We start from the raw sequence: 288,358 nt of genomic DNA on the forward strand, positions 1-288,358 counted from the left end.
TGAGGGGCGGAAAAATTGGGTACATGCTACCCATTGTAAGCGAGTCCCTATTCCTTTGCCGGCAGACCCGTGGGTAAGGAAAGGCATTGCATCAACAGAAACAGAAACATTGCCAGCGTTTGTGCCTTTCAGCGACGCACAGCTTGTTGGAGAATCCTCAGCGCAGCAGACAGCCACGGTTGAACATTTGTCAGAAAAAGACTCGAGACCAGATCAATCAACTGATCAGCAGGACGCTGTCTCTTCAACGGATCCTTTGTTCGACGAGCAGACACGTCCCGGGAAACATCGATATTCTTTGCGATCTCACACTAAGGACAAATAAAATTTTTGCTTTGTTGAAACTGCCAACTGCATCATCCCCGTTTTCCCGAGATCAATTTTGAACGTTCATATCACTGTAATTTTTGTACATATATTGAGCTTCCTCCTTGTACCTTTTTCATTTTTACAGCAGAGAGACTTTGTGCTTGAATATACGTATTGTGTATTGAAGGCCGTAGGGCCGCGCGCGTACTTCCTTCTGGATAGTAGGTCTTGACGCTAGGTTAAAGGCCGTCGGTTCCTAGGAACTCCTAGGGATTGACTATTGCTGCACAGAACGGAGTGCGTCAAGAAACGTTGCGGACGGTCGTAGGGAATGGCATTCTCGAAGCTGAATGATTTGGAGGGAGCTAAGGCGCACAGACTCAAGCTGCAGCAACTCAGTCGTACTAAATGCTTCATATTTCAATTGTTTATGTTGTTTTTGACTGCTTCTGCATTATTGGCGGGTGGGGTGTATTACACTATGTCCTACTTCTTACCAGCTACACCTACTCCTATTCCTTACCCTAATCTTACCACTACTGCTTCTCCCCATTCTTTTCACATGTTACCGGAACACGAGCAGGCTAGACGTGTAGAATTCCGCAATAATTCCTTTATTCAGCTCCTTCATCAGCATCAGTTAGTGGTTAACACTACTAATTGTTGGGTGTGTGGGTTGATGCCACATACTACAGATAAGGGAATTCCATATCTGGTGTTACCGTATAGTTCCCAAGGGTCAGCTCGAGCATTTCAAACAATGTTTCGAAGCGCACTGGGTTTCCACCCCATTCGAGAACCACATTCCCCCTACTCTGGCCCCACCTCGTATCAGAAGCCTTTATCGATAGCAATAGAGGATATGGAGAGTGAGATCCATGACTATTCGCTTATCCCTGAGGAAGAGGTACGAGCCTATAAGGTCCTAAGTAGAGGTGAATATAGTGTGTTCACTAGTGAAAAGCAGCTCAAAAGCTCGCCTCCAATATGGGTCGTACCCCACACTGGTAATTTTTGTATCATGGGTCGTGGCCGAAGATCGCAAGCCCGACTTGGAGCAAGTGGTTGCATCGAAAATTACATTTTGCCGATGTTCTCATCCCCTGTGTTTCTGGCTGCCAAGGGTACCTACTTTATCTGTTATGATCGTGCATACACATGGTTGCCCGCAGACTTCATGGGCACATGTTTTATTGCGAATCTGTTGCCTCCGACGTTCACTGTAGATGCCGATTATCATAAGACTAGAGTTGTGCGAGGCGTAATTAGCGAAGAGGACACTGCCGGTCAAGAGGCAGGAGACTTTTTCAAGGGTTTCCTCCCGTTTTGGGGACCTATGGTTAATAGTAGGAACCTGAGACAGTTGACTCGAGTGGTAGAATCGACAGCTAATATTACTGCCAGTGCCCTTGGTAATATCACCACAGAACTTCAGGCGGAGAGGCTTATGACGTTACAAAACCGAATGGTTTTAGATGTCATCCTAGCAGATCGCGGTGGGGTATGTAAGGTGATCCATTCGAGCTGCTGCATTTTCATTCCAGATAATGCTCCTACTGTCTATCAAGCCATCTCGAGGTTGCATAAGATCTCCGAATCCATACACGTGGATGTAGGGGATTGGACGCTACTTGGATGGTTTTGGGGCCTGATGTCGACTTGGGGTTGGAAAATTCTGATGATCATTGGAGTTGTGGTAGTGTTCCTGTTCACGTGTTGCCTTTGTGTACAGTGTGGTCCTGCCTTATGTGGCCTTTGTGCTACAACGTGTATGAGACAACCATCTGTCACCAAGGGGACTCGATTGGACAGAGCTATGCTACAGCAACATCTCGAGGGTCTGATGAATATCGAATATGATTCCGACTAGTGCCTGCCTACATGAGGGCAAAAGGAGCGTCTGAGGTTCCGTGACAATTGTAAGTGGTGCTTTCGACTCGCACGAATATGGTCGAGTCTGGTATCTATGAACCGCAAATGACGAGTTTAGTAAGTGTGCGCAGTTTCGCTGTGCTAAACTTAAACCGTTCGTTTGTTACGTGGGTTTTTCATCTGTACCCACGGGTTCCATCTTAGATACGGCATCCATTTTGTCTCTTGCCCTCAAGTAGCCAGCGAACGGACGCTGTCCGCTTCGCGACCCTGGGACTCCCAAGATATTTGCGGAAGACACATGTTCTTTGTAAGTGTCTTTATGATGAGGGGGATGCTACTGTAAGGCAAATGGCGCCGCTCGAGGCTCATCTTGCCGCACGGACTTATTGTCTCAGCCGTGCATCTCATTAGGCACGTCTCTTTGATGCCTGTATCTCGTGTTTCCCGTTACCTCCCTTTTTACACCCTTTCCAATCTCCCCACTGTCTCCGTCTTCCTCTGCACCTGTCTTCATTCCTATTTCGATCTACTTTACTGCCGATTGGAATTTGCTAAATGGTGGGAAGATGGTTTTTTACAGTTGGGAACCGCCAAATGTTTCCGCACTTATGTTCCGGACCTCATGTGTTTCAAAGTGACCAAAGCGACCCCTCTGGGGGCTAATTGTGGGAACTGGGTTATAAACTTTTTTGTTCAATGTTACCCTATGGGTAAAAACTGTATAAAAGGAGCGATCCACAGAACCAATTTGAAGCAGTCTCCCCAAGTTGCACGCTGTGTACTTGTCGTGATCTCTGTGTTCCCTGCAGCAAATAAACCTTGAATCTTTGACGTCAGAGGAAGTGTCCCGTGTCTCTGTGACTTGTACGCCGGAGCAGGTTACCCACGAAGGTTTCAGGTGTTGTGCCCTGGCACCGCTGGGTCCAAAAGAACCCAGTCCTTCAACACAGAAGGCCAGCCAACTATTCCTTGAACTCCTGTTTGGTGGTCCTGCGTTCATGGAGTTGGTCCAGTTCTCCTTCAAGCATCAAGGCAGGCCTCTAACAGCAGGGAAGTCCTCTGGGAAGCAAGGTCCTCAAGAAGCAGAGCAGTCCTCTAGTGGCAGCAGTGCAGACCTCCGGAACCAAGGCAGGCATCAAGCTACAGGGGGGTCCACTAGGAGTCCAGGAAGTCCTTCTAAAGTCTTCCACAAGGTCAGAAATTTACTGAAGAGGTATTCTGGGGTGCAATATTTATACCTAGTGCCAGTCTTTGAAGTGGGGGGATTTCCCATGCTACCCCTATATCTTGTTCCGGAAAGTTCTTCCCTTAACCTACTAAGGTTCCAAGAAGTCTGGGGGGAGGCCAGTACCAGGTTCCTTAGTGTGTGTGCTGGAGACAGCCCGTTCAACTGTAGGTGGGCAGGGAACAGCTCTGCCCCCAGCCACCCTGGCAGGCTGGCTAAGTCTGCCAACACCTAATCCCCTTTGTTCTCACGGGAGGAGTACACAAAGACCAGCAGCAAGTAAATCGCAGCCATGTGCCCAGCCAAGTTCCATGCATAAGGCAGTAGATTAAGGCATTTCAGTGTGGTTAGCAAGCCGGAGCGGTGCGCTGCTAATTAAATAACACTGACAGAGTAAAGCCTGTTAGCTGGCAGCAGCACGTCGGCACTGTTTGTGGCAGGCTTGGTGGCTGTGTCAACTTGCTCAGCTGCCTACAAAGTAGAACATGACACTCACCCGACACTCCGGCATCGCCCCTCCGATTAACTTAGGAAGTCATGAGTGCCATTGCCCAATCGCTACTGCTGAGAAAACCTTGCAGGACTCACTTTGTGATACCCACATCTCTAGGCCGCAGGTGCAGCATAGCCTAACTTTGGAATCCTACTGGAAGCTGGGAGCCTGCTGCCAGTGCTGCAACTCCTACCGCAACGTACCTCTAGGGCCGGAGGGGACTCAGCAGCATAATGATCACCCGGACGGCCTCCCAGCGTACTTGCGTCCGGCTCTGGAGTGGTGGTTTGGTGCCGTAGCACTGCAATCTCGCCTCCAGGTATGTGATTTTAACAGCTTCAGAGCCTGGCAGCTTTCTGTAATGTCATTCGTTTTGGAATTCACATCTCTTCCTCTGATAGAAAGGTACAAGGCCCTGTGTCTTTCATAAAGCTACCTATTCCTTTGGGCAATGCTCCCTGATGTGATTTTAGTCCCTTTGGTGCTGCAATACACTTCAGAGGCATTGGGCTGAGCCCAAAAGAAGAAGGACGCAGTGGCAGGAGATCCTTGGGAGGGTGCGCAGTATGTCGGCCTCTGCTTCTGAAACCCCGGTGTAATGTAGCACCTCCTCATTCTGTCAGAATAGGTGCTCCGGGGCAGTGTGCATGATCCTGCAGCCTAGTCTAGTGCCATTGGATGGTCTAGAGGAGGTTTGCTTGCCTCTGAGGGGTGAGAACTACTACTGTGGACCAATGGGTCCCCCGCGGTCGGCTTCACCTGCCCGAAGCTATCAGCACAACTCTGGGCCAGTCTGTACCCATGTGTACGACCCCAACGGCAGGATCCCTCCAAACCCTAGAGAGGTGAAAGATGCCACAGATGTAGCAAGGGTTGCAAGCAGTAGCACCTATATATAAGGGCAGTGACCTGTCTGTGATGTTATATGTGCAGGAAGGGAGAACGGCGTACTCTAATTAATAACACAGTGACCTAGCAGGAGATAATTAGGTAATAAGGGCCCATGCACAGGCATTAGGAACATGCTGGATGAATTCTTTCTCAGAATAAGGGATACACATGCTTTAAAGAACCAAAGATTTAGCCTTAGTGCTGTGGTGTCAGCAACATGTACAAATGGGCTCTCTAATGAGTACACAACATGCGGAGCATCATGTTTCAATAACGGAATACATTATATATCTTCTTGTTTTTAAAGCAACTTTTATTTATCAATGCATAATATGTCGTATCAAACATCTTCAGTAAGGTCTGGCTGTTTGGTCAACAGTACAAAGAAAAGTTTAACTAGATGTCCAAGAATGAAGTTTACATTGGATAAGAAAGGTCATAAATCGGTGAAAATGTAACAAATTATAGGGCTACTTTTGGAAAGCAGTTCAACTGCCTTGGCATAATTTAATGTTGCTTTATAGCCATCAGCTGAGGTCCAACTCCCTGACCTTCACATATTTGCATCCGGCTCCCGAATGTAATCGAAATCGGCAATGCAGCTTTTGTTTGTACTTTATGCTACAGTTTATATTTGCATTTTTTAGAAGACATTCGATCCGACTGATGTGCTCACATCACCAATCCTGCAGTCTGGTAATATCATGCTTACGTATTTGTTTAACTACAATCAAGTTGCAAGGTCACTGACACCCTTCCATTTCTGGTACCTTTCAGCAGTTTTCAGATCTTTTTAGAGCTTCTTGTTGCTCAAATGGGTGTAATTTCTGATATCTATACATGTAGCCCTTATCTTCATTGCTTGATTTTGCTCCTAAGAAAATGTCCCTCATAGTCGTTAATTGTCAGTCACAATTACACTGAAATTATGAAAATGTCGCACATAAGCAATCTGAAACCTTGGCAGATATGTGTGACCCAGGACACAGGTAGCAGGTACCAAATGCCCTACCCTTCTGCTCGTCGCTGCTCTACCCTGACATTTACGGCCAGAGCTGTCAGCATTTGAAATGGGTAACCAGGTTCAAGTTTCAACATCTGCTCAACGTTCTGGGCAAATCACAACCTACCCAAGCCAAAAGAAATGTGACCATGTTTAATGTACATATTGTTGATATAAAGCGCTCCAGTGTCTTGGGGGTTAAGTTTGCGTTATATAAAAATTACAGAAAAATGCACAAAGAGGTCAAAACAAAGCCTTAACATAGTAAGGAGACAAAATAATACCCATTTAGTGACCGACTTTCACAAAGAGAAACCAGTAGGCCTGGATAAATCATGGCGTCCCCGTTTACATTTTGTGATCTGAGGCATAGCACTTTCAAATATGTGATTTCAGAATACCAGCTGCACAAAAGCCTACTGTGTTTGACTTAATAGACCATACTGCTGCTTTATAGTGATCTGGGATGCAGATAGGGTTCAAATAAAAATATTTTACTCATGGCACTGTCACCAGTGTATGTGCGGGGGAGAAATGGTTCCAAATCCATGTAGAAAGCACTATAACGTTTAATACGTACCTCTTAGTGCAGCGCTGTCATGTGACCTATTAATGTCAAAGCTTCCAAATGCTAAATACAAACATGTTCAAGGTCCAGCTCATGCAGGGGCTTTTCTGTCCATGTAGTATCTTTAAGACTATGAATTTTTATTTTATTAAAAAGCAAAAATATTTTCTTTCTCCGTTTTCCTGTCATGCTATCTCTCACTTTTTATTGCTTTATTTCCTTGCTTTTTCCATCACTGTAAAACTTTCATCTCCCTTTTAATTACGGTTAACTCGTGTTTATTTCATTACGTTTCCTTAAAGTAATGTTTTCGTTTCGTTTTGCATTTAATATATCCCGTTATGTTTGTCCTTTGTTTTACATTTAGTTGTTATCATAAGGCTGTCCCTTCAAATAGTCAGAGGTCAGAGGTCAAAGTAATGTTTTCGTTTCGTTTTGTATTCCAGATATCCCGTTATGTGTGTCCTTTGATTTACATTTAATTATTAGGATGTCCCTGCAAATAGTCAGAGGTCACGGCAGATTAAACAAATGAAAGAGTGAAGTTATTTATTGACACCCTTTTGAGTGTCCCAGTAAACGCTAAAGCAGTTCGGAGTGTGAATTGCTTCTCAGCTCGGTGCGCTGCTGCTTCTCCTTGTTTGGGCCGAGGCTGCCTCTCCTGAGGTGGGCGGGGCTGCTTGTGGGGCACGTCTGAGCTGTCCAATAGGGCACGCCGACCGAAGTCTGCCGAAGCCGGGGGATACACGATCCCGAGGGGATACCACATATTACACAACACCGGCACTCCTTTACTTTTGGGCATGGCTATTTATTCAAAGGATTTTTAAACATATTCTAAAGTCAACTCATTAGGAGTGAATTTAACAATCTGATCTAACCCAATTTTTCTGAAGAAGGCAAAAATACTACATAATAAACTTAAGAACAGCAGTTTTACACAACCCGAGACACATTCATCCACAAAAAATATACTAGTGTTAATGAGCCTTCCACAGAGTTTCGAATCATTGTGTTTAGAAAATATTTTCTGTTTAACCAAGTAACACCCTGCACCCACCGATGTCATGACGTGACTGCCTGACCCCTGTCTGCGACAGGGCAGGCAGTGGAGGAAGGGGCGTGGGGAGGAAAGGAAGTAAGGAGAATATAGTTAGGATGTGAGCAGGGAGAAATAAAGACGTGCCTCACACCACCTCTATCGGCTCCCGTGTGTTACTGTGGGGGAGCGCGACACTGGCGACGAGGGTGGGATCATACCCGATTCCCACACCGCTCGAAACCCCTGCCGCCCGTGAGTGGCAGAGAACGGAGAGCCTACAGCCTGTGTCGGGGCGGCGCGTGTGGAGCGAGAGGAATGAAACACTCGCACGCTGCCCCTGATTGCTGCCGATAGAAGTGTCCAGCGGATTTTGCAAGCTGCCGCCCAAAAGAGAAAAACACCCGGCCCAGAGAGCGGCCGAAAGCGAAAATCGGCGCGAAAACAGCGCGAGCCTCAAGAAGCACCCAACGATCGACTGCAACAATCGGAAAAGAGAGGGTGAATCCTGGAAAACAAGATATTTGGCCTATATGACTCGATAGAGATATTGAATATTGTCAGACACCTGGGAGAAAGCATTGGAGGCTACAAATATAGACTGCGACTGAAACCACGTGTCCCGAGCGGTGGCCATTTTAAGGTCAGGCACTCCTCATAGCCTCCCATTGGAAAATTTGTGTCAGCCATTTTGAGGTCAGGCGCCTTTGAACAAAAAGATACAGATATCACTCAAAAACACTGCGAAAGCCACATAAATAGAAATGTCAGTCACCAGCTCATCCAGTGGGTCAGGAGTCAAGTCAAGTCAAGTCAAAGAATTTATATAGCACTCTACATACCCAGAGGGTCTCAAGGCGCTTGAGGAAGGGGAGGGGAAATTACTTGTCAAATATCCACGTTTTAAGTTGCTTTCTGAATGCTAGGTGATTCTGAGTAAGGCGAAGGTGAGTGGGAAGGGAGTTCCAGGTTTTAGCTGCCAGGTAGGAGAAGGATCTACCTCCCATTGTGGTTTTGTTGATGCGGGGTACCGTGGCAAGGGCTTGGTTGGATGATCGTAGCTGGCGGGAGGGGGAGTAGAAGGACAGTCGTGTGTTGAGGCATTCTGGTCCGATTTCGTAGAGTGCTTTGTGTGCGTGGGTTAGGAGACGGAAGGTGATCCTCTTATTGACGGGTAGCCAGTGGAGGTTTTTCAGGTGACCAGAGATATGTTCTTTACGCGGGATGTCTAATATGAGCCTGGCTGAGGCGTTTTGGATTCGTTGGAGTTTTTTCTGGAGTTTAGCGGTAGTGCCGGCGTAGAGGGTGTTTCCGTAGTCCAGCCGGCTCGTGACCAGGGCGTGGGTGACCGTTTTCCTAGTTTCGGTGGGGATCCAACGAAATGTTTTTTTGAGCATGCGGAGAATGTTGAAGCAGGATGAAGAGACGGCGTTGACTTGTTTGTACATCGAAAGTGAGGAATCCAGGATGACGCCCAGGTTACGTGCGTGGTCTGTCGGGATGGGTGCTTTTCCAAGGGCTTCTGGCCACCAAGAATCGTCCCATGCAGAGGGGGAGGTACCTAAGATAAGGACTTCTGTTTTATCAGAGTTCAGTTTCAGACGGCTATGTTTCATCCATTCGGCAACTTCTTTCATTCCTTCGTGTAGGTTAGTTTTGGCGGTGTGAGGGTCATTGGTGAGAGATAGGATGAGTTGAGTGTCGTCCGCGTAGGAGATGATGTTGAGGTTGTGTTGGCGTGCGATGGTTGCAAGGGGGCTCATGTATACGTTGAAAAGGGTGGGGCTGAGTGAAGATCCTTGTGGGACGCCGCAGATGACTTCAGTGGCCTCTGACTTGAATGGTGGAAGGCGGACTCTCTGGGTTCTTCCGGTGAGGAACGAGGTGATCCATTCTAGTGCTTTTCCTTGAATTCCGATGTTTCTGAGGCGCTGTAGAAGGGTGTTATGGCAGACTGTATCGAAGGCTGCGGAGAGGTCGAGGAGGATGAGGGCGACCGGAGCACCGGCAGCACAGGCAGCCCCAGGCAACCCACCAGTGGTGGCCCCAACACACCCCACAGCCATGGGAGTGCCATACTTAAGACCACCAGAACCCCTGGAACTGACATCCGGTAGCAGCATGGGACCCAAGTGGAAAAGCTGGTCCGAAGATTTTGAAGACTACATGACTGGGTCACAAGTCCAAGACCCCAAACAGAAGCTGATAGCTCTACGGAATCTGGTGGGAAAGGATATCGCACTGATTATTAAAGAACTGCCAAATGCGGCCACCGCCCCATACGAGGATGTCAAGGGAGCTCTTGACCGAAGATTCCTGCACAAGTACAACTTGGACTATGAACGGTACACCTTTAACCTAGCCACTCAGGAGAAAGATGAACGCATGTGCGATTTCATCGTGCGTATCAGACGGCTAGCCCGCCACTGTGACTTTGACGACTTCAACACCGAGGATGCATTACGGCTTCGCATAATTGAAGGGTGTCACTCTGAATCACTGCGCCGGCGGCTATTGAAGAAGCACTACACCCTTAAAGAAATCGAGGAAATGACACGCATAAACGACCAGGCGGAAGACCACGCAAAGAAAATGGAGGTCAACAAGACGGATAGGAAGGAGCAAGCGTTCAGGATGAAAGTACATAAAGATTAGAAATATCAGACAGATCAACACAAATCAAACAGGTCAACGCATTCCACATCATCCCGAACAACGTGTTCCACATCATCCCGGAGGCCGGCTGCACGCTATGAATCGCGTGAATCGCGACACAACAAGTCCAGCAGAACGGCGCCCGCATGTTACAGATGTGGCCAAGAGTACCCTCACGCAGGACAATGCCCAGCCATCGGACAAAGGTGCCACCGCTGTGGCAGGGAAAACCATTTCAAGTCCGTCTGTCAAAACCAACGCTCAGGACGAAGATCTTCCACACGATATCACGCCCATGCAGTGAAGGGGCGAGAAGGACACTCCTCCAGTTCTTCCCGGTCAAGTGTCCGGTCCATAAGCTCATATCGATCACGTAAATCAACATCCAGTGAGTCACCGTCACGCACACCAGTATCACAAGACAGTGACGAATACATTTGTATGGTCTCAGATCCAAACCGTCTGAAGAAATACCCAAAACTAGACATCCGGATAGGGGAACACCCAGCGAAAATTGTTTTGGACTAGGGAGCCTCACTAAATTACATCTGTGCACTAGAATACCAGAGCATGAAACCACGTCCCAAACTAGAACCGGCAGCTGTTCGAATATTCACGTGGATGTCCAGAAAGCCACTACCATGCCTAGGCCGTTTCAGTACAACTTTGTCATACAAAGACCGACAAATCCCAGCAAATATCCACGTCGTTGAGGGCCCAGATGTGGCCGACTGCCTGCTCAGTTTGCCGACGGCAGAAAGATTGAGGCTCGTGGAACTTCTTTATATGACAGAAGACTCCCCGGACATCGTTGCGAAATTCCCTAATCTTTTCAAAGGACTAGGAAAGTTAAACCACTTCAAGGTCAAACTCCATATTGACGAGCGCATAATGCCAGTGGCACAACACCACAGGAAGGTACCATTTCATCTACAACAGGCCGTGGACGACAAACTTCAGGAGCTGCTCAAGACCGACATCATTGAGCGCACGTCATGCCCAACTCCGTGGGTATCACCTGTGGTGGTCGTACCAAAAAAAGGACAGGACAACAAAGTGCGTCAATGCGTAGACATGCGTGCACCCAACGTAGCAATTGAACGAGAACGCCACCCTGGGCCACATATCAGTGATATGATTGCTCGTCTCAACGGAGCCACAGTATTCTCAAAACTTGAGCTCAATAAGGGTTGTCACCAGCTTGATCTTCATGACAAGTCACGCTATATTACCACATTCACAGCCCATCAAAGACTCTTCTGTTACAAGCGCCTGAATTTCGGCATATCATCAGCAGCTGAAATTTTCCAAGAAGCTATCAGGCGTGTCATCCAAGGAATTCCAAATGCATTTAATTATAGCGATGATCTCCTAGTGTTCGGACAAGACCAAACTGAACATGATACGGCCTTGGACAGAGTAGGCCATGCCCTGTTGAATGCAAACCTGACTCTGAACGCAGCCAAATGCGAGTTCCACAAATCGACTTTGAAATTCTATGGCCACATATTTTCAAAAGATGGCATGACACCGGACCCTGACAAAGTCTCAGCCCTTGCAGATACACCAACGCCGCAAGATGTAAGTGACCTCTGTTCATTTCTCGGCATGGCGAGCTATTGCGCTCGATACATTCAGGATTTCACCACTATCAGCCACCCCCTGAGAGAGCTCACTCGCCAAGGTCAGCCTTTCGCATGGACAGATGCCTGCGACCGCTCATTCCACAAAATCAAGCATGCTGTCGGCTCTGCTATCAACCTGGCCTATTTTGACACCAAAAAACGGACTGGAATTACTGTTGACGCCAGCCCGGTGGCCCTTGGCGCCATCCTGGCACAATAGCAATACGAAACGGATCAGCGCCACATCATCGCCTATGCCAGTCGCAGCCTCACTGATACTGAAGAACGATACTCTCAACCTGAGAAAGAGGGCCTGGCAGTGGTCTGGGCCTGCGAACATTTCCATCTATTTGTTTATGGCAAGCACTTCACCATTATCACTGACCACCAAGCGCTTGTTACTATTTTTGGCAATCCTAAGGCCAAGATGCCTCCATACATTGAGCGTTGGGGCCTACGTCCCCAAGACTACATTTTCACCATTGTCCACAAGCCCGGGAAGTCAGAAAACCCATCAGACTACATCTCCCGACACCCCAAACCTACCACCAAGGAGGTGCGTTCCGTGGCCGAAGAATATTTGCACTTTGTCATTGACACAGCGTGTCCTCCAACAGTTCCTCTTGAAGCTATTCAAGAAGCATCCATTCAAGACCCAATTATTCAAGACGTCACAGAACACATTCGCAACAACTCATGGCGACATGTGAAAGCAGACCCAAGTCAGAAGTCTCAGGAACTCATGGCGTTCAAACACGTCCATGAGGAACTATCCATCAGCAAAGACGGCCTAATCCTGAGAGGGGGGAGGATTGTCATTCCTCAAAGATTGAGACAAGGAGTGATCAACCTCACTCATGAAGGTCACAGAGGGATAAGCGCCACCAAAAAGGCTCTACGAGAGCGTGGCTGGTTTCCGACACTAGACCAGATGGTAGAAACCACACTCAAAGACTGTATATCGTGTCAACTGGTCAGCCGTGACGAACCACCAGCTCCCTTACAGATGTCGGAACTACCTGAAGGAGTGTGGCAACAAGTCGCCGTTGATTTCTTCGGGCCCCTGAAATCAAGTCAATACATCATTGTCATTATGGACGAATACCCGTTTTCCATTTGCACACCTGATACCATCCACCAAGGCAACCGCAGTGATTCCAGTACTGGACGAAATCTTCGCAGCATGGGGCATCCCACTGCGAGTCAAGTCAGACAATGGACCCCCATTTAATGGCCACAAATTTGCAGACTTTGCAAAACACCTTGACTTTAAACATCAAAAGATCACACCATTATGGCCCCAAGCAAATGGCATGGTGGAACGCTTTATGGGAACTCTGAAGAAAGCAGTACAGCAAGCAGAACTGACCCACCGAGACATCCAACAAGCACTCAATGAAGTGCTGAGGGCATATCACACCACGCCCCACAACACTACCAATCAATTTCCAGCCACTCTAATGTTGGGAAGAGTCCCTCGTACCTGACTACCCACTCTGGAAAACATACTCCAACCCCAAGCTCCAAACATTGATTATGAAACACTGGTTAACATAGACTATGGAAAAAAACTGAAGATGAAGACATACGCTGATCAACGTAGACACGCAAGACCCGCAGACATCCAAGAGGGAGACTGGGTGATGCTCCGGCATGATCGAAGGACAAAAGCAGACAGCCGCTACCTCACACATCCCTTAAGAGTCAGTCGCCGAAAAGGAACTATGATTTAGGCAGAAGGCGATCACAAGCGGATTACCCGAAATGTTTCACACTTTAAAAAGTGCAGCCCTCAGGGACAGCATGGAAGTCAATGCTGGGAGTCCTCCACAGACTCAGATAGTCGAAGCAGGGGCAGTGATCACAGTCATTCCAGTCCGACAAGACAAGATCACCCCATACATCATCAAATCAGAACACCGGAACAAGTTGATCGACCCAGACGGCAAACCAGACGGCCGGAGCGCCTCATCGAAGTGATCTAAGGCACAGTAAGACTTTGTACAAAAGGGGGAGATGTCATGACGTGACTGCCTGACCCCTGTCTGCGACAGGACAGGCAGTGGAGGAAGGGGCATGGGGAGGAAAGGAAGTAAGGGGAATATAGTTAGTTAGGATGTGAGCAGGGAGAAATACAGACGTGCCTCACACCACCACTTCGGCTCCCATGTCTTACTGTGGGGGAGCACGACAACCACCACATGTTTTTTTATGTGACAGTTTTCCATCAGCCAACTTCTCCAGCAGTTAGCACATGTATTGAATTTGCATCTAGGCTTAATACAAAAATTATAGTCTTTGGCGTGAAAGGCTCAGAGGGTTCTTTCGAGTCAGTGGGAAGTGGGTAATCGTAAGTATATAACCATCTCATTCGAAAAAGACTTTAAACAGGGGAATTATCCATGTGGCAGTGGTTAGCAGGTCCCTTGAGGAGTTTACAGTTGTAAACCTCTGTGGTTTTCTATTCCATCTTGATGGTTTTTTTTAAAACTGTTTTTATTGCGTCAAGTGTCAAATACAATGCAGAGCTCTGTAACCCAGAGGCTATCTGCTACAGTTTGCAATACAGAAATTGCATTGACATTTAACATAGATATCTTTCAGAAGAAAATAATAATAATACATAACTAGGAAAACTCCCCCTCAATGCACTGTCTTTACACAACATCTTAAGCAGCACCTCCACTTCCACCGCATCAATGACAATTCCTGCTGGACCATTGGACCCCTTCACCACAGTCTACCCAAGTATTTATCTCAGGTCTTTTTTTTCATAGACACCTCTTGCCTCTGACACAGACCCATACGACAGAGACAGAGACCTATGGTCTCTCACTAATGGACCACTAGTCCTTCTCAATACGAGGTTGGTTGGAATGATTACTCTCACTAATCCCACCTTGTACATACTATGGGATTTTCTTTATTTATACAAATTTTCCATTGCCTGGGCAAATTCCTCATTACCTATGTCCCAACACGGACACAAACACCTGTGGACCCAACTAAGCTCCCCTTGCGAGATTACAGCACTCCCAAATTGGTAAGCGTACTCTAGGACAAGACAGGAACAATATTTTTCTTTGCCTTATTTAAAATATTTTTCAACAGGATTTAGTGGTGTATTTCCTAGCACGGTGAGATCGCTTGACGAATATAATCCCATCTTTCCTCACATGTACTTAGGCTGGCCAATCGGTCGGGTCAACCTTCCACTTTTTGGTTTGGTGCACCATTCTGAGCTTAAATGACACTCTTTTACCCTAGGGTTGAATTTTCCCTTCCTCATACTGCTTCAAACTTGAACTTTCATACCAGCTGTGATACAGCATTGGTTTCTCTTCTTACTCTCCAAAGGATTCTCTTCCCTTATTATACACTTCCCCTTTCTTTTCCTGTGTTTTCCACCCAGATTACTTTAAATAAAAGTCACCTTTGTCCTTCACTCAATATTTGGTTAATATTTGGATTCTAAGTATGTATATATATTGTATGATATAACAGCCCTGAGGAAGCCCATGTTTGGGTGAAACGCTTTGGATGTTCAGCTATGAAAACCACGCACATCTGTATTAAAGACACACTAAGGCTACATACAGCAACTTGGACACATTTCTTTCCCTTAATGCAGATTTTGTGATTGACTTTGTATATATATTGCCTCTCATACCCCTTGAATGAATGTTTAACTTTGTGGTCAAGTGGTAGCTGGCCATCTGAGGTGGGCAATATTTTGGAACCTACGTGACTTGACTTGGCAGTGCAATCCTCCATAACCTGGCTGCCTTTTTCGAAGATTAGAAATTGTGTATCCACACTAATCAGTATGGCAAATCCTTTTGTCTTAGATTGTGCAGTAGAAAGAAACTATATGAGGGTACCCTTTTGATCTCAAGGTAAGTATGTCACCAGTTAATGGGTGTGTTTCTTGGAGCAGCAACTATCTGTCCCCTTCTACAGCCACTTCAATTGCTCCTTCTTTAATATTATTGGACGGTAGGTGTGCCGTTCCTCCTGGGAGGGGAGAAGGTTATTTTTTTGTTATGGGGGATCCGTGGAGGTGACTGCGGGGATCTGAGTGTTCTGATCTGAATGCCCTCACATACCCAAGGGGTGTCATGCTTTTTCAAAGGGGTCTCCTCGTTGTGTTGGCACTGAAATACTCGGTGGGGGCTCTTTTACAGCGATCGTTTTATCTTCTGCCTTATGATGAGTGAAAGTTTGGGAGAATATAAGGAGTAGAGTGATGCATGACTAAATTGAGTCTAGGGGTACCAAAGAGGGCACTATAGAGGTCCCCCTGAGCTATTGTTAGTGTTAATGTAGCAAATATAGCTTAGTGAGTGTTGAATCGGGTCAACATGTTTCATGCTTCTGTGCCTGGAGGGTCAGTGGCATTTAGCCAGGACCAGGGATATTCTACCCTACACTAGGAAGGAACCTACTCAGTCGCAAAACCTGACATACAATTGCACCTCAGACATTGTTTGCGATTCCCAAATGGGTTGCAAGGGACCGGCCTCATTATTATTCATGAGGCAGGTCGCAATTTGCCACCCATTGGGAATAGGCAGCACTCACGGGGATGGTTGCCGGCTGGGTTCAGCAGACCACCATGTCTGTGATTGCTTTTTAAATAAAGCAGTTTATTTTTTTGAAATGCAGCCCTTAAAGGAAAATGGGCTGCATTTAAAAAAGAAGATTGAAATGTTTCAGTTAGATTTTTTAAGCAAAGGTAGGGGTCCATGGGGCCATTTCCTCCTCTTAAAAAACGTTTTCACTACCATTCACAAAGGGGAGGGAGTACATACTCCTGAGACTCACCATTAGGAAGGGACTCCCATGGCACAGCCCTTACTAATAGCGACTCACAAGCCCTATTTTGCGAGTCAGTACTACATTGCCAACTCACAAAATAGGGTTTGTACATTGGAAAATGAGTTTTATTGGTTGCACCTGGTAAAATGCATTGTACATCTGTCTCCTGGTCCCTAGGCAATCCACAGAAAGGTCTTTCCAGATGTTTCTAAATGGAGACAATTATTGGCAGAAGGTATGATTTAGGATCTTCATGGTCAAGGGGAGGGCCCAATATAGGACCCATTGCTCAAAAGGTGGACTCATCACCAAGCTCGACCTACATCTTCTGTGAGATAATGGAAACAGAGCTCTTGGGTGTCTCACATAGAAGGCTCTTCCCTTCGGCCTATTCCCAGCAGTAATTGTCCCGAGTCAGTAAGGCAAAGAGTCCTCGTCAATCACTCCAATCCACAACTCACGAACTACGGTGAAGTTGCAGGCAAAAGAGATTAATATTTGCTTAGTTTAGGAGTGCAGATTTTTAGATCTCTGTGACAAGAATGATGTTATGTTATGTTATGTTAATTTTGATTTATATAGCGCCAAATCACCGACAGGTCTCTTAGCGCTTGCTTTGGGAACCCGTCCTGGCTTTCCCTGTGAGATAACCCCTACCGGGCATCCCCAAGGTGAAGACCAGGCACCCCATTGCAGTGGGGCCACAGTGGAGATTAAGCAAGCTATTGCCCAGAGTTGCAGAGTGTGAACCCATGATTTGAGTAGGCACCGAGGCGATAATTATCAAGTCCGTGGACATTTTGAGCTCAGGACCCTGCCGCGTCGGGAATTGAACCCTGGTCCTGGGTCTGACCTCTGCATCAGGGTCTGCCTCCTCTAACCAGTGAGCCACACTTCTCCACACTGATACCAACAAAGCAGTCTGTTGTCACCTATAATTCTGGAGTGTTTCTCTCTTGCCACGCCTAATAATAGCTAGAGTAGCTTAATTTTACCTCCATCCTTCTACATGTGGATAGGTAACACGTATATTTCCATTTAACCTTATGTATTTGTTTGATGCAGTAATGCTAATGAGATATGGTGCACCGGATATATGGCAAGTGAATTTATTGTGTGTTTTTTTCCATATATATATGTGGGTGTACATTAATGTTTTCCTTTTCAGAAATGTATTCTATAGGCAGGGGCGGCTCCTCCATTAGTGTGGACATGCGCTGCCCCACTTCTTAATACATGTATCAGTTATAGTACACTATATAAGAGTACAGTATAAGATGGTTTGATTTCCATATCAAAGATTTTATTGTATTGGGATATGTGTAGGTTGTAGAACTAATATGCATCCATAGAGAAATGTTTAGTTAGAATCATTGTGGGTCTTAAGCTTACAGTGGAAACATTTAATACTAGCGTGGAAGTTGTTTTTCTCAATATTTGTTCCTCTGCAGATGCAGACGAAAGGCATTCAGTAGTTAGTGGAACGCACATTTTATTTAAGAAAAAGTGTAGCAAAGAACTGGCAATGTTTCGACAATTTTAATGAAGAACAAAGAGAGTGTTGGACTTGGCCCTTATGGCAGGTTCACCCCTAATCTTTTTGCTTTTAATATGTGATCTGTGTTGATGATTTTTGGGTCTCTGCGCACTTTTTCCCTGTGGCCCAGAGTAAAGTGCGTGCATGTAGCAAGGCTGGCCTGCCCTCCCATAGGAATGCATGGGGAATGTCTGTGTCCCTGGTAGTTCCTGATGCGTGGGGAGTGCAGGCTCGAGTTTGGTATGTGTGAACTCATGATTGTGTCTTGTGCAGAAATGCCACTTCTAAGAGTTGGCATATTAGTGTAAATGTGCCTGGCATGTGATTGGATGGAGCTGGCTGGTGAGCCTGGCTCCAGGAAGTCTGGATGGGTCTGCCCAGTGGTGAGTGGAGAGATTAGCAGGAGTAATGTAAGGGAGGGCTGCACCTGGTTCCTGAATAGGGCTGGGCTTTCCCCACACAATGCTGGCTCTGCCGCCTGTGGTGCGACTGATGACCCTAGCCCTGCTACTGAATAGAGTGAGGGGTTGAGCACATCAAGGGTGCTCCAAAACCAGCTGCGACTGGTTTCTCCCCTCACCCTGTGACAAAGACAAAGGATTTACAGTATAAGAAGGGGCTGTGTCCCCTTACATGGGGTTCTGTTCCAGGATCCTGCCAGAGGGGTCTGCTGCTGTTGCTGGGGCCAGGAGGACCGCCACTTGGATTTTCTCCCTGCCTGGAGACCCAGTGAGCTGGCTCTGGGCCCAGCCTTGCCCCCCCTGCCTGCCTAAGGAGCTTTGCTGGATCTGGACCTTGCCCTCAAGCGCAGGAGAGCGCTGGATTTGCCCCTACCCTCCTTACTTTGAGCTGGGACCCTGTTCCCTAGGTGCTGTGCTGGGGGGAGGCCTGCTGGGGGGCCTGCCACGCCTAGAGGCTGCCTGGAGAGCGCCTGCCTGTGGTTTGCGGCGCGGGTGCCCACCCCGCGTTGTCTGCCGCTCCTGTGGTCCAAAGCGCTTAGGAGCGCTTTCGTTTTATTTTAGCCCTGTTTTATTTATTTGTTTAACGGGTGCCACCCCACTTTATTATTGATTCTTTAGGGAGCCTACCCCTCGTGTGTCCCCCCGTATCACCGCCGCAGCCCAGGACAGCTGAAAATCACCGCCCGGCCCGCGATCAGGTAGTCAGGCAGGCCGGGGGCAGGACAAGCGGACAACCGGAAACAGGAAGTCCGGCTGGCTGAGGAGAAGAGCACCGGCCACCGTGCAGCGAGGCTCCTCGAGTGCGGAGAGAGCCCCAGTCCGCCTGGTAGTGCCCGCGCTGCCTGGAGAGGGAGAGGAGCCCCACCCGCGGCAACAGAGCAGCCACCGCAGGAGAGCCGGTGAGTGCAGGAGGGCTGGGGCCTCCCAATTGAAAGCAGAGCGGCCCCGGTTGATAGCGGGCCGCTCCACCGACAGGAGCAGTGTTTCTTTAGAGCCCTGAGAGGGCTCCAGGGGCATTGTATCATTGTTAGCCCACAAAGGGCTCCGGGGGCATATTTCGTTATTTAGAGCCTGAGAGGCTCACAGTGCCCTATTTGTTCCAGAGCCCCGAGGCTCCAACAACGCCGCATTTTTCTTTCGAGCCTGAGAGGCTCAGGGGCACAGTCGCTATTGTTCTAGAGCCCTGAGAGAAGGCTCACAGCCCACCCTTGATCTAGAGCCCTGAAAGAGGCTCCGAGTGCCATTTTGTTTATTTAGAGCCCAGCGAGGCTCTTGGGGCACAGTTAGTTGGTTAGAGTCCCGAGGCTCCCACGCTGTTTGGCCCCCTCATCATTTGTGTTCTTGAGCCCACGAGGCACCAACGTTGGCATCACCATTGCTTTACAACTGCCCAGCACTTTGTGGGCAGTTGCCACGTTTAGGTTTGTTCTTGGCTGCCTGCGCAGTCTGCCCTGACATTATGGACTAAGGGCATTTCAGCCCTTGCGAGGCCAGTTGGCCTGGGGACAGTTCTAGTGTTATGCCATGTGCACCTTGCGCAATTTATGATTTACTTGCTAATGTGACTCCTGCGCAATTGTCTTTACCTTTGCTAAATGTGACCTGCTTAAGTGATTGTTTTGTGTTATTACCTTTGCTAAATGTGAACTGCTTAGGTGATTGCTTTATGTTTCTTTACCTTTGCTAAATGTGACCTGCTTAGGTGATTGTTTTATGTTTTCTATAGGTCCTGATAATAAGGTCCTAGTTTCCTGCGTGATTTTCCTAAGGTGGTTAGGGTTGCTTAGGAGTATTAACCCTTTACCAGTGATTACTGGTTGTGTGCTACATTTACTATTTTGGTGCTACAGTCATTATATGTTCTATGTACAAGTGTTATACCTACAAAGTGCTAATTACAACAAGTACTAATTCTAAAAGTGCCTACCCCTGACGGTGGTCCATGTGGCCCTGCCCTGTACATAATCCCCTGTAAATTCTGCCCGTGCCTGTTGGCACATTGTAAAGTGTGTGTTTATCTAATGTGTTTTTGCTATAATACAAAGGCTATTTTTTTATATAACCTTGTGTGGTGTTTCCTTTGTGGTGGGCCTTGGGTGTTGTTGCTGGGTGCGCGCGCAAACGCTTTACACATTGCCTCTGAGATTAGCCTTGCTGCTCGCGTCACGTTACCTAGAGGGTGAGCAGGGGTTATCTTGGTGTGTAACTCCCTTGCCCTGACTTGGGAATGGTGATCACTGACTGACTTTGGCGCGAGCCTTGGCCAGCCAGGGATCCCATTTCTAACATTGGTGGCAAGCGGTGCGGATTGGACTTGCGTTTGCACTGTACCACAGTGGCGACAGGCCGCACTACAAAACTCTGCATTTTTAGATAACCACATTTTGGGGATTATTATTTTTTAGGTGAAGTTTCAGTATTTCTTCTCCTGAAAGGTGTCATTTTGTAATTTTGTCCAGTACCTTGTTCCCCGCCCTGCTCCCAGATTGGTACCTGTGTCGCTTATGGTCAGGTTGAGAAATCAGGGGTGGTAGAAACTGCCTTACCGAGGGGGGGGGGTGAATGAGTGGTGTGTTACACTGGATAGAGGAGTGCGAGTTCTCCAAGATAGGGAGCTTGCTGAATTTTATTTAATTGTGTACTCCTGTTAAGCTCAGACCCTCAGGTTCCCTGTGTCAAACTTTTCTTGAGAACGTCCGCCAAAATGGAGCCTACTTTTGATTTCTGTGATCTGTTTAGATACAGTATGTTGGAGTTGGTAAGGTTCTTTGAAGAGAGAGACATAGGGATGGATGAGTCAGATGCTCAGTCCGAACTTAGGAGCAGCCTGATCCTATGGCAAAAGGATCAATGGGATCTTGAGCGCAGTGAGGAAAGGGCCCCGGCCTCAGGCCATGAGGGTGGTGGGTCTGTGGGGAGCCCTGAGGATTCTGATGAAGAGGATGAAGATGACAGTGAATGGGCACCAGCAGATAGTGACGACCCCATAGGTAGGGAGTCCCTTGCTGGGCCCAGTGTCAGTACCAGCGCCCCATCCCTTGTCCTGTCCCCAGAGGAGTGGGAAGATAGGGAGAAAGAAAGGGAGTATCAGCTAGCGATGGAACAGCTCAGGTTAGAGCATTCCCAGGCTACGGCGCAGCTAGGTGTTAAGAAGCAACAGCTAGAGATCGAGAGGGTCTTAGTGCAGGAGAGGATAGAGGAGGAGAGAAGGGCCATCATCCGAGAGAGAGCAGCCCTAGAGGATAGACTATCCCCTGCGCACAATTTTTATTTTCTGGATTCCCCAGGGAGGGTTGAGTCCAGTGGTGGCAGCTATTTGAATGTCAGTGTAGGAAGTCCCACTTCCAGTTCCCTGACTATGGTACCTGTTTTACCGAAAAGAGGAGTATTGGTTGAAGTTCAAGTTCAGGAACCTTAGGAGACTGCCTCACCAGGATTGGGAGAAGTTTGTGGATGACTGTTCAGATGCACTGTGGGATTGGATGGTGACTAGGCCGGACCGGAAGGATGGGGGAGCAATAGATATGTTTCTCAAAGAACAGTTCCTCAGTATCTGTTGTCCAGAGTTGCGCCAGCACCTGTTGAGGTTAGAATGTTTTAGTCCTTGGGACCTTGCAAAGGAAGCAGACCGCTGGGACAGTGTGAAGGTTCTCTGGATTCATTAGTGAGTGATTCCAACACTAGTGGGTCAGGTGTCCTCCAGCCCAGCGTGGTGGAGGAGGGTGAGAATAGCCCAGCTGGGTCCCAGTATAGTGAGGAGGGTGTAGGGGCTTACTGCCTGTCTCAGTGGAGCGGGAGTGAGTGTGAGACCGAGAGTCCCCAGACGCCCGAAGCCCTGCCTCAGAGCCTGGATGGTTTCTTAAGGGAACACCAGGATGGGAACCTAAGCTTACCTGTTAGTTCACTTGAGGGAGATCTCCTAGTGTGTAGAGGACCTGGAGCATCTATAAGCGGAGCTTCTATGGTTCTAGAGTCTGGCAGTACCGCTCCAGTAGGGAGGGTACAGGAGTCCAGCGCAAGGAGTGATTGGGGAATAGTATGTGAGTCCCCAGAAGTCCTGGAGTGCCAGGCATTGATTCCACCGAAGGTTTTAGACTGGAGGTTGGGAGGCCAGGTTCAGGATTCGCCTGACCTGAAGGGTGGGACTACTGTAATCAGTGTCCTGACCAGTTCTTCCTCCCGAGGTACCGCCCCAGTTGGGAGGGGGCAGGACTCTGGAAGGGGTGCAGAGAGTGGGAGAGCCCACCTCTGACCCCGGTGCAACCTGAGGGGTTAAACCCTAGGTTGGGAGAATGGTGTTTTGAGGGTACCCCTCGCAGGAGGAGGAGGAACCCTAGGAGAAGAGGTAGGGGGAGGAGAGCCTTCCCCGAGGCTCCTGGTCCGCCTAGGGTTGTAGACCCTAGGCTGGAGAACCAGTGGCAGTCTAGCCCTGTCTTGCAGACAGGAAGGGTGGAGAATGGCTATTATGTGCCAGGGGTTACTACTCCCCACTTTGTGAGTAGGCAGGAACCAGTGACACCTGGGTGGCCTAGGGCCTGGTCCTGGCCGAGGACAGCTGGAGAGTACCAGTGGGGTAGCCCAGTTAGTCCCTACAGTAGCTTTAGAAGGAACCCCAGGGGTTCATCGTGGCGTAGAACAGGAGGGTGTCCCTGCAGTTGCGGGCCCGCGTCTGTGTTTTATCGCCCCAAGCAGGGAAGCCCATCATGATGGTGATTGGTCTGCCCTGCGTTTTGGCTGGAAGGGGGTTGTGTTGGACTTGGCCCTTATGACAGCTTCACCCCTAATCTTTTTGCTTTTAATATGTAATCTGTGTTGATGATTTTTGGGTCTCTGCGCACTTTTTCCCTGTGGCCCAGAGTAAAAGTACGTGCGTGTAGCAAGGCTGGCCTGCCCTCCCATAGGAATGCATGGGGAATGTCTGTGTCCCTGGTAGTTCCTGATGCGTATGGGGTGCAGGCTCGAGTTTGGTATGTGCGAACTCGTGAGAGTGAATGCTTCGCAATGATGTATGTGGCATGATTGTGTCTTGTGTGGAAATGCCACTTCTAGGAGTTGGCAAATTAGTGTAAAATGTGCCTGGCGTGTGATTGGCTGGAGCTGGCTGGTGAGCCTGGCTCCAGGAAGTCTGGATGGGTCTGCGCAGTGGTGAGTGGAGAGATTAGCCGTAGTAATGTGAGGGCGGGCTGCACCTGGTTCCTGAATAGGGCTGGGCTTTCCCCACACAATGCTGGCTCCGCCCCCTGTGGTGCGACTGATGACCCTAGCCCTGCTAGTAAATAGAGTGAGGGGCTGAGCACATCAAGGGTGCTCCAAAACCAGCTGCGACTGGTTTCTCCCGCTCACCCTGTGACAAAGACAAAGGATTTACAGTATAAGAAGGGGCTGTGTCCCCCTACATGGGGTTCTGTTCTGTTCCAGGATCCTGCCAGAGGGGGTTGCTGCTGTTGCTGGGGCCAGGAGGACCGCCACTTGGATTGTCTCCCTGCCTGGAGACCCAGTGAGCTGGCTCTAGGCCCAGCCTTGCCCCCCCTGCCTGCCTAAGGAGCTTTGCTGGATCTGGACCTTGCCCTCAAGTGCAAGAGAGCACTGGATTTGCCCCTGCCCTCCTTACTTTGAGCTGGGACCCTGTTCCCTAGGCACTGTGCTGGGGGAAGGCCTGCTTGGGGGCCTGCCATGCCGAGAGGCTGCCTTGAGAGCCCCTGCCTGTGGTTTGCGGCGCGGGTGCCCACCCCGGGTTGTCTGCCGCTCCTGTGGCCCAAAGCGCTTAGGAGCGCTTTCGTTTTATTTTAGCCCCGTTTTATTTATTTATTTAACCGGTGCCACCCCGCTTTATTATTGATTCTTGAGGGAGCCTACCCCTCGTGTGTCCCCCCCGCATCACCGCCGCAGCCCGGGACAGCCGAAAATCGCCGCCCGGCCCGCGACATGGAAGTCAGGTAGGGCGGGGGCGGGAGAAGCGGACAACCGGAAGCAGGAAGTCCGGCTGGCTGAGGAGAAGAGCACTGGCCGCCGTGCAGCGAGGGTCCCCGAGTGCGGAGAGAGCCCCAGTCCGCCTGGTAGTGCCCGCGCTGCCTGGAGAGGCAGAGGAGCCCCGCCTGCAGCACCAGAGCAGCCGCCGCAGGAGAGCCGGTCAGTGCAGGAGGGCTGGGGCCTCCCAATTGAAAGCAGAACGGCCCCGGTTGATAGCGGGCCGCTCCACCGACAGGAGCAGTGTTTCTTTAGAGCCCTGAGAGGGCTCCGGGGGTATTGGATCATTGTTAGCCCACGAAGGTGCTTCAGGGCATATTTTGTTATTTAGAGCCCGAGAGGCTAACAGTGTACTATTTGTTCCAGAGCCCCGAGGGTCCAAAGACGCCGCATTTTTCTTTCGAGCATGAGAGGCTCAGGGGCACAGTCGCTATTGTTCTAGAGCCCCGAGAGAAGGCTCACAGCCCACCCTTGTTCTAGAGCCCTGAAAGAGGCTCCGAGTGCCATTTTGTTTATTTAGAGGCAGAGCCCAGCGAGGCTCTTGGGGGCACAGTTATTTGGTTAGAACCCAGAGGCTCCCACTCTGTGTTTGGCCCCCTCATCATTTGTGTTCTTGAGCCCACAAGGCTCCAACGTTGGCATCACCATTGCTTTACAACTGCCCAGCACTTTGTGGGCAGTTGCCACGTTTAGGTTTGTTCTTGGCTGACTGCGCAGCCTGCCCTGACATTTTGAACTAAGGGCATTGCAGCCCTTGTGAGGCCAGTTGGCCTGGGGGACAGTTCTAGTGTTGTGCCATGTGCACCTTGCGCAATTTATTATTTACTTGCTAATGTGATTCCTGCGCAATTGTCTTTACCTTTGCTAAATGTGACCTGCTTAGGTGATTGTTTTATGTTATTACCCTGCGAAATGTGACCTGCTTAGGTGATTGTTTTATGTTTCTTTACCTTTGCTAAATGTGACCTGCTTAGGTTTTATGTTTCCTATAGGTCCTGTTAATAAGGTCCTAGTTCCCTACGTGATTTTCCTAAGGTGGTTAGGGTTGCGTAGGAGGTATTTACCCTTTACCAGTGATTACTGGTTGTGTGCTACATTTACTCTTTTGGTGCTACAGTCATTATATGTTCTATGTACAAGTGTTATACCTACAAAGTGCTAATTACAACAAGTACTAATTCTAAAAGTGCCTACCCCTGACGGTGGTTCATGTGGCCCTGTCCTGTACATAATCCCCTGTAAATTCTGCCCGTGCCTGTTGGCACATTGTAAAGTGTGTGTTTATCTAATGTGTTTTTGCTATAATACAAAGGCTATTTTTTTATATAACTTTGTGTAGAGTTTCCGCTGTGGTGGGCCTTGGGTGTTGTTGCTGGGTGCGCGCGCAAACGCTTTATACATCGCCTCCGAGATTAGCCTTGCTGCTTGCGTCACGTTACCTAGAGGGTGAGCAGGGGTTATCTTGGTGCGTAATTCCCTTGCCCTGACTTGGGAATGGTGATCTCTGACTTACTCTGGCGTGAGCCTTGGCCAGCCAGGGATCCCGTTTCTAACAGAGAGTGTCACTAGTTGGTACTATTAGATGAAGTGGGGAACCCAAGGATGCTTTGGAAGCTGAGACTGGAAATACGAGAGTATTGTTCAAGGCGTTTTTTATATCAGAGTGGAGGGAAGAGGACTAGAGGTCCATTCAGTTCCCCTAGACAGATACGCGATAATCAAAAATAGAATGGACACTGGTATCTACAAAACCTTTGGTTTGTATTCGAAAACCCTCATAGACATCCTGGTTTTATCGTTGCGGTTTATCTTTTATCCGCCCCCTCAGGAGTCATGGCGTATTCATATTCGAATACAAACCAAAGGTTTTGTAGATACCAGTGTCCATTCTATTTTTGATTATCGCGTATTGTTCAAGGCGCTCAGTTCTTTCTTGGGAACTGAAAAGATACCATGATGTGTATGATGTCATATTTCTGAAATGTTCTTTGTGCATTTTAATTTGTGAACCCACCATAGGGTTAGTCAGATTCCCTTTAGATGTGAAGAAGTATAGACCTCTCTTGACATCTCTGATTGTGTGGCTTAATGCTGTACCTGATTCTTTACTTATAGAACTTCAACATAGGTTCTGATGCTGACACCTTTCTTGCTACCTTGCCTCAATAGGGTTTGCCTTATCCTTAGGCTAGTGTAGGGTTTGTTAGATGCTGTAAATCCTTTCCATGTATGGAGAGAAGGATTGTAATCATGTGTCCAGCCATCAAGTTCTTTATCACATATTTTGTATCGCTGCAATGGAGATACCTATGCACTCTTTGCTGTTGAGGACCAATATTGTGAAAAGCATTGGTCATTCTTTAATAAACATATTTGTACAGTATGTTTTTGAGATTGCTTTATATTAGTCTAGCTTTGAGTTTGTAATAAATCTTTTAACCTCAAGTTACTGACTTGGGGCCAGATGTAGGTAAATACTATTTACCAATTCTTAAATATCGAATTTTACCGATTCGGTATTTAAGAATAGGTAAATAGTATGTAGGTAATTATTCGGTAAATTTTACCAAATCGGTAAGATTCGGTATTTAAGAATCGGTATTTACCGATTCGGTAATTCCCATTCATTCCTATGTTCCTGGAGGCCCATAGGAATGAATGGGAATTACCGAATCGGTAAACACCGATTCTGTAATTTGAGGAACACATTCAAGGGTGGCAGGGTGTCACATTGACACCCTGTTGCACCCCTGAATCGTGCTTGTGTGCACATGTGGCACACATACATGCCCTAAGGGCATGTAAGTCTGTCACATGGCACAGTTAAAAAAGAACAAATTTGCTTTTTTAAAGGTTTTCGATATTTACCACCAACTTGTAGTTGGTGGTAAATAACGAATCCTGAATGCAAGAAGGCACTCACTTGAGTGCCTCCTACATAGCTGTTATATTTAGCCTGTCTCTTTTCTGTCTGTTGGTTTTCATTGTCACCCACATGATGTCACCACTAGAACCTTTGGTGACATCATGGAGTGTTGATGGCTTAGCCTGATCTCAACTGGCAGTTGGCACCAGCAGGCTGAGTGACAAGGAGGTCACTCCTGGTGGGTCTCTTTTATATTAACATCTTGAAGACTTGACCTGAAATCTATCTTGAATAAAACAACCTAAATTATATCAGGCTCCCGGCTTCTATTTACAACATTTTTGGCGACGTTTGGAGAAGTTTAAAAGAACCTACAGCGTGCAAGGAAAATGAAGAACTAAGGAACCTACGAAGTAAAGAAACTGAGCTAATGAAATAAGCCTACAGCGTGCAAGAAACAGAAAGCGAAGAGTCTGGGTATTTAAAAGAAAAAGAGATTATTATTGTAGCTGCTGAAACGGGAACAAAAGAAAAGAAGCACCCTGGTAAGTCCCACCAGTGTCCTTGCTAACGGACGGTCTGCAAACCCAGGGTGTTGATCTGCATGAGCTTAATATTGTGGCATGGCGAAGTTCACTAGTGTGTGAAAACGCAGACATCAATACTACGTGCAAATAGCGATTTGAAAGGCTGTTGTTATGTTAATTCAGCAAGCGCTTGTGAGTGCTGTTCAGGGCTGTGATCGCTAGTTGTGATCGAGCGGCTGAGCCACGATTTGAAGAGGAAAAGCACTGTGAGGGTATGAGGAAAGATGAGCATCAGTTTGCTTTTGTAAAGAGCTGTCAGATCGTGAGCCTGGAAGAACTGAAAAGGAACAGCACGCAGCGGATGTATTTGAAAGATGAGCAGAGTCATGCGGAAAATAAGTGTCAGCATGTACTTTGGGTATATTTTGACCAACATTATTATAACTGCGTGATGGGAAATACGCGACTGGAAATGCGCGACAGATGCATAACTGTCATTGCCATTTAAAAAGCTTACCTTTGCTGTACAGCTCATTATGACGTAAAGGAGTCTTGTTGTGGCGCACTTGCACATTTAGGGCAGCGACATGCCCAGAGCCACCCAGCGGGGAGAGTCGTACCCCGTTACGGTGTAGAATGTTTTTTTATTAAGATTTAAAGGTGGTGAGTACCCCTTTTAGGAAATTGGGGGCGGAGCAATAGTTATTCCAAGGTGTGGTTAGCGGGGAGAGTCGTACCCCGTTACGGTGTAGAATGTTTTTTTATTAAGAGTTAAGAGTGGTGAGTACCCCTTTAGAAAATTGGGGGCAGAGCAATGGTTACTCCAAGGTGTGGTCCATGGGGAGAGTTGTACCCCGGTTAGTACCCCATTCGAAAATTGGGGGCGGAGCAATGGCTACTCCAAGGTGTGGTTCACGGGGAGAGAAGTATACCAAAAGAATATTCCCTCATGACCTAATTAATTTAACAACTTACAAACTCTACATTTTCTTTAAAAATTCTTATTTTTTGACAAATATTGTCAAAAAAATAAGAATTTTTTAAGAAAAAAGAAATAAAAATCATAACTGTGAAAAAAGTATATGTTGTCACCTTGTGTTACAGGCTTTTGATTTAAAATGTAGAGTTTGTAAATTGTTAAATTAATTAGGTCATGAGGGAATATTCTTTTGGTATATTATAGTGTTCCCCTCTTTCCCTGACCTTGAAAGTACATTTAGAGGGGGGTCCCATATTTATGTAGTCACGGGGAGAGAAGTACCTGTTAAGGAGCAAAGTGGGCTCCATTTTTGTCACAAAATCAATTTGTGTTCATGTTTCCCAAGGAAAGGGGATGGGACTTGGGACTAATTGTATTTTGATTTGTTAGTTATTACCTTTGGGACTTGTTACTGATTACCTGAAGATGTAAGGTAGTGCGAATTATATCTTAATGCTCTACCTTTAGTATGTGTTGTGTACGTTTATCGCAATGGTTTGTTTTAGAATGTACTGTGTACTTTTACATGGATATGTACACTGAAGCTAATTCTACTTATTCGTATTTCATTCTTTTTGATTTCCCTAAAGAAAGGAGATGTGTTATATTTAGCCTATCTCTTTTCTGTCTGTGGGTTTTCATTGTCTCCCACATGATGTCACCACTAGAACCTTTGGTGACATCATGGAGTGTTGATGGCTTAGCAGTTGGCACCCGGCAGGCTGAGTGACAAGGAGGTCACTCCTGGTGGGTCTCTTTTATATTAACATCTTGAAGATTGACCTGAAATCTATCTTGAATAAAACAACCTAAATTATATCAGGCTCCCGGCTTCTATTTACAACATTTTTGGCGACGTTTGGAGAAGTTTAAAAGAACCTACAGCGTGCAAGGAAAATGAAGAACTAAGGAACCTACGAAGTAAAGAAACTGAGCTAATGAAATAAGCCTACAGCGTGCAAGAAACAGAAAGCGAAGAGTCTGGGTATTTAAAAGAAAAAGAGATTATTATTGTAGCTGCTGAAACGGGAACAAAAGAAAAGAAGCACCCTGGTAAGTCCCACCAGTGTCCTTGCTAACGGACGGTCTGCAAACCCAGGGTGTTGATCTGCATGAGCTTAATATTGTGGCATGGCGAAGTTCACTAGTGTGTGAAAACGCAGACATCAATACTACGTGCAAATAGCGATTGAAAGGCTGTTGTTATGTTAATTCAGCAAGCGCTTGTGAGTGCTGTTCAGGGCTGTGATCGCTAGTTGTGATCGAGCGGCTGAGCCACGATTTGAAGAGGAAAAGCACTGTGAGGGTATGAGGAAAGATGAGCATCAGTTTGCTTTTGTAAAGAGCTGTCAGATCGTGAGCCTGGAAGAACTGAAAAGGAACAGCACGCAGCGGATGTATTTGAAAGATGAGCAGAGTCATGCGGAAAATAAGTGTCAGCATGTACTTTGGGTATATTTTGACCAACATTATTATAACTGCGTGATGGGAAATACGCGACTGGAAATGCGCGACAGATGCATAACTGTCATTGCCATTTAAAAAGCTTACCTTTGCTGTACAGCTCATTATGACGTAAAGGAGTCTTGTTGTGGCGCACTTGCACATTTAGGGCAGCGACATGCCCAGAGCCACCCAGCGCTACGCAGTATGCGTGCCGCCATTTTGCGCTGATGTTGAGGTCATCACCATGGGAATGAGTCACATCGCGGGACAGTTATGTATATGGACCAAAAGCAGTGAGACATTCGGAGAGTTTATAAGTCTTTTGCAGCTACATCGCAGGGGAATAAAATGTACTTTACCATCAACTCTTTACATAAAGGTCGATTTCTTTAAAGCTGTGGCAAACATTGTGAATGTTACATGGGAATTAGGCGCTGATGAAGATTTCTTGGTGTTCAGCAACAGCTGACATTCTATGAACAGTAATTTCTTCTTCTGAGCTGAACTCGGGTGAGAGACCGCTCACCGGAGCATGGGACTTTCTCTTGCATTATTTTGCTGGCCAATGTAATGTTTGTCTTGGGTTTCTGTGGGTGAGGGTTGAGAGGTGAGTCAGTGGTGATTGTTGTCGTGTTGCAGTTCATTTTGGGGTGGTGTCTGTTTGTTTAAGTTTACTTGAGGGTGAAGAGTTTCCTGTGGTAGTATGTCTCGTACGTGGTGAGTGCCCGTGCAAGTTTTTCTTCATGTGCGGTGAATGGCAAATATGTGATGAGTGACGAAGTATTGTGTTTCTTGGGGAGTCATAGTTGGCTATAATTCAGTGTGTTACCCTGTTGCATTTTTGCTTGATTTTCTTTTCTAGATGGAGGTTATATTTGAAGTTCACAGGGTGAGGCGCTTGGGACTATATGTGTCCTAGTGTTTGGGACTATATGTGTCCTAGTGTTTGGGACTATATGTGTCCTAGTTAAGTTTTTTTAAAATTGAGGGTGGTGAGTACCCCATTAGAAAATTGGGGGCGGAGCAATGGCTACTTAAAGGTGTGGTTAGCGGGGAGAGTCGTACCCCGTTACGGTGTAGAATGTTTTTTTATTAAGATTTAAAGGTGGTGAGTACCCCTTTTAGGAAATTGGGGGCGGAGCAATAGTTATTCCAAGGTGTGGTTAGCGGGGAGAGTCGTACCCCGTTACGGTGTAGAATGTTTTTTTATTAAGAGTTAAGAGTGGTGAGTACCCCTTTAGAAAATTGGGGGCAGAGCAATGGTTACTCCAAGGTGTGGTCCATGGGGAGAGTTGTACCCCGGTTAGTACCCCATTCGAAAATTGGGGGCGGAGCAATGGCTACTCCAAGGTGTGGTTCACGGGGAGAGAAGTATACCAAAAGAATATTCCCTCATGACCTAATTAATTTAACAACTTACAAACTCTACATTTTCTTTAAAAATTCTTATTTTTTGACAAATATTGTCAAAAAAATAAGAATTTTTTAAGAAAAAAGAAATAAAAATCATAACTGTGAAAAAAGTATATGTTGTCACCTTGTGTTACAGGCTTTTGATTTAAAATGTAGAGTTTGTAAATTGTTAAATTAATTAGGTCATGAGGGAATATTCTTTTAGTATATTATAGTGTTCCCCTCTTTCCCTGACCTTGAAAGTACATTTAGAGGGGGGTCCCATATTTATGTAGTCACGGGGAGAGAAGTACCTGTTAAGGAGCAAAGTGGGCTCCATTTTTGTCACAAAATCAATTTGTGTTCATGTTTCCCAAGGAAAGGGGATGGGACTTGGGACTAATTGTATTTTGATTTGTTAGGTATTACCTTTGGGACTTGTTACTGATTACCTGAAGATGTAAGGTAGTGCGAATTATATCTTAATGCTCTACCTTTAGTATGTGTTGTGTACGTTTATCGCAATGGTTTGTTTTAGAATGTACTGTGTACTTTTACATGGATATGTACACTGAAGCTAATTCTACTTATTCGTATTTCATTCTTTTTGATTTCCCTAAAGAAAGGAGATGTGTTATATTTAGCCTATCTCTTTTCTGTCTGTGGGTTTTCATTGTCTCCCACATGATGTCACCACTAGAACCTTTGGTGACATCATGGAGTGTTGATGGCTTAGCAGTTGGCACCCGGCAGGCTGAGTGACAAGGAGGTCACTCCTGGTGGGTCTCTTTTATATTAACATCTTGAAGATTGACCTGAAATTTATCTTGAATAAAACAACCTAAATTATACCAGGCTCCCGGCTTCTATTTACAACAATAGCTTTTTGGCTTCGGTAATTACCAATTCCGTAAAATAAGGAATCAGTATTTTACCGATTCCTTAAGGAATTGGTAATTACCGAATCCTAAAAGATGCCTCCTACATCTCAAACCCTGAATACCGGTCAGTAACGGCCAAAATTCGGTAATTTCAGCCGTTACTGACTGGTATTGGGCTTCCTACATCTGGCCCCTGGACTTTTATTGTGTGGTCCTAATGATCACATTGTACTTGAAGATTCCATCTACTGTTAATACCATTTTCTGTCAGGCTGCTAAAAAAAGTCTATTGTCCAGAGTTGAATGGGAAGTAACAACCCAGAGCATTCTCATAGCCATCAGGAATGGGTGAGAGTACTCACAACCCCCCTCAGATCTCCTCTACCTACATGAAGGTGCCTGCTCTTGCAGGGCTGGTGTGTCTCGAATGTCGGGGTTGCTTCCGCTACTCTCCATCAGACACTGAAAAGCATTTGCCATTCAATGGGGTTTGAAGGGTCCGCTCTTCTTGGAGGTTACCCAAGATAGTCTCTCCGCTTCTGTCCCCAACAGCACCCTCAGACATTCCACCCATTGTGCCAGGTGTGAAGAGTAGATTTTGTCACTGGCTGAGTCCACTTCTTCAATTGTATGGTCCATATTTACTAAGTGGCTTTCACATATCTTTCTCACTGTGCAGGCCTTCAATTCTCAATGCACCAAGGATTGCTTCAAATCTTCTTCGCCCTGCCCGACTCCAGGAAAAGAGCTCTGGTGACTGGTGCTGATAATGTTGCGGCACAGGCCACATATGTACCCTGGAAACACAGTGGTAACCTAGGCCTCAAAAAGAGGGAACCCAACGAAACTCATCACCAAACTGCAATGAAAACTCTAGTTGTCCCCAAGGTCTCATCAGTTAATAGCCCCACTTCATTTCATCCTCATAATCTGCCTGTGCCGTATGTATATCTGAGAACACACTGATCTACCTACAGGAAGCAGCCCAGATCACGGAGCTCAGTCAGGTCACGTTAATATAGGTCCTTGTCACATCCACTTAACCTGTCATCTTGTTTAAAAGTGTCAAAGACAAAGCAGCAATAACTGGCAAAATCCTGAAATTATCACCTCAATCTGGTGAGGAATCATGATGTTTCACCAAAAATTCTTTCTGATCGGGGCTTTCAATCTCTTCAGAATATATCACACAAACTGCCTCCATTTTGCTATTCTCCCATTACCTTACTAGTAAACACAGACCATTCAGGACTGAACTGAGACTTTTCTGCAACTGAAAACCTAACATTAGTGTACTTGTTGACATGTGAAATGCACACAGGTTGAAGCCTGCATGGCATCCAGATAATTCTGTAAGACCTACCCAGCATCATAAAAAAGGTCTCACATAGCTCCTAGCTGGACTCACAAATATTAACCCACAAGATACCTGAAATCTTTCAGTGCTGACCCCATGCAAACGTGTTACTAGGGAACAAATGGCCTCCTGCCCTTTGCATTCTGACAACATGGGGCATGTTACACACACTAACCCATATTCCTGTGCCAAGGTTGTCTGAAGTTGTGGGAGCAAGCTTATTTCTACCAATCCCCTCACCAGACACCCCCAGCAATGTAAGAAGCTGTTCGTTTGGGCTTCAGGCTGGGGTAAAGGGGTGGGGTGGTACCTGTAGTTCTTGATTGTGAAGCACTTCTTTTGGGATCTCCAGATTTAGGTATGGCTTACTATGCTTATGTCTGTCTCAGTAAACTCTTTCAGCAGTTCCCTAGGCAGCAACAATGTCGCATTTAAACATCACACTTTACAGTATAAATAGATACTTTCACTTTTTTTGAAGATTGATGTAACTCCCAGTTTAATTTCGCACTTATGTTATTCACTGTCCGACGGGGGTACAAAAATAGTTCCGTGCTATGGCTCAATAGCTGATTTCTTTGCTTAATCAAGTCCTTCCTGTGTTATTAACCAGGTAGCTGACAAGAGAAGGTGCCACTAAATAAACTCTTGTTTGCACAATTATTCTTTGACGAGGCAACTGCGGTGGTTGTCCCCTTTTGCGTTACAGCTTGACAACCGGCTGTGAGTGTACACTTGTTATTGTTATTGTTATTGTTAACTAAAGCTTGTATAGCGCCAAATCACCTACAGGTCTCAAGGCGCTTTTGACAGAAGGAAGCTAAGCTAACAAAGAAACAGATGCATGCGCCATGAGACTCCCTCACGGATGTGACATGTTCTGCGCAATACAAATATCCAGACTAGACTAGACTAGACATAGAGCTATACCACTAAGTAGAGCTTAAAGCTTCTCTGAACAGGAGTGTTTTTAAAGATTTCCTAAACCGCAACAGGTTAGATTCTTTACGAAGGAATTCAGGAAGTTTGTTCCAAACCTGTGGGACAACCACCGAGAAAGATCTACCACCCTTCGTGGCTAGTTTATAGCGAGGGCAAGACAGTAATTGAGTGTCAGAAGACCTCAGTAGTCGTGTCGGTCTATAGACTCTAAGGCGTTCTTTAATATAAGCCGGTGCTTGACCATAGATTGCCTTATGGGCAATGCACAAACTTTTAAACTACACCCGTTGTTTTATGGGGAGCCAATGTAACTTACATAACAGTGGCGATGCATGAGTGCGTCTAGGTAGCCGAAAAATCAGCCTGGCTGCATCGTTCAGGACTATTTGCAGTCTATTTATCAGTGTTTGGGGGAGACCCAAATACAGGGCATTCTCGTAATCAAGTCTCGAAATGATTGTAGCAGAGACAATTGTCCGAAGCGTGGAGGGGGAGAGCAAGGGGACTAACTTACGTAGCTGTCTAATTAAGTAAGTACAAGCCCCAACCACTGAGGAGATCTGGCTGACCATTGATAACTCATGGTCGATCTTAATGCCCAGACTTTTAACGTTGGCGCAGGGTTTAGGGGTGGGGCCAGGATCTTGCGGCCAAAACAAATCACCCCAAGGAGACGTTTCAGATGAAACCACCAGGACCTCCGTTTTATCGGGATTGATCTTCAGCGAATTTGCTGTCATCCAATGCACCGTATAGCTAAGTATTTTTTTTGCATGGGTCTGTGCGGATGCAGTGTTTTCAATGCTGAGTAACAACTGAGGCTACCTTGCCTTCCAAAGAGAAGTCCTTTAAGACTTTGTTCATGTTTTTTTCGGATAGCAAAAACAAATGTGGCTAACCTTTCTTCACTTTATTACAGGTTCTGACTAGCTGAATAATTGACAGGATTTCCCGGAACTGGATTCTAGAAGCAGATATGATGCAAGGATGACCTTCCTACACAAAAACAAAATAAATTCTTAGAAGCATTTTCCATTTTCTTAGAAAGGAAGAAACTAGGAGAAATAAACATATTTCTCCTTGAAGCCTCTTCCCTGGGAAGATGTAGCATTTTGACGCATTCTCAGGTTTCACAAGTTTTGGTAAATCATGCATGGGAACACCTGTGCTTCACCCATGGAAGCCCCAGGGCAGAGTAACGCATTTCAGTGACTTGTGCGGCCTTGTGTTACTCCAGATTTATCAAGCAACGCAGGGCCATGCAAGGTGTGGACCACAAACCTAAACATGTCCTGGTATGAAAAACAACTTCAGAGAGAGCCAAGTTCCATCTGTATTAGAAAATCTTTATTAGGCTTTAGCCATGTTGAGTGTACCAACTTCTCAGCATGGGGAAGGCTATGAGTTGACAGTTTACAATCGTATAAGAATACATTTCAGAAATAAAACCATCAGTGTATATTTAACAGGTTCAGTAATTAAACTAACTATGTTACAGATAAAAATATGTTACAACTACATTTTCCAAAAGTCTCAATCATTAAAATGGCTGAAGACAGCATTAACTGGTTGCCATGTTGCGTGTATTAATTTTAACTCAATGGTGTGTTAAAAGTGTCAGCACGTGGTGGCAATCATCTTTTACACTATCAATCAAGGAGCCTAGAATTCAACAATGGGCTTATTTGATACACAGGAATATGTATTTTAGTACGTCTAGTTGTTATATCTGTCATGTGACTTTGTTATTTTCATTTTAACAACAGGATGCCATATCCAAATTTCTTACAAAGCCTGAACATATAAGCAAACCGTAAAGTAGAATGTGAATTGCACAAAAGTGTGTTGATGGTCAATACAAATGCTGGCGGCTATCTTGGTTGTATTTTCTGATAACATAGATTTTAACAAGAATACACACTTTAATAAGTCTAGTTTTTATCATGGACTTGTCACTTTTTTAATTTTATTTTAACAATAGCTTACGCATCTCTAAATTTCTTGCAAAGTCTTGGGGCATAATCAAAAACCAAAGTAGTGAATAACAGTGTATTGTCGGGCAACACAAATGTCAACAGCCATCTTATGTGTATGAAAATAAATTGGTTAGCAATTACGTGCAATTACAACAGAATGTGTAATTCCTAAAATATTGGTTGAGTGAAGGATGTGTTGTTGACATTGCTGCAAAATAGACATAGGATAATTGTGTTCTAACTATGCGTTTTTATTCTTATTAAAATAAGTCTACATACGTTTACTTGCAGCCTTGCAAAGTCCATATTGGGACCACATGTTTTGGCTGTCAAAAATGTTATGTGATGGATCATTTTACCCCTATATTTTTGGGGGAATAAGAACAATACAGATTGAAAAATACACAGAAAGCAAGACTCTCTGAAATACTTATGTTCTTGGACTTGTTGACTACCTAAAAAGTACTTGAATGTTATCGCATTGCTGTGCGCACACAAACTTGTTTAAAATTATAGTAATCCTAAAAGCTGCAACATGTTCCTATGAGGGCTTGAGGAAATATGATCAAATCACCCCATCCTGTTCGAACTCCACTGGCTCCCCTTGTCAGCCCACACCATCTTCAAAACCAGCTGCATTATTTACACACTCACCACAAGGAGATGATGGATGGAGCCCTGAAAATTTTCAGACGCACACTCCGGGTCACAGATCCGGATTGAATCCATCATCGTTCTTTAGCTCACTTTGCCACCTCAGTTCAGACCCAGCTTTATGCAAAATCAGTCTTCACCCTGTGCCTCATGGGAACAGTTCAGCCCGAACTGCCAAGCCAGGTCTTCCCTAAACCAGAAACAAGCCTTCTGGGACCGGTTTTGGGGTAACACCTCTCATCAGCCAGGCTAGCTTGAATCCAATTACAAAGTGAGCAAGGGACCCACGTCTGGGCATACCCTGCCGACTTAGGGCGAACAAAGCAAACACAAGAAGATCAATCAATCAATCAGAACATTTGTAAAGTGCACTACTCACCTGGGGAGGTGCTACTGCTCGACTAGCCAGGTCTTGAGTAGCCTCCTGAGTGTTAGTAGGTCCTGGGTCTGCCGTAGGAGGATGGGGAGGGTGTACCAGATCTTGGCGGTGAGGTGGGAGAACGATCTGCCAGCCGTGGTCACTCTTATGATGCGGGAGACAGTGGCGATGGCAAGGTCGGCGGAGCGGAGCTGGCATTTCGGGGTGTAGAAGGTGAGTCGTCTGTTGAGGTATGCCAGTCTGGTGTTGTGGAGTTCCTTGTGAGCGTGGGTGAAGAGCTTGAAGGTGATTCTCTTGTTGACGGGAAGCCAGTGCAGGTCTCTCAGGTGGGGTGTGATGTGGCGGTTGCAAGGGATGTCAAGGATCAGGCGTGCAGAGGCGTTCTGTATGTGTTGAAGTCGTTTCAGGAGTTTGGCCGAGGCTCCTGTATGAAGAGTGCGTCCGTAATCCAGCCTGCTGCTGACGAGGGCCTGGGTGACAGTTCTTCTTGTTCCGGTGGGGATCCACCTGTAGATCTTGGGGAGCATGCGAAGGGTGTTGAAGCAGGAGGATGAGACGGCGTTGACTTGCTTGGTCATGGAGAGTGTTGAGTCGAGGATGAACCCCCGATTGCGTGCATGGTCGGTGGGTGTCAGTGCTGCTCCCAGTGCGGTCGGCCACCAGGAGTCGTCCCAGGCTGAGTGGGTAGTGCTGAGGATGAGGACCTCCGTCTTGTCCGAGTTCAGCTTCAGACGGCTGTTCTTCATCCACTCGGCGACGGCCTTCATTCCATCGTGGAGGTTGGTTTTGGCGTGAGGGGGTCCTTGGTGAGGAAGAGGATCAGCTGGGTGTCTTCGGCATAAGAGATGATGTTGAGGTCGTGCAGTCGGGCAACGTGGGCGAGCGGTGCCACATAGACGTTGAACAATGTCGGGCTGAGGGATGATCCTTGGGATACGCCGCAGATGATCTCGGAGGCTACGGAGCGGAAAGGGGGGAGGCGGACGCTCTGTGTTCTGCCGGAAAGGAACGAGGTAGTCCATTCCAGAGTCTTGTCTCGGATCTCTGCGTTGTGAAGTTGTGTGCGTAGGGTAAATGAACGAACGAATGAATGAATGAATAAAATCTTATACCGCACTACTTAGCCCAAGGGCATCAAGGCGCCAGAACAGGTCATCCAACACATCATCAGACAAAGTCGGCTTTACATGTACGCTTCAGAGAAAAGCCAGGTCTTTAAGGCCCTACGGAACAGAGCGAGTTAGGGTGCGGTGACAGACAGTGTCGAAGGCAGCTGATAGGTCCAGGAGGATGAGGGCCGCGGTTTCGCAGTTGTCCAGCAGGGCCCTGATGTCATCAGTGGCGGCGATGAGGGCAGTTTCGTTACTGTGGTTGCTGCAGAACCCGGACTGGGACGGGTCCAGGATGTTGTTCTCCACGAGAAAGCGGGTCGTTGTCCGTTGATGGTCTTCTCGATGACCTTTGCTGGGAACGGGCCTTCGGATCCTTCGGGTCCTTCGGATCCGTCTTGGGTTTCTTGAGTAAGGCGTTGATCTCGGCGTGCTTCCAGCTCTCTGGGAAGGTTGCGGTCTCAAAGGAGATGTTGATGGCCTTGCGGAGTTTGGGTGCGATGGTGGCGTTAGCTTTGTTGATGATGATGGACAGAGCGCTGAAGCTTTTTAGACACTCACTTCCAGTCAAGGATCTGGTCCAAGGATGCTTGTTTCCGGTTCAGGCTGGACTGTTCCCATGAGGCACTGGGTCAAGGCTGATTTACATATAGCTAGATCGGAACTGAGGCGGCAAAGTGAGCTGAAGAACGATGTTGGATTCAACCCAGATCTGTGACTGGGGTTGAGAGTCTGAAAAGTTTCAGCGCTCCGTCCATCATCTCCTTGTATTTGCTTCATTTACAGACTCATCACAACTAACACCACATCTTGTCTTTCAGACAAGCTCACCATCTCTGGTGGTTCCTGGCATGCCCGCAGCCAGGACCTTATCAGACAGCAAACTAAGAAGTGTAAAAAATAAATCAAACAAGGCACTAACTTTCGCACTGCCTACCTCTCCGATTCTGTACCTAGCTCAAGTAACCGTGAGGAAGCTTGTTTTTGTTTCAATAAAAAGACTGTTTAAAAAAAAACAAGGCACAAGGCCTTTTCCAGTTATGCAAACAGGATTTGGAACAACCTCCCCATATCCAGCAGGACTTCCCTAATGATACTCTAGTTTAGGAGAGAAATAAGACTCATCCCTTTAAAGAACACTACACCACAATGTATTAACTGTCCCTAACCATGCTCCTTCTTTCATCACTCATTGACTTTCTGCTAGTTTATGACCAACACAGTGCTCTGCAAACTTTTGGCTAATTTTGGACTATTGAAATACCATATACATACATATAACAGCAATATTTTGGACCATAATATTGCTGTAGTCAATATTTTGGTACTTTACATCATAAGTATGTACGTTTGATATTTTTGATGTTGATATTTTGACATGAATAATATTATCAACAGTAGATTCTAGGTTACAAGAATTGGGTGCAGTGCTATCCCAGATCGTGAATGGGGATGAGAGGGTGGCGGCATTTGCCTCTCATTCTCTCAAAGGGTCTTAAAGTAACTAATCCGTAATTGAAAGGGGGGGCATTTATTTGTACATGAACTACTCATCTCTTTAATTTTTTTCTGTAGGCTTTATGGTTTATGGTGATAAGTGGCAATTGTCTGCTTATCAATGTGTTTTCTTGCAAAGGAGGTATGAGATCTACACTTTGTAACAGCAGGTAGATGGAAGCCATGACAGAGTTGAATTGTCCTGTGAATTATCTATCAGGGTCAATGAAAAGTCTTCTGGTTGAGTTTCCAAATTGCCCATATTTAGTCCTAGTGTTATCAATGAAGTCTGGCCAGGTTTTTGAGTTTGTGAATGAGCTGTGGCCAGAGAAGAGTGAGGCAGTGAGGGCAGACAGAATATTAAATGAGATGAAGCAGTTAGCAGTGCAAGGGTGGCCTAATTCAGTAGTTTTACTGATGCAGAAAAAATTGTTTTGAGGTGTGTGAGTTAAACTTTATGATCCGGAAGCAGAGTTGTGTGGGAAAGACAGATGTGTGTTCTCTAATACCTTCAAACGTATTAGAGAAAAAGTAAGTTATTTGGCTCAGGAGGGTTATCTTGGAAGGAATCTGACCAAAGAACACCTTAGATAACTTTATTGGTGACCAAAAACTAATTGGATGGTGGAAGGTGTAGTAAGAGTGACATCTCTATTTACAAAATGACAAAGTAAGGTGGCTAGACAGACTCTGTTGCCAATGGAAGTTCCAGAAGATCAGTGGTCTGTGTTAGGGATTGATATTGTGGGCCCATATGATCTCTTCTGAGAGGTTTGTCAGTTTGCTAAAGGACTATTCCATGGACTGAGTAGTTGTTAAATGTATGTGTAAGCTCTGTCACCACCAACACTGTTATGAGAGGCAACTTCCTAATGTCATAATAGCAGACAAGGGAGTCGAGTCCATGTGTATTAAAATGCCAGATTTCGTCAAGTAGCTGGCCATCACGAATTAAAAAAACTTGTATTCTCTCCTCAAGCCAAAGGGTTAGCTGAAAGGATGAATAGGTTGGTCCAGAGATGTGTACAGAGTGCTATAAGTGTGAGGGGATCACACAAGTGTGTTTGGAGAGAAACTATGTGAGGTCATAGGATGGTGCCCAGCAGTGTATTTGGGGGTTTCCTTTCATTAGCCTAAAGGATGTGTCCGTGCACCAAGGTCAGTCCCTCTGGTTGGATGTTGGTTTGAGGAAAAGAGAGGTTTAAAATGGTCATATGTTTGTTCCGGTAAAATGAACTATAGTGTTGGTTTGATAAAAGTCACAAAATTCAGCATGTCAATTTGTGAGTGGGTAATGAAGATTTAGAAGAAATCGTTGCACATGTTTCCTTGGGTTTTCCACAATTGTTAATATCACAAGGAATGCTATGGTGGTGGTGGACACAGGAGATGTGTGAATCATGTCCAGATAAGTCAAATACAGTATTAGGAATGGTCCAAATGAAGAAATTATTTCATAGGAGCAAAGGTGGAAAATCCTAGCTGTAAGGAGTTTGTAACCATGCACAGTCAAAAAGGTCCTACTTGGATTATGTGGAATCTTAGCGCAGGTGGATTGATGTTTGCATTTGCTGTGCACTTACACAGTGTATGTGCACTATGGTTTGTGTGTAGTTTGCATCTGTTTTTTATTCTTACTGCCTTCTATTCTATTTTTATGAGCTCCAAATCCCAGAATCCTTGTCCCTTTCATCTTTTTTATTTGTGTTCTTACTTCCACCAACTGTGTTACTTTTGTTGCATATAAGTTCTACAATGTTTAGCATGTGGGGGATGGGTTATAGTTTGCACCTGGAGCAGAGCGTCTGGAATATGAGGATTATGTTGCCCAGTACTTTATTGTTTGTTTTGTGTGCTACTAAATCTACTTGGCACAAAGCTACACTTTCCTCTCTGATGTGGCCTAATAGAAACAGTATGGCCAGTGAAGGAAAGATCTCTACAAAGCATGGGGCATAATATGAAGCAGGGCGTTAAATTTTTCGCTGTTTTAGCGGCAGAAAACTGCAGCTAAAGCGGCGATAATGGGCTTGATAATATGCCCTGGAGAATTCCAATAGAAGCCCATGTTGATACCAGAACATGGGTTTCTATTGGAATTCTTAAGGGCATATTATCAAGCCCATTATCGCCACTCTAGCAGCAGTTTTCTGCCGCTAAACCGGCGATAATTTTTAACGCCCTGCTTGATAATATGCCCCATGTCTGATATCATGAAATGGTAAGTTCAACACAACATTCTATTACTTCCAGTTGGCAGAGTTTAGCTAGTGAATGAAACATCCCTGCACAGGCCATGTGCAGCAGTGGCCAATAACTGCTCTTGTAGCAAATTCGGATAGTCTGGAACATTATTTCCTGGCTGAAGGAAGAACATTATCCCCAAAGAATGCGGTTTTAAATAGGCCATATTTACACTTGGTGTAGTGCATCTTAGTAAAAATGGGTGCATATTTCCTTACTTTTTTTAATTTATTTTTTATTTTTTGAGTTTTATATAGCGCTTACATGACACGAGGGGTATCCGAGCGCTTTACAGCAGCATACATTATAATACAGTGAACTAGCATCTAGAATACTCGAGGTCACATAGATTGAGGTCATTGACCAGATGCATAGAGATGACGCTTGAGGGGACATTTTTTAGTTGTCTCTTGAAGGTTCGTGAAGGAGGGATTCGTCCTGATGTGGGTTGGGGGAGAGCTCCTCTTGATTGTCGAGCTATTGTGAGTTTGGGTGCAAGGTAGTCCGGTTTGCCTGTGTGTAGGGTTTTATGGGTGAGTCAGGCAGTTTTGAAAGCACAGCATGCTTCGATGGGTAGCCATTTTAGGTCCTGTAATGCAGTGGTGATGTGGTTATATTTCCTGGTACCTGTGACCATTCTTGCTGCTGCGTTTATGGTGGTTTTCATGGGGGCTATGTATTTTTTAGCTATCCCATTTAGTGTGACATTTCCATAGTCAAGTCTGGACAGAACTAGAATTTGGGTTTTGATTTTTAGGTCGTTGGGGGGTATGAAAGGTTTGATTTTGTTGAGGAGTTTTAGGTTGTAGAGGGCGCCTTTTGCTGTGGAGTTTATGTGGGAGCGCATTTTGAGACTTGAGTCTAGAGAGATCCCTAGTGATTTAGCTGAGATTGCTGGAGTAAGTTTGCAGTTTAGAGAGTCAAGGTTGTTTATCCATTCTTGGAATTTAGGGGGTTGTTCGTGATTGGTAAAAACAAGGATTTTGTTTTTTTCTTGATTGAGTTTGAGGTGGTTGAGTGTTAGCCAATTTTCTACTTTTGAAAGTGTGGAGTTGAGTCGGAGAATGTCATTGAAGGAGAATATCCCTATGTACAACTGGGTGTCGTCAGCATAGAGGTGGTAGGCGATGTTTGCTTGTTTTAGAATGGTAGTGAGCAGTTCCATGTAAATGTTGAAGAGTGTGGGGGAGAGGACTAAGCCTTGGGGGACACCTCAAGTTGAGGGGGAGGTGTCAGACATCGAGTTTTTGATTTTTATGAATTGAGAGCAGTTATGTAGAAATGAGGAGAACCATTTTAAGACATTGCCATCTGCCCCAATACGCTTTTGTAGGGTGTCTAAGAGTAGCTTGTGATCCACCGTGTCAAAAGCAGCTGACAGGTCGAGGAGGACTAGTAGGCAGTATCTGTTAGAGTCAAGGGAGTTGTGAATGTCATTGGTTAGGCTCAGTTTAGCGGTTTCTGGGCTGTATCCCTTCCTGAACCCGGATTGGTGTGAGTCAAGTAGGTTGCTAGATTCCAGGTGTTGGTTCAGTTGGGCGAGAACGCTTTTCCCCAGGATTTTAGCTAGGAAAGGAAGGTTGGTGATGGGCCTGAAGTTTTTGAGGTCATTCGGGTCAGCATCGGGTTTTTTTCAGAAGGGGGTGACTTGGCCTTGTTTGAGGCAGTCAGGCATCAGCCCGTTGTTTAGGGAGCTGTTGATGATCTTTGTCCACAGTAGGGTTAGGGTCAGGTTGTAGTTCTTAGCTAGGAAGGCGGGTAGAGGGTTAGCATAGTGGTAGGAGCGTTTAGAGATAGTAATCACATTGAAAATTTCCACTTCGTAGAGAGGTTTGATGTCCATCCCAACGCTTGGGGGAAGATGGGGTCTAGGGTGTAGGCTTATTTTAGTGGTTGACAGAAGAGGGGTCTCGGCTTCAGGGAGCATGTCGTGACCTGGGGTTGGGTTTTGTTATAGGTGAGGATTTGCTGTGTTGGGATTGAGGATGCTGGTCTAGGGAAGCTCAATATTAGTGGCTTTGTCATTGAAGGATTTGGCCAGGTTGTTACACTGAAGTTTGGAGGCAGGGGGGTTTTCTTTGGTGGGCTTGGAGGTCTGTTTCTGGATGATGTTGAAAAGTTATTTGGGGCGGTTTTTGGCTTTGTCTACTGCACTCCGGAAGAAGTAGGCTTTTTCCTTGATTATGTGTTTTTTGTAATTGCTGCGTTCTTTTCTGAGCTGGAAAAAGTTGGTTGTGGATGGGTTTCCTCTTCAGAGTCTCTCAGCGGCTCTTACTTTTTTTACGGAGTTGAATTCTTTGTTGAATCAGGCTCTGTGGGGGATGTCTCTGACTCTCTTCAGTTTCAGGGGGGCTGGTTGGTTAAGAGCAGTTGTCATTGTCCTGTTGTACAGTGTAGTGAGCTCGACCATGTTGAGGTTGTCTGTGGAGGGTGGGAGAAGTGATGTTATGGTTTCTTCGAGGACAGGGAGGGGGATGGCATTGAGGTTTCTCCTCCTTTGATGGGTAATTTGTGTTTTGACTGGTGGAGCTGCGGTTTGGTTGATGTTGAATATAATGATGTGGTGGTCTAACCAGTCAATTGGGAGGATGTTATTGATGGTTATTGTTTTGTTTTTGGCTATGATAGCATCTAGGGTAGGATTAAGTCACCCAGGATGATGTTGTTAGTGTTGGCTAAGGAGCAATGTGTAACTAGGTTTGATATTTGTTCTCTAAATACAGGAGAATTTCCGGGGGGGGGCGATAGATGAGCTGGCATTTTGTTACTTTGTTGTTTTGACGTGTTATGTTGGTGCTGAGGCATTCGAAGGTAGAGAAGGAGTGGGTTTTGATTTCAACTATATTGATGTCGTTCTTATGGATGATGGCAATGCCCCACCGTGATGGTCTATCGTTGGTCTATTCTGTTTTTTTAAATGATGGAGAAACCAGGGGTGACTGAAAGGTCAAGGAGCGGATAGGATGTTTCATTGAACCAGGTTTCGCTGAGGAACGCAATGTCAATGTTGTGATTCAGTATAGCATCTGCCAGCTCTATTGCATGCTTGACTGGGGATCTGCAGTTTATAAGCATGCAGTTTACCTTGCAGCTGTTGGAATGGTTTTGGGAGGAGGGGGAGCTTGGGGAATGGTTGTGCATTGGGAGAGATGTCTTGTAGATCTAGGTTGGTTGTTGGCTCTACCTATTACGGTGAATACCTGAATGTTGGAAGGGGGGTTTGGGTTGTTCTGGGGTTGTAGGTTTTAGCAAGAGTCATTGCCTCTCTCAGAGACATCTCAGGATTCGCTCTTCTTGGTCTGAGAGATTGGGTGCTGCTAGTGGTGGAGAGCCAGCTGGTCATCTGGTGATTGAGCAGTTGAGGTGGCTCACTGATGTTTATGGGGGAGGGGAGTATTGAGTGTTGGGCAGGGAGGCGGGGCTTTGGTGTTGAGAAGGATTTTGTTAATGCCCTGCGTGATTATGTTGATTTGGCTATGGAGAAGGGATAGGTTTTCAGTTACGATTATGAGGTGCGTAGAGGTAATTTCTAAGAGGGTGTTGAGTTGTTTTTCTATATGTGTGAGGCGATCAGTTCGTTCTGTCATAGACTCTAGGTTAGGGGTGAAGGGAGGGGTTGGGGGGAGATCTGACTGAGGGTGTAGGTTGGGACAGGAGGGTCGACTGATGGTAGGATTATGAGGAGGGGAGGGCTTGGGGGCAGATTCGGCTGAGGGTGTAGCTGAACGTGTAACGAGGATAAATAAAGATATTTCTCCTGATTAAAACAGCCTCAGCTAGGTGCACCGTTCTGGCACAAACCCATGTTTATAAATCTTTGTAAATATGGGGCACATCAAAATGCATGGATGGATGCAGTGGAATGCCCATGCACACCCATGTAACACCTACCTGATAGTGTCGGCCAGTAATTTGGGATGGAGGGCTACACACACAAACACACACACACACACACACATGCACACACACTCTCGCACAGTTACACCCACCATCCACATGCACACAACCATTCACAGCACACACATAATAATGCAAATACATTCATACTTACATCCACACACGCATTCAACAAACACTGAAAAAGAATGTAGGGGTGATCACGGGTGCCAGAAGAAAAGTCTCTGAGTCAGCCAAGGAGAGGAAGCACCAGTCTCTTAATTATCATAGAGTGGGATGGGGTCAGTGAGAGTTGCTGACCCCACCCACTCTGCGGTGAGGTGTCACTTATGGATAATTGGACATGGTCACTTCAGGACTTAAAACTGAGGTGCCTAGGTCCAGTCTATCTGTGATGCACCCTCTCAAGGGGTGGGGACCTTGAGGCGCTTTGCCGCACAGAGGAGGTCACGCCCACTGGGCTGTTAAATCCTCAGCCAAGCAAAGTCCTGCTCAGGCAGCCAGGCACCTGCGCATTTAGCGTATGTATAGACTTGGACTGTCTAGCCTGAATATAAAGATTGTCTGTCAGGCAGCACCTTTGCTCAGCATAACAGACCCATGTGTGCAAAGAAGTGGGTGGTAGGGCCCCACCACCCTTAAGGACAGGCCACACCTACTACCTGATGCACGGTAATGCAAAACAGCACTATGCATGACTTTCTTTCCATTACAAAGCCACACAAAGCCATGCAAATAGGGATTTTCACAGCATTGTAAGTCCCAAAAATGGGTTTTGTATCAGGGCTGCGCCAAAAAGGTTATGCAACCCCGACTCAAAATCTAAGAACATCTAGGCCTAGCTGTGTGCCTGCTTTCAGAGGTTTCATACATGCTTCATATCACACTTCATAGCATAAAGACAGCAGTGGTATAATGTCATATTTGTTTAGCTTTATCATGGGCCATGGAAGAATAAAGGTCTGTACATGACCCTGAATCACAGTAGTGAAGAGATGGAGTGAGAGAATGGGAAGAATATAACTGATTTCTCTGCAATGAAAGAAAAACGTGCCCAATCCATTTACCCAGTTTTTTCAGTGCTCAAGAAGAATCTCAGCATGGCAATGGCTATTCAGTGCAAAATGATGATCTTTCTGGAGATGATTTCACCTAACATCCTCCTGAGGAATAATTCAGTCCGCATCGCTCAGCTGCCAGGATGCTTTCTTGAATACTGGAGCGAATGATCTCCGTCTTGATTTCGTTTAAATTGTAGCGCCCAATGATGGGCAGGAAGCAGGAGAGCATTACGGTGATGATGGCCATCATGAAGCCCCAGCCCAGCTTGCACTGGCCACTGTTGTAAGCCCAGGTGGAGCCGCACGCCTCCATTGCGAACGGTGAGTCCAAGCTGAAGGGGAATATCAGGAGCCCCAGGACTGTCACAACCACTGGATAAACACAAGACCAAAGAAATTGAGTCAGCAATGCTTTGCAAAGCACACATACCAAATTCTCCAATAAAATGAGAATTGTGGAATAATCAATTACAAGACTAAAAGAACAACAGATTTACGGACTCTGCAACAAGGTTTTTGATATTTGCTTTAAATATGACTAGTTTAAATATACATAAATTGGGCAGGCTATTTTTAGAAGCTAATCCTGTTGATTAGGATTCAGCTCTTAAACTGAACTTGGCAGCAGCATCTTCTACCTCAATGCAGTGTGCTTGCTGGGGAAGAATGGTCTCCTTTTCTGGGTACGTACAATGGGTCTGAGATAGCGCTTGTAGGAAGGGGGAGTCTCTAGTTGGCGCAGTGCAACACTAGCGACATGCAGGGACTCTCCTCTTCCTCGTCAGGGCTGAGGGTTACCTTCCAGACAACCTCTGCTTACCCTCTAGGTAGTGTGGCTTAAGCAGTCGCAGGCTAATCTTTGGGGCATATAGGTTAAACACTTGCAATAGTACACCTTTACAACCAACCCACCACACAACGAGACCAGACTGTATTCTGTAAAAATATATATCTTTATATAGATTTTAAGCAGGTTTGTGAATACAGTCAATATACTTTGCGAAAACGGTTGCAGATTACTTGATTCGGGTCACCACAGTTCTTATGCAGTTCTCTTGAGGCCCGTAGGCCGGTGTTACCCAAAGTTCTTTGTGGAGCCGGCGGCTTCCAGGGGATCTGTCCCACGTCGCGTTGCCTTCCCGGGATCGCTGGTCGTTGCGGCTCTTCAGCCGAGCAGGTCACTGGTCATCCGGGGCAGCGGTGTTCTGTGGCGGCAGGGTCCTCTCCTCGTCGTCCGCTCCGACCCTGGAGGCGGCGGTTGTGCGGTGGTGACAAGTGGCAGTACGGTCCCCAAGTGCAGGACGTACCCAGCCAAATGTCAGTGCGGCTGTGGCTCACAGCTGGCTGTCGGGCAGGCTACCGACGTTGCGGATTCTCGTAGGGCAACTGCCCGTCTTTGCAGGTGAGTGACTGCTCGCTATGCAGTCACCTCGAGAGCTTGGACCGGACGGGTCCTCCTTCACTTTGCTCTCGGGCTCCCGGTGCAGTTGCGGTCACGGTGTTCGGGCCAGCGGCGGCTGGTCCTTACTTTGCTCTCGCTGTTGCTTTGGGCCCCGGTCACGGTGGTCGGGAGGACGTCGATGTCTTAGAGGAGATTCCTCTGTCGATACTGCGGCGATGGTCAGCACCCGCAGTCGCTTCCTTCCAAGGGGGTTAGCGTCCACTGGTCCTGGGACGCTGGTCAGGGGGCAAGTTCAGTTGCAAGCCCTTGGAGATCTCTTCAGCAGAGTTTGGCACAAAGTAAAGCAAAATTCTTCTCGTAGTCTTTTTCTCCTGTCTCTCCTTCAGCAGCAAGGCACCAGACACAGGCAAGAGTCAGCACCCTTCCTTGTCTCTCACGGTCCTTCTCGTCGGGCAGAGTCCTTCTGTGGCCCAAACCGGATCTAACTTTCAAGGAGCCGGGCTCCTTCTTTTATAGGCCAATTCTTTTGTTCTCGCAGGCCAGGGGGGCCTTTGCATAGCCACTCTCAGTTCTGGAGTACCCCGGCGGGTGTACCCCGGCTTCTGCTTTCAGTGTGAGGGGCAGGCGCATCAGACGCCCCACAGGAGGTGGAGCCAGCATTGTCCGGACAGGGGTGGCCAGAGTACCTTGTTGATGGGGGCCTCGCCCTTCCTGGGCCAGGTGCCGGCAGAGTCATCCGCCGCTCCCCAGGAGGGTGGAGCCAGCATTGTGGTGGCCGAGCACAGTGACAGTTCGAGTCAAGAGGCACTCCTACCTCCCACTAAGGTGTAATCTGCGCATTCACCACCTGTCATCCCTCCAGCCCTGTCACTCACACATCCCAGACAGTCAGATACCCATACCAGCAGAGGCGGACTGAAATGGTTAGGCAAGCAAATGCTAACTTTCTAAAAGTAGCATTTGCAAACCCAGGATACTAAAATAAACTTGACTACAAGAAATATCTCATCATCCTGAGTTCAGGCATACTAAACATGACTCGCTACCATGCTCCTTGAGCCTGCGGGAATTATATGGTGTAACAATTCCAGCAGCTCAGTCTGGCCTACTGGAGCAGGTAGCCTTCAATAGTGAAATACGGTCTCGGTTGTAAGTCACTACTAGGACAGGCCACACACATCAGGGCCTGTCCTACCTTGCACCTACAATGCACCCTGCCCGCAGGCCTACCATAGGGGTGACTAACATGTAGTCAAGGGAAGGGTCGATGCTGGCAAGTGGGGGCACTTGCCCAGCTGGCGTGACAGTACGGGACCGCACGCGGGTTCTGCGGTCGCAGTTCCCAGACACATCTTTACGGCTGCTTCGGTGGGTGGCGCAACCAGCGCTGCAGGCCCACCAGCAGTATTGGCATCTACAAGCCGCGGCACTCTCTAGTGCGCTTTACTAGGGACTGACAGTAGATCCAATGCACCAATCATGGATACCAATCGCACATACAGTTTTACAGTAGGGAGCACTTGCACTGCGGCACGGATCAGCCGTGGCGCAGTGCCCTGAGTATCGGAAAACCAGCAAAACATCGGAGGCACATCAGCAAAAAGTGGAAGGGAGACTCACGCCAAGGTGCCAGGTCTAACATGTGTCCCCTCCAGCTGAAATGTGGGGGGAACTACCCTTCCCCAGGGAGTTCCACATCACTAAGGCGGAAAAATCTGGACAGACCGTCAGCGTTGGCGTGATCGGTGCCAGGGCGGTGTTCCACCGTAAAGTCCATACTCTGTAGAGAAATGGACCACCTCAACAGTTTCGGGTTCTCACCCCTCATTTGCATCAACCATCTGAGGGGCCTGTGGTCCGTCTGAACTCGGAAGTGAGACCCAAACAAGTAGGGTCTTAGCTTCTTCAGTGCCCAGACCACAGCAAATGCTTCACGCTCTATTGCACTCCACCTACTTTCCCGTGGAAGTAACCTCCTACTTATGAAGGCTACGGGTTGGTCAAAGCCCTCCTCAGTCATCTGTGAAAGAACAGCCCCTACACCATGCTCTGGAGCGTCTGTTTGCACAATGAACTCCTTGGAGAAATCGGGGGCCAGGAGCACGGGCGCCGTGCACATGGCAGTCTTCAGGGTGTCGAAAGCCTTCTGACAGGCGTCAGTCCAAATCACATTCCTGGGCTGCTTCTTCGAAGTCAGCTCTGTCAAGGGGGTCACGATCGTGCCATAGCCCTTGACAAACCTCCTGTAATACCCAGTGAGCCCCAGGAAGGCTCTCACTGCAGTCTGGGTCTTGGGGGGTTCCCAAGCCAGGATGGTCTCGATTTTGGGCTGCAAGGGGGCTACCTTGCCACTCCCAACCTGGTGTCCCAAGTACACCACGGAACCCTGCCCAATCTGGCACTTGCTTGCCTTGATTGTGAGGCCTGCTCTGCGCAGGGCCATCAACACTTCCCAGAGGTGTCGCAGGTGTTCGGGCCAGGTACCGCTGAACACTGCGATGTCATCCAGGTAGGCGGCACTGAACTCGTCCAGTCCAGCCAACACCTGGTTGACCAATCTCTGAAAGGTGGCAGGGGCATTCTTCATCCCAAATGGCATAACCCGGAACTGGAAATGCCCATCTGGTGTTGAGAATGCCGACCTCTCCTTTGCCCCTTCGGTCAAGGCGATCTGCCAGTACCCAGACGTCAAATCAAACGTGCTGAGAAACCGGGCAGCCCCTAGCCGATCAATGAGCTCATCAGCTCTGGGGATGGGGTGCGCGTCAGTCTTCGTGACTGAATTGAGCCCTCTGTAGTCCACACAGAACCGGAGTTCGGGTGTGGCTCCCGGCGCAGCAGCCTTCGGCACCAAGACCACGGGGCTGGACCAAGGACTGCTGGAAGACTCAACCACCCCGAGGGCAAGCATCTTGGAGACCTCCTCCTTGATGCAGGCCCGTACCCTGTCAGTTACCCTGTAAGCCTTATGCTTCACAGGTAAGCTGTCTCCAGTGTCCACATCATGGACGCACCAATCTGTGACACTCGGAACCAGGGAGAACAGGTCTGGAAACTGCCCCAGCAACTGGCGGCAGTCCTCCTGTTGTTCGGCGGTCAGGGTGGGTGAGAGGTTAACTCCATCCACTGACCCATCCTTCTCACAGGCCACCAAGAGGTCAGGAAGAGGCTCCGACTCCTCCTCCATTCCGTCATCGGTTGCCAACAGCATGCCCACTTCGGACCTTCGCAAGTGGGGCTTGAGGCGGTTGACATGTAGGACCCGCAGAGGGTTCCTGGGCGTCTTCATGTCCACCAAGTATGTCACGGGGCTCTTGCGCTCCACAACCTCAAATGGTCCTGTCCACTTATCCTGAAGGGCACAGGGCTCCACTGGGGCCAAGACATACACCTCCTGTCCAGGCTGAAGTTCGACCAGAGTGGCATTCTGATCGTACCACCGCTTCATTTCCTCCTGGCTCGCTTCCAGATTTGCCTCGGCAAGTTGTCTGAAGCGTCTGGTTTGGTTTCTGAAGGCCAGCATGTAGCTATATACATTCTGGGGAGGTTTCCTGGGAGATTGCTCCCAGCCTTCCTTTACCAAACTCAGTGGTCCTCTCACGGGGTGTCCGTACAGCAGTTCAAAGGGGCTGAACCCTAGGGACTTCTGTGGTACCTCGCGATATGCAAAAAGCAGGCATGGTAAGAGGACGTCCCACTTACGCCTCATCGGACCTTCCAGGCCCATGATCATGCCTTTCAGGGTTCGGTTGAATCTTTCAACCAACCCGTTACCTTGGGGATGGTAGGGTGTGGTGAACTTGTACGTTACGCCACACTCCTGCCAAAGGGACTTCATATATTTCGATATGAAATTGGTCCCCCTGTCGCTCACCACCTCTAGAGGGAATCCTACTCGTGAGAAAATTCCCATCAGTGCACGCCCCACCACGGGAGCCGTCACTGTCCTCAGAGGGATGGCTTCAGGGTACCGGGTGGCATGGTCCACCAAGACCAGGATGAACCGGTTGCCCATGGCTGTCTTGGGGTCCAGAGGCCCAACGATGTCAATACCCACTCGCTGGAATGGCGTACCGACCACAGGGAAGGGTTGGAGGGGAGCCTTGTTCTTCCCTCCCGTCTTCCCACTTGCCTGGCAAGTTGGACAGGTTCTGCAATAAGCATCTGAACTTTTATGCATCTGGGGCCAGTAAAAGTGGGTGACAAGCCTGTCATAGGTCTTGTCCATCCCCAAATGTCCTGCTAAAGGCACATCATGAGCCAGACCCAGTAGGAAGGCTCTGAATTTCTGGGGTACCACCAGCACACGGGCTGACCCAGGTTCAGCAGCCTTAGGCTCCGAATACAGGAGGTCGTTCTCCCAGTACACGTAATGTGTTTTGGCCTGAACACCATTGGCCTGGTCTGCAGCCTGCTGCCGCATACCCACGAGAGAAGGGCATTCTTTCTGCTCCTTGCAGAATTCCTCCCTGGAGGGTCCTCCTTCTTGCTGCCAATGGGTCAGCTCAGGCAGGTCCCCCAGTTCGGCGATCTGTTCCCCTGTAGGCTCCAGGGCATCCCCCTCAAGGTCTGCTTCCTCCTGGACCGTAGGAACTTCAGGGGCCGGTTTCCCGCGCCCCGGCGCCTTCTCCCTAAGGCCGGTTCCTGGGCCTCTCCATCAGGCCCCAGGACCTCTCGATCACCCTTACTGGCTGCCATCGACCGGGTGGTCATGCACGCCCAGTCAGGCAGACCCACCATCCGCAGGTGCGTCGTCTTCTCCACCTTTTCCCAAGGGGAGTGCTCCAAGTCGTTCCCTAACAAACAGTCAACAGGCATGGTTTTTCTCACACAGACCTGCAGAGTACCAGAGACCCCCCCCCCACTCGAAGGGAACTTGAGCCATCGGACACTGACTCTCAGAATTATCAGCGTTGATAACCCTACAGTAGGCATGGGGTACAACCTGCTCCTGAGACACCAGGTGCTGCCTCACTGCAGTCACACTGGCTCCTGTGTCTCTAAGAGCCTCGGCTTCCTTACCATTGATGATCACCACCTGCCCATATTTTTTAGTGTTAGAGGGCAGGTAGTTCGTAGGGATCATCTCGCTGTCTCCTAACGAGACCAGGGTCATGTGAACGGGATCTCCACCCCCCGGGACCATCATTTCTTCTCCTAGGTGAACGCTAGTCACCTGTCGGGGCGGAGCACCAGTGGGTGCGGGTTTCCAAATAGGCGACACCTGGGGTCACTGGATATGTGCCCAGGCTCGCCACATTTGAAACAATTGAAGGGCCCCTTTGGAACAGGTTTACCTGTCGGGGCCCCATTCTGCTTCGGGGGTGGGGGAGGCTGAGAACCCTGCTGCGGATTCCCTTGGGAACTACTTTGGGGGCCTTTTTGGAACCCTTTCTGTTTTCCCCCCTTGTCCCCCCCACTCTTCTGCTGGGGACCCTGCCCACTCTTGGCGGAATCTCCCACGGGACCCTTGTGGACCCTGGTGCTGAGCCAGCGGTCCGCCTCCTCAGCAAGCTTCCTCAGGTTGGACAGCTTGCTATCGATCAGGTGTTGGCGTAACTCAGGAAAACAGTGATCAGACAAGTGCTCCCATGCAATTAAATCAAAGAGACCTTGAAAATCATTAACTTTGTTACCTTTCACCCAACCATCCAGCGCTCTGCAAAAGTAAGTCACATACTCCACATACGTATTCCCAGGCCGCTTAGTACATCCCCTAAACTTTTGTCTATACATTTCAGGGGTAAGCCCGTACCTGTTCATTAAAGCTTCTTTCATGTGGGCATAGGATCTCTGATTCTCAACGGGCAAATCTAGCAAGGTATCTCTCCCTTCGCTAAGGAACCTTCCCCACAACCCCGCTCCCCAATCCTTGTCAGGGACCCGGTGGGAGGACATGGCTACCTCGTATGCCCTAAACCACTGTCCTATGTCATCCCCCTTAAAGAACTCCTTAACTACGTCCTTCGGGATGTGCACTCTTGACTCTACCTGCACTGGCGATGTGCTGCCACCAGAGGGAGGACGATCCAAGTCTCTCTCCTTGAGACTTATCTCCCTCATTTTCACTTCATAATCCATCTGGTGCTTTCGCTCTTCCAGCGCCATTCTTTTGGTTTCAAGCTCCAGCTGGATTTTCAATTCTGCCAACTTTCTTTCGTGATTCCGAGTTTCCTTCCTGTCCGCCAGCTCCTCTGGCGACAGGCCTTTACCAAAGCTGTGCTCGCTGTCTTGCCTCTCGAGATCGATCAGATCCCCAAGTGCATTCTGCTCCGTCGTTGCATTCTGCTCGGCGAGGACGTCTTGCTCTTCCGGGGTCTTTCTGGACTCCACCCAGGCTTTCAGGGCCTTGTAGAGCTCCGGCTTGTTTTTGCAGCCAGCGTGCGGAACTTTGAGTTTCCTACAGAAAAACTTCAGTTCAACTCTGGTGTATTTATCCAGCTTTGCGGCGTCCCACTCCACCTCCAACACCTCGGAGGTCGTGGACTCTGCTCCATCCAGGCTCTTTGTGCCCGGCATGGCTTCTGCACTCGGAATCTTCTTTCAGCAAAATTTAAAAAGCAAAGTCTGTGGCTAAGCAACTGGACCGTAATCCTTGTGTAGTGGTCGGAAGCTCAGGTATAGATATCGCAAGTGTAAATTCGAAAATCCTCACCGCTGCGTCCAATGTAGGAAGGGGGAGTCTCTAGTTGGCGCAGTGCAACACTAGCGACATGCAGGGACTCTCCTCTTCCTCGTCAGGGCTGAGGGTTACCTTCCAGACAACCTCTGCTTACCCTCTAGGTAGTGTGGCTTAAGCAGTCGCAGGCTAATCTTTGGGGCATATAGGTTAAACACTTGCAATAGTACACCTTTACAACCAACCCACCACACAACGAGACCAGACTGTATTCTGTAAAAATATATATCTTTATATAGATTTTAAGCAGGTTTGTGAATACAGTCAATATACTTTGCGAAAACGGTTGCAGATTACTTGATTCGGGTCACCACAGTTCTTATGCAGTTCTCTTGAGGCCCGTAGGCCGGTGTTACCCAAAGTTCTTTGTGGAGCCGGCGGCTTCCAGGGGATCTGTCCCACGTCGCGTTGCCTTCCCGGGATCGCTGGTCGTTGCGGCTCTTCAGCCGAGCAGGTCACTGGTCATCCGGGGCAGCGGTGTTCTGTGGCGGCAGGGTCCTCTCCTCGTCGTCCGCTCCGACCCTGGAGGCGGCGGTTGTGCGGTGGTGACAAGTGGCAGTACGGTCCCCAAGTGCAGGACGTACCCAGCCAAATGTCAGTGCGGCTGTGGCTCACAGCTGGCTGTCGGGCAGGCTACCGACGTTGCGGATTCTCGTAGGGCAACTGCCCGTCTTTGCAGGTGAGTGACTGCTCGCTATGCAGTCACCTCGAGAGCTTGGACCGGACGGGTCCTCCTTCACTTTGCTCTCGGGCTCCCGGTGCAGTTGCGGTCACGGTGTTCGGGCCAGCGGCGGCTGGTCCTTACTTTGCTCTCGCTGTTGCTTTGGGCCCCGGTCACGGTGGTCGGGAGGACGTCGATGCCTTAGAGGAGATTCCTCTGTCGATACTGCGGCGATGGTCAGCACCCGCAGTCGCTTCCTTCCAAGGGGGTTAGCGTCCACTGGTCCTGGGACGCTGGTCAGGGGGCAAGTTCAGTTGCAAGCCCTTGGAGATCTCTTCAGCAGAGTTTGGCACAAAGTAAAGCAAAAGTCTTCTCGTAGTCTTTTTCTCCTGTCTCTCCTTCAGCAGCAAGGCACCAGACACAGGCAAGAGTCAGCACCCTTCCTTGTCTCTCACGGTCCTTCTCGTCGGGCAGAGTCCTTCTGTGGTCCAAACCGGATCTAACTTTCAAGGAGCCGGGCTCCTTCTTTTATAGGCCAATTCTTTTGTTCTCGCAGGCCAGGGGGGCCTTTGCATAGCCACTCTCAGTTCTGGAGTACCCCGGCGGGTGTACCCCGGCTTCTGCTTTCAGTGTGAGGGGCAGGCGCATCAGACGCCCCACAGGAGGTGGAGCCAGCATTGTCCGGACAGGGGTGGCCAGAGTACCTTGTTGATGGGGGCCTCGCCCTTCCTGGGCCAGGTGCCGGCAGAGTCATCCGCCGCTCCCCAGGAGGGTGGAGCCAGCATTGTGGTGGCCGAGCACAGTGACAGTTCGAGTCAAGAGGCACTCCTACCTCCCACTAAGGTGTAATCTGCGCATTCACCACCTGTCATCCCTCCAGCCCTGTCACTCACACATCCCAGACAGTCAGATACCCATACCAGCAGAGGCGGACTGAAATGGTTAGGCAAGCAAATGCTAACTTTCTAAAAGTAGCATTTGCAAACCCAGGATACTAAAATAAACTTGACTACAAGAAATATCTCATCATCCTGAGTTCAGGCATACTAAACATGACTCGCTACCATGGTCCTTGAGCCTGCGGGAATTATATGGTGTAACAATTCCAGCAGCTCAGTCTGGCCTACTGGAGCAGGTAGCCTTCAATAGTGAAATACGGTCTCGGTTGTAAGTCACTACTAGGACAGGCCACACACATCAGGGCCTGTCCTACCTTGCACCTACAATGCACCCTGCCCGCAGGCCTACCATAGGGGTGACTAACATGTAGTCAAGGGAAGGGTCGATGCTGGCAAGTGGGGGCACTTGCCCAGCTGGCGTGACAGTACGGGACCGCACGCGGGTTCTGCGGTCGCAGTTCCCAGACACATCTTTACGGCTGCTTCGGTGGGTGGCGCAACCAGCGCTGCAGGCCCACCAGCAGTATTGGCATCTACAAGCCCCGGCACTCTCTAGTGCGCTTTACTAGGGACTGACAGTAGATCCAATGCACCAATCATGGATACCAATCGCACATACAGTTTTACAGTAGGGAGCACTTGCACTGCGGCACGGATCAGCCGTGGCGCAGTGCCCTGAGTATCGGAAAACCAGCAAAACATCGGAGGCACATCAGCAAAAAGTGGAAGGGAGACTCACGCCAAGGTGCCAGGTCTAACAGCGCTTAAGAGTCTTGAAACAGTCTTATGCTATCAAAAGCCCTTGTAAATCAAGCTGAATTTAACTTATATATTTTAAAGCCTCTCTGCCCTGCCTATGATGCTGCACTATGTCCCTGAAGCTCTATTGCTGCAGTGACTCAATTGAATGTGGCTTAGGTTCTAGGCATCCACAAAATGGCTGGGCAGTACCAGGGGCTTTTGAAGTGTCCCAGGAGGTGAACTTGTTTCTCTTTGTCACAAGTATGAGATATTACTCAGCTTAAAACGTGTACAGGGCAGGAAATAGCCATTTGGAAGGGAGAGTTACCTACTGCAGTCCAAACCCTTAGGGGATAGGCAGAGGTGTCGTAGTACACATAGCGAAATCTCAACTCTGGTAAGTGGAAGGAAATTAAGCTAGATAAACTATATATGATTATTAGTAGAGCAGAGTCCTAGTCGACGATTTCTGAGATTGTGCATAGGACACCGTATCAAGGTAAAGCCCAAGGCTATTGGGTCTGTTTACCTTCAAATTCATGCAAAGACCAATCATTTTATACAAATTAAATGTATGAGTCGGTTTTGTATTTATTTTCAAAGGCAAGTATCTCTGGAAAAAGCATACCAATTTTCCAGTGGCCTGTGAAAAGCTGTCACTATTTTATCGGTTTTGTGGTTCCTGGGATGACAAAAAACATGCAATACAACCTTTTCATAATACAGGCCATGCAGTACTATTCTAATATGTTGCATGGTTTAGGAAGCTCCCATCTCTGTCCCACCCTGAGTTACCCAACTGCATGTATCAACACTATCTTATATATGTAGTGCTTAGCTCCAGTGACGGCTGGTGACATTTGAAAGTGATGAGGCCAAAAAGGTTTGTGATAAGTCCCGTCGCGGGTGGCGATCGAGTCCGACCGTCAAAAGTTGGGTTCCGGGGAGGGGGGTTTCTTTCCCCGAAAAAGTTTTTTAAAAAAGAGTGGGCAAATGGTGCATTTCCAAGCAATTTTGAGAAAGCCAGAAGGTTAGTAAAGCAATTGTGAAGTTGTAGTCATAAATCAATAAAGAGATTTCATATGATAATTATATAGGTAGATAAATGGGAAAGCTTAAGCTAAGAGGAACAGAAAGGTAAAGACTGGTAGAGCAACTTTGCAGTATTATCGACAGTGAGGCTGGGATCTTTGATCCATCTTCCTTTCAGTAGTTTCACAACCACTGCCTCAGATTTGACAATAGGGCTGATCTATAAAGAAATCAGACAAACGCTGAATTAAATCAAAAAGTTGGTAACCACCAAGAGGTGTTATCAAGTGTGGCATTTCAAACAATATTAGCTTATCCCCAATCACAATGCCAGGGACCTAGATCAGAGGGTAGGGGGGCAGATACCTGCACATTCATTACTTGACAGGTTTTCAGCTGTGCTGCCCAGGCCGAGGAGGTAACTGGCTCTTTGCAGTCTATGTTTTTTCTATCTCTAGTTAAGAGATTGTTTCACATGTTTGTCCATTACAACACGTGAGAACCTCTGGTATGAATGTGTTATCTATTTAGTAAACAAGGAAGAGTGATTAGGTATTGGGTGCCCTTAATAACTACAGTTTTATGCCAGATGCTGATATATAGGCCTGTTTCCATACAGGACCTAGCAGAGGTGCATTAACTCAGTAGGGTGGCATAACCCTCCTTCCCACACTTTAGTAAGTGGGCAGGGTGCCTCTGGGTAGTGTGTAAGATAAAAACCTTTCACATGTTGTTTATGACATCAGTGACTTTGATGGAAGGCCATCATAAATAGCACTGCAAGAGGATAGTATGATGAAACTGTGGATTAGGGGAACAAATGCAACAGGGCAACACAAAAGGAAGAAAGAGAGAGAAGGGTGGAGCAAAGAATGGAAGAAGAGAAAGATGGATGGACTGGGAGTTCCGACCAGGAGAAAGATGGGTGGATGGATGAATAGAACGAAGGAAGAGAGATTGCTGGAGAGATGGGTGGATGGATTGAGAAACGAATAGATTTAAGAAGGATCATTAAATGGGGGTAGAGAAGGATGGATAGGTGCATGAAATGAGGAAAGGTGGATGGAGAGTAGGAAGAATGGAGGTGGATAGGTGGATGACCAAATTCACTGAGAATGGAGGTGCAAAATATACCATTTACTTTATTTCTATGCCTACTCTATTGAATCTTTCCACTTTGGCAGAAGCGCTCGCTGGAAGTAAGGCTACAGGGGTGCTGCAACAGGTCCAAAATAACAATGCCGGAGTTTAGAAGATGAAGAAGCAATAAAGATGGCTTCAAATTTTGTTTTTATCTTTTCACATTTTCTGTGCTTTCAGAGAGGTCCAATGTCAGACTCAGTCATTTGACAAATTGCTGCCTATTGTTTTAAAAGGGAGATTGGTATTTAATTTTCTTTCTCTGATTGCAGTGAAAGAATTTTGTAAAGGGAAATAAGACGATTTTGCTGGGTACAAAAAAGTAAAGGTTGTAGGTTGCTATTTTTTGTCACAAAATTAGAATTCAAAACCCTGCTGCAAATGAACTGCACAAGAATCCCAGAATTCACAAGCAGTTAGGGGAGCACAAATGTAAGCACATCTCCATAATTCTGAAATGCGAAGGAAGCAGAGACTCCAATTGGATCAAAACAAATGAAAGTCATTTTACTTTATGATGCACAGATTACATTTTCACTGAATCCACATTTCCAGACGTTATCATTGTGTGTTTCATAGTACCATCAGCACACCTGTGCCTGCGCCAATCCGGTGGCCAACTCAACGGAAGATGTGCCTTCTATAAATGACATGCTAACTACAACCTTACCACTGTCCACTGAATACAACTGCGGTCCTTGCTGTTTGTGTGATGCTTTTTCACAATTCCTATGACTTCAGTAATGCAACACTGGAAATCTGTTCCAGAACAACTGCGTTCCTATCTGTGACTGTGAGTGTGGGAAAGTAGCTGGTGTAAGGATTCACACATTTCAAACGTGGATTTCTCCCCATGAATGGAACAGGAATCTTAGAATGAGGTCTTACCTAATGCTTCTAGTTCGTTCCTTTAATAGTCATTTTGCACTGCTTCTTTAACCCCTCCCATGCTCGTGACGGAACCGTTCCGTCATGAGCCTCGGGTGGGCTGTGCTGGTGACGGAACGGTTCCGCCACGGCCTGCTCGCCGTGCCTGCGCGGCACGAATTCCGCGCCTGCGCTAACGCTCTAAAGAGCGGGCGGGGCCGTTACGGAACCGTTCCGTCACAAGCACAGCTCACCCGCGGCTGTGACGGAGCGGTTCCGTCACGAGCACGGGAGCACCGCGCGGCCCCGCCTCCCCCTTAGCGCCGCCGCGGAATAGCCGCCGCGGTGAAGGGGTTAAAGCAAGTATGCACGTATTTCAAATTCACTGAAGCAGCTTTCCTTTGCAGGTGTGCAGGTGTGAACAGCAGCCAGAATTATATGAACACTGCTTCTGAATATTGTTTAGCTTTGGTGCAGAGCTACCCAATGTGGCGGTAAAAAAGACTTTTCACATGCCTGCAGAGCGCATGGAAGCCCCCCTCTTCCAAATAAGCACGTCAAACATAGCAGCTCCGTTTTCCGGAGGTCCTGAATTCTTGAATTAATGACCAACCCAGCCTCTGTGTTTAGAGTAAAAGGTGAAAGTGACAGGCCCAACTCAGCAGTTATATAAAATAACCCTATGGAAAGTAAAGTAACTCGGCTACAATTACTGAGAGTCTATTCCTCGCTCCATTGTACTTAATGACATACCAACCAAAAATAACCTGCCAACAAATAGCACAGGAGCTAATTTTAGTCCCCAAAAATTTAGTACGCACATAGCATGCAACCGACAGGCATTCGTTTGTGAGGCGCACCGCGCACGACAAATACTTTGACGGATTGCAACTTCTAGAATAAGAATCTTGAATACAATGCATTTTTCACCGAAAGTCCACAGCGTTTCCATACTGATCAAGCTTCCACTTGCCTCACTTACCACCACCACCTTTGAAGGGTTGATCTTGGGCTGCTTGGGTTTTTCCTGCATTGGGCCGATACTAGAGCATTGGGTTTAGTTGCGGGCACCGACTTTCCTCATGGGTTTCTCGTGGCAAGAAAAGAAGAAAGAGAGAGACAGCCCCTCATCCCTGCTGTATCACGTGTGCACAACAGTCTAGCAGAAGCCCGGACTTGTAATAAAAACACTGCGCTTCTATGCTCACGGGAGGAGAGGATGGCGGGGGATTTGGGGAATAAAGAAATCAAAATAAAACGGACGGTACCTTACTGTCGGGTACCGCGCTGACTCAACTCCTGGCCGGACACGGTCACTGCTCCTGGGCCAGGGTCCCGCGCCCTTCAAACAGGAACAGCCGCAACATCACTGCCAACACCTCTACTGATGCTGCTCCAGCAGCGCCAGGATTGGCTAAGGGCAGGGATACTCCCTGCCCGTTAGGAGACCGGGGACTGCGGCATGAAGCAACCCTCGGTCTCTTAGGGGAAGGCTAATGCGCATGTTCCGGCTGATAGCAGAAATTACAAGCCCAGAAACAAACATGCGCACTATTGCTGGCAGTTGTCTAGTGTGCTCAGCGCTGCTGTCACTCAACACCCTGAGTGCTGCTGCAGCCCTGCCCGGTCCCACCCCCTTCAGCATCCCTCGTTCTACTTCTCCGACGCTAATTCCAATCAGGAGTTCTGATTGGAGTTTATAGTGTCGGAGAAGTAGAACTAAGAATTTGAATAGGGCCATGGCATTGGTGTGGCAATGCCCCAGCGCCCCAATGACGCACCGCCACTGCTTAGCTCATGTGTACTGAGGCCTTGTATGTGTTTTCCGAAGACCAAGAGCGCAGGATTCTGTGGTCTGGAAGGATACACCAAGCGTGACTTCCTTATTCCATGGAACTAGAGACTATGTAATGGTTCATAATGCTTAAAAGTGAAAGCAACATTCAGTGTTTGACTCTCTAGCACATTGTAGTATGTCCTCATCCAAATAATTCAGGAACAAAGTTTCCACTTGAATAAGTGAGTTTATTCAAGAACAGGACCCACGACCAGTTGCTGACAGCTACACAGCCAGTCTTCAAATGATGCCTACTTAATATTATACAACATGGAATTCTCAATTTAGAACATTAGTATTTACAACATTCCTATACATTCCTTAAAGTAACATACTAATAGGATACATTACCACATATTACACACATTCAGACTTTTTTTCCTGTAAGCAGTGAGAAACCTGCAATGCTTCCTCTCCAAGGTTCCACTGAAGTTTGGGCCCTTGGCTGACGTCCTGAGAGTGTGGTAGGTACACAAGGAGTTTCATGTGATGATATCCCCTTCCTGGTGGTCAGAGCATCAAGAAACCCTTGGGTGTATGTGCACTCTATACGTTTTATAATATATAATGTAACATAACATAGCATATCATAACATATAATATGAGTTTGCATAGCATGCAAGTGTGGTTATGAGACCAATGGGATTCTTTTTTAATTTACCCTGAAAAACATAGCACAAAATGGAGACTGGGTACCTGTCTCTCAGATGAGCAAAGTGTACTATTAACATTCCTAAACCTTTTGAGAAGCACCAGACATTATGTTATGTTATGTTATGTTGATTTATTATGCGCACAGATACTCCAGCCAAGGAGCGTCCCGGCGCAGAGACAAGGTAGAGCATAACACAACAGGAGAGTGAAAAACATAAAAGCAGCTAAAACAGGAATGTTTTTATAGCCCTCCGGAAAGTCAAGAGATCCTCCATCAGACGGATTTCAACAGGAAGGGAGTTCCATGCTGCCACGGCCTTTACACTGAACGAGCGGCCTCCCATGCGACTGAGCCTCAATTTGGGGACCACAGCAAGGGCCAAGCCCTGGGAACGGAGGGTACGGGTGGGAACGTAAAAGGAGAGACAGCTAGATAAGATTTCCGGGCCTATACCTCTCAGAATCTTAAAGGCAAGGCACAGAACCTTAAAAAGGATGCGCTTCCTTACGCAGCATTCTGAACCCGCTGCAGACGGGTTAACTCGGCCTGGTTGGCCCAGGCCAGAAGAGAGCTGGCATAATCCAGGCGGGAGATGATAGTTGCCTGGATCACCAGCTGCCTGGTCGGGGCGTCAAAGAACTTGAGAACAGGTCTCAAGCCCCTAAGCAGTCCGAAACAACAGGCCGCAGTTTTTTTGGTGTGCCCTACAAAGGAGAGGCCCACATCCAGCCAAACCCCCAGGTTTTTTACCTCCGATACCGGGGTCGGAGTGGGTCCCAGCTCTGAGGGCCACCATTGGTCACCCCACAACTCCACTCCCTTACCGACAACCATCACCTCCGTTTTTGTGGCATTTAGCTGGAGACAGTTGCCTGTCAACCAGCTAGCCACCGCCTTCGGTCCAGACTGAAACCTGGGGGCCTCGATCTCCGCATCCCCGCTGAGAGTAACCGCCAGCTGTGTGTCGTCGGCATATGAGACCAGAGTTAGGCCCCACTGCCTAGCGACATCAGCCAGCGGTCTCACGTAAAGGTTGAACAACGTGGGACTCAGCGAGGACCCTTGCGGAACCCCCATGGCCAGCGGTTGGAAATTGGACTTGAAGGGAGGGATGGCAACACAGAAGGAGCGGTCATCTAGAAAGGAGCGGAACCATTGCAATACCTGGCCGCCAATGCCAGTCTCCTCGAGCCGATGCAGGAGGATGCTGTGGTCTACCGTGTCAAAGGCGGCGCTAAGGTCTAATAATATAAGCGCCGCCGTTTGACCAGCATCCAACCTTGCACGGAGATGTTCCACCATCACAAGTAACGCGGTCTCTGTGCTGTGACCGGCACGAAATCCGTTTTGTGTGGGATCGAGGGCATTGGTCCGTACAAGATGTTCAGACAGGGCCAGATTGACATGGGCCTCTGTAATCTTGGCTGGCCAGGGTAGCAACGAGATGGGGCGATAAATTTCGGGCTTGGACGGGTCCAGGGAGGGCTTTTTGATGATTGGGGACACCACAGCTTGCTTCCACTTAGCTGGAACCACTCCCGTTTCCAAGGAAAGGTTGACAAGGGAACATACAGCTGCACGTCCCATAAAAGCCTGATCTCGAAAGAGAGCAGGCCTTACTGGATCGGATGGAGATCCAGATTTGACTTGCAACGCAAGTTTGTCAAACCCGTCCAAGGTGAGGGGGGGGGAAGACAAGCAGAGTAGTCTGATGGTGGGTCCCACTGGTGCTTTCCCAACCGGACCCCATGCTAGGGAATGTCCGATAGATGGCTTGGACTTTCCGCAGGAAATACGAGGCAAGGGATTCACAGTGGGAAAGAGAGCTTACGGTCGTAGAGGTAGGCCGCTTTGCCATGAGATCTTTTACGGCCTTGAAAATGGCTTTCGACGGATTAGTACTGTTCTGGAATTCTGCGGCATAAAAAGCCGCTCGAGCTTGACAAACAGCCCGATGGTAGAGCTTGACGGACCTGGCATATGCAGCTTTTAAATCAGCCCCATAGGTCTTCCTCCAGGCCCTCTCAGCCCGTCTACAGGCACCCTTCAGAGCCCGAAAGGCGCCATCGTACCAGGGACTCGACTCTCTAGAGTTGATTTTAGTCGATACAATGGGTATCAGAGAGTCCAAGGCCCTAGTAATCCAGGAACAGAAGAGGTCATACCCCTTTTCTACATCAGTCAAAGGACCCAGCGGCTCCTCTAGTAGAAGACGATGGAAGTCTTCTAACCTAAGTTTCTTCCAGGCCCTCTTCTGAACCCGTCTAGCCGAGGAGATGGACGGGGTGGCTGAGACAGTGCAAAGGATGGACACCAAGAAGTGGTCTGTCCATTCCACCGGCAAGATGGAGGTAATTTTAGTCCCCGGCAGATTGGTAAACAAGGGAACTAAAATATGCCCCCCCGAATGGGTAGGCTGGGAGACCAACTGGGGAAGTTGAAAGGCCTCTAGGTCAGAGGAGATGGAACGCACTGTCAGGCCTGAGAGGGTGTCGAAGTGCAGATTCAAGTCACCTAGCGTGTGGGAGGATGGCGACAGGGATCCCTACATAAATATAGCAGTGGCCTTTCAGCAAAGGTTTGATTGACTGTGGAGAGGTGGTGACACCAATATTCCATTGTCAAGTCAATCAACTTCTCCAAATGGATACAGGATGTCTCACTGGTTGAAGAGATGCCACTCCGAAGAGCGTCAAGGTATCTCTTGAGATCTAGAGTTGTTATCGCTGACAGTCCATCTCCTAGAGATGCGGGAGTCTAACTGGCCTGCTGAGAGAGGGGAATGGAGCATACCTCTGCAAGAGAAAGTCTACATAGAGGGGCTGTAGACTGTGGTGATCTGGAAAAATGAACTGTATAGAAGTGTGGACTGGCTAAAGAAAGTTGCAGGACCAAACTTGAGTGCTGGCGTGGGTCTCCATGAGCCCCATCATTAAAGTCTGGCACGCTGGGACAAAGATCTCAAGTTTGACTCCTGCTTGTGGCCACTTTGACCAGGGGCTCATGACAACCAACCCGCAAGTTGGAGTGGTCTTTTCTGAATCCCCCTGTGAACCTTTCATACTGTAACATTGAAGAGGAGCATCACCTCCTCCCGCTTGCTTTGCTGGGCTGTGACCCCAAGAACTGTGACAGGAGCTGGCATCAGCCATGACCTATGACCCGGCTGGGACCCCAGTAGATTTGCCTTTATTTATGGGTGGGTTCTGATCACCATTTAGGTGAGGGGGTTGTGATTTGGCCTGCATTGAACCACCAGGAGATTGCAACAGCCCTCACTGAATACCCGTGGCATCTGCTGCTCCATCTGCAGTGCATAGAAATGGTGGGGCCACCCTCACCCAAGCTTATCAAGTCAAGTCAAGAACATTTGTATCGCGCACAATTCACATCCGGGAAGTCTCATGGCGCTTGTATCTTATCCTGACCCTGTCCTGGGGTCCTGCTGAAATGGGGAAAATTAAGTTTAACCAAGCACTGCCAGAGACACAAGGGGCTTAGAGCCGTGACGTAATTTTGAATTGCTAAGAAACCGGGTACTATTAAGAGACTGGCCTGTAGGTCAAAGACACAGTAACCTGCTTGCACTGAGTGTACTCTGGCTATTTGCTTTATAGATCAGCAAAGCCTTATGAAGCAAATGTAAGATCCATAGACAAGATGTACAAACAAGGTTACTTTATTCAGGATCGATTCCAGAATAGATGAGTAGGACAAGATGAGTAGATCAAGCATAGCCCCACTAAGAGCAGCTCCCCTGCTGCTCAGCCTGTATCCACCAACTGACACTCCACACATAAACAAATACCCAAGCATTCCATGACGTCATCACACATTCCAGCATTCAACCTGGCTGAACAGTAGGGAAGAAGCAACTACGGAAGAGGAATGATAACAAGTAGTTTTTGGTCCAGAAGGCACCCTTTTTAGGTCTCGTGGAGTTAACCGCGCGAAAGCGCGGTCTCGCCAGAGACCTTTTGTCAACGACTCAGCTTTCCAGGTGACAGGAGCTGGCCGCGCGCATCTTCCAAAAGGCGATCAGAGCGGGCCGCGGGCGCGAGCACTTGCTCGCTGCAGCTATCTCCTGTCTCCTGGGAAGCGCAAACATACACAGGCACACCTTCCCCTGCTTACGCATGCGCACACACAGAGACACACACACGAGCGCACATACACGCACGCACACATACAGAGACACCCCCCCCGCCGCCGCACACATACACACGAGTGCACCGAGACCCCCCCGCCACTACCCCCCTACAATTAAGGCCCTCTTACCGCCACTCCGGACTTCTGCAGCCTCCCAGTGATGATGATGTTGTTGTGTCAGCTAACGTACTCGACGCATGCGCTTCGGAACGAGAGTAGGAGAGCGTGGCATAATGATGTTTGCCTAATCTGTGGACGTCTGCCGTGGCTACGCCCCATTCTCGGTAGCTGCGCATACGCAGTATCAGTGTACTCTTCCTTGCTCGGGCAGTGCTGGTGTCTGCTGTCTCTTGGAGCCGGGGTCCGGGCTCATGTGTCCGCCTCACCGGGGCAGGCATGGAGAAGACGGCCAACGTGCTGCTGCGGGTGCCCGGCCTGGCTCTGTTGGACCTGCTCTACCGCTGGGACGTGCAGAGCTTCCCGGGGTCCCTGCGAGGCCAGCAGCCGCCCCTGCTGCAGGCCAGGGCCGTCTGGGCGCTCTACTACCTGGGTGAGGCGCTGTCAGCGGGGGCGAGAGGGTTTATAACCCAGGGAGTGGAGGGCTGGCAGCACCTGTGAGACCTACCTGGGAGGAGTCATAGCACAAGGTGTGAAGTGCAGCACTGATGACACCTACCTGGGAAGAGGGGCTATGCCTAGGGAGACCTGCAGATGCGGAGGAACAGCTTATATCTGCATGCTCACGCGGAAGTATTTTCTCTTTTTCTTTATTCGTGATATGCTACCAATAAATTATGCATTAAAAAAAGGAAACCGCGCACCAGTTTGCCAATGTTTGTTTGAGAGGGTGTTTGCTGTTTCGGAGCTGGTAATGTTGTGCTTTTTTTCAGTGTACTGGTACTTAATTTATCAACGTTAGAAAGACTGGTTCCGCACTACGGCGCGTGAACATGGGGGGCGGGTCTTCTACACCCTGCAGGAAGTGCCCAACTGCTGAACTTTGACCCTAAATCAAATTCATGATTTGGTTGAATGAGAACGGGGGAGCATGACAAGAGGTGACTTCATCAATAGAAAGGCTGCACTTTGCCGTGTCCTTCGCATCCATCATCGTAGCGCTTAGAGCACTGATTGCTCGCCAATCGTTCTATTGTGGGGGGCAGGTGATTAAGGCTGGTGTGCACTCAGGCCTCCTGACGGACCCTTAAAACTCTAACTAAGATATCGGTTTGCATCCTTGATGTTATTCATGTACTCTGAAGTCCTTTTGTAATGTAACTGGTTCTATTGTAAAGCGCTCTGACACTTTCGGGTAAAGTTCGCGCTATATAAATTCTGTCTCCGGCATTGAGTTCACAAAAAAGAAAAAAAGGAACGAACCATGGGAACTGGGCCATAGTGCAAGTGCTGACTGACTAAGCTGTCACAGGTGCCATGTTTAGGGAATGGCGCATCACAGCCAACAAATAAATATTGCTGTAATCAGAGGGTGAACAGCGGGTCATTAGCAGAAATGTGACTGGGGGGCTAGCAGAGGGGCGGACAGGGCACTGCAAACACCGCTGATAGCGCTTCAGGCTCGGGTTGTGACGCTGCTCCGCTCTCAGCAGATGGGCACACTGCGAGTTGTACCAACAGAGTTCCGAGTTGTGTTTCCTCAGCGATGCCTAGTGCGCGGCGCGCCCTGCCTAATCCACCCGGTGCCATAATTATAACGCTACCTCCAGCCCCCCGCCCAGACGACCTGAGGCCATAATCCTTTCAACCCTTGCCTCGTTTACCAGTGAAACCCCCACTCTTCCGTGGGTTGTGGCTGCCACCCCTCTTCCCACCCCCTCCATCCTGCAGGCTTGTCGAGACTGGAAGTGAAAGTTTTTTTCGCAGGGAGCGCGTGCCATCAACACTTGCAGTTGTGCTGCTTTAATTAAATGTATTTTGTACAGAGATCTGGGGAAGTGAGTTTTAAAATTCGTACAGTACAAATAATGGACCAGAAAAAGTACAAGGTAGTCCACGTTTCAAAGTTACTTGCCCTGCTTGTAGAATACTATATGTATGTGTGACGGAGTGTGTGTGTGTTTCTATGCGGGAGTGAGAGAGCGAGAGGGCTGGGTGTGAGTGAGTTTTGCATCAAAGTGTGGAGGAGAGAGTGGCGAATGTGCGAAAAGAAGGGCAACCGTAGAGGGCAGGCGTGTGTGATGGAGATATAGAAGGGGAATCAGCTTTGAGTGTGAGAGAGAGCGAGGATGAAATGCATGTGCATGGGAGAAAAATACATGCGTCTGTTTGAGAGAGATTGGCGAGTGTGTGGGAGAGAACGCAGGGACCGAGTGTGACTGCTCCTGAGCGTGAGATAGAGCAGTAAGTGAATTTATACTTGATTAATAAATACGATCTAGTGACAATGATTTATTAAGAAAGTAAGGTTGTAATGTATGTGTGTGTGTATCCATCCATGCATCCATCCCTCCCTCCCTCCCTCCCTTGAAACCTGCAGAGCTGGGTGTTGGGGAAGGGAATGTGGGCCGGCTTATAAGTAGTTTTTTAGGGAAAGAGAAAACTGTGATTAGAATATGAATGGGGTCCAGGAGAGGGGGAGAATGGTGGATTACATCTTAATTGCTTTGACCATGGGCACTGACATATGTTTTCACACCCTCCTCCAAAGCAGCACCCTCTCACCCTCACACACCCTCACTCACCCTCACACCCTCACCCACCCTCACTCACACCTTCTCACCCTCATACCCCTTCACCCTCACACACTCTCACCCTCCATCACTCACCCTCACCCACCCTCACTCACACCCACTCATCCTCACACCCCCTCACCCTCACACCCCCTCACCCTCACACCCCCTCACCCCGTCACCCTCACACCCCCTCACCCTCACACACCCTCACTCTCCCTCACTCGCCCTTACAGCCTCACACCCCTCACCCTCACAACCCTCTCAACCTCACACACCACATCACTCAGGAACACCACCGCATCACTCAGGGATACCACCACATCACTCAGAGACACCACTCAGGGGTACCACCACGTCACTAAGGAACACCATCACATCACTCGGGGACACCACCACATCACTCGGGGACACCACCACACCACTCGGGGACACCACCACATCACTCGGGGACACCACCACATCACTCGGGGACACCACGACATCAGCTAACCATTCATAAACAATGTTTATATACCAATTGCAAATTTAAAAAAAATGTATGCAAAGCATTGTCATTTACAATGCCAGTAACTCAAACTTTAATGCTGCGAGACCTATTGCATTGTAAATGCTTGTTGTTATTTGGTGTAAATCCGTTCAGTAGTATTTGAGATATTAAAGGAAATTCAAATTTGTATATCTATGGTCACTAAGGGGGACATTAGGATGACGGGCAGACTTTGTCCGCCCACCACCCTATCGGACAACGGGCAGGGGTCCCGTGGGGGGAATTAGGATGCGCCTGTCATGTTGTACATTGCAATGCAGGGGGGTAGCATAGGTACCCCCCAGGTGCACCCCCACATCGCCTTCACCATGGGGGCCCGCAGGGGGCCCCCAAAGTAAAGACCGCCTGCCTTTCCGTGGCGGCAGTGCCGCCACGGAAAGGCATCTCCCAACGCACATCCTAATATGGCTGGCGGTGTCTGATAGACACCGCCACCATATAAACACTTTTCTGCCCCGGCCGCAAGGCGACCGGGGCGGAAAAGCCGCGGACGGTGTTTCCCTCTGCCGCGGTCCCCCCCGCCATAGTAATGTGGCGGGGGGAAATGGGTGGCGGGCAGGCAAGGATGTCGGGCGGATTGCCGCTGCCCGCATGGTGGGGGCGATCCGCCCGACATCCTAATGGGCCCCAAAGTCTTCTCAAATAATGACGAGATCGTGCAGAGATCTGCAGAGCTCTGATTGGTTGCCAGCACCTTAACCAGGAAGAGTTGGCAACCATTTTGGGACCGCACGTCATATGGCCCTGCAGACTGCACCCCTCCCACCACCGAGCTGGCTCCTATCTCCCACCATGCCCACCCTTGGGAAATAGCTATTTCTTTTGTTTGGTGGGAGATAAAAGCAAACATTCTGCTTGCAGCAAGCGGAGCTGTCAAAATGCTCCAGCTTGCTGGAAACTGAGTTTTCATCTCTTTTGCTGCATGCAGACATGGAAAGAGATGAAAGTATTGCTCCTGCATGCAGGGAGCTGCATTTCCAGCAACTCCCTGTGGGCAGGAGCAATTGCGGCTCCCACAGGAGGCGGGGAGGCGGCTGGGACAGAGGGGGAATGCAGGCTACCCTCCACAGTCCCCAACATGCACACTGTGTGCCCTGGATGGGGCCAGGTAACCCAGGGAGACATGGCAAGGCCCTGGGGGATGGGGTCCCTGGCGCCGATAATCGTTAAGGGAGGGGGGGGGACCCATAGTCCCCCTCTCAGTTTTCCTTAGTAGTATGCAATGATCTTTCCCCTTTTCCCACGTTGATGAGCAGCTCAACAAAGTTTCCAGCAGATTTTGGTGACGTGTTATTAATGCATAGGAAAAGGAGGACATCTCCACCAAACACATAAGCACTTACGTCATTTAGTTAAGGGGATGTACCCTTATTTGTTGAAGATTTACCACTTTGTAGTCTTGTCGCCTTCTCTTGCCAAGGATTCCCCTTATCACAGACTAGCAGCCCGTCCCGACGTTGTCCGGGTATGAATTGCTGCTGGCCAGGTGTATATTGTTTTGTAGGATTTCGTTTTGATAGCATTTCTTATCTATGACAGGCTCCGATTCACAGTGCACTGCTGATGCACTTAAGAATGCGCATTCAGTAGTGTGTGAACTCGAGTTTCCCTACTTTATTTTTCCTTGCAATATTCTATAGCGCGAACTCGACAACATGGCATGAGCACAATTTACATTACAGAAGAAGACATTAATTTGTGGTAGGCACGGGGAGACAAAGCAATTTGCCTGGAATCACAGGATGTTGACCTGATGCCGAGATTCGAACGTAGCTCCCCAGCTCTAAAGTTCGTAATTCTAGAACTTGTGGCGGAAGGTGTGTCTAAAAGTGTATGTTGGTGCTGGCCATCAATGAGAGAAACTGTGCATTTTTCAAATCGGTGGTGAAAAAATATGAGTATGTTGCTGGAGATGTGGTCCGCCGTGCCACCAATGTACTTACCGGAGGAGGGTAAACACCCATTATTCCGCAACTTTCTTTCCGCAGACCATCACTCTGCATACTTTCATTATGAAAGTACCATGACTCCGCAATGCCATTATAACGCATGACATTACATTTTATATGCTTTAACCACGCATACATTTACAACGAAATTCGTTGTAAATGCATGAATGGTAAAAGCATATTTTATTTTTAATGTTTGGATAAGGTAGTATGGGTATAGGGGTGTATGTTTTTGGGGTACTGAGGTATATGTTTTGGGGTGTTTGGGTATTTTAAGGGTTCAGATATAGTTTTGGATTATGGGGTACAGGAGTAGTTTTAGCGTTTAGGGATAGGTATGGGTTTTGGGGTACAGGCGTATTTTTAGGGTTCAGGGCTAGGTTTGGGTTTTGTTGTATAGGGGTATTTTTAGGGTTCAGTGGTAGTTTTGGGTTTTGGGCTACAGGGGTATTTTAGGGGTTCATGGCTAGGTTTGGGTTTTGGGGTACAGGGGTATATTTAGGGTTCAGGGCTAGGTTTGGGTTTTGGGGTACATGGGTATTTTAGGGTTCAGAGGTAGGTTTGGGTTTGGGGGTACAGGGTTATTTTTATGGTTCAGGGCTAGGTTTGGGTTTTGGGGTGCAGGGGTATTTTTAGGGTTCAGGGGTAGGTTTGTGTTTTGTGGTACAGGGGTATTTTAAGGGTTCAAGGCTAGGTTTGGGTTATGGGTACAGGGGTATTTTAGGGTTCAGGGGTAGGTTTGGTTTTTGGGGTATTTTTAGGATTTAGGTATAGGTTTGGGTTTTGGGGTACAGGGTATATTTATAGGGTTAAGATGGGTTAGTGTTTAAGGGTGTTGGGGTATTTTAAGGAGTAAGGGTGGGTTTTGATTATGGGGTGCAGAGGTATTTAAAGCGAGCAGGGTAGACACGTGGAGCAGGAATGTACAGAATGTAGAAAAAGGTAGGGCTAGGACCTTTCTCAAGATTTGCCCGGCGCTAACCGCCCTTGTACCATTCAAGTTTACCAAGCAATGAGGCAGGCGCCGGAGACCAGAAGGCAGGAAACAGAAGTTTATTCCGACGGAGCAGAACACATCAGATCAGACAACAAGGTATCATCTCGAGGTGCTCTAACAGCCTCTCGGAGGCCTGGCCTCTTATACACTGGTTTATGGCATGTGACCTTCTTTTAATACAATCAAGTCTTTGTATGGAAAGAGAAAAAGACATCCCCGTAATCCTAGCGTCAATCCCACCCCCATATACCTTCACAATAGAGGTTTTCAACCTGCTGATAAGAGGAGGGGACCATCACGCAGCTGAGTGTTCCGTCGAGTCTTAGGATGTGTGCGCCTGATCATATCACAGGGGGTGGGGAGGCCTGGATCAATAGAGGGTCCTTTGAAGGAGAGCGACCTCATACAATATAGGGCAGTAAATGATATTTCCCGGCTTAGGCAATGGCCTCGGACCTGTGTGGACAGTCGGACACGGGGTGAGGGGCTATCAATGGAGTGGTATTCATGCCGCGTGGACAATCCAGCGCAGGAGGGAGGTTTGTCAACAGAGGGGCATTCATGGGAGGAGAGGAGGTGTTGGTCAGGCGCTAGCGTGACTCCCAAGGACAGGGTCATGCAGAAGGGTCCTGCTCGTAAGGAGGAGGAGGGAGGGGGAGCCAGGGTGCGCGGATGATGCTTGCTGGGTCAGAGGGACGTACTGGCGATCGATCGTGGACAGGGAGACCATGATACCTAAAATGGCTGCCATGCACGTAATACATAGGTGACCTAGAATAGCTGCCGTGCATGTAGTACATAGGTGACAAGCTGGCGCAGATGATGTTCAGATCGCAAGTCAAAATTCCACAGTCCTCCCTTTTAACATATCTCGCCAACTTGTCAGTTTGGATTTATCCCCATAAGGCCACGTATTTCTACTTCATAGAGGGGGTTCATGTGCTCGTTTCGGAAGTCCAAAGTCTTTGGGCACATACAGTTAGAAACAAGGCCGCACAAAGGTGGCAGACATTGGATACCTAAACAACACCCACATAAGATCACAACAGGTATCAACACAAAGGAAAACAACTTCCAACCCCAATTCTTCAAAGTGTCCCAAAACCAGTTCCCAAGCGACCATCCTCCTTGTTCTTGGTGAACCTCTGAGGAAAGTCTGTGGAGGTGTTCAATGGCTTTGTAGACTGAAGGCGAGTTGTCAGGCACGTATGTGCAGCAGCTGGATCCGATGATGCGGCATGCTCCTCCTCGGTCGGCTAGGACCATGTCTAGGACAAGTCTATTTTGGAGGGTCACGAGGCGGACCGCCTGAAGTTCCGCAGTGTTGTTGGCGAGGATACCGGCAGTGATGTTGATCGTTGTTTCTACTGCCTGGGTCAGGTGCCGGATAGCACGGCTGTTTGCCATCGGGCCCCACAGAGGAACAAGTCCCTTTGCTGCATCTAGGAACTGTGCTCCGGTGGAGTCGGCTTGCCCAAGGTCGTCTGCACGCCTCTGCCTGTGATGGTTGGCAGGGGCTACATATGTGGGTGGGAGAACGAAGGCAATGTAACAGGTACCCTTCCAACCCTTCGGGAGCCAGGTGTAGACCTTGGTGCCACACACAAAGTACATGTTTGGAGAAGCAACAAAGGAAGGAGGGTCAGCTGAATCCAATATTCTGGTGGTCTGGCAGGCGCTGTGACCCACCAGCTGCGTTCCATGACCTTCGAGACACACAAGACCTGTGACATTGATGACAGACAGAGCCACAGTCAGTGTTGCGGTAGTTTGTTTTTGTAGATGAGAAAAGGTGGTCCTGGCTGGATTGTGGAGCACCTGTACTTCGACTCGTTCTTTGGCTGGAATGTTTTTGATGAAGGTGGCGCCTGTGAGCGCAGGACACAGGGCAGCAGGAGTCTTTCCGGTTCTGTTCAGCCAGAACCCAGAGTAGAAGTGTGACACTGTCCGGCCAGAGGTGGCGTTATCCTTGTGGCTCTCTTGCATGAGGATCAGCCAGGCGAGGCAAGAGCCGTGAACTGAGAAGGGTGAAGGGATGAAGGGAATAGAGTGTCCAGTGGCATGCGGGAGCAACCCGCAGATCCAACAGTTCGTAGCATTTGCAGCAATGTTGTGTTGGTGCAATAGTTGCACAAAGGAATTGTTCCAGAATTCCCTGCGCCTTTCTCGGAGCTGAGGCGACAGAGAGATTAGGTGATGCTCTTTCAGGGGGGTCGGCTGCACAGTAGGTAGCAATGCCTCATGAGCCGGTGTGCTTTCCTCCAGAATCCAGAAGGAGGTCATGAGGAGGAGGCAGAAGAGGAAGACAATGAAGAGTGCGATTGTCTTTGATTTGTGCAAGTTGTCAGTCTTTGGATTTCTATACTGGGCATTTCCTGTTGCTTCCATCATCTTCTTATCTGGCGCTTCCATCATCTTCTTATCTGGCGCTTCCATCACCTTCAAGGGAGCTCGGTAGCGGGCAGAACCACAGACTTCGTTTAGCTTCTCTCCCGGCAACCTTTGATTGTGTTTAGGTCACCGTTCTGAGATTTAACTTAGTCCGTGGCCTACTTAGCCGAAACTCCCCCCTTTCGACGCAGGAAATACCCTTCTCTGGACGGCACAGTGGGATCGGAGAATTTTGCAAGTTCGAGTGCCCCAGTATCGGGATAACAGTCCAATATCGGTCGGTCTTTGCTCAGGAGCTCTTCTTGGGTGCTGACGTTTTCTGTCGTGGCCAGGTTTGCAGAGACTTTTCGGCAATGATGCGCATGCAGCCAATGCCTCTTCCCCTCCACTCGGAGCGCCGTTCGGGTGGTGATCAGCACTTGCCAGGGGCCCGTCCACCGAGGTTCCAGACTCTTGGTTCGCTGGAAATTTCGTATCAGCACGAAATCTCCCGGCTGGATGTCATGGCCGGGGCCCCTGGAAGCATCGGGGATAGCCTGCTGCACCTGTTGATGGATGACAGACAACGTTTTAGTTAACTTGCACAAATAGTCAGATAGTAGGACGTCCGGGACGTCATGTATGGAGGTCGGTTTGGGAGCAGTCCAGAGGTTCATCGGACGCCCAAACACGACCTCGTAGGGGGTTAAATGGTGCTTGGTGGGAGTGGAGCGCATTGATAACAAGGCCAGTGGGAGGGCATCCGGCCAGTTAAGTCCAGTGGTGGCCACTATTTTTGCCAGTTTCAGCTTCAGGGTGGCATTATGGCGTTCCACTAGACCAGCGGATTGGGGGTGGAAGACCGCATGAAATCGTTGCTTCACCCCCAACCCTTTTAGGATTAATTGGATAACCTCAGCTATGAAATGGGGGCCATTGTCGCTCCATAAAATCCGACAAAGGCCATAGCGAGGGAAGAATTCCTTCAGTAGTACTTTGGCAGTAGTCATGGCAGTGTTGTCACGGGTTGGATAGGCTTCCACCCATTTGCTGAAGGCACACACAATGACTAGTACATACTTCAGGTTTTGGCATCTCTCTAGTTGGATGTAATCCATCTGAAGGACCTCAAAGGGGTGATTGGGGGTCCCGAACCCTCCCCGGGGTACTACAGTCCCTTTCCCGGGGTTGTGTTGCAGACAGATGAGGCACTGCTGAACTAGGCGTCTGGCCGAGTCGGGGATTTTGTCGTTATGCCAGACTTTGGAAATGAGTTCGATCATGGGTGCAGATCCTATGTGTGCGGGGGAGTGAGCCATTGTCAGTATGGGAATCAGATATGAGTCGGGCAGCAACCATTTGTTTGCATCTTTTGTTCGCCAGCAACCCTCTTCGTCCTTCAAACCCACCCTTGCCCATTTAGTCAATTCGTGAGGGGTGCTGGCCGACTGTATGTCTTTGATCATTTCCCTTGTGTCACTCCATTTTTCTGCTTGCGACCTAGTCACATATATGCGGGTCACTGTCCTATTCTCAGCTGTGGTTCGTGCAGTGATGTCGGCTAATGCATTCCCTTGTCCGACTAAATCTGTCACTCTTTTGTGTGCCTGACATTTGATCACCGCTAATCGTTTGGGGAGGAGAACTGCCTCAATCAGAGCGGACACTAAATCTCCGTGGAGGATCGGGGTGCCGTGGGACGTCAGAAATCCCCTCTCCCTCCACAGGAGCCCAAAATGGTGGACCACCCCGAAGGCATACTGGCTGTCCGTATATACGTTCGCGGTGGTCCCTGCGGCTATGATGCATGCTCGGGTGAGGGCTATCAGCTCCGCTGCCTGGGCAGATCGTTGTGTGATGCAGGCTGTCTCAACTACTGTTTGGGCTGTCGTCACTGCATAGGCAGCTGAAGTGGTGCCATCTGGGAGTTTGATGCATGAGCCGTCTACCCATAGCTCTCCATCGGGGTCAGGAAAAGCAGTGTCTCGGAGGTCAACCCTACTTCTAGTCTGTTCGTCTGTGAGGGTCACACAGTCGTGTATGGGAGGAACGTCGGGGTCGTTTTCAGGCAGGGGTAACAATGTGGCAGGATTCAAAGTCGTGCATCTCTTTAGTGTGATGTGGGGTGCAAGCAGAGTCAACTCGTACCCTGTCAGTCGTGCGCTAGTCAGGTGTTGGGTCTTTGTCTGGTTCAAAAGGGTGTCAACTGCATGGGGCACTAATACAGTGAGGGAGTTGGAAAGTACGATTCCCTCGCTCTGACGGATGGAGACAGCAGCGGCAGCTACTGCTCGAAGGCAGGCAGGTAAGGCTCTGGCTACAGGATCAAGAGTGGCGGAGAAGTAGGCACAAGGGCGCTGCTTAGGGCCAATCGATTGAGTCAGGACAGACAATGCACATCCCTCCCTTTCGTGGGTGAAGAGGGAGAAGGGTTTGGAGTAATCCGGCGTTCCGAGGACGGGTGCTGAGCAGAGTGCATCCCGTAATTCCTTAAAGGAGGCTTGACACTCAGTGGTCCAAGGAAGCGGGGAGGGGACATCTTTGGTCAGCAGGGCAAGTAATGGTTTCACAATGAGGCTGTAATTAGGCAACCACTGTCTGCAAAAAGAGGTTAGGCCAACCAAAGAGCGGACCTGCTTTTGCGTTTTTGGGATGGGGGTGTCTAGGATAGTTTGGATTCGGTCAGGGGTAAGTTTCCTCCCTTCCTTGGACAGAAGATGGCCTAGGTAAGTTACTTGTGGCTGGCAGAACTGTAGTTTCTTTTTGGAGACTTTATGGCCATTTTCTGCAAGGAAGTGTAAGAGTTGGACGGTGGCTGTCGTTGCAAGCGGGGTGGTGTCGGCCGCCAAAAGGATATCATCGACATATTGGATCAACACCACTCCCGCTGGTAGCTGGAAGGCATCCAGCTGTCTTTTGAGAGCCTGGCTGTAAATGCTGGGACTTTCAGTGTACCCCTGGGGAGCTCTACAAAATCGGTACGAGCGAGATTTTAAAGTGAAGCCGAAAAGATAACGGCTGTCTGGGTGGATGGGGATAGAGAAAAATGCGTTTTTAAGGTCGATAACAGAGAAGGTGGTGGCAGTGGACGGGATGAGGGTCAGAATGGTGGTGATATCAGAGACCACAGGATATTGGGGTACAACCACTTTGTTAATTTCTCGTAAGTCGATGATGAAGCGGTACGCTTTCTCATCTCCTTCACCTTGCTTTTTAACAATAGGTAGGATTGGGCTGTTGCAGACGTTGCTAACCACTTCTTCAACCACTCCTGCATCTACCAGAGACTGAATGATCGCTACCAGTGCCTTCTCACCCTCTGGGGATATCCGATATTGCGGGAGTTTCGGGAGCATAGCGTCCTGTCGTACAGTTATGTGAATAGGGTCAATCATCATTCGCCCCACATCAGAGTCATTTTTGGCCCATAGGTACGGAGGCAGGGTGTCAAGCAAGGACATGTCAGCGTCAGTTATGCAACACATGTGTCGTGGGGGACGGGATCTGGGCATGTCTGGGTTGTCGTACAGAATGACTCGTATTCCATCTGGGGAACACCTAATGGTAGCTCGAAAATGTTTCAGTAAGTCAATGCCCATAATGGCGTCAGGGGAGTTGGAGGAGAGTAGAAATGTCGCGTCAGCAATGTTGCTTTCCAGGTCAAAGGTAATAGGTACGGACAGGGGGTTAGTGGAGGGCGTCCCATCGAAACCTATCGACGTTATGTGTGAGCCAGACAAGGGTGCCCTTGGAGTCAGTCGTTTTGATAACACACTACGTGTCGCCCCAGTGTCTACCAAGAATGGAGACTCTGTACCCAAGACCTTAGCGGTGACATAAGGACCTTGCTGGTCAACACAGAGCTCGACTGGATCCCTCCCTTGCCCCTGGCAGTCCTATGCAAAATCGGGGGCATTTTCCCCTTCGGATAGCTGATATTGATTCTGTCGGGGACGGTCAAATGTATTCAGTCTTCCTGATCTGTCATTGTTAGTGTCGTTGGAGTTCCCTCGTCCCTGTACTCTATTCCTCGGACCACCTGCCACATCCCTGGAATCCCTATTTCTATTCATCTCTAGCAAAACCGGACACTGGGTTTTCCAATGGCCGAACCCTTTGCAGAAGGCGCATTGGTCATTGCTAATGTCTCTCCGTCCAGTGTGAGATGTCGGGGTGTGATCCTTAGGAGGTAGATCTCTGGGGGCGTTAGATTGGTAGTTCCCCCTTTGATGTTCCCGTCCTAGAGCTATACCCTGTATCTGGGCTATCATTACCCTTTCCTTCAAATCTTTCTTCTTTTTCTCGGACGCCCTATCATTCTCATTCTTTTGGTGCTCGTAATACTGAGCCATCTGAAGGATAGCTGCGGGTTTGGAGGCCCCCCAACTACTCTCACTTGTCTGTAGTTTTTGGGAGACTTCTTGAGTTAGTCCTTTTACATAATTTTGCACAAACAGGTGCTGTCCGGTTGCGGTGGTCATGTCCTGGCCACTGTAGTCGGAGAACACTGTCTCAAATCGGGAGAAGTATTCTGACACATCTTCCTGGGGTTTCTGTCGACAGGCCGTGACTATCGACCAGTCTACTTTTCTTTCCGGGACCAGTGTTTTTAATTTCTGAACTATTTTATCTGGGAGTTCCAGTATGTCCTTCACTGGTTTACTCCCTGGCTCTCGCTGCCTGTCTAGTTTACCGAGTTGGTCCCAGGTATGTCCAAACAGATCCGTGTGGTCAGCCTTCCGGATTTGCTTCCACACGTCGGCTGGCAGACATAGCCCAAAGAACAAGTCAATATCTGCTAAAGTCATTATTGTCGAACCCAAGGCTGTGCCTAATTCGGTATAAAATGCTGTCGGGTTCTTTCTTAAGTCGGGCAGGGTTTGCTTAAAGGTTAGGATATCTTGTCGGTCCCATGGTTGGTATACCCAATTGTACACAACCCTTCCCTTTGCATTTTCATTATTAATATCATCGCTCGTTCCCTGGCCCCGTGGCGGGATCCAGTAAGGAGCCGCTTCTCTGATAGGCATCATAGTATTGGCTACTTCTGCCAACCTTGCTTCAGGGACCGTAACCTTGGCTTCTGGTTTCTGTTCCGTGAGGTGGCGGAGGACCTCAAGCATTTGCATGAAGAGTTCCGTCGCCTCACGTTCAGTCCCATCCCCAACATCAATTTTCCTATACAGCGTTGTTAATTTAGCGGGACCCTTGCTCTGATACCTATCTTCATACGCGTTCAGGGTGTGGTAGCTGAATCGCAAAATAAAATGCCGTCTATGGCTTTCGGCATGTGAATTATATATATTCATTGTGTACTCTTCGCTCTCCCTTCGTTCTACCAAGGTCTTTGCTATTTTGTCGATCCCATCCCGCTCATCTTTGCTTAATCTATTTAATCTGGCCGATGATTGTTTGCTAGACTCGGGGTCGTCTGATGAGGTTGTTAATGTGGCTGGTGCAAAGGCCGTGAGGGCTGGTGCACTAGCGCTGAGATCGCTTTCGCTCACACTCGGAGCGTGGAAGCTTTGTCGGCAGGGGGCATATGGAGGGGGCATGTAGATGGTTGGGGGACCTAGTAGTAGCTCGTCGTTCGCTCGTTGTTTGGGGGGCAATTCAGGGTAGAGCGCAGAGGGGGTCCTAACAGGACATTGGCCTGTCGACCCTAATTCTTGGTTTTGCATAGTTTCCTTTCTTTCTTTTATTTCTTCTTCTAGTTGCTTTGCGGCTAGGTGGGCTGCCTTTCGTAATTCTTTCCCTATTTTTGCTTCTTCTCTTTTCTTTCGTTGTTCCGTTTCTTTGCGCCACATGCCGATACTGTCGAGCATAGTGGGCGTGGTCTTATTCTTCTGGAGCGCTATTTCTAATGTTTTTATTTTATTTTCGTCAAAGGAACCTATCAGTGGCCACTGACTTTCAAGGTTCTTTTTCGTATATCTATGCCATAGTTTAGTGTAAGCTATAGCGACTAGTCCATACTTAGTGAACATGTCCTTATTAGGGGTGCCCTCCAGTGGAGCTGGATGGTTCATCTCTAATAAGCGGTCCGGGCTAAACAGGCTACCAACCAGTGGGGAGAAGACAGGCATGACGGATTACAACGGGGACAAAAGTCTGCACTACCTATCTTATCACGGCGTACAAAGACTAGACAGAATATTTCTATTCTACGTTGTTTGGAGGCCGTGAATACCTCAAAAGAACCAATACCGAATAATCGGCCAATCAAACAATCCAGTGGGGAGAATAAGTGGGCACGAAAAATTATCGCTACCCACTCTTTCTCTACCTGCAAAGAGAGGCCTTGTTCTTCCCTGTTTGCAGACAAAGAATCTCCAGACAATAATCCACGAACGATAGTTCGGGAAACAGTGGGGGAGGAAGATAGGTACGACGGATTACAATGGGGACAAATGTCTGCGTTACCTATCCTTCACTGCTTGCAAAGAGAGAGCCTGTTTGTTTTTCCCCGTTTGCAGACAGTGAATCTCCAGAGGGTTTCAACAAAGCGTAATACTAGTATTATCCAAAAACAATTTCCTCAATTCGTCGTGTTTACACGACCTTACCCGGACCGCATGGACGGTTTCCTGTCCTCTGGATCCAGCGCCCGATCGTCCTCTCTCCTTCGTGTTGTTCGCGGCACTCCTGATGGTTCCCAGTCAGGACCGTAGATCACTCGAGAGAGGTCTGTTCAGAACTAGTGAAGGTCGGATGATCGGCTGTCAGACGAGGGTCTATCGGACACGAGCTCTTCCCGATCGTTGCAGTCGTTCACTCTGTCATCGGGACCTCTCCCACTGGATCCACGTGTCACTGATGGGCCCCACGCTTTGGGACGCCAAATTGTAGAAAAGGGTAGGGCTAGGACCTTTCTCAAGATTTGCCCGGCGCTAACCGCCCTTGTACCATTCAAGTTTACCAAGCAATGAGGCAGGCGCCGGAGACCAGAAGGCAGGAAACAGAAGTTTATTCCGACGGAGCAGAACACATCACATCAGACAACAAGGTATCATCTCGAGGTGCTCTAACAGCCTCTCGGAGGCCTGGCCTCTTATACACTGGTTTATGGCATGTGACCTTCTTTTAATACAATCAAGTCTTTGTATGGAAAGAGAAAAAGACATCCCCGTAATCCTAGCGTCAATCCCACCCCCATATACCTTCACAATAGAGGTTTTCAACCTGCTGATAAGAGGAGGGGACCATCACGCAGCTGAGTGTTCCGTCGAGTCTTAGGATGTGTGCGCCTGATCATATCACAGGGGGTGGGGAGGCCTGGATCAATAGAGGGTCCTTTGAAGGAGAGCGACCTCATACAATATAGGGCAGTAAATGATATTTCCCGGCTTAGGCAATGGCCTCGGACCTGTGTGGACAGTCGGACACGGGGTGAGGGGCTATCAATGGAGTGGTATTCATGCTGCGTGGACAATCCAGCGCAGGAGGGAGGTTTGTCAACAGAGGGGCATTCATGGGAGGAGAGGAGGTGTTGGTCAGGCGCTAGCGTGACTCCCAAGGACAGGGTCATGCAGAAGGGTCCTGCTCGTAAGGAGGAGGAGGGAGGGGGAGCCAGGGTGCGCGGAGGATGCTTGCTGGGTCAGAGGGACGTGCTGGCGATCGATCGTGGACAGGGAGACCATGATACCTAAAATGGCTGCCATGCACGTAATACATAGGTGACCTAGAATAGCTGCCGTGCATGTAGTACATAGGTGACAAGCTGGCGCAGATGATGTTCAGATCGCAAGTCAAAATTCCACAAGAACCTGGGAAGAAAAAACAATGAAATATGACTCAATGCGCACCCCGCAGCTCACACCACCAGCACACAATATGAAACATGGAATGAAAGGCAGAATGTAAAAACAATGCCATAAATTCACCCCAATAGAGAGATCTTGGCCTAATCCATCATTTTTTTTGCACACCACAACCCTCAGTTCAGACACAGCCATGAGCAAGTATGCCTTGACCCTGTGCCTCGTGGAAACATCCATGTCAACTGCCAAGCCATTCCTTTCACCAATTTCTGGCTATCAGCCATCTTCAACCAGGATAGCTTGACTCCAGTGGTGTGGAGAGCATGGGACTCACGTCTCAGCATACCCATCCCACTCGGGGTGACAATAGCTAAAACAACAGTTGATGGACAGAATGCAGAACAATGTCATACATTCACCCCAGACAGAGATCTGGGCCTAAATCCATCGTTTTTTTGCACTCCACACCACCCCAGTTCAGACATGGCCATATGCAAATCAGCCTTGACCCTGTGCCTCATGGGAACAGTCCAGCCCGAAGGGCGGAACGTACCACACGCCCCCAGCATTTGTCATGCCCCCCCCAGCACAAGCCCACAGCACAACACAGATACGCCCACAAGGGACTACTTTGTTGGCACGGTTCTTTTACTTTTTAAATGTATATGGTCGGCGTCTGCCTAGCCTATGTCCTTCTGCTGCAACTGCCCTTTCCAACGCTGTATTGGCTGTTGCGATTGGTGGTGTACTTTTCGAGTTTATCTGGCTCAAAGGACACAGTTCTCTCTTTATAATAGTAGTATATAATATATATATATCTATATATATATATATATATATATATATATGTGTGTGTGTATATATATATATATATACATGTGTGTGTATATATATATCTATGTATAAATTTCAAAGCAGAGAGCTGGCCTTTATTGCGATCACCAGTGTAGTTGCTGCTAAAGAACTCTACAGGGACCTCTGGGGACAGCCTGCGGTACTGTGTCCGTGCATCCCTATTCAGACTCTGCAGGGACCTCTGGGGACTGCCAGTGGTACTGCACCTCTTCCTGCTCCTCCAGAGCTATTTAGTAAATTGTTACTCGGCCTCGGCCTTTCCTCGCGGAATCCATATTTCGCACCTCGACTGTGATGTCACTAGTGTCAGTGTCTCTTTAGCCAGTGGGCCCAGGGCCCGCTACTTAACACTGTGCAAGTCTATTTTGTTGAACTTTTAGCTCGTTGCAATCATTGATTTACCGCTGGAGGGACAAGTTCTCGAAAGGCATTCTATTTAGCAGCAAATCTAGAACGGAGGTAACCTGGAATTAAAAAATCCAGTTAACAAAACAAGCTTAAATTAATTGGGCACTTTTCGGCAATCAACAATGAACCTCACTGTACTCGTTTTTGTAAAATCTGCTGGCAACACCCACCATTGAGAAGTATAGTAAGACATATCCATAAATGGACTGTGACATTATTTCCCACTACTTATTAAAACGAGTTTCATATCAAGTTCCTATTTACACAAAATCATTTTTCAGCTTCCCATCCGGTCTATATTTTAACAGGAGGCTTTATTCATATCTTTCATTTACAATAATGTGGCGGCTTCTCTTTATAAGAAACCTTCTAGACAAATAGTAAAGAGCTATTCTAAATGTAGTTAGTGCAATTTCATTAGGTAGCGCTAAAAAATACCTACTTTTAATAGGTCCCCTTTAATATATTAATTGTTGATTGAAATGGAAAGGAGTAAAAGATCTGAGGGTACTAAAATAGGTTATTATTGACAATTTAACAAAGAAAAACAAAGAAGAGAAGTCCATAGCATTGCACGGAAAATATGCAAATATTAGTACCTCGGCCGCGCCCTGCTTGAGATCCGACAAACCAAACACCTCACTGGTTTAGAATGGCTCGCCATTGGTTTGGACGTCACTGGAATGAGAGGCGTGGCGTCCATGCTGGATCGGGTTGAAAGACTTAAAACCGGGAAGATATTTTCCTAGCAAGCGGCCATGACAGATAGGGGTAAAATGTCGGCCTTGACAGAATGACGGTAAAGTTGTCTCGCGCACATGTCTGAGGAGCTCTTTTTCCGCCGAACAACTAACTGCTCTCATCAGTCTGTCCAACTTTATTATGTTTCTACCAGGAGGGTTCAGGACAACTATCTAAAAGAACAGATGTCATTTCTCTGTATTCTAATGAGGGTTTACGTTATGCCTCTATATTTTACACCAGGTCCTGATGAGACCCACTGATTCACTCTTAAATCGGTAAAAACATTGGGGCATATTACCAGGCAAATGCAATAGCATTTAAAATATTACACATCAAGCTGCAGTTCACCTCATGTCCCTACATGTCCCTGATGATGCAAATACAATAGCATTTTAAATATTATAAATCAAGCTGCAGTACACCTCGCAGTCCCTAGATGTCCCTGATGAGGCAAATACAATAGCATTTAATATATTATACATAAAATATTATACATCAAGCTGCAGTTCACCTCATGTCCCTAGATGCCCCTGATGATGCAAATGCAATAGCATTTAAAATATTATATATCAAGCTGCAGTACACCTCGCCGTCCCTAGATGTCCCTGATGAGGCAAATGCAATAGCATTTAAAATATTATACATCAAGCTGCAGTTCACCTCGTCGTCCCAAGATGTCCCTGATGAGTAAAATTCAAAAACATTGAAACCCTTTCATGAATGCTAAAAATTATGCTAAGCTTATCCCATAATGCTTTGCAGGGCTTTTTAGTTGTATTTTTGCCCATAACTGTGCTTGGGGTGGTTCTAAGAGAATGGGACCTCCACTGAATTAATATTTAAAGGGAGCAGGAATGTATAGAACCTGGGAAGAAAAAACAACACTCGTGACGGAATGCCCCCAGCGATTGTCACGCCCCCCAGCACACACCCACAGCACAATGCAGACACGCCCACATGGGACTACTTTGCTGGCACGGTTCTTTTACATTTTAAATGTATATGGTGGGCGTCTGCATAGCCTATGTCCTTCTGCTGCAACTGCCCTTTCCAACGCTGTATTGGGTGTTGTGATTGGTGCTGTGGTTCCCGAGTTTACCTGGCCAAAAGGTGCAAGTTCTCTCTTTATAATAGTAGTATAGATTTGTGGCTGAAGACGCTTAATAAACAATCACATTGTCGAAATTACATGCACACCTTGTGTTCCTTTATGGAGCTGTAGTGTAGAATATGCACAGACATTTACCCAACGAGGTATTACTTACTGATAAACCAAATAAGTGTTTGTGGAGGTCTCTGGGGGGCAGATGTACGTACTCCTGACCACCCCGGGACCCCTCTCCTCCAGGAACGTGACCGAGTACTTGAGTCAGACCCTCCAGGGGGAGGGTTAACCATTTGTGTTCATGTACACGGAGACACTACCAAACTACAAAGGGACACCACACCAATGGGTTAAAGGCAAAACAAGTTCTTTATATATGGTTTCTCATTAGATCAGGGATGATGTACACTTGGGCTAGGGTTCAGGTTCTCTTCTAGGATGGCCGGGACTTCTGGGGGGGGGGGGTAGGCGGGAGACTTCGGGGGAATTCTCGAGGTACTCACAGTCACCAGGGAGGGGTTAGTCTCTAGTCCGGCCTGTTCTGGAGGGCCGTGGTATTTAGCACGCCTGGCCGGGGGGTGAAGGCCCCGTATCCGGCTCACGGCTCTCAATCCTCGAGCCGCGGGATAGGGGGGGGGGGGTTGTGATGTGGAGGTATCAGGCTTACGACTCCCAATCCTTGAGTCGCGTGATACCAGTGAGTTCCAGCGCGGTGGCGTGCGCTCCACCTGTGCCTTCAAATACGATGCGTCCACTTAGGTTCTCCGCCTCCTGAGTTCAGGGCCCGGCTCACACTTCTGAGCACTGCTCGGTGTGGGATGCACCTCAGGGACGTGGCGGACTTCCAAGCGCGGTGCGTACTCTTGAGCGCGGGATTCCTCTTGCCCTTCTCAGTACGGGGCGTACAGCTCCAGAGGTGGGGCGCACTGAGGCGTGCGGCGGGTCCTCCGGCACTTCCCAGGTACGGCGCGTACAACGCTAGATGCGAGGCGTACACTGGAACGCTGCAGCTCTTCTAGCTCTTCCAGGTACGGCGCGTACAGCGCTAGAGGTGAGGCGTACAGCGCTAGATGCGATGCGTATGCTGGGACGCTGCAGCTCTTCCTGCACTCCCAGCGCGGCGCGTACAGCACTAGAGCACTGTAAGGCTCGAGCCACAACCAAGTCAGCAGGGCTCGAGTCGGGGGCAACGAAGCGTCCGCACTGGGGGACGAGAGCCGTGACTACGTCCGCAGGGCTCCAAGTGGACAAGTCAAACGTCCCGTAGGGTCAGGAGAGCCACGACCTAGTCAGCAGGGCTCAGTGAGTTCTTGGTGGCAGAATGACGTCCTTCTTCTCGCAGGATGGGCCGCGACCACGTCAGCAGGGCCCTCTGGTTCCAGGATCCAACTAACTATTCTCCTGAGGTGGCACCCGTTATATCTCTCCTCTTCCCTTTCAAGTTCCAGCTCTCCCAGATGGCTGCTCGGGTCTGGGGCAGATTGTCGGTGCCTCCAGCTATCTGGCACTCGTCTCCTTTGAAGTCCGGTGTTGGGCATTTCCGCCGCCCGGTAGGGAGCGGAGCCGTTCCGGGCAGGAGGTGCGAATGAAACTTCCCCGCCCCCTTCCCCTGGGAAAAGGATCGTGACCCACAGAGGGGCAGGAGGCGATGGGGGTTCAGGTTTCTCTGGAGGTGGGACCATGTGGGGGAGGCACTGGGGGACCCCGGTTTCTATCGTTGGGCCTGGGCACTAGGCTTCCTGCTACTGGGGGAATTGGGGGTTCTAGGTCGGGGTGGCTATGCTACTACTGGGATCAGGGGGGGATGTATGTAGGACAGAGGACAGGGCTACGCTGGGGGCGGCCGTGCACCAGGGACAGTCGGGCCCGGGAGGAAAGAGGGCCTATGCCAAGGAGAACAGGTCTAACAGTACTCCAGTTGTGTAGGCATTTTTGGCAAAAGTGGGGACTCTTCTTCGGAAAAATGAGGTTCGATTCTGGCCCTGCTACTGATTTCACAGAAATTAAACCTAACTTACAAATATAAACAAAGCAGGTGCCCAAGTTGAAGCTTCACTTCAGTAAAGCATAAATTATCCTAACTTCTTGGGTTTGGTGGAGGCAAACGAGTGTGTTTCCTCACGTGTTGTAAAACTATATGAAATCATTAATGGAGGTGAATTCATCATTGAGCTATTTGAGCACAATCTGTTGTGTAGTGACTGGGATGAGTGGTTTCTTTCTAAGCCTGGGAGTAGCAGGCTTAGTGTCTCTATGCGTATTTCCACAGAGTTTGAAAAAACTCAGTGTAAAATACGCTACTCTCCCATCCCCTCCCAAATTAATAAAAAAATTTAAAAATAAGGCACTTACCTGCATGGCTGCCTCCTCCTCTGCCTGACCACTCTCCTTCCTGCTCCTCGCCGTCCTTCTCCTCTGAAAAAAACACTACATTGTGTGTCTTGCGAGTGTGTTTGCGCAGGTAAGTGCCTTCTTTTTTAACTTTTAATTAATTTGAGAAGGCGTTGGGGCTGGCTAACTCCGCTCAGCCACGGAGGGGAGTTCTTGCCTAAACTCCGCATTTGGAACGGAGCACGGAGTAGGCACAAATCCGCCAACTCTGTTGGCATAGCTGAGTTAACCACCATGAGTTTTCTTTTCTTGTCGTCTCCTGGTGACAGCAGAGTTCATGGGTCTCGTCTCCTTTTAAATACCCTAATTATGCAAATGCCTAAAATGCATAGCACCACTCAAACACCCACTCACAGACATACACAGGCACTCACACACCCACTCACAGACCTACCTACACAGGCATGCACAGACCCACTCCGACACTCACACAGGCACTCATAGACACACTCACTGACCCACACAGACCTTCACATACCCACTCAGAGACACTCAAACAGGTACTTACACACCCACGCAGAGACCCACAGAAACACCCACACACACACTCACATAGGCTATCATAGACCTATTCCCAGACCTTCAAGCCACTCACTCAGTCACTCTCAAATGTGACAGGTTAGAGTTAGGATTAAAAAGTTAAAAAGCCATTTAAATTTAATGAAAAAAACAAAGGTTATAGGGATGTTATAGTTAGGCTCAGATTTCACTCATACAAAACCAGTGAAATTTAGCAGTTATAGTTAACTGGGTTAATTATAACTTACGCCCTGCAATGCACTACTAATGACCTCACATATTACATCACTTATGACATGGTCAGTGACATCACTGATAACATCACTGATGACATCATCCACACATACCCATTCACACATCCATACAAGCATTACCACATCTGCTCACTCACACATACAGCCATTCACACACACTCACTCTCCAATACAGCCATTCACACACCAACTCACTTAACCAAACACCCACTCAAACAGGCACTCACTCACTCACCCATACAGCCTCTCACACAACCAGTCACTCACTCATACATTCATGCACACAGCCATGCCCTCACCCATACAGCTACTCTCACACCAACCTATTCACCTATACAGCCAACCATACAGCCACTCACTTACCCATAAAGCCTATCAGCATAGCCACTCACTCATCCATACAAGCACTGACATGCTCACTCACACACCCACACAACCACTTACACACCCACTCACTCATCATACAACCACTCACACAGTCACACAGATACCCATACCACCACTTACACACCCACTCACCCATAAAGCCAATCACACAGCCACTCAGTCACCCATACAGCCACTCAGACACCCACTCATACACAGATATATACACAGTCTCACAGCGCCTTACATAATATATGTTAGAAGTAATATCACTCATTAGAGATACACTTCGTATACTAATGTAACTTTTGTAGTAGGTTAGTGTATATGTTTAACAATCATAAACTCATAGAAAATACTTGCACTCACAGGATGATGCCGTCAGTGAAGTCATCAGTGATGTAACTGACCATGTTATGAGTCATGTAATATGTGGGGTCATAAGCAGTGCATTGCGGGGGCAGAAGTTATAGTTAGCTTAGGTAACTATAATTGCTGAATTTCACTGGTTGTGTATGAGTGAAATCTGAGCCTAACCATAACATCCCTGTAACCTTTGGTTATTTCAATGAATTTCTAAGGTTTTTAAAATTCTATTTCCTAACTATAACGTCCCTGTAACCTTTCGTTTTTTAAGTGAATTTCTAAGGATTTTTTAATTTTTCTAAGGTAGTTCTATTTCCTAACTATAACCAGGGCCACTGAAAGTATGCAACAGGATTCAGTAAAATATGCGGCAAGAAAAGGCAAATTATAGGGGGGCGGAGCTAGATTGCAACCAAAATGGCTGCTTGAGCCCAGAGCTTCCCCGTCTCGCCAACCATCCTGTTAATTATCCTGCGTGCTAGCCCCTCTCTGAGGTCTGCAGACTGTGACCCGGTGAAGCTTGCCCCCCACCGACACCGCCGAGAGTGGGCTTGACCCCCGCGGTCCCCCGCTGGTGTGCTACGATCCTTTGGGCCTGGGGGCGGCTCCTGTGGGCACGAGCACCGGACTCCCCTTGGGAGGCGGGCCGCTGCTGACGACGCAGCTGCCAGACGACGCCGCTGAGACCCGGACTCTCGGGCGACTAGAGAGGCCCACGCCCTGAGCCTGCTGGTGATGCTCCCCCCTGCCCTGTCACTGCCGAAGTGTTAGTTTCTCCGGCACCTGGACTGCGAGGTGCTGGAGTGTATCATGTAGCGCGGTGCTGTGGTGAGCGGCAGCGCCACGCAGGAGAGAAGACCGGCGCGCCTCGGGGGCTGCGGGAGCCACGCTGACTGCTGAGCCCTGAGCGGCTGCTGGGCCTGACGACTGCTTCTGCCCCGTGCCCCCGGCGTACCTGAGGTGGGCTGTGCGGGCAGTTCCGGAGTCTCAACACAAGGCGGGGACTGATACTGTGCTGGGCCGCGGGACGCATCTTGGCGAATTGAGCGCCCTCCCCGAAGTGCTCTAGGCCCGCAGTTTCTCGTGCTGGCTGAGGGGCATTGACGTTTGTTGTACGGGGGCGAGACCCCGGCCCACGCTCCGCGACGCCAGGAGAGCGACGAGAGCGGACCCTATCTGGGAGCCCTGAGTGCAGTAGAGGTGCTGCGACGGCGGCCTCTCCTGGGCTGTGCTGGAAACTTGCCCCGGAGACCACAAGAACAACGCAGCATCACAGTAGGGTGCTACCCTCTACGCCTGGAGCCCCCGAGTTTGACTGTGTGCCCCCACCCCTGCGCCCCTCCTGCTCCAAGGTCTCAGCTCGCCATCCTTTGAAAGGGCCTGGAGTGCTGGGAGGCCCGGAAACGTGATCCACGCTGCTCTGGTGCTGCTGATCAGCACCTCGGGCGGGGGAGTCCCATGTAAGGGCCAGCTAGATTTGGAGCCTGGTGGAGCGGAGGAGGTGACCAAGCTTCGGACTCGGGGTGTGGCTGCCGTCCCTGGGGCAGCTTGGCTTAACCCTACACTGTGCAGAGTAGAGTTTCAGTGCCGGAGGGCAGGCGAATACTAGGCATGGTGAGAATGGGGCGCACTGACAGGACTCAGATGAAGTTGTCCTTTGATCCTAAAGGCACCAAAACAGGGGACACGGCATTGGGGAAAGACCAGGGTGAGCGCAAATCTACAGAAGACCTCCCCCAACAAGATATCCGCAGTCTGCTACTGGCAATGTAAAAGAGCCTCCCGGGGGGTATAGCTTCCTTGGGCACCAAGATGGACGCGCTCACCTACCGCATGGATCGCATGGCGGAGAGGCTCGATAAACACGCAGAGCGTCTGGACATGTCCGAGTGTAGGCTTAAGGAGGTGGAGGAAGTCCAGACCTCCCTGGATTCAGATGGTAAACAACTGGCTACAGTGATGCAGGTACTACAGGACAAGACGGAGGATTTCGAGGCCCGCTCCCGGAGATGCAACCTTTGCATTACGGGTCTGTCAGAGACCACGCAGACCGGGAACATGGAAATCTTTATTGAGAACCTCCTGAAGTCCCTCCTGGCTGATTCAGTTTTCTCCGCTATGTTTGTGGTTAAACCTGATCACCGATCTCTCGGACCGAGGCCTAAGCCGGGAGCTCCGCCACGGCCCATTATAGCTAAACTGCTCAACTACAGGGACCCTGATGTAACATTGCGACTCGCAAGGGAAAAACAACCGCTTCAATATGAAGGCTCGACCCTTTCGCTGTTCCCGGATTTCACAGCAAGAGTGCAGGAGGCCCGGCGTCAGTTCCAACCGATGAAAAGACAGCTACGGGAGATGGGCGCGGATTACGCGATGTTATACCCGGCGAAATTAAGGATCAACAGGCAGGGGAAATCCCTGATATTTACAGACCCTGCAAGACCCTGCAAGACCACTGACTCATTGTCAGTGAAATTGCTCTCCCACCCTCGCAGCTCCACCATTAAGTGAGGTGCCCCTGCCCTTGCACTCTTGAGTGCTGGTGATCGAGGCCCTCCTCCACCCGCAGGTTTCCCTGCGCCTCATCCCTGGTGGTCCAGTGGACCTCTGTCTCATTTCTTTCTTTCTGCTCCTTCTCTCGTTTTTCTCCCCTTTCTATCTTTCGCCTTTCTGCACCTCTGCTGTTTTGCGCCTTATTTCTGCCCATTTTCCCTTTCTCTCCCTCTGCTCCTTCACTCGTTTTCACTCATTTTTCTCCCCTTTCTATCTTTCACCTTTCTGCACCTCTGCTCTTTTGCGCCTTATTTCTGCCCATTTTCCCTTTCTCTCCCTCTGCTCCTTCACTCGTTTTCACTCATTTTTCTCCAATTTCTATCTTTCACCTTTCTGCTCTTTTCTGCATCTCTGCTCTTTTGTGGCTTATTTCTGCTTATTTTCCCTTTTTTCTTTATCCCTTCTTTCCTCCCTTTACCTTTCCCCGCCGCTGCTGCCCCCGCGGCCCCCGCGGCCCCCGCGGCCCCCCCCCCCAGCGCGACCGGCCCAATCCAGCTCCCCTCCCCGCTCCCGCCTCCCAGGTGTCCAGCCCTCCCCGACCCCTACTTAATGGCGGCCACTGCGTGGCCGCACTGCGGCCGCGGGCTGCGGGCGCGCCGCTGGTGCACCGAAGGCGCGTCAAAGGCAAGCACGTCTGCGCCCGTCTGCGACCCGTCCGCGACCAGCACCAGGAACCCTGGACCTCCGCCCCGCCAACGCTACGACCCAGCAGCACTCCACGCACTCAACCCAGGCTGCAACAACAACTGCAAGCTAGCATCACCAGCCGACACCCATGGACCCTTCAGCTGTCACCGCTGCCGGCACACCTGCAGCACCGCCAAGAACACGGATCCAGCACAACCCGCCCACAAGAACACAACCGAACCGAAGACCCTGCAATGCATCCTCCTCAATGTCCGATCCCTCCACAAACACGCCACAGAAATCTGGGACCTCCTCGACAGCACCACCCCAGACGTAGCATTCTTCACCGAAACCTGGACCAACACCACCTCGGGACCGGACATCGCCATCGCCATCCCCCAGGGATACAAGATCTCCAGGAAGGACCGCCCCACCCACCCAGGAGGAGGAATCGCCATCGTCCACAAATCCAGCCTCCGCCTGAGCACACTCCCTGACGAGTCCACAAAACTGATGGAACACCTTCACTTCAAGATACTGGCCAGCCCCACCGCCGCCCTCCGAGGAACCCTCATCTACCGACCCCCTGGACCCCGCAGACCCTTCGCCAACTCCATCACGGACATTATCTCCCCGCAGGCCATCGCATCCACCAACTACACCCTGCTGGGAGACCTCAACTTCCACCTCGACAATCAACTGGACCCCAACACCACATGCCTCCTGGACAACCTCCACAACATTGGACTCCGCCAGATCGTGACTGAGCCCACGCACTCAGCAGGACACACCCTTGACCCCCTCTTCACTACAGGAAACTCCATCACCTTCAGCCACACCACCGAACTCCCATGGACCGACCATCGTTGCGTCCACTTCACCTTCAGAACACCCACCATCCACAGACACCAGCACCTGCTTCCACAAAGAAACTGGACCAAAATCACCGATGACCAGCTCACCTCCTCACTCAACAACTCCACCCCAACCATCGCGGAAAACGACGACCCTAACACCGCAGCCCGAACCCTGCATAGATGGATCTCGGACAGCACTAACACCATAGCCCCCCTCAAGAAAAACAACAATACCCGTGCCAAGAAAGCCAGATGGTTTACCACCGAACTTCGAGAGTCCAGGCGCACATGCTGCCACCTCGAAAAGGCCTGGAGAAACACCAAATCCACAGAAGCCCACAACAACTTCAAAGCCGCCACCAACGCCCACCATCAACTCATCAGAGAAACGAGGAAAAAAGCGATTGAAGACAGAATCTCCACCCACGCACACAACAGCAAGGAACTCTTCAGCATCATCAAGGAGTTCGCCCAACCCACCAGCGATTCTACCGACATCCCTCCCTCACAAGACCTCTGCGACAAACTCAGCATCTTTTTCCACCACAAAATCAAGAGCATCTACGACAACTTCGACGAAGACAACCAACACACTGAACCCTCACCAACCACCCCCGACACCCGGAAACCAGCGATTGATGACTGGACAGCCATCACCACTGAAGACACACTGAAGACAATGAAGTCAATCCACTCAGGGGCCCCCACGGACCCCTGCCCCCACCACATCTTCAACAGAGCCGCCAACACCATCGCACCCATGCTCCGTCAAACCATCAACCGCTCCCTGGCGACCGCCTCATTCCCCGACGACTGGAAACATGCTGAGGTCAACCCCCTCCTAAAGAACCCCTCAGCGGACCCCACCGACCTCAAAAACTACAGTCCCATCTCCCTGCTCCCGTTCCCAGCGAAAGTCATCGAGAAAGCCATCAACAGCCAACTCGCCACATTCATTGAAGAACACAACATCCTCGACTCCTCCCAATCCGGCTTCAGAAAAAACCACAGTACGGAAACCGCCCTCCTCGCCGCAACAGACGACATCCGCACCTTACTGGACAAAGGAGAAACAGTAGCCCTCATCCTCCTCGACCTATCAGCGGCGTTCGACACAGTCTCCCACCGCACCCTAATACGCAGACTCTACGATGCAGGAATCCAGGACAAGGCCCTCGACTGGATCTGCTCCTTCCTCTCCGGCAGGACGCAGCGGGTCAGACTCCCCCCTTTCCTCTCGGACCCCACACCTACCACCTGCGGAGTCCCCCAGGGCTCCTCCCTCAGCCCGACGCTCTTCAACGTCTACATGGCTCCACTTGCCCCCATCGTCAGAACCTATGGACTCAACATTGTGTCATACGCAGACGACACCCAGCTCATCCTCTCCCTATCTAACGAGCCCAACACCGCCAGACGCAACTTTCGAGAAGGCATGGAAGCCGTCGCCAAATGGATGAAAAACAGCTGCCTACAACTAAACACCAACAAAACAGAACTACTCATCATGGGCCCAAACCCCGACACCTGGTGCCCACCGCCCTCGGAAACCCGCCAACCCCCACAGACCACGCACGCAACCAGGGAATCATCCTGAACTCCGAGCTCAAAATGGACCACCAGATCAACTCTGTCTCATCTTCCTGCTTCCACACCCTCCGCCTCCTTCGTAAGACCTTCAAATGGATCTCCCTCGAACACCGAAAGACAGTCACTCACGCCCTGGTCACCAGCAGACTCGACTACGGCAACGCACTCTACGCCGGAATAAACAAAAACCTCATCCGCAAGCTACAGAACATCCAGAACGCCGCCGCAAGACTGGTCCTCAACCTGCCAAAACACTGCCACATCTCCCAGCACCTGCGCACACTCCACTGGCTCCCCGTCGAGGCGAGAATCACCTTTAAGATGCTCACCCACGCACACAAGGCCCTCCACGGCACAGGACCAGCATACCTGAACAGCTGACTCAAATTCCACGCACCCCAAAGGACCCTACGAGGCCCAGCTTTCCTACGCCGTGGTCCCCCGCACCAGAAAGACCAGATCGGGAGGCCGCTCCTTCTCCTTCCTCGCGGCCAAAGCATGGAACGCCCTTCCTCTCCACCTCAGACAGACAACATCGCTCCCCATCTTCGCAAGAAACCTCAAAACCTGGCTCTTCGACAGACCCCCTCCTTGATGGAATGGAACCTGCACCCCCTCCAGCCCCCCACCCCTAGCGCCTTGAGACCCTTACGGGTGAGTAGTCGCGCTTTAACAAACTCCTGATTGATTGATTGATTGACCCTAAGGCACTGCAGAGGGCTCTGAAGGACTGGCGTAAGGAGAGCCTTTCCTCCCAGGATGGGTCGCGTGAAGCAGTGGGAGGCTCTACGGATGACCAGGAATAAATGTGACTCTTGCAGATAAGGAACATTTTTTACTTCGCATCTTACCAGGGTTGGGGGTAGGGGAGGGATGCAGTTGTGGGGTTGGATGTGGGGGGGGGCGTCGCTATCCGGACACAATGGAGTGTTTCAGTTTCTTGGACGATGGTTAGCTCTGAGGGGATGTGTTGCTGGGTGTTAGGTATGATCCTTAGTTACATTCACGCACTAGCGGAGGAACTAGATGCCCAGGTGACACAAGTCTACTACTCTATTTTCTTACACACTGGATTGAACACTATGATTTGTAATGAATGCACTGTATTTTAGTCATGCCGGGTTTGCATCACATCTGTATTTTTTGGTTACCCGCAAAATGTTCTTTCTTTCTTGTATAGAGGCGGGGGAGGGGCGTGCAGCTTCTCATTTTTTACCTGACTTTACATAGAGCTTGCACATTGTTGGCTAACTTTGCCCCTGCGTGTTTCCCACTGTGTCTGGTAAAAAGTTTTGTTTGGGTTCTAGAGGGTTTGGGGGTCTTCGGGGAGAGTTTTGGGAGGAGAGGGAGGCTAAGATGGGGAGAGGGCTTGCTCGCGGCCTAGTTGAGGATGGGCAGGCGTGGGCGGGAGCGGGTGGGGGGATTGGGGAGCATTGTAGTGTATTATTTTTGCGATGCGAAATTTGTTTGTTACCAATAGGCTATTTTGATGGGCTACCTCACATGTCTCAGGCACATCACAGTGTCGGGATACTTATGCAGGCAAACATTCTTGTACAGGCACTCAGACCGCCGTAGATAGGATGGATACCCCTGGGGACAACTTGGACACTTTGACGTTAATCACCTGGAATGTCTGGGGACTTAACGACCACAGAAAGGTTCGGAAGGTATTGCAATGTCTTGCACGGCATGGTGTTGATATTGCATTATTACAGGAGACGCACCTACACCCTGACAGTCAAATTCTTCGTTACTGGGGCCTGGTGGGGAACACTCATATGGCGGGTTCACATCACATGCCAGGGGGGTGCTCACATGGGTCAACCCGAAGACACACATTAAGATGACGCCTTTAGTGACTGACAGTGACGGACGCTAAACGATCACGAGATGCTGTGGCAAGGGCAGGGATATCTGTGTAGTGAACACCTACGGCCCCAATTATGGCAACCCTGACTTCTACACAGACTTAGGGGCAAAGGTTACGAAGTACTCAAGAGGGGACCTACTCTGGGGGGCGACTTTAACATGACTAGACAGCCACATCTGGTCATATCGGACTGCCCCGACCGCCGCCCCTCGGCCACAGCTAGAGCGCTAGAGTCGCAAATGGTTAGATTAGACATGTGAGAAGTTTGGAGACACCGGCACCCCACACAAGGCGGTTTCACACACTATTCGGCCCCATATAATATATACACCAGGATAGACTACTGGTTGGCTATGGCACACCTTACCCAAATGATACACCATTGCACTATTTTACAGCGTACATATTCAGACCACTCTCCTATATTGTTGACGGTAGAGGCCCCGGCAAAGCGCATCCCGCCATTTGCTTGGCGCTTCCCTCTGTATTCACTGCTGGATGCCTCTTTCAAGGAGGAGCTGGCGGAGGCCATTGAGACATTCTTTGAAGCTAACGTTGGCTCAGTAGATTTGTTCCAGACTGTATGGGAGACGTTCAAGGTGTATGTCAGAGGGGTCACTATCTCGAAACACTCTGGAGTTCTCAAATCGATTAGGGGCAGGCTGCATACCTTAAAATCCAAACTGGAAGAGCTGGAGCAAAAACGAGTACACAATAGTAGTGAGGCCCTAACCCATGAGTTAGCCCGCACGCTACGCAAATTCAATGAGGAGGCTGACTCTCAGGTCAAGCATCTGGGTAAATATGCAATTGCCAGAGCGTACGGGGAGGGAGATCACCCTGGCGTGGTGCTTACGCACCTAGCTAAATGCCGCCGAGATAGAACGTCGACCCCCGTTATGAGGTCACCCACAACGGAAGAGCTGCACTGATGAGCAGGTGGCGGAGCGTTTTCGGGAGTATTATACGACACTGTATACCTCGAGACCCCTGTACCTGTGGAGAGTATAATAGATTATCTAACCCATATAGAGCTCCCCTGGTTGTCCAACACGCATTGAGAGTTTCTGGCACAGCCGATAGAGTGGAAAGAAATAGTGTGGGCACTATCGGCGATGAGGGCGGGCGGCGCCCCGGGCAGTGACGATCTCTCTGCTGCCTTTTACAAGGCCTATTCGGATTTATTGATACCACACCTTCTCTCCCTCTGCGAGGATATGGCGGACACGGGCACGATGCCGCCTACTCTTCGTGAAGCCATATTAGTTGCTATTCTTAAACCTGGGAAGGACCCGGGAGACTGTGCCTCCTACCATCCTCTGTTGTTGCTCGACGTCGACGCGAAGATATTTGCAAAACTAATCGCCAACCGCCTCGCCCCATGGTAACTTCGCTGGTGTCACCAGAACAAGCCGGTTTTGTTCCGACCCGGAACCTCACGTATAATCTCCGGACAGTTTTCACGGCATTCCAACACACACGCCCTGAGGTCTCCGCGATAGCGGTCTTTCTCAACATTGAGAAGGCCTTCGATTCCGTTGAGTGGCCTTTCCTGTGACATGTTCTGAGCCGTATGGGGGTAGGTGAGCTGTTTCTAGAGTTGCTAGCTACGCTGTACACCTCCCCGTCTGCCCGCATATGCATAGGTTACCTCACCACGGACCCAAAACAGATAAGCAGAGGCACGAGGCAGGAATGCCCTCTCTCCCCCATATTATACGCGCTGCTCACCGAGCCGCTCGCCTGTGCCTTGCGCGAATACCACAGTCATTGAGGAATTTGCTTCCCCACTTATAACCTGATTGTGTCCACGTATGCTGACGACACCCTTCTATATGTCAGGGACCCGGAGGTGCACCTACCGGCGGTAGTCAGAGGGGTTGTCTTGTTTAGCTCGCTGTTGGGGATACACGTCAACTGGACGAAGTCCCTTATGTTCCTGCTCACGCTGGCCACGCGGCCCTTTGAGCCGGACTACCCTATTCGATGGTCTATGGACACAGTTCGGTTCTTGGGGATACATCTCCACACTGTCTCGGAAGTGGTCCTATGCGAGAATTATGGTGTGGCTGTCTCGAATCTCGAGGAGGATGTTGAGAGATGGATAGCCCTCCCACTATCGCTTCTGGGGCGAATCTCACTAATGAAAATGGTTGTCCTTCCGCGTTTTTTATTCTTATTCAGCAACATCCCCATGGTTTTATTGCGCCTCTTCTTCCAGCAGTTACAATCGTTAAGGATGCACCTGGCCTGGCCTGAGAAGCAGCCCCGAGTAGCATGGAAAATATTAGTGCGTCCGTATGAGGCGGGAGGGCTGGGAGCCCCGGATTTGGATCTTTACTATCGCACGGCGCAATGTGCACACACTTACCACTGGATTCATGGACCAGTGAACATTCCACATATCCGTATCGAGTCAATAGTGGCGGATCTGACGCCCTTGCCGGCACTGCTATCCAGACCACCGGATCGCAGAACAGGTCTCCTCGATTCTCTGAACGTGGTCACTCATGCCTGGCACCATATGATGGATATTCAGGCGTGTAGCCTCCTATACGCCCCTAATGCACCTGTGGATTGGTGCACGTGGCTGTCGCTGTGTAGGGATAAAGGGGTCGTAGAGGCTTTGAAGGGGCTGCAGATCCACACTATGGGAGATCTTTTCTCTGGGGGGGCGTGCTCGTAGCTGGAGTGAGATTGAGACAGATGACATTCCGTACTCTCTGCTATCACGCTTCCAGTTCCACAGAGTGCGGCTTGCTCTTAAAGACTTACTGGGGGATGATATGGGGGAACCTGCGATAGTGTCAGCCTTTGACTACATAGTCAATGCTAAGGCCCCTTCTAAACTAATCACCAATCTATATCGCATTGCCCTCTCTGAGAGAACGACGGAGTATGCCAAACCGCGATTGGAGTGGCAGGCTGACTTGCTAATTGAACTGGGGGAGGAGATGTGGCAGTACTGCTGTACGAGTACGAGAAGAATCTCCCTGAACGGTTGACATAGGCTGCAGCACTTTAAATTCCTCAACAGGGTATATTACAACCCTGAAAGACTACATAGATATGGCTTACGGGACAGTCCTATTTGTGAGAGATGTGGGGTTCTAATAGCTGATTTTTTACATGTCGCTTGGTCTTGCCCGGATGTCCTTACCTTTTGGTACTTAGTGTACAAAGAAGTTAACGAGATCACGCACCTCGAACTGACTCCCGACCCACTGTTAGCCATATTGGGATACTCTAAGCCCCTGAGCCCGACGCATAGGAGACTGGTGGACATGGCTTTTCTTATTGCTAAACGGTGTATTGCACGTAACTGGATGCGGGGCCCGGTCCCCACATTAGTACACTGGACTAGGGAAGTTACATTTTGCAGCACGCAGACGGAGCTGTATAGCGATCTGCTTCCTCCGCGCAACAGGCCCAAAAACTACTGGTCTCTGTTCACCCACAGACGCCGCATGTGTGATGCTGAGTCGGATGTGGACGTTTCTTCCCGGATGATTGGCGCTGCCCTGACTGAAACAGCAGAACATGCCACGTAAACTGACTGATATGGACTGGCCACGGGAGGGAGGGGGTAATGCCAAGGACTGTGATGTTTGCCCGTGTTCCTTTTTTTCCTCTGTAATTTTCTTTTAAAATGCCAATAAATAAATATTTTTTTTTAAAAAGGCAAATTATACGTTTTGTAATAATATTACATTATTGTTTCATCATCTTTAAACTTGGTAACACTGTACGGGCATTGGTTGCCCTCATTAGTATCCATTTCACACACAAATATAGCTTTACACACAGGAAGGTGATCAATTCAGCTTTACAAAAGGTCTTCCACTGCTTACCAACATGAGTCGCAGCCTTTTTTACAATTTTGGAACCATCTGAGCTAGAAACATTTTTTTTTAAAAATCTGCAGAACATGCAGCAGATAATGGATTATGTTGCTGCACACTAACATAATTCCAGTGCCCTGACTATAATGTCCCTGTAACCTTAGTCCACCACTGGCTTTGGAGCCAATTTATTGTGCACCATACATAGACAATATTTCATTTGCTTTCATATTTTAATAATGGGTTCAATGTAAGCCTTCCAGAGGAGACAGGGTAAGTGACATTCGTTTTCTGCCTCCTCTGGGGGTGAGCTGTGCTCTTAAGCGAAGTCTGGGCGCGTTTCAGCCTTCCAGGGTGCACTGTGCTCCTTGGTTGTAAGTCAGCAACATTGTATGGTGCTAATGAGCTAGGCCTACTGGCATTAATCAGATAAAAGCATTAATCTGAATATGTGTTTCGAGGGAGTGCTTTTAAGGAGGAATGGTTAATCCCGGTCACTGGATGTTTAAAGGGGGCACAAGAAAACTTGTTGGTTATGGCGAGTGAAGCGCTCAGAGGCGATCTGCAGCACAATTGTGTGTTGTACAACCGACCTCACTCGTTGGCAGTGCCTGGTGCTCTAAGGTAAATGAGGCACAGAGGCTCAGAGACAGCACAGTACCGCTCTCGTGAGATGCACGTGTTTCTAAGCAGGCACTGCCAAAAGGACGCTGCCATTTCTGCAACATGACAGGGGCTGCGAGTCAGGTAACAGCACACGATGTATTTGTACTTACACTGGCTTCGTGCTAAGCCATTACAGTGATCCCTATACAATTGTTCTAAGTAGTGTAATGTGTTTAAGTAGCCATTGTGGGCTATGTTTAGTAATTGCATCACAAAGCTTCACAGTCATTGGATGCAGCAACTCTGAAAGTGGATACCCATTCTGTAATACACACCACATGCTTAGTAATACCTGACCTAAAACCACCTAGCCAACAGCGTTTGTAATTGAAATACTGACCACACAGAGGAACCTCCTCATGCGTCCATAAAAGGCAAACTCAGTGTCGCTTAGAATTTCCAAATTGTCTGAGCGCTGCTGTTACTACAAGTTGGACACCTGATTTTTACACTGCACCACCACCTAACCCTTTAATTGCCATGTGGTCAAGAGTTGGACCTTGATGTCACAATATCTATCTATCTATCTATCTATCTATCTATCTATCTATCTATCTATCTATCTATCTATCTATCTATCTATCTATCTATCTATCTATCTATCTATCTATCTATCTATCTATCTATCTATCTATCTATCTATCTGTCTGTCTGTCTGTCTGTCTGTCTGTCTGTCTGTCTGTCTGTCGAAAGAGTGTCTGCAAACATGCATAATGCGTGCCCCCCTCCTTGAGTCCCTACACCTTATGATCAGTCACCCCTCCTAATATTTCACCTCAGATAGGCACGATGTTGTTCCTGCTCTCACACCTCTAAAGCTGGTGCCCGCGCTGTTGCACTTCGCAGATTTTCATGCTTGCCACTTTGCTTGCTTTGACCCTGTTACGTTTGGCAGATAAGATGTCGGGCGCTGCTTCCTCGCAGTTATAATGCATCAACTCAAACCGGAGGAGATGTGGCAGGCATGAGGTTTGTAGTCACTCTTTTCAAACGCAGCAGCTTTGTGGTTGGCTCACCAGAGGTTAAAGCCTTGTTTAGCGTGTATCTGCAGCATGTCGATCTTCAAGCTCATTAGCACAAGAGACATGTTAGCGGTGCATTGAAACCCTCGACTCACCATTTACATGTAAATTCAAAATATCTAACTTCCTATTGCATTTGGCACATCAGTTGTTGGGCACGGCTTCCTGGCCATTATTGTTTATCAACTCGAACTCAGAGCAATGTGGGAAGCGCACCCACGCTAATGTGTCAGGGTATTCCTACCCTGCTCCCTTCTCTATTTTTTCTTTTTTTGGTTGCGACTTAGCTGAGACTGATTCCCAAGAAGGCTGCCAAGACTTCCTGGTTGAAGCCAATCGGATCTCAGCACAAGATCAAAAGGATTTGCGGATCCTATGTGACCCTATAAATACACATTTTTATGTCCCTTTATATATGAAAAACTACTGAATGGATTTACACCAATTTACAAAAAGGTCGTTTTTGGACCAAGAACAACTTTTCTGCGAAATTTGGTGTAATTCCGTCCAGCACTTCAAGCTGTAGTCGTGTCTAAATTCCAATGTTTTTGGACGCCCCCTTTTTCCTGAGCCTCGGTTGACGAATCACCCTGAAACTTTCAAGTAAATGCTTAGCAACTGTCCCAGAACAACAAAAAGCTGTTTTGAATTTTCCACATTTTAGGAATTATTGCCTCTCTGTCCTAAAGGTTTACTTCCACAGAGCAATTTATCTAATGCACGCTGGGAAAGAGCATTACAGACCTCCCCACCGTTTTGACTTATTCAGTGTACTTTTTCCATCACATAAGAATAGATGAACAGAAACTGGCTAGTCCTCAGTGAGTCAAATCGAGCTGTTCTTATAGGCTCAGCAATAAAAATCTAAGAACTAATCCCCAGATTTACAAAGCCTATATGTCGTCCTTGTGTTGTCATCTGTAATAATTTCAAAGCGTGCAAGGGGCGATTTGCGCTGCCTTGCGTGGCTTTGTAAAGAAAGCTAACACATGGTTACATTCCATTTCAAGCAGGGTGGCGTTCCATGGGTGGGGCATGGCATCCTACTGAGAATGCTTCAAAGTGCCACGCCTTACCCAGTGAGGCGTAATGCTCTGAAATATCTTTATTATGCCTTATTATTTCCTCCTTCCATTCTGCAGCATGCAAAGAGATAAGAAAAAGCTTTAGGGATTGTTTTTGTGCAGAAATGTGTTAAATAATCCTGCCTACGGTGCTAGGTTGTCTGCGCTGATGGTAGGCTGCACATCTTGGGCCAGTGCAAGGAGAGAGCAGAAATGCTCCATATCTTCGTAAACATTCCTGCTCTCTCTCTTCTAAGCAACACAGCCCGGCAACTTTGCTTGCTGCCCTGAGTAGCATGAAAGATTAGTAAATATGCCCCTAAATTTAAAGTAAAAAACAGATTAAAATAGGTGACCATTGCATCACCACCACCCGTATCAATGGTGAAAGTGCACAACATGTACCTCCTGTACACTGGTTTGTGAAGCAAAATTACAGTTTGCCGCTTGGGTTCTCCTTTTTTCCTAGCAACAGAGACTTTTAGGGCAATCATTTGCAATCAGCGGCAATCAGGGCCGGCAATCACCAGCCCTGATTCCATAACAAATGGTATGTACCTTAACAATGCGCTCTTAATGCTATCATTTAAGCTCCTATCCAGTTGACCTTCTTACCTTCAACCATGAAAGGATGGTTGCCCAGATGATTGTAAAAAGCACAGAAATATACACTACAGATCAATGGTACTCAGTGATTGAAAAAAAAGCACTATTACCTGCTGCAGTTTGCGCATATCTTGCTGGTGTACAGACTCTTCTCTGGCAGAGACCCTCCGGTATAAATGTCCAGGACAAAATGAGAACGGCTCCAAATATCAGGAGCAACCACCCTCCAAAAAGAAGCACAGCTGCAATCTGAAACAGGAAGCATTGATTGCATCACTCAATGTTGCAAATTAAATGTCAATACGTTTCTTGGGCGCATTTACTTCTTGTGCCGCAATACAGACTTCTGGGACTTCACAGGCCCTGCCTCCTTTGTACCACATCACGCTTGTGATAAGAGGTACAGCCTGGGCATCCCTTTGCCACAAAACAAGCAAGATGATTAGTGCCAACATGTTTGCCATAAATATTTGCCATTCATGTGGTACTCAAGCACAGTATAATATCTGTTTTATAATTCACGGGCTGTAACTCAAGTTCTGAGCCCTTTTACAAATAGGCAATGCCAAGTAGTGCTCAGACCTTTAATAGGCTGGGTGGAATGGTCCCAGGCCTTTTTAGACCGAGCCTACTTACTCCTTTAGCTGACTGGCGAGACCTTGCGCCATCATACACGCACGCATACATATAACATACAAAGTTGCTTTTGGACAGCCCCTGCCAGCCATTGGTTACTGAGATTCAGCTGGTTTTAAGAACTGGCTGACAGGATTGTCCATCAGCCGAGGACATCGCGGATACCTCTTAGAAAGTAGTTTACATCCCTGATATGCCTTTTTTTTATTGTTTTTTTTTGGGCGGGGCTAATTATTGTATGTTTTAGTGACAGAGCTCTCTATTCCAAAACATGTATGTTTATCATATCTATAATTGAAAAGCAAAGCTAAAAATCCCTCCATGCCTCACTGAGACCGAGTTTTTAGTCCTATGTATTCTATAAGAAAGCATCACAATCGGGTGTATAATCAGATGAGTGCATGAGGAGAAAACAAAGACTACAACATCCATCATCCATCTGGTTGTCCCACGAAGTCCAGGAAGCAAAACATGGGCTCATCTATGACACAACGTGTTTTTAAAAAAACCTTATAAAAGAAACGATTGCAATAATCAAACATAACATTGCTTAACATCAAGAATCATGGTACAGTATTTTGAGACATGGTCCAACAATTGGAGAACGTAATCAGTGTCTAGACTGTCAATGTACCTCCAACTCACCGACACCAACAGAATTTCTTCCAACATCCCACAGGATCAACTTCCCCAAATTTTGGTCAATTTGTTCTATCAGCCTTTACTCTCATAAACCACCCTCTCCGTCAGCATACACCAATCCACATCCGCTGTTTTTGTGGGCATCATTCCAACGAGCATGTACCTTGCAAGGTAAATGGGTATGTACCTATCTGGCTGAGCACCCAACTGTACGTGAAACTGGTCTTCTGACTTTTATTTTGGCACTGGTGTCACTCTCTTCTAGCATGTGTGCAGAGGTCTAGCCTTGTCAATGCAAGGTCCAGGACCTGTACTGTGGCCTGGAGGGGCACACCAAGCATGTCCTCATAGTAGGCCACAATCCATGCCACAGGAGTATCACATAAAGCAGTGGTGACAGTGTATTGTGTTTTGTGAATTTTGTAGTGTAGCCAGATCTTTTTTCCCAGCATCAGTGACAGTGCAGTATACTGACCACTCTTGTATAAAGCTCCACAGTTAATTGAACACAGAGCCTTGTGCTGACATTCAGTGTATGTGTGTGCAATGCGTGTGTGTTGCGTGGGTAGTAGTAAGAATGTGTGTGTGTTCGAGTAAGTGGGATTCATTTTGGATACCATTGATTTAGCTTGTCATAAGATGAAGAATGAGGACAGCTTCGCCCAGACAGTGGAAGTGTATTGCCTGCATTCCTGTAGCTGAAGAGTGGAGACCCAGACTCTGAAGTGTGGAGGATGGAAACAGAGCAACCGTAATAAGTTAAATGAGGTCCTTGTTAGCAAAGGACTGATAATTGGCTCTTTTTGACCACTGCCATTTGGGGGATGGCAGTATGAGGTGAGTAGTAGAACCATAGTTACATGTTCAAGACGGTAAACAGTCAAAATATCGAATTTTTAATTTCGACTTATACTTATATCGAGTTGCTAATATCGATGGGACAGAATATCGATGTCCAGAATATCGATGGCCAGAATATCGACCCTAAGGTAAGTAATATCGAAATTACTTATATCGATAGCATATATATCGATGTAAGTAATTTCGATTTACTAATATGTGTTAGAAATTTTAGTTAAGTATTTAAATTAATTGTTATAATATGTGTTTAATATGTTTTTATAAATAAAAAATATATAAAAGTAAATAATATGTTTTACTACCAGAGCGGGTTGTGGGTTTTTAGGGGAATAGGGTGGGAAGTAATTTATTTGTAATTAAATAATTATTTTTTAATGATTAATTTAATTTGCAATTAAATATTAATTGGCAATGAATTATTTTAATTAATTAATTGATTAATTAATTGATAATTTATGTATATTTTTAAGTACATTATAGGTTTTACTACTGGAGCGGGTTGTGGGTTTATAGGGGAATAGGGTGGGAAGTAATTTATTTGTAATTAAATAATTATTTTTTAATGATTAATTTATTTTGCAATTAAATATTAATTGGCAATGAATTATTTTGATTGATTAATTGATTAATTAATTGATAATTTATGTATATTTTTAACTAAATTATATGTTTTACTACTGGAGCAGGTTGTGGGTTTATATGGGAATAGGGTGGGAAGTAATTTAATTGTAATATTAATTAATTTTGGGTAAAGGAGTATTTTTTGGGTTCAGGGTCAGTTTTCAGTTTTTGGGTAAAGGGGGATTTTTAGGGTTCAGGGTCAGTTTTCAGTTTTTGGGTAAAGGGGTATTTTTAGGATTCAGGGGCAGTTTTCAGTTTTTGGGTAAAGGGGTATTTTTAGGGTTCAGGGTCAGTTTTCAGTTTTTGGGTAAAGGGGTATTTTTTGGGTTCAGGGTCAGTTTTCAGTTTTTGGGTAAAGGGGTATTTTTAGGGTTCAGGGTCAGTTTTTAGTTTTTGGGTAAAGGGGTATTTTTAGGGTTCAGGGTCAGTTTTCAGTTTTAGGTAAAGGGTTATTTTTAGGGTTCAGGGTCAGTTTTCAGTTTTTGGGTAAAGGGGTATTTTTAGGGTTCAGGGTCAGTTTTCAGTTTTTGGGTAAAGGGGTATTTTTTGGGTTCAGGGTCAGTTTTCAGTTCTTGGGTAAAGGGGTATTTTTTGGGTTCAGGGTCAGTTTTCAGTTTTTGGGTAAAGGGGGATTTTTAGGGTTCAGGGTCAGTTTTAGGTTTTTGGGTAAAGGGGTTAGTTTTCCCTACTGTTGCACCCACTGGAGTGGGAATAGTAATTATTGTTAAGTAAGTATATATTATATATTATATATTATTTTTAAATATTATTTTTTTAATTAAATATGTATTATTATTTTTTTTTACCATTATTGCATATATTTAAATATGTTTAAGTAATTAATAAGTATTATTTACAGTATTTTTTATGTTATTTTAAATCCAAAAAAAATCGATATATTTGACAACAATATTTTTAACATCGATATTATTTTTTCGATATTTTGGTACTTACCATGTTGTACATAGGGCGTCGATATTTTTGCTATCGATATAATTACGCCGATATTTGTGTAGGTCGAAATTCTGTCTGTCGAAATTCTGTCATAGATCCGTTCAAGACGAGGAAGCTTCTAGCTAGGGCTTTCTCTTTTACCTGTCTGTGATTACTGCTTCAGGAAGGTGATGGCAGCCAGGTGCAGAGAGTTAGCACTTCATTGTGGCCATGTTTTGGATACTTCTTTCTGAAGTTGACTCTATTTCTACCATCACTTTGCACAAAGACTGTGTCTGGAAAGTAGCCTAAATATGACACCCATAAGGAACCAACCCAAACTGATACTAAAATCTTAGATAGTGAATCGAAAATCCCTGCCTAGAAAATGAGTTTAAAGCGGGGTCCAAACAACCCCTTCTTATTCCACCTCCATGCTATCCATGACCAAGGAAGGTCATGCTCCACAGAGCACTCAAATCTCTGCTGTGTGGCTAGGGCTGGTCTCTGCCTCATGCCCTTCTCCCAGAGGTGAAGGAACATCATCTGAAGTCTGCACTTTCTTCTGGAAGAGCTGAGCATTTACGTAGTGCCAAGAAGCCTGAGTGTATGCTAAGGGATGGTAGGAGAGTGCCCGGCACTGCAGAAGAAGGTACTCTCCAGGAAGTGACGCGCAGCCTGGAATGCAGGATCAATGTGTGTCATGAGGGGTCCGCCCTACACAGTTGCTCTTGTGAACTGCGCTGATAACTTACAAACACATGCGCACTGTGTCAGCAAGCAGCCACTGTAAATCCACAAGCTCGCGCTGACACTGGAGAGGAACCACGCATCCCCTGAAGTGGAACCTGATTTGCCTTGGAGGCCACGATTGCTAAAGACACATAACAGCTGACGAAGCAGCCCGGAGGCTGAAGCTGCCTTTCCTGTCCACCTGTCTGTACTCGGCCAAGAGTACAGCACCTCAAAACATGTTGTGGCTCTACTTTTAAGGTGTGCATTTGTAATGTAATGTGTTGTAATGCGGATTTATAAAGCGCACTATCACCCCACGGGCATCCTGGCGCTGAGGTATACGGGTACTTCCCTGAATGCCCAAGTTTACCAATCAGAGGACTGTCCTACACTACATCCGAGGGAATAGCCACGTTTTGAGCAGTTGCGCAAGTCCTACTGTGTTAATGTCATCCAGCGATTCCTATTCTGAAGGGAATCTGCCTTTGAGGTCCCTGCAGTGAGGTGGAGCTGTGAAGAGCAGAGAAGCAGCCTGAAACTTTTGTCTGACTTAATACCTGGAATAAGGACTATTAGACTGAGCTGCACATCTAACCAGTGGGGGTAAAAGTGAAGTAATCTGCAGCTGGGCACAGATCCTGCCTCTACCAGAAGCATACTGGGATTCATTTATTAGAATCAACAGAGCAGGAAAAGAGTATCAAAGGGGGGAGGTGATTGTAATCCTATACTTGCATTTCACTTGCACTATGTTGTGCTTTGTGATTAAAGTACTTTCTTTCGATGTAAAAGATAAGCATTTAGCAGGACATTACCTTAGCCAGTCTGATGGATGACTGATTAGTTCTGAGCTCTTGCCCCCTGACATCAGGGGGCAGATTTATGAGAAAGTGACGCATCTGTAGAGATGCATCACTTTTCCTGCGCCACCCTGAGAATCCCTTGCGCCACCATGGATGTGCCGTATTTGCAGTACGGCGCACCATGGCGCAAGGATTGACAGATGCGTCAGATATTCTGACACATCTGTTGGGGCAAAAGTCACACATTTCTGGAGTCGTGTCGCAAGCACGACACAACTCCAGCAAAGCATTCTGAGGCCTATTTCCACTACACTGCGTCACTCCTTACGCCTGCTTAAGGTTTTGATGCAGTGGGGTCCTAGAAGTGAAGCAGTGAAATCTTGTAGATTTCACTGCGTCACTTATTGAGGCTTTCCCGCGTGGGAACTCCCGCCCTGCATACATTATACCTTACATAGGTATGATGTGACGCAGGGCTTTACAACGCGACTCATCTCCCAAGATACGTCACGTTGCAAATTGGCTGCATTTTGCATCATAAAAGCGACGCAACGGGCGCGCAAAAGTGTTGCAAGGGGCTTGTAAATCTGCCCCTATCTCCCTAAGAAGCCTGTGACTAGCGGGAAGATTTCCACAATTTGGCAGCCACAATAGAAAAAGGTCTATCTCTGTAGGAACTACCATTACTTTGCAAAATTCCTCGTTTTCTGAAAATACTTCTTTGCCAATTGTCTATGTACATTGGCACTCTCCATCACCTTTTAACTATAATAGTCTGGGGCCCGGGACCGAAAACAGCACCAGCACCAGGAGTAAGACACTCTGAACGCAATGGCTGATACACTCTCTGATGCTCTCCGACTCCAGGTGACTGTGTCCGATCAGCGCGACCAGGAAGCTGACTGCCCCTGCAGGAGTGCAGGACAAGGAGGGTGGTGAGGGTGGAGCTGGGGGACAGAGGTCTACAGAGGCTTGGGCTTTGCAACTTCATTTCATCTGGCAGTTCATATCGAGAAACAGGAGAAGGACCAGGTCTGTGGGGAACGCAGCTCTGGTGCAGCTTGGCGCTACTAGTGATTGCACATGGAGAGGCTCCAAGTCAGGGACTCTAAACATACCTGAGCTGTGAATCATCTGCCTTTCAGGGGGGCAAATCTGTGCCACAGACAAAGACCAAACTTTAAAGGACAATTAAGTCAGCATAGTGAAAACAGCTACCACCACGAGGTCATCACAACCTGCTCCATTCTGCTCTAGCATCCCACACAAAGGATATGCGTGGGAAACAGCTCCACCAACCACCACCTTTTAAATTGAGCAGACTATGGCTACCTTCAGCTTCAAAGATACAAAAGCAGGAAGGTAAAATCTGCACAAGTGGTAAAATGGTGAATAAAGGGGGCGGGGGCTGCAAGAGTTTGCCGCTTTAAAGTTACAATTTGAACTAAGAACCTTTTTTCACCTATATTTTTTTACTGTCAAACATGATTCCATTAGTGCCATGTAGGAACATTGGCCTTAGCTTAATAGAAGACCAATCCCCACAAAAATAATTAAATACAATCCTTAATCAGGCTATAAATTGCCTACCACCGCTGGAATTCAATTCTACTTTAGCTTGAAAGTTAGCACCTGTCCAAGGGCCCCTAAATCACCAACAAAGGAAGACTAAAAGATATTGAAATGCAGAGAGATGTAAAACTGAAAAGTGGCCACAAATATCAAATAATGAAGCTCCGTGGAAGTAGGAGCTATTCTTTTTTTTTAAGTTCAAGTTTATTGATACCAAATAGAAAATACAAAGTGAAATGCATTAAGAGAAAATATAATACAGGGAATACTGGAATAATTAATGCAAAATAATAGAAAAGCGGAATCAATAAACGATACACTCTCGTTCATGAAAAAAGGAATGAGAGAGGGAAAAAATAAAAATAAAAATGAAAGTAAACAAGAAGATCAAAGTCAATTATAACAGCAAGTGCACAAATTACATTGAATGCAAAAGAGCAAGTAAGCAGATAATCATTTAAATAAACAGTTGGTAGAATAAAAAACGGTATAGGAATAGGCAAAAAGACAACAATGAAATGTTCAAGGGGGTTTACGAACTGCATCTGGTAAGTTAAAGGGAGCAATGTGGTGACAGGAGGGAGAGAGGGGGAGGAAGTGGAGGAAAGGTAATCAGTGAGTGGAATCCAAAGGAGGTCACGCTTGATGGCAAGGGAAACAGGGGATACATAGTTGGTATCTAATAGATGATTAAAGCAAATAGCATTCCACCAGGCCGAATAAGTAAGTTTTGAGGAATCCTTCCAATTGGAAGTAATTAAGTGGAAGGCTACAGCAAGAAAAAGGTCAAACAACTTATAGTGAGAAGGGGATTGAGGTAACTCTGGAGAGAGGGAGCCGAGGAAAGCAATGGATGGAGTGAAGGGAAGTTGAAAATGGAAAATAGTGGAAATACGTGACCAAATTCTATGCCAAAAGGAGGTAACGTTAGGGCAGTGAAATAACATATGGGACAAATCAGCCGAAGAGGACGAACATGACCAACATGTCGGAGCAAAATCAGGGGAGAAAGAAGCCAATTTAGATGGAGAGAATAATAATCTTTGATAAATAAAATAAAGGGTTTGTGTGGTATTGGCAGCACGAGAGATTTTGTGAATCTTAATCCAAAGCTTATCCCATAAAGAGACAGACCACGTGACTGATAAATCTTGTTCCCAGGCCAGTTCAGTGCGAGATTTAGAGCGCTCCGAAGGTGTTAGTAAGCAGGAGTAGATACGAGAAGCAGAAGGAGAAGAATCTAAAAGTGGAGACAAAAGAGGGTAGAGTGGGGGAAAGTCAGTAGAAGCTGGAAGGGAATGAAGGAAAGAAAGAAGTGCAGGGAGGAGTAAATTATATTGCTTGTGAAAGGAGTTAGGAAGACGATAACGCGATTGCAATTCAGAGAAGGATAGGGGAACTCCATCACAAAGCAACTGCGAGATCCATTTTATGCCTTTAGAGTGCCAGGATTTCCAACAGAGGGAACGATTTTTAATGCGAAGCTGTTTATTGTGCCAAATGGATTGGTGTGATAGAGAAGCAGAGGAAGGATAAGTAGAAGGGATGAGGGGAGTAAGAATATGACAGAATGTGCAATAATAGGAAATCGCAAGAAAGAAGTGTGAGCCGAAAAGGCGAAGATTTCTGAAAAGTCAAAGGGAGAGATGAAAGACTTTTCCAAGGATAGCCAAATTGGTGGATAGGTAGGGGGATCTGTAGATATCCAACAAAGGGTTTGCCTCAGGGAAAAGGAGTGATGATAAGTTTTGAAACTTGGAAATTTCAAACCTCCTTGAGACTTGTCTTTTTTAAGAAAGGAGAGCGCGATACGAGGAGGTTTGTTCTGCCAAAGAAATTTAGACAGAAGAGAGTCCAATCATTTAAAATAATAATGAGGAATACGGACAGGAATCATAGAAAGGGAGTATAAGATAATGGGAGCAAGCATCATCTTAATCGAATCTAGTCTCCCCCACCAAGAAAGAAATAGTGGATTCCATTTAGAAATAGAATCTGAGAGTTTCTTGGAGATACAATCAAAGTTGAATTTTAAAGTGTCTGAAATGGAAGAGGAAAACCAAAGGCCTAAATATTTAATTTTGGAAGGTTGCCAGGAAAACCCAGTCTGATCAAAGTAATGCCGTAGGCAGGAGACATTAAGGGGAAGGATCTCGCACTTATCCCGATTAAGACGATATCCTGAAACTAAGGAAAAAGCTTCAACTTGACGAAGAAAAGAGGGAATAGTAGATTCAGGATTGGAACAATAAAAAAGAATATCGTCTGCGTAGACTGATAACTTGACTTGGGCAGGGCCTGGGTTGAAACCAGTAATAAGATTATCTTGTCTGATCTTGGTTAAAAAAGGCTCAAGTGCAACAATAAACAATAAGGGGGAAAGAGGGCATCCTTAACAAACCCCTCTGGAGAGGGAAAAATAATCTGAAATTTTACCATTAGCAAAAATAGAGGCTTTGGGGCCAGAATATAGGAGAGCAATGAGGGAAATTAATTTTGGGGGGAAGCCAATCCAGGATAGAGCACGGAACATAAATTCCCAGCTAATACGGTCAAAGGCCTTTTCGGCGTCAAGAGCTATGGCAGCTAAGGGGTATTGGATAGTGGAAGCTTTAATAAGGACATTAAAGAAAACTCTTGAGTTATCAGATGATAAGCGACCTTTGACAAAACCAGATTGCTCTGGGCCAATGAGTTCAGGTAAAATGGGATCAATGCGGAGGGCAAGTAGTTTGGCAAAGATTTTGTAATCCGTATTTACAAGGGAAATGGGTCTATAATTCTTGCATAGGGTAGGGTCTTTGTTGTCTTTAGGAATGAGGCAAATCATTGCTTCTTGAAAAGTACCCTGAGAAGAGCCGTCAGAGATAAAGGAATTGAAAAGAGAAAGTAAATGGGGTAGGAGTTGCTTGGAAAAATTACTATAAAATTCAATAGTAAACCCATCAGGGCCAGGGGCTTTGCCACGACGGAGTACTGAGACTGCATGAGAAATTTCTGCTAAAGTGACATTAGATTCAAGCGGGGAGAAGTCAACATGGGAAGAGGAAGGGGGGGCGAGAGAATGAAAATAAGAAGTTAAATCATCAGGAAGAGGAGGGGATTCAGGGGTATAAAGTTGCTTATAAAAAGAAACAAAATTGTTTAGAATGTCTTCATCTTTGAAGTATGAGACACCATCCGAATCAGTGATGGAGGTAATCCGGGTCCTATCTTGACGTGTTTTTAGATAGTTGGCTAAAAGTTTACCCATCTTGTTTTGACCGCCATAGTAGCGGGCACTACATTTTAAAAGATAGGAGGATGCGGCATCAGTGGAGGACTTATTAAAAGAAACTTTCGCAGAAATAAGGTCCTTAAGAGAAGAATCAGAGGGGGATTGATAGTAGGAATATTCAAATTTTTAGATTTTTGTTAAAAGGAGGGAAGATTGACGTTCGAAACCTTTCCGTTTTTTAGAGACAAAATTAATTATAAAACCTCTAGCTGTTGCTTTGAAGGAATCCCAAATCATGACAGGGGAGGAGTCAGGGGTAGAATTAGTATGGAAAAAGTCAGTAATAAAAGCACCAAACTGGTCTGTGAATTTGGAGTCAGCCAGGAGAGAGTTGTTAAATCGCCATCTGCCAGGTGAGGGGGAGAAGGGTATCAGGTCGAAGTCTACGAGGACAGGGGCATGATCGGATATGAGAATGGAGCCAATTTCAGAAGCAAGGACACATTGGGTAAGGGATTTACTAAGGAAGAGGTAATCAATACGGGATTGGGTTTTGTGAGGAGGAGAAAAATAGCTGTATTCTTGGAGATCAGGGTGACAGAGTCTCCAAATATCAGTTAGGGAATTACGACGAATAGCTGAGGTAAATTGATTATGCATTTTGGATCGAATGAAGGTAACTGGGGAATGTCTGTCAAGGAAGGGATCATGGATCTGATTACAGTCACCACCAAAAATAATATAATTATCGTTTAGGGAAACCAATTTATCTGAGATGAGGGGCCAAAAGGTATGATCAACATTAACAGGGGCGTAAACATTAAAAATAACAATAGGTACATTATCAATCTTCATTCTTAATAGTACATAACGACCATCAGTATCAATTTCAAATTGAGAATCAGTAACAGTAAATTTTTTATGAACAAGTATAACTACGCCATTCTTTTTCCCCAAAGAGGGAGAAGAAAAAGTATGGCCGACCCAAAGTCTTTTTTAGTTTAGATGACTCAGTATCATTAAGGTGGGTCTCTTGTAACATGGCAACATCAGTTTTCAATTTAGCTAAATGAGCTAATACTCGCTGTCTTTTAATTGGACTATTTAAACCTTTAACATTCCAAGATGTTACTCTGAATGATATATAGTAAAAGCATTAAAAGAGAACAGAATGCAAACAATGCAATAAAAAGTGCAACAGGAAGAGCTGTAATGGAAAGAAAATATGAGGTAAAGGAATAGGAGGAAATGGGGAAAAAGCGAGAAAGAGGGATCAAAAAAGTTGAGAAAAGAGATAAGGAAAGAAATAAAGGGAAAAAGAAAGTAAGGGGAAGTATTGAGAAAAAGGAGAGAGTAACAACAGATGAGGTAGTAGGAAAAAATGAGGAGAAGAAGAGAGAACAGAGAGAAAAAGAGAGAAAAAGAAAACAAAACAACCAGATAATAACATAAAATTGTGACATACCTACAAATGAAGGATTCAAAAGGTACAAGGGGGAAGGAGGAACCAGACGGAATGACGGTACAACCGGGATCAAACAGCACGGAGGGCCGGGAGGCATCGCAGAAAGGGAAGGGATAAACTGTGGAGAAAAATAAGTAAACAATTGTTACAAACACGACATCAGGGGAAAAACATGTGGCAGCAATAAGACTAGCAAACGCAACAAGACGAAAAGGTCAAACAGCGGGGGATAAGGAAACATAAATTCAGCCAGCAGTCAATGAGGAGGATTCCATAGGATCAGCATGATGAGCGTTGATGAAGCTGTGAAGGCGAAGAGGGTCTTCAAATGTTGTAGTCTTATTATTGTAAGTAACTTTGAATAGGCACGGGTGGAAAAGACCATAACGAGCACCCATGTCCCGAAGAGCAGGTCTTAAGTCCAAGAAGGCCTTCCTCCTGTTAGCAGTGGCCCTGGCGTAATCCTGAGCAAAGAATAAAGTAGATCCGGACCAGATAATTCGCTGAGAGGATTTCGCTGCTTAAAGAACCTTCAATAGGTCCGTGTATTCCAGGAAATACAGGATCACCCCTCTAGGCTTCTGAGAGGGGGAGGTCGAAGATGGAGGGCGACCTAATCTATGTGCTCTTTGAATGTTAAGCAGGGTGCCTTCTGGCATACGGAGGACTTTGGGGATGAAGGATTTGAAGAAACCAATGGGATCCGACCCCTCTTGTCCTTCCTCAAGGCCGTAGATACGGAGGTTGTTGCGTCTTTTACGGTTTTCAAGCTCCTCCACTTGACGCTGAAGGGTAGAGACCTGAGAATGAAGAGGGGAGATCTTGGCACAGTCATTCGCCAAGGAAGAAAGCGATTGCTCCACAGTTGTAACCCTGCCGTTGAGCTGCGACCAAGAGTCGGTGAGAACTTGGAGTTTCGCATTAGTGTCTTCCATAAAAGGGCGTAGAGCCCGGATTTCCTCCAATAATATCTCCATCGAGACAGGAGAATTTGATTTTGGAGGCGAAGGGGGGTTTTGTCCGAGGCGTTTAGTAAGAGATTTCCCAGTAGTCGCTGTAGGAGTCTCAGACGCCGCCATCTTGTCTTCCGAAAGAGAAGATAGAATAGATTGAGTCGGAAAAAACTCTGTAAAAATCTTCGAGTTTTTAATGAAGATATGCTTGGTAGGAGGTGTCGCAGTCGTAGTGCCTTTAGATCTACCCATAAATAGCAGCGAAGAAATAGAAGCCAATAAAGTGTCGGAGGTCGCGGGAGAGAACAAAATGGCCGCCGAGTGAAAGTCAGTCAGAAAAGGCACATGAAATTACTCAAAAATGAGCGCAAAACGTATCCATACCTCCAAAAGCATAAAGGAAGACGAAGGTGAAGGAAAAATCACCACAGAGTTCCAAGGGGATCATTGAGAAGGTGACACAGCTCAGCCGGGGAAAAAACAAAATGGCGGTCGCAATGCGACGATGCAGGTACGGAACTTACATAGTTCGTAAATTCAAAATGCCGCACTCCAGCGAAGCCACCAATATCAGGGTAGGAGGAGTAGATGTTCCGACGTCCTCACATCCCACAATGAGCGCTGAGCGAGTCAGGAGGGATGCCGTACACCGGGCAAACCGAGGAGCTTCACCCAGACACCGCCATTCACGCTGGGCGCCAAGCCACGCCCCAGTAGGAGCTATTCTAATACAGCAGAAACCACAAAAGCTATATTAGAAAAAGGATGCAGTGTGACTCAATTCTTTAAGCATCTGGAGGCTTTAAAAACAACACAGCTACAAAGCTAGGTATAAATCAACGAGATCATCTAGTCTTACTGCCATTGCACAAACACTGCATAACAAGCAAACCAATTTAAAACACCAACAAAGAAAGGCAAACAAAATAGAATAGCCAAGAAATCTAGAATCAGAGCTTAGAAAACCAACATGATCTATACAATTAGACACCTGATGCCTTCGGCCCACTTCTAACAATTGTTCAAAAGGCAGACTGATACACTGCTGGATAGAACATCTAAAATGTACAGCTTTCAAACTGAATCACTAAAGGCATTCGATCTATCTCCTTTCATGAAAGGGAAGGATCATGGTGTTAACACAAGAAGCACAAGTAAAATAAATGATTATCAGTACAAAGAAACAGAAAGCATAAATAGCAATTATGTACTAAGCCACTATGACATTGCTAATGAAGATTCACTAGCATCTCTAACAACGATCCAACCACTAGGCACATGGGAGAAAATTGCTTCTGATAATCTTTCAAGCTTGAACCATGACAGAAGTCTTCAATTTAGCAAAGTTGCGAAATACACTAATGCAAGAAAGACGGGTAAACCTATTAATAGCTGCTATTGACAACAAAATGAGTAAACTAAATACCCTGATACAATGGGCCCAAGACACAGTAAATGAAAGAAAAGGATCGTCTACTTGTGCTAGTCTTCTCGACAGACTTTCTAATATACCACTTATTTCAAAATCATTGGTAGAGGACCACAAAAAACAGCTGATATCAAAATACTACCACAGTGCGACCAGATTTTGGAAACAAAATCAGTCAAAATCAAGGAGACCCTTACATCAGCAGGCATCCACACAAAATGTTCTAGCCAGCAATACCTAATTGATTCACTAGTAGCAGCAACAAGCGAACTTGCTTTCACCAACAAGCCAGAAGGTAATGAACACAAATACTTTTAGAACACAGCTGTAATTTCTGCCATAAATTAGACATTTACCACTCCTGATATTGAGCACCCCAATGATAATACTAATTTCATACTATTTATTTCAAGAAAAGGACAACTAAAGAAGCTGGACACAAGATTAAGCTTTGACACACAGAATAAAGTTGATGATGACAATAGAACAATCCATACACCTAACTACCCAATCTCCTCAAAACAAAATAGCAACCAAAAGCAGGAAGTAACTATAGTTCTGATAGGTGAGATACTTACTCGACAGAAATAGGAGAGAGATCCCTTTCCACCATCAGTGAATAATTCTCCCAAAAAACTTCACAGAGTTCACAAGAAATAATCCTCATAGAATATCTTATTTTGCATTTTGAACAATGAATTTGAAAACATAATCTCAAAAGGCATGATATCCTGGCATAGCCCAATAGCAAAGTCACAAATAGCGTGACAATTTAAAAACCATGGTAACAATCTCTTACATACTTCAGCTTTGGAAGCTTTTTGAAAAAACATTTTGCTATACTATCTAAATACTACGATTTTCTAAAATTACCAATTGTACTCATTCTAGCCTATGTCACACAGACTCAATAACCTTGACTTTAACTATTTAAGATAAAAATGTGCTCTTTTCGACCCATGAGAAATAAAACAATTGTGGAAAGAGTGATGCCAGTTTGCAGGTTTGTAATAATTAAACTCTATTATATACCTTTTGCTGCAGTTCAGTAATCTCTGTTCAGCGCAGACAACTCCTACTTCAAACATTTAGAAAACATGTACTACGACCTTGCAAAGTTGCTCTTTACTATTGCTTCCAAAGCACAGATGGCTTTTTATTAATCATTTTATATGATTGATGTAATTAGTCAAAAATGTGTTGTATATTGTCGACCATACTCACACACTAAAGATGACAAAGAAACCAGTTTAGTCTTTCAGGATAGATGAATTTATACAAACACTATTTACAAAAATTTATTGACACAATACACTTTTAGTTTTTATACATATGTTGGATCTAATTGAAGATTTTATATTGCAATGACTTTAATTAACGAAGCAATAAATAAAAAGCACACAAACACCATTGCCTGTGACTGCTCGCCCTCACTACCCTAAGAGTGAAGTAGGAAAGGGTTTACTTTGTCTATTTTACAGTCCATCGTACGATGGACTGCAGTCCACCAGTGGCAAATTACTTAAGCAACTGCATTTGGTGCCTTGTAGCCCTTCCTTGTGGCCCCATGAATGGGGAATGCTGTCTGACAGGCATGAATTGTGATGTTGCAGATCCTCTACTGTTAAACAAAATGCAGGGTGAGGCTTTAGCAAGATCTATGACCGAGATTCTAACACTTAGGGCCCCATTAGGATGGCATCCTATCGGAAATCGGGACCGCCCGCCCTAAGGGCGGGGGTCCCGTACTCACCATTAGGATGTGCCCGCCACAGTGGCGTGCACATCCTGTATTTATAGTATTGTGGCGGGCGCAGCACTCTGCTCCGCCCGCCACAATACTAAAAATGCTTAGCAGCATTTACGTAATCAAAATGGCAGGCAACACGCGGTGCCTGCCGCTTTGAATATCCAAATGCAGGGGGGTACCACAGGTACCCCCCGTGTGCCACACCCCTTTGGCCTTCACTCCGGGGGCCCACAGGGGGCCCCCAGAGTGAACACTGTGAGAAGTTGGCCTGATATGCAGTGCTCACTATTCTAGTGATCACCATGCATCAGTCCAAACGACCCTTATGGTGATTGGTTGTAAGTCAACCTTAGACCAGCTATCCTAGTAGCGTGGATACGAGCAGTCTTCGGGCTAAACTCTAGAGGGCGTGTTAAGCCAGCTGTTATACCATCACATACCCCTTGAACACCAAGTGAAAAGACATCACACAAGTGTTATGAAAATAAACAGTGTATTTATTAGAATCACAACAGCCCTGTACTCTTTATGAGGACAGGGTACTAAGCACACAACTTAACTCTTAGGAAAATACTTCAAGTGCACAATCAATTACAAGTGCCCGAGGGCACGGAAAGTTTAGTGGTCTCGGGCGGACCCGATAAGGCAAGTCTGAAGCGATAGGGACTCGGGACCCTTAAATAAGGAGGCTATGCGGGCACCGAAATGCCGAAATTACCTAGCCCAAGGGCTGCGGCTGCACAAGTCTTTACAGACGTCGGGAGTCCTCGCTGACGAGCCAGGAGCCGGAAGGAAGGAGTTGCTGGCCGGCGACCAGTGGAGATAGTTCGTAGAGATCCAAGCCTGGATCAGAGATGGATGACACCTGAAAGCAGAGGGGACCAAGTTCGTAACTACTAGCCAGTAGTCAGAGGGTACCAGGAGGGCACCGGATGATCGTCACCTCGACTAGGTGAGTGGGCGACGCTAGGCTCTGCAGTCTCACGGACCAGGAGGCGTTGTCGGCGACCAGGATGGAGGTGCGAGCTGTCCCACGAAAGTTGATGCTGTCGGCGTCGCTGGGCCCAGGATTGGGGCAACAAGCCTTGGCAAATTCAGGGCCACATGGTGGGCCTAAAATGGCGTCGTGAGTGGACCAGGAGGGTCCGGGGTGCTCCTCTCTCAGAAGGGAGCAACGGCCAGTCTGGAGCAACCAGACCAGCAGCGTTGGTTGTCGGAGGTCATCAAGAAGGTCACAAGCCAGCGGCTAGTGGCCAGACAACGTGATGAGCGGCAAAAGCAGAAGGGCCCCACGCAGATTGTGGAGATGCTGGGAGGCTGCACTTCGGTGCTGGAGCTGCTCAGGGTCGGGGCTTCTCGGACCCCAAAGCACTCACCAGAGGATCCCTCGGCGGTCGTGCTGGTTTAAGAAAGCGTGCAGGTTTTGATGATGGCCGGTCCCTCGAGGTCTCGTCGCACCCACGGATCTCAGCTGAGCTGACGATGTGGGTAGAGGTCAGAGGTGCCAGGGAAGCCGGTTCTCGTTGAGCTGGGCAGTCGGATTCCTGAGGAAGGACTTGCAGCAAACCGCAGAGTTCTTAGATGGTGCCTGCGGATGCAGGGTGACTACTCCTTAGCCACAAGGGAGAAATCTTGAGAAGAGTTGAGAGTTCCTTTCGTAGAAAGTATTCTTGATTCAAAGATGATCTAATTTGGAAGGGTCCCCGCTCCTGCCTTTATCCTAAAGAAAGAGGTGGGTACGTGACTAGTCCTGCCCTAGGGGTGGGACCAGGAAGGGGGGTGGTTACACCCCTTTCCCATGCCGGACTTTCCCCAGGTCAGGGGCTGGTGTGCCCCTGGAACTGGTTCTAGCCGGCAGATGCGTAGTGAGCACCGGGGTGCCACTCCGCAGTCACCTTCCTGTAAAGCCCTGCCTACCCAGGATACACAAAACCCTGTCTGGGATGGTGCGAGCACCGCCCCGGACAGGAAACCCTTTGTCCAAGCTCTCCTCGCTGGAAGGACTCCCAGCAGCAGGAGGTCAGACTCGTGTCTGTGGTGGCAGCATCCATTTTGTGGAGCTGAGGCTTCAGCTAACTTTAACCGGGGTTCACAGTTACGTACATGTCGTGTCCCTCTAGAAGGGTGGAATGCTAACCCCATCACCAGCATTGGTGAGGGGTCAGTATCCCGGTTCGTATGACACCTTACTTGACATGTCTTGATAACGCGATACCGAAGTTATCGATATGGTACGCGTTATCATGGAACAGCCATTGGGTCTTGGTTCGCAAGCTGAAACCGGGCTCGGCTCGTGCCAGAGCCCAATTCACACGATTCCACGCACTCTGCCTTCAGGATTGTCAAGGCCTGCCATAGGAGTGACTGATAGGAATTCGGGTGTCCATTTTAGGGTTAGATATAGGTATACTTTATCTAAAGCAAAGGGGAGTACGCCACCTTGCCCCAGCTGTCGTGCAGCCAGTTGTGTCAGATTTAGATGGCCATCCAGGGGTGGCATAATACATGCTTCAGCCCCTGGTAGGCCCTGGGTACACCTATGCCCTGAGTTACAGGGTCTGATAAGGTGGCCCAGTACCAATTGGTAAATGCACCTAAGGTACACGTGTCAATTTAGTGAGAGAACAGCAAGGCTGTGGGTCTGATTAGCAGGCCCACAGCCAGAGAAGTCGTAAACCAGTGAAGCAAAAGCAAAAAATCTGGGTGATCATAGGATTGCAGACCCTACTCTCCTACAAACACCGCCTGCCTTTCTGTGGAGGCATAGCTGCCGCGGAAAGGCATTTCACACTTGCCATTGTAATATGGCTGGCGGTGTCTCATAGACACCGCCACCATATTACTCATTTTCCGCCCCGGCCGCAATGCGACCGGGGCGGAAAAGTGGCAGGCAGTGTTTCTCTCCGTTACGGTCCCCCCCCCCATTGTAATGTGGCGGGGGGGGGGGAAGGGTGGCGGGCGGTCATTTCTGTCTGGCGGATCGCCACCGCCACCATGGCGGTGGAAATCCGCCCAACATCCTAATGGAGCCCATAGAACTCTCTTTAGGCCATTACCGACATTCACGGCTTGAGTAGGAAGTTCATTCAAGCTGCTAAGTGTACATTTCCCAAACTGAGCTAGACTTGTAGCATCATGCACATAAGCACATCCTTTCTTGTAGTTCCACTGAATTTGGTTGTGAATGCCTTGGTGGCTTTAAATCAGAGTTAGTGCATGCCAGTACCATATTGTTGTTCTCATCTTGATCTGTCTCAGCATGCTGTGCAGGGGGGTTGGGACAGGGGTGGAGAGGTAACGTTGCCCCCTAAGATTGGATAGGGGTGCCTTGCTTCTAGAACCTCCCGCCCCCTTTTCAAAACTCTTACCAACAGAGAAAAAAAAGGGCTGTGGGTGATTTTGCGCTTCTCGCTGCTGGACTCTGGGACTGCATCAGTCATAGACAACTGGAAGGAGAAACCCCCTGATGCCCAAAAGGACCAAGGACTCTACCCCAGTTGACCACAGGACCAGTAGGTATCTCCAAGGGCCAGTGAGGCTGGTCCCCTTGGCCCCCCGAGGAGCAGCTGAGGGGAAATATCTGGACTTCTACGCCCAAGACCAGGAGGAAAGCTGGCACAAGGAGCTCGTGCAACAAGCTTCTTGTTGATTACAGCTCTTTTCCGTCCAGAAGACCTTTCAAACCTGTTCCTGGTGGCTAGAGCTTGAGTAAACTGAGCTCAGGATCATCAAAATTGGTCTAAGGGGTCCGAGTTATGGCTGTTTTTAGGTTGGTGACCTTTGACCTTTTCCAAATGCCAGAGCGCTTAAAGCAGCTGCCTGCCAAGATTTTACCCCCGAGCTGGACCAGGGCGAGATTTCATTTATTATTTGCTTTCAGGGGGCATGCATGATGGCTCTTCTCCATTTGAATTCCTGCACCCGGGGACCCCCATCTTCCTGTGTGCTGACTCAAAGTTGATCCAGGCCTGGAACACCAACCCCACGACCGCAGGACAGTGCAGAGATCACCTTTCCTGTGCCCGTATCTGTGGGGGCAGAGGTCACCCAATAGACGGCATCCTGCTCACATGGATGCAGGAGGGAGAAGGAAGACAGGCTAAGTCCCACACCAGCCAAGGATGAATGCTGAGAGTGAGGGAGCCAGGCTGGGCCATGAGGGCTCGTACCAGTACCCCTACTGCATAAGCCTGCCTTATGGGTGTCCCAGGTAGGTCTGTGAATACCCGCTTAAAGAAAAACAAAAAACAAAAGAAAAATGAAAGAGTCTGTCTCTGAAGCAGCAGGAGAGCCACTTATAAAATATTCACTGGTCCAGGCTGTAGTGTCCCATAATGACCTGCGGGCTGTCTTATTTGCATATGTTCTTGTTGTGTGGTGGTCCCATATATATATTTTGACGTAAATAACAAATTCTTAAGGGCCTGTGGCACTGTTTTCAGTGCCACCTATATCGAGATTTACCGATTCGGTAAATTTACTGATTCTGTATTTCACCGAATAAGTAAATTTACCCAATCGGTAAATTTATCGATTCTGTAAAATTTAAGGCCCATACATATCAAAAACGAAATACCGGTCGGTAACGGCGGAAATCGGCCGTTACCGACCGGTATTTGGTGTTCTACATTGGGCCCCTAGTTCCCTGGAGAGAAGGGAGGGAACTACCGCTACCATGGATCCTGACACCTTTAACAAGGAAAGACGGACTCACAAACAAAAACTTAGTTTTGGGAAAATAAAACCCTATCTGACCCGACCTGGCCTACGCCGTATTCTTTCGAACCCGCAGCATCTGGTGTCAGAAGTGGGATCACCATCCCCATCCATCAGTCAACCCGTGATGGAGACTCTCATTCAGCATCTCATCAAAGGCCAGGAGAAGTTGGAATGAGCCATAGAAAGGCAGATGAGGTCAGCGCAGGCAGATCACGATGTCTTTAAAAGCACCATTATAGCCCACATTGAGAGCATGCAAAAGGTTGGACAGGTCCACAGTGCCTCCCCACAAGTAGAAAGACGTTCCTCCTTACCGAATCCATCAGGAATAGCTCTCCAGAAGTACATACGAGGGGAAGATCTTGACACTTTTTTATGAATTTTGAGAGGGCGGCGCGAGCGTGTGGTGGCTCGAGGACAAATGGCCCTTCTTCTTAGCGCCACTCCTGACCGAGAAAGCACAGTTTGCATACCAGGTCGCCAACCCCACAGGGGATACCCCATATCAGAGGATCAAAAAGGTAATATTCGACCACCTAGGACTAGACCCCGAAGCCTACCTGGTGAAATTCCGGAAAGAACGAGGAATACCCAGCGAGAACCCAAAAACACTCTTCTTCTGCCTTAAAATGGCCGCTGACAAGTGGGTAAAGCCGACCTCCAGCTCAAAGGAAGAAATAATGACAAACATGTATCTGGAGCTGTTTATGGAAGCACTACCCTACGTGACCCAGAGGTGGTTGAAGCAACACTCTAGTCTCACCACTGAACAAGCCATCGAGATGGCTGCAAATTATTCAAGAGCACAACCAAGAACGATGACCTGGGACACAGAGAAGTCTCACAGAAGTGTTCTGCCTCAAAAACTTGAAAAAAAAAAAAACCTCCATCAGACCACCCTAAAACCAAAACAAGCCGAATGGAGATACCCCCTTTGAGAGGGCCACAGTGTTTTGAATGCGGCGACTGGGTCCATATAGCCCGTATGTGCCTCCAAAAGAAGCCAGCGGAGGAACCTATGGAAGTTGGGTACATCCCAAAGGCGGTGCTATACTCAGCAGAGATGGGGACATCATTCTATGTACGTGTGCAGGTGAACGGTAAAACAGTAAAAGCCCTATTACATTCTGGGTGTAAACAGTCAGTGGTTCAGAGAAACATCATCCTTCCCTCCCAGATTATTCCTGACACCTTGGTCCACATACGTTGCGTACACAGGGACATAAAACCTTACCCATTGGCACTAGTCACAATGGTACCCTTAGACAGGAGACCCTGCACACTAAGGGTAGGTTTGGTGGATTCCCTGCCTGAAGACATCATCTTGGGGGTTGACAATCCCATGTTTCTCTCCTTGTTCGAGGATAGAGTAGGGAGGGAGAAAGGAGTACAGGCAGATCCCTTTCCAGCTTTCACCTCCCCCTAACCATGGTTACTAGATCGTAGTTTCCGCTTTGCACAAAGCAATGATCCCACCTTGTTTAATGCTTGGGAAGTCGGCCATAGAAATCAAGATAACCAGTCCCCTTCTTATCCCCGGTTTTTGATCAAAAACGACCTCCTGTACAGAGAAAGTCATTCAGGAGATCATGCACAGTTATTGGTCCCGGCACCATTTTGAGCGCAGATCCTGTTTTTCTCACATGCACACCACACTGCAGGGCATACAGGGGTAGAGAAAACCACGGAAAATATACTGCCCCATTTCTTCTGGCCCTGTATTTACAAGGACATCCAGAAGTACTGTCAGACAACCCCTACCCATTATAGGTACACCCTTTGAAAGAGTCGGTATGGACTTATTAGGGCCCCTACCTAGAACGTCGAAAGGGAACTTATATGCATTGGTTATCGTGGACTACGCCACCAGATTCCCCGAGGCGTTTCTCCTCAGGGCCCCTACTACCAAGAATATTGCAGAGAAATTTGTAGAGCTGTTTTCCTGGGTCGGCTTCCCCAAGGAAGCACTTACAGACCAAGGAACACCATTCGTGTTCCGCCTGATGAAGAAGGTCTGCCGATACTTGGACATACACCACCTCCGCACCTCGGTATACCACCCTCAGACGGACGGCCTCATTGAGAGGTATAACCAGTCCCTCAAGACCACACTGAAGAAAATGCTCAGCGTCGAAGGACAGGATTGGGATCGGGTCCTACCCTTTGCCTTATACGTGTTACGTTCTCAAGTACAAAGTAGCCTTTGAATTGCTATATGTCCGACAGCCCTCATCCCTCTTGGAAATTACCAAGGATGTGTGGGAGACCGAAGAAGAGGGCAATGGGCGTTCACTGTTGGAATACACCCAACAACTAAGGTCCAAGCTAGGAAAATTGAGGGATCTAGCTTATTCGAATATGGGAAAAATGAGAGACAAACAAAAGAAATACTATGATAAAGGGAAAAGGTGGAGGCATCTCTCCATTGGAGACTGGGTGTTAGTTCTACAGCGTTCTTCCACTCATAAGTTCCAAAGTGAATGGTTGGGCACCTACCAGGTAACAGAAACTATAGGCAACACTACTTACCGGGTACAGATCACACCTAATAAGATACAATGTTACCACATTAACATGCTGAAAAAGTGGCTCGGACCTCCACCGAAGGCAGCCCACCTTTCCTTACCTACCAGCCCTTCCCAGAACTCCACTCTGGAAAATCTTGGGGTAAATGAAGAGCTTTCAGTCCGAATGAGAGAAGACCTACAACAAACCCTACTCCCATTTTCGAGCATTTTTTCGCATGTTCCAAGGAAGACTACCCTAACCGAACACAGAATCGAGACGCCAGTGGGCAAGATGGTAAAACTAAGACCCTACTGGATACCTGCAGCAAGGAGAGAGGACATAAGAAGGGAGGTAAAGGAGATGTTGAAACAAGGCGTCATACGGCCCTCCATCAGCGATTGGTCATCCCCGATAGTGATGTCCCGAAACCGGACGGATGAACACGCTTTTGTATAGACTTTCGCGCCCTTAACGCCATCTCTACCTATGATGCCTATCCTATCCCAAGGGGTAGATGAATTTATAGAAAAAGTGGACAACGCCAAGTTCATCACCACGTTTGACTTGACCAAGGGCTATTGGCAGGTGCCCCTCAGTGAAACAGACCGAAAGAAAACTGCCTTCTCAACCGATGCTGGATTGTTCTAGTTTAATGTCCTTCCGTTCGGTCTCCACGGGGCACCTGCCACTTTTCAAAGGCTGATGAACACCATACTTCAACTGTACCCCTCTTTCTATTCAGCATACTTGGACGATATTGTAGTCTTTAGTCCTACCTGGTCCGAACATTTGAGACACCTGGGAACCATTTTTTGTGCCCTCAGTAACGCAGGTCTGCACATTAATGCAAAGAAATCACGAGCAGCTTATCCACGAGTTAAATACCTCGGATATGTATTAGGTAATGGAGTGATTGCCCCCCAGGCAGAAACGGTCAAGGCTATAGTAGATACATCATTCCCTACTACCAAATGAGAATTACGGGCCTTCCTGTGCCTAATTAGTTACTATCTGAGGTTCATTCCCCAATTTGCAGAGCTAGCGACCCCTTTAACCAACCTATTCTGCAAACTCTAATTAACCATGGACGCCTCTTCTTCTTTTTATCCTCTCATTTCTGACAGGATTGCTTCACAGGGAGACATTGCCCCCCCCGAGATCATGAAGTGCTATCACGCACGTTACCAAGTGAAGATTTGGAAATACGCTAATCATTCCTTTCTGTTTGTGCAAACACTGTGTTTCTTGTAGTTGTCTCAACTTAAGTCCTGTGTGTTTGTGTATGTAATTCACGCCGCACATTTTACCGGCTTGTTTTTAAAACCTTCTAGGCACAACCACTCACGCCTTGGAAGTCTGCACTCACCAGTATGGAGCACGCTACCCATATATGAGCGCAGTATGGAACAACAGGATGTGTACCCCCACTCGATGGAGGGGGGCTCCTGTGTTAACACATTCTCTCTATTTTTTCCATTTGCAGATATACACCAGGAACTAGCGATCTTATGTATTTAAAACGCATTCTTTATTAGCAGCAGCATTCACTTTTTCACCATCTTTATTATTTTCCCACCATCTTTATTTTCCTATTAATGTCTATACAGGAGTGACAAACACAGGGCTGGTCCCTGTGTGGTCCCGAGGAAGAGCTAGGGGAAGCTCGAAACATGTTGACCATACACTGAATCCCTTCTCAATAAAGACAGGTTTCACAGTGTTAACCCCATTACCTACGTAACACCGCAAATCGTAGCATGCCCCAGTTCGTAGAGAGCTGGGATGGCCCCAATGATGAAGCATGTCACCGTGGGGAAACCCTAGTGAGTGAGGGGACTCAAGAAAGAAATGTTTCTTTCTTCCAGGCTCTTTCCTGAACATATTGGTCCGGCCACAGTCCTAAGCTAGGTCTCAGAACCCAATACCGTGGGTTTATTTTTTGTTGAAAGTGTAAGGAGGGCGACCTAGTCTTACATCCTCCTCCTCCCCCTACCTTGTGTAGGGTTCCTTCTGCAAACATGTTGTTCAGAATATGGCCCAAATATTGTGCCACTTGTGCAGGAACCATATGCATTATTTTCGGGGGACAAGGGTTTGAGGTGCACCAGATTTGATTTGTGGAATTCATTTTGCAAGTTGCTCTTCTGACAGGCCCTTAAAGGTGGAGAATCTGGTTACACCTACAAAGGTGGTAAAGGCGCACCCGTCCTGTTGACCATCTACCCTTTTTGCTGAAAGATTATCAAAAATGTTAGCCACATTATCTTGAAAAACGTTTGCCAACACATCACAGAAATTTGGATTTATTACTGCATGGTTGGGACTAGCTGGTGTTATCAATTTTTTTATAACTAGGAAAAGGGTTTGGTTTACATCACAGGCTGCTCTTATATGCTCAGGTTTGTGTGAGGTTTTAGCTGTCAGGATGCGTTTGCTATGTTCAACTAGTTCATTTTGATAGATGTTGTGGTGGACCCTTGATAAGGGCAATAGGCCTCTTTTATATAAAGTGATATCCCCCTATATTGTAATATGTTGTCTAGGTATAGGTGGGGTGCAATGTGATGTTGGGAGTCATGACCAATTCATGGTCAAATGTGATTTTATAATGTAATCCAACATATGTATATATTTATTCATAGTATAAACTGAATGCATAGATTTAGTAGTGTGTGTTAACCCTGGGCGTAGTGGGCGTAGTGGGGCTTCGCGGAGCTACGTGAAGTGGGCGAGAAACTACGCCCACCTCCACACTCCGCGTAGCCCCACTACGCACCGCAGGCCTCCCTCCCTCCCGCCCTCCCGCCCTCCCTAAATACTTTAATTTAAATGTTAGTAAGAATTAAAAGGCACTTACCTTTGCCGGCCGCGTCTCCGGGGCTCCCTCTCTTCATCGCTGTCGTCTTGGGTACTAATGCGCATGCGCGGCCGCGCATGCGCATTTCTCGTGAGAAATGCTCATGCGCGGCCGCGCGCGAATGCGCATTAGTACCCAAGACGGCAGCGATGAAGAGAGGGAGACCCGGGGACGCGGCGGGCAGCGGCGGGCAAGGTAAGTGCCTTTTTAATTCTTACTAACATTTAAATTAAAGTATTTAGGGAGGGCGGGAGGGAGGCGGGTGGCGGCCAGCTACGCACCGTCTGCGGAGCGTGCGTAGTGCCGAATTCTACACCTGCTACGCAAAATGCGTAGAAGCCGGCACTAAGCACACTCCTTGCACGGAGCGTAGCTGCCCGCCCACCCTTAGTGTGTGTGACAAATGTACTTTTCCTTTTCTAAAGAAAAAGCACTGACAAGACACTCACTTACCGATTGTTATTATTGTGTACCAGTGAATGGTGATTACTAGCCCACACCACCTCCCTGGAGCAGGCCTTGGACTCCTCTGCTTCACTACCCTAAGAGAATCAAGCACTTCAATTTGGTGTTTGGTTCAAAGTTAGGTTAAATTGTGGACCTACTACTTGCCAGGTCTCACATCCTGCACAACAAATAATCCAATTTCCTACAGGCTCAAATATATTTTTTGTGATTCATTTAACACATTTATTCCACATTAATGTAAAGAAATGATATATATATATTAGATTGTCTAAAAGATGTATGTAGTTATAATCTGCATTAAAAGTATAACAGCACATTAAAATAAATTCAAAACATTAAAGGCATTTTCACGGATGATCGTATTCCCTTTTAGGAATTTTGGTACGTGTGCATGACACATTGCCCTCCTACGACATAAAACATAACATAACATAACATAACATAACATAACATAACATAACATAACATAACATAACATAACATAACATAACATAACATAACATAGCATAACAGGTGTATTTGTAAGAGGCAGCTTATAGAAAGATGGAGATATGCATTGTTATATATATAAAGCTCTATGTATGTGGGAGCGTCAACATACGAACACCTGTAATGTTGCGGAGTCTAAGCGCTATCCCTTTTCATGACTGCCTAGTGCACGGAGTCTACAATAAGCAGTAACGATCAGGGCAAGCAAGCTGTTTATTAAGAAATGTTGCTGCTTATGACAGTATTTTGAGTCATTTCATTTCACATTAATCTAGTCCTGGATAGCAACAAAGTAGGGGGTAAAAGCTCATCTACTTCTGTTTGGCAAAGGCAGGAAAGAGATACATCCTTGGACTGAAGTGAGAAAGCGGCCCACAGAGAACGTTTTCCATAAATAATAAAAATGCAGCTCCTTTGGTGGAATAAATTGACAGATGAGACCCTATTGTGGCACATCGGGCACTTGCCGGAGCTCGCAACTTTACAGGGCTTTCGGGATTGGGATGCCATAGGGATCTCGACCCTGGGTGATGTGGTGTGGAATGGGACGCTTAAGTCCTTCACGGACCTGCAGAAAGAATTCCACATGCCTCGCTCTCAATTCTTCCTCTACCTGCAACTCCATCATGCCCTTTCCCCTAGCTTGGTGGGCATTGAGGCGCTCCTGGAGTTTAGGCCCCTGGAGGCCAAGGTCTTTATGGGAGATCTGGAGACTAAAAAGATTTTGAGGATCTACCAGACCCTGGTCACTCATAGTGCACAGACGACAGACAAATTGCGAAGAGTGTGGGAGGAGGACGGAGGCGCTCTTGAGGAAAAAGATTGGAGGGAGGCCCTAGCGGCCCCACGGGGGGCCACGATAGCCATGCGTCTGCGGCTCATTCAATTTAAATGTCTGCATCGAGTCTATTTCTCCCGGGCCCGGTTGTGGCGGGCGGGTCTGATCGCCTCCCCGGAGTGTCTCCGATGTGGCCGGGAGGAGGGCACCTTTTTCCATATGGTATGGCCGTGCACCGCACTGGACCACTTTTGGCGAGGGGTTTTCGCATGCTTGTCAGTAGTGTTGGGGTGGATGCTCCCACGCACCCCGCGGTTGGCTCTTCTCCACGTGATGGACGGGATCGGTGGCAAAGCCTAAAAATGGCATCTGCTGCTCCTGGGGCTCACCCTGGCAAAACGGGACATCGCAAGGGGCTGGAAGAATTATCGGGGGCCCCCGCTCTCTGCATGGAGGAATGGTCTGGATTTTAACATGGGGCTCGAACAACCCATCTTCGTTGCCCGTGGCTGTCCGCGGAAGCACTATAAAATATGGAAGAGGTAGGCGGATTATAGAGGATTGTGGCTGGATCCCTCGGGTGAGTCGAATGGTGATTGATGTGAGAGGGGCTGACTGTAGAGATAGGTCCTTTTTAGCACGGGTGCTCCAGAGTGCTGCGGGGCCAGGGGGGGGGGATTCTGTTACGGGTACTCCTCTGTATATATGTGGTTTTCAATGGGTGATTCATTGGTATTCCATGCGTTGGGCTCGGTGGTCGGTAGCGCAATCTGGTATGGGGTGGCGGGGAGGGGAGGTGTAGGTTAATTGGCTCGTTTGACTCAGTTCTCTGGTGGCGTGACCTGTTTCTCTGTTAAGCCCAATGCCCGCTTGCGGTTCATATATTGCTGTGGCAGTGGTCTCTGGAGTACAGAGCCCTGCACCATTAGATGGGCATTGTAAACAAGACTCTTTCTTGGCCAGGAATGTATCACATTTATTTTGGTTCCTAACGCAGATGCGTACAGAGAAATAACGTTGACACTTCTACATGTTCTGCTGTGCATTTATAAGTAGGATGAGCCAGTGGGGGAGTGGGTGAGGGGGGTGGTTGCTGGGTCTTGTTCCCCTTTTAGGTTTCTTACAAGTTAATTGAGAAGTCATATATAGTCGCAGTACTATTGGACTAGATGTTTGATTTATGCATGATGTGCTGCCCTCAAAAGCAAGGTACGAAGATGTAATCCATGGCTAGGTCTCCTTGCAGATCTGCGTCCTATCTTGTCACAATTCCGTCGGGGTGATGCACTGTCTGCTTATGTACTGTAATGCTTTTGTGCAATAAAATATGTTTTTTAAAAAAATGCAGCTCCTTTTAAAGAGGTGGCTGTAAGCTACATTTATTCCTACCTGTTTAAGTTAGGTAGGCGGAGGAATGAAGAACTTTAGAATGTATATACAATCCTATAAATAAAGGGCCCTATTCACAAACTGCATTGAATAAATAGTACTACTTATTTACAACAAACTACATTTCACACACCGACACAAGATCTCCACCTCCATCTTTTCTGTATGGAGATCTCTTCCATGGTGATGGAGATATCCGCAGAAGTATATGTTTTTGTGGCAAATGTGAGAGAGGCCAGGGAGAGTGATTCGAAAATGAAGAATTGCGACAAAATAGGAAGGGTTAAGTGAAAATTAAGGAGCACTTTAGGGGGGACATGCTAGTACAACATACCCACGTACACCACTTTGCAATTCACAAAACTCACTTTTAAATTTACTACAGCCCTAATAGTGTCAAAACTGGCTTACATGTACTCCAACACAGCCTTAGAGTAAGTCAATCATTACGCATTAACAACTGCTGGTACCACAACATGCTCCCAGAGAAAACAGCAGAGGAAGGAAATTATAATAACATAGCAATTAATGTGAAATCTATTAAATTCATTCTAAAGTAACATTTTGTGTATATCTCTTTTTAATGTTAAAAAATATGTACTTCAGTCAGTCATAACCTGCTAACCATTTGAGCTGTGCATGTTAGAATCATCAACTGTTTACTTTTCTCCTTATAATAAGGCGAGACTAGGAAGATGCTCTATTTTTGCCTGCCTTGCCAAAGTATGGAATGCACTTCATGCTCATTTAAGGTCTCAACCAATTCATTTTATTTTCATGAAATCCTTAACATATAAATCGGCGTCATTTATCAGAGAGTTTATTTTGGACACAAACCTAACGCCTGCAAGGTGAACATTGCTCCCTAAAAATTAACATATTTTAGTTTCACATTTACAGTTTAATTCAATCGATCTGTCTTACCCAAAAATGCAAATCAGGCCAATTAGCTTTGCTAATCATTGTCTTTAATCGTTTATTTTTTATAGTCTATTTATAGTCCTTTTTTCATTCCAAAAGATTTCCAACAGGGGCCCTGGGCTAAGACAGTAAACAATGTTTCGTTTCCACAAAGAATGTTTGCAATGTTTCTCCGACTGTAAAGCCTTGGTGAACAGTGATCAGTAAGGTTAAGGCTTAACCTGGCATATGTTTACAGATCATAAAAGTAAAGCACGTTTCGCCTTTAAATATAAAAGCTATGAGAAAAGTATAAGCATTTTACAAGAGGTGCACCTTATTCATAATATACTGTGGAAAAGATGAGAATTGCACGTGCCAGTCTGTTAGCTTAACAAGGGTTTTCCTCCTTCGAACTGGCAGGCATGGTTTACCTGTGGCAGGTTCTGGGTTGGTGCTGTGTTTAATCTGTTAAAAAAGGCAAGTGCCAGGCCCGAGTTATTTTAGGAGGCCACTAGGCTGACATCATTTGCTGCCCATCAGCTCTGACAAATGCAGATCCAACGCTACCTACTCACATCACACTCACACAAGCTTGTGCTGGAAGGATAAACTAGATGCACTAGTTTCAGCATGATTTTTGAAATATATGGAATTGTTAAACAGTCTGCCTATATAAAACAAGCGATGGCAAAGCCAATAGGTCTCGCTTTTGAGACCTTATAAGTGTTTAGTTATGCAGCACAATATCTTTGGTGCAACATCAACTGCTGCATGGCTAAACACTTATAAGGTCCCAAAGGCGAGACCTATTGGCTATGCCAATGCTTGTTCTGTAAAGCTCCCAAACCGATGTATGCCTGGCGTAGCTAAGGCCTTTTTATTTTACTAAAATTATGCATCTGATACACTTGCTTATTGGGGCTTTCAGCCAGCACTCTTTTATGCATCATCTGTTGTGTCAATCACATGCCCTTCTGCCTATTACACCATACAGCATGGGGCGGTAGGTCGGCCACTGCAGTCCCTAGCTAACTTCACTGTGAGTGACTGTGTACTGCTCTTTCACAAGGAGCACATCTGCAAACAAAGTAATTCCTTTCAGTGCTGGGACTAGTACCGCAATAAGAGTTTTTTAGTACTCCAATATATTTGTGCCTTCAGCCAATGTATTTTTTCTATTGGTGATGGCCTGGCAGGTCCACTAATCATCATCATCAATTTAACTTTATTTCTGTTTGTTTATGAACCATAAAAGTACATCAAAAATAGAAAAATACATTTACAGCAATAGACTAATACACAGTTACATCTCATTTTAGATATTTGCAGTAAAATCAGTTAGCATGTGGTTTATAGAGTGACGATAAAAACACTAAGACAAGAAAATACATAGATTAAATGTTCAAAACGCGGTGGAAGCCTAGTGGCAGGTCCACTAATATTAAAGTTTTTTCAAACCATGACATAAAAAGCTAAATGCCAAAGTCAAAAGGATGATTTAAGTTTGAATTTAGCCAAGACCTTTTCTTCTAATTTTACATATGCAAATATTGCACTTACTTATAAGGACTTTAAGCCAACTGTTCAAATACACCAGTTAATCCCCCGCAGTACTCTCTAACATTCCCACTTTTGTTCCACCCACTACGCCATACAGCAGCGGGCAGCCCTCTTCAGCCATTGGCTAACTTCACCCTGAGAATGTTATGCAGGCCTCGCACAATGATCACATCCATACAAAAGCAGCCCTATTCAGTGCCAGGGGCTGCAGTGGCAAGGTGTGCTTTTTGAAAAGAAAAAAAAAAAGTGGTGAACACATGTGTAGCAGCCAATGTAACTCTTTTGCAAACTTTTATTATAAAAACAGTTTTAGATGGCCGCCTATGCTTGCCCATAAATGAGCAAGTTTGTACACCAATCTTTATGATGGTTTTATAAGGTCTCGGCAGTGTTGTAATACTTTCATTCCTGCTGCTGGACACAGCACTGACTTGGCACTCTTTTCGACAGACATATTTATAACAAAAAGGTAGTTTTCAGGTTGGCTTGCGATAAAAATCTGGGGATACATCATTGCAGCTTTGATATCTCAGTGTTCAATCAGACATGCAAGGGGCACAAGGGAAGACAGAAATAACAAATGCGTCAGAGCAGACACTGAGGCTTGCCAACGCGGCATCAATGCGTGGGGGAAGGGGGGCACAGAGAGCGCCTGTGAAAAGGGAATCGACTAGCCATACTAAGAATTTTTTTTTTAAAGTAAATGAAAAAAAACAAAATGAGATAAGAGGGGCAGATGAGAAACGGAGGAGACCTGATGGAAGATCAACTGAACATTGCTGATAGGGAGCAGTGAGAGACAAGAGAGAAAGGGAGGAGCCACGGGGGGGCTTAAAAAAAGCTGAGCAGGACAGGTAAGGGTGGGGGCTGGAGTACATGAACATGGGGCAATACAGAGAGCAAGAGATGCGAAGGGGAAGCAACAGACAAGAGAGAGAGGCTGAGTGCTGAAAGCAAAAGAAAAAAAAACAAGCCAAGCCAGTGAAAGTGATCGGACGGAGGCAGAAGGGAAAGCAGGGAAAATAAATAAAATAAAAACAAGCAACTTAATGACCCGTGACGGAGGAGACAGATGGCGGCTGCGCGCGTGCACGAGCACGCACATGCAAGCTTGAGGCCAGCAAAAGCCTCTGGTAGCACTTTGAAATCCCCTTTACTAAAAGTCGAGCAAATGCATGCGCTGCTCTAGGCTCGAACTAAAAACAGACCCAGGTGGCATCTCTTGGCAATAAAATGGCAAACGTAGTAAGAATTTAAGAGATTGCCACAGTGTGGCAGGCAAAGTGTAAATGTAAATGTAAATGTGGCGTATTTGTATAGCGCGAACAGTGACCCGGAGGCATCCCGGCGCTTGTACTCCTACCACAAGGGAACCCCTCCTGGCTTTTCCTTGTGGGGTGTCCACTCCTGGGCATCCCATGGTGAAACCAGGCATCCCTTGTGTATCAGGGGGCCTTTGTGGAGACTAAGCAAGCTATTGCCCAGAGTTGCAGCGTGGGACCCATGCTTAGAATCGGCACTGAGGCGAGAATATCCAGTCAGAGGAATTTAAGCCCGAAACCCGCCGAGGCGGGAATCGAACCCTGGTCCCTGGCCAGCGTTCTGCATCAAGGTCTGCCACTCTAAGCATTGAGCCACACTTCTCCAAAGTGAGTGACAAATAAGCAGGGACAGTACAATATCCAATTGCTTGACTGTAGTATTTCCTGCTTCAATAGGTGTAAAATCTGCAGATTTAGTAAAAAAAAAATGTTCAGGCCTAGTGGATGAAAAGGTATTAAAAAGCCGGACACATAGGGAGACACAACACCAGACACTTTGTAAAATGTATCCTTCACGTTTCGGTGAAACTTACATTTTGTTAATATTCTCATTTGGTGAAATCGGATTATAACTTTAGGCTGCAGCAGGAGACAAAATCCTTAGATTTGTAAATGTAAACAGTGTAAGAAATGATTCCATCTTTGTCATAAAATTGGTATGTTTCCCTATTCATGCAGTCATATTCACAACACCATCAGTTTTCAAAGAAGCAATATTTGAAAATAGCAAATGAGAGTTTAGAAGTATACCAAACAAGTTGCATCTCTTTTTGTTATATCACTCCAGGTTACAGACAGCATTGTAGCCAATACTACGCAGAGTGGCCTTTGTCATAGCCCTTGCTCATGATTAAATGCAGTGGTGTAGCAAGGGTGGGTGGGGGGTTGGGACGGTTCACCCCAGGCGGCACGAGTTTTGGGGGTGGCGGGCTCCCCCCCTATTACCTGCGGCAACACCAGCACCCCCCACTCTTACATACGGTCGCAGAGCATAGTCACTGATCTATTGGCTTTATTTTCAATCTCACTCTTCTGCTCTTTATTGAAAGGATTTCCTCCCTATTATGTGTTTGTTTTCGTCCCGCCCCTGGAGCATAGCTTGTTTCCTCTTGCCATTCATTGGATAAAGTGTATCTTTCCACTTCTGATACCATAGAACTCTTTTTTTAATGTTATTTGGTATTTAGCAATCTACGGGAATGCATATATGTCTCTTCCGAGTGCTCCTACGCTCTTTCCCTTGTTCAACACTCACAATATCTTGATGATTCCCTGGATGTTGTTGTCCCTCCTCAGTTCTCCTGTCTCTCCCCTCCCTCTAATCTGGGGTTGCCAACTGGCAGGGTGCAAATTCAGGACGGTTAGTATAAAAATTCAGGACAAAGGGTCAAAATTCAGGACACAAATTACTGGACAGAAGGTCAAAATTCAGGACAAAAATTTGGGACAAAACATAAGTTTTACAGACAAATCAGAGGAGGTGTCACAATAATATATAAATAAGTAAATAGACAACCAAAATAAATACAAGTCAAAATAAGTTTATATAAGGTTGAGCCAATGAGTTTTTCAGTATGCGCGCAGCTTTGCAAAGCGATATCGGGCCCTTTCTGCAATCAAGATTTGTGCTAGTAACAATAAACATTAATAAATAGTATTTTTTTATATGTATGTTGAAATTATCTTTTAAATGTACAGTGAAAACGCTGTTAGTTATTTTATTTGTATTTTCTCCAGCGTGGCGCCAAGACAAAAGGAGAATGCTTTGCCCTAGACCCATGCAGGAGAAGGGCCACCACATGCTGTCACTACAATTGGGCCGCTCCACAGTCTGCGCGAGGGAGGTCCGGGAGAATCCTCTGCTGGTGAAATCTTTTAAACTCACGGGGCCTCTCGCATGGGAGACAGCATTCCTTTCTGAGATTTCCCATTTCGATTTTAGTATGATGTCTGTAAGGCGTCGTAATTTGGGTTCCCCAAATTACGGACGCCTTGTGAACATCATACTAAAATGACGGACGGTCCGTGAAATTTACGGACGGTTGGTCACCCTACTCTAATCTGATGCCTTGGTGATCCCCTCAAGTTGTTTTCTGCCTCACACACTTTTTCTCTCCTGATGTTCCTCCATGGCACACCAGGGACCAGATGGAGGCCTTGGTGTTTCCCCGGATATTGTCCCACAGCTCTTTCCTGTGTCTCTCTCCACGGTGGCAGCCATCATTGACTTTGCCAATGCAGGGTGCTTTCAAACTGCACAATTGGGGAGGCAAATAGCATTGTTGAAAATGTTAAAAGTATAGAAATCACTGTTTTTCAACTCTCTCAACGTGCAAATAGTCTCTCCAAACAAACAGTGGCAAAGGTAATCAGACTCGCTTTGCCAATGCTGCATGGGCACTGCTATTGGCTTTTATAATGAAGGAGACTTTGGCATTGGCAAACCCAGTAACAGTGACCATTCATGTTAAAAGTACAAAAGGCTTTGTTTTCTATTCTCTAAAGACAGCCATGTTGTGAGTCACTTCGTCACGTTTCTTAGTGGTTTCCTGATGCTTGATTAAAAGATCATTTACTTTCACTTAAAAGAACTGCCTTGCACAGCCATTCTGTAGGAAACCATGCCATGCAGCCTCAGCCCCCAAGCTTTTAAAAGGCCCTGGGCCCTGGGGTCCCCATCCTGCAAGGCAACGTTTCTTTTAAAGGGGAGGCAGGCCACATCACGAGCCTCATTAGTCTAATTAGGCAATAGGGACCCAATCCCACAGGGCCTTGTGTATTTTCAGGGGCAGAGGGGCCAAGTAGCATCCTCCCCAAGCCTGATAAGGCCCTAGGGGACCCTTACCAGAGGGCTTTTTTTTACAGATGAGGGTAGCCAAGAGCACCCCAACCATTATAGGCCTGGAGAGCCCATCCCAAGTGCTAAAACTTACAAACAAAGAGGAGGGGCCATGCGGCCCCCTTTCTAGACTCTCTTTAGGTCCTGAGGACCCCATCCCCAGGGATTCTTTTCATTAAAGGGAAGGGGTGCTGTGGAATCCCCTCTTTGAGCATTAAGCCCTGGGGACCCCATCCCCCAAGGCCTGTTTTATTTAATTAAAGATGAGTTGGCCGCGTGGCCCTCCCTCACTGGACCCTATTAGGTCCTGGAGACACCACCCCTAGGGCCATTTTTTAAAATTAGACGGTAGAGGGCCCTATAGTTTATAGTTGATAGTTGGTTAAGCACCAGAATCACCCCCAGAGGGGTATCTCTGCGCTGGTAGTCAGAGTAGCAGGCCAGTGGAATTTGTTGCCAAAATGTTCAGTCTTAAGAAGTTTCCTAAAAGGAAAGTGGTTCGCACACTTAAACTGGGGGGTCAAACAGGAGCAGGCTTTACCCCAAGTGTTAGACTTTCTGAAACTGGGAGTAGTAAGAAGGTATTTCTCCCCAGAGTGTAAGGACCTACTCGGCTGAAACGGAATACGTTTTCATTAAATAACTAGGTTCTTTGCCATGTAAAGCTTTGTGAACTATACAGCAGATCTTAAATGTGATTCTCTGGCATATGGGAAGCCAGTGAAGTAGGAGCATAAGGAGGAGAGAAGCCGTTCCGGCTGAAGGGTTCTGGACCAGACGAACAGCTGTTTTCTGAACCACCTGAAGTTTATTCAATAATGATTCATTAGCTGCAGTTAAAAGTGTGTTACAATAGTCCAGGGGACAAATAACCAGTGCCTGGACAAGAGTTCTTTGCACCAACAATGGGAGGAGGGGAAATACGCTACGCAAGAGACTCATCATATGAAAGCAGATGCCAGTGATTGCCACTACCTGAACTTTCATAGAGAGAGAATGACCGAGGCAAACACCCACATTTATAACCACGGTCTTAGGAGTTGGAGGAGTACCCAATTCAAAGGGGCCACCACTCTGAAGACCAGAGTGATTGGGCACTGCCAAAAAGCATAATCTCCATTTTACCCCTATTCAGCTGGAGATAATTTTCCATCATCCATGAGGAGATTGCTTTCATACCTTCCAAGAAGCTGGATTTGGTGAATTCATTACTGTTGTTAAAAAATAGAAGAAGTTGTGTATAATCTGCGTATGAGATAGGAGTAAAACTCTGATGATCTTACCCAGGGGGCCACATATACATTAAACAATGTAGGGCTAAGACAGGAGCCCTGCGGTACTCCCTTGGTAAGCACAGTGGTTCGAGAGCAGCAGGGACCAAAATGAATCTTCTGCGTGCCTTGGGTTAAAAAGCCAACAAACCATTGCAGCACTCGCCCGTGAATCCCTATCTCCTCTAGCCTCTGAAGCAGTGTGCGGTGTGACACCGTACAAAATATTGACAAATCCACCAACACCAGCAACACTGCCTGGTTGTTATCAAAGGAATATCTAATGTAATCAGTTACTGCTATCAGTACTGTACATAGGTCTAAAGCCAGATTGAGAAGAGTCCAGGCAACCAATAGACTGTAAATATTCTGTGAGTTTTTTGTTAATGTAGCTTTCTAATAGTTTGCTCATCAGAGGAAGAAGGGAAATGGGTCGATATTTTGACAGATAAAACGCAGGGAGATTCACCTTCTAACGAATTGGAATTATCTGAACAGCTTTCCCCGCTAATGGTAGTAGACCTTCACTCAGTGATTCATTTAGTTTTGGGCAGATGGATGGGGCCAGCTGAGTGGATGGCAAGGAAAAAATCCTGGCTGGCACAACATCAAGAGGCGACCCAGATTTGGCTGATTTCAACATTCCTTCCACGGTGTCTACCTGAAGGGGAGTGAAATTTTCTAAAGAATGGGCACGGTCCATAGTCGTTGGGATATGAGTGGATGATTCTTACAGAATATCACTGGCTCCTGGGAATTTATCATAAATTACCTTTATTTTTTTCTTTAAAATGGTTAGTGATAGCATCACAAAATGCCTGGGAGTGAAGGGTGGCGTCAGTGCTGGTGATAGGATTAGTAAAAGATTTAAGAACTTTATAGAGTTCTTTGGAGGAATTCCCCGCTCGACTAAGTAGAAAGCGATGTAGGATTTCCGAGCTTTTTTTATTTTCTTATGATAAAGCACTAAAGAACTTTTATAGGCTTCTTCTCGTTCAGGTTGTGAGAGATTTACCACCATTTCTCCAGTTGTTTACAAATCGACTTCTCCTGACGCAATTATGGCAAATAACAGGGTGCATGCTGTCCCTGCGTACCTTTGTGTTGTTTTAAGGATGTCAATAGTGGATTTTAGAGTGTCATGGAAGTCAACTAATCCTAAGGTAATAGCTCTTGACTCCTCCATCATAGGAGCCCTAAAGTCTTTCTTAAAGGTGTCCATAGCAATACTGTGCCACTATCTCCTAAGACTATAAGTGGACTTATTCGGGGGAGTCGTCCGTATGAGGGCCAGTAATCTGAAAATTGATCATGGAATGGTCCGATCATACTATCGGGCAGGGGGCTTCTATGTGTAAGTGTAGAAGTTAGTTAGAATGAGATCCAGTGTGAGGCCCGCAGAATGGGTAGGATCAGCGCTGGACTTTTTCAGGCCTAGGAAGGCCAGGTCAGAAAGTAACTGAGCAGCATCCGTCTTTGCATTGTTGTCACTAGGTATATTAATTAGTGTATAGCTCTCTGTTCCATCAGTCTAAGAGTTAAATCAAGAAGGGGTCCTGGGGGGTTATACACAAGGGCGCCATTCCAACAGTCATGTGAAAAGAATTCAAATTAAAAAATACAGATCTCTATCTGATCCTCCAAGCAACTATCAATTAAAGAAAGTTTGCAGCCCCCTCCTCAAACCTTGTTAGGCCCTGGGGAACCCATGCCACTACTAAAATGAAAGGGCAAGGCGCAACAAGACCCCCCACCCCCCCTCCCCCTCCCTGAGCATTTTCTGGCCCCAGTGACCCGGTCCCCTGGGGCCCGCATCAATAAAGATGGGTGCCCTGGTGCCCACCAAGGGCACCCACCATACATTCATTGAGGGTTGCAGGGGAGCCCCAAGGCCCCTGTGGCCCCAGCTAAGCTCCTTCTGCATCTGTAAATAGATTTCTAAAGTGAGCCTGCACAATATAGTAATTATATAACAGTTAGCTTGGCCCACAAAGATAGATGGCACCAAATGCTGGACCTGCTGCGTTTTCTATTTATTCCCAGGGCATGTTTTTTTATACTTAGAATGGAGTGTCCAGAGGGGGCCCATTGTGTTTTTGACCTAAGCACTGCAAAGATCTCTGACAGGCCTTTGGGGATGTCTGTGAGGGGTTAAATGTCAATGTTATAGAGGAGTGCAGTAAAGGGGATTCTTGCAGGACTGAGCTTGTAGGGGACGTCAGGTCTAGTGTTACTTGTAGAGTACAATCTGAGTAAGAAATTTAACCACTACTAGCTGTTTATCATGTGTGCTACTGATCTGGGATGGTTTAAGAAGACATGGTTGTCCACCACATTTAAAGCAACATGTCAAGAGTTCCAAGAGGTTGATTCTGAGAAGGTTTAGCAGGGTAAGAGTAGTGGGGGAGTGGGCTTTTGAGGGCGATGACTGCTCCAAGTTTTTTACTTTTTCAGTAAAAGAAAGAGCCTTGTTTGTGTGTGTTGGATGGATATTGTGGAACATTGTGGGCTGATGAATATACGTACCACTTTGAAGAGTTTTTTGTGGGGTGTTTATGGCCTCCTGTACATTCCCTGTGATGTATTCATTGTTTAGTGTTAAAGATGTTTTTTTTGAGTCATGTGGATCTTGAGTCTTTGAGGGCTGTTGTATAGTAGGTGACATTCATCTACACCAGGCAACCTGCAGGAATAACACTGTTTTAGTTTCTTGATCGTTGGTGAATCACACATTGTGTGTTTGTCTGTGTTTGGCTATTTGCAGGGTAGCGCATGTTGATATGGTTGTAGACAGAGTGATGAGGAATGGGGTACATTGTGGATATATGTCCATCAGTTTTGTCTGGACTTCAATGTGTACAGGTTAGTGTTTTTGTTAGACCGAAGGAGTGTGGGTCTGCTTCACCAATATTTATGGGGTTTGGGGTGGGAAGAGAAACTGCCAATTGGATAATTCTTTGATGGGATTGGAGGTTGTATTTTTGGAAAGTGTACCAGTATTGTCCTTGGGAGATGATTGACTTTTGGGGAGTACCTCTGGGTTATGGCTGTCAAATGTGCTTAGAATTTCTTTGTAGGATGAAATAGAATTGTCCTCGAAACAGGACTTGAAATTGCCCACAATCAGGATATGGTTGGTGCTAAAGAAGATTTCTGAGAGCAAGATGGTGAATTATTTGAAGAAAGTATTAGCTGAGTGACTGCCTGTTAATGTTATGTTGCGATATGCTTGTACAAGCAGTCTATTTTAGCTGCAATTTGTGAGTCCTTTTTCAGCAATTCTTTAGTCAAAGAATATCCCCAAGAGAAAGAAAGTCATATAGGAAATTGGGTAGATAATACTTGGAGTAAAGTGAATCACATGACCACCAGCAGAAAACATTAAAACAAAGGTGACACAGCAGGATATGACATCTTACATACTCCAAGGCTGTACATCACATTAATGTGCCTGAAGAGCATTTCACATTTTTTTTAAATGCCTATGACTTTGACAGGTCATTCTTTGTTGTCCTAGAGCCACTCGCAGCATCTCAGGTTAGAGGATCTAGTCTCAATAGAATTTTGGAGTAGAGGAGGGAAAGGGGAAAAAGGAAAGTGCTGACTATCTGGTCATGAGTGTAAGAGAAGAAGCCTGAAAAGCCGTAAGGGCACACGCGGATAGAGGAGGTAGTGGCCATCAGACGGAGAAAAGGAGACACCATGGCCAGCCCCCTCAGTCTACCGTACATGTCTTGTCATTCTCATTAACTCACTTGTGGGACACCCCCGCGCCGCACGGCCACCAGCTGCTGCGTGTGCCCCTTGCCTGCCCTCTGCCTCGCTGCTGCCTCGTTTGCCGGTTGCCGGCTGCCTCCGCTGCGGTTGTTTTTGCCCTTTGTTTTGTCGATAATTTGTGCCTGTTTTGTTTTATTCTCATTTTGCCCTTGTTTTGTCGATAATTTGTGCCTGTTTTGTTTTATTTCATTTTCCCCGTGTTTTGCTTTTTCCTTCCTTGTTGTCCGCCTACCTCGCCGCCCTCCGCCCTCCCTTCCCGCCACCGCCACTTTTCCCCGCCCCTTTTTCTATTCTGTACCCTCCCCGCTCCCGCCTCCCAGCTGCTCCGCCCACCCGCGCACTTGGCCTTAAATGGCGACCGTGCGACGCAGGTGAGTGTGACCCACTTGTGGGACACCCCCGCGCCGCACGGCCACCAGCTGCTGCGTGTGCCCCTTGCCTGCCCTCTGCCTCGCTGCTGCCTCGTTTGCCGGTTGCCGGCTGCCTCCGCTGCGGTTGTTTTTGCCCTTTGTTTTGTCGATAATTTGTGCCTGTTTTGTTTTATTCTCATTTTGCCCTTGTTTTGTCGATAATTTGTGCCTGTTTTGTTTTATTTCATTTTCCCCGTGTTTTGCTTTTCCTTCCTTGTTGTCCGCCTACCTCGCCGCCCTCCGCCCTCCCTTCCCGCCACCGCCGCTTTTCCCCGCCCCTTTTTCTATTCTGTACCCTCCCCGCTCCCGCCTCCCAGCTGCTCCGCCCACCCGCGCACTTCGCCTTAAATGGCGACCGTGCGAACGCGCAGCGGTCACGCGCAGCGGGCGCGCCGATTGTGCGCCGAAGGCGCGCCAAAGGTAAGCCCGTCTACGCCCGTCCGCGCCTGGACCGCGCCCAGCGCCAGGACCCCTGGCCCACGAGTACCCCGACCAACCCGCCTGACGTACTCCTCCGCCACCCTCACCGCTCTCAACACCGGCCGACTCCCTGAATGCCATCAAGCCACTCCACGACGCACCCACGGACCTTTCAGCTGCCACGCCTGCAAATTCACCTGCATCCGGACCAGCCTCGCACCAGCACCCGCCAAGTCGAACACCAGCAGCACCCACCTCAAGTGCATCCTGCTCAACACCCGCTCCGTCCACAGACACGCCATCGAACTCTGGAACCTCCTAGACGCCACAGCCCCTGACGTTGCCTTCCCCACGGAGACCTGGATGAACGCCTCCTCAGCTCCCGACATCGCCATCGCTATCCCAGAGGGCTACAAGATCGTCCGGAGGGACCGAAACGCCAACCAGATGGGAGGAGGCATCGCCATCATCCACAGGAGCACCATCCGTCTCACGACCAGCACCGACAACACCCTGACCAGCGCCGAACACCTGCATTTCCAGATCCACACCAACCCGAACACCACCCTCAGAGGCACCCTGATCTACCGACCCCCTGGACCACGCACGCAATTCAGCGAGGACATCGCCGACTTCGTCAGCCCGCATGCCCTCCCCTCCGCTGGCTACATCCTCCTGGGAGACCTCAACTTCCATCTGGAGAACAACAACGACCGCAACACCAGCACCCTGCTCGACAACCTCGCCAACCTGGGACTCAAGCAACTGGTGTCCACCCCCACCCACCTCGCCGGACACACACTCGACGCAGTCTTCTCTTCCAGCACAGACATCGACTTCAGCCACGCCACAGAGCTTCAATGGACGGACCACAGCTGCGTCCACTTCACCTTCAAGAGAACGACGACCCACCAACACCAGCAACAGGCTGCCCGCAGAAGCTGGAACAAGATCACAGCAGACCAGCTCGCCACCTCCCTGAGCCAGCACCCTCCTGCCAGCTCAGCGAACCCCAGCCAGGCCGCCGACAACCTCACGAAGTGGATCAGCAACTGCGCGGACGAACTCGCCCCACTGAGGACCCCGCCTAGCAGACCCGGCAGCAAGAAGGCCCCATGGTTCACCGACGAACTCAAGAGCTCCAAGAAGAACTGCCGAGCCCTCGAGAAAGTCTGGAGAAGGGAACCGACACCGGACAACAGGACCTCCTTCAAACTTGCCACCCGGAAACACCACCAGCTGATCCGCGCCGCCAAGAAAACAGCATTCAAGGACCGGTTGGACAACAACGCACACAACTGCAAGGAACTCTTCAACATCGTGAAAGAGCTTTCCAACCCCAGCGCAGGAAACAACGACATCACCCCATCGCAAGACCTCTGCAACTCCCTCGCTTCATACTTCCACAACAAGATCGCGGACATACACAACAGCTTCAACAACCAACCAACGCACACCATGACCGAGCAACCACCCCCCACCACCACCCTCCACGCCTGGACCCCGATCAGCACCGAAGACACCATCCGCACGATGAACTCCATCCACTCCGGATCACCGACCGACCCCTGCCCTCACCACGTCTTCAACAAGGCCGACGCTGTCATCGCACCCCACCTGCGAGACATCATCAACACATCCTTCGACACCACCATCTTCCCTGAGACCTGGAAACACGCCGAACTCAGCGCTCTACTCAAGAAACCAACAGCGGACCCCACCGACCTCAAGAATTACCGCCCCATCTCGCTCCTCCCGTTTCCAGCCAAAGTCATCGAGAAGACCGTCAACAAGCAGATGGCCGCCTTCCTCGAGACGAACGGATCCCTCGACCCCTCACAGTCCAGCTTCCGAGCCAACCACAGCACCGAGACCGCCCTCATCGCCGCCACCGATGACATCCGAGCCCTGATGGACAATGGAGAAACAGCGGCCCTCATCCTCCTAGACCTCTCCGCGGCATTCGACACGGTCTGCCACCGCACCCTAGTACGGCGCCTCAGCAACATCGGAATCCAGGACAAGGCGCTGGAATGGATCATCTCCTTCCTCGACGGAAGAACACAGAGAGTCCGCCTACCACCGTACAAGTCAGAGGCCTCCGAAGTAATCTGCGTCGTCCCCCAAGGATCATCTGTGAGCCCCACCCTCTTCAACGTCTACATGAGCCCCCTCGCGGCCATCGTACGCAAACACAACCTCAGCATAATCTCCTACGCCGACGACACCCAGCTGATCCTCTCCCTGACCAACGACCCCGCCGCCGCCAGAGCCAACCTGCACGAAGGGATGAAAGAGGTAGCCGAATGGATGACGACCAGCCGCCTGAAACTGAACTCGGACAAGACGGAGGTCCTCATCCTGGGCTCCTCACCCTCCGCCTGGGACGACTCCTGGTGGCCTCCCGCCCTGGGCACCGCACCCAAACCGACAGACCATGCACGCAACCTGGGCTTCATCCTGGACCCCTCCCTCTCCATGACCAGGCAAGTCAACAACGTCTCCTCGGCGTGCTTCAACATCCTACGCATGCCACGGAAGATCTTCTGGTGGATCCCCACCGAGACCAGGAAGACCGTCACCCAGGCCCTCGTCACCAGCCGACTGGACTACGGCAACGCCCTCTACGCCGGTACCACCGCCAAGCTCCAGAAGAGACTCCAGCGGATCCAGAACGCCTCAGCCAGACTCATCCTCGACATCCCACGAACCAGCCACATCTCCGGACATCTGAAAGACCTTCACTGGCTCCCCGTCAACAAAAGAATCACCTTCCGCCTCCTCACCCACGCACACAAAGCCCTACACAACCAAGGCCCGAGCTACCTCAACTGCCGAGTCAACTTCTACGCTCCCAAACGCCACCTCCGATCAGCCAACCACGCCCTCGCCGCTGTCCCCCGCATCCGAAGAGCGACTACAGGAGGAAGGTCCTTCTCCTACCTGGCCGCCAAGACCTGGAACTCCCTCCCGACCGACCTGCGCCTGACCCAAGACCACCTCTCCTTCAGGAAGAAGCTGAAGACCTGGCTCTTCGAGCAGTAGCGGCACCCCCCCCCCCCCAGCGCCTTGAGACCCTACGGGTATGTAGCGCGCTTTATAAGTGTCACTGATTGATTGATTGATTAAGTCCCGTATGGCACCGAGAAGGCCAAGATGGACAGAAGCAGCTACTTCCATCTATCCCAGTATCACGCCAGTGAAGGACAGTACCACAGAATATTAAATATGTCACAGTAAGGGACACCACACCGCCAACAGTCCGAATGAGGCAATATTGATTCCTTATGTAGTTTGTGAGTAGTCCAGTACCAGTAGTGGGGCATTTTAAAATACAGACATTTCAGACTGGCTTCTCTAATACATTTGTCATAGGTTATTTTGTAACAACACCCAGTCTTCCTTGATGTAGTCTGTTTTTAGTGTTGTCTGCCAAACACCTCTAGTATTACATAAGGCCTACCCTGGAAACAGACTATGAGGACTCTCAATAAGACAGAAACTGCTCTGAACACCAAGTCTTAATGTAACTCATGACTGGTAAGTCAGCTAACTTTGTGATTTGACCTAAATATTTACAGCCTAGGCAGAGCACTAACTGCTGATATTGCAAAAGGAACATGCTGGGTAGGGCACATTCTGGGCACATGGAGTTAAAGGGTTGGATCAGCAATGAGTTGGTCCAGGTGAGCTATCCCTTTCAACTCCCAACTTTTCCAACAGACCACCCCCCACACACCCTAAATACAGATGCCTCCAGTGTTAAAGAGGGGCGCCATGTTCTGCACCAGTGAGTCCATTTCTTTTTTCTCATACTCAGTTTTCCAAATAGTAAAAGAGGCTTTCATTATAGAGTAGCTAAGTGTTGGGGTGTTTATGGGTATAAAGAGGTACTAGACCCTGGGCTGCGCAGTGTGCTCCAAGTGCATCCATTATGGAGGCGAACCAGCACAAGTCAGGAAATTTACCAGCTGTGACAGAAAATTCTTGAAGTAATAAGAGTGCATATGTGGTATTTTCAAGCACCCAGCCATGGTGTGTGCATGCAGCTTGTGCTATTTCAGTCTAGGGTAGGCACCATTCCATATAATCAACGTAATGTTACCAACAATGAGGACTAACACCAAGAGTTGTATAAGTAGGAGGAATGTGCCAAAGGCACATTTATATTGGTACCAAATCATAATTTTTAAAAGCCTGGATCCCACCCAACATGAATAGGTTAAAATGTCTCCATTGCAGCATGTTGTTTTGAGTTTTAGAGATTAGGGGGTTCAAATTGTCACCAACTATCGCTTCTAACCATTTTAATTCTGATGCCCAAGTATTTGAGGCCCTTGGGTATCCAGCACATGGTACGTTCGTACAACCTGGCACTAGTGGCAACTCTTGACATACAAAGGTCCTGGCACTATCCCCCAAATCATTTTGCATCCAGGTAGTTTAAAGCAGGGCTAAATAATCAACATCATTGTGCGAAGGGAAGTCTAAGGCCCAGGAATTGTCGACAGAATGTCATCGGCACAGAGGAAGGGTTTCACCTGACTACAGGCCGTTTCAACCCGCTTGATCACTTCACATCCACGTAAAGCGGCAAACTGGGGCTCCAGGGCCAGAGCAACAAGAATTGGCATAGCCAATAGGTCTCGTTTTTGGGACCTTATAAGTATTTAGTTATGCAGAACATATCCTTGGTGCAACAACACCAACAGTTGCATGGCTAAACACTTATAAGGTCCCAAAGGCGAGACCTATTGGCTATGCGAAGGCTTGTTTTCTGTGGAAGCACACAACTTCTGTTCAGTCAAACACGTACTCCTGGCTCCCAGCATGAGGGCGGAGCCAAACCCTTCTCTAGACTAGAGCACTCCTAAAAACTCTTTTTAAGGTTGATCACATTACATTCTGTGAAAGCCCTACTGTCAAATCAGACTTAAAAAGGAGCAGAAAAGTGAAAATCAGGGAGATAAAACTGCACAAAAGGAAAAACTGGCACAGAAAAAAGTGAAAGATATTAGAGAATTCAGAAATAGGAAGCAGTATTAGAGGAAAAAAATCTGCAAAGAATAAACAAGTGCAAAGCTGTGAAGGAAAAAGGCAGAACTCAAAAATTGGAAGACAAGTATTGGAATAGCTTGGGAGCGACAGAACTAATTAGGTAAAAACTTGAAAACCTTTACATCTTTTTTGTTCGAAATAAATGCTATAATTCATTTTTGCCATACTCAATGTTGTTTTAAATGGATTTGAGAACACGGATCTACCAGACATGAAAAGGCTGATTTGTGTCTGTGGTATTACAATATGTTTGCGCTGAAAGGGGTTGGCAGTATTTCAATCTGTCACCTGTAAAATGTCCTGTGCTTGATGTTATCACCATATTTCCCCAAATTTTACATTATTGGAAGTGGTATTATAAAAAATAACATTTAGCAATAAAAATCAAAATAACAATACCAGCTTTCACCGCCAACAAACTGAAATACCAAAACATCGCTGACGTAAATGCATAAATATCTTGCTGCCAACACAACTGACATGAATCCGTTTCTGGGATGTGGCCAATACTGTCAAGAAATTAAATACCAAATGACAGAACCAGCATGAGTACTAACAGTCGCACTCCTACAAGTGTGAGAATTCAAACTATCACAGGCCACCCAAAGCTATAATAGTGGTATGAGCCATTGGCGTTATTAATTGTTTATGTGTATATTGACGTATTAAACACTGATTGTGCTTATCTCACAATTTGACAGACAGCGCCATCATGTGGAGATGACAATCAGTGTTGATGCTGAGTACCGGAAACCACAGGCTCAAATTTAGCGCTGCTCTGGATTTACTGCTGTGCCTACTCGGCATTAAAAAGCTTCGCCGACTTCGAGCCTTGGTGGCGTCAGGAGCCCATAGGCGTCTCTAAAACTGATCAGTCTGGTTCAATAAGAAGGGGCGCCAGAAGTAAGTGCTCATGGGCACCTCCTGGCACACTGAAGGGAGGGGGAGCCGGGGAGGGCCAGGAGGATAGAGGAACGGTGGGGTCCCACAAGAAGCGACTGTAAGCAGGTTTACCCCCGCCGGTGTTAAATTACCTCCCGGGTGGGGCCACCGTTTCAGAACACACACATTGTTCAGTTCCTCAGTTCAAAAGTCCACCGGAGTCAAAGCTACGCGAGCCCTCCGAGATGCTGTGCAAGTCTTAGCAAAGCACAACAACATTCAAGATCGTTGCCTCCTCAGTTTATCTGTAGACTTCAAGCAGTAACTATACCTCAAAGGAATGAGTGTTGAGATCAGACCCCCGAGAAGAGGCTTCTCCAGTAAGAGGTGTCCAGGAAGGGGCGACATTGATGTGGTTAGTAAGGGACCATCCACCTCTATGTACTCGGTACGTGTAGGATTGAGAACTGCAAGGTAACAACTAGTCGAGCGGTCAGCTCACCGGTGGAGTGAGTACTAAGACCCAACCCATGTACAGAACAGAGTCACTCTCAAATGTCCCAGCTGATTAATCATCTGAACTGTGTAGAGAGGTCCCTCATGAGGACTCAGACTTCTGTAAATCAGGCTCAAGATGACGCAGGGAAGAGGCCTCATACTCAGTGAGAGGTCATAGGTCACTAAAGTGAAGTCATCAGCCAGAGGAGGTCACAAGATGGGTTTGACAGCAACTTGTGAAACAAAAAAGTGTAAACTGACGAAAGAGACTAGAGTCAGAAATGTAAAGAAGCTGACACAGTGGAAGGAGTACCTGATGATAAAAAGTGAGTGGGAAGAGTGGAAAGGGGTGACGCCCCTCCAGGGCTCAGCAGCTCTCTGTACTGAATGTGCAGGTGGAGAGAGCCACCCAAGGAAAGACGTGAAGAACTACAAGGAGGCAGAAAGGGCAAGTTCTGAATAAACTCCAACGAGGCTCCTGTGAAAATCACTTGTGGGGATTGGGAGGGAGGGGGTCGGCCATCTTTACCCCTAGTGTCCGACTTTGGCATCGCAGCATTAAATCTTTTATTGTGAGTGTGATTCCATGAGTGGGTCATGAAATATCAGAAGACCTTCCCCATCGAAAGACTCAGGCCTCAGTGTCAGTCCAGTGAAGAGGTAACAAGGACTGACCCCAGATCCACTGTGGACAAAACTCCATGGACAAAACTCCATGGACTTACACCCCATAGCAACGGAAGCAGGATTTTAAAGACGCTAGCCTCTCTCCGTAGCCACCGGCGTTAATAAACATTCATGAATTCTAAATATGACCTAATTACAAAATGGCTGCCCTGAAAATGTGCCCTGGATCTGGCCCTTGTGTTCCTACTCTGGACACCCTGGCTTGAACCTGTTTGTGGTTCGATAGAAGAATTGATTTGTTTATCGTTATAATACTGTGTGTTCCTTTTTTACAGGGGACATCTTCCTTTTAAAGGCAGAAAACAGAAAACAAGCATTGGTCTATGGACTCTTCATTACATCGAGGTAAGCCTCCCTGCTCGCTGCAGTGAGAGCCAAAAACACATACATTAACCAAAGCTTCACGAGGGATTCAATCTTACCTTTTATCCTTTCTGAATATAATCTACTTAATGAGTTCAAATATTTACTAGTCTGAATTACGAGGGGATTGTCTAGTCCGTCTCTTCTGAAGATTACAGTAAGCAAAGGCCCCTCACTTTTGCAAGAAACATCTTCAAGATATGCAGTGACAACAAAAGGGAACAGGGGAGTCTTAGCAGAAATATTAATGAATGAAAATAAAAGCAAACTGGTACAAAAACTTAAAAAATTTAATTATGGAAAAGTTCAAAATCTGCACGTTTTAATCTCTGGAGGGTTTTTCCACCCAACCGCACCATGGAATGTGTGGACGCGGGAGAAAGCGCAATACTGGGACAGATAATTAAAGCCCAGCTTTTCAAGGTTAGTTCAAGCCTCAGGGATAGGGGTTGTGAGCATCATTTGTATGTCTCGCCAGCAAGTTGCGAAAGTAAAAGCGATCGCGGCCGCGCACACAAGGAAGCTATCGGCTTCAGGAATATGACAGAAAGCTCGTAAAAGCGATCGTGCGTGTGTGCTTAATGAGCCCTGACAGAAAGCGCAATCGTAAGTGCGATCACGATCAAAGACAATGATGTGCGACCGAGTGTGACCCGTGAAGGACAGATGGCGGCTGCGCTCGTGCACGCTCGAGTGAACGCAATCGCTAGGCCAGCTAGTAGCACTTTGAAAACACCTACTAAATGTCTCTCTGACAGTGCATGCACTGACTCAGCGAGACCTAAAAATTGGGGACACTGGACAGCTCTGCTTAGTCTCTCAATTATCGGAAAACTGTTCTGAGAGAAAGCCACCGCAGGTAACCTGCTGTTGTGGTTGTGTATAGCCTCCTGACTTTGGAGCTACATTCACACTTAGCCCTGCCTTTTCCAGGGTCTAGAGGGCAGGCTGGGACAAATTTTACCTGTAATCATGCAGTACGGAGGATTTTCCCGTCTTGTAGCTAATGCTTTGGCCAAGATTTTGATATCCCTGTTAATCTGATAAAAATAGGGATAAACTACTACAGTCTAGTATGGGTGTCTACCTTCCTTCTGTATTAGGGATGTAATCACTTTGTTCGAGATATGCCCTAGGTTGCCAGTCACCTCAGCTTCTTTGAAAGCCTTGTATAGCATGGATACTAATAAATCCCTGCACATTCTATAACATGCTGTCTTCCCCAGAGAACCTTTCTATTGGTTGTGAGGTTTCATCCTTGGTAATCTCTTCATCCATGAGCCTCCTGCCCTCAGTGCAGAGCATGGGGCACCTTACATTTCTCAAACAGACTTCCTCAGTTGTGTTGTGCGATTCTGCCCAGAGTGGTACAGATGCCTGTAGTGCAATGCAAATATTTGAGACTTCCCACATCTGGGATTCCCTTTGGTGTAAGTGTGACATCAACAGTTTACCAGCTTTCTTATCTCTCGCACAATTATGTCTTTTAAGTTTCACTAATGCAAGCTCTGCTTTGGAAAAGAGCAAAATATTTCAAGATTATTTCACTTTCTCAAGGCGACGGTGTACTGCAGAGAATGAGTTAGCATGGTATTGGGCCATTACAACTCAGAAGAACCATTCCACTCTGTTTGTTCATGTTTGGCACTTATTTAAGCTATTGCCAGGTCTCTCAGTCAGTCCTCATCAGCTCACCTTCCAAGCTGCCCACAGTAACTGGGCTGAAGAAATTGAGTCCAGATTGGACACCCTAACCTGTCAGTATGAGATCTTAAAGATCTCTTGTCGTCAAGGGGTTTTATATCTGTTAGCTGGCATGCGCCAAGTGTAATTGGGGGGTAGGAGATGCCTCAAGTCAAGTTCAACCCACACCAAGGAAGGGTTTGACATGCACCCTTTAAGGATTTGCATGAGGATAGAACTAGAAGGAATGAATGTCGGACCAGGAGGTCAAAATTCGGGCATATGCTGTACACATCCAAAATTAATATGTAGTCGCTATCAGTTGGGGGGAGTAGTCTCCAGGCATCTTCCTGGTTGTGTTCTGATATGATTGAATATCACAGAGCACAGCTATGTCAACATCATTACACCAGTCAGGTGGACCTATCTTGTTCAAGAGGAGCTCCGGTGTCAGGTTACAACCGCCCACCCATACATTTCACTATGACCTTGGTGGACCCAAATTCTGCAAATAGTCTCAAAAGCTGGGTGAAAATGACCATCTTACAAGCATTAGCTGCATACACTGAGTCAATTATCAGTGCCATACCTAGAGTCTTCAGCTTGACAAAGGCAAATCTGGCTTCTTTGTCCAATATTCCCTAAATACATGGCCCAACTGCCTTGATCACAGTGGAAACCTGCAAAAATGTAATGCACCAAGAAAGACAATCTGCCATGCCTCGCCATAAAGCTGGAAAACACAAGATACCTTTCTGCCTCACAGCTGATGGACGGAAGATACAGACCTTCTAATCGAATTCACAACCATGAGTAAAATCCTAATCCCTTCCCAAAAAAAGCAAGAGCTGCTCACACTCACAAGATTACACTGTGTGCTTCCAATGGCTGATGGGTTCCTTGCAGAAGAACCATTTAGGTAAGTGGGCATACCAGTTGGAGACACTAACAACCTAGTCTCTATATATGCTGACGACATCTTGTTGTTCCTCCGGAACCTAGGAGGGGACCACTCGCACCTAGCGACTATCTTCGAACGCTTTGCGGTTATGTCTGGCTTGGCCATAAACCCGGGGAAATCTGTGGGCTTCTATTTTCGAGAAGGGCAGCGGCCTTCGCACATACAATTTGGAACTTATGAGATCCAAGTGGCACCGACTACGTTTAAGTACCTTGGGATATATGTATACCGGACCCCAGAAGACCAGATTGAGGGTAACGTTCGAAGAGCGATCAATGGCCTCCGAGGAAGTGTAAATTTCTGGACATCCCTACCCCTATCTGTAATGGGACGGGTGGCGGTCTCGAAGATGGTCCTACTTCCCCGGATACTGTACTATTTTGTAAACCTACCGGTGTTGCTTCCACAGCAAATTTTTACTACACTAAATACAATATTGATCAACCTAGTCTGGGGTTCGGGGAGGAGGAGAGTAAGCCTTAAGAAACTGCAACTAAGCACCAGACAGGGAGGCCTGGGTGTACCGGACCTACGGAGCTATTACTATGCAAGCCAACTCCAGTGGCTGACACGATGGGTGGTGGGTAGAAACCTACATGAGATCGCTTTCACAGCAGACAAATTGGCTCGTGGGGATCTCCACTCCCTCCTCCTACCCACTTCCAGAATCCCCAGGGAGTGCCACCCCCTCCTGCATGTGGCTCTGCACTGCTGGAGAAAAGCACTTAGGTACACGGCAGGGACCACTCCCTATGCGGGCAATATTCCTCTCCTGGGACTCCCAACACCACAAGGAAACCTGACACAACACAGACTACGCCCCTGGACGGACGCCGGAGTAGACAGGGTGGGGGACCTGTTCGGAGACGATACTTTACTAGACCACGCCTCATTTGCACAATCCAAGGGAGCCCCACAGCGCTTATACCTTTTACATGCCTCGATATCACACTACGTAAGACGCGCATGGGCCCCGCAACGCACCAAACCAGACCAACATGAACTAGTACACCTCCTGTATTATATGGGAACGGGAGGGCACCTGGTGAAATGGCTCTATGTGGGTATTAGGGAACATGTAGCGTCGCCCCTTACCACGCTCAAAGAGATCTGGATTGTGGACACAGGGAAGCTCATAACGGACGGAGAGTGGAAGGTCATCCTGGGCCATCACAGGAGAGTGTCTAGGAATGTTAAGTTCCAGTTCATACAGGCCATGATATTCCATAGAGCATATCTTACACCCCAGAGGCTCCATAGGATGTTCCCTGCCACTCCCCACTGCTGCCCGAGATGTCAAGAAGATGAGGCACACATCCTCCACATGCTGTGGGCATGCCCGAGAATACGTCATTACTGGGTGACGGTCAGAGACACATTACACACTGTTACAACACTACAGATCCCGGACGGAGCACTACCCTGTCTGATAGGGCACAGGAAGAGATCCAAAACATGTAAAGCGCAGCTAAAATTTATAGATTTGGCTCTCTTATTGGCACTCAGAGTGCTTACTATGAGATGGAAATCCCCTAGATCCCCAGATGCAGGACTATGGCGGACTGACTTACTGAAATGGGGCAAGGCAGAAGCTGCAGCGCTGCGTGGGGAGGAGGAGAGGGGTCTCCGAAAGTACCCTATAGCGCAAGAATGGGACCAAATGCTGACAGAAGTAGAAGAGATAGAACTGGAAGGGCCGCATAACCCAACGACTTGATTACACACACACACACACACCGGCAGACTGCCAGAATGGTCGGGCGAGGTCACCAGAGATGTTAGGATAGCCGAGCCTATGACACACAACGCTCCCTGGGAAGGCAGAAACCTACAGGACCGAAATGTAGAGTGTATATAAGAGACTGACCAAGAGACGGAGGGTGGGTGGGTGGGGAGGGATGGGTAGTTGGGGTTTAGCAGAGATTATATGAGTCACGTATATGACTAACGAATGATGTACTTAAGAGATACCCGGAGAATTATAACACGCACTGGAAGTCTAATTCTGAAAGACATGCTACCAAAGTTAATGTTAAAGAAAAAGGAAAAGACTGATATAATGTGAAATGATTGAATGTAATGCGAATCAACTGTTACAGTCACGAATAAAGAGTTTTAAAAAACATTTAGGTAAGTGGTAGCTCCACACAGCATGAATGTGAGAGGCAGAAGCTCTTAAATTAATATGGAAGCCAAAACTCACCATTATCCTAACAGAAGGAGCATTCTGCATTTTAGTCTGGAGCGCAAGAGCCGATGAAGGGAAACCCCAACAGCCAGAGGAACTAGTGCCACAGTCCTAGACACCAAATGAGCTCTCTGATTTTGGCCACACTGCAACCATTGGCACAAACCTGGGCTAACCGTAACTTAAACAAATAAAGCAGAAACTACTGCAAAAACTATTGTGGAATTGTAAGCTGCAAAAGCTGTTATTGAAATGTTCTCATCAGGCATCATAAAAAAAGACTATATAGTTAGAGATATAAATCATTAAAGTAACAACTGCATAGAGACAAAATGTACTATGCATCCGTAGTAAAAGCCTGCGATCTCAAGGATCATGCGATGTAAAAGTCGCGGTGCAAAAGCACCGTGATGTATTGACATCGCTGTAATGGGTGTTTCCCAAATGTACCTTTCTAGCAATTACATTCTGAACTACCTTTTTGATAATCCTTAGAAGACCATCATGTGGCAAATTAGTCATAGCAAAAGGTCCAAGGGAGAGGTGCGTGGCTTGGGAGCCGAAGATTGAAGCCGCAGCTTGGTGAGGATCTGGTTGTGATGGAGAGGATCTTAGGAATAAAGTGGCATTAGGGTGATCTGTAACTGGACAAACAAGAGTGAGATAATAAGGCAACTTGTGGCAGCAGTTTCCCTGAAGAAAAAGATAATTTTCCAGCCTGTTAGCTGATATGTAAAATAAGGGAAGTGTTTGTTTTAATAAGCACACACACATTGCTCCAGTTAGCTTTTCAAGACCTGCTGAGGATATTTATGATTTAACAATTAAAAGAAACCTGTGGTGGCAGGTTTATTGAAGGGTGAGCAAGGGTAGATACAGAATGTGAAATACTTCTGTGGGGAATCTATGTGTTTTTTTTAAGGGTGCATCACATCTGTTTTCCAGCTCTCACTTTATCCTTATTGATGTGAAAGGTTTCTTTAACACCGATTTAATTTTGCTGTATAGCAGGACAGAGATAATTATGGCTTAAAATATTCCTACTCTGCCTTTCAAATCAATGCATCTGGTAAGTAAGCAACGCGTTGGAAAACCTTTTTGAAATGAAAGTAAAGTTATTTTCCTGATACTGGAGTAGGTTTTTATTAACAGGATCAAACTGAAACAATTATGGTACAAGAACATTTATCCATGCAGCATATTTTGGATGAGGCCAATTTTGATGTATGGGGTAAAAATTATTGCATCTTGTTTATTATTCTCCTCAGGATTTTTTGTATAAAACTAAATGCCCATCACTTTCTTTTGCTTATTTATAAATGTAAAAATACTGCTGTGCTTATTTCACTACTGCATTCTTCTTCCAAACCATCAGTAATAGTAAATGGCATCTAATCCCCTTATTTTCCCCTTAAGAGGGGTACTAGACAGAGATGTCTTCTGTCTTCTTTACTCTTTATTCAGGCATTAGAACCATTTCTCTTACAAATAAAACAGTCTAAGGGTTTATCTGGCTTCAAAGTTAAAGATCAACACATTAATTATTCTGCTTATGCAGGTGATATTCTTTTGTTTGTTTCTAAAACGGAATTGTCTATACCAACTTTCTTCACAGAACTAAAACTCTATTCTGAGCTTTCAGATTATAAACTTAATGTAGAAAAATCAAAGGTTATGCCTCTTAATAAATATTGCACTAAACAGCCATTTTTTGCAGCTGGTGTATCCTGGAATGCAACTTAGATCAAATGCTAAGGAATCTTATATTGTAATTTTATTGGGGATACTCGTAAAATCAATACAGATGAAATAGTAAAGTCCGTCACCTTACACAAAAATGGTCTCCTTTATTTTTATCTTGGTGGGGTCACATTAACACAATCAAGATGATGATTCTCCCAATTGTAAACTTTTTCCTATGATGGTGCAGGTTAAAATATTTAAAAGTTTTTCGGCTACGTAAGATAGCATATTATCTAAGTTTCTTTTGAATGGGAAGAAATCTAAAATTTCCTTAGGAAGAGTATCTGAGGTTGTTTCTGGATTTTTCACTTATCACAGGGCATTTAGAATTAAACAAATTCAGGTTTATTTAGTGGATCCTGTCTGCAATGGCAAACATCCTTTACAACAGAACCGTTACAACGCGGTACCGTTACAACGCAGGATTTACAACGAAAGTCGTTACAATGACTTTCGCTGGAGGGCGCTCTACGATAGGGGATAGTTTAATTTACTATCCAACACCTTCCCTACTATCCACGGGGACTGGAATTTGAATAGTAAATTAAACTATCCACTATCCAGTGCCCCCCAACGTGTTAAACCTGAGTCGTAAAGGTACGCGTTGTAACGGTACGCGTTGTACCGTCTGCAACATCAGCATCAATCAATCAATCAATCATCGTATTTATATAGCGCACTACTTACCCAGAGGGTCTCAAGGCCTTGGGGGGGGGGGGGGCGCCCTATGGGGATCTGCTACTGCTCGAACAACCAGGTCTTGAGTTGCTTCCTGAAGGCGAGGTGGTCCTGGGTCAGGCGGAGGTGGGTGGGGAGGGAGTTCCATGTCTTGGCGGCGAGGTAGGAGAAGCATGTCATGTTTCTATTTAGAGTGGGCTTTTGTTTTCTCTTTTTCTCCCACCCAAGTTGTGGTTGCTGTTTACTGTCTCACACTCTTTCTCCTTATTGAAACATTTATAGTTTCAGATTTATCAACTTTTGATCCGTTTGTTTGCAGTCCCATCTGATATAATAAAATTATTTAAAAAATGATAAAACCATATTGTGGAAAAGTGGACACATAGGGATATTTTCACCATTTCACAATTTTTAAAGGACAACTTTATTGTTTTTTTCAGATCTATCCAGCAAAATCTCTTAAATAATATGTTTACACAATATATTGAGCTTAGGAGTCTCTCCACATTGCACTTGGGTCATTCACTTCTTTTAGTCTTGTGGTTTCTCATGTGCAGTATAGTCCTATTTCTAGGAAATTGCTCTCCAAAGCTCCTGTCATATACAAGATGCTCTGACCACCCAATAAGGACAGACCGAAGTTTCCTAATGAAGCTTTGTGAGAATTGTAGTTGCATTGTACTTTGCTGGTTTCCACCTGCTATAAAATCTGAGGCCAAAGGGCATGCTACAGTTCACTCTGCTACTTTTACACAAACTCTGTTTTTTTCTATAACCGATTATTTTACACTCCATTTGTTTTTTAAACTAAACTCATTGTACAAGTGATGCACTTGCTGGTTCATTCTTGCATATGATTTTTTCTATGCACTGCTGTTTCTAAATTTTAGACTCATGTTTGGCAAAATGTTAAAGTTATTGCCAGTGTTTCCACACCTTTTTCTTTAGATAAACTGTTTTTGGAGGGGTACAATCTGTTTGGTCCCATAGCATATTGGTAGGACAACTTGTAGACTTCTTAATAGCAACAGGTCATTACTTCTAACTGGAAATTTAAAGAAAACATTTCTATTGCCTGTTGGTGGAATTTAGTAGGTCACAACCACAGATTGGACAGATTTAATCTGACCTCCCTACAGTTAGCATTTAAACATGACAACATATGGTTATCAATCATTTATCTGACAGTTCTATTGTTGATGAAAAAAAGTGTCTTCACAAGTCTAACCAGCTTTTTTGATCAATTTAATCTATGAGTTAATATTCATGTTATATTTCAATAATTTTGTAATAGGATATCTTATCATCTCTTACTATCGTATAATTTTGTCTCAACATTTACTTGACAACGGACAGTGTCAGCATTTATGTTTCTTGGTTATCTATTTTCTCTCTATTGAACTATTTGTAAAGTGATCTGATCATTTTCTACGGTCAAGTTTGCGCTATAGAAAACTTTATTATTGAAATAAAAAATAAAAATCTCATATCCTTCTTTCAACTCTCTTCTTTACTTTCCTTGTTTTCACCTTTTAGCTTTATGTCTTCTTTCTTATTATATCACTCTATGTATTGCCTTTTTGGTGACTTATTCATTTTGACTTTTTAGTTCTCTTTGCTATATTGTTCACATCCTACTATGTAGTTGACTATATGACATACTGACTTATGCTATGACTGTTTTAATTCTTCAATAAAATATGTTTTCAAAATATGTCCAAGGGACATGTGGCTAGTCACTTTTTTCTGGGTGTCCAAAATTTCAAGGGAAAAAGGGAGGGCTAATTTCTATCATGCAAAAATTCTACTAAAATGATCAGTTTGACCAATTTGTGAAAGTGTAGTTCTTTAATCTTTTGCTACAGGAGCTGTACTATGAGTGGTTTTGTAAGGCCATGTGCTTCTAGCATGTCAATCATTCAATACCCCGTCACTGAATAGGAAATTATAGTTTTATTATTGAGGAGGATCCAGGTGCTGGGTGCTCAACTCTGCAATGTATTGTGCGCAGGAACTCCAAGATCCTTCCCAATCTGGCTGTGTTAAGAAAAAAACTTGTCCCGTCCGTAAAACTCATGGGTTTACGCTTGCCAACCCTTTCTTAGGCACAGGGCCTTAACCACAAAACAGAGAAGAAACTGCAACTGACTAATCAGCCGGCAGGTGACAGAGGCACTTCATAGTCTCTGTTCGTCCTCTGCTAAAAATAGTTACAGGATTCACAAAGAACTTCTCGCACACCCTCAGGACAGCTATGAAGTGCCCCCTGCCACAAAAAAATGGTTTTATAAAATGCTTAGACAAATAAATAAACAAATATTGCCAACACATTGAGATTTATGACCTGTACTTTCACCTTTGTAATTTTGTGCATGAAATTACTACTGTGTTTTTAACATCATATTTTATATACTCATACTGTGGTGAGAGATGCAAGCTGGTTGTTCCCAAAAAGATTAGTACAGTTGTTTAGAATATGCTGATAGATATAATATACTTTACATACCTGCCAAGCGACATCTGGAATGTCATCCAATCTTCTGTACACTGTGCATGTCTGGTTACAGGGAAACTTGGTTGGCCCATTACAATGGATAAAAATTCCAAATGATACAGTTTGGTTGATGAACCATGCAGCTGATGTCAGACTTAGTGCTGAAACGCAAGCTAGGCCAAGAGATAGAATTAGCCAAACTAAGCCCATAAACGACACCATTCGGAGTACAATATTGTTGATTCCTGAAACAAAGATATTAAAAAAGCATTGATATTAAAATTATAGGAACGTCCAGAAAGAATGCACCTAACAAAGAGATTATCACTTTTAAATACTCCGTAATACTTTCATAGACTCATTTCTCACATGACTCAAGGAGGGAAAAACACCAGTGATTTTAAAAATAATACGGTTATAAGATCTCAATATTGCACTTTTGATATAAATCAAGGTCATTTGGTCTGTTGAAGAAAATAAACTCCACCAAAAGGGAGCTTAGGAGTAGGTTTTAAAAGAAATAAAATATAAATAATGAGACAAACTTTATGCTAGATAATATCTGAAGTGGCAATGAGTGGAGCCTTGCCAGCTGCAAAAATCCTAAAAATACATTTCCACCTTACCCATAACATGCAGATGTTTTTCTTGCTCAACTCAGACCTATTTCAAATACATTTTGTGAACAAATAATATATGTGCTGATATCAATTTTACACTTTTCATGCTACTACACCTTGGTACAAGTTTAGACTGTCACTCGGTAATTCAAGCCTTCACTTTTATCAAGACTTGCCTTTAGAAAACTCCATTTTGACAGCACTTTCCTGCACAAAAAGAATCCTGGGAGGCCATTTGGACAGCACCTTCCTGTACAAAAACAATCCTCAGAGGGTTTTTCACTCTTTCCATGTGTGCTGCAGAATGCAGCACACATGGAAAGAGGACTAAAAGAGGACTAAACAAGGAGAAATAAAGCTATTTCTCTCCTTTTGCTCCATTGTGCCTTCCCTTGGGGAGGCGTAAGGTTTTGGCGCATCCCCAGATGTACATTGTTTTGTAAATCGGGGAAAGTGTCAACATCCATGGGTGTTGCGTAGGAACACCCACCGCAATGCCCACGGAATGCCTCCCTAGCGCAGAGTAAGGCCATGCAGCAATTTGCCCTGCATTGCCTTACTCTATATCTGTGAGGCTATTCAAAGCCACGTAAAGTGTCTTTGTGTGACTTCATAAATATGATTTTGTAGTTTGCAGTGAAAAGTGATGCTCGAGTGGCGTAAGGGGCTCACAAATATGGCCCCAAGGTTGTAGGTGAATTGTGGGAAAGGTGATGTAGTGATCATGTCTTATATGGGATAAAGCACCAGCTGACGTGCATGATAAGAATATTGCAAGCTTAGCCAACTCAGAGTTCCTTAACATTATAAAGGAACTCGGCCCTTTATATGGTTATGGAACTCCACGGTGACTTGCAATATCCTTGTAGTGTACGGTAGGGGGAACTTTATCCCTTGTATAATACTGTTAAAATGTACCTTCCATGGCCCATCAAACAGAGAGATTGGTCAGTAATTACTGAGTACTATTTGGTTGCTAGTTGAACTATGCAAACAATTATTGCTGTCTGCGATAGGATGCAGCTGCACCCACACCACGGATCTGATTAAAGTGTATAATCAACGAGGTAACCCACAGGTGTATGTCTTGTGTAAATAAACTCTGTGAACCATATCTGAACTCATCCTTACTTCTGACACATCTCACTTCTTCTTAGTTATAAATCCTAGACCCTTTCAAGCAAGCAGACTATAGGTTAATCTTTCAATTAGGAGATTTAAGGTGAGAGACATGCCAGCCTAAGAAAGATGCTTAACTGGAATTTAAAGGAGGCGTGCCTGGCTGCCAGGGCTGGATTGGGAAAGCAAAAGCAACCCCGGTAAAAATACTCAAACCAGCAGTGCCCCTTTTCTCTCCTCACTCTCTCTCTCTCTCTCTTTCCATCCATCCATCCGTCCATTCCTTCGTCCATCTCTCTTTCCTCTCCTATTCTATTTCTCTTTTCCCACTCTCCTCTCTCGTTGTTTCTACCTCCTGCAATCCTTTCTCTCTCGTCGAAGACCCCTGTGCCTGATGCAATTAAGTGTGGAAGCTGCTGAGAATTTAGAGATGCCAGCAGCAGCCATGAACTTTAAGAATCGGCCTGCAAAATGCTAAAATCCTACTGGGGAAATACTAGATGGAATAAAGGGTCAGTCCGGCCCTGCAGGCTGCTAGCAAAGTGGCTTGAGAGGACCTATGAGAGACATCTGGTGAGATACAACCATGCCAAGAATAAAATCACCTCCATCAGCAGTTTAGGAGTCATCTACTTCGCAGAACAACATTGATGCTAGGGGACAAGCAATTAAATTCTTCTTCCATTGAGTGTGATAGCATTTCCTTCATGTCATCCTCCAACTATTGTGCCCCAGGGAGCTTCTGTGTACCTACCAGATGTCCCCAGAGGTTTTGAAGTTTCCTTAACGTTATCCTCTGGCTTGGGTGTATTAGGTTGCTGAAGGTGGGTACTCCAGTTCTGTGGCCATTTCAATTGTTATTCTAGCTCCAGGAGTTCTTTAACTGTTGGCATTTCAACTGCTGTCACTACCCCAGGACTTGGATTGTCTCAACCTAGGTCCTTGATTATACTGCGCCCATGGAATGTGCCACTGTCCCTATGAATACCACACAGCCAGAGTTTGTTGATTGAGAACAGTGGGTTTCAACAAGCAGTCCCCAAACCTTTTGTGCTATCTCAATTGGTAACAAGGTGTATCTGCACCATTGGCCTAGTGATACCAGACTAGTAAGACAACCATGCCTCTGTCAGTGGACACCGAGTCAGCCGAGTTACCTACTTAGTGTGGTGCTGTGTAGTCTACAAGTGCTGTTGTATGTAGTTTGTGTCGAAAGTGTTGCTGCATAGTGAATTAACGAGTCTTTGGGTTCTGTCGGTCAAGTGAGCTTGGATACAAATTTGTTAAATTGTGTCTCAAAGTATGTTTTTTATTTTAATTTTTTTCTCTTGAAAGAGAATGCTTTGTTTGTGAAGATTGGGTGGACTCTTTCGTCAGTGAGCAAGTGCCTGCGGGCACTCTGACGGAGCTAGTGAGGATTTGTAGGTGGTGCACCGAAAGTTGATTTATATTCCTCTACCTGTACCTAAAACTCAAACTATAAAAAACTGGGTTGTTGTTTGACTGGGTTGTGAGTCCTGGTTAAGCAGCAACCACAATCCTAGTTAAAGCAAAGGCAAACCCCAAATTAGCCTGTGCTCACCTTCTGGTAACTTGGCCAGGACAGCCAAGCTTCACTTGAAGGCAATGTGTAAAGTATCGGTGCAATACTTCGAACAATAAAGCAGTAAAAACACCACACAAAAAGGTTCCACACCAGGTTTAGAAAAATAGAGTCATTTGTAATGAAGAAAACAAGAACAAAATGCCCAAAAATCCAATCAGGGAAACTGGAGATATTGAATAATAAAGTTTTAGGGTAAAATAACACCAAAAAGTACAAAGCGCCCACATCAGATATCTGGTCATACCGGACTTGGACAAAGTCACGAGTGCAGGCTGACCGCGATGGAGCATGGGCCGGATACAAGGGCCCAGTTAGGCCAGATGAACAAAGTACCTTAAAACCTGGTTTTGAAGCGGTGCATGGATCTGAGATTAAGAAGCGTAGCACAGTCAAAGCAATTTGTCAGTTCCAAGTTGCGGTGAGGCTGCGGTGCAAGGTCCGATTGCATCGAATTCGAGGATCCCTCCGACAGGGCTTGCGGTGTGAAGTCCGAGCATCAAGGATGAGGCGCACAGCTGGCAATTCAGAGGAGCTGTGAGCCTGCGATGCGGAGGCTAGCATCATTGAACTGCCATTTATGAGAGATGAAGAGGCCTTGGTTGGAGATGGGCCGCACCTCTAGTGATGTGTTGGTTCCGAAGATGCGAGGGTGATGCGGACAACCTTCTGCACCAGGACCAATCCACGCAGCAGTGGCAATGCGTCGGTTCTGCTGAAGGTTGCCCCACTCAGCTAAGGAGATGCATCGGTTCGGGATGAAGGAAGCGCCATTTAGCAGAGAAGACGCATCGGTTCTGCCGAAGCACCCTAAGCCCATTTCCAAGGGTCCAGTACTGGGGTGGCACCACTTGGCAGGGTAGAATCACAGTTAGCAGAGTCCAGATGCAGCTGCAAGGTTATTGGAAGCCTGTTATGTCCCTGAGGCTTCAGGTTGGAGGCAAGCCAACTAGCCCTTGAAGTCACTCTGGGTTCTAGGTTCAAGAGATGCAGGTCCATTCCTTCTCACCCAGGCAAGAGGGCAGCTGGTCAGCACAGCAAAGCAGGAGTCCAGCAGAGTAGCAGTCCAGCAGAGTGGTAGTCCTTCTTCCTGGCAGAGTATCCACAGGTCTAGAAACGTACTGATGTAGTGGTATCTGCTGTCATTCTTTTATATACAGTTGTGTCGTTGAAGTAGGGGGAAACTTCTAGAGACATGCCTTTGAAGTGCACAGGTGCTCTGCCTTTCCAGCCCTGGCTCCAGACTAACTAGAGGGGTTAGACAGCTCTTTGTGTGGGAACAGAACAAAGCCTATTCAGGTGTAAGTGTAACTGGGTCTAAGTCCTCCCTCCCATCCTGCAGGATAACCCACTCAGTCACAGCTAAGCTCCTATTATGTGTGGCTGTCTAGGTAGAATACAGAAAGCCAACAACAACTGCAAAAAACACCTAGTCATGTGACCAGAGACAGGCTGCAGACTCCAAAATGCTAAGGTACAAAAATGCCAACTTTCTAAAAGTGCAACAGTATGGTGGGAGAACCCAATACACCCTTGGAGGCTTGGGCAATTCTAGTAATGTCAGGTAAAGTGTGCCAACAAGGGATTTCATTCAAGAAATATGATTTCTTTTGAGTTATATTTAAAACAATTCTTTGATAGTTCAATGTTTGCAGATTTTGAACCAGTAAAAATGAATTGAATAACTTGGGCAATCAATGCGCAGAATATCAAAACAACAAAACACACACAGGAATATCTTATAATCAATATATAAATATATTTTCAATTATAAATCAGAATTACAGGGTACAGTCAAAACTGAAGTTAATTCGATGCATACACATGAAAAAGGTACAGTACACTTTAACCTATAGTTCATGAGTAGAAACATCCACTTCTAGTTTAATCAAAACAGTGACGTATATCCTCATTAATTAAACAGTCACTTAAAATACATGAGGAAATGGACAGTACAGTCGACGTTTCGGTCTTCTATGATGTAAATTCCTCAGACCATCTTCAGGACAAAAGAAACTGCATATAGCAATGACCCTTAGGAGAACACAATGCATATCATTACATTCATGTCATTGTAATTCAAAATATTATTACAATTTAAAGATAACCTGTGTAACAAAAAATCAAACTATATATGGCATTTATACAAGAGGATCATTATTCTCCCCTCCAGTTTTTCGCTATGTTTTCATCAAAAGTTTCAATTTCAAAATAAGAAATAAATCAGGTATAGGAATTGCGACATCCTACCCATCTTTATAAGCAGACAAATTAATATTGATGTGCTTACTTTTGACTAAAAGGCCAATCTGTGAAAACTCTAGCAGAATTGGGTCAATTTCGAAGACACTCACAGGTGCTCCTCACCTCACTCTGAAATTGAGATATATGTATTATCCTACAGTTGCTTTTCTTACTTATAGAGTGTAACTAATTCATAGAAAAAGTTTATAGTATACCTGATATATTTGTTGACAGAGCAGTGATGCCGATATCTTATGGCGTATATATTGGTCTCAATGTGTACAGATTAGTTTTATGATTCAATCTTTACGACAGCCAATCTGAAAAAGTGACAACACACTAATTTCATCATGCTGCATAGGTGTATAGAAGGATCAAATACCAAAAACAAAATTACCTAAACCGTGTATGTCAAATGGATTTAATCAGCACAGTGGTTTGCTTTTAAGACTATGGGGAATCATACTAAGTGGGTGCTGCATTCAGGTCTTAGACCTTAACCTAAACTACAGGCTGAATCAGACCTTGTATTCTCGGCATCGGTACATCGCCGAAAAAGTCTGCGTCACCAAAATCGATTTTACGTATGGTCGTCAATCTGGTATTACTCTGTATTACTGCTCATCAAGAGATACTTAACATTAGCGGCTGCTAGTGTCTAGAGGCTATTGAATGTTGCAAATCCCTATATCACAAGGTCCTCTACCTTTAGCGCTATCTAATTAATGCAGCGAGAGAGTGTGGACAGGACTATAGGTTAAAGTGTTCTGTACCCTTTTCATGTGAATGCATCGTATTAACTTCAGTTTTAACTGTACCCTGCTAATTCTGATTTATAAATGAAAATATATTTATATATTGACTACCAGATATTCCTGTGTGTGTTTTGTTGTTTTGTTTTTCTGTGCATTGATTGCACAAGTTATTCAATCTATTTTTACTGGTTAAAAATCTGCAAACATTGAACTATCAAAGAATTGTTTTAAATATAACTCAAAAGAAATCAACTTTCGAAAAGTAGCATTTTCCGAATTTTATTTTAGAATCTGACTCCACCATAAATTAGGATTTTAAATCAGGATTCCGAAACACCAAACATGAACCTGTTATAACTTCCTATTTGTACATTACACTTATAAAATGTAATAAGGCAATCCCAATGTTATCCTTTAAGAGATAGAGGACTTGCACTAGTGAAAAATGAATTTAAGAGTTTGTCACTACTAGGACAGGTAAAACGTAGAAGCACAAGTCCTGCTTTTTAATTAAATTGCACCCTGCCCTCTGGGCTGACCAGGGCCTACCCTAGGAATGTCTTATTTGTATTAAAAAGGAAGGTTTGAACCTTGCAAGAGGTAAAACAAGGATTAAAATGGAATATTATACTTATGATGGAGACTTTGGAATATATCTTGAATTGGCAGTGCAACTGGTGGAAGGAGTATCACATCGCTCCAAAGGGTAAGAGGTTTAACTTGGCAGGTCGATATGGCAGGCCTGGGACATGTTTAAAGGGCTACTTAATTGGGTGGCATAACCAGTGCTGCAGACACACTAGTAGTATTTAATTTACAGGCCCTGGGCACAGGTAGTACACATTACTAGGGATTTATAAGTAAAGCAAATATGGCAACTGTGGATAATCTAATGTTAACACATTTCACAGAGGACACAAGCTCTTTAGCACTGGTCAGCAGTAGTAGAGTGTGCAGAATCCTAAGGGCAGCAAAAACGAAGTCCGCAAAAACCAGTAGTCTGAAGGCAAAAACGTTCGGGGTAACCACGCCAAGGATGCCAGGTCTAACACAAACAAACTCATATCACTGATAGGCAGAGAAAATGATACTGCCTGCAAATAACTACTCATTGAAGGGTTTCTATGCAGGACTGTGATTTTATGCTATTGTTTTAGTTACATCATCTTTTTACAGTGATCTTTTCTGACTTCCTTGCACCACGGAGTCCAGACAGGACTGCGTGAACTCCATCCACTGGGTAACAGTGGCCTTAGGCTATCAAATCTGGGTTGATATTTTCTTCGAAAGCCAATGGACAATTTAGCTGCAGTCTTCGGGATCAATTGAATCCTGCGTAACAAGGCTTTGGGAAGGGAGAAACACACTGTATCACATGAAGATGTGTTGAATCAGAACGTGATAGAAAAATATTAAAAAGTGGATCATGGTAGAAATCTACTTTCTGTGTGTTGTCTTCTGGCTGACTTTGTATTTTGCTGACCTAGTTTTCTTGAATTTGCAACATCTGGGCAGTGAAAGGCTGCCAAACAGCCCTAACTTCATACCCTCTTTCCCTTAAACAGGGTGACCGTTTGGAAGAAATTAATTGTTCTTTTTGCCTTTTTGGTAAATCCACTGTAAAGCACAACTGTGCCGGTGGTAAAAAAAAAAGTACCCCATAAGATTTTCACTACCCTCATATGGGACCTAAATTCAGATCATGGGCGAAAAACAGACATGTTAGACTGTGGCTTATGTGTCAGCATTGTAATGTCAAACAAATGATATTTGATATGTTCTTAATAAATGTGATGTCAAGTAAATTAGCTGTAGGTAGGGGTGCCTTGAAGCAGCAAGTTCCAGCTATTTGATGGCCAGACTTAAGCAATGTAAGTGGACAAATAAAAATCCTTAAAGATGGTAGGATGGAAATGACTGTGTACAATTATTTTAATTAATTATATATATATGTGTTTGGCAATCATATATTTTCACTATATCAATCACAAGAAGATTTAAAAGTAGTATGCCAACTGAATCTGTTGTTGCTGGGCTTCTTGTAGTGCATGTTAATTCGATGTTTTTACTCTCCTCTTCGGCCAAGGAAAGTGGGTGTTGTTCTGAATGGCCAGCGTACTTTACAGCTTCCCGAGGAAACCATCCTTACTGAACTTATCCCCTTACAGTCACCAGAAGGTGTCATATACGAATGGCATAATAGAAGTGATAACTGGTACCTGCATGGCTTTAAGGGCGCCCGCCGGGTCTCACCGTTGCTGAGCACCGGCAGTGTTTTGAATGGGGCCTCGAAACGGGCCTCTATCGGATTCTGTTTGTGCCCTGGCCCGGACTGCAGTGACAGCAGACATGTGCGTGCTCACACTGCTCACTTCTAACTAGTGTGCGCGTGCTCACTCTGCTCACTTCTCATTAGTGGAGAAGTTACGGCATGACGTCATGCCAGGTGAGCGTTCTAAGGGAAGGGAAATCCTTTAAAGAGTAATTTTCTCTCTGGATTTACTGACTCTCGGGAGCAGCATCATTGTTGTGGTGTCACCAGGGCTTTAAGTGGAAGCCTTTACAATATTATATACAAGCCATAGTTGCTGCTTGTTTATCTTATGCAACTAACAACCATTGACAAAGCTAATAGTCCTGACTTGTTGTAGGTATGATGTTACTTGTTGTATCATATATCTGGATGTAATGACAGAAACAGCAAAATACAAGTCAGGTGGCATACTACGCTAAGCACAGATTTTGAGTTTACGTGTTTTTAAGTCACCCCCTTAATTACATTGACCACACCCCTTTGGGAGAAAAAAAGACAAACGTAGGCGTGCCTGAGCCTCGCGCAGGAGAAGCCAGGGCTAAGGGCGTGCCAGTCTGCGCCCGTCTGTGGCCGAACGAGGCCGGGCTGGGCCTACCGTCTGAGGTCTTCATTTCATGAAGCTTCAATGCACCACCTGGCAGCTGGGCTTATATTCTTTGCGAGGTACTGATTTTCAGCTTTGCAGCTTTTCGATGCTGTCTGGAGTGGCAGTATTTCTATCCACAGTTTATGTAGGCTTAGTGTTGTTTTCGTAACTTACTACTTAACTCTTCAAAAAGTTGTTGGGACCATGGGCAGAAAAAAAGTGTGCCACTGTGATTCCACCTCACCTCTCACAGTTAAGCCTTCCCCAAAATCTACACCTATGCCTACCTCAATAGACCGGATGCTCCAATGAGCTGTCCGTGCCATTAGCAACGAAATTGCCAGACTGAAAGGAGGCTTTCCATTAACACAGATGTTCTCCGTAAGGGCATCCCAGGACCGTCCGCCTACCTCTCTACCACCACGTACACAGTCCTACCCCTTAATGGTGCTGAGCCTCCCCCCCTGCAAAGTCTTATAGTGAAACGTGTAGTGTCCCCTCCATCTGCCACCCCTCCCGGCTCCTCCAAAGACCCAAACAACAAGACCCTGCCTATCACATCAACAGAGAGAGTTGAACGCGGCAAGGCACGCAAACAGACAGCGAGCCCTCCTCCATCCCGCCCCAGTGACCTCGCAAGTGCCTGTGTCCAAGCACAGGCCGGAGACACCACCTGCCTTGGTATTAACTACAGATGCCTAAGAGAATCAAGTCCCAACCTTAGTTCAACCTCACAGGCTGACGCGTCACTTCTCATTGACTCCTTCAATAAACTTCTGGTTACTCAGCTAAAGTCTTTTTCAGAAAATGTGTGCTCAATTATCAATACTGTTCTATTGAATCCAATATGGCCACACTGGGCATCAACTTTTTAGACTTAGCCAAAGGAATTCCAATCAGTACCCGCACCAGGCTCTGTACCTTGAGTAGGATGCCTGGCGGTCCTTTGGAAAAATGTATATCAGTAACTCAGGCTTTACCTTCTGCTAGCAATTTGCCAGCCCAAGCTGCTATCTGCATAACAGAAAATCCACTTCCAGACAGTTTGCAGACCAAGTACCTCCCTTCTCTGCTCAACTCTTTAACAACGTAAGGGCCCTGGAGGGAAGAGATACCATATAATTTCCAGATGTGGTCACTTCCTCCAGTCATCAATCTCCCCCCTGCTGCTTGCCCGTATGTGGTCGTCTTGAGAGGGGCTCCCTCTTTGTGTTCGGAACAATATGAATCCTATGAGCAACTTTTCAACAAAACTTTAAATTGGTTGGCTCAACATAAAGGCCTGCAGTATCGACACGTTAAGGACATCCTGTACGTAAGGGAACGCCCATGGATTGGGCCAAATTGGCTAGATTCTCACACTGGGACTGTATTGTGATTAATTTTAGACTTCCAGAGCTGGCAATTCATTAGTTATTCAAAGCAAAAACCAGTAACGGGGCTTCCACTTCTATTTCTATGGTTCTGTTTGGCTTCTTTTACAGAGCTCCCTTTGATTCCAGGCTGTGCCCACCCAATCTAGTTCCAACTAGTTGTGTTCATGTTATACCTTCCCCTAACCACCGTAGGGACGCAAACATACACAGAGACATTTTAGTACCGATAGCCACTATCAGTCAACCACTTTTTAATATCTTTCCGCCATCCCAGGCCTCCCAGAGTGCTCCCCTGTCTCATTCCTCATTCCCATATCTAACAGATTTGAGGCATTTTCCGGTCTGGACTGACTCTCAGCCCAAAAGATAGTCTCAGCACCCGCTCCTTCGGGCACCATACCATTGGTAGACATCCCCTCAGAGTTAGTCACTGTTACTTACCCCAATGCCAGAGTCAGCGACCGTCGCAACCACCACCCATACTCCACACTCACACTACAGAACTCTTTCCGTCCTTAGCTGGAATGTGGCAGGTCTCAAAGGGAAGATTAACAATGATGATTGGAAGGCATTCGTATCTAAGTTTGATTTAATCCTTCTGCAGGAGACCTGGCTCACTGAGACGCCTCATTTTATGGGCTACATTTGTTATTCAAATCCTGCCACTCCTTCCACCCACGGCCAAGCGGCTGGTGGATTACCAATTTTTAAGCATGTGGAGCCAGATGTAGGAGCCCTAATACCAGTCGGAAACGGCCGATTTCGGCCGCTTCCGACCGGTATTAGGCTTTTCAGATGTAGGAGGCCTACCAAATCGGTAATTTTACCGATTCAGTAATTTTACCAATTCGGTAAATATACCGATTCGGTAAAATACTGAATCGGTATATTTACCGAATCGGTAAATCCATATGTAGCTGACACTCCTAAGAGTGCCACAGGCCCTTAAGAGTCGGTATTTTACCACACAATCCTATTGTGTGGTAAAATACTGAATTCAGGTGTGCATGCACATCTGTGCATGCACACCTGTGCCATGTGACACACAGACATGCCCTTAGGGCATGTATGTGTGCCGCATATCACACAAGCCTGTACTTGGGGTGCTAGAGGGTGTCAAAGTGACACCCCTGCACCCTTGCAGGATTCAGTATTTACCGATTCGGTATTCCTAAATTCGGAATTACCTAAATCTGCCCCCTTCCCATTTACAGACTCTTAAATACCGATTCGGTAAAATTTGGTATTTAAGAGTCTGTAAATGGGAATTACCTACATCTAGCCCGTGGTCCTTCTTGTCCCCTTAACTACATTTCAGAGTGCTTTTTGTTTGTTTTAATCCTACAGTGCTTATCGTATAATGACATTTCCTGACTTCTTCAATATGCCATATATGTCTCAATATATTGCCGCAATTATATAGGAATTCAGAACTAGCTCTTTATTGTGCAGCAGTACAAGTTATCTATCTTGCTGTTGATTAACTTTATGGGTACCTTCGAATTGCTCATTCAGTACCACAACAGCTTGTTGTGCTACCTTAAAATAATAATAATATCATTGAGAGATCAAAAACCAATAGCCCGAGAGGATACTGTAAATCTGGTGTTTAGATGCTCCTCAAGGATAGACAGCATCTTAGTAGACCAATTAATTCCGGGGGTTTATTGGCTCAGACTCACATGCATTCAAATATCAACAGTGTACATATCCAACTCAACATATTCATTAAAATCATAACTCTCAGAATGCAAGAGTATGTGAAGCTCAATCCCATTAACACAAAATTATTTTTTTCCAAGAACAAGAAGTAACAACTATTCAAAACCTGGTGCAATGACATGGATCTGGAAAGATTCAAACTCCAACTTTCATTCAACAGCAAATCACTTGGATTCACCTTGGACACCAACTTCACCATCAAGGAATATGGTGGCAAGAAAAGAAATATGACCGGCTGTCAATCTCTAATACAGAAAGTGAAACCATCCCTCGAGTAAACTGTTTCAGAAGTTCTGTTGAATCCATTGCTCTCTTGCATCTGGATGGTACCAAAGCTCCAGGCCTGCCCAGATTTCAAACTGCTGCCTCCAAGGTCATCCTACACGGTGCAGCATGTCTCATCCAGGGCAGGAATAAATATGACCACATCACCTCCCATGCTGAAGGAACTCTACTGTTTCCCTTGGTGGCCCTCACCATCTTGTAAACCAGCTGCATCATTTACAAGGCCATCATGACCAGTATTCCCACATATCTGGCTGACAAGTTCATCATCTCCAGTGCCTCTTTGCACACCCGTGGCCATTATACTACAGAAGTGCAATGAAGTGCTAAAAGAGGAAGGCAACAGGCTTTGTCGATCTATGGACTCACGGTATTAAACAACAGGTCTGTTTTCAACCGCACCTCCCAGCAAGACTCGACTGGGGAACCAAAAGCAACCCTGGCAAAATTGCTAAAACAAGCCCTTCTCTCTCCAACTCCTCACACAGCCTCTCTCTTTTTGCATATATACATTCTGTCTCTCTCCTCTCTAATTCTCTTTGTTTTCTTTCTTTCTACCTTTCCCCTCTCTCTCCTTTTCTCTCTTTTGATTCCTCCTTGTGCTTGCTGCATTGCTTTCTCTCTATATTCCCCTTTCCTCTTCTCTCTCTTCTAAAGCCACCCTGTGCTTGCTGTTGTTAACCTCGGGGGCTGGGTAATGTGACAGAGGCACCAGGAGAGGCCTTTGGATTTCAAACCTGACATCCACTGTGCTCCAGCCCACTGAGGTATTGCCTGATGGAATAAAAGCCCTGTTAGGTTCTGCCTCACAATTCTGCTCCAATTTAGGAAAGAACAGATGAGCGACCTCTTTAAAGAACACTACATCATGATTCAGTAACAGTATACTTCAGCTTCCAGAGCCCAGCCCACCTCCCACTCCAATCACTCATTGACTGTTTCTTTGACACTGTGCAGCACTGCACTGCCTTTTAGCTAGATCCGCACTGTACAAATACCACAAACAAAAATACATACATACCTCACATCTATTAAACTATCCAAATACATTTATGTACATTAAATACATTTTTGAAATTAATTAAACAAGAATGTAATCCTTGATTGAAGGATGGAACTGTAATGATAATGTTGATTGAGCAGGAATATGTTTGTCAGTTTATCCACTCTTCAGCCTAAATTTCCTATTCATCACTTACAACTATTCTTAAATAAGGCAAAACAGAAGGCACATTGTAACAATATTACATTGTTCACCCTATCACTCATCTGTTGAGTCACCCTACACTTTGACATAACCATCATTTTAGTATTGAAACCACCAGATATTATTATAAACGCATTTGGGAAATGCAGGTGAACATTTTCTAATTGAGATTCAAGCAGCATGACATAATTACTTGCATGTCCACCATAGGCAGAAATATACATTGACAATCAAAGGTTCACTGATTTTACATTCATGATAAAATAAAGAAAAAACATATCGAGGATCTTGTTAGTTTCCAGTTCTATCTTTCAATCACCATACTAAAATTCTGGAAGACTCCAATAAGCACTCTGGCACTTGGTTGTCCAAGAGTGACCTTTTGCAGCAAGTGAAAGGATACAATGTAATCTGATAAAGCAGGGGCGGGTAACTGCCAGGTCTCCTAAAGTATTACCATGTGAATTGTCACCAGAAAAGGCACCAAATTTCAATTTTTTCAACACCATGTCAATCACAGATTCCATGACTCCACAGAGATATTTCTGGACATAATACTAAGTAAAATGGTTTTGAATGTTTGGCTGCAGGTGTAGTAGTAACCCAAGGTTGTTTGTTATTATGAGGGTGCTTCACATCTTACTCCTCCCTTAAAAAACATTTGAAAGTGATACAAGTACATTGTCTCCCTTTTGGAGAAAGAGTTACCATAAAGTAGTGGCACTCAAACTACAATCTAGTAAAGGGACCAGCACAGGCTCTCAACAAACTGCTTTTCATTTTGGATTGAAATCCGAATACCTTATTGCATAAGGATACATTCAACTATGACTGGAACAGGAAACCCTGAAACCTGAAACCATTCTGCAAAGTTCAATGTAAGACCCTTGACGTTAGATGAAAATAACAAATATTGGCCATCTCATTATATTGCTTTGCTCAGGTTCAACAAACATGATTACATTCTTAGGGTGGTCTTTCCCCCAACATTTTGACTTTTGCCTCCCATTTTTGCTGTTTCTTTTTGTTGGCCTTAGGACTCTGAGCACTTTACCACTGTTAACCAGTGCTAAAGTGCATGTGCTTCTCCCCTAAACTTGATGTCATTGATGTATGTCTGCTTGGGATATTGGTTGTACTGGTAAATCCCTTATGAAGTGGTATACCACATACTCAGTGCCTGTACTTGTGACAAACATCCTATTTCATTTTTCACAACTGTGAAGCCTACCTCTCATAGGCCAGCATTGGGAATTATTTAATATACTTTTAAACTGTAATTCATGATCAGGGAGGAGTAGCTTTTTCATGTTTGATGTTTTTCGAATGGTAATGATAAATCCTAGAGTTGGATTTAACCTTACTGTTTTAGAAATGCCACTTTTGAAGTGAATAAACAAAGTAACAGCCGGATTGCACTCAATTTATACAAAGGAAACACTATTTTCAGTAGTTACCAAATGAAATAAATGATAGTGTGCACACTCTGAGGTGGTACTGCCCAACCACCTGGTCAAAGTGAAGAAAAGAACTAGGACCCACGTCTTAGACAGAGCGGGCACTACTCATTGCACTCGACCGAGTGTCTCACAATTTAATGGGCTCAATCTAAATAAATTCAAAACTTTATACATATTTTGCTGTGTGAGTAACAAGTAACTGAATCCCAATTGTACCGGTAAGTGTCCGAAACGCCGTTACTCCATTGCTTCTTGAATTTTTGTTTATTCACAAAAAGATTTCAAAGAGAGTACAGGAATACTCAAATGTCAAACAAACATTCTGGGCGTTGATCATAAGAGTCCCAGTGCATTTCGGTGCCAAGCTCACCCTTCTTCAGGGAAATCTACAATAAATCATAATCATGATCAGTGTACAATAAATGCACTCTTGTCAATACATGCAGTTGGCCATGCTGGCCTTTAGTCCTGTGAGGTAGTGATAGCAGTGGTTAAACAAGTGAATAGTATCAAAAGAAAATGACAAATCATGTCCTGTGCAGATTGACATGCCAACTATTGCCAAAAAGAGGCAATGTGTCAAGGAAGAAGTCTGTGCAAAGGAAGATAAATTGGTACGTTGAGAGGCAGTTATGCGTGTACTATAGGTAAAGGTCAAGAAAAAGACCCAAGAAACAACCGACAGCGCCCCCATGCTCTGTCCGAAACCAAACAGTAGAAAACACGAATCTCGAATAGATGGACATACGTGACCCGGCGATTTTACTGTGAGCTTTTGCTTTTGTGTGAATCAAGAACCTGCCCCATGCCTTCATAGACAAAAACGTTAAAGTTCGAAGTTACTTCCACGCCACATGTATTGTGGGAAGAGCCTCCACGATCTGATGATGTTAAAAAGTGGACATTTCCCTGTCCTTACTGCTCTTTGTGTCCGACAGCCTGTTCCCAACACATGTCTGGGTTGGGTGATAGCTACACTTTGTGCATTCCCTCTCCACAGCCACAAACACAGGAAGGTGAGACTCATCTGCATTCTGAGCACTCATCAGCATTCATCTGTGTTCTGATGGGCATTCCTATGCATGTTGGAATAGGAGGACTTAAACTGATCCTTCAGTAGGCAGTGTCCTGTCTACACACAAAGCACTGATTTACCCCCAGGGTTAGCCTGGCAAACAAGACTGGGTTGAAAGGGATAGCTTTGCACTTCAGAGAATTCCTTTGAAGTCACCCCCTACATCAAAGGCACTTTTGGCTATAAGTACTGGGTCTCTGACCCCTAAAACAAGACACTTCTGGATCTTGAACTGAGCCTCTGTCAGAAGGACTGCTGTGCTGCTTAAAGGACTCAACTGGTCTGCTTTTCTGGAAGTGCTGCTTTTCTGCTTGTCCTGCTGCTTGCTGCTCCCTGACTCTACTGGAAGGACTCTGCCTTCCCTTCAAGTGGTCTACAAGGGCTTACTGGCTTGCCTCTTGTTTTCTGAAGTCTCAGGGACACAAAAGACGTCCTACAATTCTGCTTGTTTTGCTGGTGGTGCTGCTGGTGTTGCCGGACTCTGCCGGACTCCGCCTTCTGCGAGTCCTACCCTTGCCTGAGGTGCCCACTCTCCATGCTCTGGGCCTCAGAAGTAGGTTCTGCAGCTGATTTCATCAAATCAGATGGATTGCATTGATCCATGTCAGGGTTCACCTGTTCTACAATGTAATGTGTGAAATGTGTGGAGAAATAAAAAGATTTTCCCAACTTTGCAGCAACCTCAAGGAGGCATTGTTTTTTTAGTCTAAGTAAAGGCTGACAACTTTATTAGATAAGGCTTTGCTTTAAAAACTATAGGTGGTTGCACTGGAACTGCCAAGTATAACTCATGGAACACCCCTCCAATGTAGCACAATGCGCAATTTGCTCAAATATTGCAAACAAGTTTTGCAATGGAAATTAAATACCCTAACAATCACCTTGCATTACTTTGCAGAGGGACAAAATCTCTACTAATCTGCCCCTGGCTGTACGCATTTCACAAATGAGCATATATCCGTTAGGAATTCCGCATGCAGAGAAAGTATCTCTTCACACTAAGACTTACAGTTTATTGAAGGGTAGTTCTTACCTCTGATCCTCGCTCCCAGGCACAATACTTAAAGCTTATAGTTTTCCAATAAAGTAGTGCGAGAGGAGGCATGACCAAGTTGGCGTCTAAGTAGGACGCAGCTGTGTAGCTCTCCGCTCCCGCCGGGCCTTTTATCGTACTTTTTGCGGTGGGAGTGGCACCGGAGCTTACAGAAACACAGACTCCCGGGGGGCCGTTGAGGCTGTGTTGAAGTTCTGGCGGCAGCTCCAGTGCCACCGCGGAGTAGCCCTGAGGAAGTTGCTGAGTGTCTGGAAGCAGCCTCTGAGAGCCCGTCGAGGAGGGTGCTTGCTGGAGGTTTCCAGCGGTCCCCGCATGCTCCAGGACACTGCCGCAGTACAGAGACCAGAGCGGTACCTCCTGGTGGGGTGAGGAGCGGGTCCGCACACCACTGAGCAGTGGTGGGCTTGGGACGTGAGCACCATGGGAGGTCCCAGCTCCGCGGGTTGGAGTAGGCATCATCTTTAGTGGCCCCATGAGGACGGAGCTGCCGCTTACACCAACTGCGCTGCGGCTCTGTGCTGCCACATCACCTGCTGCACCCCCCTACATCTGGAAAATCTAACTTGGGGCTTGTCGACGTGGGACCCAACAGTCCCCTGATGCCTGGGGGTACGTCACAGTGGTCTTTGAAGCTAGGCCTGGGGCGGGACCTGCGGTGCTGCCTACGGAGCCCGGACTGCATGGAGGCCCGTTTGGGGCACCAGAATGCCTGAGGATATGAGCGATCCTGGCCAGGGGGCTTTGGCTGTGTTCCCCCGCCCCTCGGCCCTGCTATTGCAGGCTCCTAGATCACTGTGGCTCCTGAGTGACTCGAGCCTGTAACCTAAGCTTGCTGGGGGACGAGACCTGTGGAGTGACTGGGATGGGACAGCAACTCGTCAAGAGCCCGAGCCAAGAGGTGAGAGAGGAGGCAAGCAGAGTTCAGACAGTGCTGCGATGGTGGGGCCCCAGTGGTGGGCTGCTGGGGATTACATCACTTGCCTACTATGGCGCTTGAATGGGGGCACGAGTAGAAGGTCTGCGTGGTGGGGGCATTTCACGGGTGCCCTCCAGCTGCAACATCGCCCTCCCCGATAGAGCTCTGTCTCTGCACAGAGTACTGCTCCACCTGTGGAGCCTTTTGCATCCTGCCTGCATCTCACCCGAGGACCCCACACACGGGGGAGCTATGATGGCCCCCAAGGGCAGGAAAGACAGGTCCGATTATGCTCCACCTCCGAGAAGCTAGCATCAAATACTCTTGGGGGCACCTGTTCAGACTGATCTTTCACCACAAGGGGGAACTGAGGCAAATTTGCTCACTCTTTGCTGCCTACAAACTCCTGGGTATTGAGGAACCCATAGGGGATCAGCCTCACAAGAACAAATGTTCTTTCAGATGCCGGTGCAGCCATGGATGGACTACCATCAAGCCGTCTAGCCCGTCGTCACGTCCTGACTCAGACACTATGGCCAGGGAGCAGCAAGCAATGTTGGCATCTCTTACAGGTGTACCCTCGGAGTGAGGCAGGACTTGCTTCAGCTAAGAACTGATCCTTTGAAGTTAGCACCCTTGCCCGTCATTGGTAACACTATCAATATTTACATGGGCGTTGCCTGGGGGGAGCGAGGAGCCGCGGGCCACAGTTACCCTTCACTTTCTTTCCAAGGAACAGTACACTCCGGATATTGACTCTGTGTTCTACTTTATTATGTCTATGATCTTGCCCTGTTGGGGTTTTGTTGTTTTTGTTGATGGGTTCCCTCTCCCCCACGCTGCACCTCCTTTGTCTTTCCTACATGCCGCACCCCTGCCTGTTCCGGCCCCTTTGTCTAAACTCTTACAGGGCCCAGCTGTGGCGGGCTAGATTGTCCCTTTCGCACCCGCAGCGCAACCTGTCCACATCGCCTGCGTTGATGAGTGTCACAATCCTGACTTTGAATGTGAAAGGGCTCAACAACCCTACTACACGTAGGGCTATTCTGTCTTATTTGGAAAACTCTGGAGCTAATGTTTGTCTGCTGCAAGAGACCCACCTGCTGCTCAGTGACATGCATAGATGGCGCTCTAAGGCATTCCCCCAGCAATACATCTCTTCTCTCCCTACCTAGAAGGCTGGGGTCACTATCCTTGTTGCCCACCCTTTACCAGGGATGGTGAGGGCAAAGGTTTCTGAGATCAAGGGGAGGCTCCTGCCGCTTTCGGTGACCTTTGGTGTGCACACATTTACACTGGCCACTATTTACACCCCCAACGAGGGCCAGGAGTCGTTTTTACTTAAGGCGGTGGGTGACTTAACATCTACCCCTGACCGGCAAATCTTCATGGGGGGGGCGACATGAATATTCCGTTCGATGGCTAATTGGACCATTCGGCTCAGAGGCAGGGACAGACAGGGGCTCTCTCTGACACCAGCTGACAGTGGTTGTACGATTTAGGGTTGGTGGACGTGTGGTGTCACTTCCACCCCCATATCGCCGACTACACCTTCTATTCCCATGCCAGGGGGATTTACGCCAGATTAGATTATTTCTTAGCGACCCGGTCTCTTCTCTCTTCTACACAGGACTTGGTTATTGAGCCTCAGGCACTCTCTGACCATGCAGCCTTGCCCCCAAATTTGCTGTCCCCTCACCCCTCGGCCATCATACTCCTGGAAGCTCCGGGACATGCTCCTCCGCTGTCCTGAAGTTGTTGCGCGCCTTATTAAAACACTTTAATGACTTATTAGCTGACAATGATATACAGGACACCCCCATCGTCTCCCTTTGGGAAACTCTCAAATTAGTGGCTCTGGGTGACTTTATCGCCACGTCGGCCTCAGACAACAGGATGCCAGGGGGAAGAGGGAGGAGCTTTCTAAGCAAGTATTGGAATTAGAAGGGATCCATAAGCGGACAGGTACCTCCAGAGTCTGGAGGAAACTAATGGCGGTGCTGCCAGTTTGGACCTGAATAGGGTGGAACACGCTACTCTTCGCTTGAAGCATACACTCTACACAGGAGGGGATAGATGCAGCCGCTTGTTGGCTCATAAATTGCACCCTCAGCATCAGGCGGCGGTAGTCCCACTCCTTCTGGCTGTAGAGGGTGGTAGATATAACTCACGCATTTCTGCATTTTTATGCGGATCTCTATGCTGCTCAACCAATATCTGACCAGAACCCCTCTGCGTACTGTCAGGGCATAACACACTCATGCTTGACACCGGACAAGGACTCTACCCTAGATAGCCCGATTCAGGTCAAGGAGGTCATTTTGGCCATAGCTCGGCTTAAGCTTCTCAAATTCCCTGGCCCAACGGGTTTACCGCCATTTTTTTACAAAACTGTTTGCCCCCGGCATCGTTGGCAGTTTTGCCCAAACCCGCTAAAGATAGCAGATACTGGGCCTCTTACAGGCATATTGTAGTGTAGTTCCTATATTCCCAATAGGCTCTGCGCATTGGAATAATATACAGATTAGACGTAGAACTAAGGTCGACTAGGTCTCTATTGAATATATTAAACTTAATAGTGAATGCCAGCTAGCTCAGAGGACAATAGAAACTTTCTCGAATTCACAAGAAGGGAGTAGTTTCTGACAACCGCATAAACATGACAACTTTGTTTCCCAAGAATAAGAAAAGTATCTCTAGAGTCGTGGAAACAATAGATAAGTTTTTCACCCCAGTCACTTGTGCATGCTTCTTTTCTACAGAGGTGCAGAGAAATAGAGAGACGGGCGTTTTCAATAAAAGGTTTTATTTCACTGTCTTCTTTCTCATGCAATTAAAGTGAACTGCTACCATCGTAATGCAGACTGCAAAGTATAATGTGTACAGCGAGAACAATATTATAAATAATACTGTAATAGCATTGTATGGTTTCTAAACCATATATAAATACATACACAAATAACAAGGGCTAACAGTACTCAACTGGTGCTTCTAAAATACCCCTACCCCAATGTACCTAACCTAAGCCTAGTACGCGGGAAGGAGTAAGTGTGGTGTAGCATAGGTTTAGATTTCTTTGCCAAGAATCTATCCAAGGTTTCTCTAGGTTCTAATCAGCTCCATACCTTTAGTTTAGAATAAAGGAAGTCTGGTATCTCAGTCTCTGGAACTCGATTTCCCAACAACCCGCAAGGGGAGCTTGGAAACACTGGAGCTGGATTCTCATGCAGCCTCTCGATCAGTGCGTCAGCTGGAGGGTCGACTTCCTTTGGCACTTTGCTGTAGCGAGCTGCGTCGGGCAAGTAGATAGTCGAACTGCTCCGAACCACTGTGTCTTGCTAGAGCAAGTCAAGGCATATTTATACCTTGAAGGTGTCTTGTTTGACGTAAAGTCGGGCATAATAACGTCAGGAAAGAACCCCAAGGGAATATTACTTCTTTGTAAAGTACATGAGTTCTTGGACAAATCAATATTCAAGCAAGGGAAGGTCCCTGACTGCTGAAGCCGATTTTCCAAGAAATCGTTGTGACGTTTTGATACGGGTGGAAGTAGCCATGCCTGTATTTGGTCTGCATGGGCTATGTCTAAATTTGGGAATGTTTTCTATGCCTATATTAGGGCAGTGTGCATTGCACCTATATAAGGGCATGAATCGGGAAAATTCACTCGGATCCTAAAACGCCATAAAACAATATCTTTGCTGAACATAGATTTTAAGATCTTTACTGGGATACCGGCGTCCAGGTTGGGGGCGCTGATGCCGAGATTGATAAAGACGGAACAGGCCGGATTCGTCACGACCAGACAATGCAGTGACAATACTAGGAGATTGTTGCATCTCCTGGACAAGGTGCATCGTCAGACGGAGGAGAACGTAGTATAATCGGTCGACGCCAAAAAGGCGTTCAACAGGGTTCATTGGCCTTTCCTGGAGACTGTTTTGGAGAGGTTTGGGGTCGGGTGCCGATTTCGCCAATGGGTGTTTAGTGGCTACAGCTTCCCCTCAGCCAAGGCCAGGGTGAACGGTTTTACGTCCGACCCCTTCCCAATAACCAGAGGCACGCGTCAGGGCTGCCCGCTCTCCCCCCTACTGTTTGCTCTCTATATGGAGTCACTAGCACAGAGGGTTTGAGAGAATCAGCATATCAAAGGGATTCGCTTTGGGGGAGAGAGCGGCACACCATCGGCCTCTACGCGGATGATGTTATTGCCATGCTGGAGTCCCCTCAGACTTCAGCCCCAGCCTTCCTGGCAGAACTAGAGGAGTTTTCAGCATCCTCTGGTCTTAGAGTCAACGTGGCCAAGTTGCAGGCCTTGGGTTTCTCCTTACAGCAGCTAACTGCTGCTGCCCTGGCCCAGGTGTGTCCCATCTGATGGGATCACAAAACCATTCCGTACCTGGGAATCACACTGTCATTGCCTACCGCTGAGACGGTATCCTTAAACTATACTCGGTTATTGCAACAGACCTGGCGGGAGCTGAGAAGATGGCGGCCGTTTGGTCTCTTTGGGTTGGGCCAGGTGGCAGCTCTCAAGATGAGCACACTCCCCAAAATCTTGTACCATTTTCAGACCCTACCAGTGGAGACAGCCCCGAAACAGCTTCAGTCCGAATTTACTACCTTTGTCTAGGCAGACAAGAAACCGCAAATTAGTATAGACATGAGCTTTAGACCCCATGGGGAGGGTGGCCTGGGGATTTCCGACCTCCATCGCTATTATAAGGTGTCGCTGGGTTGGACCTTTACGGAGCGAATATTGGCAGGACAGTCCTTGTGGAAGTTTCCCTTCCTAGGCAGAGCCTCCAGACCACCTGGACTTTATGGCTCACCCATAATACAGGCAACCTTAAGGGCTTGGGACGCCATGGCTGCACGCAACAGATTGACCACATTCCCATCAGCTCTTACTCCTATCACTGACAATCCAGTCTTCTCCTTGGGCTTTGATAAGGAGGCATTTCGTCTCTGGGATAAGAGATAAGGAGGGTCCCACGTCTATAGGGCATTTATTTGATGTGGAGGGCCCCCTGTCCTTTGAGGATCTTAAATCCGATTTCGCCATGCCCGAAACCAAGCGGTACCATTATCTGCAGGTACTGCATTGGGTTATGCAACCCCAGGTTCACCAGGGAGCAGAGAGGTAGCTTACTCAGTATGAGCGGTGGCTGCTTTCTAAGCAATCCATGAAGTGACTCATTACAGAACTGTCCCACATCCTACGTCCCCAGAACAGGCAGTTAAATCTGTGGGCCAGAGACCGTGGGAGACCGAGCTGGGGTGGACACTAACCCCAAGGAATGGGCGGATACCCATTATAGGGCCCGACACTCAGCGCGTAACATTTCCAGTTTAGAAACGTCCAGTAAGTAATTATGTACTGGTAACTCACACCTTCCGATTATATAAAGGTCACTCTGATCGCTCTCCCACTTGGTGGGGTTGTGAGGCTGAGGGTTCACTACTACATTTGCTATGGGAATGCCCTACTGTTACAGCTTACTGGGCGCAGGTTTTGGACGAGATCAACCACCACTTTGACACCATACTCTTATGCTTCCCTGAATATGTCATCTTGGGCGTATCTCATATTTCCCCTCAAGTCCCGAAAAGGTAAGCAGATGGGAATAGCTCTAGAGGCGGCACTACAGAATATGCTGTCTCACTGGGGCACGGACAGAACTCCTACAGTGCAGGGATGGTTCCGCCAGTTGTGGTATGTGCTTGGCATGGAGCGCATTTCCTTCTCGATGCAGGGAGATGGGGCCTCTTTTGGCGATTTGTGGCGCCCTTTTCTTGCTTTGCTGTGCTCTGTATTCTGCAAGCTCTCCTGCTCCAGGTATTTGCGGTTACTGCGTCTCCACGTGCTGATACATGACCTGACTCAACCGCTGCCACGCTGATTACCCTTGCGCCATGCTTCATTTCCCCTTTTTCTTTTGCGGCAGCTAGGGTGGGGGGAGTGGGCGGGAGGGGTGGCATGGAGTGAGGGAGGGGGAGAAGCGAAGGTGTTCATATTGCTTTATTTCTGATGCTCTGCGTGATACTACGATGGCCTCTGGCCCACAATTTGGGAGTCATTGCTTGCTGCATCTTGTTTTGTTTTTCAAATCAATAAAAAGATTTCAACCTTAAGTAGTGTGAGCGGGGGTGGCGAGTTGAGAGGAACATCGATGGCTGAAATCAGTAATTCTGTAGAAAAGGGAACTAACTGTTCCTCCATGCTGCGTACTAAGGAGATAAGTTGTTTCTGGACAGTGAAAAGGTACAGGTGTGATTATCACTAAGGTACAGGTGTGAGTATCACTACCTTTTGTGAGAATTGTGCCAAAAGTTATTACTGCTATAGCACATCAAACATTCAATCATGCTTAGACTCTTCAAGGCCGCGTTCAATTATTTGGATGTAGTCTAAATGGTATGACCTGTGTATTACACTTTAACTCAATGGTGGTAGTTTAATACTGGATGTATGACATTACAACGCATGCTTTTACCACGCATGCCTTTACAACGCGGTGTTTAAAACGAAAACCTTTACAACGCATTGCGCTTTGGGGTGCTGGATAGTGAATAGTTTAATTTACTATTCCAACTCCAGTCCCCGTGGACACTAGGGAAGGTGTTGGATAGTAAATTAAACGTATTCCCTATCCTAGAGCGCCCCCCCAGCGCAATGCGTTGTAATGGTTTGTGTTGTAAAAGTTGCGTCGTAAAGGCACTGCGTGGTAAAAGTTGTGTTGTAAAGGATGTTTCCCTTTAATACTAGTTGGTATTTGGTCATTTTGTTAGCACTTTCTATTGCTGGCAGGTAAATGCAGCACAAGGAAGTAAATAGATTTGCCCAGGATCACAAAGTGATGAGCGATGGTTAAACATTATGCGATGCATCCCTTCATTTTAAAGTTGATTAACTCAGCCACCAGACTACATCATATCTCAAGAAACCTCTTTCACACTCATGAGCAAATTTGCATGCAAATTCATTACAAATAGTCAATACAACATACACATGTATGGGAAATGTACTTTAAATGGCTGCTGATGACAGCGAGAAAAAACAAAATTTTTCAAATTAAACCCATAAGCTGTCAATTGAACTACCAGCATCACTGCAACCTTGCATAAGGGCTGCATGATGACAGTGATGCTCTAACTACCAACATGAGATGGGGCTGGCAGAAATACAATATTTGAAGAGTCATTATTTAGTTTGTAAGAGATTTGTATGCATTTACATTTTAGTGCATCATTAATAATAAGCAGAATGTATTTTCAGACTAGATTTCAAATGTTTACACTGATACAGTACTGTTGCTTTTGAAGCACATTTTAAATGATGTACAAAAATGTGCTTTTCTGATCCTTGTTAAAGAGGCCTCAATCTTGTCCAAAATGGAAGTCTCTCTTCACACTCATGTCTTTCCCCTTCACATCTGGCCGCCGTTGCTTCTGCATCATGTAGTCAATCAAACTATTATACTTCGATTTTTTTTCTATTGTCGTTCCTGCTGACTTTGATGAACTTCCATGGATCAGTTATGAAACTGCAAATATTTCTTCAAGGTTTTTCTACTAAATCACTGTGCCCTATTCGTTCATATAACATGTTAATGTATCTAGTTTGTTCTAGAGTCCCCGGACGATATTAGCATAGAGGGGGTAGAATAATTACTTATGTAGAGAGAGAAAGTTTAGGTGTTAAGGCAATATGATGTTCTGTGATCTGATTTGCTGATGAAATGATACATTTGCTCACACCACAGTGATTCTGCAGTTGTGTTAATTTCATATGTGAAAATAATGTATGAAAACTCTCGATTTTGGGGGTGAGCCAGAAGAATATCCTTTTTAGGTTTCGCCTAAGCGAAAGCTGCGCACTGCGTAGATTTTTCGCGCAGGCGAAAACCTAATGAGAACAGTAGAGTGGCTTGGGAATCCGCCCTCTGTTCCATTGGCTAGCTCCATAAATGGAGGCTAGCCATTGGAACAGAGATCTGTCCGTCATGGCCGGACCAGATTCGTGGGCGTTCCCGCGATTTCTTCCCTCCGCAACGTCATGCGGCCGTGGGCAGGGTTTACTTTTTTTGTCATTCCGCGGCCGACCGCTGCCAGAGTTAGTCCAGGTGAGTGCTTGTTTTTTTCTTTGCCTTCCCGCCCCCCTCCCACTGTCCGTTCCGGCCCCCCCGCTGTTCGTGTGCCCCGTGCTTCTTGTATCTTACTGCAGCGGCGGGAGAAGAAGAAAGCTGTGTCGGTATGTGAGATGCTGGGCGTGGGGACGGTGTGTGCGAGTTGTGTTTATTGTGGTACTGCTGTCTGGGGAAGTATGCCAATAAAGTTCTCTCTGGTGGCAGTGTAGTATTTTAGAGGCTAGACGTAAGAGGCCCCTTGCTCAATCGCTGGTTGTGACCTGTGTCTGTGGGTGAAGGGGCATTCGTCTCTGCTGCTGTTTTCAACCCAAAGGCGCCGAACGAGCACACACAAGACTAGAGCTAGTGTGTGTATGTGTAGCACACGTGCCCTGTACACAGACATGTAGAGGTAGCGCATTGGCATGTCACAGCATACGTTTGTTTGTCTTCCCGCTTACTTGTGCATATGCCTTACGTTTGATCAATATGTATTTACATATACTATAGTAATGGTTATAATAACAACATGGCGATCAGGTGTTTCGGTTACAACTTTAAATTCAGCCATTTATTTATTTCACGCTCTGTACTGTGCCACCTGTGATACAGCTGTTGTAATGTTCTATGCGCTTGTAAGACTTGCAATATTATGCTTAATTGCATGTCCATTTGCATAGCGCCCAATCTGCCGCTAGTATTGCATCGAAGCTCTTTTGTAATAACCGAATTTGGGCATGAAGTGACGTGCCAGCAAAGAAGTCTCTATGTGGGAATGGGTTGTTTGTGGTGAATCCTGCCATGCTCGTGCCCGGTGGGGCACTTGCTTTTCCGGACAATCAGCTAATCCTCATTTTCTGTCGGGCATCAGGTGAGATTTCCGGATAGCCACAGATATCCGTGTTTTGGCATCCGAGAAGATAGCTCAGCGAGCCACGTGCTTGCTCGGAAACGAGCAGATCCCAACAGGGCTTTTCAGTTTAGTCAATAAAATGAGTGGCAGTAAATTCCAGACAATGTCGTCTGTTGTTCAAGTGTCAAGAGGCGGAGCAGTGTGTTATGTGCGCTATATAATAGGGCTTTTAGATGAATCGCTGAATTATCCGCACCGTTATTTTCATCAGTTCCTTGCAGAGCAGAGTGGTCTCCGAGGAGCGATCAACCTTCTACCACTGGGGGAAGGGCACTGGAGCGGGGAGGGGGGGAAGGGTGCGGGGAGGGGGCGCTCCAGTTCCCACGTGCTCAAGGTACATACAAAGAAGGCTTGACAGCTCTGATTGCCCAAATGTCCTGTTATATGACACCACGTGGCTATGTGATGATATATGATGCACATGAAGGCATTTAATGTCAGGCCATATCTCTATGGTGCTGTAATTCTCGGTCACGTAAAGCCGTGTCATGCTTGGTTCGTGCTGTGTCATGCTGTGTGACGTAAACTAATGTCAAATTGGAGTGTTCTTTTAAAGCGCAGTCATGTGCCACGGTGGCGCACCGTGGCGCGGGGAGAGAGGCTCATGAAACTGGCCCCCGTCCTTGGCGGTGACACAGGACCTCTTGTTATATGGGCCACAGGTGCCTGTGAGCATCAGATCGCCTATGCATGGGAAGCACAGGCGGTGGGACTTGCTTAGGTGCTCAGCCTCTCTGGCTCCGGCACTGAGAAACATTCAGGGTGCAGAGATGGGCCTGGAGGGAACCTCTAAAGGTGAAAGGGACCTGGAAGGACGGGTCCCTTAACAGAAGTGTTAACATTCCTTTGCTGTGCAGCAGTACCGAGATGACTCGACCACCTTAGCGGAATGTCACAAATTTTAGCATCACAAGAGGTCGAGTGACCTTTCCGGAAAGGACCTTCGTTATTTGATGGAGAAAAGCTCTCCTTGAGAGGAATTATGGTTTGAGTATACGTGTGGGGAAACTCTGGGCTAGAGGTGTCCAACTTAGAACCAGGCGGCCGGATCTATGCCAGGTTACAGGATTTCTACAAAAGATTTCACATCGAATGAATCTACATGGAACTCATTTGTCAAAAGCAATACCAAAAGCTCAAACTTTAACAAAGGCGAAACCATTGCATTGTAAATGCTTGTTTCTACTAGGGTTGCTGTCCTTTATTTTTCTGTCCACTTGGGACTTAGAATAATTTCTGGTTTTGCATACCTCTGAATTTTTATTGCAAGCCTTCATGGCTTTACCTTTGAACTTTGTAATACAACCTTTTATCTATTTCATTTATATACAACCCAGTTCTTGAGGGAGTCCACCATGTATTTAATTAATTGTTTTTCCTGATATTCTAATACATTGGAAGGTGTTTTGACGGTGGAAGCTTTGCATCAAGAAGTTGAACACTGTCTCTAATCCAGTAAAAGTGGGCATTCTGATTTAGATGAATTTTGGGATGTCTAAAATGTTGCTGTAACCTACACCCAAAATAATTATATTCCATATTTGTAGCAATAAGACATAAGATGATTTTCCCGACAGGAAGTGATGAATTTATGAATTTATTTCATTCACCTGTTTTCGAGTTTTTATTTCCAGAGATAAATCCCTATGTGATTTTACTTAGAAAAGCATACTTTCCAACACAACTGTGCCTTGCCTTCTCCCCCAATCAATCTGCACCAAATCTGCAGGACAGATTTTGGGGGAAATTCGAAGCATTCTAAAATATATTTACCTTTCTTGTGGAAGTGATATTTCAACCATAGCACAAATATGCGTGAGTGTATTCCCAACCCTGTAATAAATCGTTAACAAGGCCATTTCTGATTTTGCTGTACACTGTGGAATCAAAGCCTTGTAAAAATGCATTTACCAACACTCTAACCCCCAGAACAATCAAACTCAAATTCTGTGAATTTTAAATTGCGAGAATTACCAAATCGCAATTTAGAATTTTCATAATGCAATTCATGAAAAAATGCGACAAAAAAAGCGCATCGCAATCGGCCGCAAATGCCTTTTGCGATTTTGCTCAAATCGCTGAAAAAAATCGCAGAATCGGCCTTTTCGTGTAGAAATTGCGATCTCGCTAATTGCGAGATCGCAAAAACTGGAAGTGGCATTTCGAGCACAGTGATGACATCACAACCAGGAAGCAGGCAGTTCCCTCCCTCATTCTGCACAATGAGCCTGAAAGTGGAAGCAGCACTGGCCAGAGCTCCACTACAGACCACCTCCAGCTGAAAATCAGGAGACACACCAAAGCAGAAAATGTCTCAGAAAGCAGCAAGGAGCAGTGCCCAAGGCAGGGAAAGAAAATTCTAATTTTCTGAGCAAGAATTGGAATTTTTAATAGAGGGAGTAAGCAAAGACAATGACCGGCTTTTCGGGAAGGATTCAAGGAGGGTGCCTGAGGCGGACAAAAGGCGCATTTGGATGCGCATCCGCGCCAAAGTAAATGCAGTGGGAGTGACCCAGCGCTCCATAGAAGACCTGAAGAAGAGGTGGTATGACCTCAGAGGGCGTGCCAAGGAAATAATTGTTGAGAGGCTGGGGGAGCGAGTCGCAACCGGAGGAGGAGAGCCCACTGTACCATCCAATACCCCACTGGAGGACCTTGTGGAGAACACCCTGAATCCCGAGGCATGCGTGGGGGTAACCCGGCTGTACTACTCCCGACCCACCCAAGAATCCCAAGGTAAGTGCCATGCGATTGCGAACCTGTCCCCTAACAATGGCCATGACCCCAGAGCTACCCATTAGAAACCCCAGTCATGCAGCCCATGCACACCAGAAAAGCCCAAGTGCATTGTGGGACTTGTAGTCTGACCACAATTTCCAGATAGCCCCATACAGCCAGACCTGTCCAGTGAGAGTCATTCCTAAAGCCAGTCAGGGAATGGTAGCATGCATGCATGTAGCAACCTCCCATGTGCAAGAAACATGTCATTAATCACGTCCCATTTATATCACAGGTGGCGCAGAAGAACCCAGCACCGATAGTGAGGCCCTGCATATAGACGACAATCCCGAGGACACCGAGGGAGAGGTCCATCCTTCCCCTCAACCAGAACAATCACGGCCAGCACCAGCACCAGCAGTAGTACCACCACCTGAGCCTGTGGACAGCGCCAACCCTGCAACAACAGGCGCGCCACAGCCAACCCGTGTGACACCGGCAACTACAGATGCAGCACGGAAGCAGACCAGGCGCACGGCCACTGTGAGATCACAGCCCAGCGGACTGGTGAGGGAGCCGCGCGACACAACACCACGCGCCGGCAGGGGGTGAATGTCCGGGTACCTGGCCTGTCAATTAAGCGTCGTATGCTCCGTGTACACCAAAAGCAGGCACGTCACTTGGCAGCCATCCACCTGCAGCTGCACAAGACTGCACAGAATGTGGGACAGCTCACTGACAGCATGGAGAACATGACCGCTGCTGTCCGGGAAAACACCCAGGTCCTGTTGACCCAGCGGGACGTCAACCGCCGCCGCCACCGCCAGCTGCTGACCCGCCTATCAGCGTACACACGCTCTAACCACATAATTGGTTAGACCAACTATCACGTCGCTCATTAGCGACCAGGATTCTAGAGATTTTCACTCTTGGATGCGCCAAGTCATTGCAGAACGTGTCCCGCTTAAAGACCGCCCCATCAAGGGCATTAGGAGAAAATTAAATGCCCCCTGGTACTCGCAGGTGCTAGCAGAAAGTCATTTACTATGTAGAAAGAGTGAAAGGAAATGGAGAAAAACCTATGATCAATCAGCCAAAACTCTTTATGTACAGCAAAGGAAATCCTATCTGGCCAGTATTAAGCTGACCAAAAAGGAATACTACATCAATGCCATTAAAGAGGCAGAGCAGAAGCAAAGAATGGTCTTTTCTATAGTGAAGTCCTTCACGCACCCAAAAGCTCTAGAGCCGCAAATTCCACCATCGGCAGCCTTCTGCAACCAGATTGCCGATTATTTTGAGGAGAAAATTGAGCTTCTACAGAGAGATTTTCCAGTCCCTCCTTCTCCCTCCGATAACAGCTATCTGGGGTTGGGGGAGAACAAGCTATATACCCTGAGTGCCTTTCAATCGGCCTCTCTTATGCAAACCCGTGAATTCATCCTGGCTTGTAAATCAGGAGCTCCCTCTGATTCGTGCCCTCCCCAAATATTTCATCAGATAATCGATGTAGTTAACCCCTCTATCAATGCGATAGTTAATGCCTCGCTCAGCTCTGGAGTGGTCCCTCTTGAATGGAAAAAAGCAATTGTGAAGCCTCTAATAAAGAAATCCAACAAATCTACCACAGGCCTATCTAATCTTCGACCAATATCCCTCCTCCCTGTCTTGGGTAAAATAACTGACCAGATGGTATAGCAAGAATTGAAAAATTTTGTCGATACTCATAATATTTTACATCCTCAACAGTCAGGTTTTCGACCTAAACATTCGACTGAAACTGCCCTCATCGAGCTCACTGATTCTATTAAATTCTTGCAGGATGAGGGCAAAAACTCTGTCTTGATTTTGTTGGACCTCACGGCAGCGTTCAACAACATCTCTCACGAAATCCTGATTGACAGGCTGAGAAGCATAGGCATAACAGAAGTTGCCTTGGCATGGATAATATCCTTTTTGACTGACAGATCCCAAACAGTCTCCTTGGGCCCTTTTCTATCCAACGAAAAAAAAGTTTCATCTGGGGTCCCGCAGGGCTCCATCTTAAGCCCTTTATTGTTTAACATTTACATGGTCCCCCTTATTGCACTGATAGAGTCACACCGGATACTTGTCACATCATATGCCGATGACACTCAGTTAGTGGTCTCTATGGATAAAAATTCCATCAATATGGAACAAAACTTTAAGAACTGCCTGACGGAGGTTTTCCGATGGATGAACACCAACCATTTAAAATGTAATGCTAATAAAACAGAGATTTTACCTCTGGGTAAAGAGGTTCATTTCTGTCCTAAGGATTGGTGGCCTGAGGACTCACCTGCTCTGCCCCAGTCAGTGGAAACCGCAAGAAATTTAGGGGTTCTATTTGACTCTGCTCTCTCCTTCGACCAGCACGTAAGGAATACGGCAGGAAGCTGCTTTAGTATCATTAAATCTCTAAAGAGGTTTTTCGAGTTCCTGCCCACTGATTCCAGAAAGACGGTGGCAGTGGCCTTGATACTATCGCGTTTGGATTATTGCAACGGCTTGATGGCCGGGGTGAAAAAATCCACGCTAAAAAAACTTCAGAGTGTGCAATACGCAGCAGCGAGATTGGTACTTAAATTACCCAGAAGATCCTCGGCTACCACTGCGCTTCAGATCTTAAACTGGCTGCTGCTACATAAGAAAATCTTATTTAAGATCTTGTTGACCTCTTTTAAAGCTCTAAATAAGACAGGTCCAAAGTATCTCGCGAGAAGTTTGCTCGCTATAACCCTTCAAGATGCCTGAGGTCGGCAGGCGGCAACCTAATTAACATCCCTAGATTCAATAATAAAACCAAGGGAGATAAGACCCTTACCGTACTGGCCTCCAAGGCATGGAATGCCATGCCTAAAGACCTTAGACTTCTGGTTCAGGAGAATGCCTTCAGGAAACAATTAAAAACTTGGATCTACAGTTTGTCGGACGGTTTTGTAATGGCTGCCATCTAGGTTTTACTATTGTATTGTACACTGTTTCAGCACCAGGATGCTACTTCCGGAGCAACAGTTAGCGCTCTACAAATACTATATACAAATACAAATACAAATACAGATGCAAATACAAATGGTGCACTGCTGCCAGGATGTCGCTAGGGCACTGGAGCAAGTCACCACTGCAGTGCAGAGTCTGCAGGCGACTGGCCATGGCCAGGCAGGTGGGGATGATGCAAGTGAGGGCAATTCCAGCCACAGCAGTCTGTTGTTGCCACTGGTGACGGTACCCCGCCGCAGCACCAGGCCCACTGCAGCCTCACGGGCAAATGCTGAGGATGAGGTGGAAAGGCGACTGGGAGCGTCCACCCGGAGGCGCCACTAACCATCTTTTGCTTTCCATGCTGGCCCATGCTGATGATACAAGCATGCCCTCCTCACATACATGGGGATGTATGACTCAATACAGCTCTAATGTTACTCAAATAAGAAAAGTCATATTTTTGTGAAAAATAACAATATGATTTATTATGTACAAGTTAATCTGAGTCATGTCATTATTTCAAATGCCATGCATGAGTTAAGTATCGGGGGAGGGGAGAGGGTGCACTAGAAACAGTTCATTGTGATTTGGTTGCGGCGCCTGTGTCCTTCTGCAGGATTCTCTCCGCGTGCATGACGTGCATGTGCAGGTGGGCAGTTGTCCCCTTCCGACTCACTGCCATAGATCTCTACAGGTATCCTGCGCTTGGTAGCAATGTTGTGGAGTATTGCACACACGGCCACGATGCGGCAGCAGACCTCAGGCTGGTATTTGAGGGCCCCACCAGTCTTGTGAAGTATGCGGAATCGGCTCTTCAAAAGCCCAAATGTCCTCTCAATGCAATTTCTTGTGTGGATGTGTGCAGCATTGTAACGCCATTGCTGTGGTGGGCAGGATTAAGGTATGGGGTGAAGAGGTACTCACGGAGACCATAGGCGCTGTCACCTGAATCAAAGGAGGAGAGGGTGAGTGTCTGTTATGTGCAGCTACATGGTCACAAGGTACTATTTGTTGGCATGTGCACTTACCTAGAAGGTGTCCTTCGCCAAAGTCTCCCCTGGCCAGTCGTGTATGCATGCCGCTGTGCCGGACTATGAAGGAGTCATGTGTGCTCCCGGGTATTGTGCCACTATGGCCCACATGCATCATTGTGTCATTTTGCATTTCTTAATTTGCGAAAAATAAGGAATCGCAAATTAAGAAGTGCAAAATGCTATGCATCATTTTTTTCGGTATTTCTTTGTGATTCGGTAAAAATCGCAATTTTTACCGAATCCCAAAGAAATACCGAATTCTTAAGTTAATTTTCACAATTCCCATTGATTCCTATGGGCCAAAAGGCCCATAGGAGTCAATGCAAATTGCGAGTGGCACTTAGAAAATTTCATGGGTTCCGGGGGGGGTCCAAAGGACCCCCCCATGCACCCCTGAAATGTATTTTTCGCATCATGTTTCACACACACATGTCCTAAGGACATGTGTGTGTGAAACATGAAAGTTGAAAAAAAAACATTCAAAGCATTTTAAACACTTTTTCCAAATTTACCGAGTGGTTCAACCACTCGGTAAATTTGGAACCCTAATTGCGAATTTCCACTTGTCAAAGTAATGATGCATTGCTTTTAAGAAGTCGCACATCTGCGACTTCTTAAAAGCACCCGCAATTTTAGAACTCGCAACAATGTTGCGAATTCTAAAATTGCTTCATGCATCCCAAAAAGCACTTTTGCATTCGCAAACGGCCGATTTTAAGTAATCGCACCGTTTGCGACTACAAAAATGCTTGATGCATGTGGGCCTCAGTCCGTGATGATTGTCACACCATCTGGATATTCAGGGAGTGGTAGGACTTGCGGTTCCGTTACATGTATTCTGTTTAGGCAGGTGGGCAGATGTGGATGTGGGTACAGTCAATGCATCCAATTACATGTAGGAATTGCGCAATGTTGTAAAAATCAAGCTTGGTTTGATTCAAGTCCTGTTGGGTGGTCGGGAATGTGATGTAATGGTGTAGCCGGGTCAGCACTGCCTCCAGGAAACTACTTAGGCAGCGGGACATGGTGCTCTGGGAGATCCCCCCTGCAACGGCAACTATCCCCTGGAAGCTTCCCGAGGCCAGAAGGTGCAGCGCTGCACAGGACCTAAACATGGGTGGGCACGGCATTGGTCCTCCTTGTTGGGTGCTGCATCAGGGGGTCTAGGTCCCGGATCAGCTTAGTAATCATTGCCCCATTCAGGCGGTACTTAGAGTTGATTTGCTCCTCAGTTTGGCCCAGAAGGGTGATCCGCTGGCAGAATATTCGCTCATGGATCCTGCGTCTGTTCATTGCTGCAGCCTGAACCCTTCGCTTCCTGACCACCATGTAGAGTCATGGCATTGTGAAAGTCCGCATGCTCCTACTGTGTCTCCTTAAGTGTTTTTGGTCAGGCCCGTACCTGTGGCTACTTCAATTTTTTTTTTACCTTTTTCTTTTTACTGACTTCATGGTTACCACCTGGTTATGGTTCTCCCTAAATTGCGCGTCGCAAATAGCGATTTTTTGATTTTTCGCAATTTGCGAGTTTTCATGAATTGTGTGTGCGATTATTTAGCGATTTCGCAAAATTTTTTGCAGAATCCTTGTATTCTCGCTAATTCCGATTCGCTAAGGGGGTTCCACCTAGATTCTGCGAATTATTTTGCGATTAAGCAATATCTATTTTGCGATTTCGCTATTTTGGACTTTTTCTCTTCAAGAATTGCTTTTAATTTAATTGCGATCGCAATAGCTAAATCGCAGCTATTGCGATCGCAATTTTGGTTGATGAATCTGGCTGTAAGACTTATAATAAATCCATCACATCTTTAACCTTAAAGAATTTCATCATGGGAGGATGGGAAAAAACAAAGTTGTGAGCAACTCAAATTTGGGGACCAAATTTATCAACACGTTGCCCTGTTGCATTCACTAAAAGTGATACAAACTGGCACAAAATCTTTATTTGGGATTTACTTTCCAGGACAAACAATTTGTTTTTCGCTGGAAAGTATCCTTAAAGTAACACTAAGTAGCGCTATGCACTACTTAGTGTTAATGGACACTTCCCCATGGCATTCCTGTGCAAGCAACGATTGTTTGTGACGCAAAGCTCTTTCTATTAACAGTGTAGACAGGGTTTGGGTCAGAAATGTACACCTCTTTGCAGCAGGTGCAAAAAATAAGTTTTATTTTTTTGCAAACCTTTCCAACTTTGCATAAATGCTGCACTATATAGCACACATCCAAAATGGCAAATACATTCAAGTTAGTCTAAGCATAGCATTTTGTGCTGGTAGGTTAATCTTACAGTACAAAACCTATGCTAAACTCACGCACACCTTTGCACTGTGGTACCAAGATCTGGGCGTGCCTCTAGGCAGCCAGAAAGGAATACAATGAATACATGGTTAAATATGGAGTAAAATTCGCCAAATGGCATAATATGCTGTGCTCTGGTCTGGGGCGAAATGTCGTCCCACCCCTTGGAGCCAGAACGTCTGCCAGCTCTTGGGAAGCTCTTGGGATATCTGCCTGGATATAGTGCTGTCCTGCACTCTAACATTCAGGCTTCACTGCCCAGCAACTTTGGTTGCTGCATGAAAAAATAGTACATTTTCCCACGAATTTGTGACAAGAAACTGCAAGTTGTGACTTCATCTCCAGCTGGAACTGGCTTATTTACAATCAAACATACACCGAAAAACACAGCTCGTCTGGTTCCATTCTACACGAGCCTTTGCCAGGAAGCAAACCATCCCCTCAGTTTCACCTCTGGTTGGGAAAAGTGCTGTGAGCCATGAGGCTAGAACAACATTTCAGAATGGGGTTGTGTGTTTAGAGCTGCAGAATCAGTCAGTGGGACAGGAACGAAGCAGTACAAAGGCGAACAGTTCAGTTTCAGAACAGTTTCCTTCTGCTGTCTGCAGCTGCTGCACCTCACTCTCTTATCCTATCACAAGTAAAAATCAGACCAGAGCAATATAGTGGGAAAACAGATCTGTAATATTCCAAGAACCCACTCGCTAAATTCCACTGGAGTCCTTATGCCTCTCTTCTGCTGCCTTGCAAATAAATCAGATCACAAATACATAATTTGTTACCAGATAACATTAAGAAATTACAGATTATATTATTAATAGGAGACTTCAATATTTTAGATTATCATCCGAATGATATTGATAACAATAGCTATATTTGAATTACAGTTCTATGTTGGATCACCATGAAATGTGGTCCTGTATTACTATTGAAGGCTTTTGGTTACATCAGAAACCGTATGTGGCAAAGGTACAGGTGAGCACTTGATGAAAGTACAATATCGAAGTTTTTTCAGGAAAATCGAGTTTTTCCTTTCTAAAATGATAAGCTTGTATTTGATTGGAAAGGTATTTTCGTAAACTGACAATGACGTTTGAGTGCAAAGGGATTGCTTTTACATCATATACTTAAGTAACAATCACTACTGCAGTTCTGGATTTTCCTGTGTAAGTTTAGTGTAAAGTCTCTGCTGTTTGAACCTTTAATCTCTGTGTACCAGCTGCATGAGCCTATAAAAGGAGTCTCCTGGAGATATGTAGTTAATATTTTACTTCCCGTCCCTTCCTAGAAGATTGGCAATTATATGATTGAGAAGCTACTTTGAAGTGGCAGGATGGAAAAGTTAAACGAGGTAAATTTAAAACTGTAGATTCTTTGAAAAATTAAAGGTAAATTTGGAATTGCATTTTAACTGACTATCTCCCCTATGTCGTTATAGACATTAGACATTTCTATTGTACATAGATAAATAGTGCAAATATACACTATTTTTACACCATTCTGTCAAAACTTTCTTGGCCAGATGAACTTCTAACACTCCATGAAAGGGTCATACAGGCTAACCACACAGTACTGGTATATTTTATGAGTGCCATTTCAGAGCCTAAGACCTATTTTAAAAGATTGGTGAATATTGAAGCACAAACTGGGGCGCAGGAAAAGAACCTCTGTGAAAAGGCCTCACAAGTGTGCAGCGAGGTGACCAGGGCGACCACTGACCTTCTAAAGGAAATACCCTCCGGCTCAAATATTCTTCGACTTGAAAGAGCAAGGATGCCAGTGGAGGATGGCATGCATTTAGAGTGGTGGAGTGGGCAAAATATGAGTGGTATTAAAATAATCTTTTAAAAATGGCGCTTACCTTTCTGATTTTCTGCTGGATGTCCTCCTCGCTCGGGTGTCTTTTCTCCTAGAATTTCCGGGCTCTTTCTCAGCAGATGTTCACTCTTTAGTAACTAGATGAGGGGCCAAGAATCAACTAGTTAAATATAAAAAGAATCTACTGAAGCATAAGGAATATAGAAATACATAAAAAATAAATCAAGCTAAGCATACGTACAAATTCAGTATTCAGAAATATTTTTTAAAGGTCAAGCTAAGCTTTTCAAACTTTTCAAGCAAGCTTTTTATACAATGCTTGCTGACTGGAGGTGACCTTTTTGGCGACCATGTTTTGCGCTAGGTGGATATTTAGAGCAGGTGATGCATAGGGGACCAAAAACACCTGGAATTCCGTTGATTCCAAACAGATATGATGTTGAATAAACTGATTCTTTTGAGATTTCACCTCTGAATAGCATTTGAATCAAACATTTATGCTCCCGGAACCGAGTACTTAAACTCTCGACTTTTTCTATTTAATTTTGTTATTCCCAAATTTCCATTGATTGTATGCTGCCACCACAAAATCTCTACACATAGAAGCCTTTTATTTTGTTTTGTTTAATAACACTGTTTCATTCTGTATATTGTGTCCTAAATGTAAAGCACTGCACATTTACATTGACATGGTGTATTAAAAAGTTGACTATCTATCAAAAGTAAGAGAGTGTACAATATGTTTCAACGTTCAATACATTTTCTGCCACAAAATATTTGAATTCCCAATCAATCCTAAAAGGAGTACAGTGAGGTGAACCGATCAAGTAAATCACATTTCCAAGCATAAACAGTTTAACATTTCTTTTAAGTTCTACTTAAAACATTAAAGCATTTCGGAAAGGTACACTGACAAGGTCATGCTTTGCGTATCTATACTTGAAATGTCGATGCTTTCAGTTTCATGAACTTACAAGCAATTTTGCCAACATATATTTATTTCTGGATTAAATCTGTTTCACATACAGTATGTTAGATTTCTATAACTTACCTGGGAGCGAAATGTTCCTATGGCTCTTCACTTCATTTCCTTTTGCCCTCCTGCACCAACTCTGAATTTGTGAGATCCCAAAGGAGTCCTACCCTGCGCTGACTGCTTTGCAGAAGTCCCCTTTGCTGTGAGGGGATTACTCTGCAAGAGTCTGTAACACCTACTTGTGATTCAGATGTTATCCTTGAATACCTTTGCTTTGCACATTGAGTCAACATGCCTTCTGTTTGCTCTGGTGACTCATGAGTGCTGAAAGTCCTTCAAGAGGTATTGTTATTCTTTATCAAGGACTCTGTTGTTATTGTATGAAATTGGAAATGTGAGGATTATGAATTGATCTGCTGAGTGTCTTAATGCACCACGACAAATTGTCTATGGTCTAAACATAAGTAGCCGAGGCAGTTGAAGGTTGGGAGCTGGACAAACAATCAGAATGCTTCCTGAGCAGGCTATAGCTACCTAGGATTGTGTGACTTCCAACTCATCACTTTATTGGTGTACGTTGCCTCACTTTTACTCTGTCCTCCAATACTCTTTCAGTAGGGCCACTTCCGCTTGAGCAAGAGAGAATCCACTCTACAGCCACTGTGTGTTGGCTTCTCCTCTTGCTTTGCTCAAAGTATAATGGAAGCCCTAATGCTGCTGAACAATTTGAAAAAAGGAAACAAACCAAGAGGTGAGTTTATTTCTTTTATTTTGCAACTGTATTAACCCCTTCGCTGCGGCGGCTATTCCGCCGCAGCACTAAGGGGGAGGTGGGGCCGCACGGCGCTCCCGTGCTCGTGATGGAACCGCTCCGTCACGGCCCGCGGGTGAGCTGTGCTTGGAACGGAACGGTTCCGTCATGGCCCCGCCCGCTCTTTAGAACGTCAGCGCAGGCGCAGCAAGCGGGCCGTGACGGAACCGTTCCGTCACCAGCACAGCCCACCCGAGGCTCGTGACGGAACGGTTCCGTCACGAGCATGGGAGGGATTAAGGTGAAGCAAAGGGAGAGTCGCAGGCATACCGAGGCTCTAGAGTGCTGTAAGCATTAGATGGAGTTGGCATTGTGTACCAGATTCTCTCTTGCAAGCTGTGAGACAGAGCTCCTGTTTCCACTGCACTCCCTTTTTAGGGCTGGTCCAGCGCTGTGTCGATCTCCTACCATTGAATATCTGACAAATCTTTTTTTGTCGACTGAGAGGTGATGGGACTTAGCACTTAGTCAAACACATCTACCTAAAAGTGTAACCCATTTGGCTACACAATAAGGACCAGGAATTAGTAAATAAAGTTAAGAGGTTTTATTGCAAGTTAGCAGTTAGGTTAATGTAAATGAATCTCAATACCATGCTGTAAAGATACAGAATAATGACTGGATAGTCAAACCTTCCAAAGAAGATCAGGCACAGCAGTGTGAGGCAAACAAGAAGCTTAGTCACAGTAATACAAAAAATTAATAGCAGAATCTGGTGCTCAGAAAAGAGTCTCGGATCCTCTCTCTTAAATATGAGTAAGGCTCCCTGTTTACCATTTTTACTGATTTTTACAGATAAATACAGACAGAAAACCATTTATTTTCTTGTCTGTATTTATTTTTAAATGTGGAAAAAAACGGAAATTGGGAGCTTTTTGAGTGATTCTAAATACACTTTGCCATGATGCCAGTCCAATAACTGTGTGGATTTATGGGTAAGAGGGTTAAAAAAAGTTATGTTAGTAAAGAGGCTTAAACAGCAGTCTATATGCACAAGGTTGATACTGAAATGTGCATATTTTCATATACGTGCATTGATTTATCTTCCGCGGGTGTTCAGATCACTGAAACGTGGCAGGTATTCAGGCATAATCAACAACCAAACCGTTTAGAGAGGGTCCAAGGGATATTTAATTTAAAGACCCCTACCTGATTATTATCCCCACCTACTTACATATGTATAACATAAAAAACAGGGGGGTCTACCAGCTTAGTTATGTGGCTGCACCTTCAATCCGAGTTAACAGAATCTCGGGTTGGATAAGTCACATCAAGACAGCTTATTTCAAAACAAGGTGAACACTATATGCATAGGAAAGACCAACACGGTACAGATCATTCATACATGGGTGACAAATCCAAAACAATTAGCAAAGGGTTACCATCAAATTGACTCAATGATCAGTCCTATCATATGGCCAAACCCCGGTGCAAATCAGGCTAGTCCCCTGACCATTGGGACTTCAAGCGCCGCACCATTAGTTATTGGTCAAGGATTTGGTCCACCCATACAAACAGACCAACAATTATGGCTGATCTTTGATGGTAAAGTGAGAAACTGTGCAACAGAAAAAATAGTGACTTTAAAATAGGATGGAGTGTCCTCCTATTTCTAACTTTATTCTAAGGACGAACCACACCTCCTAATTAAAAACATAGAACAGTGCAAAAAAAGGACAGTCAACAAATATCTGTCTAATAACGGGCCAACATGTTTCTGCCTAGCGGGTATTTTATCCCATGGCATTCGTCAGGGCCTCTGTTCTTACAATAGTTGCACTAAGTAGTGATGAAACAAAAGAAACACCACCACCACCAAAGTGAAAAAGTAGGATGTAAAAGGGTTGAGTATGATACAACCTGTACCAACCAATGACATTAACCCTCCATGTCAAATAGGAAATACGAATTCCTTCATGGTAGGGAAATGGACCTCACCTCACCTGGACCTTGCTCAGGTTCTACAAGGCCCCGCACTATCCGTCGATACCTCAAAGCTCACATCTGAGTCTTGGGGGACTTTTTAATTAGGAGGTGTGGTTCGTCCTTAGAATAAAGTTAGAAATAGGAGGACACTCCATCCTATTTTAAAGTCACAATTTTTCCTGTTGCACGGCTACAAGGTCTACACAGTTGCTGAACACAGGGTCCCAACAGATGGCCCCTAACGTGAATAGGGTCTTGACATGTTGGGTTAGTTGCAAAGCAGCTAAGTCATCTACGAGCGTAGTGACTGTGTCATCCAATGCAGCATCGAAATGAAGGTTGAGATCACCTAACAGAGTGAAATTAGATGTAGTACTAACGCGTTCCACCACAATCAAAGGGAGCTGATTGTGGAACTGCTTAGGGGGGTCTAGGGGGCGGTAGATGAGTGTACCTGAGAAGCAGTTATTGGGGGAAAGTTTGAGACTGAAGGCTAGGCTCTCACAGTCAGGAATAGTTTCAGGAGTAACTCAGCAATGAAACTGTTCTTTATAAATGATTGCTAGGCCTCCTCCTCTCCCCTCAGGTCGGTCCTGCCGAGTGATTTGGAAGCCTGGAGGGAGGGCAGTTACTAGGGCAGGGTCGGAGTCTGTGGTGAGCCATGTTTCCATCAGGAATACTATGTCCGGCATGCGTTCTTCTAATAGTAAGGCAATTTCCGCTCTGTGTTTCGGCAGGGATCTGCAATTTATCATAAACATACGGTAGTCGTGTGTCAGGTCTGGGGCCGGCTTAGGTTTGAGGGTAGATTTGCATTTTGGACAGGTTTGTGGAATGTATTCAGCCTGATAGAGATGCAATAGGCAGTTCGTAGCAGGGGGCCTGAAACTGTGAAGGGTTTCAGCACTGTAATACCTGGGCTCTTGTAACTGAGTATAGGGGGTATGGCCCTGGGCCCGGACTCGGCACGGACGAGCGCAGACGAGCTTGCCTTAAGCGCGCCTTCGGCGCGCAATCGTCGCACAATCGTTGCGCCCGCTACGCTCGTCCGCTGCGCTTCCGGTAGATGCACATGTTTATGGGCAGAGGGAGGGTACGGGGGGTGTGGCCTCACAAGTGGGCGTGTCCCGTGGCTGGGCGTGGGTAATGGCGGCAGAAGTTTGTAAGAGATTCTCACTCTTCAGCGCTAATTCCGCTGTGTGGGGGGTGCCTGCACCAAGTAGATCGGGTGCCAGGAAGCTCGGTGAGTGGTTTTAAAAACGATTTCTGCACAAGTTTTAAAAAGGTAATGCGAGCGATAATGACTACTCCCGGCTGAGCCTCAGGAGGTTCCAATGTTAAATGCGACGCTTGGGGGGAGCTTTAAGTAGTTGTTGCGGGGGCGTGGCCTCACAAGTGGGCGTGTCCCGTGGCTGGGCGTGGGTAATGGCGGCAGACGTTTGTAAGAGATTCTCCCTCTTCAGCGCTAATTCCGCTGTGTGGGGGGTGCCTGCACCAAGTAGATCGGGTGCCAGGAAGCTCGGTGAGTGGTTTTAAAAACGATTTTTGCACAAGTTTTAAAAAGGTAATGCGAGCGATAATGACTACTCCCGGCTGAGCCTCAGGAGGTTCCAATGTTAATTGCGATGCTTGGGGGGCGCTTTAGGTAGTTGTTGCGGGGGCGTGGCCTCACAAGTGGGCGTGTCCCGTGGCTGGGCGTGGGTAATGGCGGCAGAAGTTTGTAAGAGATTCTCCCTCTTCAGCGCTAATTCCGCTGTGTGGGGGGTGCCTGCACCAAGTAGATCGGGTGCCAGGAAGCTCGGCGAGTGGTTTTAAAAACGATTTCTGCACAAGTTTTAAAAAGGTAATGCGAGCGATAATGACTACTCCCGGCTGAGCCTCAGGAGGTTCCAATGTTAAATGCGACGCTTGGGGGGCGCTTTAAGTAGTTGTTGCGGGGGGCGTGGCCTCACAAGTGGGCGTGTCCCGTGGCTGGGCGTGGGTAATGGCGGCAGAAGTTTGTAAGAGATTTTCCCTCTTCAGCGCTAATTCCGCTGTGTGGGGGGTGCCTGCACCAAGTAGATCGGGTGCCAGGAAGCTCGGTGAGTGGTTTTAAAAACGATTTCTGCACAAGTTTTAGAAAGGTAATGCAAGCGATAATGACTACTCCTGGCTGAGCCTCAGGCGGTTCCAATGTTAAATGCGACGCTTGGGGGGGGGGCGCTTTAAGTAGTTGTTGCGGGGGGCGTGGCCTCACAAGTGGGCGTGTCCCGTGGCTGGGCTGGGTAATGGCGGCAGAAGTTTGTAAGAGATTCTCCCTCTTCAGCGCTAATTCCGCTGTGTGGGGGGTGCCTGCACCAAGTAGATCGGGTGCCAGGAAGCTCGGTGAGTGGTTTTAAAAACGATTTCTGCACAAGTTTTAAAAAGGTAATGCGAGCGATAATGACTACTCCCGGCTGAGCCTCAGGAGGGATGTACCTCTCAAAGTCCAAAGGTAAGGTGGGCAACACCAATCTGGGAGAACATCAGTTAATTCCACACAAATCTTCTGGGTAACACCCCTTTATCATACTTTCAGGGGCTCCATTGTCCTTTCCATTCTAACATTGCAAGCCGCAACATCAGCAGATTCTCCCAGACCAGTCCTGTGAACGGCATCCTCCTTGAGCACCTGCAACATGTGGATACATTACTGTAAAGGGACTATCAATTAATACTCTTGCTCTCCATGTTCTTAGTCAAGGTCCTCTTCTCATCCTCTCTATCACAAGTACAGTGTTATTCTCAAACTAACAAACCATGTGAACGTAACTGCAAGAGAAAATACACGCAAACAGCCCAGAACAGCAGCATTTAATGCAGAAAATAATATCGTCCAATTTAGGTCAACTTAACCGTATAATTCGAGGGTGGGAGTTTAATAAGTGCTCATAAGTGCACGTACATCTCAAAATAAATGACACGTGTCAGTACATAAATTCAACATTAGATTCTGTTAAACATCAAGTAAATATAAGGTAACTTAGAATGAATTAATATAAGTGCGGCTGAGAACTACATTACAAACTCAAGTATAAAAAGATTAGTGCGCATGTCTACATAATCTTTTTCATTTCTAAAGTAAATACATTTCAATAGTGTGAGGAGGGTTTTATCCAATCTCTAAAGACTACATTTAATTTTTAATATGTTTAAGGCACACAGTGTATATGAATTTCTAGTTCTACAGTGAATGCACGTCAGTACTGAATTTAACTGTTCACACTAATAACGTTAGGACACAAAAAGTGCAACACTTCACATTAATAACGTTAGGACACACAACTGATGTAGTGCTACGTGCAAGTATATATATTGCGTATTTATGATGTGTAAGGGTGGGCCAAAACTATGCCACTGAAGGGGGTAAGGGCACTAATATGAGGTGGAGTTACATTTTTTTGAGGGGGGTGGTCTCATTGCCCTTCCCTGTAGGTCATTATTGGCCACAACTGTGACTCAGGCCCATAATTATGGGGAGAAGGGAAATGCCCACAGCTGTGAGGAAGAAAGTTGAAATTTTAGTTTAATAAATAGATACTGTAGCTATATCTACTACAAAACCGAGCACCTCACCAAAATCATCAGTCCACAAACGAATCATTACTAGAGACCTCCAGCATGCTTATCAATTGATTGATACCTAACAGACAAACCCTTAAAGCAATCAGTGAGTTATTGCTCTGCCTCATTCATACGCTCACAAGCTTTGGTAGTCCAAGATTCCCACCACCTTGCTGTTCCACCCTACCTATATCATGTCCACTCTTCTCCCAGGCAACCCACTCACACCTTTCCCTCAAAGAGAAGGGGGTCCTAAATTGTACAAGGTGAAATGTGAACTCCTTAGCCCCTTCGCTGCGGGGGTAATTCCCCCGCTGTGCTGGGGGGAGGGGGCGCGCACAGCGCCCACATGCTCATGACGAGCTGAGCTCATCATGGGCTACAGTGCTCCTGTGCTCATGACGAGCTCAGCTCGTCACAGGTGCATTGGCTCCCGTGGAACGCTCAGCACAGCAGGGGAACTCTCCCCGCACCTGAGCGTTCCACGGCCCATGACGAGCTGAGCTCGTCATGAGCACCGGAGCACCGTGCCTCATGACGAGCTCAGCTCGTCATGAGCATGGAAAAGGTTAACATATCATTCAACATGAGCCAGGGTCTTTGCATCCATGCCTTTATCAGTGACCTGCAGTTAATATGCAACTACTCTGTGAAGACCTGGTTATTAAAAGCCTCCAACTATGGACTCAAACACTCTGGGCCTCAATATCGAAGCAACAACATGCAGGCAAACCTCCAAAGGTGGCTGTCCTTACACAGAATACCTATATTAATCAGCATACCAAGCATTCTGTGCATCCCCAACAATGAATCTCAAACATACACATTTCAGCATACAAATATACCATCCTCTTCTTTACTCTCCCACTAACCTCACTTACAGCAAGACTGAACTAATTTACAGACTTACTCGTTTAAAAAAAATATATATATATATTTTATTTATTTATTTGTAGAGCGCTACACTCATCCCAAGGGATATCAAGGCACTAAAGCAAATGTTCTGGTAAGTCTGCAAGGCTATAGCTTAATATTTAGGGAATAGATGTGTTTTAATTTTTTTCGGAACTGAATGTAATTAGAGGTGAGTCGTAGGTCCTGGGGTAGCTCATTCCACCTCAAAGCTGCTAAATAGGAGAATGAACGTCCACCTGTCCTTACTTTCTTAATTCGCCTTGTTCTGGCAAAAGCTAATTGAAGTGACCGCAAACTCCTTGTGGGAACATAAAACTCAATCTTCTCCTGAAGTATTCTAGGGCCTGTTTTGTGCAGAGCTTTGTGAGTGTAACTAGGTAGTTTAAATGCTGCTCTTTGGCGCATAGGCAACCAATGTAGTTCCTTCAAGCACATTGAGGCAGGACCTGTAATCGTGTAAATAGGTGCTCATTCATGCTTACAAATAGTGCATTCCCATAGTCTAACAGACTAACCAGCAAGGCTTGCGTGACAGATCTTCTGCAGTCCAATGGTATCCAGGGGAAAAGTCTGGCCAGAAGTTTCAGGATAGCAAAACCTTTGCCACAAAGGGACTGCGAATGTTCCTTCATGGTCAGGGCGTCATCGATAATGATGCCCGGGTTTTTAGCATGTTGTTTTGGAATTGGCGCATTACCAAGAGTGTGTGGCCACCAGGTAGCGTCCCACACTAGTTTGGCGCCACCAAACAATAGGATTTCGGATTTTCCTGCATTCAGCTTTAAGCAGTGCGTGTGCATCCATTGGGCCATTTCTGTAAGACAACTGTGCAGCTTTGATTCAGTAATCTCTGGTTTTTCATCCAAGGCCACTATCAGTTGCGTGTCATCCGCATAGGAGCAAATGCCAATGCCCCACTTCCTACCAATTTTAGCCAATGATGAAATATAGACATTAAATAGGGTGGGGCTTAGTGAGGCTCCCTGTGGGACACCACAGCCGATGGGGCTAGGTTTTGATTAAAATTTACCGAGATGTACTGATTGTGTCCGGTTACTTAAAAATGAACATAGCCAGCTCAATGCATTGGAATAAATTCCTTTTTCATAGAGAATTTCCATCAGGCTGTCATGAGAGACCATGTCGAACGCTGCCGACAGGTCCAACAATATCAGAGCAACTGCCCCTCCTTGGTCAATGCATAGTCTAACATTGTCCGACACTGCCAGCAGTGTTGCCTCTGTACTGTTGTTTGCTCTGAATCCTGTCTGAGATGGATCAAGAAGATGATTTGTTTCCAAAAACTCAGACAACTGTCTATTTACCAACTTCTCCTAAACCTTGGTAAGGTAGGGGAGTTGGAAATGGGACGATAGTTTTCGGGATAGAGGACATCCGTTCCTGCTTTTTTTTTAAATGGAACTACTGAGGCATGTTTCCAATATATCGGGAAAAATGGCAGTTTTTAAGAAGTTGTTAAAAAGCTGAGTAATCAATGGACAGAGAGTGGGGGCAATCTGCGCGAAAATGAAGTGGGGACAAGGGTCTAACGAGGATCCAGATTTCTTATCAGGTAGGTTGCTTCACCTCCGCACAGCACCGCCTGTGTCTCCCTGTCCCAGCTGCCGCTGCTGAGGAAGTTCAAGGCCCTCCACCACCCGCAGGCTACCATCTGTGCCTTATCCCTGTTGGCCAGTGGTAGGCCGTAGGTAGGTTTGTTCATCCTCTGCTTTATTGCTTTTATTGTATTGCCTGTATTTTCATTGTTGTGTCTGTGACTGCTATTGTCTGTCTTCGCCCCGCTACCTGCACAAGGTCTGTGCCCGTTTTTCTTCCCTCTGTTCCCCTCGCTGGCCCCGTGCTCTCTCTGCCCGGTCTTTCCTTCTGTACCCCTCGCTGCCCCCGTGTCTCTGCCCGGTTTCCCCTTCTGTTCCCCTTGCTGCCCCGTGTTTCTGCCCGGTTTTCCCTTCTGTTTCCCTCGCTGCCCCCGTGCCTCTCTGCCCATTCTGCCTTCTGTTCTTAGCTGCCCCTGTATTTCTGTGTTCTGTATTTTGCCTCTGTGCCACTCGTTTTCTGGTATTTCTGTGCCCTTTTGCCTTCTGTGGCACTTGTTTTTCCCTAGTTTTTTTCCCCTTTTGCCTTCTGTTCCACTCGTTTTTTGTGCCCATCTGCCTTCTGTGCCACTAATTTTTTCTCTCATTTTTGTTCCCCTTTTGCCTTGTTCCACTCGTTTTTGTGCCCTTCTGCCCTCTGTGCCACTTGTTTTTCCCTTGTTTTTGTGCTCCTTTTGCCTTTTGTTCCACTCGTTTTTGTGCCCTTCTGCCATCTGTTCCACTCGTTTTTTGTGCCCTTCTGCCCTCTGTGCCACTTGTTTTCCCCTTGTTTTTGTGCCCCTTTTGCCTTCTGTTCAATTCGTTTTTTGTGCCCTTTTGCCCTCTGTTCCACTCGTTTTTGTGCCCCTTTTGCCTTCTGTTCCACGCATTTTTTGTGCCCTTTTGCCTTCTGTGCCACTCGTTGTCCCTCACCGCCCATGCCGCTGGGTCCCCTGCGTCCCCGCCCCTCTGACGGCCCACTGCCCATTTCCTGTCCCTGCCTCCCAGCTGCTCCTCCCTCCCACAGCCCCATATATTCCGGCCGCTGCACGGCCATGCCAAAAGCATGCCTAAGGCAAGCCCGTCTGCCCAGCGCCAGAACCCCTAACCCCCGCACCCGCCACGACGACAGCCGCCACTACGACGCCAGCACTCTGCACGCTCTCAACTCCGGACGGAGCCACACCTGCTTCAAGGTCGCCCCAAAAAGCACACACGGCCCCTTCACCAACACTAAAGACATCCCGCCATCGCAAGCCCTGTGCGACTCCCTCGCCACCTTCTTCCACCGCAAGATAGCAGACATCCAGGACAGCTTCAACACCCAGACAGCCCCAACAGACAGCAACACAACAGACCCTCTGCACACGATCAACCACGACCCCCTGCTAGCCTGGGTCAGCGTTAGCATCGATGACACCATCAAGACCATGCACACAATCCACTCCGGTTCTCCGTCATACCCATTCCCGCACCACGTCTTCAACAGAGCAAGCAGCTCCATCGCACCCCACCTGAGCAACGTCATCAATCTCTCCCTCGAGACCGCAACCCCCAGAGATCTGGAAACATGCCGAGATCAACGCCCTACTAAAAAACCTAAGGCAGACCCAAGAGACCTCAAGAACTTCCGGCCCAACTCTCTGCTCCCCTTCCTGGCCAAGGTCATCAAGAAAACCGCCAACAGACCGCTGACCCGATACCTCGAAGAAAACAGAATCCTGGACCCTTCCCAGTCAGGGTTCCACAGCAACCACAGCACTGAGACTGCCCTCATCGCCGCCACCGATGACATCATGACCCTGCTGGACAACGGCGAGACCGCAGCACTCATCCTCCTAGACCTCTCTGCCGCCTTCTACACCGTCTGTCACCGCACACTACGTGCACGCCTCCACGCCACAGGGATCCGAGACAAGGCTCTGATTGGACCACCTCCTTCCTCTCCGTCAGAACCCAGAACGCCCGCCTGCCCCCATTCTGTTCCAAAGTCTCAGAGATCATCTGCAGCGTCTCCCAGGGATCATCCCTCAGCCCGACACTGTTCAACATTTACATGGCCCTGCTCGCACACGTAGCCCGACAGCACGACTTCAACATAATCTCCTACGCCGACGACACTCAGCTGATCCTCTCCCTCACCAAGGACCCCATCATCGACAAAGTCAACCTCCACAAAGGAATGAAGGCCGTCGCCCACTGGATGAAGACCAGCCATCCAAAGCTGAACTCAGACAAGACGGAGGTCCTCGTCCTTGGCTCCAACCCTTCAGCCTGGGATGACTCCTGGTGGCCGACGGCACTGGGGGCAACCCCGACACCCACCGACCACACACGCAACCTGGGAATCATCCTCGACTCAACGCTCTCAATGACCAAGCAAGTCAACGCTGTCTCCTCCTCCTGCTTCAACACCATCCGCATGCTCTGCAAGATCTACATTTGGATCCAGACAGATACAAGAAAGACAGTCACCCAGGCCCTCATCAGCAACAGACTCGAATATGGAAATGCCCACTGTACGGGAGCCCCGACCAAGCTCATCAAACGACTACAACGCATCCAAAACGCCTCAGCACAACTGATCCTCGACGTACCACGCCATTGCCACATCACCCACCCCTGAGAAACCTGCACTGGCTCTCCGTCAACAAGAGGATATCTTTACGGTTAGGAGAATAACTGGGACGGCAACACAACAAGAGATCCACGATTCAGTGGAAGAATGCATTTTGTGTCTGCACAAACATCTATCCAAATACAAGATACAATACCGTTTCATAGACCTTTCATTGATATTAGCTATCAGAACCCTTACTATGCGCTGGAAGTCGAGCAAATCCCCCACTATATTGCATTGGTGTACAGAGTTGATACGATGGAGTAATGCAGAAGGAGCAGCACTGCACCGGGAAGAAATAAGAGGGTTACGCAAGATACCGATATCGTTGGAATGGGAAGTTATGTTGGAGGGGTTGAAGGTAGCCGATATAGACCAGGCTGACTGACAAGTTTACAATCTGAGGTTAAATGTGTTGCCCATGCTTTGAATTCATCTGTAATAAGTGTATATGTGTATATCTACCCATATGAGATACAAGTGCATGTAATGGTGATTATGCTTCTACTGATGTGTTACAGATTAGATACTGCGATCGTTTAGTTCGGGGTGGGGGAGTTATTGGGGTTAGTTAGAAATGGGGAAATCATACTGTTTCATATACCGTACAGCCACTGGCATACCATGCGTTCTATGACTTGTACATATCGAAGATTACTGTCAATACTGCAATTGCAGATCTAGATGACTTAATGTTGTAAATGCCACAAACAAAAAAAACATTATCATGCCAATGTGGTATATGGCGTATGATCCGAAAAAAAGCGAATAAAATCTGTTTAAAAAAAACAAACAATGGACATCCTTTAAGCTCCTCACCCACGCACACAAGGTACTCCACAAGACCGACCCAGCCTACCTCAATAGACGCCTCTCCTTCTACAAGACTTTATGAAGCCGGCATAGAGGGAACTGCTCTAGACTGGATCGCGTCCTACCTTCGAAACAGAACTAATGTCATCCACACCCCACCTTTCTCGTCCAAAACGTACTCCACAAAAGCAGGGGTCCCTCAAGGTTCTATCATCTCGCCTATGCTTTTCAACATCTACATGAAGTCTTTACCAGTACTGATCAATAAATTTCACCTCTAGTGCTACAACTATGCAGATGACACGCAAATACTCCTTCAACTGGAATGCCCCAAAGACATTGGAAAATCACCAATTTTCAGCTGTCTCAGAGCCGTGGATCAGTGGATGACTTGGAGCCATCTCAAATTGAATGCTTCAAAAACTGAAATACTCACGTGTGGCGATTGGAAAAATTACAACCCGTTTGCCGCATGGCCTGATGAACTGGGATCACTGCCTAAAGTATCGAAGGAAGTAAGAAACCTCGGAATGACCATGGACTCCAAGCTGTCGATGAATGGCCAAGTGAATAAACTAGCAAGATCAAGCTTTGCAACTATAAAAACTCTGCGACTAATTTTCCCTCATTTGGGATTTTCACACAAGGTCCAAGCTACCATCTTCCTTGTTCTATCCAAACTCGATTACGCCAATAGCCTCTACCACGGATCACCTTTAACGACCATGAAAAGACTACAACCGATTCAGAAGTCGGCTGCCAGACTACTCTTGCATATCAAACCACGAGACCACATCTCCCCTGCCTTAAAAGCCCTGCATTGTTTACCGGTTGCCAGAAGATCCACATTCAAGCTGCTTTGTATTACCCACAAAGCAATACATGGAATAGGACCACTCTTCATCAGGAATAAAATCACCAAACACATTCAACAAAGGATCCTACGCTCTAAAGGAGCATCTCGCCTCAAAATCCCACCATACAAGAAAAAAACAATGGGAGGCACATCCTTCTCTGTTCAAGCAGCCAAACTATGGAACTCTTTACCCCCTGTAGGAAGGTGGATATCTGACTATGGTTACCCCCAAACATTTTGCCTGGTGTTTAGCTGGTTTTTGACATAGTTGGCCTGGGATCCTGCTATTCAGGGCCTCAGGCTAATTGCTCTCTCCTTAAAATGGACTCCATGTACCTTAGGTGCATACTCATACACAATTGGAACTGGTTCACCTTATAGGCCCCTGTAACAGTGTACCATAGGTACACAGGTAATAGGTGTAGCCAAGGCCTACCAGGGGCTGCAGCATGTATTGTGCCACCCCTGGCCTGGCCTCCATATTTGACACAACTGGCTGAGCACTCAGCTGGGGTAAGTTGGTGTAATCACCTCTTACTTAGATATAGTATCCCTATATCTAACCTTAACTGGACACATGTTAACCTATAAGCCACTCCTATGGAAGGCCTCTGCAATCCTGGAGGCAGAGTGCGTGGTTACATGTGAGATGGTGCTCTAGCATGAGCTGAGCCTGTCTGCAGCTGTTGGGAACAACTCCCTTAGCTGTTGCGGGATATTGCCATACCATATACTCTTAAGTGCATTATAATCCTCACGGTTATATGCTAACTTTGGTTTGGCTTTATCAAAACATGTCGAGTAAGGTGTCATACGATTTGGAATGCTATCCCCTCGACAGTTCTGTCAACGGGGATAGCATTCCACCCTTCTAGAGGGACAAGACATGTACATAACCTGAACCCCAGATAAAGTTAACCATAGCCTCAGCATCACAAAATGGATGCTGCCACCACAGACACAAGTCTGACCTCCGGCTGCTGGGAGTCCTTCCAGCGAGGGAGGCTTGGACAAAGGGTTTCCTACCTTGGGAGGTGCGAGCACCACCCCAGACAGGATTTTGTGTATTGGGTAGGACAGGGCTGAATAGAATCAGACATGCCCGGGGCACCGAAGGTGTCCTCGTGCATAAGCCAGTCCAAACCGGTCTTGGGGCTTCCCAGCCCCAGTCCTGGTGCGGAGCTGGACAAAGGAAAGGGAGTGTAACCGCCCCCCTTCCTGGTCCCTCCCAGAGGAGGGACCTAGCAGGTGATCCACCCCTCAGATTGGGAATAAGAGTGCGAGTAGTGCCATAGCACCTCAGATTTTCCTGAATCAACTTGAAACTAAGAAGATGACTGGACTTCGACATTCTGCTGCACAGAAGACTGAAGAGCATCTCCCTTGTGGCCTAGGAGTGGCCACCCTGTGAACACAGGCACCATCCAGCAACTCGACGTCTGCTTTGCCGCCGCCTCCTGCCGGAGCCGGAGCCCAGAGCCCAACGAGACCCAGACTCCCAGACTTCTCACAGCCCGATCCACAGTTCCTGCAAAGAAGGGACCTGTGGAGGCACCGAGAGACGTGGGATTGGACATCTTGAAAGACCCCCGAGAAGCTGACTGCGCAGCACCCGAGGCACCCTCGATGCTGTGCTTTGGGGTTTAAGAAGCCCCATCACCGAACAGTCCTTGCACCGAAGATCAGCCCCCCAGCATCTCCACGATCTGCGTGGGACCCTTTTGCATTGTGCCACTCAATGCGCCATCCTGGCCAATTGCCACGTGGTCAGCGGCCATCTTGGCGACGAAACCTACAATTTACACTGCGGGTCTGGTTGCTCCAGACTTGCCCTCACTCCTGTAAAAAGGAGCACCCGCTCTGACCTTGCTGGTCCGAGTGATAAGCTTTTTCTACTTCCTGCGTGGCTTGCATTAGCCACGGCCTGTTTGCTCTGATCAAGTTGCCGACACCGCCATCAGCTAGAGCCTTTGTGGGACAGCTCGTGATCGACTCCTGGACGTCCTCGACCTCTTCGTGTCCACGTGGCTGAGGAGACAAGCTGCACCTCATCGCCTGTTTGCACCCGACATCGCCTGGTTCCATCCTGGTTCCACGGTAGTCACTGGCTAGTGACTTTGAACATTGTCCCCTCTGCTTTCAGGTCCTCACCACTTCAGATCCACCCTTGGATCCACCAGAACTCTTCTCGTCTCGACGCCTGCAGCATCTTCAGCTCCAAGCACCATCGACCTGCGTGACGAAACCCGACACTACTTCGCACCTGTGCACCCGCTTCCTGTGGGTGAGGTAACTCAGCAACGCTGGTGTTCCTACACTGGTACACACCTCTAGTGCCTAGGTCTAAAGTTTTGTCCTTCTAGGTCAGCCGGAAGGTTCCTTAAACACTAACTTTGTAACTTTTACGCACCATTGACATTACATTGGTATATGCGTGCACTTTCCGCACTGCACCCGGGTCCCACGGGCCTTTCCCGACTTCTTCACTGTTAGTCCCAAACAGCTCCAGCGATTCCCAAGGCCCTAGGCCTACTTCCTTTCAGCTAGGTGGTTCTTATACCACTATTTTAGTATATGGTTTAGGTGGCCCCTAGGGCTCATCCATATTGTGCAACTTTTGTATATTTAAACTGTGTTTTGTTTTAACGCATTTGCTTCTGTGCTCATAAAGAGTATAGGGGATATTTGTAGTAAATAAATATATATATATTTTCAATATATATCTGTGTGGTGTCCTTTCATTTGGTATTCAAGGGGATTGTGTATGGTAAAACAGCTTGCTTCACATGCCTTAACAGAGTTTAGCCTAAGACTGCTTTGATAGCTGGTCTATAAGGTTGACTTACAACCAATCATCATAAGGGTTGCTTGGCATGGTACAAGGTGATCACTAGAACTAGTACGCATCATATACCAGGCCAACTTCTCACATTGGTGAGCAGCGGTTGGGATTTGAGCTTGCTTTTGTTTTACCATTACAATCTTTGACAGTATCATTTGAGAGATCATACAGGTACCTGCTAGGTACATATAAAACAAGACTAGTATACTTAAGTTCTACTGAACTTAGTTGTTGTAGAGGATAGGGAGTAGCACACCCTGACTACAACTACTAGATAGGTTTAGTAGGTAAACAGCAGTGTAGGTAGATTGCAACATATCCACCCACACTAGAGCAATGTCTGGAGCAGAGGGATCCACTGGGACTGTCTCTGTTGAGAGTGACCCTCCAAGGGCACCATCCAAATTTGCTATGCTTAATTTTAAGGAATTGAGGCAGCTTTGTGCCTCAAGAGGTCTCAAGACAGGGCCAACCCCTACTACAGACCACCTTAGAGAGCTTTTAGACCAGTCTGAAGCTCTAAAGATCTCGAAAGCAGACCCCACAGGGAATGCTGAAGGAGGCTCTCCCACTGAAGATGACAATACTGATACCCCTGTCCCTATAGTCCAGGTAGATGAGGATGACCAAGTCACTGGAGATATTCAGCCTGATGAGGAGGAGGAAGAAGAGGAGACAGAAGGGGGGAGCAGTGACTTTGATAATGGTAGAAATAGTCAGGTGTCAGCCAGCCAGCTTACCCAGGCTAACTTAAGTGTATTTGGGACTGAGCTAAGGATGACCTTACCCAGACCCCCAAGTGGACTTAACCAGGAGCATAGGAGGAGGAGGAATCACTCAGGTGAATCCAATACCTCCCAGGCTTCTAGAGGTTCTCATGGTCACTCCAGAAGGGGGATGACTAGCCAGAATGAGAGAGGCTGAGCTTAGGATCCAGAAGCAAGAATCAGAAGTTGCCCTGGCCCAAGAGAAACTTGATAGAGCAAGACAGCATAGAGAGGGTGGATTAGGATCCACTGGTGGCAGCACTATCCCTAAGGATAAAGACAGGTCTTTTGATACCAGAAACCTGAGTAAGATTGTGCCCCCCTACAAAGTTGGGGATGATATCCACAAATGGATGACTGCACTTGAGAGAGCCTGCAGAGTAGAGCAGATCCCTCAGGAGCAGTGGGCAGGAATCCTGTGGCTCTCCTTTGAAGGTAGAGGCCAAGACAGACTCCTCACAGTTAGTGATGGGGATTCTAGAAACTACCTGGTCCTGAAGAGTGCTATGATTGATGGGTTAGGCTTAACCACTGAACAGTACAGGTTAATGTTCAGAGAGACCCAGAAGACACAGACTCAGGACTGGTCTGAATTTGTTGAATGTGCCACTAAGGCTCTGGAGGGCTGGTTGCTGGGAAGTAAGGTTACAGACTATACAGGATTGTATAATTTAATTATGAGAGAGCAAATCTTAAGTAATTGTCAAAATCAGCTTCTACATCAGCACCTGGTTGACTCTGATCTGACCTCTCCACAAGAATTGGGTAAGAGGGCAGACAAATGGGTCAGAACCAGGATCAGGCCTAAGAACCAGGGTGGTGACCAAAAGAAAGAGACTACCAAGCCTCAAGAGAAAGGTGGGGATAAATCCAAAGAGAAGACTTCCCCAGGGACCAAAACTCCAATGGGAAGGGTGGGCCCCCAAACACTTCCTCTACAGAGAAAAAGCCTTACTGCCATACCTGTAAACAGGTTGGACATTGGAAAACAGACAGATGTTGTCCCAAGAATGGTAATAAGGAAAACATACCTCCAAGTAAGGCTCCAACACCTCCTGTCACTGTTATCAGTGGTCCCCCAGTTGGTAGGAGCACCCCCAAGAATTTGGGTGGGTTTTCTTTTGGAGCTCAGGTGGATTCTGGCCTAACCAGGTCCCCTACCTCAGATACTCTTGTCCATGAAACTGGCATGGGGTTTGCCAATTTCACTGCTTGCCCAAACACTTTGAGCAAGTATAGACAGGAGCCCCTCATCAATGGCTTGAAAGTTGAGGCCTTCAGAGACGCAGGGGCTAGCATCACCATGGTGGCTGAATGTCTAGTCCCCTCAAGACACCTTTTACCTGTTGCCACATATCAGGTGACAAACATTGATGGAATAGAAACCAAACATCCCATGGCAGTAGTCAATCTTAGCTGGGGAGGTGTCACTGGCCCAAAGAGAGTGGCAGTGTCAGCAAACTTGCCTGTAGATTGCCTACTTGGTAATGATTTGGAAATCTCAGCTTGGGCTGAGGTTGAACAGCAAACCCATTCTAGAATGGTAAATCTCCATGGAAAGGTTAGTGGGGCTGTGATGGCTACAGCCCCAATTCAAGATGTCCTTCCTGAAAAGGTTGGTAGGGCGGACAAAACCTCAGCCCCATCTTTAGCTAACTTCCCTCCTGAAAAGATTAGCAGGGCTGTGATGGTAACAGCCCATACCCAAACTGAGTCTCCTCCTAAAAAGGTTGGTGGGGCTGTGATGGCCACAGCCCAAACTCAAACTGATTCCTGTGTTGTGAAGTCTGAAATGATGGATCGCTCCACACAAACAGAGAGCATGGAGGAGGAAGAGAAATCTCCCCCTCACCAGACTTTAGGAAAGGAGCAGCCTACTCAGGGCACTGATCTTACCCCTGATGAAGGAACTGTCCCAGAGGTTGTTAGGCCTAGCCTGACAGAGCCCCTGATGGCAGTGGCCCCTTCTCAGGCAGGATCCAGTCTGGAGCAGGTACCCTGCCCCTCTCTACCTTGCCTTACTCAGCCCAGGGCTGCAGAGGACAAGAAGGACAGTGAGCCCCAAAGGGCCCCCTGTCAAATAAAGCACCCCCATCAACAGATTAGGGGCACCGAAACTAGTAGCCCTAGTGAGGTGAAAACTTTAAAAACTCCTGAGAGATCCCCCTTAAAAGTAGTTAGGGACCTCCCCCAGATGGATATTGTTGGGCACAGCCCAACCTGGGACCCTAAGGGCCCAAACCGGAACTGTCCCTCCAGAAAGCCAACCAAAGGGACCCAGCCTCCAGCTTTAGGTAGCCAGAGGTTGACCCTGAGAGCACAGTGCAACTCAGTCAAAGAAAGAAAGGCACACATGGCGGAGAATGATTGGAGGAAGCTGAGTCCTACAGAGGCATCTCACTTCAGTACTCCATCTCAACATCAGCATTTAACTTTGCCAAGACACACCACAGGTAGAGATTCCCTATGGTGGAGACCCTCAGATACCCTTAGGGTGAGGGATTGCTTAGTGGACCATGAGACAGGGGGTAACCAAGCCAGTGCTGGTACATCCTTACATGGCCACTTAGGCAATATAGGCTTACCCGCCAACCCGCCAACTCATTATACAATCTATGATTCTTGCCCGGCTGGATTATGCCAATGTCTTACTCTTGGGGGCAAACAAAGCTGAACTAGCGAGACTGCAACGTATCCAGAACTCGGCCGCCAGAGCAGTGGTTGGTCTCCCACGTAGGTGCTCTGCCAGAGCCACCATTGGCAATTTGCACTGGCTGCCAATTGAATCTCGGATCCATTTTAAAACCCTGACCATGGCATTTAAAATTCTCAACTCTGATTGTCCTGAACTCCTGCGCCCGCTTCTGGTACCATACACGCCCCAGCGCAACTTGCGCTCACTGGGACAACACCTCGTGATGGTCCCGCGAACTAAGCTCTGTAGACAGGGTGGACGTTCCTTCAAAGTCTTAGGGGCTAAGCTATGGAACTCCCTACCTCCGCACATCCGTACCCAAACCAATCTGTTCGCTTTCCGAAAGAAACTCAAAACCCATCTCTTCTCTGTCATCTAATTCCTCTATTGGTTCCCCCCTCCCCTCAGGTACTGGTTAGGTCAGCGCCGGGACGCTCCGTTGCTGGGGCAGCTGTTTGCGCTTTAACAAATAAATAACATAACATAACATAACATAACATAACCTGGTCAAGGATAGCCTTATCTCCTTTCGTTTGGGGGGAGGGGAGGGGTTGTGTAGGAAGGTGGATATCTGACTATGGTTACCCCCAAACTTTTTGCCTGGTGTTTAGCTGGTTTTTGACATAGTTGGCCTGGGATCCTGCTATTCAGGGTCCCAGGCTAATTGCTCTCTACTTAAAATGGGCTCCATGTACCTTAGGTGCATACACAATTGGAACTGGTTCACCTTATAGGCCCCTGTAACAGTGTACCATAGGTACCCAGGGCATAGGTGTAGCAAAGGCCTACCAGGGGGCTGCAGCATATATTGTGCCACCCCTGGCCTGGCCTCCATATTTGACACAACTGGCTAATCACTCAGCTGGGGTAAGTTGGTGTAATCACCTCTTACTTAGATATAGTATCCCTATATCGAACCTTAACTGGACACATGTTAACCTATAAGCCACTCCTATGGAAGGCCTCTGCAATCCTGGAGGCAGAGTGCGTGGTTACATGTGGGATGGTGCTCTAGCATGAACTGAGCCTGTCTGCAGCTGTCGGGAACAACTCCCGTAGCTGTTCCGGGATATTGCCATACCATATACTCTTAAGTGCATTATAATCCTCGCGGTTATATGTTAACTTTGGTTTGGCTTTATCAAAACTTGTCGAGCAAGGTGTCATACGATTTGGAATACTATCCCCTCGACAGTCCCCGGTTAAAGTTAACCAGAGCCTCAGCATCACAAAATGGATGCTGCCACGACAGACACAAGTCTGACCTCATGCTGCTGGGAGTCCTTCCAGCAAGGGAGGCTTGGACAAAGGGTTTCCTGCCTTGGGAGGTGCGAGCACCACCCCAGACAGGATTTTGTGTATTGGGTAGGACAGGGCTGAATAGAATCAGACATGCCCGGGGCACACAAGGTGTCCTCGTGCATAAGCCAGTCCAAACCGGTCCTGGGGCTTCCCAGCCCCAGTCCTGGTGCGAAGCTGGACAAAGGAAAGGGGGTGTAACCGCCCCCCTTCCTGGTCCCACCCAGAGGAGGGACCTAGCAGGTGATCCACCCCTCAGATTGGGAATAAGAGTGGGAGCAGTGCCATAGCAACTCAGATCATCCTGAATCAACTTGAAACTAAGAAGATGACTGGACTTCGACATTCTGCTGCACAGAAGACTGAAGAGCATCTCCCTTGTGGCCTAGGAGTGGCCACCCTGTGAACAAAGGCACCATCCAGCAACTCGATGTCTGCTTTGCGCCGCCTCCTGCCAGAGCCCGAGCCCAGAGCCCAACGAGACCCAGACTCCCAGACTTCAAACAGCCCGATCCACAGTCCCTGCAAAGAAGGGACCCGTGGAGGCACCAAGAGACATGGGACCAGTCATCTCGAAAGACCCCCGAGAAGCTGACTGCGCAGCACCCGAGGCACCCTCGACGCTGTGCTTTGGGATTTAGGAATCCCCACCACCAAGCAATCCTTGCACCGAAGATCAGCCCCCCACATCTCCACAATCTGCGTGGGGCTCTTTTGCATCGTGCCACTTGACGCGCCATCCCGGACACTTGCCACGTGGTCAGTGGCCATCTTGGCGACGAAACCCACAATTTACACTGTGGGTCTGGTTGCTCCAGACTTGCCCTCACTCCTGTAAAAAGGAGCACCCGCTCTGACCTTGCTGGTCCGAGTGATAAGCTTTTTCCACTTCCTGCGTGGCTTGCATTAGCCAAGGCCTGTTTGCTCCGATCAAGTTGCCGACACTGCCATCAGCTAGAACACTTGTGGGACAGCTCGCGATCGACTCCTGGATGTCCTCGACCTCTTCGTGTCCACGTGGCTGAAGAGACAAGCTGCACCTCATCGCCTGTTTGCACAAGACATCGCCTGGTTCCATGGTAGTCACTGGCTAGTGACTTTGAACATTGTCCCCTCTGCTTTCAGGTCTTCACCACTTCAGATCCACCCTTGGATCCACCAGAACTCTTCTCGTCTCGACGCCTGCAGCATCTTCAGCTCCAAGCACCATCGACCTGCGTGACGAAACCCAACACTACTTCGCACCCGTGCACCCGCTTCCTGTGGGTGAGGTAACTCAGCAACGCCGGTGTTACTACACTGGTACACACCTCTAGTGCCTAGGTCTAAAGTTTTGTCCTTCTAGGTCAGCCGGAAGGTTCCTTAAACACTGACTTTGTAACTTTTACGCACCATTGACATTACAATGGTATATGCGTGCACTTTCCGCACTGCACCCGAGTCCCGCGGGCCTTTCCCGACTTCTTCGCTGTTAGTCCCGAACAGCTCCAGCGATTCCCAAGGCCCTAGGCCTACTTCCTTTCAGCTAAGTGGTTCTTATACCACTATTTTAGTATATGGTTTAGGTGGCCCCTAGGGCTCATCCATATTGTGCAACTTTTGTATATTTAAACTGTGTTTTGTTTTAACGCATTTGCTTCTGTGCTCATAAAGAGTATAGGGGATATTTGTAGTAAATAAATATATATATTTTCAATATATATCTGTGTGGTGTCCTTTTATTTGGTATTCAAGGGGATTGTGTATGGTAAAACAGCTTGCTTCACATGCCTTAACAGAGTTTAGCCTAGGACTGCTTTGTCCACGCTACCTCTAGGATGGTATACAGCCATCATCCCGCATTTTTTATCCCGCATACCATCATCCCGCATACCATTATCACGTAAGTACTTTTATCCCGCAGTTTTTTATAACGCATGTTTTTATTTCTTATATTCTTTTATAACGCATGTTTTTACAACGAAATTCGTTGTAAAAGCATGAATGGTAAAAGCATATGTTTTAAATATTTAAGTGTAAGGTAAGTATATGGTTTTAATTTGGGGGTGTAGGGTATATGTTTTGGGGGTTCAGGGATATTTAAAGTATTTTTAAGGGTATGTTAGGGTTTTGGGGAACAGGGTTATTTTTAGGGTACAGGGGGTATTTTTAGGATTCAGGCGTAGGTGTGGGTTTTGGGGTAAATGGGTATTTTTTTAGGGTTCAGGGCAAGGTTTGGGTTTTGGGGTACAGGGGTATTTTTAGGGTTCAGGGCTTGGTTTGGGTTTTGGGGTACAGGGGTATTTTTAGGGTTTAGGGCTAGGTTTGGGTTTTGGGGTACAGGGTTGTTTTTAGGGTTCAGGGCTAGGTATGGGTTTTGGGGTACAGGGGTATTTTTAGGGTTAAGGGCTAGGTATGGGTTTTGGGGTACAGGGGTATTTTTAGGGTGTAGGGCTAGCTTTGGGTTTTGGGGTACAGGTGTATTTTTAGGGTCCAGGGCTTGGTTTGGGTTTTGGGGTACAGGGGTATTTTTAGGGTTCAGGGTTAGGTTTGGGTTTTGGGGTACAGGGGTATTTTTAGGGTTCAGGGCTAGGTTTGGGTTTTGGGGTTCAGGGGTATTTTTAGGGTTCAGGGCTAGGTTTGGGTTTTGGGGTTCAGGGGTATTTTTAGGGTACAGGACTAGGTTTGGGTCTTGGGGTACAGGGGGCTTTGGGGTACAGTGGTATTATTAGGGTTTAGGGTTAGATTTGGGTTTTGGGGTACAGGGTTATTTTTACGGTTCAGGGCTAGGTATGGGTTTTGGGGTACAGGGGTATTTTTAGGGTTCAGGGCTAGCTTTGGGTTTTGGGGTACAGGGGTATTTTTAGGGTTCAGGGCTTGGTTTGGGTTTTGGGGTACAGGAGTATTTTTAGGGTTCAGGGCTATGTTTGGGTTTTGGGGTACAGGGGTATTTTTAGGGTTCAGGGCTAGGTTTGGGTTTTGGGGTTCAGGGGTATTTTTAGGGTTCAGGGCTAGGTTTGGGTTTTGAGGTACAGGGGTATGTTTAGGGTACAGGGCTAGGTTTGGGTTTTGGGCTTCAGGGGTATTTTTAGGGTTCAGGGTTAGGTTTGGGTTTTGGGGTACTGGGGTATTTTTAGGGTTCAGGGCTTGATTTGGGTTTTGGGGTACAGGGGTATTTTTAGGGTTCAGAGCTAGGTTTGGGTTTTGGGGTACAGGGGTATTTTAAGGGTTCAGGGATAGGTTTGGGTTTTGGGGTACAGGGGTATTTTTAGGGTTCTGGGCTAGGTTTGGGTTTTAGGGTACAGGGTTTTTTTAGGGTTCTGGGCTAGGTTTGGGTTTTAGGGTACAGGGTTTTTTTAGGGTTCAGGGCTAGGTTTGGGTTTTGGGGTACTGGGGTATTTTAGGGTTTACAGGGTAATTTAAAAAAAACATATATATATAAATATAATATTCATTTAAATGTTATATATATATATATATATATATATATATATATATATATATATATATATATATTTAATCAAATATAAATTTAAATAATTCAATATTTTAACAAAATATTTTTTAATTAAGTACATTTTATTTAAAAACATAATTAAGAATTAACCATTTTTTAATAATATATTTTTTTTTTTAAAAATCAGGAATGTTTTATTTTAGAGTGCATGTGTAGATTAGGGTGCTCTTACTTTTTTAAAATACTTTTAAAGCGAGTATACATTTAACATGCATGTCTTTTCGTTTTAAAGGCATGCATGATAAATGCATATTCGTTCTAAAAGTAGTAGTTATTTTGGTATGCGGACTAATTGTAATTGCGGGATTAAAAATGCGGGATTTTGGTATGCGGGATTTTGGTATGCGGGATGTGATCATATATTCCTCTAGGATAGCTGGTCTATAAGGTTGACTTACAACCAATCATCATAAGGGTTGCTTGGCATGGTACAAGGTGATCACTAGAACTAGTGAGCATCATATACCAGGCCAACTTCTCACACCCCCCAACATAAGATCCACCGACAACCACCTTATCTTCAGAAAACTACTCAAGATCTGGCTCTTCCCCACATAAGCACCATACGGAAATAGAAATGTACAGCATATCCCTCCGTAGATAAGCATTTGTTTTCACTATAGATATGTACCTATCTTTGTGTATTACTTTATAAAACATGTAAAACAATTATGTTGTTAAGAGAAGAAAATAAAAATAAAAAATAAAATAATAATAATAATAATATTCATCAATAAATAAAAATCATTTTTGGTCTACATGTACATACTTCCATTGTACATCTATGTACCTTCCATGTACTTGGATCTGTGTGTCTGTTCATTTTCTCCTGAAAAAGCATATCCAATGCACTACCCTATTTCTCATCCTGTGCCTCTATCACTATATTTAATCTAAATATACTTACTTCTTTTATGTATCTATATACTTTCAATGTATTTATGGATCTATATATTGATCACTTTCTTCTAATTTAGCATTTCCAATGCACTAACCTATTTCTCGCCCTATACTTCGCTCAATATATCTTCTAGCCCAACCTTTCTGACTCATCTCAAACTTCTTTCTACTACTCCTTCTAATGCACTACCCTATCTCTCATCCTATAGATCTATCAATATATCCTCTACATTCACTCTCTCATTTATCCCAAACCCCATACCACTACTATGATCGCCAAAATAACCTTTTTAGACTCTCTCCTGCTCTACCCCTCCTTGCATCATCTGACACCTCTTTCTACTACACCGATTCCCTAAAACAAACATTTCTAAACTCTCCCCTCTGACTCCTTCCCTCCAAAACTCCTTTTTACTCATCCAAAACCCACTTCCTACTGCTAAGCATTAAAAAAAAAAAATTAAAATCCTTCACTCTTTTATCCCTCCACTATCCTTTTTCAATCAAAATTAACAGACTAACATGTTCACTTCTCAAATTCCATATTCCATATTCAACTATACTAATATACTGCCCAAATAACTGAATAACATATCTACTACTCAAATGACTTCATATTTATACTATACTAATTTTCAACACTAATCCTTTATGGGTTCCGGAGTGGCGTGCTACTCGCCAGAAAAGCGCTTCGACACCCATCAGGGGTAACAAGTGCTATATGAATGCAAATCTTTCTTCCCCTTTTATCCATCCGCTATCCTTCTCACTCCAAGTAACAGACTAATATCCACCACTGAAATTACCTCATATTTCACCATATTAATTCACCACTAATCCTTTATAGGCCCCCTGAATAGCATGCGTCAACAAGAGAGCGATAAATAAATACAAACCTTTATCCTACTCTATCCTTCTGCTATCATTCCAAATCCAAATAACTGACTAACCTATCCACCACTTAAAATGTACTTGCATGTTTCACTATATTAATTCAATACTAATCCTCTGTGGGTCCCGGAGTAGCGTGCTACCCGCCGAAAAAGCGCTTCAACGCCTCGTCAGGGGTAGTAAGCGCCCCACAATCCATATTCTTACACATATTTACATTACAGTACCTAATTTTTTTTCTCATCTGCTTCATGGCACATCAAGGGTTGTTGTCAAGAGTGAGTTTTATAAAGAGACATTGGTCTTGAGCCATTATTAAACCGACTCATTATGAGTTAGGTATCTTAGATTCACCACTTGCTTCTCCTCCTCAATATTATCAGGGCCACCCATTCCACATTTGTCCTCTTCCGCTAACACAGTGTAGCTCTGGGACAACTCTGAGTCAACCCTCTGGGAGACCACCTACTGATATCTGTATGTTATATCAGTATTAAACCCTTCAAGATCCAACTGAATAACTCAGCTAAAATAATAGCTCCACACTCAGAACTAGATGAGCCTGAACCTCCATTCCAAGCTGGTTTACTGCAAACCCTAAACAGGTACAATTAGCCCTGTTGTCAATTCAAATCGGCCAGGTGTTTCATCAAAATCCTCCTGAACTCCTCACAGTAGAAGGGTATGCGAAACCTTAAAGTCAACGCCTTCCTTTCTGGCAGCTCCTGACAGACTACCTAGAGCTTTGTTAGCTTCACCAGTATTAACTACCCAAGCTTCACAAGCACTCTGCACAAACCCTTTAGACATTAAAAGGCATCCAGACATATATTCTAGTCCTAAATATAATTGTTAGGTATTTACCTGTCAAACTGCCCTAGCTCTTACCAACCCCTAGTCTTTGTCAATTTAAATTTCACATCATCGCTTGTCGAAATCATCAATATATCCCTCTATAATCTCTCTATAATTCTCAAACCGTTAAAAGGGAAATTATATCCTTATGTCTTTTATAATAGGTGAATGGTTAATTGTTGGCATTAGGATGGTCCCTTGAAGCAATTGACCACTCTAGGTGCTGAACCAGACCCGGCATATGAAAATGTCAGGTTTACAAAGGTTTTCTGAAATTAGGGCTGTCGATTGTGGCCTGTAAATCTAAGAAGACAATATGCCATAGTCTGGTGGCATGCACGGTGGAATCTATCTACCCATCAAGCTATTGGCATGTTTGGGAACATTAAACATTTGGCTGTTTAGAAACAATAGGGGTATAGATGAAGTGTAATAAAATAAACAGTTTTGTCACTAAGGACTCACAAGACTTTCTTGTATACAGCTTGCTACACAACACTGTGGTCCTCATTACATGTGGCTAAGTAGAGGTATTTATTAATTACAGGGTATGATAAAGATTGAACCCATTGTTACATTTTGGCAGGTCAAACCAGCTGAAATATGAAGAGGGAAAATTGCCCCATAAACACAAGGACATGCAGACAGTGGCGCTGTACGCACAGACAAAATCTGCCTCTTATGCCTCCATTACAGTGCAGAACCGTAAGTAGGTGATAATGTATGGTATCCAATAAATTAAAAACATATAATTTCTGATTTAATTGGGTGCAATAATTATTGCACCAAACACAAAGCCACTCTTAATGAGGACCAAATTAAACCTCATCCATTCGTTAAATAGTAACCAAAAGAAGGGCAACCAAAGAATTGTCACATGACCACTGGAGTGTTTTACCAGAATATTATCATACATGTTCTAAATACTGTTTACAAAAACATCGCCCCGTTGGACTTAATAACAGAAAATTATCTACACTAGTTGGGACAATAATTTTGTAAATGATATCTGGCCAGGTCGCACTCTTTTTTAAATTGGGGGAAATCAAACAGTTCTTGCACTTGGTGGGCTTAAAATGTCATAGTTTAGGGCCTGATTCTTTAAAGCTATTCTTGTATGTCTCTGTCTTGTTACTGGGGCATACAGACTTTTTGTACCTGCTAGATTGCAGATTTCTAGAGGGTGTGAAGGATAATTAACATTGGATCATTTCCTTTTTTTTTAAATATCTTTATTCAGTTTTACAGCCACTGCAATTTTACCCCACAACTCCTCCCACCCCCCACCCACCAGGACAGACAAATACATGTACCATTATAACACAGGGAATACAGTACAAAAAGCTGAATATATATATCACACAACCCAAAAAAAATTTACAGAAATGGAAAGCATGGGATGTGCATTATGTAGTTTCGACAAAGCGTAAAAGCTACCATAACAAATAAGATTAAAATAGAAAAATAGAAAAACTTTAAAAAATGAAAATAAGAGTACCTGGTGTCGCCCACTTCTGCCTTGGGATAGCCAGATCCAATTATAGAACAACTCTTATTGGTGTGGTGTGGTATGATTCACTCTGAGAAGCCTAGGTTTTGGCGCCAAGTTATCAGGGGAGACCACATTTTTAGGCCTTTTCTCCGTCGCCTCTTTCCCTTGCGTTTATAAATGGCAATTTCAACATTGGCGATAGCAAGAAATCTTGCCAACCACTGTTAGAATGATGGAGCATTGCTATCTCGCCATGCAGAGGCAATGCAAAGTCTGAAAACTGCCATGGCAATAAAAATAAGCATGTGGAAATTATTAAGGCTTTCGGGATCTGCAGCCCCAAGTAATATATTCCCATTAGATAGTGTAATTGAATTGTTTACAATTATAGAAAGGAATTTCTCTATTTGTTGTTTAATGGCTTTTAGTTCCTCACAAAAAGAGAAAATGTGTATGCAATCAGCACTATACAGTTTACACCTAGGGCAGCAAGTACTCGGGCCGGTCCCCCATTTCGCTATTCTATCCGGCGTGTAATATAAAAAGAAGCAAGTTTTGTAAAATTGTGCCTGAGTTTGGTGGACATCAAAACTGTTTCGGACATTTCATAAGCATAGTTAAACTCATTATTTGAAATATCCGCTTTCTCTAGCCATTTCAGCTAAGCTTTTTCCAAATCATCAGGAAACATTGCCAAAATATATAGATAAATGCCCCCAATCTTATTCCCTGCGTCGGATATTAGTCTGTCTATTACATTTATTTTACTCATGCCCCCCCTCCCACCCGTCTTTCGCGACAGGAAATTTCTAATTTGAAGGTATTTTAAAAAGTCGCGTCAATCTAAGCCAAATTTGCTTTTTAGTTCTTCAAAGGAATGTATCCCAGCGGGGGAGAAGAGACAGCCTATTTGCTTAATCCCTGCTTCGTGCCATTTAAGAATGTAATTGTCATTAAAAATTGTCGGCAGATCAGGGTTGTTTTTTATAGGTGTGTAAAATGAGAATTTTCCTATCCCCAGAAGTTTCCTCATGGATTTCCAAACTTTGAGTCCACTAAGTAATGTTTTAAATTTGACTTTTTTGTGGTAGTTATCATGTGTATGTCTCCACCAATATCCAGTGCACTCCCTAGCAATGATTGGAAAATAGATGGTATGTGGGCCTCCCCTTCGGCATTTTTTCCCGTTGTTTCCCAGTAGTTCTTTACTGTATAGCAGCACGGTAGCCCAGTAGTACGCCTGTAGATTCGGTAGACCAAGCCCACCACAGTGTTTCTAAAGGGTAAGTAGTTTCTAGGCACGCCGTGGTTGTGAATATGCCCAAACAAAATTGGAAAACATTTGATTAATGGCTTTCAACCAGGACGCAGAAATTTCTAAACAGATGGCTCTCAATAGGTACAGAATTTTTGGGAAGAAAACCATCTTGATCGCATTTACTCTCCCTATAATGGAGAGGTGTAAATTGTCCAGGCGTTTAAGTTCTTTTTGTATTGCAATGGTAGTTGGTTTTAGATTTACATTGCCCAAGTAATCAAGATTGGATGTAATACAAATGCCCAGATACGTTGCTTGTTCCACCACTCGATCGTTTCTCAGCCCACAGTTTTTATTTAACACAATCTGGGTTTTCCCCTGATTGAGTGCATACCCCGACAGTTGTCCAAACCGAATTGCCTCTTCCTCTATCGCGAGCATGGCCACGATTGGGTCGACTGTTACCATTGCGATGTCGTCCGCATAGGCTAGTACTTTAGTAGGGAAACATTTTAAAATTACCGGTCTAATTGCCCTATTCTCCTCTAATCGCCAGATAAATGAATCAATATAAATTGCAAACAGCAATGGGGAGCACGGGCAGCCCTGGCGTGTTCCACAGGATATTAAAAACTCTTCAGTTAGGTTGCGATTAACCATCACGACAGCCCGAGGGTTTACATATAGTTTTGGATAGCCTGAATAAATCCTCTTTGTATCCCTAGTCTGGCCATTGCAGCCCAGAGGAAGTGCCAGGAGACCCTATTGAACGCTTTCTTCGCATCCAGCAAGATCAGCGACATTGGGTCCCCTGCCACCTCCATGCCGTCAAATAACACGATTACCCGGTGAACATGGTTTATAGTAGATCTGCTGGGAATGAAGCTGTGCTTGCTTGGCGAAATTACTTTGTGGATCAATGGGGCAATTCTATTGGCTAGAACTTTTGAATAGATTTTAGAATCTGAGTTGATAAGAGTGATGGATCGGTATGAGCCAAGCTGTTCGGGTGTTTATTTTTTTTTAGAAAGATAATTATTTTAACCCGGGACCACAAATTCGGTGGAGTGCCACCTTTAAATATATTTATTTATTTATTTGAAAGTTTTATAAAGCGCGAACAAGATCCTAGCGGATATCAGAGCGCTGTACATACAGTAAATGTTACTTAAACAGAAAACCAAAGCAGATCAGAAACATATGTACAAGGGAAATAGTAAAAACAGCCTAGTTAGGTGTAACATCAAAGGAAAGAAAGTGTCTTGAGGGTTGGGGGCACATGTGTGTTTCGTCACAGGACTTCAGTAGGATCAGTAGCATCATGTGAACTTGGCCATGAGGATGGCTTTAACTTCCTTTTTAAAAAAGGTAGTGGATGGGTTGAGTCTGGTTTCTGGGGGTAGGGCTTTCCAAATTCTGGGTGCCATGCCAGAGAAGGATCTGTTATACGTTTTTTTCTTATGGAATTTTTGTGGTTTTAGTAGTAGTTTTGCCGCACTTCTTGAGGATCTGGGACCACCCGAGATCGTCAATTTCTGTGCCAAATAGCTGGGTGACTTGTGATGCATGGCTCTGTGTGTCATGCAGGCAATTTTCAGCTGGATTCTCGCCTCCAGGGGTAGCCAGTTCAAGGATTGCAGGTCCGGGGAGATGTGGGAGGTACGTTTAGATCCAGTTATGAGTCTTGCTGCAGCGTTGATGGTTGCTCTGAGTGGTGCAGTTGATGTTTTGGGTAGGTCACAGAGAGAGACACATCCATATTCCACTCTGGGTATAACAAGGGCTTGTACTGCCTGTTTGAAGTCATTGTGTGGTAAGTAGGGTTTCATTTTCCTCAAGGCGTTTATCTGAAAGTTGGCTCCCTTTGTAGCATTGCTAATATGTTTTTGCATGTTGAGGTTACTGTCCAGAGTGATTCCTAGTGATTTCACAGAGTCTACGATGGTAGGTTTAACGTTAAAAGCCGTAATATGTTTGATCCAATCTTGCATTTTGGGGATTTGAGCCGGGGGCGCTATTAGTAGGAATTCAGTCTTTAGGGCGTTCAGTTTGAGATGATTTTCTGCAAGCCACATTTGGGTGCTCCTAAGCGCTGTATTAAGTAGTTTGACGTCCTCTAGGGTGTGTATCTTGAGGTAGAGTTGAGTATCGTCGGCGTACATGTGGAATTGCACGTTAGAGGCTTGTAGGATTTCAGTGAGCGGTTCTAGGAAGAGATTAAATAGTGTTGGGGATAGTGCGGATCCTTGTGGGAACCTAAAGATACTGGGACGGGTTTGGAGAGAGTGTTATTTACTTTGAATTGTTGTGTCCGATTTTGGAGATATGAAGTGAACCAACTAAGTACTGTCCCAGACAAACCCATTCTGTGTTTCAAGAGGTCTAACAAGTTCTCATGTTTGACCGTATCAAAGGCCGATGAGAGGTCCAGTAGGATGAGTAGGCAGGAGCTGTTTTGGTCGAGTATTTGCAGTGCGCCGTCAATGATGTGTGTCATGGCTGATTCTGTGCTGTGGCCTGCACGGAAGCCTGATTGGTGATTGCTGAGAAGATTGAAGTGATCAATATGTTTCGTTAGCTGTTGATGCACACATTTTTCCAGCAGCTTGGCTAAGGTGGGGATATTGGAGATAGGGCGATAGTTGGAAAGGTCCGTGGGGTCTGCCGTGGGCTTCTTTAGAATCAGTGAAACCTGACCTACTTTGAGGGTATCTGGAATGCATCCTTGTTGAAGAGAGCTGTTTATGATCTTGGACCAAAGTGGTAAAAGCAGTGGAATGAGGTCTTTAACTGCGTTTGCTGGAAACAGGTCAGAGAGGTGGTTGGCTGGTTTCAGCGCACTGAGAATTTTGCCTATGGCCTCTTCAGAGTAGGAGGTAAATGATGACCAGGCTGCATTATTTTTTGGGTTGGGCTTTGATAGGAGTTGGCATGGAGCGGTTTGGGGAACAGGGGGGGGGTTTGTGTATTGGGTCTTGCGTATAAGGATAGATCGTTTAGGAGGTCTTTCTTGATGGTGTCTGATTTCAAGGTAAAGAAGGTGTAGAATTTTTCACAGTTTGGCTGCCGGGGTTGTAACTCTTGTGGACGATGAGGGGCCTCCTTAGTTTGAGTTTTGATCAGATCAAAGAGTTTTTTGGGACGATTTCTTGCCTGGTCAAGTTGAAGGCTGAAATCAATCAATCAATCAGTGACACTTATAAAGCGCGCTACATACCCGTAGGGTCTCAAGGCGCTGGGGAGGGGGGGTGCCGCTACTGCTCGAACAGCCAGGTCTTCAGCTTCTTCCTGAAGGAGAGGTGGTCTTGGGTCAGGCGCAGGTCGGACGGGAGGGAGTTCCAGGTCTTGGCGGCCAGGTAGGAGAAGGACCTTCCTCCTGTAGTCGCTCTTCGGATGCGGGGGACGGCGGCGAGGGCGTGGTTGGCTGATCGGAGGTGGCGTTTGGGCGCGTAGAAGTTGACTCGGCTGTTGAGGTAGCTCGGGCCTTGGTCGTGTAGGGCTTTGTGTGCGTGGGTGAGGAGGCGGAAGGTTATTCTCTTGTTGATGGGGAGCCAGTGAAGGTCTCTCAGATGTCCGGAGATGTGGCTGGATCGTGGGATGTCGAGGATGAGTCTGGCTGAGGCGTTTTGGATCCGCTGGAGTCTCTTCTGGAGCTTGGCTGTGGTCCCGGCGTAGAGGGCGTTGCCGTAGTCCAGTCGGCTGGTGACGAGGGCCTGGGTGACGGTCTTCCTGGTCTCTGAGGGGATCCACCAGAAGATCTTCCGTAGCATGCGTAGGATGTTGAAGCACGCCGAGGAGACGCTGTTGACTTGCCTGGTCATGGAGAGGGAGGAGTCCAGGATGAAGCCCAGGTTTCGTGCATGGTCTGTCGGTTTGGGTGCGGTGCCCAGGGCGGGAGGCCACCAGGAGTCGTCCCAGGCGGAGGGTGAAGAGCCCAGGATGAGGACCTCCGTCTTGTCCGAGTTCAGTTTCAGGCGGCTGGTCGTCATCCACTCGGCTACCTCTTTCATCCCTTCGTGCAGGTTGGCTCTGGCGGCGGCGGGGTTGTTGGTCAGGGAGAGGATCAGCTGGGTGTCGTCGGCGTAGGAGATGATGCTGAGGTGGTGTTTGCGTACGATGGCCGCGAGGGGGCTCATGTAGACGTTGAAGAGGGTGGGGCTCAGTGATGATCCTTGGGGGACGCCGCAGATGACTTCAGAGGCCTCTGACTTGTACGGTGGTAGGCGGACTCGCTGTGTTCTTCCGTCGAGGAAGGAGATGATCCATTCCAGCGCCTTGTCCTGGATACCGATGTTGCTGAGGCGCCGTGTTAGGGTGCGGTGGCAGACCGTGTCGAATGCCGCGGAGAGGTCTAGGAGGATGAGGGCCGCTGTTTCTCCATTGTCCATCAGGGCTCGGATGTCATCGGTGGCGGCGATGAGGGCGGTCTCGGTGCTGTGTTTGGCTCGGAAGCCGGACTGTGAGGGGTCGAGGGATCCGTTCGTCTCGAGGAAGGCGGCCATCTGCTTGTTGACGGTCTTCTCGATGACTTTGGCTGGAAACGGGAGGAGCGAGATGGGGCGGTAATTCTTGAGGTCGGTGGGGTCTGCTGTTGGTTTCTTGAGTAGAGCGCTGAGTTCGGCGTGTTTCCAGCTTTTGGGGAAGATGGCGGTGTCGAAGGATGTGTTGATGATGTCTCGCAGGTGGGGTGCGATGACAGCGTCGGCCTTGTTGAAGACGTGGTGAGGGCAGGGGTCGGTTGGTGATCCGGAGTGGATGGAGTTCATCGTGCGGATGGTGTCTTCTGTGCTGATCGGGGTCCAGGCGTGGAGGGTGGTGGTGGGGGGGGGTGGCAGGTCGGTCGTGGTGTGCGTTGGTTGGTTGTTGAAACTGCTGTGTATGTCCGTGATCTTGTTGTGGAAGTATGAGGCGAGGGAGTTGCAGAGGTCTTGCGATGGGGTGATGTCGTTGTTTCCTGCGCTGGGGTTGGAAAGCTCTTTCACGATGTTGAAGAGTTCCTTGCTGTTGTGTGCGTTGTTGTCCAACCGGTCCTTGAATGCTGTTCTCTTGGCGGCGCGGATCAGCTGGTGGTGTTTCCGGGTGGCCAGTTTGTAGGAGGTCCTGTTGTCCGGTGTCGGGTTCCTTTTCCAGACTTTCTCGAGGGCTCGGCAGTTCTTCTTGGAGCTCTTGAGTTCGTCGGTGAACCATGGGGCCTTCTTGCTGCCGGGTCTGCTGGGCGGGGTCCTCAGCGGGGCGAGTTCGTCTGCGCAGTTGCTGATCCACTTCGTGATGTTATCGGCGGCCTGGCTGGGGTTCGCTGAGCTGGCAGGAGGGTGTTGGCTCAGGGAGGTGGCGAGCTGGTCTGCTGTGATCTTGTTCCAGCTTCTGCGGGCGGTGTGTTGCTGGTGTTGGTGGGTCGTTGTTCTCTTGAAGGTGAAGTGGACGCAGCTGTGGTCCGTCCATTGAAGCTCTGTGGCGTGGCTGAAGTTGATGTCTGTGCTGGATGAGAAGACGGCGTCGAGTGTGTGTCCGGCGAGGTGGGTGGGGGTGGACACCAGTTGCTTGAGTCCCAGGTTGGCGAGGTTGTCGAGCAGGGTGCTGGTGTTGTGGTTGTTGTTGTTCTCCAGGTGGAAGTTCAGGTCCCCCAGGAGGATGTAGTCAGCGGAGGGGAGGGCATGCGGGCTGACGAAGTCGGCTTTGGTGCGCTTGATCTTTCGGAAATATGCGTTTCTTTTTGTCCTGAGGATCTTGAGGTGGTTGGCGGATGGTAGAGATCTCCAGGCCCATTCCAATGTTCTGAGCGAACGCCTGTCCTCGTTGAGTATACCGTTGTACCAAGGTTTTGAGTCTTTCAAAGAGGTTCTTTTTAGTTGAAGAGGTGCCACCTCTTCTATTATCGATGTCATGGTAGAGAGGTAGTGGTTGGTGAGATCGTGTACTTTGGACGATCCTACGGGCGGCAGCAGAAGGTTGGGGCAGGAGGAAGGCAGGGAGTTGAGGTTGAGTTTTCTCAGGTCTCTTTTCCACACTTTAGGTCTTGTGGATTGCACCGAGTTCAATTTCACCTGTTCCTTAATGGTGAAAGTGATGATATGGTGGTCTGACCAGTCACATGGTTGGATCGATTCTAGCTGAATGGAGTCAAGTTTAGAGATTACCAAGTCCAGAATAGAACCTTTGTCGTGTGTTGGGCTGTTGCAGAATTGCGTTAAGTCCAGGTCAATAAGGAAATTCTTGAGACTGTTTACTGTGTATCATTAGGGTCGTCCCAATGGAGATTGAGGTCTCCAAGGAATATTTGGGTATTTTGTCGCCCTGTGTTTGCAGATACCATGTCCATGAAATGTTAAATGAAGGTGAGGTTTTCACCTGGCGGGTGATAGATGATATGCAGAGAACAGACAGGTTTGCCCTTGCTAGTGATGTTGAGGTACATGTGTTCGCATGACTGGAAAAAAGGGGAAATGGCTCTGTTTACTGAGATACTCATATGATGTATGCAGGCTATACCTCCCCCGGACTTTTCAGATCTGTCTCTATCTAGCCTGATGATGTTGTAATTAGGTGGGACTAAAATGTCAATGATTGGTGTGGAGGATTCTTTTAGCCAGGTTTCGGTTAACATTACCAGGTCTGGGTCATGTGTGAGGATGAGGTCAGCTATGTCTGCTGCGTGTCTGGCAGCCGATCTGCAGTTTAGGAGTATACATTTGAGTTTGGGCGTACTGATGGTTGAGGAAGGTTCCTGAGTCATAGAAATTCTTCTAAGGTTGTTAATGACGCCTCTAGAGTTTGGTTTGCTGGTTCTATGAGGATTGGTGGCGATAGTAGGAATCAGCGATGAAGCCGGTGTGGTAGGCTTCATGGGGGCAGAGGCATATGAGTTCAACAGGGCGAGTAAATCACTCTCTGAAAGCGGATTGGTGCTTCTAATTGGCTGACATGAATTGTTGTAGAAAGGGATGGAGGGACAATTGGGGTGGTAGGGATTCATGTTCGTTGTAGGTTGGATTCTGGGCCAACTAGTTTTGGGATGTCTTGTTGCTCTAATTCCCCAAGGTTGTTTCGAGAGACGATTATTGAGTGCTTGGAGTTCTTCTTTGATTTGATTCAATGAGACTATGATCTCATCAAATCTGTCATTTTGTGCAGGCGGACGAGTGGTAAGTGGCTGTGCTGTGGGTGTGGATATGGATGCGTGCAGTTGAGTCATGCCTGGTGTGAGGTTTGTTGTATGTGAGAGTGAGGATAGGCGGGGTACAGCAAGTGGGAGTGGGAGTGTTGGGAGAGCTGTGTGAATGGCTACGAGTGAGGGATGGGTCTGTATTAAGGGTGTGGGAGTAGGCTCAGGGTGCCGGCCTGGTGTGCGGGAAGGAGCCACTGTATGCAGGGGCAGTGATGGAGTTGCAGGTGTGAGTGTGTGTGTTACGGGGACAGTGGGGGAGGGGTGCAAGACTATTGGCAGTAATGGAGTTGCAGGTGTGAGTGTGTGTGTTACGTGGGCTATGGGGGAGGGTGGGCAAGACTGTTGGCAGTAATGGAGTTGTAGGTGTGTGTGTTACGTGGGCTATGGTGGAGGGAGGCAAGACTGTTGGGGCGTGTAGAGTTGTGGATGAGGGTAGGGGGTTGTGGGAATGGCTGGTTGGGAAGTGGGTATTGGCGTATGGGTAGCTTCAGTTAAGATGGGTTGGGGGTTCGGTGTGGTAGATTGACGTGTGGAGGAGTAGGCGGGAGATAGGGGAGTATCAGAGAGGTCACAAGCGGGTAGAGATCGGGAAGGAGTAGCATTGTTGTCGGTAAGGATAGGGTGTGGGGTGTTAGCCGAGTGGGTGGCATGAGTGACTGTTTGGGGGTTAGACACTTGCTGTTTGATGAGTGGGAAGATGTTGTCTAAGAGGCTTAGATTGCGATCAGTAGATTGCAAGAGAATGGTACCATTATTATAGATGGTGACAGTTGCCGTCGCTTGGAAAAATTGGGATGGGGCGATGGAGATAACAAGACCATGGGGAATTTTTCTGGTGGCGGATAGTGTAAAAAGAGTTAGAAAAGCATTTCTCCATTGCGCTCTTCATTTCGTGTGGAAAATATTATCATTGGTTGTGTGTCCATTGCGAATTGAGAAATAGGGATCCCCTATGGGAGTCTCAGGATGACGTTTTATGAGATTGTGTTTAAAGCGTTTGGCGGCATTCTTAGAGAGTTTGGAGGGGTAGGTGATGGTGTAAGTGTGTGTGCCTGTGAGCTCCATCATAAGCACTGAAAAGGTGGTGGAGTAGTGTGTGTGGGTATCTGTTAGCAGTCTGTGTTATATTGTGTGAGGAAGGGCTAGGTGAGGGGGGTCAGGCAAAGGGTGACGGGTGGAGGTGGTGGAAGGTGTCAAATAAATAGGAGGATAACCCTCTGGCTTTCCCTCCCAGTAAATTCTTTATTACCCGTAAGATTTTCTCCTCTGAGGGCTGCTCCTATAGGTGATTTACATCCTCTTGATCAAATTTAGTAATCCCGGAGTTATCCAGATAGTCTTCGATGTTTTCTAACTCAGCCTCCCCATTCCCAGTATATAGATTTTGATAGAATTGCAAGAAGGCCTCTCTTATAAGTTTGGGATCCTCCACATTAAGCCCTTGGGGATCTTGAATTACACGAATCAGGTTTGACGTGGCCTGATGTCTCATGTGTACTGCTAATTGATGTCCTATTTGCTCATGCACTTCATAAATCCTTTCTTTTGGGCGGAAGCTTTCTTTATTGCTTTTTCAGTAAAAATATTCAATATTCTGGCTTTCGCAATTGCAACCTGATTCTGCAATTTTGCAACTGTTTTTGTCCTGATTAAACTTCTATCAATTGTGCCACTTATAAGTTCTTCTTCGGCCCTCTTCAGTTTATCTTGCCGCCCCTGCATAGCTATTCAACCTTGTTTATCAGACTTTAGAGAATGTTGCATAGTCTCTCCTCGGATCCCAGCTTTTAACATATCCCAGATGACTTCAATCGAGGCACTACCCTCATTCTCGACTAGGAATCGTGGAATCCATTCCCTCATGTGGTTACAATATTCCTCGTCTAAGAGTAGAGATTTCTCAAAATTCCATGTATTGGGTGTATTATTACTAGTGCCCACCTCAAGAGAACAGATAAGAGGAATATGATCCGCAAGGATCCGGGGAAGCTTCGTTTTCTGGCATTTGGTTTTAATTGAATTAGATCTTAGAAAGTAGTCTAATCTTGCATGGGTAAGATGTGGGTTAGAGAAATATGTAAATCCCGGGTCACCTGGATTGGAGGTCTGCCAACCGTCGACCAGGCCATGACCCCACCACAGCTGTTTGAGTCTTTTCACCTGTGCCCACTCTCTACCCCCACAGCAGCCGAGTAGGCGCTGCTTGGGGTCCCGCCATTTTTTAACAGGGCGAGCAGACGATTGCTTGGCCCCTCCCCGCCCTCACGTCATCGCCAGCATAAATGCTGCTAGAAACACATCCCGGCTGAATACGAGTGAGTGTGGTTGTGTTGCGACAGAGTCTTGAGGCGGAAAGCCGGGACTGTAAGTTTTTAATTGCTAAAACTGCTAAACTGCTAAAACTGCTTGTTTGAAGTGAAAAATCACCACTGCCTTTTTTAACCTGCACTTCAGGAAGTTTGTAAATATTGAACTGTGCACTTAGCCGATTTCACCATTTTAAACTCCTAACTACCGCTGTATGTAGTGGAGTGCTGTCCCGCCCTAAAGACTCGCCCAGAGCTTGAGTCTCTTCACCTGTGCCTGCTCTCTACCCCCACAGCAGCCCAGTAGGCGCTACTTGGGTCCCGCCATTTTTGAACAGGGCGAGCAGACGATTGCTTGGCCCCTCCCCGCCCTCACGTCATCGCCAGCATAAAATGATGCCCTCTCCCAGGAGGCACAGCGGACGGGCACAGCGGACGGGCGCAGCGGCGGCGCTGGTGGAGCGCCGAAGGCGCGCCAAAGGTAAGCCCGTCTGCGCCTGTCCGCGCCTCGATCGGGCCCAGGGCCATACCCCCTGGTCGACCCATGCAGTACTCTAAAGAAACCCTGCTAGGCCTGAAACAAAGACATCTACCTGCACCCCATCTTTTAACATGGGGAACTGGGCAGGACCATGGAGTTGCTACACATGCAAAAATAGTTTTGGGTACACTCAAACAAAGAGCCCCCTATGCCATAACAAAACGGAAAACCAACACTGTGGGCTTGTCAATGTCAGGTCCATGGGCAAGCATGCCCAACATATCTTTGATTTAATCTCTGAAAGGGAGCTGGACTGTCTCTTTATGACAGAAACCTGGCTAACCCAGAACAGCAACCCAGATGTGACGACCGCTCTCCCCCAGGGATTACTCATTGCCAGAGAAGACAGACCCCTCCAGAGAGGCGGAGGTATAGCAATTGTATACAGGGACTCATTGAGTTGCCTAACTTTCCCAATCCCAGGTATCAAAGGTGCGGAAAGCATAGGTTTCGCTCTAAGGGTGCATGATTCCTTCACCTTCTCAGGAGCACTAATATACCGACCATCAGGAACACCCACTAACTTCACGAATAGTATTGGAGAAGCAAGAAGTAGGGGACCTAGCCCTGAAATCCGCCAACTACACGATCTTAAGAGACACCAACATACACCTAAACTCCCTCTCAGACCACGCCACCTTAGGCTGACAGAATGAAGGTCCTAGGCCTCAAAATACTCACCACCATCCCCACACACAATGCAGGACACATCCTCGACTGCATTAGTTCAAACCTGGATACACTCCTTGTAAAAAAAAACCAAGAACTAACCTGATCCAACCACAGCTACATCCGTTTTGAACTCCAAGGGATAATGACACACAAACCAGGGAATAAACCATGCGCTCCCCAGGGAGGGCCCCACTGGAAGGACAAACAGGCAACCAGGGTTTCTAATTAAGGCACTAGAAACCATACCGATATCAGTAGGGGACCCTGGGAAGGATAGCCAGTCCTTTAGGGAATGGATGGATGCCCTATCTATAGAGAATGGCAAAACAACACCAAGATCAAGACGAAACAGGAAACATAGAACCTCTGCCCTCTGGTTTTCCCCAACCCTAAAGGAAGAACAAAGGAAGGTCAGGGCTTTAGAGCGGACCTGGTGCAGACACTATGACACAACTGACCAGACCAGGTATAAAGTGGCTCACCGACACTACCACGGGATGATAAAAATAGCCAAAAAAGACTTTTACACCGATGCCATAATAAACAGCAACAATAAACAAAAATAAATCTTCAACATCGTCTACTCCTATATCAACCACAAAACCATGCAGAGACACATTTAGCCCTCCCAAACCCTGTGCAACAAGATTGCTGACTACTTCCATAATAAAATACAGACGCTTACCAAAGACTTCCCATACCCCCTCCCCCTGGAGGAGTCCCGAATAAACAAGACTAGAGCGATAAACCAGCTATCCTCCTTTCAGCATGTCAGCTTGGAAGAATCCCAGGGAAAAATCCTAAAAATCAAATCAGGCTCCCCTTTTGACCCCTGCCCCCCCTATGTTCTCCACACTCTGGTGGAGATCGTGAATCCCATCATCAACAACATTATAAACTCTTCACATACTTTAGGAGTAGTCCCGGGGAATGGAAATTGGCAGCAGTAAGACCCCTTCAAAAAAAAACACTGCCAGACCCCACCATCCTCACCAATCTGCAACCAATCTCTCTGCTCCCCACCTTTTGTAAACTTACAGAAAAGGAAGTAAATCCACAGCTCACTGCCTTCTTAGAGGCCAAAAACATCTGGCACCCCAACCAAGCAGGCTTTAGAGCACAGCACTCAACGGAATCAGCTTTAATTTTTTCCTCGGAAACACTCAGAGCAGCGCTAGACCAGGGCAAAAAAGCAGTCCTTATACTCCTAGACCTGTCCGCGGCTTTCGACACGGTGTCCCATACCATCTTGATAGACCAACTAGCCGCGGCAGGGATAACCGGAAAGGTACTGAACTGGCTGAAAAGTTTCCTAACAAACAGACGACAAGTGGTCACCCTGGGCCAGTTCAGATCAGAAGAGATACCACTAAACTCAGGTGTACCCCAGAGCTCCTGCCTGAGCCTGACACTTTTTAATGTATATATGGCCCCCCTGATTACCCTTATATCATCTTTTGGCATAGCCATCATCTCATATGCGGATGACACACAACTCATCCTAGTGATGGAGGACGAAACCAGTGAAGCAGAGGCCAGGCTTAAAAACTATCTAAAAGCCACTTTCCATTAGATGAGCACGAATCACCTTAAATGCAATTCGGGAAAGACCGAGACCCTACCTTTTGGAAAGGGAAACTCATTCAACCGAACACTGTGGTGGCCAGAAGATGCTATCGTCCCCCCTAACACAGCCAATGCAGTACGAAACCTAGGGATAAAATTTGACCCTTCCCTGAGTTTCCAACAACAAGCAGGGACCTGCTTCGGCATAATAAAAGGGCTCAGGAAATTCTTTGACCTAATCCCATTCGCAGTGAGGAAGATGGTGGCAGTAGCCCTCATTACCTCTTGCATCGATTACTGCAACAGCGTATACGCAGGAACTAATAGGACAGTCTGCCACAAATTACAAATGGTGCAGCATGCAGCAGCCAGACTAGTGTTAGGATGGAAAAGAAGGACCTCAGCCACGATAGCTATGAGCACCCTGCACTGGTTGTCAATACATACAAGGGTGCTGTTCAAAATTCTGCTAATCACCTTTAGGGCTTCCAACAGAACAGGACCCAAATACATCGAAAATTTGTTGCAACGTTATGTCCCCTCCCGTTGTCTGAGGTCCCAAGGTGACAACCTCCTTACCATCCCCAAGTTTAGACTCAAAACCAGGGGAGGCTAAGCCCTGGCAGTTTTGGGGTCCAAAGCCTGGAATACACTACCGCCCCCTCTCTGACAAATCCCCACAGAAACTACTTTCAGAAAGACCCTCAAAACCTGAATCCACACCCTATCCAACATACAATGTAAAAACATGATATAACACCCCTACCACGACCTGCCACACGAAGAAAGTCACCTGTTTCGTTTACACTCTGAAGCGCTAAGATGCTCCCTGGAGTGTAACCCGCGCTATATAAAAAACAGTTACATTACATTACATTACATTACATTTCAATGCTTTGAAAACCTTGGGATTCCACCCTGCGTATTGCCACTCCTCGCTTAGAGACCAATTATGAGGCAGATTAATATTCAAATCCCCGCAAATCACTAGCGGCAGAGGCTGATGCATTAATTCATTTGAGATCTCTTCAATAACAGAGGCCTCATCATGGTTACTTCCATAAACAGCACATAGGGTCAACTTTTGCGTATTCCCAAGTTGGCATTCTGTCATGGCCCAGCGGCCGAATTTGTCATCTTTGGAATAGTTAAAGATTAACCCCTTTCCTTTTGCTAGATTAGCTACCCCCTTTACCCTTGCTCCTTGAGATGTGGCACATATCAACTGATATCCTAGAGTGTTCAGAATATGCCTTTGAGACCCTTCAATATGAGTTTCCTGCAAACACACAATATTAGACCCCCAGGCCTGTAGTTCAGCCATCACTGTTTGTCTCTTCTTGACGTAGTTTAAACCACAGATGTTCATTGATAATATTCTTACAAGCCCCATCTTATTTTCTTGGGCTGTTCCATACAAAAGTAATGGGTTAACTTCCCTTTATTCCCTATTCCTTCTGTTTCTTTCTGTAAAGGGGCCGAGGGGGCAGGAGTAATTGAGTCAGAAGCTTTAAGTATTGCTTTAAGGGATGATTTTATTTTTATATAGGCTTTCCTTCTCCGACTCGTTATTCTCTCTCGGGCAAAAGCTGCAGGGTCCGTCTTGATATTGGTCAGGGACGCCAGCCTGGTAACCGGGGATCGTAGGTGAGGTACTCCGTCCGGACCAGAAAGCAAGAGACAAAATAAAAATAGGAATTAGGGGGTTGTCCGGGTCTGACACGGCAAGGGACCGGGAGTGAGGGAAACCAAGTGAGCGAGTGCTAAACACACGTTAAAACAGCAGTGAACGAATGCTTGTGAGGAGGACAAGGGTTTCTAGAGACTGTACAGGAAACTTTACACTTTGTACATGCGGGGGTTCTGCGCGGCAGACTGGTTACGCAGTCCCACCCACCCGCAACCTTGCCCCATACCTGTTCGAGCCACGCTCCTCCAGTGGGAGCGTGGCGGGGCTGCTCGTGAGGACGTTGGCCTCCTGGCTTGATGATAACGCCTCGGCAGTCCGGAGCCTGGTCCGTCTCATCTTTTTCCTCCACGATACTTGGTTTCTCTCCCCTCCATTCATCGTCGCCTTCTACTCCTTCCAGGGAAACGACGTTCGTCGACTTCCTGGTTACTCCTCTTTTTGGCGACCTCGACGCGCTGACGTCGGATGTAGGAGGAGTCTCGTTGTTGTGGAATCCCCAATTAAAGGAGCCAGGTTCCCTCTCCTCCTCGCAGCTCCATAGGGGCTCTGTATCCTGGGCCCATTCTTCTTCGAGGTATGGAATGCCATGCTGGTGAGAGGGGATAGAAGCGGGTGAGAGGGGGACAACAGACCACCAATTGTCTACGCGGTCCTGTTCCTCCAGAGAACACCTCTCCCCGCCACACTTTCTTAATCCACCGCTCTCCCAATTATACTCTTTTTTTCCCCCATTTTTCCCCTCCTGTTCTGTGACCCTTCTTGTCTGTCCCTTCCAACCCCCCTCCCCCCACCACTTCTGAAGGTTACCCAGCAGGGCCAGGGTTGTGACTACTGAACTGCAGAGCCCCGCGAGCCATGCGGGGCCCTCCCCTGCACATAGCCTTATCCCTACATCACACAATTACATCATAGCAACACAATCTCTGCATACGGTAAATGTCTCTCAGTGAACTAACGAAAAATGAAAACAAAATAAAAAGGCAACCCCCCAAAACACAGCAAAAGCAAAAAGGATAGCCAGGCAAAGTGACAGATACTCCTTGAAAGTGGCAAGAGCAGCGCCCCATATCTGGATAGGAGTCATTTAGAGTTCAATTAGCATTTTCGGCACAGTGAAAAAGAAAATTGCTTTAGTGAGCTTATTATTTCTTTTGTCCTGACAGTTCCTCAAGATATTTTTGTGCCTGAATTTCTGAAACAAAACTGCGTATGACCCCTTTAAAGACTATTTTTAGCCTGGAAGTTCTGCAAATCCACTTCAGCTCCAAGTTTCTGGAATGGATCAAGAAACTGTCGCAGCCTCCACCTTCGCTCTTCTGTAGCGTGTGCGAAATCTGGTTAGGTGAAAAAGGTTATTCCCTCAAATGTCCGTTTCTTTGTTGGTCTGGCTAGGTCAAACAGGGCTTGACAGAGGATAAAGTTTCCAAAGAATAGCAGCTTGGCTCGAGGATGCTGTGATGAGGATGCGTGCTTGCCAGGGACTAGTGGAAATCTATGGGCTCTTTGAACCTCCCTGTCTAGGTCCCATAATTAAAGCTCTGGGAATGCTCCTTTTATCAGGTTGATCATGAATTTCCTGGGATCTTCCTTTTCTACTCCCTCCGGGATCCCTAGAAAGCGGAGGTTATTGCGTCTCTGGCAGTGTTCTTGCTCCTCCATTTTCCACATCAAGTCTTTTACTAATCCTTCACGTTCGTCATGCTGCGTCTGAAATGTTGATACATCCTTTTCAAGTTGTTCCGTCCTGTCCTCCACCAAGGACATTCACTCAGCTATGTCTGCACAAGTTTTTCCCACCTTTCTGACGCTCCTTGAGGTTTTTTAGCAGCAATGCGGGATCGTCGGCTGTCTGCCTTGACCTCTTCTTGGAAACTTTTTATGGATTTAAGAACAACTGATAATGCGGATTGTTCGTCTGTGCTTGTTTCGCACTTACCACCGCTCACTGTCGTCAGTCCACTTAGGTGCTGGAGCAGCCCCTGAGGTGAGAGAGAGGGATGGGACCTGTGTGAGAGGGGTGTTGTTATAGTCCCATTTGAGATCATTGGTGCTTTCATCACCCGAACCATCATTGACATTGTCCCTTTGTGTCCAGTCACTATTTCGTTTTTTGTAAAACCTTTTGGTCCCAGATCTGGATCTATGGCTGCTTTTATTAGGGCTGTTGAACCATATCTTAACTTCTTCCCCGCTAGGACGCTTCGTTCCTCATCGGCCAATAATGTCAAGATTCCCAACTACCGCCTACAGAGATGGGGAGGGAAAAGCTTTCATCTCATTACGGCCAGGTGGTGGAATGCACTTCCCACTCATCTGAAATCAGCTCAAGATCTTTTGCCTTTTAGAAAAGATTTAAAAACTTGGCTCTTTACCATCTAATCTTCTGTGCTCTATCTTATGAGGCAGTTGTGATTTGTTTCTGCCAGGCTAGCGCCTAGACGCCTTCGGGTCGTAGTGCGCTATATAAATAAATAAATAAATAAATAATGAGATGCTACTGTCGGTTATATCTGATTCCTCATTTAATGGAAAGAACTTGACTTGATTATCTAGCGTCATCTGGCTCCAATCTAAAGCTGAATTGGCATTGTGCACCCCTGTAGGGGGGAGAGGTGTGCCTCCGGTAGCGCCCTCGATAGAGATTGTGGGAGTCGTGGAATTTGTTTGTAAGGGAAGGCTGCTTACAATATTATCGGTGAGGCCATCAGTTTCCCCTGTAGTTATCACAATTGCCTCCTCTGGGCCTTCTCATGTGGGAGAGTCTGCGGGAGTGTCTGCCCTCAGCGCGCCTTCACTATTTTGTTTGGTACTCCCCGGGGGACCGGCCAGTTGAAAGCTACTGGAGATTAATGGCTGCAAATTATCAGTTTCTTTGGTTAGCCTGGTAATAGTTTTTTTCACCATAGATACTTCTTTATCCTTTTCCGGCATGTTTCTGCCTATACTTTCCGCTCTCTCGCCCCTCCTTTCCCTTTCAATCCCACATTGATGTTCTCCAGCTTCTTACCTAGGCGTGTAGGTCCTGGAAGCATATTTAACTGAGCCGAGGCTGGCTGAATGGGAAGGGCAGCACCTTGCCCTTGCCGCCTCTCACCCCCTTGCTGGTCATCTTACTTGGGGAGGCACACTGGATACACTGGATGCAGCAGAGAATCGCTGTCCTTGTCCTGATCCGGCCCGCCGTGTTGCTGATATCTCTCAGCCCGGACCGGGTGCCGTCTCTCCTCCAGAGCAGAGTACTGTGCATCTTGCCACAAGGTTTGTTCTTCTTAGCCTTTTTGATTCTGTATTGCACGGGAGGCACATTTCGCTTTCAGGAGATTGTGCGTTGGATGTCTCCGTTCTGATCAGCACAGAATTCAATTTCGGGGAAGGCTCAGCGGAGGCTCCTCCTCATGGCGATGTCAGTCAGTCGCCATCTTCCTTCCCGATGTCGACATTGAATCATTTCCTTGTACTAATTTCTACATAGCACAAATTCAGACATTGCAATTCTTTCCTGGCCTTAGTTTTTATGATCATATTGTCTAAGGTACATAAATGAGAACCAGATGAAGTTTAGCCATCCCTTGAATTTTTGCCAAGGGATGACCACTGAGATGGTCTGAAGAGTCGCTTCTAGATTGCCTTAGAAAAGGGTGGCTTGTCCCAGTGCCCATGCTGCCACTCTGCACAGAATAGTATACATGAAAAGTGGCAGGACTGTTTTTGAGAGAGACAGTATTAGGAGGGTAAAAACCTCCTTCTGCAATCTTGGGATTCTTGACTGAAGATGAAGGTAGCACTGGCGAAATCAGCAGGGCACAAAACTCCTCCTGACATCAAGAAGGAGATAAAGAGCCAGCCCATGACAAAAGAAGAATCCAGAAGATAAACAATCCAACAAGCTTGTAGCAAAATGGGGGAAAATAATAGCAAGGGGCGTAGATCAAGGCAAATGACACAAAATTCTCTCATGTGGTGGGTGGGGGCCAATACAATTCCTCTGCAATGGTCCCATCCCTTTCAGATTGTTTTGTGTTTTTTAAGGAATAGGCTATATAGACTGGTTTTCCTAGAACAAAAAGTAAGACCGCTCTTCTAGCGCTCCAAAGTGGGGTGTGAACAACCTTCCAGCACTGAGCAATATCCATTGTGGCAACCAATAGACCAATCCATAACAATGCAAGTTTGTAACAGTTGCTATCTAAATCAATATCGATATGTAGTAGTGTAATTTTAGGGTCACTGGCGAGCAGCCAACCCAGCACTTCTCCAATTGACAATTGTACCCCATACCAAAATATAACAACTTTTTCACAACTCCAGACCATATGAAGAAAGCCGCCCTTGTGGGACTGCCATCTGAGGTGGTGCTGGGGGACCACAGCGCTATTTTCCACAGTCCCAGTCAAGTCAAGGTGGAGGCAGTTTAGTTGGATGATTCTAAATTGTGATGTAAATACCACATGTCTCCCTCCTGCCATCCTCCGACAGCGAACCCAGATTCTTTTCCCACCCCTCAACGTGGCGGGATAAAGAATCAGAGGAATTGTTTACCAATGTGTTGGACCTGGCCCTCTTCGCACTGTTATCCCCAAACGTTTTGCCTTCTTCCTCCTATTTTTCAGGCCCTCTTTTTGTTGGCTTTAGGGCTCTGGGCACTTTCCCACTGCTAATCAGTGCTAAACTGCATGTGCTCTGTCCTTTAAACATGGTATGATTGGTTTACACCTGTTTGGCATATTTAATTTACCCGTAAGTCCTTTGTACAGTGGTATCCCAAATACTCAGGACCTGTAAATTAAATGCTACCAGTGGGCCTGCAGCACTGCCTGCGTCACGGACAGAAGTAGCCTTTCAAACCTGTCTCAGACGTACATGAGCAGGGCCTGCGTGCACAGTTTACTGTCACTGTGACTCGGCATTCATAGTTACTTGCCAAGCCTGAAACTCCCCTTATACTACTTATGGGTTACCCCTAAGGTAGGCCCTAGGTAGTCCTATGGGCAGGGTACTGTGCATGTAAATGGTAGGATATGTGCCATTGTTGTATGGCATGTTGCCATTGTGAGGCCTCCTTCTCTCATAGGCTAGCAGTGGGAATTCTCTTATAGCTACTTAAATGGTAATTCCTGATCTGGAAGGAGTAACATTGTGTGTTTCGAATAGTGAAGATAAATCCTGCGTATTGGTGTAGGTGGATTTGTCATTACTATTGTAGAAATGAGATCTGGACCTAAATCGATTGATATTTTGCTCCCCATGCCTTCCAGCTCATACACACCCATATGTAAATCAGTCTTGACCCTGTTCCCCATTGGAACAGTCCAGTCCGAACTGCCAGGACAGGTCCTCCCTGGACTGGAAACAAGCATCCTGGGACCGGTTTTAGGCCATCACCCATGAGGAACAGGGTCAAGACTAATTTGCATATGGCTAGGTCTAAACTGGGGTGGCATGATGAGCAAAAGAAGAGTGGATTTAACCCAGTTCTCTTGACTGGGAGTAAATGTTTTGATTTGTTCTGCATTCCGTCCATCATTTGTGTGTCTTTTGCTCTCTCGCTCTAGGCTCACTGTGCCACTGGATTGAAGCTAGCCTACCTTATGAGCAGTGAAACCCAAACCGGTCCTAGGATGCTTGTTTCTGGTCTAGGGAGGGCCTAGCTTGGCAGTTTGGGCTGCACTTTTCCCATTAGGAACAGGGTCAAGACTGAAGTGCATATGACTGGGTCTAAAGTGGGGTGGCATGGTGAGCAAAAGGAGGATGGACATAACCCAGATCTCTTGACTGCGGGTGAATACTTTGATTTGTCCTGCATTCCATCCATCATTTGTGTGTCTTTTGCTTTCTTGCCCTAAGTGCGCCTGGTATGCCCAGAAGTGGCCACTATTCGGCCTTCTTTGCTTTGTTGTGCTGAACTGCTTGCCTGCTAGAGAAATTGCCACTTGGCTGAGGAAACCAGTGTGCTGGCCTGCTGCCTGCCTCCCTGCTTGGTACCCCCAGCTGTTCATGCAGGGGTTTCTTGAGGATCAGACCAGAGGAGGTCTCTGATGTGATCAGAACCATTGAGCCCAGAGAGGGAATCGCGTAGAGTACTGTGCTGCTGTTTGTGGGCCCGCAAGGTCTACTGTGAGTACTTGGACCTGTGGGCGGCCCTATTGTGTGGTGCATACCGGATGCATTTACTCTGCCTATATTGAGACGGGAGAAGAATATAGTCCTTAGTATAGCAGCTGCACCACGTGCTAGCGGGCAGCTGCAGTAGACTGACACACACAGGGACCCAGCGGGGGCGCCCTGCAGAAGTAGGCAGTGTGTAACCTCCCGTGTTGGCACATACTGTGGGGGCCCATATCTGATGTGTGGGTGGCCGTAAGGGATGAGTCCTCTACGCCGTACCCTCTAGGAACTTGCTCCACGTGGACATCCTCAAATTACTCTAATAACTGGAGTAGGTGTGCAGGTGTTCCTGTGCCCTATGTTTCAATCAATCAATCAATCAGGGAATTTTAAACTACACTACTCACCCGTGAGGGTCTCAAGGCACTGGGGGGGGGGGGGTGTGCTGCTCCGAGTCAGTCAAAAAGCCAGGTCTTCAGGCTCTTCCTGAAGGTGTGCAGAGTAGGGGAGCGTCTGATGTTGACCAGGAGTTTGGTCCAGGCCCTTTACCTCGATGTACGAGGAGGCTCATCTACCTGCTCTTTTTTTTTTTTTTGTCCTCATTAGCCGCATTGTCGTTCCAAGAATTATCCAACCACCATTAGTGTCCTTGAAAGGCTAGAGACCAAAAATGGTCTCATTCTTTCCCAGGGCAAATGTATCAGATTGGCGGGAGGTATCTTCCGAAAGATCTTACTCCGTCAAAGCTTACTTCGAGCTGTCGGCCCAGTTTCATTGCGGCACGGGGGGCCTCCCTCTGGGCCTGGGAAAAACAAACAAAACAAAAAACGGATTTCGGATGGTATTTCATCTCCACTTAAGTAGAAAGTTCCAGAAAGCAACGCTTCTGGGACTGCCAGATCTTGCCATGTCCACTTTAGATATTTCATAGAGCGAAGTCAGCCACTCTGCATGAGTCAGAGGGTTGGTATTGATCCAATTTTTACATATTCGTCGTCTTGCTAAAAGGATAGCATAGAACAGAAATGATCTTTCTGTCCCCACTATGTATCGCTCATTCCAAATATAACTAACGAGAGGCAAAGAGGGATCGGAGTTTTAAGGATTGATTCTAGAGAGATCTTGACTTCCTCCCAAAATGTACTAATGTTAGGGCATTCCCAAAACATATGGACATCAGATGCTGCTGGGAGAAGGCATTGGTTGCAGCACTTCCCTGGTTGGAACTTAGAAAGTCTTTGGGGAGAGAGATATGCTCGGTGCAGAGTATATAGATGGTTACGCCTCAGCCAGGCAGGCTTGATGACTTTGTACAAGAGGCTGAAAGATCTAATCCATAAGTCCTCCATCTGAACATCACCATCACCTCCCCACAGTTCACTCGGGAGATCGAAGTCTCCGTCAACTTCCTCCATGATGGACCAATACCATAAGTCAAGTCAAGTCAAGTCAATAGATTTATATAGCGCGCTACATACCCAGAGGGTCTCAAGGCGCTTGAAGAAGGGTGGGGGGTTACTTGTCAAATATCCATGTTTTGAGTTGCTTTCTGAATGCTAGGTGGTTCTGAGTAAGGCGAAGGTGAGTGGGAAGTGAGTTCCAAGTTTTAGCTGCTAGGTAGGAGAAGGATCTACCTCCCATGGTGGTTTTGTTGATGCGAGGTACAATGGCAAGGGCTTGGTTGGAGGATCGTAGCTGGCGGGAGGGGGTGTAGAAGGATAGTCGTGTGTTGAGGCATTCGGGTCCTATTTCGTAGAGTGCTTTGTGTGCGTGGGTTAGGAGCCGGAAAGTAATCCTCTTATTGACGGGGAGCCAGTGGAGGTTTTTCAGGTGATCAGAGATGTGTTCTTTACGCGGGATGTCTAATATGAGCCTGGCTGAGGCGTTCTGGATGCGTTGTAGTTTTTTCTGGAATTTTGCGGTGGTGCCGGCGTAGAGGGTGTTTCCGTAGTCCAGTCGGCTCGTGACCAGAGCGTGGGTGACTGTTTTTCTGGTTTCGGTAGGGATCCAGCGAAATGTTTTTTTGAGCATGCGAAGAATGTTGAAGCAAGATGAAGAAACGGCGTTGACTTGTCTGTTCATCGAGAGTGAGGCATCCAGGATGACGCCCAGGTTCCGTGCGTGGTCCGTCGGGATGGGTGCTTTTCCAAGGACCTCTGGCCACCAAGAGTCGTCCCAGGCGGAGGGGGAGGTACCTAAGATGAGGACTTCTGTTTTGTCTGAGTTCAGTTTCAGACGGCTGTGCTTCATCCATTCGGCTACTTCTTTCATTCCTTCGTGTAGGTTGGTTTTGGCCGTGTTAGGGTCTCTGGTGAGTGATAGGATCAGTTGAGTGTCGTCGGCGTAGGAGATGATATTGAGGTTATGTTGGCGTGCGATGGCCGCGAGGGGGCTCATGTAAACGTTGAAGAGGGTGGGACTGAGTGAGGACCCTTGGGGTACGCCGCAGATGACTTCAGTGGCCTCTGATTTGAATGGTGGAAGGCGGACTCTCTGCGTTCTTCCGGAGAGGAACGAGGTGATCCATTCCAGTGCTTTTCCTTGGATACCGATGTTTTTGAGGCGCTGTAGAAGGGTGCTATGGCAGACCGTGTCGAAGGCTGCGGAGAGGTCGAGGAGGATGAGGGCGACTGTGTCTCCATTGTCCAGTAGAGTTCGAATGTCGTCTGTTGCTGCGATGAGGGCGGTTTCGGTGCTGTGCTTGGCTCGGAAGCCGGATTGTGAAGAGTCGAGGGATTTGTTGGTTTCGAGGAATGCGGCGAGCTGGTTGTTGATAGCTTTCTCGATGACTTTGGCCGGGAATGGAAGGAGTGAGATAGGGCGATAGTTTTTGAGTTCGGTGGGGTCAGCTGTGGGTTTCTTCAGGAGGGCGCTGAGTTCGGCATGTTTCCAGCTTTCCGGGAAGGTTGCGGAGTTGAGGGAACAGTTGATGACATCTCGGAGGTGCGGTGCAATAATGGAGTCTGCTTTGTTATAGATGTGGTGAGGGCAAGGGTCTGTGGGGGATCCTGAGTGGATAGAGTTCATCAGACGGATGGTGTCCTCAGTGGAGATTGGCTTCCAGTCGTTGAGGATGTTCAGGGGGGGGTGGGGGTCCTGCAGTGGATTGGGTGGGTTGGTCTCCGGGTTGGTTGTCGAAACTGTTGTGGATGTCTGCAATTTTGTTGTAGAAGAATGAGGCTAGGGAGTCGCAGAGGGCTTGAGAGGGGGTGATGTCATTGGAGTTGGCTGAGGGGTTGGTAAATTCCTTGACGATGTTGAATAATTCCTTGCTGTTGTGGGCGTTGTTATCTAGACGGTCCTTGAAGGCTGTTTTCTTGGCGTTTCGGATTAGTTGGTGGTGTATGCGGGTGACGTTTTTGAAGGCGTCTTTGGTGCTGGTGGTTGGGTCTTTTTTCCAGGCCTTCTCGAGGGAGCGACAGAGTTTCTTGGATTTCTTAAGGTCATCGTTGAACCAGGAGGCCTTCTTGCTGCCTAGTTTGATTTGTCGTTTTTTCAGTGGTGCTAGGATGTCGGCGCTGTTGGATAACCATTGGGTGAGGTTGGTGGCTGCTTGGTCTGGGTTTGAGGAGTGGGCGGGGGGGTTTTGAAGAAGCGATGAAGAGATCTGGTCGATGGTGATTTTGTTCCAGTTTCTTTGTAGAGTGGGATGGTGGTGGTTGTTGAATGTGGGCTTGTTGTAGGTGAAGTGAACGCAGCTGTGGTCAGTCCAAAGGAGAGCTGTGGTGTGGCTGAAGGAGACCTGTTTGCTGGAGGTGAAGATAGGGTCGAGTGTGTGACCTGCGATGTGGGTGGAGGTAGAGACAAGTTGTTTAAGTCCGAGGTTTGCGAGGTTGTCCAAAAGGGTGGTGGTGTTGCGGTCGTTGTTCTTTTCAAGGTGAAAGTTGAGGTCTCCCAAAAGGATGTAGTCCTCGGAGGGGAGTGCGTGTGGAGTGATGAAGTCCGTGATGTCTTCACTAAATTGTGCGCGGGGTCCTGGTGGCCTGTAGAGGAGAGTACCTCTGAGTGTGGTTTTGGGGTAGATGTGGATCCTGGAAGTGAAGGTCAGTGTTGGCAAGATTGACGTCTGAGCTGGTTGAGATGCGGATGGATTTCTTATGGACGATAGCGATGCCTCCTCCTGTGTGGCCGGTACGGTCCTTGCGAATGATCTTATAGCCTTCCGGGATGGCAATGGTGATGTCAGGGGCTGATGAGGCGTTCATCCATGTTTCTGTTAGGAAGGCGACGTCGGGAGAGATGGTGTCTAGTAGATTCCAGAGGTCTATGGCGTGCCTGTGGACTGAGCGGGTGTTGAGCAGGATGCATTGTAGGTGGTTGGGATCGGATATCTGTTGTGTGTTCGTAGATGAGGAGTTGTTATTGGTGCCGTCGAACTTGCAGGAGTAGCAGGAAAAGGGTCCATGGGTGTGTCCAGGAGCGGCTTGGACGCAGATGGGGGAGCGGCCAGGGTTAAGGGCTAGGAGGGTGGAGGCATCGTACGTAATGCGGGAGGGCTGGGCAATGCGAGGGCCAGGGGGTCTGGCACTGGGCGCGGTCCAGGCGCGGACGGGCGTAGACGGGCTTACCTTTGGCGCACCTTCGGCGCGACTGGGGCGCGATCGCTGCGCGTGAACGCTGCGCGCATGGGTTACTGTCATATATGGATGGTGGTAAGGGGGAGGGGCGAGGGCGGCTCAGCTGGGAGGCGGGGTGGGCTCACGAGGACGCAGAGCGAGGAGGACAACACCAAAATAAACAAAATGGCAGCGGGGGGAGGGCAGAGCACAGCGCCGGGGGCAAACGCGCACCAAAGCTCAATCAACAACAGCGGGAGCAAGGCTAAGCAGCAGCACAAACAAGTTATGCAAAACAAAACACTTGAAACAGAAGCGAGGCGAAGCAGCGGTCAATGCGCCACAGTGCAAACAAACCACCACAACACAATGCAATTCAATTAGATCAGAAGCGAGGCGAAGCAGCGCCTAGTGCAAAGACAGAATGTAACTGGAATGCAGCAGAGATGTAGCACAACGATACCAGGTCGCCAGGGAGGCTGGGGAGCGACCTCTCAGCAAGCAGCGCTGAGGGGATCACAGCGCTTCTAGGTACGGGAGTGCTGTAAGTACAAAGTGGGAGGGCGGCTCAGCTGGGAGGCGGGGCGGGCTCACGAGGACGCAGAGCGAGGAGGACAACACCAAAATAAACAAAATGGCAGCGGGGGGGAGGGCAGAGCACAGCGCCGGGGGGCAAACGCGCACCAAAGCTCAATTAACAACAGCGGGAGCAAGGCTAAGCAGCAGCATAAACAAGTTATGCAAAACAAAACACTTGAAACAGAAGCGAGGCGAAGCAGCGGTCAATGCGCCACAGTGCAAACAAACCACCACAACACAATGCAATTCAATTAGATCAGAAGCGAGGCGAAGCAGCGCCTAGTGCAAAGACAGAATGTAACTGGAATGCAGCAGAGATGTAGCACAACGATACCAGGTCGCCAGGGAGGCTGGGGAGCGACCTCTCAGCAAGCAGCGCTGAGGGGATCACAGCGCTTCTAGGTACGGGAGTGCTGTAAGTACAAAGTGGGAGGGCGGCTCAGCTGGGAGGCGGGGCGGGCTCACGAGGACGCAGAGCGAGGAGGACAACACCAAAATAAACAAAATGGCAGCGGGGGGAGGGCAGAGCACAGCGCCGGGGGCAAACGCGCACCAAAGCTCAATCAACAACAGCGGGAGCAAGGCTAAGCAGCAGCACAAACAAGTTATGCAAAACAAAACACTTGAAACAGAAGCGAGGCGAAGCAGCGGTCAATGCGCCACAGTGCAAACAAATCACCACAACACAATGCAATTCAATTAGATCAGAAGCGAGGTGAAGCAGCGCCTAGTGCAAAGACAGAATGTAACTGGAATGCAGCAGAGATGTAGCACAACGATACCAGGTCGCCAGGGAGGCTGGGGAGCGACCTCTCAGCAAGCCACCTCTTTGGGGCCCCTTATTCTCTCTACCAGTTGTTTTTCTAGAGAGCTATATTCCCCAAGTTTGACATTTTTCTTCGACTGTTCTCGGAACCAACTGGCCAATTGCATGTATTTAAACCAGGATAAAGTTGAACCAACCCTCTCAGACAAAACTTCCCATTCTACCAAGGTCCCGCCTGCCACCAACTCTCCCCATCTGTCACAGAATGAAGGTTCCACTAACCTTTCAGCCGGATACAACAGGAGCATTGCTAGGCTACTGCCACCCCTTCTATGGCAATCTCTGAGTTATGTATGAACCACTCCAGGGATATACCACAGCCGGGGGAAGGGTAAAAAAGGGACAAAGGAAACAATAAAGTTGTGGCAGAGAAATCAATGAAGATCATGCAGCAGAAGTTGGAACGTCACTCCTATGCTTGCTCTCGGGTTCCTGTATACAAGACAAAATGAACATACAATGAGTGGAAACTACCCTGCCTTCCTCTCCTTTAGTATCCCAAGACTCACGCATTCACTACACTTACATGAGTACCCTGCCTCCAACTACTCAATCAAAAAGGGCACAAAAGGTAAAAATAAAATAAAGAAAATATCCAGGATGTGTTGACTTCTAGTAAAGTCCGGATTACTGCAATGACTCTACCAAGTTATATACCCAACAGTACAGGATTGTCAAAGAACAGTACTTAGCTGGCAGACGGATTCGAGCTGCCTACTAGAATGGGAGATAAAACCCTCCTATCTTTTCTGCAGCTCCGTGAGGGCCGATGAATGTTCCGTAACTCTGTTACATTCAGTTGTATCTATGCGCTTGCTCTCGGGTTCCTGTCGATAGCGCAGACACAAACAACAGACCTTCCACGCCGTCTTCCGACAATAGCCCCCTCAGACTTTGCCTTGATGAATTCCAAGTCTCTCCCGTAGCGGAGCACGATAAAGTTCAGGAAAATACAAAAAGAATAATGAACACGGCAGCCGCCGTGTTCGCGCTACAGCGCTAGCTCCAAAAGGAAGTCGCGTAACACAAACAGCTCTGACACGCCATAGTGCCACAGCCAAATGCGTGTAAGTCCAATACGGCCAAGGTAATCCAAACAATTCCAAATGAACATGCGTCTCAGAATACGAACTCTTCGTTCTACAATCCCGAATCAAAATACTCAGGTTACAAGCACCGGCGGAAAGGAGAAAGGAGCTTAGATAGCGAAATGAGTAAAAGAGAGGTAGGACTAAAGTCACAAGCATTCTCGGATATATAGTCCCAAACCCTTTTTCGCATAAGCTATAGCCTAGCTGTGACACCATCTTAGTACCCCTGCATTCAATAAGGGAGGTGTAAGGCTATCAGCAAGACTAGGGGGGAGCCCCGGGGGAATCCCATATTGGAGCAAAGTTGGAAAAATATGCCAACCCAACCCTAGCTTTTATGTGGGTCCATTCTTTTACGAGCAGAAATAAGATCTTTAATCTCACCTTCTTGAAATATCTCTGATGTCCGAATTTGAACAAAAAACCATCCTGTGGTAGATTAGAACCCGATAACATTGCCTTTAACATGCACCCATTTGAATTGTCTTCGGGAGTCTTTAATAGCATCCTGGAATGCGACAGGTGGATTGCCCAGGCGTAATGTTCCAGGTCTGGCAGTGCAAACCCTCCCTTCTCCCTCCTTCTTCTTAGTTTTTTCCAGGCCAGCCTAGCAGATCTAAATCCCCAGATGAAGGAGTTAATGCTTTGTTGGCATTTGTGAAGTTGTTTAGAGTCAAATGTCAGTGGGATAGCATTAAAGATAAATGTGTATTTGGGGAGGATGGTCATTTTCACTAAACTTGTTCTCCCCTAGTCCGTGAGGGGGAGGAAGGACCATGCTTTCAGCAATGCCTTGGACTCCCGGGAGACCCGATCTAGATTCGTCTGGGCCAAAATGCCGATGTTATGGGTAATTCTGATCCCTAGATCCACCTGCTCTTGTTCTGCAGATGCGCAGGGTATCTGCTCGGGCAAGGTCAACGGAGCAGAGATTTATTTCGGGTACGTGGAAGGAGACTCTTTCATTGAGGTATTTAGGTACGGTGTTGTGGAGGGATTTGTAGGTGTGGATGAGTAGCTTGAAGGTTATTCTCTTCTCAACGGGAAGCCAGTGGAGGTCCTGCAGGTGTTCGGTGATGTGTTAATGTCGTGGGATGCCAAGGACGAGTCTGGCCGCGGTGTTCTGGATGGTCTGGAGTTTGCGTAGCAGGAATTTGTTAATTCCAGCGTAGAGGGTGTTTTCGTCGTCCAGTCTGCTTGTTATGAATGCGTGGGTGACAGTCTTTCTGGCTTTGCGGGGATCCACTTAAATGTCTTGCGGAGAATGCAGAGGATGTTGAAGCAGGTGGAAGTGACAGTGTTGATCTGGTGGGTCACTGTGAGGGAGGAGTCGAGTAAAATGCAGAGGTTCCGGGCATGGTCCGTGGGGGTGGGGAGGGTTGCCAAGGGCGGTGTGCCACCAGGTGTTGGCCCAAGCTGAGGGGGTGGGTCCAAGGACGAGGACGTCTGTCTTCTCTGCGTTGAGCTTCAGACAGCTGCTGCTCATCCAAGCTGCAACGTCTGGTGGTTTCGGGGTCCTTAGTGAGGGAGAGAATGAGCTGGATGTCTTCGGTGTAGGATACTATGCTGAGTCCATGCTGTCCGACAATAGTGGCGAGGGGGACCATGTAGATATTGAAGAGCGTGGGAATGAGCAATGAAGTTTGGGATTTTAGCTACCGTATAACCCCTAAAAGGAGCGCAGATGCGCTGTGAGCTAGGCATTATGGTGATGTACAGAAGAGCATGTGTTATGGTCTCATAATCTACTGCATTTTATGCTCTGATATGGATGTATAGTTATGAAAACACAATTACCAACTACACACTTCTCTAGATCCTCCAATTTTGAGGAAAAAACCAAGTGAAACTCCTAGGTTAATTGGGTATATTTCATTTGTACCCTTTTATTTAGAATAAAAGGGTACGAATGAAATATACCCAATTAACCTAGGAGTTTCACTTGTTTTTTTTCCTCAAAATTGGAGGATCCAGAGAAGTGTGTAGTTGCTAATTGTGTTTTCATAACTATTACCCATGGTCCAACCAACTGCTTGTCCCAGGACCTGACTCCTTGTTTTTTCTGATATGGATGTATGACATTTTACCTTGCACTGGCAGGATAACGAGTACTATTTCAGGGACTGCATAATATGCACACTAACGTTTCTCATGATGCTTGCAAAGTAGAAGTTTGCTTTCAAGTATTGCACTCATCGTGATGTTTTGACAGTTGCCTAGTTGGCAAGTAATTACTGATTTCTGTTATTTCGTTCTATGGTTTATATATACTATAATTTATATTTTTATATAAAATTGTTTGGAGTCTCTTTTGTGGTGTATTTATTTTGTTGCTGGTGTAAGTGTGCTGTACAAACGCTTTACATATTGCCTCTGGGACAAGCCTGACTGCTCTTGCCAAGCTATAAGGGGGTGAGCACGGATTATCTTTGGTGTGTAATTTACTTACCCTGACCCGAGTAGTGGGTTCTCGCTGGTTTAGGTGCAGACCCAGCCAACCAGAAACGCCATTTCTAACATTGGTGATCAGCGGTGAGGATAGGACTTGCATTTGCATGTTAACACAGTGACTCAATGTGGCACTACAAACTCTGCACCTAGACTATTACATGTTTTATGATTCTCTTGCGTCTCTCATATTGGTCATTTTTATTGTTTACCCTTGCTTCATTGTCTTGCACTTGGGAGTCTTGTTGTTGGACCAGTATTGTTGCCTTTCACAAAATGAAGTCAACCTTTGATCTCAATGAACTGACCTGTTACACAGTGAAGAAGGTAAAGGGTCTCTGCAGGGAGAGGGGGTTAGAGGGGAACAAGGAAGCCACACATTGGAACCTTAGCAATACCTTGCTCATGTTTTTAAAGGCATACTGGGGGAAAGTGTCAACAGGTAGCCCAGAGGGAGGCCCTAATGATTACCCTGAGATTAGTGAGGACTTTGAGGAGGAGGGAGAAAATAACTGGGCAGGGATGCCAGTAGATAGAGAGGATCCCATAAATAGGGAGGAGCAGTGTCACCTCCCGCACCCAGTCCCCTGAGGAGCTCAGAGAGATGGGATTAGAGGGGCCTGAGGTTACAGCTGGCCCAGCTAGCTGTGGAAGAGCGAAAGGCTGAGTTTGAAAGAGCCTTAGTTCAGGAGAGGATGGCAAGTGCTGAAAGGGCCTTCATAAGGTTAAATCAGAAACCCAATTTCTAACACAATGTTCTCTAACTTTGTGAAATATTATGCGTCTACAGCTGTTTTGTCTGAATTTTTGCCTTTAAATGGCTTTAGTCAGGAAAGCCCTTGTACCCCATAATTAGACCCTCCCGGATTTTGCGAATTTGCAATTTTAAAAAAAAATTGTGAAATTGGACTTTGTAAAAATGAGCAGATTTTTATAAAAGCGCCAGTAAACTCTTAAATAAGCCCTTTCTTGAGACCTTCTTTTATTTTTCCCTACGCTGCCCCGCTTGGCCAGTAAAAGAGGCTTATCATAAGAGAGGCGTTTCCTGATCTCTCTGCCTCCATAATAAAGCAAATCAAAAGACTGCAGGAGACCACGACTTAACAGGTATGTTAATCCTGGCCTCCTTTGGCTGTCTGTGGCACCCATCATGCACAATTAGCGTGAAAAACATGGTACTGGAGGGGAGTTGTTACTTTAGCCCCCTCCGCCCTCCTCACACCTTAATTTAAGGAGGGAGGTGAGCAGAGGGGACTAAAGTAACAGCTCGCCTATAGAACCATGTATTTGATACAGGAAAGCAGGGCAGTAGGGCGGTGACAGAGAGTGCAACTTTAACTTTTCAATCTGCGCTCTCTCTGGCACGAAGCATGTGTCTTCCCTGCTCTATGCAGGGCTGGTTTGCTATCCCATATCTGGGCCATGGTATTTTTGTGACGGGCATGTTTAATACCTGTTGCAAAACTCCTGCAAATATTACATTTTTGGGCCGCATTTTTTGTATTTTTATGTCACAAAATTCGCCAAAACAAACCGCAAAATCCTTTTTGGGTCTGCTTAATGTTCGGTTGGAGGCTGGGCTGGCTTTAGGGCAGTGCGACTGGTGCGGTCGCACTGGGCGCTGACGTGGGAGGGGGGCACTGACCTCGCGGGGGTGGGGGGGGGGGCACTGTGTCTAGCAATAACTTATGATTGAGGAGATAAGGGTCACTTTTGCCTAGTGGTAGTGAGAGAATCCGAGGAGGCGATCAAACATGATAGTCGCACCGGGCGCCACCAGCTCCAAAGTCAGGTCTGGTTGCAGGGTGTGGAGCAAATAGAAATCTTTGAGAAATTGGGAGCAGTTCTACTTGTAGTGCATGGAAGGACTTCATTACTGTCTAGGATATGACGTCTCCCAATATTGAGATCCCTATGGTCTTCCAGAGTTGGAATCCCTGAAGGTCTATAACCTGCCAAAGACAATACCCCGCATATACAGGTGTTTCTTTAGTACGTTTTTATTTCCATCCCAGGGTTCTGGTTGTGCTATGCCATGCCTGGACCACGACTCTAATAGCAGGAGGGAGAGAAGAAGGGAAAGTCCCCTCTTGGAGGAGGTGCGGCCCATTTCCCTGATGCTTAAGCTGGATTTAAAACAGTTCTGGGATGCAATGTGCTGTCTTTTATGATTCCAAAGGAATCCTTTAAGTATTGAGTTATTCTTTATGAACCAGGAATGAGGGATTTTATAGGGGTAATTCTCTAATTGGTTTAATATTCCGCACAGGGCACCACCTTAAAAACTGCTGATCTGCCCAATAGAGTGACAGCGAATAGGTGTTCAAGAACCTTATCTTATTGATCAGCCTGTCAGTTTGTGACTGGCTATTTCTCGCCTATGCCTCTTGAGAATTTGATGGCACATACATGCCCAAATATTTGAAAGCTTTGGTCACCATCTGTAACTCCCATTCCAGGGTCTGAGGGTATTTTTCAACCGGGAACCCTGAGGTCTATGCCCTGTTAACATAAAGCCCTGAGAACCTATCTAACATTTGTAAGAACTGGAGAATCTCTGCACCCGACGCAGCCGGGTCCCCCAGGAACACCAATAAGTCATTGGCATATAATGCCACACTGTCAACGACTCCTGGAGGTCCTTTGAAGGCACTAACTTGAGCATCACTCCTAATCCATTTAACAAGAGGTAATATTGTGACAGCAAAGAACAGGGGGCACAGGTGGCAGCCCAGAGCTTAATTTGAGCTGGTGGTTTCTGGTGCTCGGCATCAGCACTTAATTGCCAACAACAGCACTCATTACAATCTGCCAGATGGTGGTGCTGTTTGTCCTCTTTAGAGAGGAGCACAACTGTTGGTTATTAATGCAATATACATTAAAAATTACCTGCCACCAAAGCCAATCTTATAGCTGTGGAGCCCTGAAACTGTCTGAATTATCACACTTGTAGGAGGGTGATGGTTAGTAGGTGTGTTTGTATTCTCATTGGCAGTGCTGGCCTGGGCACTTGATGGTCGAGGTCGAGATGAGGGCCCTTCCATTAATTATTTTACCAATGAAGCACTGAGACAGCCTTGTCGTGTGGCCCTTGGCACAGGAAATGCCTCTGAAATCGTCCTTACAACTCTGACCCATGCTATATTAGTTATACGTAAGTTCTAAATTTAGGATAAAAAAAGTAAGCCTTTGTAGGAGTCTGACCACATAGGCTGAACCACGGGAATGCAAGCATTTTCGAAATCTGAAAGTAAAATTGCAGAAGATCCTTGAAGCTGGTCCACCAAACCCAGCGTATTAGGGACTCTTCCGATATTGTACCAAGTGGCCCATTAAGACATAAAGACGGACTGGTTAATTTTTTTCTAAGGATTTCATGATCCTGAATCCAGGCAGTCTCCAGTAAACTTTTTGTAATACCATGTGGACAAATTCCAGTATGAGTGTAACATATTTATTACTTGCGTACACAGTCAGTACAGGAGATTGGGTTGTTAAGCTATTTGTAGAGAGAGAGAGAGAACAAAGTCTTGATATGAGCTGTGAATAAGCTCCTCTAGGGGCAAACAATCTGATCCCTAAACAGTAAACTGGCCCCTATGAAGAATCCCTAGCTCACCCTATGTAACCTGGCAAAAGCATCAGTGCATTTTGCAGGAAATTGCATGTGGCATATGTGAAAACCTTAAATAAAAGGGGCGAGGCCAGCCGCCATTCTTTGAGGATGCGGATAGCGTAGCTCCTCGCCACCTGCGATTCCCCACGACATCGTCCTGAAGCAGTCTCCTCCCCACTTCACCTGGGTAGGCTTTGTGAATGGTCCGGAGCCCCAGGGATGTCCTCGACTCCACTCTGGAGACTGGGATTGGTACTGGGACACCGCCGTGATTACCTGGCTCCGGCACTGCATGTTATCAAAATGGTGGCCCAGCTTTGTCTGCGGTAGCCGCGTTGAAGATTACCTGCGGCCGTGAATTTCAGAAGGCTGGTGCCTCTTTTTGGGTCACTCTTCCAGCTGGGACCTGCATCGTTGGGCCCCCACAACCCTACCCATGCTGCTTCACTGAGGCCGGTGCGTGTTGATTGCCCGCGCCCGACATTGGGGTCTCCCTGTGTAAGGCGGCCTGCTGTTATGGCAGCCATATGGACGTTCACCCGCAGCCGCAGTGGTGAATTTCATGGAGCTGGTGCTTTTTTGTGCGACTTTCTGTGGTGAAAACCTGCATGCCTGTGGGCCCCAGCAAACCTACCTATGTACATTTGCTGAGACCGGCGCGTAGGACCTAACCGCGCCCTGCATTGGAATGTCTCTGCACGAGATGGCCCTGCTCTGGTCGCAGTAGCCACACAGCCTTTCTTTGCACCTACTTTACCTCTGCTTGGCAGCCCCGTGCCGAGGTGTGCTTTTGATATTTCTGAACATTGGCTGTCACTGATACTCTTAGCGTCAGGTCTCCCACATCCTATCTAGAAGCCCTGGTCTGTGCCTTCCTATGTACCATTGTGGGAATTGGTGGCATTTCTTGGGTCCTAGCTGCTGTTGTTTCCTGGGCACCTCCACCCTCCCTGAGTGGCAACATGGGACGCACCCATAGTTCTAAGGACAACACGGTTGCGAGCGAACCCCTACAGGGTATCAAGCAGGGCGTGGGCGGCGGAGACACTGCCTATATGGATGACAAGTTTAATAAACTTCTAGCTGTTATTGACGCTTCTGAGGAATTGTTGGAAAGGAAAATAGACGCCCTTTCTGTAGAGTTGAGTATTATACAGGAGGATTCATGTAAGAGAGGGTCAGTACACTGGAGACCACTGTGCAGAACCTACAATGGCCACTTATTAGCCGCAATGGGTACTGAAGATTAGTCCACAGGCCTTCTAGGTCATAGCGACTAGTGAATACCTCTAATAACACCTTTTCAGCTTAAAGTAACATGCTTGATATGCTGTGGGAGGGAAGACCCAGGGTAAGGATTCACCCCACTCTGGATCTTCCCTCCCAGAGCTGAAGGTAGCATCCATCCGAGCTCTGGTGCACACAAATGAAAACGCTACACACGGAGCTCTGCAATAAATGTTTTTATTCTTTGACATACATCCATTAACTGAATGTACTGCGAAATAGATTTTATTGACCACACCCAGGCACACCCAACTAATTACATAATTTTGTAAGGAGTTTGCCTATGACTACAAGGGTCCACCTGCACATGAACGCATGACACTACATCTCTTCCTTTGTAAAGGAAAAAATATGGACAAAATATATACATTAGAGTTCCTCATTGAGATGCTCACACTAATCCTCCAGATTGAGTCGTACAAGGTGAAGGAGTTGCACTATCTTCTGGTGTAGATTCAGATGCCTGACTTGGGCACTCAGGTGGACTTGTTTCACGTGTGAGGTCTGGAGCTGACGAACATCGATGCAGATGTTTGAAAATGGGATGAATCTCTCGTAATGGACTTTCTGGGACATTGAGCGTTCACCATATATTCCTTCACTTGTTACGACTCTCAATTAATCGGCATCAAACGGAAGTCTTGCGTTTCCGCTTTTGTTTGACTAGTGCTCGGTCCCTAGCACCTTCTACCTGTTGTAGAATGGGGAGTTGACCAATAGGCTCGAAAGGCTGGACACAAAACTGACTTGAGATCGAGTCCTTCAAGTGCAGCATGCTGAACCACTTTCTTCAGGTTCCCCATAAATCTTTCCATAACACCATATGGCTGTGCCCAGAGAGGCGTGCTTTTCTGGTGCTTGACATTCAAACGACTAAGAAAGTACTTTAAATATCTGCTATTGAAGGGTAGACTGTTGTCAGATTTGAGGATGGAGGGAACACCCCACACTGCAAAAATATCATCCTGACTCTCTATGACTTTGTCAGGTTTGGTCGATAATAAGTCTTCCACTAGGAGAAAACGTGAATACGCATCGATAACTACCATGAGATGATGGCCATTGTTTAAAGGTCCAAAGAAATCTACTGCAATTTTATCCCTTGCTTGTTTAGGAATAGCAGACATATTTAGCAGATGCTGTGTTGTCTTGGAAGACAAGCAGCTACAGGTGACATGCTTTTAATTCCTTCTCTACTCGGTCGTCAAGGCAAGAAAACCACACTCGTTCTCTGTGATATCTCTTCGTGGCTACAATGCCACAATGTCTTTCGAGTGCCAGTTCGATAACTTGTTGTCTCAAGCCCTCAGGGATGAAAATTCTCGACCCTCTTAGTATGATATCTTCTTGAGTGACAGAGAGGTATTTCTGGCATTCTTGAATTTCTGATATTCAACATTACCTGTGAGAGGTTGAGTATTTTTTTCCACATGATTGCACTGCATATATATCCTTGAGTGTGAGCATGTCTTGGTCTGTATTGGTAGCATTGAAGATCTGCTCAATGGAAAGAGCAGCAGGGGTGCTGGACCTTACTATGAAATTAATGTATGCTTCAGCCACTTTAGACATTGCACTGTGACGCTGTAACAGCACTGGGAGAAGTAATCTGCTGGGTTTTAATCATTACCTGGCTTATGCACAATAGTGTAATCATGCTCTAGCAATCTCAACCCCCAACCCCTTGATGCAAGGAGGCTTCTTGGCTTTTGGATTTCCGAAAATGGTGAGTAATGCCTGGTGGTCAGTGATAAGGGTGAAATGCTTCCCGTACAGAAATACATAAAAAGTATGAACCCACCTCAGCCCTGGTCATCTCAACAGCCATCCCCGATGGCAACACAATCATCCACAAGGACCATGTCAACCCACTGGGAGGAAGCATTGCCATTGTACACAAAAACACCCTCCGCCTCACAACCTGCTCTGACGACCACGCACCTGACATGGCACACCTCCACTTCCAGATCCAACCATCCCAAACGCTACCCTCCGAAGTACCCTCATTTACAGACTTCTCTGACACCGCCCTCTCTTCAGCAAAGCCATAGCCAATTTAATTGCACACCATGCTCTCGTCTCAATGGACTACATCCTCCTCGCAACCTCAATTTCCACTTGAACAACCTCGACAACCACAACACCTCATGCCTACTGAAGATCCTCGCCACCATTGGACTAAAAAAACTGGGCACATCTCCAACCAAGCATACCCAAAGTACTGATGGATGGAGCGCTGAAACATTTCAGACACTCACCCACAGTCACAGATCTGGGTTGAATCCATTATCTTTCTCTAGGTCACTTCTCCACCCCAGTTCAGAACCAGCTATATGCAAATCATTCTAGACTCTGTGCCTCTTTGGAGCAGTCCAACCCGAACTGCCAAGCCAGGTCTTCCCTGGACCGGAAACAAGCATCTTGGGACCGGTTTCGGGGTAACACCCTCAACAGCCAGGCTAGCTTGAATCCAGTGGCAAAGGGAACAATGGACCCATGTCTGGGAATACCCTGCCCACTTAGAGCGAACAAATCTGCAACCACTCAGCAGGACACAGGCTCGACCCCATCTTCTCCGCAAGCACCAACATCTCCGTCAGCCACACCTCTGAGCCACACAAGACCGGCCATCACTGGTTCCACTTCTCCTTCACCAAATCCACTGTACGCCACCACGCCCACCGTGATCCTCACAGAAGCTGGAACAAGGTCATCGATACCAGCTACCACCTCCCTCAGCAAAACCCCACCACCGACATCCACGGATGCCAACACATCAGCACGCTACCTCCAACATTGCATCTCGGACTGCGCCAACACACTGGCACCGCTCAGGAAACCCTCAGACAAGTAGCCTTCCAAGAGAGCCAGCTGGTCCTCCTCCACCCTCCAAGTGTTCAGGCACACCTGGGCTCGAGAAAATATGGAGGAGCAGCAAGATCATGGTAGACCAGGCAGCCTTCAAAACTGCCATCACCGCACACCACCACCTCATCAGAACAACAAAGAAAGCAGCCATACAGGAACACATCAATACCAATTTACATAACGGCAAAGAACTCTTCGCTGTGGTCAAAAATGTGCCTAACCCAGCACAGAGATAGCAGATATTCCCCCCTCTGAAGCCATCTGTGACATCCTCGCCACCTTCTTTCACTGTAAGAGCAAGATCTATGACTCTACGACAGCTTTTCAACCCAAGACCCACCCACCACACCCGCACAACCGCACCCAATGGCTCCAGACCCCAGCGGACCTTGTCCAACTGGACCACCCTCAACTCTGATGACACCCTCAGAATCATGAAGAGCATCCATTGTGGAACACCCTCGGGTCCTACCGTCACCACACCCTCAACAGAACAGGCACCTCCATCGCACCCAAACTCTGAAACACCATCAACTGCTCCATTGAGTCTGTCACCTTTCCTGAAAACTGGAAGCACCGAGAAATCAACTCTCTGATGAAGAAACCCTCTGATCACCCGACAGACCTCAAGAACTACAGACCCATCCCTCTGCTACCCTTGCCAGCAAAAGTCATTGAGAAAGCCATCAACGCCCAACTCTTTGAGTTCATCTAAATGAACTACATCATGGACCACTTGCAATCAGGCTACAGAACCAACCACAGCACCGAGACCGATCTCCTAACCGCTACAGATGACATTCGCACCCTCCTTGACCGAGGTAAAACTGCTGCCCTTATGCTCCTGGACCTCTCAGCCACCTTGGACACTGTCTCCCACAACACCCTCTGTGCAAGGCTTCATGACGCCGGCATCCGCGACAAGGCCCTGGAATGGATAAGCTCCTTCCTCACCGGCAAAACACAGAGAGCCAGACTTCCCCCTTTCAACTCAGAACCCACAGAGATCACCTGTGGAGTGCCTCAGGGCTCCTCCCTTAGCCCCACCCTCTTCAATATCTATATGGCACCGCTTCCAGCCAATCAGAAGCCAGGGACTCAACATTGCCTCCTATGCCGACGACACCCAGCTGATTCTTTCCCTCACAGACAAATCCACATCCGCCAAGTGCAACTTCCACAAACAATTAAACAACGGCAGTTGCCACCTGGATGAAGGACAGCTGCCTCAAGCTTAACTTGGACAAGACCGAAGTCCTCGTCCTGGGCTCCAATCCTTCTGCCTGGAACGACTCCTGGTGGCCTGCAGCACTATGAATCCACCCCACACCCAAGGACCACGCTCAAAACCTTGGCATCATCCTGGACTCCTTGCTCTCAATGAACCACCAAATCAACCCTGTTTCGTCCTCCTGCTTCCACATGCTCTGCCTGCTTCGTACGATCTTCAAGTGGATCTCCAGCACATCCAGGAAAACATTCACCCATGTGGTCGACAGCATCAGACTCGACTACGGCAATGTACTCTATGCTGGCACCACCCAGAAACTCCTAAAGAAACTGGAGAACATCCAGAATGCCTCTGCCAGACTCATCCTGAACATCCCATGTCGCAGCCACACCACCGGCCACCTGAGAGACCGTCACTGACTACCTATCAACAAAAGAATTGCCTTCAAGCACCTTAAGCATGTCTATAAATCCCTCCACAATGCCGGACCTGCATACCTCAACCACCACCTCTCCTTCTACACTTCACCAAATACCGCCACTCTGCCCAACTGGTTTGGGCCACCATCCCACGGATCCGCAAGACCACTGGAAGATCCGTCTCCTACCTTGCTGCAAAGACCGGGAACTCCTTGCCTCTGTACCTCTGGCAATCACCATTGCTGCAGCAATTCAGGAAGGACCTCAAGACCTGGCTCTTCAACCCCCACTCCCCAGCACCTTGATACCCTTACAGGTGAGTAGTCGCGCTTATAAAAAACTTGATTGATTGATTGAAAATGTTCACAAGCTCAGACTACACTCACACTCTCTTTTTCTAGCTGAGAATAGGCACATTCAGTCTGATATCAACTTTGGCTGGCAAAAGTCCCAATGTGTCTGAGCATTTATATGTCCATTGTGTTGAGCAAGGATTGTGCTCAACCCGAAGGACTTGAGTCTACAACAATCTAAGTATGTAACTTTGGATCCAACTAAGCCATTTCTGCTTCATTTTCAATCATGCGTATGATTTTCTTGAAGCTTCGATCACATTCAGAGAATCAATGGAAGGGAACATTCTTCCTCGTCAACTCTCTTAAAGGGGCACTCACTGTGGCAAAATCATGAATGTATCTGGAGCACTAGTTGGCCATGCCTATGAGGGATCGCAGCATGGTTACATCTTGCAGGGTACAGGTGCATGACATTGCTTGTTCTTTTTCAGAGTCAAGAGTCATTCACACTTCAGAGAAAATATGCCCAAATAATTTCAGTTTGGTTTTCTGAAACTCACACTATTCTTCATTTAACGAGAGACCTGCATTGGTGAGCAAACCATATACTTGTGTAAGAGCTTTGTCATGTTCCTTCCATATGGCCACATCACTATAGTTAAAAGCATGTGTGACAGGTTGAATTACTCAGCAAATGATATCCTGAAAGATTTCTGCAGCCGACAACAAACCAAAATATAATCATTTGTATGTGAACAAACCAAAATGAGTGGAAAAGGTAATAATGTATCTACAGTTCTCTTCCAGCTCAAGCTGATTGTATCCTTTGTTCAAATCAAAATGGGAGTATACTTTGGCACCATTCAGCTGTGTAATTGTGTCCACTATGTGAGGACATGGATGTCTTTCTTGTTGGCCTGGCTCATATCAACACAAATGGGCACTGCACCTCCACTGTCATTTTTGGGCACTACTACTATGCGTGAAAACCCATGGCGTGGGACCAGGAAAGTGCTTGATGATGTCATGCTTTAATAAAGTTCCCAGTTCCTTCTGAACAGCCTCCTGTAAATAAAGAGCAATCCGACTGTGTCGCTGAGCAACAGGACAAATGTCCTCATTAATGAGAAGTTGCAACTTCATTGTCTTGAGTTTCCAGAGTCCATGAAATAACAATGGGAACTGACTTACTACTTCAGAATGTGCATTGAGGTTGTAATTGATGGATACCAGTCCCTTGTCAGCAGCAGTGCTGATTCTGAGTAGACATGCATCCTATGAAGTACTGAGGTACTGGGTTTTTCGGAACCGATACTATTACAATAACCCAGCGGTGTCAGGGCAACACCCAAAGACCCCGGATTCCCCTGTCTTGGCAAACAGAGACACGGGATACTTCTTGATGACGTCAAAGACCAAAGTTTTATTGGTTGCAACCAGGGACAGAGGTCTACGAAGTACACACGGGTAGTTCGACAGAGACTGCACCAACTCAATGAACGAAACTCGGTCTTTTATGCCGAAAATTACGCCTCTGGCAACATCACAATTTACATTTGGTACATACAAACTGACCAATGAGCAAGTAGCATTTCAAAAAGTAGCGAATGACGACAATCATAGATGATCCCACTTTCCGTTGTCTAGCCCACCAAAACGATCGCACACATGCTTGGTTTCCTGTTCGATCAGGCCGGACAAACCCATCATAAAACCTTCAACCCAGATCGATGAACATGTCGTAAAGGAAGGCAGAAACAGATAGAAAGGAGATAGAGGAGTGGGAACGGTGTGCCATAAAGTCAAGGCATGTCCTGCTCTTTGATCTTTATCAGGCCAGCTGCTGAACAAGGAACTGGCTCAGCGGGTTTCGCCCCAGGCGAGGAGTCAGTTCGGCCAGGTCAACCAGAAGTCAACTAAGGCGTACGTGTCAAGGACTCATTCGGCCACAATCATCGGGCCTATGTTATGGCAACCACACAAGATGGCTGCCACATACAAAATGGAACCCGAGGGTTCAGACTAAATCCTCAAATGCAGAGTGTTCTCCTATATCGATTCATACGAAAACACTCAGAAACGTTATACTCGCCATTTGCGGTCCGTAGAGACCAAAATCGTCCATTTCCGACGATCTTTATAAATCGGGTTTCGGAACTATCGAACCCAATTCGGAACCAAGGAACCACAGAACCTTGGAAAACATAAATTTGTGCTTGTACTGTTGTTTTCTTATGCATCATGGTCACTACAAATGAGTCCACTAATGTAAGTGGGCAGCTTTCACCAGTCCAGACAACCCTTATGGTGATTTAAGAGGTCTCAGACACACTTAGAAAACTATCGAAGTGGAGAGGAGCCTTCAGACTTAGTCTTGAAGGAGTGTAAAGCAGTTTGTTTTAACAGAATGCAATCTTATAGAATAGATTAAATTAAAACGAACAGCACAAAGTATTAATACAAATATGTCTTTATTAAATAACACTATCTAGTACGTTACAGTATCTCCCACATGGAGATAGGCACAAAGCACACAATACTAAAGCAAAGAAATCACAGTAATTAGCACTAATACACAGTGGGCCCTAAGATGTGGTCAAACCATATACTAAGAAAGTGGTATAAGAGCCATGACTTGAGTCCAGACAATGTTGATAGGATGTAGAATTGCTGGGGACCCATTGAACCACCCAAGGTAAGTCAATAGGGACCCCACAGAGAGTGTGTGCAGTGTGTGAACACAATTGCGTGCTCTGTACAAGTCTATGTTCAAGTCGAGATTGGATTTTTAAAGATTAGGGACCCTTCCCAATGGACCCTGAAAAAACCCATGGAAGAGAGAAGGTTGGAGAGCCACCCCACCTGTGGATACCATGGTACCCAAGTTACCTATCCCAGGGAAGCTGGGTGCATAGGTGTGAAGTGGTGTCGGAAACCACCGTCGAACCCAATAGAGGACTTCAAGAAAGTGCATCTGCTGGAAGAGGAAAAATTGTCAGGGGGAATCCAAAAGTGGATTCTTGAAGAGGTTGACCTGAAAGCATAGGGGACAGTGTCTGTCACTCAGGGGTGACCAGGTGTCTTAGAAGGCGGATGCCCTCCGATGTCGGGTGTTTCAGGTAAGAGGACGGTGACCTTGGCTTTGCAGCTGCGAGGACCCGCTGATGCTGAGGATGACCTCGACCCAGTTACGAGCTGCCCCACGAAGGATGTTGAGTGCTGAGGGGTCAGTGTCCGGCGGAAGCCTCAGCAAGCCTTGACAAATGCAACCCACACAGTCAATCAAGTAGGTGCCAGTTAGGAACAGCAAGGTCCAGGACACTCACCACAAGCAGGGCAGGCCCTGAGCAATCAAGGGAGCCCAAGGAAAATATGGGTGACCCTTGAATGGACCCACAGGCCAGAGGCACAGGCGTCACAAGAGGACCTCACACAGCTCACCAAAAGATGCAGGCCACAATGCACAAGATGCGGTGTGGCCAAAGATTCTGGTAACTGGTGGTGCTCGAGGTTGGGGCAACTGCAAAGGGAACAGGGTACTCAGGGGTTTGGTTATTGCAACCCCCACAAAAAGTACTGGCCTCAAACTTGGTGAGAGGGTAGAGCAGTCCTCAGGAGCTGGGAAAAAACACCATCTGTGTTGCAGAGCCCACGGAGTCTGGAGGAGCTCAGGATCTGCAGACCGAACGACTAAGTTGCAGTGCCTGCGAATGCAGGGGAGTGACTCCTTCACTCCAAGGCAGAATACTTTGGTAGTCCTTGTTGCTTCTCAGGCCTTGGAAGGTTCCTGTATGATGCACTGGCACGGACGATGCAGCATACTGGAAAGGAGATGAAGTCAGGCCCAAACAAAGTCCAGCGTGCCTAGATAGTAGAAGATCATTGGTTTCAAATATGAATCTTATCCCACGATGAATCTAGGGAACTACACCTAGGTAAGCCCTTAAGTACCCTAAGGAGAGGGTTGGGAAGAGTCATGGGACCCTCCGAGGGGAGCGTCTGGACAGGGGGTGAGTTACTCCCATGTCCTTTGTCCATTTTCACACCAGAGTAGGAGCCAATGGCTCCCAGGACTGGATTATGCACAGGGATACCAAATGTGCCCCCATGCAGACTTTCAAGCAGTGGCAAGTGCACCCCCCCCCCCAGCCTTGTCTGGGAGGTGGAGGGAGGGGGGTTATATAGGAGAGTAGGGTCTGCATCCTATGGTTACCCCCACTTTTTGCTGTGCTTCACTGGTTTTTCGACTTTAGTATGCTAATCAGGCCCACAGCCTAGCTGTACTCTCTCTAAATTGTTACCATGTACCTTAGGTACATACCAGATTGGTTACTGAGGTACCCTTCTGAGCCCCTGTATATGGGACCTTAGGTACCCAGGGCATAGGGACCCGGAGGCCTACCAGGGGCTGCAGCATGTATTGTGCCACCCCTGGTTAGCCTTTTAAAGTGACACCACAGGTATGTACCTGCAGCCTGGGTAAGGTGGCGTTAGCACCCCTTACTTAGATATAGTATAACTATATCTACCTTATATATAGACACTAGGGCCCAGATGTAGGTAAAATAGATTTACCGAATTTTAATTACCGAATTCTACCGATTCGGTAATTAAAAATCGGTAAATCTTAGGGGTGGATATGTATCCAGATGTTCCTTTTACCGAATCGGTAAATATCTGTATTTACCGATTCGGTAAATACCGACCGGTAATGCCCCATTCATTCCTATGGGCATTGAAGCCCATAGGAATGAATGGGGCATTACTGGTCGGTATTTACCGAATCGGTAAATACCGATTTTGACAAGGGTGCAGGGGGTGTCACTTTGACACCCTCTAGCACCCCCAAAAAAGATTCGGGGGCCATGTGGCAGGCATACCTGCCCTAAAGGTCAGGTCTGCCTGTCATATGGCACAGGTGTGCATGCACACATGTGCATGCACACCGGAATCGGTATTTTACCATGAAGTTGGAATTCATGGTAAAATACCGATTCTGTAAGGCTTGTGGGACTCAGAAGAGTCCCACCTACATCTCATTGTTACCGAATCGGTAAAAATACCGATTAGGTATTTTACAGATTCGGTAAATTTACCGATCGGTAAATTTACCGAATCTGTAAAATATGTGGCCCTACATACCATTTTGTGAATCTCGGTCGGTAACGGCCGAAAATACCGATTTTCGGCCGTTACTGACCGACCTACATCTGGCCCATAGTAACCTATAAGTCACTCCTATGGCATGCCTTGACAATCCTGGAGGCAGAGTGCTTGTTTTTGTGTGAGAGGTTGCCCTAGCATGAGCTGAGCCCCTCTGCAGCTTTCGGAACGATCTCCTTATAGCTGTTCCATGATATAGCCATACCATATACTCTTAATAGCATTATAATCCTCGCGGTTAATGCTAACTTTGGTTTGGCTTTATCAAAACATGTAGTGTAAGGTGTCAAACACTTTGGAATACTACCCCCCGCCAGTTCTGGCGGCGGGGGTAGCATTCCACTCATCTAGAGGAAGAAGACATGTAGTTACTGGTAAACCTGGTTAAAGTTAAACAGAACAAAATGGATGCTGCTGCCACAGACACGAGTCTGCTGGCCTCCTGCTGCTGGACGAAACTCCGGCAGGGGAGACCTGGACAATAGGTTTCCTGTTCCAGGGAGGTGCAAGCACCTCCCCAGACAGGCTTTAGTGTATTGGGGCAGGGTGGGTTGCATTCAGTGAATGCTTTTCAGACACTGCCTGGGGCACATAAGGTGCTCCATGCATTTCCCAGTTCAAATGAGTTGCTGTGGTGCTCAGCCCCAGCTCTAGCGCAAAACTGGACAAAGAGGAAGGGGTGTAACCACCCCCTCCCCAGGTCCACCCATAGGAGGGACCTTGGAGTTAGTCCAACCCCTAAACTTACTATAGGTATAGACCCACAGTCCCTAGGACTTTAGATTACCCTGGACGAAACTCTGCAGCATATATCTTGGACCTTCGACATTCCATATCGACTGGAAGATTGAAGAAATCTCCCTTGTGGTCAAGGAGTGACCACCCTGTTCAAACAGGCACCAACTGCATCTTTGCCGGTCTGCATTTTCGAGGCTCTCGCCGGATCCTGAGGAATCTGCGACACAGGACATGGACTTCCAGACATCTCTGAAGCTGACCCGAGTTCCCAGCAAAGCTGAGATCCGTAGCTGACACACGAGAGGTGGGACCGGAACTCCTGGACATCCTGCATTTTTGCGACTGCACCTACTTCCCAAGGTATCCCGAAGTTGTGCATTGGGGTATTTGAAGCCCCTGCCCTGAGCCACCTTTTGCACTGACGTACAGAGGCCAGCACTCCACGAGTGCCCCGTGAGTCTCCTTTCTTCACCGCAGCTTGAGGTGCCTTCGCGGTTCTTAGTCCGTTGGCTAAGGAGCCCCCAGGAAGGTAAACCCTTTGTTTCTTGAGCTTTCCTGGTTGCTCCAGACGTGCTCCCACTCCTCACCAAAGGAAGAGTCTCTCAGATCTTGCTGGTCTGCACCAAAGCCAATCTTGTCATCCTGCATGTGTTGCTGTTACAAAGGCTTGTTGGGTCCAATCTGGATTCTGACACTGTAGTGAGCTAGATCCTTTGTGGCACCGCTCGAATCCAGCTTCTGGTCATTGTCGACGCCTCATGGTCCTCGTGGCTGAAGTGTCAAACTTCACCTCTTTCACCAGAAATTACCCGACATTGGCTGGCATCTTCTCCTTACCATCCTGGTCACTGGCTAGTGACCCAGACTCTGTCCCCTCTGCTTTCAGGTTCTTCACATCTCCGATCCACCCTTGGATACACCCGGTAACTTTTCCTCTGGTCGCCAGCAGCATTTCTTCGCAGCTCTCCAAAGGAATCGACGACGAAACCCGACACCAAAAGACATCTATGCACCCGGCTTCCCTGGGTGAGGTAATTTGAGTACTCCGGTGCTCCCGTGGGTCTTGACTCTCGAAGTGTCCTAGTCTAAAAGGGTTCCATCGTAGTTCATCTCTAAGTGCCCTTAATCTTTAAAATTGTAACTTGTTAGTTCTCCATAGGAAGTCAATGGTTATCCGCGGCTGTGTTTAGACACTGCACATGTCCCCCGTGGGACTCCTGCATCCTAACCTTGAGTGGTTATAGGTAGCCCCAGCGGTTATACAGGCCCGAAGCCTGCTCTCTAACTCTCACATGGTTCTTATACCACTTTTTTAGTGTATGGTTTGTGAGGCCCCTTGGGCATAACATATACTGTGCAACTTATTGTATGCTAATTAAATTCCTGGTATTGTACTTTTACCCCTGACCTCATAAAGAGTCCAGAGGGGTTGTGTTTAAAATAAATACATATATATATTTTATATATACCTTGTGTGGTGTGCTTTATTTGATCATTCAAGAGATTATAATTGGTAAAACAACTAGCTTAACTCGCCTCTAAGCCTTAGCCTGAAGGCTGCTCTCCACAGCTACCACTAGGATAGCTTTCTATAAACATTGACTTTAAACCTACCATCAATAAGGGTTGATTGGACTTGTGCAAGGTGCCCACTAGAATAGTGGACATCATATACCAGGCCAACTTCTCACATTGGTGTGCAGCGTGTGGGATTAGAGCTTGCATTGTTTTACCAAATAATCTTGAGAATATCATTTTAAAAAATCACATTAAGGTACCAGTAGGTACATATAAATCAAGCTAAGTTCTACTGAAGTTAGCAGTTGTAGGTGTTAAGGGCTTAGCACACCCCGACTACAACTCCTAGAGAGGTTCTAGTAAGAAACCACGTAGTGTAGGTAGGTGCACACACCACATCTCACTAGTCATGGCTTTAAGGGCAGGAGTTAGTGCATCTTTGCCAGATGTCAGCCAAGTGCAGACATCTAAATATGACACATTCTCCTTCCAGGAGTCAAGGGGTTTGTGTGCCATAAGGAAATTATAAGCAAGGACAAAGTCCCACCACCCAACACCTGATAGATATCTTAGTGGCAAATGACTTGGAAAAAGCATCAGTCCCAGATAGACTACGTAAAAGGGATGGGGTGTAATCATAAACTGAAGAGGATCCCAGTGGGGTAACCCACCATGACTTTGAGGAGGATGAGGATGCAGACCAGGATAGTGTCAATGGACCCAACTTGGGAGAAACAGGGCTACCTGGAGATGAAGTGGGTCAAAAGGGACCTCCCTCCATCCCCCCACGTAGACCTGGTGGTGTGCCTAGAAGGCAAGATCACCTTCAGTGGAATCTAACCATTCTGGGTCATCGATAGGGTCCTCTGTCTCATCTCATAGGAGAAGAACTTCTCCTGAGAAGAGGGAACATGAAGCTAGAATGAGAGAAGTCAAGCTCAGGATCAAGAGGCAAGAGATTGCCTTAGAAAAGGAGACCCTAGCTCTTGAAAGAGAGAAAAAGAAGATGGGGATAGAATCCGCTGGTGGCAGCAATATTCCTAGTGGTAGTGATAGGTCTTATGACCATAGAAACCTAAACAAGATTGTCCCTCCCTATCAGACTGGGGATGACACCCACAAATGGATCACTGCACTGGAAAGGGTCTGCAAAGTACAGAATGTACCCCAGGAGCAGTGGGCAGCACTCTTGTGGCTCTCCTTTGCAGACAAAGGTAGAGACACGCTCCTCACTGTCAGATAAGAGGATGTTGATGATTACAAAGTCCTGAAGAGTGCTCTAATAGATGGGTTTGGCCTAACCACTGAACAGTATAGGTTGCAGTTCAGAGATACCCAGAAGACACAGACTCAGGACTGGACTGACTTTGTAGATTGTGCTACTAAGGCTCTGGAGGGCTGGTTACTGGGCGGTAAAGTGTGTGACTATACAGAATTGTATAATCTAATCATGCAAGAATAGATTCTTAATAACTGTCAGAACCAGTTGTTGCATCAGCACTTGGTTGACTCTGATCTGACCTCTCCCCAAGAATTGGGAAAGAGGGCAGACCATGGGTCAGAACCAGGGTGAAGCAGAAGGTACAGTACCAAGGGGGTGACCAGAAGAAGCAAGACCAAAAGGGTGGGGAGAAAGCTAAAGACCAGAAGTCTTCACAAGGCCCACAAAAAGCTTCTAATGGTGGGGGACCCCAATCCGAAAAGAAAGAAGGTCCCAGAAAACCATGGTGCAAAGTTTGTAAAAATAATACTCACTGGACTAGTGAGTGCACCAAGAAGGAGACCGATCCAGCCACCATTGCCCCTAAGGTAACTGTTCCCCCTAGTTCAGCTTCAAGTGGTGGTTCTCAACAGAAGGGTGTAGTAGGGTTAACCCTGGGAACTGAGATGGACTTTGGCCTAGTCAGAGTGTCAACTCAAGCTGTTTTGATCTGTGGTAGGGCATGGATGTGACCGCCTCTGTGAGTCCCAGTAATCTGGGCAAGTACAAACTCTTTAATCAATGAGAAAAAGGCTCAGGCCAAAGGGAAACATTTGCCAGTGTCACAGTGGTGATGCCTAACTTTGGGGACCCTGAACAGATGACACTTGGTGAGATGTACCAAGTGACCAATGCTAGCAATGTCACTACCACACATAGTATGGCAGTTGTTAATTTCTCCTGGGGAGGGGCAATTAGCCTTAAGAAGGTTGTTAGTTCAGACCTCCCTGTAGAATATTTGCTTGGCAATGACCTAGAGACTTCAACCTGGCCTGAAGTGGAGTTTAGGACACATGCAGAAATGTTAGGAATCTCAGCACATGTTCTTGCAGTGACTAGGTCACAGGGCAAAAAGTGCAACACTGAACAGGCACTTGATTCTGGAATAATGGACCTGTTGCCTACCAGGAAAAGGCTGTGCCTTCCCCCCTGACTCAGAGTGAGGATCAAGCTGATTGTGAGCCTGAAGAAGGAACTATCCCAGAAGAGCCTAAACCTGATCAGGTTGAGTTCTTAGGGACAGGGGCCCTTCCAGGGCAGATCTGAGTCAGGCGCAGGTGGACTGCCCTTCTCTTGAACCCCTCAGACAGCAAGCTGCTGCTGAGGCTGCTGGGAATGTTAGTGGCACCCATAGAATCTATTGGGATGAAGGGCTCCTGTATTCAGAGAGAAGAGACCCCAAGCCTGGTGCTTCCAGGAGGTTGGTCATACCTTTGGCATTCAGGGGCTGCCTTTTGTTACTAGCCCATGATAATCCCTTAGCAGGACACCTGAGCCAGAACAAGACTTGGGACAGAATTGTCCCTCACTTTCACTGGCCTCACATGTCTAAAGGCACAAAGGAGTTCTGTCGCTCCTGTGTCACCAGCCAAGCCAGTGGCAAATCAGGTGGCACTACAAAGGCCCCCATTATACTACTACCTGGGGTGGGGGTTCCCTTTGAACGTGTAGGGATTTACATTGTTGGACCAATGGATCCCCAAACTGCAACTGGGGACAGATTTATCCTGGTGATAGTGGATCATGCCACCTGGTACCCAGAGGCAATCCCACTTAGGACCACTACAGCACCTGTTGTGGCAAGAGCCCTCTTGGAAGTTCTCAAGAGTGGGTTTCCCTAAGGAGGTAGTTTCTGACAGGGGTGCAAACTTTATGTCAAGTTACTTAACTGCAACGTGGAAGGAGTGTGGAGTGAACTACAAGTTCACCACACCCTATCATCCCCAGTGCAATGGTCTAATTGAAAGATTTAACAAGACCTTAAAGGGTATGATGAGGACAGACAGGCTAGTCTGCTTGATTGTTAACTGCGCTAGCACCACTATAGACATTATTGCTCTGGCGCAATTGAATTTCTCCTTGCTCACCTGCTTTTAAATCACAAAACATTCTCATTTTAAAACCTCCACTTACTTGTGCAATTTTGTGCTCTGGTTGTGTTGTGCACGTCAGTCTCCCTGGTCCACCGCTGCCTTCTATGCTGTTTGTGTGGAGGGAGTAGACGCTCCGAGTAAGTTATGTGTATCCAATCCTAGGCAATCACAACATAAGCATAGGTAACAAGTGTAGACTGGAGGACATAAAGAAACATACTCTATAATAAAACCATATACTGTTTAATAAACAATTATATTAAAATGAGATCAGAACTTGTGTTGAACATAATACATACATGAACAAATATACAATGAAAGTCAAAACCAAAATATAAAAAATTCAGTTAAAAACACACAGTTAATAATAAATGTGGCAATTAATGTAGTCGACGCGTGTTTCGGCGTTTTGCAAAACGCCTTCTTCAGGAGACACTTACATTTCTGAAATACACAATAGACAACAAAGAACAAATAAATAACAATCCATTATCAAAGTATGTGGGTAAATTAAAAAACAGAATATAACATTTAATAAAAAACATTCAGATCTCATTTTTCACTATGAAAAATGCCCTCCTTGGTCATAAAACTTGTCCCTATTTACATAAATAAGTAGTACAAAAATGAACATATAGTTGAGCATCAAGATAAAAAACAAAGCATTCGCATTCAAGTACAGTTTCAATAAGATTGGCAAAAATGAAATTTACTGTACATCATAGTAAGGTTAAATGTCATTTCAGGAGCTAAATATCATGTCAAAGGCCTATAACAACATGAAAAGCACAAATATCATCAAGCGTTATGTGACATAATATACAGACATAACCAAGTGTATTCTGGTTAAATATAATTGGTTTAGACATATAGGATGCACGTTATCAACAATCAATAACTTACTTAAAAAAGAGAGAGGCGAATCCCAATTCTCTTAGCAGTGCATAGAAGGACATAAAGCCAAGGGAACTAGTCAGGGAAGATTCTATATGATCCTATACTCCCTCAATCGTTCACCTAGTTGTGGAAAAGATGTCGATTAAGGTCTGTAGTGAAATTCTAAAAAACCTAATTCAACCCATGGAGTAAACCTAACTGGTTCACCTTTCACATAAGAACTGCAGTTATATAGTTAGCAAAACGCTCCATGCAATTTAGGCAGATTAATCGGTGCGCTTTCCGGATAGTCGTGCTTCAAATTGTTGCAGTAAATATATCTAAAACAATGAAGCATAGCATACAACGTTACATTAAAACAAGTATTTTTCAGGGGTAGAAAACTATCTCAATTGTTACGGGAAATAAGTATCACTCACCGAGAAACTAATAAATAACGTCCACATGGGGTAGAAGAGTTTTAAAATGCTCCGAAATTTATGTTCAGAGGAGTGCTCAAAGTGCTGATGCAAATCGAAACTAAGCCGTTTAGCTCGTTCAGGTTACGAGAGACAAGACTCAAGATATACGAGTCTGAAAATAAAAGGAAAACAAAACGGCTAATGTTCTATCGTAAAAGCTCTAAACTAGTTTTATATTAACAAAATACTAACGGCAAGGCAATACAACGTAGACTTCAAAATTTGCAAACATTCGTGACAAGAATTTTCAATTCTATTAAGGACTAGGAGGCGAGGATTATGCTTTCTCATTTCTTTAATGAAATGCTCAGCAGCCAATAAAAAAACAAAACTACATTTCCCATGAACACCAGGGAATGACCATAGAGATGATGCTATAAAAGGTCCAAACATTAGTCTTTCTTCCTCTTTTTTTGTGGAAACAAGTCAACATCGAAAAACAATCCCAAGTAAAGCAGCAACAGCAATTTCAAGCACGCTGCCGAAATCCAAAGGAACTGGTAACAGAGGAAGGAGGAATCTCGGGTCCGAGAACAAGGAAACACAGGAGGCTCCCGAAGAAGAGCAGGATCATTTCTGGTCTGAACCTGAAAAAGAGACAGAGCCGTAACATCCAAATAATGGAGAGATATCAAATCAAGGGGGGGGGGAAGAACAAGGAGACATAAATCAGCAAAGGTATGCAAGTATTACACAATACAGCAATGTAATAGAGTCATAACAATGGGTGAGATAATCCTCGCCTCCTAGTCCTTAATAGAATTGAAAATTCTTGTCACGAATGTTTGCAAATTTTGAATTCTATGTCAGGACAGGAGGCTCCGATTATGCTTGTTCAAAGCTGGTCCACCACAACAGAAGCAACACTTACAATAGGTTTATAATAAAACTTTTTGAAATCAGAGTCCGAAGACCAATCTGCAGCTTTCATAATATCAAAGAGTGTGACACCCATGGAAAAAGCCTTAGAGGCCATTGCCCCTCTTGCAGAATGCGCCCAAACACAGAAATATCGATGCCTGCCTCAGACATCAGCCAGCGCACCCAGCGAGCCAGAGTAGCTGGTGCAACAGGGCGAAAAGGCTTCTGCAAGGCAATCAACAATTGACCCTGCATGTCCGTACGCAAAGAAGCGGTACTCACCTCATAATCCTTCAAACACTGGACAACACAAAGGTTGGGATGATCAGGAAAAGAAGGATACGTAATGGAGGAAGTATTAGACTTAGTCCTCCTAGAGAGAGTGAACGTAACACCCTCGGGGGTGAAACTGCGACCCGCCAGGTCTAAGGCGCGGATATCAGAAACCCGTTTACAAGACACGAGACACAGTAACATGGCCAATTTCGCAGACAATTGTTTACGAGACAGTAAAAGATTCGAAGGCCAGGCTTCCAAAAACCGCAGGACAACAGAAACATCCCATAAAGAAACATATTTGGGAGTAGGAGGTTTCGCAAGACGAATCCCTTTAAGCAGTTTAGAAAGTAAATGATGTTCACCAACAGGTTTACCATCAATGTGTACATGTCCAGCAGAAATAGCAGAACGAAAACTATTTACAGTTTGGTAGGCTAGACCTGAAGTGGCTAAAGAAGTCAAAAAATTAATGATCATACTGACATCCGCTGAAACGGGATCAACCTCCCGTTGAACACACCAATCACACCAGCGCTTCCAGGCCCCTCGATATCGCTTGTGAGTATTGGGAGACCAGGCGTTACTAATGAATTTGGCAGCGTCGCCAGAAATGCCCGGGATCGACCAACGATCCCCGAGATCCGCCATGCCAGCAACTGGAGAGAGCCGGCCAGAATGAGGGGATGAGGCTCCCCGAGAGGATCCCGCAACAGATTCCACTTCAGGGGAAGAAAGAGCGGAGGCGCGCAACACATCTCCAGGAGAACCGGGAACCACGCCTGAGCCCTCCACAGAGGAGCAATCAGAATCAACTCTGACCGAAATCGTTTGGTGTAGGCCAACACCCTGGGAAGCATCAGGAATGGGGGAAACGCATAACAGAGAGTCGATGGCCACTGTTGCAGGAAAGCATCCGTGGCCAGAGCCAGGGGATCCGGTCTCCAACTGTAAAACCGGGGAAGTTGCGCGTTGAGGCGAGAGGCAAACAGATCCAAATGACACTGGCCCCACTGCCGAAGAATGGCACGGAAGACTCGAGGATGAAGCCTCCAGTCGCTGAAATCCCGAAGATGTCTGGAGTGCCAATCCGCAATCTGATTGTTGAGACCCGGAAGATACTCTGCAATAACCGTGATCTTCCGTTGGAGGCAAAAATGCCAAAAATCCTTGGCTATCTCCGTCAACACCTTGGATCGAGTCCCGCCCAGCTTGTTGACATAGCGGGCTGCGGACACATTGTCCATTCGAAGAAGAATGCAACAATTCGTTTGAAGGGGAGAAAAACACTTGATCGCAAAGGAACCCGCAAGGAGTTCCAGACAATTTATGTGGAGAGACAATTCCTGGGGTGACCAAGTCCCCCCGTCGAGACAGATCCGCAACGGGCTCCCCAACCCCATTGACTGGCGTCGGATTCGATCACCAGTTCCGGAGACGAACCGAACAGGGCTCGACAGTTCCAGGCCTCCATGTGGTCCAGCCACCACTGCATCTCCCCCCGCACCTCCTCCGAAAGAGGAATCTGATCCGAATAGCGGAGGCCTTTTCGGAGATGCTGAATCTTCAGGCGTTGCATCGCTCTGTAGTGTAGAGGACCCGGAAAAATCGCCTGAATGGAGGACGCTAGAAGGCCTACCACACGAGCTAATGACCTCAACGACACAGTCTGTTTGGAAATAACAGACGTCAATTCCCTCCTGATGTAGCGAAGCTTCTGACTTGGTAAGAGAAGTTGGCAAGTCACAGAGTCTATCCGAAAGCCCAGAAAATCTATAGATTGAGAGGGGGTCAAAACCGACTTCGGAACATTGACCAGAAAACCTAGCGACTGCAAGAGCTCGATGGACCACTCCAGATGCTGCAGAAGCCTGAGAGGGCAATCCGCCATAAGGAGAATGTCGTCCAGATATATGATCAGTCTGACTCCCCGTGAACGTAGATGTTCCACAACTGGCCTCAGTAATTTCGTGAAACACCATGGTGCTGACGAAAGGCAGAACGGGAGAACCTGATACTCGTACCAATGCCCCAGCCATTGAAATTGGAGGAATCGACGATGAGGCTTGTAAATCGGGATTGATAGGTACGCATCCTTTAGGTCCAGACGGACCATCCAATCCCCTTCCCGGAGGAGATCCCGCAAGAGATGGATGCCTTCCATCTTGAAGTGCCTGTACACTACCCCGCTGTTGAAATCTTTCAGGTTGAGAACCAGGCGAGGCCCGCCTCCCTTCTTCTCGACCAGAAAGACTGAGCTGACAAAGCCCTTCGGATGGCGTTCGGTTGGAACAATCGCTCCTTTTTTGAGGAGAACTTCGATTTCCTCTGAGAGACAAACTTGAGCGGGACGGGAAAAAAGAATAGGAGGGGGAAGACGGGTCTGATGCACTGGGTGATAGAACTCTATTTTGAAACCCTGTACGGTTTCTAGCACCCATGCATCTGTGGAGATCAAGCGCCAATTGTTTAGGAAAAACTGCACTCTGCCCCCCAGCATCACATCGCATGCTTGAATTAGGCTCACCTGTAGTGCCGGCATCTTGGTAATGGCCTTGTTGTCCGCCAGATCGGCCCTTTCCGTATTTGCCCTTTCCTTTTCGGGACGGGTAGAAATTGGCACGAGTGGAGTATCCTGATTCATAGTGGCCCCCACGCTGCTG

The 288,358-nt window shown here is 46.9% G+C and overlaps 1 protein-coding gene and 1 pseudogene across 1 annotated transcript; both read right to left on the reverse strand.

Moving 5' to 3' along the window:
• Positions 1-47,633: 47,633 nt before the first annotated feature.
• Positions 47,634-203,759, reverse strand: LOC147679548 (LHFPL tetraspan subfamily member 7 protein-like). The gene is made up of 5 exons (XM_086943133.1): positions 203,631-203,759; positions 202,623-202,716; positions 164,337-164,569; positions 105,873-106,011; positions 47,634-48,045 (listed from the first exon to the last, which is right to left on the reverse strand). Exons 3-5 carry the CDS (start codon positions 164,544-164,546, stop codon positions 47,765-47,767), a joined length of 630 nt encoding a protein of 209 aa, XP_086799259.1. The 5' UTR covers positions 164,547-164,569; positions 202,623-202,716; positions 203,631-203,759; the 3' UTR covers positions 47,634-47,764.
• Positions 85,658-85,710, reverse strand: LOC147679549 (U7 small nuclear RNA; annotated as a pseudogene).
• Positions 203,760-288,358: the final 84,599 nt, after the last annotated feature.

Source organism: Lissotriton vulgaris, chromosome 11 (assembly GCF_964263255.1).
Source record: "Lissotriton vulgaris chromosome 11, aLisVul1.2, whole genome shotgun sequence".
Taxonomy (NCBI): domain Eukaryota; kingdom Metazoa; phylum Chordata; class Amphibia; order Caudata; family Salamandridae; genus Lissotriton; species Lissotriton vulgaris.

Bases quoted from the DNA above. Each gene is read 5' to 3' on its own strand.
- LOC147679548 (XM_086943133.1), bottom strand. From the start codon at position 164,546: ATGGTGTCGTTTATGGGCTTAGTTTGGCTAATTCTATCTCTTGGCCTA. The intron at 106,012-164,336 runs GTATGTAAAGTA...TTCCTGTTTCAG, and splicing joins TTCCAGATGTCGCTTGGCAG to ATTGCAGCTGTGCTTCTTTT. The intron at 48,046-105,872 runs GTAATAGTGCTT...GTGTTTATCCAG, and splicing joins ATATGCGCAAACTGCAGCAG to TGGTTGTGACAGTCCTGGGG.